General features: G+C 41.9%; 4 protein-coding genes across 6 annotated transcripts; 3 read left to right on the forward strand and 1 right to left on the reverse strand.

Annotated features, from left to right (window-relative positions):
• Window positions 1–18451: 18451 nt before the first annotated feature.
• Window positions 18452–75167, forward strand: LOC126094997 (uncharacterized). Of its 3 annotated transcripts, none has more exons than XM_049909650.1 (3): window positions 18452–18568; window positions 20693–20862; window positions 74683–75167. In XM_049909650.1, exons 1-3 carry the CDS (start codon window positions 18515–18517, stop codon window positions 74876–74878), a joined length of 420 nt encoding a protein of 139 aa, XP_049765607.1. In that variant the 5' UTR covers window positions 18452–18514; the 3' UTR covers window positions 74879–75167. The 3 variants fall into 3 exon arrangements, with proteins under 3 accessions (XP_049765607.1, XP_049765610.1, XP_049765609.1); XM_049909653.1 differs by lacking the exon at window positions 74683–75167 and adding an exon at window positions 71595–71704; XM_049909652.1 differs by lacking the exon at window positions 74683–75167 and adding an exon at window positions 37860–37983.
• A 21048-nt stretch (window positions 75168–96215) lies between these two features.
• On the forward strand, window positions 96216–110619 carry LOC126094523 (metaxin-1). Its single transcript, XM_049908939.1, has 7 exons — window positions 96216–96539; window positions 96645–96791; window positions 96957–97060; window positions 105566–105731; window positions 109530–109764; window positions 109836–109984; window positions 110386–110619. The coding sequence occupies exons 1-7, from the start codon at window positions 96459–96461 to the stop codon at window positions 110473–110475; spliced, it is 972 nt and encodes a 323-aa protein (XP_049764896.1). The 5' UTR covers window positions 96216–96458; the 3' UTR covers window positions 110476–110619.
• On the reverse strand, window positions 108441–233791 carry LOC126094521 (vacuolar protein sorting-associated protein 45). Its single transcript, XM_049908938.1, has 13 exons — window positions 233591–233791; window positions 233310–233508; window positions 211283–211432; window positions 197835–197971; window positions 166654–166764; window positions 166444–166578; window positions 158034–158174; window positions 154341–154478; window positions 154101–154259; window positions 134955–135056; window positions 115693–115823; window positions 110581–110755; window positions 108441–108890 (listed from the first exon to the last, which is right to left on the reverse strand). The coding sequence occupies exons 1-12, from the start codon at window positions 233750–233752 to the stop codon at window positions 110593–110595; spliced, it is 1728 nt and encodes a 575-aa protein (XP_049764895.1). The 5' UTR covers window positions 233753–233791; the 3' UTR covers window positions 108441–108890; window positions 110581–110592.
• A 10-nt stretch (window positions 233792–233801) lies between these two features.
• On the forward strand, window positions 233802–235357 carry LOC126094524 (pre-mRNA-splicing factor 38B-like). Its single transcript, XM_049908940.1, has 2 exons — window positions 233802–233969; window positions 234202–235357. The coding sequence occupies exon 2, from the start codon at window positions 234245–234247 to the stop codon at window positions 235115–235117; it is 873 nt and encodes a 290-aa protein (XP_049764897.1). The 5' UTR covers window positions 233802–233969; window positions 234202–234244; the 3' UTR covers window positions 235118–235357.
• The last annotated feature ends 53001 nt before the right edge of the window (window positions 235358–288358 follow it).

Genomic DNA, 288358 nt, shown 5'->3' on the forward strand with positions numbered 1-288358 from the left:
CTTCGTCTAATCATTTTCAAAAGCCTGCCTTAGCGAAACCGGATTTTCTCTACTGTCTGCTTTGAAGACAAAATATAGATCTCAGCTAATCATAGAAAAAGAACTAAGTGTCTGTTTCTAATATTAAACTCTCGTTCACGTAACTTTATTCTGCAAGCCAGGCCCAAGGGAGTCACTAATAATTGCTAAATTTGCTCTTAATTTAGTTTTGAAAAGTTAATTGTTAAATACATTGTATAGTATTGATATAGTCCTATTTCTAAGTGCACAACATTAGAGTAAATATGAACGATATTTTTTTTTATTATACATGCTTTGCTTTCCTTTCAGTAACTTAATCAGTTTTCCGGAATCAAATTTTTTCTGACCAATGAGCTCCTGCCTCCAATTTAGTGTTATCAGTGATATCAAGTTGAGACTCGCTAATATAAGATATTCAATTATTTTGTTAATGTGTAACTTCACAAACTAATTTGAAACGTTAGAAGTATATGTCGTCTTACATATCTACGTCTACACTCTGCAAGCCACTTTAGCTGACGGCGGGTACGTTGTGTACCATGTACATCTGTCATCTCTCCCCCCCCCCCCCCCCCCAATTGCTGCACCATTCTTGTTCCAGGCCCAAGTGGTGCTGACAGGACGACTGTTGGCAAGCATCTGCAAGAGCTTAAATCTCCCTAATTTTCCTTTATGATATTTTGCGAAATATACAGGGTGTATCGTAATTAATAGCAGAACTGACATACGTGGAGGTAAAACGTGATAGAAGTAATAACTTCTTCAGTAAACGTGAGTCCACAAACAAGTTGTTTGTGAGGTCACTGCTAATGTGCGGTGACGAACCGCCACTGATGACAGCATGAAATATTGTCCTATGTACCTGGAACCAAATTTCACGCATGGAACAGCGAGAAATACAACTCCAGCTCGTTACATGTTACAGTTTACCGCATACTGACTGTTGTTAAAGGACGTGTTCCACGTGGTGTCGTCGGATTTTGGTGCAATATTGCACTCGTCTCTGCTACGTGTTACGAATTCTTTCAAAAACTTCGGGGGCGCTGCATACGGGAGTTCTGAAATGTCCCCACACATGAAAAGATTTCATATTGGAGCTACTCGCGACATCTAGTGCGCAACCGGACAAACTAACAAGATCAGTGGAATGATCCCCACACAGCAACGCTGAGGCTCGACTCTCGCGATACAGCGAGTGATCGCGGAATACGAAAACGCACAGAAATACACGGGGACTTCAGATGCAACAGCTCTTCCACCTCGCGACAATTCGTAAGAGGCAACTCAGTGATATGTGTAAAATGTTCTACTCAACAGTAACCACAGTGGTAAGCTTACTACCTTATACCTTTAATAATTACTTTAGGTTAACCAGTAACTACACTATAACACCTTCTTCATAACTTAGATTTTCCTGGTTAAATTCTACAGTATTAGAGATTTTTATTTTCATTTTATATTTACTTTTGGCTCTCTACGTTGAGTGGGTTATTCGAGTTTTGATCCGTTATAGAATTGGAACTATTTTTAATTTAATTGGTTCAAATAGTTCAAATGGCTCTGAGCACTATGGGACTTAACATCTGAGGTCATCAGTCCCCTAGAACTTAGAACTACTTAAACCTAACTAACCTAAGGACATCACACACATCCATGCCCGAGGCGGGATTCGAACCTGCGACCGTGGCGGTCGTGCGGTTCCAGACTGAAGCGCCTAGAACCGCTCGGCCACACCGACCGTCCTTTAATTTAATTCTGGGACAACATTTTAAATGTATAACAGAGTAAATTGGATGACTCGCTCGACAGGTGCGGTGCACTTTAGCCGTTGCCGATCGCATGAGATGCCATCGAAAAAGGGTATTGTCGTGACTGATAATACACGTCGGTCTAGCAGGCAATGTATCTTGCAGCCTGTCCAGATTGGGATCGGAATTGAACTAACACAAAAAAACACACAACTGTAAAGTTATACGAAGTGTGTATGCACCAGGTGCTTAAGATTTAAGCGTTTCATTAAATACGTGTAAGACAGGCGTGTTTACAAGTCAGGAGGTCTCGTTGAAGAGGTTACCAAAATGGTTCAAATGGCTCCGAGCACTATGGGACTCAACATCTTAGGTCATAAGTCCCCTAGAACTCAGAACTACTTAAACCTAACTAACCTAAGGACATCACACACACCCATGCCCGAGGCAGGATTCGAACCTGCGACCGTAGCAGTCCCGCGGTTCCGGACTGCAGCGCCAGAACAAGAGGTTACCCACTCGTCTTTCTTGCATTTTGCGCATTTGTATTAAAATACCGCAGGAAATATTTATTCCATACACTGTTTTTCGAACCTTTTAGGCTCAACTTCAGTTGGTGCACGGGAGGCCACGTGACTATTTTATAGTGTGATGTTGGGTATTGGCATGCGACAGCATGGACGGATTTGTAATTAGCGTCCATCTAGCAGCTTCCATTGGGATTATTTGTTGGTTACACATCACTGAATTTTCACTGGCTTTAAATAAACGCTCTGAAAAAAAAAGACGCACCGAAGGAATGATACGAATGGGACAAAAATCGTTAGATGGGATGTACATGTACAGACAAACAAATCATTACAATTTCACAAAAACAGGATGATATATTCAAGAGAAAGAGCTTGTGAAATTGAACAAGTCAATGATGCGTTGGTCCTCCTCTGGCCCTAACCCAACCAGTTATTCGGCTTGACACTGATTGATAGTGTTGGCAAGACGCAATCAAAACCTTCATTGCGCGATAAGAACGGTGAAGTCACTCATGACAGTGCCACTAAAGCAGAGTTATTAAACACAGTTTTCCATGACTTGTTCACCAAAGAAGACGAAGTAAATATTCCTGAATTCCAGTCAAGAACAATTGCCATGATGAGAAACATAGAAGTAGATATCCTCGGTGTAACAAAGCAGCTTAAATCACTTAATAAAAGCAATGCCCCCGGTCCAGATTGTATACCAGTCAGGTTCCTCTCAGAGTATGCTGATAAAATAGCTCAATATTTAGCACTTATATACAACCACACGCTCAAAGAAAGATCGGTACCTAAAGACTGTAAAATTGCTCAAGTCACACCAATGTCCAAAAACGGAAGTAGGAGTAATCCGCTGAATTACAGGCCTATATCACTAAGGTCTATTTGCAGTAGGGTTTTGGAACATATACTGTATTCGAACATTTCATAGTACCTCGAAGAAAACGATTTACTGACTCATAGTCAGCACGCAATCAGAAAATATCGTTCTCGTGAAACACAACTAGCTCTTTATACTCATGAAGTAATAAGTGCTATCGACAGTGGATGTCAAATTGATTCCATATTTTTAGATTTCCAGAAGGCTTTCAACACCGTTCCTCACAAGCGTCTTCTCACCAAACTGCGTGCCTACGGGGTGTGGCCTCAGTTGTGGGACTGGATTCGTGATTTCCTGTCAGAAGGGTCACAGTTCGTAGTAATAGACGGACCGTCACCGTGTAAAACGGAAGTAATATCAGGCGTTCCCCAAGGAAGTGTTATATTCAAATGGCTCTGAGCACTATGGAACTTAACTTCTGAGGTCATCAGTCCCCTAGAACTTAGAACTGGTTAAACTTAACTAACCTAAGGACATCACACACATCCATGCCCAAGGCAGGATTCGAACTGCGACCGTAGCGGTCGCGCGGTTCCAGACTGTAGCGACTAGAACCGCTCGGCCACCCCGGCTAGCGAACTGTTACAGGCCCTCTATTGTTCCTGATCTATATTAACGACATAGCAGACAATCAGAGTAGCCGCCTTAGATTGTTTGCAGATGATGGTGTCATTTACCGTCTTGTTAAGTCATCAGATGATCAAAACGACTTGCAAAATGATTTAGATAAGATATCTGTATGGTGCGAAAAGTGGCAATTGACCCTGAATAAAGAAAAGTGTGAAGTTATTCACATGAGTACTAAAAGAAATCAGCTAAATTTCGATTACGCGATAAGACACACAAATCTGAAGGCTGTAAATTCGGCTAAATACTTAGGGATTACAATTACAAATAACCTAAATTGGAACGATCACATAGATAATATTGTGGGTAGAGCAAACCAAAGACGGCGATTCTTTGGCAGAACACTTAGAAGGTGCAACAGGTCTGCTAAAGAGACTGCTTACACCACGCTTGTCCGCCCTATTCTGGAGTATTGCTGTGTGGTGTGGGATCCGCATCTGGAGGGACTGACGGATGACATCGAAAAAGTACAAAGAAGGGCAGCTCGTTTTGTATTATCGCGCAATTGGGGAGATAGTGTCACAGACATAATACGTGAATTGGAGCGGCAATCATTAAAACAAAGGTGTTTTTCGTTGCGACGGGATCTTCTCATGAAATTTCAATCACCAGTTTTTTCCTCCGATTGTGAAAACATTCTGTTTGCGTCCACCTTCATAAGGAGAAATGATCATCACGATAAAATGAGAGAAATCAGGGCTCGCACAGAAAAGTTTAAGTGCTCGTTTTTCATTGTGCCGTTCAAGAGTGGAACGGTAGAGAGACAGCTTGAAGGTGGTTCACTGAAACCTTTGCCAGGCACTTTATTGTGAATAGCAGAGTAATCACGTAGATGTAGATGTAAATGTCTTTCTGAGGTACATCATGCCAAATTCTGTCCAACTGGCGCGTTGGATCGTCAAAAATCCGAGCTGTTGGAGAGCCCCGCCCACAATGCTCCAGATGTTCTCGATTGGGGAGAGATCCGGCAAACTTGCTGGACAAGGTAGGGTTTGAACGTTTGGCGAGCACGAAGACAAGTAGTAGACACTCTCACCTGCGAGCGAACATTATTTTGCTGAATTGTAATAATATCGTCGACGTACCGCTGTGCTGAACGGTGCGGCGTGTGACAACCAAAAGGGTCAAGCTATGAAAAGAAATGGCATCCCAGACAATCACTCCTCGCTGGCGGGCTGCATGACGCTCGATAGTCGGTTTGGTGTCCTACCACTGTCTGCAGCGTAACCAAACACGTCTCTGCTGGTCATATGAGCTCAGTTGGAAGCGGGACTCTTCACTAAGGAGAATTCCACTCCAGTCAATGAGACTTTTTACCTGGTGTTTTTAGGGCACCTTTATCAATTTCGACTGTTCAGCCGTTTCAACCAACATCCTATAAACACAAATTTTTACTGAATGTATTTTTTAATGGACCAACTACACTACTGACCACTAAAATTGCTACACCACGAAGATGACGTGCTAAAGACGCGAAATTTTACCGACAGGAAGACGATGCTGTGATATGCAAATGATTAGCTTTCAGAGCATTCACACAAGGTTGGCGCCGCTGGCGACACCTACAACGTGCTGACATAAGGAAAGTTTCCAACCGATTTCTCATACACAAACAGCAATTAACCGGCGTTGCCTCGTGAAACGTTGTTGTGATGCCTCGTGTAAGGAGGAGAAATACGTACTATCACGTTTCCGACTTTGATAAAGGTCGGATTGTGGCCCATCGCGATTGCGGTTTATCGTATCGCGACATTGCTGCTCGCGTTGGTCAAGATCCAATGACTGTTAGCAGAATATGGAATCGGTGGGTTCAGGAGGGTAATACGGGACGCCGTGCTGGATCCCAACGGCCTCGTATCACTAGCAGTCGAGATGACAGGCATCTTATGCGCATGGCTGTAACGGATCGTGCAGCCACGTCTTGATCCCTGAGTCAACAGATGGGGACGTTTGCAAGACAACAAACATCTGCACGAACCGTTCGACGACGTTCGCAGACCATGGCTGCGGTTACCGTTGACGCTGCATCACAGACAGGAGTGCCTGCGATGGTGTACTCAACGACGAACCTGGGTGCACGAATGGCAAAACGTCATTTTTTTCGGATGAATCCAGGTTCTGTTTACAGCATCATGATGGTCGCATCAGTGTTTGGCGACATCGCGGTGAACGCACATTGGAAGTGTGTATTCGTCATCGCCAGACAGGCGTATCACCTGTCGTGATGTTGTGGGGTGCCATTGGTTACACGTCTCGGTCACCTCTTGTTCGCATTGACGGCACTGACATTTCAGATGTGTTACGACCCGTGGCTCTACCCTTCATTCGATCCCTGCAAAACCCTACATTTCAGCAGGATAATGCATGACCGCATGTTGCAGGTCCTGTACGTGCCTTTCTGAATACAGAAAATGTTCGACTACTGCCCTGACCAGCACATTCTCCAGATCTCTCACCAATTGAAAACGTCTGGTCAATGGTGGCCGAGCAACTGGCTCGTCACAATACGCCAGTCCCTACTCTTGATCAACTGTGGTATCGTGTTGAAGCTGCATGGGCAGCTGTATCTGTACACGCCATCCAAGCTCTGTGACTCAATGCCCAGGCGTATCAAGGCCGTTATTACTGCCAGAGGTGGTTGTTCTGGGTACTGATTTCTCAGGATCTATGCACCCAAATTGCGTGAAAATGTAATGACATGTCAGTTCTAGTATAATATATTTGCCCAATGAATACCCATTTATCATCTCCATTTCTTCTTGGTGTAGCAATTTTAATGTCCAGTATTGTATTTGGTGTCAGTATGAAAATCTGAATTTTCTCCACATAGGTTGAAAGTTGTAAGTCTGGCAATAGCTAAGTACAATCAGAGAAGCTGATGCACTGCTGTTTACTTGAAACAACTAGCTACTGTAACTCACCTGGGTCAAAGCCTGCAGCAGATGATACTTATTGCGTATTAAGCTTTGTGTTTGTCAAACTTTACGTTTTACATATTTTTTGTATGAATTTACTGATCCTTTGAATTTTGCGCTGGTAAGCTGATCCTGCTATGAAACATTTTACTGACTTCTACCTTAATATGATCAAATACCACTGAAGCTGTAACATATGCTAATATGTTGCAAAGTTCCACGTATCAGTTTTAAGACTATTTTTGCGCAACCTAACATCCTTTCTTGATTTTTGTAATTTTTAATTTGCCAAAGTTTTATTAATATCTTTTTTCCGAGTGTGATGAAACATTTTTGAAAAAGAGTTCCTGTATGATTGTTGCACAGATTCCAATTTTGTCACAAAATGACGTTTTGATGAAGACAAGTTGTGGATTTATCGTTGAACCTCTGTTCCGAAAGAATCCCCAACTATTCCTTTTGTTCCTAATAAAGGTCTCTTATATTTTGCTAAAATCATAGGTTAGCAACTGAACACCTGTAGGAAACAAATTATTGAAAGTACTGTATGGCAGGCCTTATTCACTTGCTAAATTCATAAGATTTTCAAAGCAACAGCAGGCAGAGTCAGTTGCAGAAATAAAATTGGATTCAATTTTTTAACAGTCGATCTGTTTTTCATGTGTTGTGTGGCTCTAAAAGTTGAAATATTACAGATAAATCCTTCCATTTCACTTTCTGTTGAAGGCATACTGAACTGGAGCTCTAATTTCCAACAAACTGTATGCTCTAAGAACACGATGCATCGTAACAGTGCCGGCCGTGGTGGTCTAGCGGTTCTGGCGCTGCAGTCCGGAACCGCGGGACTGCTACGGTCGCAGGTTCGAATCCTGCCTCGGGCATGGGTGTGTGTGATGTCCTTAGGTTAGTTAGGTTTAAGTAGTTCTAAGTTCTAGGGGACTTATAACCTAAGATGTTGAGTCCCATAGTGCTCAGAGCCATTTTTTGCATCGTAACAGTGATTTACACGACAACCTTTATACGATAATTTTAGATCTTCAAAGAAATTTGTCGTCGAGAAAAATTCGTTTCTTGAAGAGAAAAGAATGCTGTTTTAAATGCTGATAAACGCAGGTGTGGATCAGGCTTTTCTTCTGAGATCCGAGGGTAAAATCATTAATTTTTGCTGACAGTTTTTTGATTACTTTCATTACCACATACAAGGTATGTGAGAAAAGCGACAACACTGTGAGCGATCTGGCAACCCTGTGTTGTTCTACTTGTGTACAGCGGTGTGTCCATTCCTTCCAAATGCTCAGCTCGAATTTCAGCCCTTTACGGCCATTATGTGATTTTGGAGAGCGCCATCAGTGAAGCTGTGTTTTTGTTGTGCCTTACGTAAATGGAAGCGTGGAAATTAGAGCAACGTTATGGCATCAAGTTTTGTGTTACACTTGGGGAATTTCCGAGTGTGAAAAGTTGAAACAGGCGTACAGGGGACATTCCTTATGAAGAGCACAAGTTTTTCGCTGATGAAAATCATTTTTGGAGGTCGGGGAACACATTGGAGATAAACCTCGCTCAGGGAGACCCTCAATGGAAAAAACAATGAAAAGGTCGAATGTTTGTGTGCTCTTGTGAGATCATAATAACATTTAACAATGAGCATGACGGGTGACCTATTAAACTTACACATTTTCATCGAACATCAAATTTTGGTCGATGATTTGCACCTGCAGAAGGTTTGCACAGAGTGGATGTTGCATCATGACAACGTCCCATGTCACATGGCCACTTTCATCACGGAATTTTTGACCACAAAAACCATTCCCGTTGTTCCTCAATCGCCTTATTCACCTGATCTGAGTCCTTGTGACTTTTTTCTTTTCCCTAAATTGAAAAATGTCTTAAAAGGACGTCATTTTGGGACTCTAAAACATTCGAAAGAGTGTGACCGACAAGTAAAAGGCCCTACCAGTTGGAGCCTTTAAGCGCTGCTGTCAATACTGGGAACAACGACTCAGCCAGTGTATAGATGGCGAAGGGAACTACTGTGAAGGGGACAATAGTGTCGTTTGAAAAATACAAAATAAAAACTTAGGAAGATAAAAGAATCAGCCTCATTACTTTTCTCACACATCTTATATCTTAATAACTATGAACCCAAAAGTGATCTAACTGGCAGGTTTTCTAAATAAGCGACTAGACAACAAGATAACGCGAGGAGGATTCCATAAACCAGCTAACGAAAAAAAGAAATTTGTTTATGGCACTTCGGCCTGAAGTCCCCTTCCAGGGAGTTCGGCCATCTGATGCAAGCCTTTTTATTTGACGCCACTATGGGGTCTTGCGTGTTGATGATGATGATGAAATGATAATGCGGACAACACACACACCCAGTCCCTTGCCGGGAAAATTTCCTCCCCCTCTCCCCCCCCCTGACCATCCAGACAATCGAACCTGGGGGCATGTGTTCAATATTTAGCAATGTTAACCACAAGACTGGTGACCAACCAACCATTCAAGAGATAAAAGTACTCAAAATTAAGAGAAACTTTGTCAAACAATTTTGCCACTTGGAGCAAAATTAGTGAATCAACTGACATATATCATATAGAAAGTGCACAATGCAATTTTTTTTCAGTCATCTTGCCATATTTGGCAGCTGTATCATAATTATTCACTGAAGTCAGACAGTTCAAGCTTGGCCGAAAATTTTGAAATGCAACCCTGGTATTTTGTTGCCCTTGACTTAAGAAGCTTCTACTCACAAAGAATTAAATTTTGTGTGGTAAGAATTACTATATCTTCCTTTGATCGTTAAGAAAAACTTAACGCAACATTTTAACATAGTCTGTGATCTGATGGAATTACAGTTTCCTGGAGACATATAAGTCTAAACTTTATCTTAGATAAGGATAGAAGCTGAAGCAATGAATTTGTTTCATAGCTGGGACTTGAACCTGGGGCTCGTGCTTACAAGGCAGATATGCTAGCCATCACATCACGAACCGCTACACTATTGATGATGATTAAATGTGCTGAATGTGTGCATTGAAGTTTGTGTTCGGGAGGGAATTGGACTAGGATCCTTCTGACTATGCTTAGTGTATTCATCTCTTGGTCTCCCTCTACGATTTTTACCCTCCACGCTGCCCTCCAATACCAAACTGGAGATCCCTTGATGCCTCAGAACATGTCCTACCAACCGATCCCTTCTTCTAGTCAAGTTGTGCCACAAACTTCTCTTCTCCCCAATTCTATTCAATACCTCATCATTAGTTTTGTGATCTACCCGTCTAATCTTCATCATTCTTCTGTACCACCACATTTCGAAAGCTTCTATTCTCTTCTTGTCCAAACTATTTATCGTCCATGTTTCACTTCCATACATGGCTACACTCCATACAAATACTTTTAGAAACGACTTCCTGACGCTTAACTCTATACTCGATGTTAACAAATTTCTCTTCTTCAGAAACGCTTTCCTTGCCATTACCAGTCTGCATTTTATATCCTCTCTACTTCAATCATCATCAGTTATTTTGCCCCCAAATAGCAAAACTCCTTTACTACTTTAAGTGTCTCATTTCCTAATTTAATTCCTTCAGCATCGCCGGACTTTATTCGACTACATTCCATTATCCTCGTTTTGCTTTTGTTGATGTTCATCTTATATCCTCCTTTGAAGACACTGTCCATTCCGTTCAATTGCTCATCCAGGTCCATTGCTGTGTCTGATAGAATTACAATGTCATCGGCGAACCTCAAAGTTTTTATTTCTTCTCCATGGACTTTAATACCTACTCCAAATTTTTCTTTTGTTTCCTGTAGTGCTTGCTCAGTACACAAATTGAATAACATCTGGGATAGGCTACAATCCTGTCTCACTCCATTCCCAAACAGTGCTTCCCTTTGATGTCCCTCGACTCTTATAACCGCCATCTGGTTTCTGTACAAATTGTAAATAGCCTTTCGCTCCCTGTATTTTACCCCTACCACCTTCAGAATTTTGAAAGAGAGTATTCCAGTCAACATTGTCAAAAGTTTTCTGTAAGTCTACAAATGCTAGAAACGTAGGTTTGCCTTTCCTTTATCTATTTTCTAAGATAAGTCGTAGGGTCAGTATTGCCTCACGTGTTCCAATATTTCTACGGAATCCAAACTGATCTTCCCCGAGGTCGGCTTCTACCAGTTTTTCCATTCGCCTGTAAAGAATTCGCGTTAGTATTTTGCGGCTGTAACTTATTAAACTGATAGTTCGCTATTTTTCGCGTCTGTCAATATCTGCTTTCTTTGGGATTGGAATTATTGTATTTTTCTTGAAGTCTGAGGGTATTTTGCCTGTCTCGTACATCTTGCTCACCAGATGGTAGAGTTTTGTCAGGACTGGCTCTCCCAAGACTGTCAGTAATTCTAATGGAGTGTTGTTTACTCCCGGGGCCCTGTTTAGACTCAGGTCTTTCAGTGGTCTATCAAACTGTTCACGCAGTATCATATCTCCCATTTCATCTTCATCTGCATCCTCTTCCATTTCCATAATATTGTCCTCAAATACATCGCACTTCTATGGACCTTATATATACCCCTTCCATCTTTCTGGTTTCCATTCTTTGCCTAGAACTCGGTTTCCATCTGAGCTCTTGATATCATACAAGTGTTTCTCTTTTCTCCAAAGGTCTCCTTAATTTTCCTGTAGGCAGTATCCATCTTACCCCCACCGAGATAATCCTCTACATCCTTTCATTTGTCCTCTAGCCATCCCTGCTTAGCCATTTTGCACTTCCTGACGATCTCATTTTTGAGACGTTTGTATCCCTTTTTGCCTGCTTCATTTACTGCATTTTTATATTTTCTCCTTTTTTCAATTAAATTCAATATTTCTTCTTTTACCCAAGGATTCCTACTAGCCCTCGTCTTTTTACCTACTTGATCCTCTGATGCCTTCACTACTTCATCCCTCAAAGCTACCCATTCTCTTCTACTGTATTTCTTTCCCCCCTTCCTGTCAATTGTTCCCCCATGCTCTCCCTGTAACTCTGTACAACCTCTGGTTTAGTCAATTTATCCAGGTCCCATTTCCTTAAGCTCCCACCTTTTTGCAGTTTCTTCAGTTTTAATCTACAGTTCATAACCAATAGACTGTGATCAGAGCCCACATCTGACCCTGGAAATGTCTTACAATTTAAAACCTGGTTCCTAAATCTCTGTCTCACCATTATATAATCTATCTGATACCTTCTAGTACCTCCAGGCTTCTTCCATCTATACAACCTTCTTTCATGATTCTTGAACCAAGTGTCAGCTATGATTAATTTATGCTCTGTGCAAAATTCTACCAGGTGGCTTCCTCTTACATTTCTTACCCTGAATCCATATTCACCTACTACGTTTCCTGCTCTCCCTTTTCCTACTGTCGAATTCCAGTCACCCATGAGTATTAAATTTTCGTCTCCCTTCACTATCTGAATAATTTCTTTTATCTCATCATCCTTATTATCAATTTCTTCGTCATCTGCAGAGCTAGTTGGCATATAGACTTGTACTACTGTAGTAGGCGTGGGCTTCGTGTCTATCTTGGCCACAATAATGCGTTCACTACGCTGTTTGTAGTAGCTTACCCGTACTCCTATTTTTTTATTCATTATTAAACCTACTCCTGCATTACCTCTATTTGATTTTGTATTGTTAACCCTGCATTCACCTGACCAGAAGTCTTGTTCCTCCTGCCACCGAACTTCACTAATTCCCACTATATCTAACTTTAACCTATCCATTTCCCTTTTTAAATTTTCTAACCTACCTGCCCGATTAAGGGATCTGACATTCCACGCTCCGATCCATAGAACACTAGTTTTCTTTCTCCTTATAACGACGGCCTCTTGAGTAGTCCCCGCCCGGAGATCCGAATGGGGGACTATTTTACCTCCGGAATATTTTACCCAAGAGGACGCCATTATCATTTAACCATACAGTAAAGCTGCATGCCCTCGGGAAAAATTACGGCTGTAGTTTCCCATTGCTTTCAGCCATTCGCAGTACCAGCACAGCAAGGTCGTTTTGGTTAGTGTTACACGGCCAGATCAGTTAATCAGTAAGACTCTTGCCCCTGCAACTACTGAAAAGGCTGCTGCCCCTCTTCAGGAACCACACGTTTGTCTGGCCTCTCAACAGATACCCCTCTGTTGTGGTTGACCTACGGTACGGCTGTCTGTATCGCTGAGGCACGCAAGCCTCCCCACCAACGGCAAGGTCCATGGTTCATGTGGGGTGGGGGGGGGTGGACAAGGATAGCGCTGTCCTAGCCATAATGCTAAAGTGGTGTAGTGGTTATACTCCGTTCATCATAAGAATGAACCTCGCGTAAACATTACACTATGGATTCTTCCGCGTTTGCTGGGACCTCATTGGATTACTTTTCGGGTGGAGCAGAAGCCACTCTGTCTCGAGTACAGTTAAGTACGATGATGAGGACACGTTTTATGCTGTTCGTTACGCGTAGATCGGCTCGGCGATAATACTGGACAACAGCTTTACCGGCGCATTTAACTTGGAAAGCACTGGCTAGCCACCTTGTCCAACAAACTGCAGTGACGTGAACAGTTGTAGTAAAGACAAGAGAAGAAACGAGCTGAGAACAATATAGCCTGGAGTGTCATTTAATTTTCAAACAGAAGGAAATAATTATAAGACTCAGTCGATACGCTTCTTAGGTAATCTGAAGGAAAATATGCTCTCGATCTTAGCTAACGTGGTACTGTAGTTAAAAACAAGAGTTATGCAAATTTCTGACTTTAACAAGGGTAATTTTTCTGTATGACCTATGTGCGGCGTAAAAGCGCGCTCTGGGCTTCACCATGTACTTAAATATTGAAGCCACTGAAGGTATTACAGTCAGTCGTCTGGTAATCTCTGAACATTTTCCGTATCGGACTCCGACGAAAGCGGTACATTTTAGTACCGATACACTGATAATGAGGCAATCAACAGCAGAATACCAAGCCACCAGAATCCCAGATAAAAATGAAGTTGAAGGGATGAAGCTTTGACATGTCTGCCTCGTCCTCTCTCATGACATACTGCTCTGCATTTCGCCATCGTTCGGCAGTGACGTGTCATAAAGCTTCGTGCATTAGTTCCAATAACTTTGACAGCTTAAATGTCTTGTTATTTCTCGCGAAAAATCCCTTAACTTGGCTCCAGGTCAGTTCTATTGGATTCAGATAGCAGTGGCTCGGTGAAAACTGTAAAAATGCAGCATTTGTACAGTCTGCTCGACGCCGTGAGAATCGTTTTGCGTTTTCTACGACGCTTATCATTCCGGCTCGTGAGAGACCACATCTGTCCTGTAAAACAGTGGAAATATTCAAACAAAGAGTATTTGATTTTTCATTTTTCTCCAAGAAATTTAATTGCATAACGTTTTGTTAACTTCAAAATCTGTAACAATCTTTTATAATATATCAATGATTAAGAATGTGTATTTGCAATGAAAACCAGGATTCTGCTTGTGACATGTAATTACAAACCAGAAGAATTGCATTTTTCTGGAAAAAATGATGGTTATGTATGAATTAATTACCACATGTTGATAAATTTCATATTCAAATGATTTACATATTCAAACGGAACAAAAAGAACTGTTGCCCACAACGGGTTTCGAATCACCGTCCACCTGCCCTTTCAAATCAACGACGCTATCGATTACGCCTAGCCAACAATTTGCGTTGCGTCTCTTACATTTATTACAGTTTTCTCAACAAACGCCAAAACACATTTTTCTGTGCAATGTTGTGAAAAACATTAAGAACAACTCGTTTCTGGCCATTAACGGTGTTCAGCGCCCTTGTTTCACTACGAAGCGGGAAGCAGTGTTATCCATTTTTGCGGTACATATAATCAGTGAGACAATGAGAGCACAAGTAGCGCTTACAGAGAATCTGACTGTACACGATTTTTGAAATACTTAGCTAAAGTATGATTCAGAAAAACGTTGATGGCTGTTAATACATCAAAATGTCTTAAAGTTTCATTTACAGTGACGTAGCAATAAAATATCTAATACACAAATTATACCTACTTCCAAGAGCGGAACAACACCAGAGTTTGAGGGCTACGTCTGTTGACCAATCAACGCATGTGTTTGTTGACATCAGGTTTATTCTTATGATGAACGGAGTAGTGCGTCTGCCGAGTAAGCAAGAGACCTGAATTCAAGTCCAGTCTGTGGCACAAATTTTAACCCATTGTGTCAACTTCTCTTCTTATTGACGATAAAGTTGAGACTTACATGTCTCCAGGAAAATGTAATTCCATCAGGTCAATAGATCACCTATGCCTGAGGGAGAAAGCTGGGGTCCTGTTCCAATGTCACGGAGCCTCGACAGTACAGACGATTTAAGAAGGGGAAAATGGGCTGAAGGTGTGAATTTAAGTTTGTATTAGGGAGGGCACTGGATTAGAATAATCCGTGCAGCTGTGGGAGCCCCAGCGCTATGGTCATGTAGTGGTTAGGGCATCTGCCAAGTAAGCTGGGGACTTGGCTGTGGCACAAATTTTAATTCATTGCTTCAGCTTTTATCCTTATCGGAAATATCTGAGATCGTCTAATGGGTACCTGTCGACCACTTCACACTCAATGACCGACATTTAATGGACAATATTTTCGGTTATCTTACAAACATCACATCTCAACATATGCAACTTCTGGAGGCATATTGTAAGGACAAAAAAGCGCAAAGGTTTAATTCAGAAATCTAGAAGATTATTTGTTGTGATAATATGTTGAAATTTAGTTTCTTGAGATATCCTGAGTAACTTGAAAGGAAACGAACTTAGACGAAGTTAAGAACATAATCAGAAGTGATTTCTGGCGTTCCCCAAGGTAGTGTTATAGGCCCTTCGCTGTTCCTTATCTATATAAACGATTTGGGAGACAATCTGAGCAGCCGTCTTAGGTTGGTTGCAGATGACGCTGTCGTTTATCGACTAACAAAGTCATCAGAAGATCAAAACAAACTGCAAAACGATTTAGAAGAAATATCGGAATGGTGCGAAAAGCGGCAGTAGACCTTAAATAAGGAAAAGTTTGAGGTCATCCACATGAGTGCTAAAAGGAACTCGTTAAACTTCGGTTACACCATAGATCAGTCTAATCTAAAAGCCGTAAATTCAGCTAAATATCTATACTCCTGGAAATTGAAATAAGAACACCGTGAATTCATTGTCCCAGGAAGGGGAAACTTTATTGACACATTCCTGGGGTCAGATACATCACATGATCACACTGACAGAACCACAGGCACATAGACACAGGCAACAGAGCATGCACAATGTCGGCACTAGTACAGTGTATATCCACCTTTCGCAGCAATGCAGGCTGCTATTCTCCCATGGAGACGATCGTAGAGATGCTGGATGTAGTCCTGTGGAACGGTTTGCCATGCCATTTCCACCTGGCGCCTCAGTTGGACCAGCGTTCGTGCTGGACGTGCAGACCGCGTGAGACGACGCTTCATCCAGTCCCAAACATGCTCAATGGGGGACAGATCCGGAGATCTTGCTGGCCAGGGTAGTTGACTTACACCTTCTAGAGCACGTTGGGTGGCACGGGATGCATGCGGACGTGCATTGTCCTGTTGGGACAGCAAGTTCCCTTGCCGGTCTAGGAATGGTAGAACGATGGGTTCGATGACGGTTTGGATGTACCGTGCACTATTCAGTGTCCCCTCGGCGATCACCAGTGGTGTACGGCAAGTGTAGGAGATCGCTCCCCACACCATGATGCGGGGTGTTGGCCCTGTGTGCCTCGGTCGTATGCAGTCCTGATTGTGGCGCTCACCTGCACGGCGCCAAACACGCATACGACCATCATTGGCACCAAGGCAGAAGCGACTCTCATCGCTGAAGACGACACGTCTCCATTCGTCCCTCCATTCACGCCTGTCGCGACACCACTGGAGGCGGGCTGCACGATGTTGGGGCGTGAGCGGAAGACAGCCTAATGGTGTGCGGGACCGTAGCCCAGCTTCATGGAGACGGTTGCGAATGGTCCCCGCCGATACCCCAGGAGCAACAGTGTCCCTAATTTGCTGGGAAGTGGCGGTGCGGTCCCCTACGGCACTGCGTAGGATCCTACGGTCTTGGCGTGCATCCGTGCGTCGCTGCGGTCCGGTCCCAGGTCGACGGGCACGTGCACCTTCCGCCGACCACTGGCGACAACATCGATGTACTGTGGAGACCTCACGCCCCACGTGTTGAGCAATTCGGCGGTACGTCCACCCGGCCTCCCGCATGCCCACTATACGCCCTCGCTCAAAGTCCGTCAACTGCACATACGGTTCACGTCCACGCTGTCGCGGCATGCTACCAGTGTTAAAGACTGCGATGGAGCTCCGTATGCCACGGCAAACTGGCTGACACTGACGGTGGCGGTGCACAAATGCTGCGCAGCTAGCGCCATTCGACGGCCAAGACCGCAGTTCCTGGTGTGTCCGCTGTGCCGTGCGTGTGATCATTGCTTGTACAGCCCTCTCGCAGTGTCCGGAGCAAGTATGGTGGGTCTGACACACCGGTGTCAATGTGTTCTTTTTTCCATTTCCAGGAGTGTATGTATTACAATTACGAACAACTTAAATTGGAAGGAACACAAAGAAAATGTTGTGGTCAAGGCTAACCAAAGACTGCGTTTTATTGGCAGGACACTAAGAAAATGTAACAGACCTACTTAGGAAACTGCCTACACTACGTTTGTCCGTCCTCTTTTGGAATACTGCTGCGCGGTATTGTATCCTTACCAGATGGGACTGACGCAGTACATCGAAAAAGTTCAAAGAAAGGCAACATGTTTTGTATTATCGCGAAATATGGGAGAGAGAGTCACGGAAATGATACAGGATTTGAGATGGACGTCATTAAAAGAAAGACGTTTTTCGTTGCGCTGGAATCTTCTCACGAAATTCCAGCCTCCAACTTTCTCTTCCGAATGCGAAAATATTTTGTTGACACCGACTTACATAGGGAGGAACGATCACCGAGATAAAATAAGGGAAATCAGAGCTCATACGGAAAGATATACGTGTTCATTCTTTCCGCGCGCTATATGAGTTTGGAATAATATAGAAGTGTGAAGGTGGTTCGATGAACCCTCTGCCAGGCACTTAAAAGTGATTTTCAGAGTATCCATCTAGATGCAGATGTAGATGTCCCTTAGCAGTGACAGTAACATACACAAACGCACACACACTCGCAAGACACGGTCTGGAAAATGCAGATTAGGGTCAATTTATGTATGGTTTAATACATTCTTTTCTAATATATACTTTCCATACATAAAAATAACGAAATGTGTAGGACATATGTGTAATCCACAACTTTTTAAGAAGTATAGAGAACTCAGACAGAAACTTTCTACAAATGTTCACTTTTATATAAATTTATGTAGCATGTAGTTATCTGTTTTTTAAATTTGAAATGAGAGAAATAACGCTTGTGTTATGTAGGTCAAGTATGGATAGTCAGTATTATCAGTTGCATAATGATGTAACCCACCTAGCCAGTCAAATATGCAACGAAGTTGATGGCTGGTCGTAAGTTAGTAAAATTAATGGACACTTCGCTGCTAGCGGAGATAAAGCGATAAAAGAAAAAAAAATGTAGTATCAATGTGGGATTGACCTCTAGACCTTTAGATTATTAGTTCAGTGTTCACGGCAGAGCTACTGCATTCATTAGGCAGTACCAGTTAAACGTACACATACAGTATTTTATTAGTGGGCAACTTATTTCTTTCTACAAATGTAAATCGCTAGAATGACTTGGCAGCACAAAAGGACACAATGCAGCAATAGCCTCCAATATTTCAGTGTAAGTACCGCTTGCAGATATCATGGCTGCTGCTTTATTTCGTCTGCTAGAATAGCTACTGCCTTGCAGGATCATGATACCTTGACCTGCCGAAAAATCTATCATTTTGTGCTTAACGACCACGCTGCCTTTCTTATAACATCGTGAACGTCACTCAATCAGCAAACTGATGCCCGTCTGCCCCGAAAGAGGTAACTACAGTACACAAGACTTTGTGCAAACATAACTTCATTTTGACGTCAAACGCACTTATGGAAGACCGCAGGAGCTGTCATCGATTTTCGTCAACATTCGACGCTGGCTGCTTGGGGAACACCATACTGGATACTGTAACTTGAATGTTATGAAAGTATGCCGTTTAAGGCAATTGCACATTGAAGATTTATAGAAACGTAAGCTTCATTATACTTAAACGTCACATAATGAGGTATCGGCTGTTAAAGCCTTTGTGAGGTATAATTTATAAAACAAAGGGTGAACTCCGCTAGTTCATAGTGGTGTTGTGGCTATGAGCGTCGAATTAAGAATTGTAGGGTAATTATGAAAGTGCGCCGCGTCCTACTGTATCTGAATTCTTTTTTTCTCCTTTGCGATTCCAAAAGGTTCTGAAACTTCGTTATCAAGCTAACAGAAGTATGTTTCTTTAGTAATATTCCATCTTGCGTACGGTATGCTCTCTCTCTCTCTCTCTCTCTCTCTTTGTCTCTCTCGCTTTCAAGTATGACTTATCATTGTCAGTAATGTACAAATGAAGCATGAAACACGCAAATACGAATAAATACCCAAAACATGTTGACAATCTGGTAATATAAACTACCACTCAGAATAAATAGCATAGAACAGAGTGATAAACATTTGAAAAAGAATTAAAAAGCAACTTAGTCTCAGCCATCTATAAAGTATAAAAGGAACTTTACGAGCTAGTTATTTTAGGACACTTCTTTGCCAAACAAAAATGTATTCAATTGAAATAAATCATTAACCACACGTACAACGTTTTTCGTAATGTTGTTACAAAAATTTTACCAGTAGCGATACGTTTTCTTGAGGTTTTTAATGTTTTGAAACAGCATTTATCCATTGGGCATAAGATAAATGAGTTGCCAAGTTAATTCGTCTGCTGGTATGGTTATCTATCGTTTTTAATTTCAGACCAACTCCTGAAACTAGTATTCAAAGTATTCCAAAATAAGTTTATTTTGCTGGGATACATTGATGAATACTGTTGAATATATACGTTACTGAATTCAATGCTTTGTTTTCCTTGTAACCCAGTAAGTAGTCTCGCTTTTGGGGTTATTGAAGGTATGTCAATTTTTTCAGTAGATTTCGGGTCTAATTCTTGCTAACACTTTAATTTCTTTGTTATCCACAGCCTAGGCCACATGATTGCAGAACGTTACATTTTTAAACGACATAAATTCAAACTTAACATTCCCTGCAGTAAAGAAAAAGCATAAACTCCAGTTCTCTCTACTTGAGGTGACTGTTATGGTTCTGAACGTCATGTTCGCCTCACATGTTCTGAACCGAACGATCACGAAAGTTGGTAGACAGCTCTTTTCATCTTAGATAGAGCGTATGACGTCAAAATGATGTCATGTTTGCACAAAGTCATATAAACTGTAGGTTACCACTCCGAAAGGCAGTTGTTCAGAGTCCCGCCTAAGCAGCCATCCTTGTGACGTCATGAAGTTAAACCAGCCAGTACAACCTTGGTCTAAGACCTCAACACAATGCCTGTCTCCCATGGAGGTAAGAAAAAGAGGAGAGGTAGCATTACGCCACAAATTCGAAGACGACGTCCGCCATCTTAACTAGCATTAGGTTCCCGCATTCATACCCCTCAGTTCACCGCGGTGACAGTTCTCTGCGACGTCACTCTGACTGTGTTGTATCACTAGAGCACATACGCATTCAAGAAAGAGAAACGTCCGAAATTGCCTTCCTGTAATCTCTATAATTTTTAATATTTAAAACAGTTATTGCGCACACACGACAGAAATAATTAATAAGAAGCACTCGTAGATAGTAGTCTGCTACTGTTTTGGGCTACTTAAAGTGGCGCCCACTCTGGCTTCAAAACAACATACAGCGGAAGTATGTAGTTCCACCTCCTTTCAGACAGTGCACATGCGGCTACTGCGCACGCTGGACGACCGCGACCCGCTGCGCTACATCATGGACGCCGCCGCCGAGAAGGAAGGCTTCGACCCAGACGTCTGGATCGAGCAGCCATTCAACACGCGCCTGCTGCAGCACGCCTGCCAACTTGCGGAACGCACTCGGCCTAGGTCAGTTAACAGTCTCTCTACACAAGCGTGGGCATTTACAGCCAGAGTCACTTTTAAATGGTTGAAATGTCTTTAAGCACTATGGGACTTAACATCTGAGGTCATCAGTCCCCTAAACTTAGAACTACTTAAACCTAAGGAGATCACACACATCGATGCCCGAGAAAGGATTCGAACTTGCGACCGTAGCAGCAGCGCTGTTCCAGACTGAAGCGCCTAGAACCGCTCGGCTACAACCGCCGGCAGAGTCACTTTTAACAAAATCCTTTCGGGTTTCAGGTCGTGTCATTATGAAACATTAAAACAATCATAAGCTCGATGTTTCGACTGTCATACAGTTATCCTCCTCAGGGCGATTAAGCTGCTAGATTCTGAGGACAGTCTTACTTTGGTTATCAGACAACTGATGTTACATTGTGGTACGTCATTGGACTGTTGGAAGTCGAAACGCCAGTGGCAGGTTGGCTGTACCGTAGGCTGTCGCCTGTGCCACTCTATCAGGTGACTGGCAGCTTGCACACAGGGACAGCGTTTTCTGGAGCGAGATACTTGTCGTTACTCACTTGTTCATATTGTTCAGGCCATGTCTTGTGGAGCTTCTGGCTATCTCCTGGCGATTATCAGCTTCTCAATCAAGTAGCACCTCTGCTCAACAGACCCGAAGGTCATCTATCCGACCGAAAGCAGTTAACTTCTGTGATCTGACTGGAAACAGTGCTACCAATGTGTCAACCCTGTATTACATATATGCAGGGTGGTTCATTGATCGTGACTGGGCCAAATATCTCACGAAATAAGCGTCAAACGAAAAAACTACAAAGAAAGAAACTTGTCTAGCTTGAAGGGGGAAACCAGAAGGCGCTGTGGTTGGCCCGCTAGATGGCGCTGCCATAGGTCAAACGGATATCAACTGCATTTCTTAAAATAGGAACCCCCATTTTTATTACATATTCGTGTAGTACGTAAAGAAATATGAATGTTTTAGTTGGACTACTTTTTCCGCTTTGTGATAGATGGCGCTGTAATAGTCACAAACATATGACTCACAATTTTAGACGAACAGTTGCTAACAGGTATGTTTTTTAAATTAAAATACAGAACATAGGTATGTTTGAACATTTTATCGGTTGTTTCAATGTGATACATCTACCTTTGTGAACTTATCATTTCTGAGAACGCATGCTGTTACAGCGTGATTACCTGTAAATACCACATAAATGCAATAAATGCTCAAAATGATGTCCGTCAACCTCAATGCATTTGGCAATACGTATAACGACATTCCTCTCAACAGCGAGTAGTTGGCCTTCCGTAAAGTTCGCACATGCATTTGTTTGACAATGCGCTGACGCATGTTGCTAGGCGTTGTCGGTGGATCGCGATAGCAAATATCCTTCAACTTTCCCCACAGAAAGAAATCCGGGGACGTCAGATCCGGTGAACGTGCGTCGACGACCAATCCACCTGTCATGAAATATGCTTTTCAATACCGCTTCAACCGCACGCGAGCTATGTGCCGGACTTCCATCATGTTGGAAGTACATCGCCATTCTGTCACGCAGTGAAACATCTTGTAGTAACATCGGTAGAACATTACGTAGGAAATGCACCATTTAGATTGCAATCGATAAAATGGGGGCCAATTATCCTTCCTCCCATAATGCCGCACCGTATACTAACCCGCCAAGGTCTCTGATTTTCCACTTGTCGCAGCCATCGTGGATTTTCCGTTGCCCAATTGTGCATATTATGCCGGTTAACGTTACCACTGTTGGTGAATGACGCTTCGTCGCTAAATAGAACGCGTGCAAAAAATTTGTCATCGTCCCGTAATTTGTCTTGTTCCCAGTGGCAGAACTGTACACGACGTTCAAAGTCGTCGCCATGCAATTCATGGTGCATAGAAATATGGTGCTGGTGCCATCGATGTTGATGTAGCATTCTCAACACCGACGTTTTTGAGATTTCCGATTCTCGCTCAATTTGTCTGCTATTGATGTGCGGTTTAGCCGCGACAGCAGCTAAAACAGCTACTTGGGCATCATCATTTGTTGCAGGTCGTGGTTGACGATTCACATGTGGCTGAACACCTCCTGTTTCCTTAAATAACGTAACTATCCGGCGAACGGTCCGGACATTTGGATGATGTCGTCCAGAATACCGAGCAGCATACATAGCACACGCCCGTTGGGCATTTTGATCGCAGTAGTCATACATCAACACTATATCGACCTTTCCCGCAATTGGTAAACGGTCCATTTTAACACGGGTAATGTGTCACGAAGCAAATACCGTCCGCACTGGCGGAATGTTACGTGATACCACGTAGTTATACGTTTGTGACTATTACAGCGACATCTATCACAAAGCGAAAAAAGTGGTCCAACTAAAACATTTTTATTTCTTTACGTACTACACGAATATGTAATAAAAAATGGGGGTTCCTATTTAAAAAAAACGCGGTTGATATCCGTTTGACCTATGGAAGCTCCATCTAGCGGGCCAACCATAGCTCCATCTGGTTTCCCCCTTCAAGCTAGAAGAGTTTCGTTGTTTGTAGTTTTTTCGTTGATGCTTATTTCGTGAGATATTTGGCCTGGTCACTATCAATGGACCACCCTCTATAATGTAGGGTGTCATAGGAACAATGACACAAACATTCATTCGAAGCGAAGAAAGGGTCTCTCAGATGCATACCTTACGAGTTTAAGCACTTCGTCTTCGATACTGTAAAACAAATATCTTCTACTGCAAGCTCTTTGCTTTCCATATTTTGGGAAGAGGTAGTAAGGACCAAAGCAAGAAAAAATCGTCCAGGAAACATGTTCTCTAAAATGCATACCTTAAAAGCTATGAGCACTTCTTCAGTAGAAAAGATGTGTTTCATACTAGTGAAGATGGACAAGTGGTCATAGCTCTTAAGGTATGCGCTTTAGAGCCCATGTTTACTGGACTTTTTTTTCTGTCACCTCTGAAATATGGAAATCAAAGAGCTTGCGGTAGAAGAAATTTGTTTCGCAGTATCAAAGACAATGAAGTGCTCATAGCTCTTAAGGTGTGCATTTAAGAACCCGTGCTTATTAGACTTTTTTTTGTTGCTTTGAATGATCGTTCTTGTCACATCCCGGAAGACTGACCATTCCTCTTGGGACTCCCTATATATACAAGATTAGTCACTAACTATTGCCAACAAGAATAACTCCGAAAGAATGATAGTAGCTGAAAAGTTTGTGGACAAAAGTTACATGGGACAACGGGGGTCATAATATGACGTTGGTTTTTTGTGTCTAGATGGGATCGATTCAGAGATATGAAGGTCAACTTTATTTTTTTTAAATAGGATGCTATAGTTTGGTACTTATTTTTTGATAGCGGCTATCAAGACGAATCCAATTATGTGTCTTTGTTAGTCAACGAAGGTCACAAAAGTGGCATGAAGGTTCATTTACAGAAGGTGTTCGAAGTGATGACCATTGTTATCCATGCAGTCCTGCAATCTTCTTATCATGGACTGAGTGGTATTCCTTACCACATAGGCGCCTATCGGAGCACATGCTCTGACAATTCTCTCTCGTATGTCTTCAGGTGTGCCGCCCGGAGTGGCCGTGCGGTTCTAGGCGCTACAGTATTGAACCGAGCGACCGCTACGGTCGCAGGTTCGAATCCTGCCTCGGGCATTTATGTGTGTGATGTCCTTAGGTTAGTTAGGTTTAATTAGTTCTAAGTTCTAGGCGAATGATGACCTCAGAAGTTAAGTCGCATAGAGCTCAGAGCCATTTGAACCATTTGAACCATCTTCAGGTGTAGTTGGAAAGTCTTGATAAACAATGTCTTTTACGAATCCTCACAAGCAAAAATCCAGAGGTGTCAAGTCTGGCGAACGAGCCGGCCACAACACATCTCCTCCGCGTCCAATCCAATTGGGAATTGTCTCTGCAATTCATCTCTAACCATCAGCGAAAAATGTGTTGATACTACATTCTGTTCCTTGTTCCTAAAGATATTTCGTCCAATAACAGACCTAATGTTGCTTGCAGGAATGTGGTGTACTTCCTACCATAAAGATTTCCTTCGATGAAATAGGGGCCTATAATTCTGTCCTCCTAAATCCCACACCATACATTCACCGACCACGGTTTTTGTTGTGCAACTTGCCGCGCCCAACATGGATTTTCAGTTACCCAATAATACACTACTGGCCATTAAAATTGCTACACCACGAAGATGACGTGCTACAGACGAGAAATTTAACCGACAGGAAGAAGATGCTGTGATAAGCAAATGATTAGCTTTTCAGAGCATTCACACAATGTTGGCGCCGGTGGCAACACCTACAACATGCTGACATGAGGAAAGTTCCCAACCGATTCCTCATACACAAACAGCAGTTGACCGGCGTTGCCTGGTGAAACGTTGTTGTGATGCCTCGTGTAAGGAGGAGAAATGCGTACCATCACGTTTCCGACTTTGATAAAGGTCAGATTGTAGCCCATCGCGATTGCGGTTTATTATAAGACGACATTGCTGCTCGCGTTGGTCGAGATCCAATGACTGTTAGCATGAAATGGAATCGGTGGGTTCAGGGGGGTAATACGGAACGCCGTGCTGGATCCCAACGGCCTCGTATCGCTAGCAGTCGAGATGACAGGCATCTTATCCGCATAGCTGTAACGGATCGTGCAGCCACGTCTCGATCCCTTGGTCAACAGATGAGGACGTTTGCAAGACAACGACCATCTGCACGAACAGTTCGACGACGTTTACAGCAGCATGGACTATCAGTTCGGAGACCATGGCTGCGGTTACTCTTGACGCTGCTTCACAGACAGGAGCGCCTGCGATGGTGTACTCAACGACGAACCTGGGTGCACGAATGGCAAAACGTCATTTTTTCGGATGAATCCAGGTTCTTATATTAAAAAACTAAAAACCCGCCTAGATTGCGAAAAAGCACCTAGCGTTAACCTAGGTTTCGGCGTAGATAACTATACCTTCTTCAGAACAACAAGAAAACCCGCAAGTGCCTAAGAAGACCTTTGTTAATGATTAAAAGAACACCATAGCTATACATTTATAAACGAAAAAGAAAAGGAAAACATTTGTCCTTAGGATAATTTAGGTTAAATAGTGTGTAAGCTTAGGGACTGATGACCTTAGCAGTTAAGTCCCATAAGATTTCACCCACATTTGAACTTTGAACTACTTAATACCATTAAGTTAAGTAGTGGTTTTGACTTTGTACTTATGTACTGTTCGTGTTTTCCTTTTCTTTTTCGTTTATAAATATATAGCTATGGTATTCTTTTAATCAAAAAAAATGGTTCAAATGGCTCTGAGCACTATGGGACTTAACTGCTGTGGTCATCAGTCCCCTAGAACTTAGAACTACTTACACCTAACTAACCTAAGGACATCACACACATCCATGCCCTAGGCAGGATTCGAACCTGCGACCGCAGCGGTCGCGCGGTTCCAGACAAGCGCCTAGAACCGCTCGGCCACTCCGGCCGGCTTCTTTTAATCATTGACAAAGGTCTTCCTAGGCACTTGTGGGTTTTTTTGTTGTTGTTCTGGAGAAGGTGTAGTTATGTACGCCGAAACCTAGGTTAACACTAGGTGCTTTGTCGAAATCTAGGCGGGTTTTTAGTTTTTTAATATATTAACCAACGATTGCTGACGCGCTGCAATGTTGAAGGTTCTTAAATCCAGGTTCTGTTTACAGCGTCATGATGGTCGCATCCGTGTTTGGGGACATCGCGGTGAACGCTCATTGGAAGCGTGTATTCGTCATCGCCATACTGGCGTATCACCCGGGGTGATCGTATGGGATGCCATTGGTTACACGTCTCGGTCACCTCTTGTTCGCACTGTCGGTACTTTGAACAGTGGATGTTACATTTCAGATGTGTTACGACCCGTGGCTCTACACTTCATTCGTCCCTGCGAAACCCTACACTTCAGCAGGATAATGCACGACCGCATGTTGCAGGTCCTGTACGGGTCTTTCTGGATACAGAAAATGTTTGACTGCTGCCCTGACCAGCACATTCTCCGGATCTATCACTAATTGAAAACTGTGGTCAATGGTGGCCGAGCAACTGGCTCGTCAAAATACGCCAGTCACTACTCTTGATGAACTTTGGTATCGTGTTGAAGCTGCATGGGCAGCTGTACCTGTACTCGCTATCCAAGCTCTGTTTGAGTGAATGCCCAGGCGTATCAAGGCCGTTATTACGGGCAGAGGTGGTTGTTCTGGGTACTGATTTCTCAGGATCTAAGCACCCAAATTGCGTGAAAATGTGATCACATGTCAGTTCTAGTATAATAATAATGAATACCCGTTTATCATCTGCATTTCTTCTTGGTGTAGCAATTTTAATTGCCAGTAGTGTATATTCTTTATGTCTGGATATCTGGATATGAACAGAATAATGTTTTATAACTTGACAACTCAAAACTAAAATTTATGTAATTTCTAAGAAATGTTTTATGTATCTGGTGGTCTATTTCTCAAAATAGAGGGTTAACATCAATACAATCGACAAACTGCAGCCACGCATTCCTGACTGGAAATAGAGGAGAAAAGGCCCTGTGAACTTGCGTCCGGAAATGGACGGTGTGCGTGCAACAACAACAAATCGTCCCCGAACACAGTACAGAGTTGCATAGCATCCAAGTCATAACAGATGTTTTAAGTGGCCTCCACGGGATTGCAGGTGATAGAGCTAGCAGCGGTTGTCATGCAGGATACACAAATTCTTACTTTGGCTTACACCATGTTGGCGGTCCACTTACCTGAAGCTTGTGCTAGGATTCGCCTAAATATCCTGTAGAATCCGGTCTTCTAGAACCCAGTCCTCCAAATCTGGTGTACACACAGTCCACCGCCTCTCTGCACATTCGTCTGACTGAAAGAACCCATGCTAACAAAATCGTTCAAATTGCTCTGAGCTCTATGGGACTTAACTTCTGCCGGCCCGGGTGGCCGAGTGGTTCTAGGCGCTTCAGTCTGAAACCGCGCGACCGCTATGGTCGCAGGTTCTAATCCTGTCTCGGGCATGGATGTGTGTGATGTCCTTAGGTTAGCTAGGTTTAAGTAGTTCTAAGTTCCAGGGGACTGATGACCTCAGCTGTTAAGTCCCATAGTGCTCAGAGCCATTTGAACCATTTTGAACTTAACTTCTGAGGTCATCAGTCCCCTAGAATTTAGTACTACTTAAACCTAACTAACCTAAGGACATCGCACACGTCCATTCCCGAGGCAGGATTCGAACCTGCGACCGTAGCGGTCGCGTGGTTCCAGACTGTAGCGCCTAGAACCGCTCGGCCACTCCGGCCGGTCCCATTCTAACACAAACGCGCAAAAAGGGCTTGAAATGTTCTGTGAAGTGGTTGCAGACTGTGAGAGCATTTTTTTTTTTTTATAGCCGTGGAGCCCTCTCGCCTTTTTCCATCTGCTTGGGCATACACAAACACCATCTCGGTTTGTTCCTGACATGGATACCGGACAATTCTACTGCTTATATTGCGCTGCATCAACGGCACAGCCTGCAATACACAGGGAACACACGGCACGTGGTCAGCGGAACTGACATTCGTCAGCCCTATCTACTGTGGCGATGTTGCATTTCCGGACACATATACATAGGATATTTTTCCTCCATTTCTAGTCAGGAATCAGGCCCTGCAGTCGTCTGTTTTATTAATATAAGGGAAGCAGTTGAGAAGGGAGTGACACAGGGTTGTAGCCTATCCCCGATGTTATTCAATCTTTATATTGAGCAAGCAGTAAAGGAAACAAAAGAAAATTTCGGAGTAGGTATTAAAGTCCATAGAGAAGAAATAAAAACTTTGAGGTTCACCGATGACATTGTAATTTTGTCAGAGACAGCAAAGGACTTTGAAGAACAGTTGAACGGAATGGACAGTGTCTTGAAAGGAGGATATAAGATTAACATCAACAAAAGCAAAACGAGGATAATGGAATGTAGACGAATTAAGTCAGGTGATGCTGAGTGAATTAGATTAGGAAATGAGACACTTGAAGTAATAAAGGAGTTTTGATATTTGGGGAGCAAAATAACTGATGAAGGTCGAAGTAGACAGGATATAAAATGTAGACTGGCAATGGCAAGGAACGCGTTTCTGAAGAAGAGAAATTTGTTAACATCGATTATAGCCACGTATGGAAGTGAAACATGAACGGTAAATAGTTTGGACAAGAAGAGAATAGAAGCTTTCGAAATGTGGTGCTACAGAAGAATGATGAAGGTTAGATGGGTAGATCACATAAGTAATGAGGAGGTATCGAATAGAATTGGAGAGGAATTTGTGGCACAACTTGACTAGAAGAAGGGATCGGTTGGTAGGACATGTTCTGAGGCATCAAAGGATCACCAATTTAGTATTGGAGGGCAGCGTGGAGGGTGAAAATCGTAGAGGGACAAATAAATGGGTCTGAGCACTATGGGACTTAACATCTCGTAGAGGCACACCAAGAGATGAATACACTAAGCAGATTCAGAAAGATGTAGGCTGCAGTAGGTACTTGGAGATGAAGAAGCTTGCACAGGATAGAGTAGCATGGAGAGCTGCATCAAACCAGTCTCAGGACTGAAGACCACAACAACAACACCACCCTGTATATCATTAAGTTCAAAAGTGATCAGTTCCAGTCACAGAAGGTGAATGGAATTTCACTGCCATGTATCGAGGTATTTGCAGGACCAGTTACCGAGTCGCTGACTCATTTTAACAATAGTACGGTTCTTCAGCGATGCCACTACGACTGTCCTGTGTGCCTTCAGAGTAATGCCACAGTGGCAGCCACCAGAGGCGCCACAGGCCAGCAGTGCACGCACGCCTTGCCCCGGCTGCTTTGCCTCAGGTCCGCGCATCGCGACCTGGACGTGGACAGCGCGGTGGTTGGCGGCCGCACGGTGTGCCAGGCAGTGGCCGGCGACCTGCCGGACCTGGCGTGGGAGCTGCCGCCCCCGTAGGACGAGCGCGACGCCTCTTCGGACGCCGACCGAATGCAGGGGTGGCGCCCATAGCCGCGGCCAGCACCAACGCGTGCGCTTCGCCTCCATCACGCTGGAGATCGGCACTGATCCGGCGGCCGCCAACCTGCTCGCCGCCAGGCATGAACATTCAGTCCCACGGCACCATTGATAAATCTTGCTCAGAAAATTTGTAGACCGCTTGTATAAAGGGCGAATCGCCTAAAACTTGCAACGCAAATATTGCGGAAACGGAAAATGCTATTGATGTGCGGTTCTCACAAAGTATACAGGGTGGTCCATTGATAGTGACCGGGCCAAATATCTCACGAAATGAGCATCAAACGAAAAAACTACAAACAACGAAACTCGTCTAGCTTGATGGGGGAAACCAGATGGCGCTATGGTAGGCCCGCTAGAGGGCGCTCCCATAGGTCAAACGCATATCAACTGCGTTTTTTAAAAATAGGAACCCCCATTTTTTATTACATATTCTTGTAGTACGTAAAGAAATATGAATGCTTTAGTTGCACGACTTTTTTCGCTTCATGATAGATGGCGCTGCAATAGTCACAAACGTATAAGTACGTGGTATCACGTAACATTCCGCCAGTGCGAACGGTATTTGCTTCGTGATTCAATACCCGTGTTAAAATGGACTGTTTACCAATTGCGGAAAAGGTCGATATCGTGTTGATGTATGGCTATTGTGATCAAAATGCCCAAAGGGCTTGTGCTATGTATGGTGCTCGGTATCCTGGACGACATTGTCCAGAGTCCGGACCGTTCGCCGGATAGTTACGTCATTTAAGGAAACAAGAAGTGTTCAGCTGCATGTGAAAGGTCAACCACGACCTGCAACAAATGATGATGCCCCAGTAGGTGTTTTAGCTGCTGTTGCGGCTAAACTGCGCATCAGTAGCAGACAAACTGCGCGAGAATCGGGAATCTCAAAAACGTCGGTGTTGAGAATGCTACATCAACATCGATTGCACCTGTACCATATTTCTATGCACCAGGAATTGCATGACGACGACTTTGAACGTCGTGTACAGTTCTGCCACTGGGCACAAGACAAATTACGGGACGATGACAGATTTTTTGCACGCGTTCTATTTAGCGACGAAGCGTCATTCACCAACAGCTGTAACGTAAACCGGCATAATATGCACTATTGGGCAACGGAAAATCCACGATGGCTGCTACAAGTGGAACATCAGCGACCTTGGCGGGTTAGTGTACGGTGCAGCATTATGGGAGGAAGGATAATTGGCCCCCATTTTATCGATTGCAATCTAAATGGTGCAATGTATCCTGATTTCCTACGTAATGTTCTACCGATGTTTCTACAAGATGTTTCATTGCATGACAGAATGACGATGTACTTCCAACATGATGGATGTCCGGCACATATTTCATGACAGGTGGATTGGTCGTCCAAGCACCATACCATGGCCCGTACGTTCACGGAACTGACGTCCACGGACTTCTTTCTGTGGGGAAAGTTGAAGGATATTTGCAATCGTGATCCACCGACAACGGCTGACAACATGCGTCTGTGCATTGTGAATTCATGTGCGAACATTACGGAAGGCGAACTACCCGCTGTTGAGAGGAATGTCGTTATACGTATTGCCAAATGCATTGAGGTTGACGGACATCATTTTTAGCATTTATTGCATTAATGTGGTATTTACAGGTAATCACGCTGTAACAGCATACGTTCTCAGAAATGATAAGTTCACAAAGGTACATGTATTACATTGTAACAACCGAAATAAAATGTTCAAATGTACCTACGATCTGTATTTTAATTTAAAAAACCTACCGGTTACCCACTGTTCGTCTAAAATTGTGAGCCATATGTTTGTGACTATTACAGCGCCATCTATCACAAAGCGAAAGAAGTGGTCCAACTAAAACATTCATATTTCTTTCCGTACTACACGAATATGTAATAAAAATGGGGGTTTCTATTTTTAAAAAAACGCAGCTGATATCCGTTTGACCTATGGCAGCGCCATCTAGCGGGCCAACGATAGCGCCATCCGGTTTCTCCCTTCAAGCTAGACAAGTTTCGTTCTTTGTCCTTTTTTCGTGTGATATTTGGCCCGGTCACGATCAATAGACCACGCTTTATTGGTAGTCTCGTATTGTTAGCCAATCAGCAGATTCTAATAATACTTAAAAAGTGTGTTTTTGAGCAAACATACATTTTCTGTAATGCAACAGTGCCTATTGAAAGGAAGGAAAGAAGATTGGGTTTAACGCACCGTTGACATCGAGGTCATCATTAGAGACAGAGTACCAGCCCTGATTGTGTCATGGATGAAGAGGGAAATTGACCGTGCCCTTTCAAAGGCACCATCCCGGCATTTACCTGGAGTGATTTAGGGAAATTATGGAAAACCTGAATCTGGATTGTCGGACTTAGATTTGAACTGTCGTCCTCCCAAATGAGAATCTAGAGTGTTAATCACTACGCCACCTCACTCGGTCTGTGCCTATTGACACTGACACACTAAAAGTAGGGTAAATTAGAACGTTAGAGATGTTTGTTGCAGGTTTCTAGTGCGAGTCGTTTAATAGACATCGTATTTTGAAAAGTTCCCACACCAACAATTATACCGCACCTATGGTGGCACATGCTAAAGAACAACACAGGTGACCAGAGACGAGACAACCGGCCATCACGTGTCCGAAACGACTACTATCAGCAGCAATCCACTCTTCCAGTCTGGTGTGGAATGACTGCTTCACGCATGCTAGCATTTCGGCGGAGATGTTCGAGCAGGCAGCAGTATACTTGGCATGGCCTTGTAGATAGCCTATTTTCGCTTTCCCCCCCAAAAAAAGTCTACAGCGTTAAATCCATGGAATGGGCTGGCCAAGGTACAGGTCCTTTACGCCCAATCCAAGAATTTGAGAAAAATTCGTGAAGACATGCTGTACTACTTCATGCACTATGGGCTGGCCAGCGATCATGTTGGTAACACAATTTCCTCCTAGTCTGCAAAAAAACGTGTTCTAGCACCCGTGGAAGATGGTTTCTTAGGAGGCTGCGATGTTTGTGCACGTTCAGTGTTCCGCCTATGAAAAACGGACCTGTGAGCTGATGGTTCACTATCCCACAACACACTTTTACACTCCATGGACGCTGATGTTTCACCTGACGAGGCCAAAGGGGATTATCATCAGACCATTGGTGCATCTTTCGGCGGCTTACATAGCCATGATTGGTAAAGATGGCTTCACCAGTAAATAAGATTCACTATACATCTGAAGTATCCTGTCTTAATGCCCATGTACATAAGTTAACATGAGTCTTATAATCATTTCCATGAAGCTCTTGACGAAGAGACATTTGGTAGGGATGGAACATGTGTCAGAGAATGTGCAGGGCACTTGCCTGATTCATGCCACATCCTCATGCGGTTGCACAGGAGCTAACGAGCGCATCAGCTGCAACATTTGAAATGCCTGGTCTAGCAGGACAGGGCAAGACATGAACATTGATTTAAGAGATACTAATACTCGGCTGAAGGCCACATATCAACAAAATATGTTTAACGGCTTAAGGCCTAGAAAAAGAGTTTCAATTTAAAAGGCAGATGGCCTTATCTTAAAACAGCTCATGTAAAATTCGGCTGAAGGCCACATATCAACCAAATAACTAAAACGCAGACAGAGAAATTAGTATGTAACACACAAGAAAAGCCGCTCAGAAGTTTCCATGGGTCGGCCTGAGATTGTAACACTAACGCCCGTTTAGATGAGACAGGCAGCCTGTCCAATGACTTATTAATCAGAAGGCAACCCAACCGACAGACAGCCGACCGACCAATCAACAAAATCAGTTCTGCTCCACGCAACAAGCAAAACGACCACAAGATTTCAATGCAACAACACACAGAATATTGGTGCCCACAACGACCAACGACACCTCAGCTGTCGAACTACTCCCCGCGCTGGACAGCAACATCACGACGAGGAAATTACACTGCCGAAAAGTAGGTCAACGATCAGGGCAGGTAACCGGAACGTCGACGGCCACAAGGCAGATGATACCGCTGGTCAACTTCAATAACACGAATAAATTAAGTAAAACTACACAGGAAGACGGCTGGAATCTTAACCGACTTGAATACACACACACATTGTTGCTCGCGGGAATATCACTAAAGCGACAACCAGGATCAAACGAAGAAATGTAAACAGTTGAGGCTCGGCAGTAGGTTAGGTGAGGACTCAACTTTCATGTCCAAGATCGGTGGGTGACGAACGTCGTAGCACTCGCAATCAGCACCTCACACTCCAACCACGCGTGCATACTGCCCGTGGCCCGGCCAGAGTACGCGCGACGGAGACTTCCTTGCTGCTCCACGCCAATCGACCGACTCGTTACACACCGCCCAGCCGGAAACTATATCCGCCGCACCAAAGATAATACAGCAGTACTAGTATCGAAACACGCTCTTGCTGCCAATCACTGAGAGGACAGCAACATTATCGCGATAACCGCAGGAGAAATAAAACCACAGGACTGCAACCAAGGTTTAACCCAAGACAAGCATGACTCGAGCCAGCCACGGCTCAGCATCAATAAGAACATTAATTTCCCCCTCTTCTGTCGACACTGGTTTCCTTCTGTTCCGTTGTCTAGATGTTACACTTTCACGTACTGGTTGAAGTAGTTGCCGACATGGTTGACGTCTATTGGGAGATCTTGCCGCACACACCGAGCAAGAAATGTCTGCATTCTTCCTACACTCTCCAGACACTATGAGCTTGTGGGCTTTTTCTGCGTTGGTAAATGCAGTCGTCCATTCGCGACCTACTGCTTGGACTGTCACACACGAACTGGCTAGCAAGTCGCACTGCACTCAAGCAACACACAAGCACACTGTAAGCAACCATATAAACATCGCACCTAGTAACTACGAAGGTTGAATGTCACAGAAAAGTGTCGGTTTGGGAAATTTTCAGAAAACATCTCGTGAACCACTTGTACTAGAATCCTGCAACAAACGTCAATGCTATTCTAATATAACCTACTTTTAATTTGTAATGTCATAGGGTACTGTTCCATTTAAAAAGCCTATGTTCGCAAAAAATACACTTTCTTAAATCATTACTATCTGTTTATTGCCTACCAATAAAAGTCTCTGGCTAGCAATGCATTCTGTGAAAATCGCACATCATTAGCACTTTCCATCTCTGCAATATCTGCAGTGCAGCTTTGAGGCCCTGTATATGCGAACATGCATGGGTTAACACTATCTGATCAAAAGTAGCCGGACACCTCTATGTAATGCGGGATTAACTAATATATGTTTGTTTCTAGAGGGAGTGGTAGGACTGGGTTGAGGTGGGAGTGGTTTTCGCCCACTGCTAAAATAATTTTTTTAATTATACAAGTTTTAAACATTTATTTTCCTACAAATACAGTAAACTTAAATAAATTTTAAGGCACTTACTCTTGCCAGAAAGAGAGCTAGTTTACCGTTAAATAACAGGTCATTTCTGTAGCAAATTAGTAGAACAATCTACCAGACAACCAGATACCCGAGGAATAGTTTACAACCTTTGAAAGAGAGGATACAAGAAGTACCAATGGTGCTTCTCTATTAACATCAATTTAAATTAAATCTGCAGTAACAAATAATTCAGTAATTAATTTCAAGAGTGACAGTTTCCGAAATATAACACAAGAGCAATAACTGAATCCGTCTGCACAACGAATTTACAGAGGATACCAACGCAATAGCATAAGCTTAACCAAACAGTGAACCACTAAATATTCCATGATAACTGCTCTCAAAGGTGCAAGTAATTATGTCAGACATGAAAACAGTTGTGCAACGAGTAAATTCTACTTAGAATTTTAAAATGAAATACCCCATTATCTTAAAAGGAAATGCACAACAATTTAGATAAACAACATCTGCCCACACAGAAACACATCAAATGGAAAGAAGCATGGCAGGTAATAAAGAATGGGTTGGTTACAGAAAACACGAGTGAAGGCTCAAATTACATCAAACTGAAAGGGGGACAAACGAACTGGCAACTGACAAATTTGCATGTTGCATCTGGGCAGTTAAGGAACGCTGATCCAAATCAGACAGTGAATGCTGTTAATACGAGGGCTATTCGGAAAGTGAGGAACGACCGGTCGCAAAATGGAAACCACTGTGAAAATCGGACAAGGCTTTTCACAGATGTTTTGGGCAGTGTCTCTAGTATGCCCGTCGATCGCATCAAGACGCTCTTTTCAGTTGTGAGTGCACTGTGAGGTAGTGAAGGTGCCCAGAACAACAATGTCTCCTGCCAAGTAGGAGGGCCCGTTGAGAGACTTCGCCTTAATGAATGCAACCCACCTAACACAACTGCCACGCACTTCCTTCTTCGTGGCAATTCTCTGCTGCACTCTGCAGGGGTTGTGAAGACGCAGCCTTTTCGATCGCCCACTACACAGCCCTAATTGGCTCGTTCTGAATATCATCTCTGTTCTCATGAAAGCTGGATACAAAGACAACGCTTGGGTGCAGGCAAGGCACTATAGACCAGCTTAGAGAATTATCGCAAAGCACAGGCGGCTGCCTTCTATGACGAAGGTGTTGGAAATTTGGTTGGTATAACGCTCCGCGAAATATCTAAGTCGGAGCGGCGACTATGTAGAGAAGTACCTGGAAGTTTGTAATATTATTGGATTTCAGCTACTTTGCATGTGAGATCTATTGACATTAAAGGAAAGGACAGCCAACGAAATGTAGTTCGTAAAGATGCTAAGCATCGCAGCGCGTGGGTAAAGAGACGAAATATTTTTTTTAATGTGCGCCTATACCAAGACGCGTGTCCAGCGTTTAAATACTCTAAATAAACAGTATGACTCGCTGGGCGCAGATATTTAAAATCATTGCCCCAGCGTTCGATGGTGCGAAACATTTGAGAGAACAATCTATCTTTTGTTAAAAAATATTCTAGAGACTTCATTACCACTTGTACTTTTGGTCGCCGACATGTTAAGACGTACAACATAGCTTTGCTACAAATTGTATTTTTATTTTGTGTAAAAACTATGTGAAACGACGAACAAACATTTCGGTAACTCGGGTGTGGATACAATGTACTTACGCACACACAAGGACATTTAATTTTCAGAAGGAACGGACTAACAGAGCAGCGATTATTGGACGGTGCCATTTACAAAAGAAATATCAGATGTAAGTCATGCATTTATTGTGTATTTGTCAATGTGTAGAAGTTTAAAGCCAATTTGTTCAAAATATATTAATATTTTACGATGCAGTAATTTTCTACTTATTCTTTTCTTTCACTAACCAAAAATGATGTTCAAATTGTGTATGTGCTTTGTTACAGGTTCGCTCTTTATCGAGGTGTCTCGATTGTATTTGGGGCACGACTAATGTGTTCAATCTCCGATCTGTTAATCTTTCTCTTACGAAATTCCACTAATTTGCTTTCATTTCCATTTTTATATTCGAATTACGTATTTTCATCGAAGATTCTGATTGCGTGAAGGCAGTCCGGGTCAAAAGGTAAATTATTCGCGTGATTAATCCGTACGTCCCCTGAACACAATCGAGAACCGACGCATCGGTGATCAATTAATAATCTCTGTCTCTTTTAAAGTCGTACTAAAAAACGGCCACACAGGATAGCCGTAAGTACGCAATCTAGCGTTAGGTTGCATTTTGTCAGTAAATATTACCAACCAACAGTTACAGCATCACTATTATTAATAAGCAAGTTCCTAACGCCAGAAGTTGTAGCTAAATGTGCAAAGAAAACAGTTTTGATTTTCACTCTGGTTTCCATTTCGCGACCGATCGTTCCTTACTTTCCGATCAGGTTGCATACATTCAGTACACACAACAGCTGACAACTGATTTATTATAATATCAGTAGACACCCAACCAGTAGAGAAAGCACCATCTTATAACACACTCACACAAGCAAATTCGCTGCCTCCAGGTTCTGTTTGCGGAAAAGACCAGCCAGCTAGCCCTGAAGCAAGCTGCGCCCAGCCTCGCCGTATAGTAAGTATTCCGCCAGCTCGTTCCTCCTTGTTACAGCTGTCCCACCACGGCAGACACGGCGTACATTCATATCCAACGGCTGTTTTCTCTCTTAGTGTGTGCCCGCTACTTGTTGCCTGCTATCTCCCCAACGTTCGACTCCTCGCCTGTTTCGTCTTCTCTCCACCCATCCTCGCGGTTGCGCCTGCGCCGTGGTATCCGCGCCCAGCGCCGCCGAGGAGCTGCTGCGTTACATCTTACGACCGAACAAGACCAGGTCATTGTACGAGGGGCGTTTGAAAAGTCCGTGCAAAAATAAAAACTACTTGCATGTTTGGGGTAAAACTTTTTTTTTCGACATAGTCTCCTTTTAGACTTATGCATTTCGTCCAACGCTGTTCTATTTGTTGATTCCATCCGAGTAATAGGAATTGTCCAAGTCTGCAAAATAGCTATTAGTTGCTGCAATCACCTCCTCGTTTGAATAAAATCTTTTGTCCCGCCAGCCATTTCTTCAAATTGGGGAACAATTGCAATCACCTCCTTGTTTGAATAAAATCTTTTGTCCCGCCAGCCACTTCTTCAAATTGGGGAACTAATAGTAGTCCGAGGGAGCCAAGTCTGGAGATAGGGGGGATATGAAACGAGTTGGAATCCTATTTCCATTAATTTTGCGACCACAACTGCTGAGGTGTGTGTTTGTGCATTGTCGTGATGGGGAAGGACTTTTTTGCGGTCCAATCGCCGGTGTTTTTCTTGCAGCTCGGTTTTCAAACGGTCCAATAACGATGAATAATATGCACCTGTAATAGTGTTACCCTTTTCCATACAAATGGATCTGAGCACTATGGGACTCAACTGCTGTGGTCATAAGTCCCCTAGAACTTAGAACTACTTAAACCTAACTAACCTAAGGACATCACACACATCCATGCCCGAGGCAGGATTCGAACCTGCGACCGTAGCGGTCGTGCGGTTCCAGGCTGTAGCGCCTTTAACCGCTCGGTCACTCCGGCCGGCACTCTTTTCCATATAGTCGACGAGGATTATCCATTGCGAATCCTATAAGACAGTCGCCATAACCTTTCCGGCCGAAGGACTGGTCTTCGCCTTTTTTGGTGCAGACTCTCCCTTGATAACCCATTGTTTAGATTGTTGTTTGGTCTCAGGAGTATAGTACTGTATTCATGTTTCATCTACAGTGACGGAACGACGCTTGAAGTCCTGCGGATTCTTCTTGAACAGCTGCAAACCATCCTTGCAACACTTCACACGATTCCATTTTTGGTCAAGCGTGGGCAACCGCGGAACCCATCTTGCGGATAGCTTTCTCAGGTCCAAATGTTTATGCAAAATATTATATACCCGTTCATTTGAGATGCCCACAGTACTAGCAATCTCACGCACCTTAACTCTTCTGTCATCCATCACCATATCATGGATTTTATCAATGATTTCTGGAGCCGTAACCTCCACAGGGCGTCCAGAACGTTCAGCATCACTTGTTCCCATATGGCCACTCCGAAAATTTTGAAACCACTTATAAACTGTTCTAATCGAAGGTTCAGAGTCACTGTAATGTTTATTAAGCTTGTCTTTAGTCTCCTGAGGCGTTTTAACTTATGTTTAATCGCCACAAGAAGTTCTTCTTCGTCCATTTTTGATTATGACTCGACTTCCTCGATTCATACGAATGCCAAATACAAAGAAATAGACCAATATGGCTGAAACTTGGTGTCCGTTCTTTATAAAGATGCTACTAACTAAACATGACCTCGATACGAGCCGGTGGTGCCACCTCTCGGACTTTGCACGGACTTTTCAAACGCCCCTCGTAAAACTAGATGGAGAGTTTGTCGGTAGAGGAGCTGTAACAGCAGAATGGGTCAGTAAGAAGGGCATAGTGGAGTAGTCACTGCATGGCACCTGAGTAAAAAAAAACCATCAGCGACATTTCAAACCTACAGACTTGCCCAATTCAACTGTTACTGATGTGATTGTGCAGCGGAAACGAGAAGGAACTACCACGCTAAAGCAAGACAAGACAGACCACATGTACCGAAGGTCAAGGATCGTCGAACACTGCGGAGATGGATGCAAACAGTCGCATGATATTACTGGAACGAATCACTCGTGAGTTCCAGAGTTCCACCAGCAGTTCAGCTAGCACTTTGACTGTGCATAGGAAGTTAAAAGGAATGGAGTACAATGGTGGAACAGCTCTTCGCAAGCCACATATGTCTGTAGTCAATGATATGCAACACTTGAGGTGCTCTAACGACAGCCACTGGACAGTGGATGACTGGTAACAAGTCATTGGGAGTGATGAATCACACAATGCTGCGTCGCCTTGTGATGGAAGGGTTTGGGTTTGGCGAATGCCTTGGGAACTTTATCTGCCATCACATGTAGGTACCAACAATGAAGTATGAAGGAGGATATGTTACGTTATGGGTGTGGTTTATATGGTTAGGGGGTAGTCCCATTATTGCGCCTAAAGAATCGTTAAATGCATAAGGATATGTACACATTTTACAGGATTGTTTCCTGTGTAGAGTTGAGGGACAGTTCGGAGACGATTGCTTGTATTATCATGAAGCAATATCTGTGAAGTAGCTTTACTGAACTGGACTGGTCTGCCCAGATTCCCGGCCCAAACCCAACGGAACCCCTTTGGGATCAGTTAGAACATTGAGCCCATTCCATATCCCAGCATCCGCCATCACTACCCTCTTTGGTTTAGGTTTTTGGAAAAGGAAGGACTGCCATTTCTCCACAGACGTTCAGACACCTCATTGAAAATGTCCCTAGCGCAGATCAAGTGGTTCATAAATGCAAATGGTGGACATGCCCAAAATAGTTACAAAGGGCCAGTTCTAAGCGAGATAACGATATTATCTCAATGTCTGGGGTATAAGAAGACTCGAAATAGACTCTACAATAAACACCATTGGCATTCTGACTTATCCCACTTTTAATTTGTTTACGTCGATAAGCAGTGCTTCCTTTAAAAGGTGTAATGAGGCAATTGGGTAAGGATATCCGCCACTCCATTCTGCATGGGGAACCACCATCCAGCACAGTGACCTGAGGGAATTGTACAAGGTCACCCAGGGCATCCCACATTCTTCCCACACACCACTCAGCCCTCCCCTTCCCTCCCCCTCCGATGGAACCAATAATTTTCATTCTCGACTTCCCCCTCCTCATCCTTCATAATTAGAGCAGTTGTCTGGATGGCATAAGCCTTGCTCTGTGTATCAAGTTTCTTTGTGTGAGGGTATGAGTATTTGTTATAAATCACAACACCAAATTATTTTTAATATTCGAGGACTGTGTGCTCTAGTGAGGAGATCATATTTTTCTGTGACCAGGGTGTGGGTTTTTGTTGTAAATAATAATAATAACAAATTAATTGAATTGCTATTCCCGCTACGTGAGTTTTACCCCACTGCTCTCTACCATACGTCAAAGCCTCGTTACGTCAATGTCGCGTCCCATCTCGGCAAACTCGAGTCATGTCGACGTCACGTCACGTCAGCGTCTGGTTGGGTCGACGTCATGGTGCTTTCAGCCAATCACAGTGCAGCCTGAGCTCAAAAGTATGAACGATTTGAATTGTTTATCAATCATGCGCTGTTGCTCACCTCCGAAGTATGTGTTCTGTAGTGAGAGGATCAGTCTGTGGGAATTTATGATAAGCAAAAAAATTACATTTATCATTATTCCAGCCATGCAAATTTAGTCGTTCGAGGAGCCAACAGAGACCAAAAACCCACAGTGAGAATAGGAAAATATGTAAGAAATCTCATAATTAAGTGCTATTTTGAGTTAATTTGTTGCAATTTTTATCATTTTTTCCCCAAAAACCGACTTATCCTAAATACGATGTTAATGATCTACTGCAGTGCTTTATTTAGCAAAAAATGCGCTCCTTCAGAGACTTTAAATGTTAAAGAATACCACAGTGCAGTATCCAAACAAACTCTTGGTAAGTCATCCCTTCATTATTAGTGTGTTAGACGTCATAGTGTACGTGTTAAAAAGGGCTTTTTGTCCTACTGGTAGAAATAATGACGTAACGTCATTTTCCACAAAATCCCCGTAAATATTAACAAAACGTAGGACGTAAGACGTTTGTGTGCGACGTAATAGCAATATTCTGTAAGCACTGATATTTTAGCGATTTTCAAGACTATCAACGAAAGACAAGCGTAAATACAGTATGTATAAGAATTAGCACAGTGCTTCAAACACGCAACTAGAGAGGTGACCAGTACCGGCGCCGCTACCGACATGTGAAATGCCTACCGAGTATGCAACACTTCACGCTCTTCGCAGTGCGTAGAGTGCTTCGATTCCGGCGGCAGCGACTGGACCAGATTGAGTAGCTTCTATCACACTAGCCCATCCCCGAGCAATGATAGGGAAATTTGCATTATTTAAACAATGTATGCCGAGAGCCTTGTACGTCGCTACCTGTCAGACATTACCGACGCTGGATTGTGATAAAGGTTTGAAACAGCACAGGATGACGTAAACCTAATGTCATTCGTGCTCACTTCAGTTCGATGCTCAGTCGGTAAGAGCTGTTGTTTGTTTCAGAGATGCCTGCTAAATTTCGCACCCTGTGTACCTCGCCCCCTCCCCACTCCCCCCCCCCCCCAACCATTCCCAACCACTCCCCAGATACCAAAAAGTATCATGTACTCTTCCTACTATACATCGTCAGCAGTATATGTACACATGCCTTTAGTTGTAACACTCTTCAACAACATCCTGGACACCTGGATGTAGCTGCACGCCTGTGCAATGGAAGGTCCAGGTGAATTCTTCTGATCTTTCCATGATATAAGAATAACTTTCTGGATCACTGACTTTCGACGTCCAAAACCGTCGTCGGTATAAGAAGCAGCACCGCTACTCGTCTGCTGCACCTGGGAAGACTGCCAAACTATCCCTAGATTTCGGAAACCACAAGTAATTTCTGAAATTTTTGAAACACTGCGAATTTCAGTCACTCAAAGACCGAATGTCATATTATTGCCTTTTGACTCCTTTTGGGTATTCTTATCAGTCTTCTCCCTTTCCGGCTAATGTCTGTTCTCTGCTTCCTGTCAGAACTTCCTCCATCATTATTTCTAGATTATTGGCACTTGGAGAATACCTGGTGCTCGGAAAGCCTCCAACACTTAAGCCAGCCTACTGGCCTGCGGAAGCAACATTCACCTAGCATTTTAAATCTGTCCTGGAGTCCGTGATAGGCAGACTAGCGGAAACCAACACTTCAGCTCACGTTCCTAAGTGAGCACCTCCAGCTTACAAAACCCACAGATACTCCGATGAATGTTGGAACTCGGTTTCCTCGGAGATAATGTCATGTCCCAAGCCATGATCCTCTATTACGTTCAACTTAAAAAGAAAAAGACGCAGAATCATTTCTCCAAATGGAGTCCAAGTCAGATATCTGAAACCCCGTCTGAGCAGACTGGGATGTAATGTTGCACTGTTCCTTATTTTTCAGTGACAGAATATGTGAAGATTTGAAGCTGAAATGACATGGAACATCATGAAAGCATCAAGTAGACAATACACCAAATCACACTGTTACTTCTTTTCAAGTATGGTTTGACAAATATATAGATGAATCTGAAATGATCCTTGGACGTGTACATTTTTACGACATGTAGTAAGTTTTCTAACTGAAGGTCAGTTGAGATTCCCTCAGCTTCTGTCGTTGACTTGCAACAGTCTAAATGTCGTCTACTGCCATGTTAATCATGTTACTTCAAGAGTTTGAATTATTTTAGAAGTCGAATAGGATACTACGAAGTACTAGCAGAGCATGAACATGGCCGTACTGTAGTGATCTCTTCCCTTTAGCAGATCCCATGTTGTTCCTTTCTACTTTCATAAAGTGTCCACTTCCATAAAGTGTCTACTTCCATAAAGTGTCTGCTGTGTTCATTTTTGATGTGGTCTACTTTTGACACTCCAGAACGTCATATTTAGTAATCCATTTCCATGGACAGTAATCGTTCGTTTCTTTATCATTTCTCAAACTTCTGATTCATATGTATGTATGCTTTCTACTGTTTTTGAACCTAATTTTTATTAATCTAAAGGATTGAGTTTGTGAAGTGCCGGGGAAAGCAGTGTATTTAACACTAAATTCTTCTAGAATCTACATATGTAAATGATGCTCTAAGCCCCCCCTATTCTAACTCCGACTTTTGCTGTTGCACAAGGATTTAAAAAAAATACGCGAACTGACTCTAATCAACCCTGCCAGTGGAATAGAAGAGAGTTTGGCACCTGCAATAATTTAATTTGATAAATAAGTTAAATAAACGAAGGTTTCATTAACATAGTGAGGAATGATAGGGTTGCTCTACCGATTAACAGAATGAAAGTTCTGTCCAAAATAACAATATGATTTATTAAGACTAAACACAAAATAATAAACAAAAACACATGAAACATTTACAATACATCAAATTGGCTCAAACTGGATACTCAAACAAACACTGTGAATGTGAAGTTGTCCCTAAACTAGATTGTGAGGATTATGACGAAGTGGTATGTGCAGCCAATTCCTTGCAACTCAAATCTTAGAGAAAACACATAGCCAACACAACATTAATAGCTGCTACCCAAGACAGAACAAAGTTAGAAAAAGACGAACAGGCGCGCTCTGCTGAGCTCTGATTATCACCTAGGAAAATCCCTGTCTGCCGGTGCTGCGGACATACCTTACCAAACTGTCTTCTTAACTGCCAGAACACGATCTGGCGTACCGGAGGCGATGGCTGGTTGCTTCGACGTCCTCGACCGAAAGGCGAGAGCCGACTACCCACAAGAGCACCCGTACAAAACCGAACACAGAACATTCCCGCCCCCACGACAGTGGTCGTGGTTAACCGTTCCAATCAGCAACTCGAAAACCGGCGGAAAATTCCACTCCATTGCCGGAACACTACCATTCCACCAATGGAGATTCTTGGCGCCAATTTCTGCGCCGATTTTGCTACGTCACGGAGCTATGCCCTGAGTAAGCCAATCACAGTTACGATTTTGCAGAAAGCGCGGGAATTTGCCCGCCACAACTGCCTGGGTACACAAGTCATTCCCACGCCTTGCTGGTAGCCCACCAGAAAGTGTTTTCGCTAAGTTTCTGCGAAGTAACGGAACCTCTAGCTCAGCCGCTACTTCAGGCCCTGGAAAGCGTTCACTCGACTCTCTCACGCCCATCGGCTTACCCTTTCAAAGTCAGCAGAGCCCGCCTGTCACCGGACCACCCGGGTGACGAGAGACGCTGCGTGGGAAGTCCGCGTGTGAAGAAATAGCAACTTTCCACCGCATGCAATTAGAGAGGAGAATCGTAAGATAGAAATATGAGAGGGGGCTCATGCCACCTCTCATAGCCCCTACGCCATTTTAGATTGTAATTGGTGAGCGGTTGGCTCACTTAGGAGCAAGGTAGTGAGTCAACCACCCAAGAACAATCTCGCAAACTGGCTGCACAGGCCGCACTCTATAAAGAAAATCACTGCAACTGAAAAATGCAGCTCGTAGAGGGAGGATTATTTATGATGTAGCCAACTTCACCTTCTTAATATGGAACGCTAACACTCACATCACACATCCATACCCAGGGAGCCCCTTCCAAACACCGATTCACACAGACATTCACTCTCTAAATATGGCCCGGGCATGTGAGCCAAATATGGAGCAATTTATTCTTTAAATCAGAGTTGGAGTGCTCCGCAATTAAATGCCCAAGATGTTACAACAATTTTAATCATTAAACTAACGTGAACTCACTCACACATGATACTATTTAAGTTAACAACCTCTTTGTGAGCTTTCAGAATCTAATTACAACCTCCGATTCATTCTGTCTCCCTGCAGCAAGAATAACCTTTACAAAATGTTCCCTGAACTGATGGTCCATTCACAATGACAGTGGTGGTATCTGCTTCGGTTTATGGGGACTTCAGGCACACTGTTTGCATACACACAACAATAAATACAAAATACAAAAAAAACATGGTGTGGAGAACAATACAGTAATTTGTAATAAGAATTACAGTGTAAAACACAAACACATACAAGGTATAACATACATTACAAAAACAACACTAGAGAAGGAAATTTAAGAACAAAAACAAGGTTCATGGGGCATCAAGTTGTGCGTGCACATTGCACAAAGTTCACGACTGTGCTGAGAATGAGGCACTAAATCACATTGTTAGAAATATTCGAAGCACTTCACAAATTCCACAGTACTGACATCACATAGGGCTAAACGTCGGGTGTTGTTGCTACATTGTTGCAACGGCAATAGGGTGTGCTGGAGCATCTGCAGTACTCTGTTGAGATTGCACCATGACCTACGCATATGATCACGGCAGTACGGTAGGAAGACACAGTGATAGGCTCTCCTCACATCGATTAATTGTCTCTGAGGTCTACTTGTTGGGAAACGGCCCGGTGACTGTCAGCTTGCAGGACCGGACGCTCGCCTTCTGGCAGGTAGCCGAAGACCTCTTGTTTTTGCACTGGCTGGCCTCTGCATTGCCAAGATACCCGTCATCTGCACAGTTCTGACAAAAATCTTATGCCTAACTTTTTCCCATGACCTTCTATGTTATAATAAATTTACATAATGACACATTGATGGTCTGTCATTTCAGACACTCTTATTTTACTTTTATAGTTATTAATCTATGGCTATCATTATAACAAAATAGAGACCGGTCTCACTACTGTACATGGTGTGTGACGCTACGCTGGTGAACAGCTAAATGTGCGGGCCCGCACTAATATTACTATTAATTATATAGATTGACAGTAGACATGCTCAAGAATTAACTACCATTTGCCAACGATCTACATTCTATGTCTTTTAATTAAATTATGTTGTTATACAGGTCTAAGTTTTACTGTGCTATAAAGAACATGCAACTATGCTACTTTCGCTCGCCCGTCGTCCCTCCATCTCGAGTCTGTGGATTGGTGACCTGAAAAATAGCATCTCAACAGGCGCACTCTGCTGAACACTTGTGATAGAAAACCCCCACAATATTAATCTAGTTATTGTTAAATCCTACAGTTTAACTTATCCTAGTATATCGTACCTTTTTTTTTTACCTTATACAATACTCTTACATAATTCCTGTTACGCTGAGATGTCTCGCTGCTCGCCACTATTGACGATGACAGAGATGTGCGCGCCGTACGACATGGCCTCCGAGTTCTCACTACACCTCACTGAAACTCCAGAGACTGGGTTAGCCATGGCTATACAAGACAATAAATTTATAGTGTCAACTTCCTTCTCTATATGATGCGGTTTTCGCAATCAAAGCACACCTTTCCAGAGGCAATGCAATATGACCAAGCCAGGACTGGTTCCTGTTGCGGATTCAGTCGCCCAACACACGCCAGCTACAGAGTATGTCACGAATCTCCAAGTATAATACCTTGGTTATTCATCTGTGACAGTCACGAGCAGCACGCTAAATCCCCAACCAGCACATTGGCACGGTAGGCTTTATGCCCGCCTTTCTACCGTCTAGGGAACTATTGGAGTCAAACGCTCACAGGTTCACCCCGACTTGCAAGACAACGATGCTGGCGCATCACTGTAAAAACTATACTGCCCATATTCATCCTCGAAATCACGCAATATACCACAATCTTGCAGTGCACTGACGCGTGCCTGCAAGCATTGGTATGAACGTCTCACGAACTGGTTGTGGCCGCTATGGAGCGTATCACGACTTCACAGAACGCTTCTAAGAGCACGTTCTTGTATGCGCCCGTTTGTGCGACATCTCCTCACTCATCATTATCCCTCAACTTGGACACCAGACAGGAAAGGACTAAAACATTGCTCATGGAAAGGTAGTGTCTCCAACTCCATCGACATTGGAAGTCGCGAACAGAAACAAAAAAGGATAGCAGCAGTAACTTCTTATGTGAGACAATGCAGCGTGTTAATAATTTAACAATCTTAATCTATTAATGCAACAATTATTGTTCCCTGAAGAAAGGTTCATATATTTGTCTATTCTACTATGTACATCACTTAAACTAGTATTATTCCACGAACTTCTTTGTGTGAGAGATGTGGTGGAATCCTATGGACTAGCGCCAATCCCTTGTTAGACCCCCCCTCTTCTGACGTGCATTAGGATTTGCAGGTCTAATTTCAATCTCCTGGTTCTCCTGTTGTCCTTGATTTCGCTCTCTCCAATTACGGTCGCTTTGCCGTTCGTTATTCCTCCTGTCCCAGATTCCTTGTCTAGATTGACCCTGTTCCCTGACGTTCTGGTTTCCGTGTCTCTGGTTTCCATAACCTTGAATAGCGTAACCTTGATTTCCGTAACCCTGGTTTCCTAACTGACGAGTGCGATTTTGCGATCTGTTGTCGTCTTCCCTTGCTGGCCCGTGGTATTTGTTATTTTGTGCCTCCTTCCTGTCCTTTGCGTCTTGTTTATCGAAGACTACTTCGAGTTCGCGCAATAGACTCTTGAATGCTTCTATGTCAGATCCACACTTCCCGACAAGTGTCTGTTGATACCTAACAGGCAATTTGGAAAAGCAAAATTTAATGATTTCTCCGTTGCTATATGGACTATCTAAAAACTGATTCTTCTTGAGTAAACCATCAAAAAATTTGGTGCGTTCCTATGCCCAGACACTTCCAGTTCAGGACAAAATATTATTTCCTCCTTAATCCTGTCTTGCGTTTCCTTTGACCAGTAGGTCCGCAGGAATGCACCAACAAATTCCTGATAAGTCCGACACGTCGCTGCCACACGCCGCATCTTTTCCGCGGCTTGGCCTTCGATGTGTCCACACATGAATTCTAATTTTGCCTGGGTTGGCCATGATGACGGTAATGAATTTGTAAACTGCGTCACCCAGCTCTTCGGATGCATCGACCCTCCATTACCTTTGAACTTCTGGAATTTTAGTATCGACAGGAAGTGATTGTGATCAAAATCCTGTCCGATCCTCGCACTTCTATTGTCACTCGTTTCCGGTACTTGCACGTCTGCTGAGTGTCCTGGTCTATCTTGCTGATAACTGTGATTTGCTACCTCTGTATTACAGTGGACGTGGCATTCAGCATTCACTCTTCTAAGTGGGCTGCAATTATTGGAGCTATTACTCTCTGTTTCTGCGTGTGCATTGTTAGTTCCGCACTCTGCCACTGGGCTAGAGCACGGCGGGCTTTTCCTCGGAGACACAATTCTATGTACTCCATCATTGGCATCCGAACGCGCAGTGCTCGTGTGCCCGTTTCGCTCTAGTTTTGCTATCCGACTCTCTACTTCTTTCATTCGTTTCGTGATGTTCGTAACCACAATATTACCTTGAGTCTTTAAGACTGCTAGGGATTTTGAGTGGGCTTGTGTCGTACGTCGCAAGCGCCCTGCGAGTTGAGAAGTTGCTTTTGCAATTTTCATTGCCCCTGTTGCTGCCGTTTTGGCTAGGCCTGCTACTTCTTGTGCTACTATTGATATTTGTTTTGCTTCTCCACATTCTTTCTTTATTGTTAGTAATTCCCCACGAATTTCCCCTATATGCGAAATTATTGCCTCAGTGTCCTTCTTACGCTGTTCGTCAGCTTCTTCCTTCTCCTTCTTACGTTGTTTCTCCTCTTCTTCCTTCTCCCTCTTACGCTGTTCGTCAGCTTCTTCCTTCTCCTTCTTACGCTGTTTCTCATCTTCTTCCTTCTCCTTCTTACGTTGTTCGTCAGCTTCTTCTTTCATTGATCGTAGGAAGCTCAGTATTGGGTTTACGTCATCTTTTTGATCCTCTTCAAACGTGGGAGATGTAACTCTGGACACCTGGGCGCTAGAGCTCTGACGTGGCCGAGCTAGCCCCTGTCTGCTCTCGTTCGTTTGATTATAAACTTCTGCTACTGTCTCGACCTGTGTGCCTGTCTCTGTTTCATCCTCTACTTCACTATCATAATCACGGCCGCAACGCTGCTCTGAGATCACCTTCCTCATCAATGACCCTGGCGTCCTGTCCTGCTAAAAATGTGCCCATCTCATCTCCGAACCTATTCCCGTCGGTAAACTGCCCCTTATCCATTATGCTATCATCTTTTGTTTTAGCTTCGCTCGATAATAGTCGTGCCTTACTTCTCGTTATCATTCATGAAAAACAAATTTATCTAAAATGCACAATAAAATTAACCTATTCCATATATTTTTACACATAGACATAAAATTTCAACAACGCCGCTCCAACGCTGTAATTATACGCACGATTTGTTGTGGTACAGAAACCGCACACAAACCCAACAAAGTGTGATGTGATACGGACACACCATCAAAGGAACACAAAAACAATGAACAAAAAAATATATACACTGAAAACAAAAACTGAAATCATGCGCCGCTACTTAAAACTAAACGCGGAACTACCAGAAAAAAAACTTGGGTATTAATCAATAAAAAATTAAGCAAAAAAATATTCTGAGTGTCCCTACTGATAATACCGCTTGCTTATCAGCGATTCACAGGGAAGATCCGAGGCTAAGGGTCGCCATTTTATGCGAGGTGCCGGGCCAAGCAGTGTATTTAACACTAAATTCTTCTAGAATCTACATATGTAAATGATGCTCTAAGCCCCCCCTATTCTAACTCCGACTTTTGCTGTTGCATAAGGATTAAAAAAAAAACGCGAACTGACTCTAATCAACCCTGCCAGTGGAGTAGAAGAGAGTTTGGCACCTGCAATAATTTAATTTGATAAATAAGTTAAATAAACGAAGGTTTCATTAACATAGTGAGGAATGATAGGGTTGCTCTACCGATTAACAGAATGAAAGTTCTGTCCAAAATAACAATATGATTTATTAAGACTAAACACAAAATAATAAACAAAAACACATGAAACATTTACAATACATCAAATTGGCTCAAATTGGATACTCAAACAAACACTGTGAATGTGAAGTTGTCCCTAAACTAGATTGTGAGGATTATGACGAAGTGGTATGTGCAGCCAATTCCTTGCAACTCAAATCTTAGAGAAAACACATAGCCAACACAACATTAATTGCTGCTACCCAAGACAGAACAAAGTTAGAAAAAGACGAACAGGCGCGCTCTGCTGAGCTCTGATTATCACCTAGGAAAATCCCTGTCTGCCGGTGCTGCGGACATACCTTACCAAACTGTCTTCTTAACTGCCAGAACACGATCTGGCGTACCGGAGGCGATGGCTGGTTGCTTCGACGTCCTCGACCGAAAGGCGAGAGCCGACTACCCACAAGAGCACCTGTACAAAACCGAACACAGAACATTCCCGCCCCCACGACAGTGGCCGTGGTTAACCGTTCCAATCAGCAACTCGAAAACCGGCGGAAAATTCCACTCCATTGCCGGAACACTACCATTCCGCCAATGGAGATTCTTGGCGCCAATTTCTGCTCCGATTTTGCTACGTCACGGAGCTATGCCCTGAGTAAGCCAATCACAGTTACGATTTTGCAGAAAGCGCGGGAATTTGCCCGCCACAACTGCCTGGGTACACAAGTCATTCCCACGCCTCGCTGGTAGCCCACCAGAAAGTGTTTTCGCTAAGTTTCTGCGAAGTAACGGAACCTCTAGCCCAGCCGCTACTTCAGGCCCTTGCGGGCGTGCCTCTTGACAATGTCGGCGTCTGGAAAGCATTCACTTGACTCTCTCACACCTGTCAGCTTACCCTTTCAAAGACAGCAGAGCCCGCCTGTCATCGGACCACCCGGGTGACGAGAGACGCTGCGTGGAAAGTCCACGTGTGAAGGAATAGCAACTTTCCACTGCATGCAATTAGAGAGGAGAATCGTAAGATAGAAATATGAGAGGGGGCTCATGCCACCTCTCAAGTTTAACTGTCGAATAACACGTTTTCTTTGTCCAGTCTTATTTCTAATATCTTCTACGCCATTTCCACTGGCAAGTGCAGTTACACCTAAATACTGGAAAGAATAACATTATTTTATACTAAATGTCTCAGCATCTAAGTCATGCTGTTTGTCTCTGCTCACTAGCGTATATTTAGTTTTCATTGTGTTTATTTTTAAACTCCACTTGTCGTAATCTGTATCAATTATCACCTTATCTTCACTTGATAGCAGCGGGTATAGTTTATCATCTCCCAATATTCCCATAGAACTACATTTACTTCTTCATGCCTTCAATACTTTTTCCACATTAATTTTAAACACCACAGGAGCCAGTGGACTACCATATCTTAGCCCTTAACTGATTTGTAATTCATCTTATAGCACATTACTCACTTTCATTGAGTTGGTGCATCCACAATATAATATTCTGTTTAATGTAGGCTATTAAGGCACTATCATTCCCCATGCTCAGCCACAACTCATTTAACGGCACTCTGTCATAAGCTTTTTCTATGTCTACAAATGTTGAATGGCCTGTGCGTCCTCTTACAATAAATTTTCCTGTTAGTTGCATATGAAAATACCATCTACGCAAGACCAACTGGGCCTGAACCCGTTTTATTTTCTAGTCGGTCCGTGCACGATAATCTACGGTATCAATATGTTAGAAAAAGCCGAGAGTAAAAAACCGATTTTTCAAGGGGTCTTACCTCGGATTTTATTGATGACAGAGATAAGGAGTGATGTGTCTTGGACAGCTCTTGTCCAAGCGACCGTTTGTATATCCATCGGAAGAACGGGCGTATTGCACCTTTCCTACAGCACAGAACCAAAATTAAAACATTACAAAGTTTCTCTACCCCAGGAAAATTCAGCAAATTGGTTGGTTCTTTTGCACTAGGTGTGGTCTAAGGTGGACCTTACACGGCTTGTAAAAGCACAATTTGTCCCTGGAAGATACCTAAGGAAACCCAAAAAACATTATTTTTGGTTACGAAAAGTATCCATTGTGGGGACGGTCAGCTTCGAAACTTTTCATATCATTAACCGTTAGCGAGGTCCAGAGGTTCAAAGTTGCCGTACTTTTGCACGTAAAATACGCATAATAACCTATCTGAGGCATAACTGTAATTTTAACTGACGGAGTGAACACATGTCAGAGATTTGAGGATCATCACTAGGACTCTGAAGTCACCAGCCTATGTTTTCATTCATAATTTTTTCGCCAATAAAACATTATGACACGATGTCTCTACATAACGGGCACCTCATACCTATACAAATAGGCCAGAGTGGTACTGCAGTGACAAAAAATGAGCTAGAAAGGGTATTAACATGCCTGAGAAAAACTTAAAATGACTATCAAAAACCAGGTAAAACTGGAAAGACTGCAAATTAGGCAAAACTGTAAATTCGGTAAATAAACTGCCAAAACTTTACCGACCTATATAATTCGTTTTATCTAAGCACCACATCCTGCTATAGCAGGGAAAAGAAGGGAACCATAGGAAAAAAGCTCATGTCGAAGCCCAAAAAAGACTCAGGCAGAATAGTGGGGAACCAGCTGCCTCAGTCGTCACTCCGTCTTCCCAGCCAAAAATTTTGACATGCGGTTATATTCGTGCTTTTGTGCGCTAAAAGAGAGTAGCTCAGAGACAGTGGCGGCGGAAGGGAGAGTAGACAGTGCCAGTGGGAGAGAAAGAGAAAGGAGACAGTGGTTGCGGGAGAGAAAAAGTGGCAGTGAAATAGAAAGAGAGAGGTATGGGGAGAATAGCAGTGGAAATCAAAGTTGTTGTTATGGTCTTCCGTCTGAAGAGCGGTTCGATGCAGCTCTCCATGCTACTCTATCGTGTGCGGGCCTTTTCATCTCCGAATAACTGCTGCAACCTACAACTTTCTGAAGCTGCTTACTGTATTCATCTCTTGGTCTCCCTCTACGATTTTAACCCCTCCCCCCCCCCCCCACACACACACACAAATACATACACATACTTCCTTCCAATACTAAATTCGTGATCTTTTGATGTCCCAGAATGTGTCCCCCTTCTTTTGCTCAAGTTTTGCCACAAATTTTTTGTCTCTTCGATTCTTTTCAATACCTCATCAGTTACGTAATCTACCCATCTAAACTTCTACGTTCTTCTACAACAACCCACTTCGAAAGCTTCTGTTCCCTTTATGTCTCAACTATTTATCAACTATGTTTCACTTCCATGCATAGCTACACTCCAGACAAATACACTACTTGCCATTAAAATTGCTATACCAAGAAGAAATGCAGATGATAAGCGGGTATTCATTGGACAAATATATTATACTAGAACTGTCATGTGATTACATTTTCACGCAATTTGGGTGCACAGATCCAGATAAGTTAGTGCCCAGAACAACCACCTCTGGCAGTAATAACGGCCTTGATACGCCTGGGCATTGAATCAAATAGAGCTTGGATGGCGTGTACAGGTACAGCTGCCCATGCAGCTTCAACAAGATACCACAGTTCATCAAGAGTAGGGACTGGCGTATTGTGACGAGCCAGTTGCTCGGCCACCAATGACCAGATGTTTCCAAATGGTGATAGATCCGGAGAATGTGCTGGCCAGGGCAGCAGTCGAACATTTTCTGTGTCCAGAAAGGCCCGTACAGGACCTGCAACATGCGATCGTGCATTATCCTGCTGAAATGTAGGGTTCCGCAGGTATCGAATGAAGGTACAGCCACAGGTCGTAACACATCTGAAATGTAACGTCCACTGTTCAAAGTACCGTCAATGCGAACAAGAGGTGACCGAGACGTGTAACCAATGGCACGCCATACCATCACGCCGGGTGATACGCCAGTATGGCGATGACGAATACACGCTTCCAATGTGCGTTCAACACGATGTCGCCAAACATGGATGCGACAATCATGATGCTGTAAACGGAACCTGGATTCATCCGACAAAATGACGTTTTGCCATTCGTGTACCCAGGTTCGTAGTTGAGTACACCATCGCAGGCGCTCCTGTCTGTGATGCAGCGTCAAGGGTAACCGCAGCCATGGTCTCCGAGCTGATAGTCCATGCTGCTGCAAACGTCATCCAACTATTCGTGCTGATGGTTGTTGTCTTGCAAACGTCCCCATCTGTTGACTCAGGGATCGAGACGTGGCTGCACGATCCGTTACAGCTATGAGGATAACATACCTGTCATCTCGACTGCTAGTGATACGAGGCCGTTGGGATCCCGCATGGCGTTCCGTATTACGTTCCTCAGCCCACCGATTCCATATTCTGCTAACAGTCATTGGACCTCGACCAACGCGAGCAGCAATGTCGCGTTACGATAAAGCGCAATCGCGATAGGCTACAATCCGACCTCCATCAAAGTCGGAAACGTGATGGTACGCATTTCTCGTCCTTACACGAGGCATCACAACAACGTTTCACAAGGCAACGCCGGTCAACTGCTGTTTGTGTATGAGAAATCGGTTGGAAACTTTCCTCATGTCAGCAAATTGTAGATGTCGCCACCGGCGCCTGCCTTGTGTGAATGCTCTGAAAAGCTAATGATTTGCATATCACAGCATCTTCTTGCTGTCGGCTAAATTTCGCTTCTATAGCACGTCATCTTCGCGGTGAGCAATTTTAATGGCCAGTAGTGTACCATCAGAAGAGACTTCCTAACAATTAAATGTTTATTCGATGTTCACAAATTTCTCTTCTTCATAAATGCCTTTCTTTTCATTAACACTCTGCATTTTGTATCCCATTTTCTTCGGCGATCATCAGTTATTTTACTGCCCAAATAGCAAAACTCATCTACTACTTTAAGTGTCTCGTTTCCTAATCTAATTCCCTCGGCATCACCTGATTTAATTCGACAACATTTCATTATCCTTGTTTTGCTTTTGTTCGTGTTCATCTTACATCCTGCTTTCAAGACACTGTCCATTTCGTTTAACTGCCTTCCAAGTCCTTTGCTGTCTCTGACAGAATAACAATGTCTTCGACAAATCTCTAAGTTTTTATTTCTTCTCTGCAAACTTTAATTCCTACGCCAAATTTTTCTTTGGTTTGCTTAACTGCTTGTTCAGTGTACAGACTAAATAACATCTGGGATAGGCTACAACCCTGTCTCACTCCCGTCTCAATCCCAGTTCATGCTAATCGACTCTTACAACTGCCGTATTGCTTCTGTATAAGTTGTAAATTTCCTAAGGCTTCTTGTATTTTGCCCCTGATACCTACAGAATTTCAGAGAGTATTCCAGACAACATTGTCAAAAGCTTTCTGTAAGTCTACAAACGCTATGAATGTTGGTTTGTCTTTCCTTTTCCGGTCTTCTAAAATAAGTCATATGATCAGTATTGCCTCTCGTATGCTACATTGTTCCGGAATCCAAATTGATCGTCTTCGAGGTCGGCTTGTACCACTCTTCTGTAAAGAATTCGTGTCGTTATTTTGCTTAGTAATTTTCACACCTGTCAACAATTGCTTTTTATGAAATTGGAATTTTTACGTTCTTCTTGATGTCTGAGGGTATTTCGCCCGTCTCATACATCTTACACACCAAATGAAAAAATCTTGTCATTACTGACTCTCCCAAGGCTGTCTGTAGTTCTGACGGAATATTGTCTTCTCCCAGGGCCTTCTTTCGACTTAGGTTTTTAAGAGTTCTACCAAATTTTTCTCACAGTACCGTTTCTCCCATCTCATCTTCATCTAGACCACTTCCCTTTCTATTATATTGCCTTCAAGTTCATCTCTCTTGTATAGACTCTCCATATACTCCTTGCACGCCTCAGCTTTCACTTATTTGTTTAGGAGTGGTTTTCCATCTGGATTCTTGATATTCAGATGGCTGCTTCTTTTTTCCCCAAAGGCCTCTTTCATTTTCCTGTAGGCAGTATCTATCTTTCCCTAGTGAAAAATACTTCTAAGAGAAGATAGTGATGGTCAGTGAGAGACAGTGGCAGTAATACAGGAAGAGACATGGGGTGAGGTACAAGCAGTGGGAAAAAAAAAGAAAGGAAACAGTGGTGAAACCTGGTGGTACTCAAGGTAAGGCAGGATTAGGTTAGGATCGTGGACGGTGCCGTAATCAGTTACTATTGGTTGTCTTTAACAATTACACACAATTTATTTTAAACAAATAATTCCAGACTCAACAATAAATAAAAAATACTACTCGTTATTAATGAAGGAACAAACAACAGTGTAAATAATAGTGTTTTCAGTGAGTTAGAATTTAGCAAATCACCATTAAATACAGATACAACAGATAATGTTTCAAAAGCAAGCCACTGTGATCTGGGTAGAAGGCCTTACATGCCAGGAATGGCAATACATTAAGAATTGTTTGAAACTCGCTGCAACTTACAAATTACAGGTACTGAAATATTAAAGGCAAGACACCACAAGCACAGCAGACGGCATCAGACGCCAGGAATGGCAGTAAATAAGGTTCTAAAGGCTTACTGCTAAAATACAAATACCAAATTAAAATTTTAAGGCAAGCGACCACAATCATGACTGAAGACCTTACACGCCAGGAACGGCAATAATATAAAAAGTTTTGAAACCTGCTGTAAAACAGCAAATACAATAGCAAAAGTTGATTGAAAAAAAAACAACCAACTGATCCAGTCGGTGCTCCAGGAATCGACCTCTGAGAAAGTCTGGCAACAAACACTTCCGTGAGTGATGAGATAGGCAGCCAAGAGTTGCATCCACTTCACAAGATGGTAACTCAGACTAGTGGCAGTCTAACGAATGACTAATGATAATCTTGCTGAAGCAATCTGACATCCAATAAACCAAATGCAACGATGTAACAATATGCCAAAGCCGGAACCAGCAGTCTGCACTGCATCCTGAATACTGTGTTTAGAGCCCCCAGAACGAGAAAGGAATCATCACCACCGAAGTAGAGGAATCACCAGCCGGCCTACAATCAAGAAAGCTGTCAAAACTACACGCTATAATTGGAAGGAGAAACAGCATTGGTCGTATTTTTTTGTTTTATTATCCGCAAAATCGACTTTCGGTGTCTTAGTGACCATCTTCAGTGCTGTAATATACATTTGAAATTGGTAGACACTGGTATCAACAAGCTTACTGGACAGCAGCGGTAAGGCGAGGAAATGTACAGTGCCGTTACATACACTAACCCCCAAGGCAGGTAACTGGGGCGTTAGCGGCCACCAGGCAAGAAAAACTACCGTTGGTTGAAATTAACAAATTGTAACAAGTTGTACGCAGTAAATATTAATAAGACGTCGAGGAAAGCTAATCAGATCCGCCTTCCCCAAGCACTCCACTCGCTGCTCTTGGCCTCGGCGACACTACGAGCAGCAACACAAACCCAAGTCAGTGGAGAATCGTGAGATATCACAATGGTTAAGGTTTCTCTACTTGGATTGAAATGCACTCATCTTAAAGCTTGATGGATCCGGTTTACGACAAAGTCGTGCACCCTCGTGACCACAGCTATTCCATTCAGCAGTCATGCGTGCCACCAGCGGTCCTGGCGTGTTGTCGCACTGTGCGGACTGTAACGTCTTTAGCAAAAGTCATATTATGTAATAAAGAGAAAACATTGTGTGTCATGTTTTGTTCTTGTATAAAATTATGTACTGTTTTTTTATTTATTTTAGATACTATCTGTGTCGGCGAGTACTGAAACCGCCACAGACGATACTTATTAAATATCGAACAAAGATGAGAATATGTGACTAGTATAAATAATACAGAACGAACATTAATTTCTCTGTCGTCTTCTTGGAGTTACGGGAGTAGGATAGCCTGTGACGTGATAGTGTACGCTAGCGTAGCATTCTTTTGTCAAGATCGAGAGATGTACGCCATTACGTACTCATTAAATGTTTTGAATAGAGTTACTTAGTGAAACCTTGCATTATGATTTATGATAAGCTTGCCTGGTATTTTATCCCATCCCCTTAAGACATTTTCAGTTAGTTAAATACTGTATTATTCGTGGTGCAGAGCTGCGCTACGAACGAACGAGCCGTTGCCGCGGCGCATTCAAATTTCATTAAATGAAATCTATCATACCGCAAAGAAGCGGGCAGGTAATAGTGGAGTAAAAATTATTTCTTTCAGCTTTCGAAGTTGCAGAGCAGAGCAGCAGATTTTATGATGTGTTTTACAGGTTGACGCTGGCTGCTGATAATATATTACTAACAGTGCAAAAAGATAATTTACTTTCATCACGTAAAAGAAATCTTGCTGTGCGTAGTTCTGGTCTGGCAACCTTATAGTAAAAACATCTTTTTTCTCCGATAATAGTCTCATGTTCTCGTGTTAGTCGTGGTACTTATTGTTGTTTTACTGTTAACAAAAATCCACTGCAAAATTATGATGTTGAACAATCATTGCGTACTGTAACATCAGTATTGATAACGAAGTAATTTTCATTAACCTTTTCAATAACTATAAAGTAAGGAAGATAGCTTGAACTTTATGGCGAGTTACAGTAACGAAAAAATGTTCCTTTAATAGAAATCCAGATCCAGAACAATAAGAACATAATATATTTTGTTTTGTTGAAAATTAATGATCCAAAGAAAGGCATAGCACAGCATCACTAAAAGGTACTTCTGGTCTCTTTTCGTAGTAACATATTTTATCTCATACATTAGTTGTTACGCGAATAGTAATAATAAAACAAAACAAATAGAAAAGAGACGAAGCGAAACACAGCTATTCCATTCAGCAGTCATGCGTGCCACCAGCGGTCCTGGCGTGTTGTCGCACTGTGCGGACCTGGCTTCTCCTCAGTCGCCAACTGAACTCGCCACTCACACGTTCCGGCAAAACAACGACGTCGCCCAAAGATAGGCCAACAGTTACTACATATCGATAACCACCGCTGCTGCCACTAGCGGACAGACAACGCTTGCGAAACCGAGTGGCGCCTGTCAACACAAGAAGAAGACAAACAACTGCAACAACGCCAACTAAACGAAACCCTCTGGCCTCCAACAGAGGGCAGAAACTGACAAACAGCACCAACGCGAGCCGCAGCACGGTTCAGGTGGAAATGAAAAATGCAGATGAATGTAGACCATATATAGGCTTGTGGGGTCAGTACCCTCCCAGACCGACGAACGTTAACACGTAGATATGGGGGAGAGCGCATTTTGGTCCTAAATTTTAAACAAATGGGCATAGGAGAAAAGATGTTGGACTCCCCATAATTTTTTGGCTACCAAGGTACGGTGGAGACAGTGGCAGTTGGAAAGCAAGACAAAAGGAGACAGTGTAAGTGAGAGAGGAAACAATAATGTATATATTTGAGTGGTTTCTGCTTCGTCAGACATGTGTGACTGAACGGTCACGTCTGTAAGAGCGCGACGGCTCCTTGACGTTTGTTTTGGTGCGGATGTACTAATACCGTCCAAACTCCTATGGGAATCAATAATTTACGAGTAGGGGGTTACTGGAAGAGGGACGCTACACTGCAGAGTGTGATAAATTCGAAATTTGAGTCGGTCAGGAGCGGGCTGTGTCCAGATAGCCGAAGCGGTTAAGGCAACCACTCTTGACAGTGGTAAATTCGGGTTTGAGTTCTGGTCCGGCACAAATATTCAACTTTCACCATTGCATAATCACAATGCCCTGTACAGCTGGAAGTCACGAATTCACACCCATCCCTTCCCTCTCTTTCCCCAGTCTCTGTTTCATATAGAGGGGACAATGGCTGTGGGATATACTGTAAATCAACTGTAGAAAAGGAGACAGTGGGAGAGAGACACTTACAGACAATGACAGTGAGAGGAAGATGCTGAGTATGAAGACTTAATTACAGAGATAGACTGGGTTAAGGAATTCAGAGTGTTCTGTGTTAAAAGAGTACCAATATGTCCACTTGCCAAAATTTTTGATGAAGGAGGCTGAATAAGGATTGAGGCAGCTGGTTTCCCACTTTTCTGCCAGAGTCTCTTAAAGAGGAACGTATTCCCCTTTTTTGTGCTCCGATAGAATCATTTTGCCACTGGTTCTTCATAATGTTTTTCAGTTCTGCTTTCTAGCACTCGTTCATAGAGCCTGGTCACTGAACATAGTACCAGTACACTTATGTCTCTATAATTTCTACAATCCTGTCCGTTACCTTTGTTAAACACACACGAAGGATAATTACAAGCTTTTAGTTATCGTCTCGAAAAAATGAAGCTGTGACAATGAAACATGGTGTTAATCCTTCTCCATATATCCAACCATCCAAGCAAAATATTTTTTCCAACGATGGATGACTTAGTGGAGACGCCAATTAGAGGAGTCTGCGTTTGGTGTTCAGGAAACGCTTGACCTCGAGAATCACCTTGTCGTCAGTCTGGTCAAATGGCTCTGAGCACTATGGGACTTAACATCTGAGGTCATCAGTTCCCTAGAACTTAGAACTACTTAAACTTAACTAACCTAAGGGCATCACACACATCCATGCCCGAGGCAGGATTCGAACCTGCGACCGTAACAGTCGCGCGGTTGCAGGCTAGAGCGCCTAGAACTGCTCGGCCACAGTGGCCGGCGTCTTCAGTCTGGAAATGCCTACCACGCACAGGGTTTCTTCACACAAGCACAGAGGAGGAAGTCGCTGGGAGTCATATCAGGGGAATGCGGGACGTGAAGCAACGTTTGAAGGCACAAAGATGCAGCATGCTAGGACATGCCCATGCACAATGAGCTGGGGCATTGCCGCAGGGCGTAAACACTCCCTTCCCGTGACATCTCGGCTTGGCAGTCGCCCCTAATCTCGTCTGGAGGCGACACCTCGTCTTGACAGTCTCCTCTAACCTAGTCAGGAAATTTTTGTAGTATGCTCCTGTGATGGTTCGCCTCACACAAGTATCATCTGTCAGCACAACACATCCCCATTCCCAAATGACACTCAGCATCACGTTGCCCAATGATAGTTGTATGTTCACCTTCTCGGCACTGGTGAACCCCTGTATTTCCACTGCCTGTTTCACTCGTTTGTCTCGGAGTTGTAGTGATAAAACCAGAACTCGTCAGTGCCGATTAGGCAGCCAAAGAAATCGTCTGAAATAGCCTGACACAACTGCAACATGTCCGCTCCTCCCTCGTTTTGGTGGGCTTTCTGAACTGGTGTCAGGAGGGACGGGATCCTGCGGCCGGCGACGTTTAGCATGATCAAAATGTCGTTCAAGATGGACACTATTGGCTATTAAAATTGCTTCACCACGAAGGTGACGTGCTACAGACGCGAAATTTAACTGATAGGAAGAAGATGCTCTGATATGCAAATCATTAGCTTTTCAGAGCATTCACACAATGTTGGCGCCGGTGGCAACACCTACAACATGCTGACATGAGGAAAGTTCCCAACCGATTCCTCATACACAAACAGCAGTTGACCGGCGTTGCCTGGTGAAACGTTGTTGTGATGCCTCGTGAAAGGAGGAGAAATGCGTACCATCACGTTTCCGACTTTGATAAAGGTCGGATAAGAGCCTATCGCGATTGCGGTTTATCGTATCACGACATTGCTGCTCGCTTTGGTCGAGATCCAATGACTATTAGCGGAAAATGGAATCTGTGGGTTCAGGAGGGTAATACGGAACGCCGTGCTGGATCCCAACGGCCTCGTATCACTAGCAGTCGAGATAACAGGCATCTTATCCACATGGCTGTAACGGATCGAGCAGCCACGTCTCGATCCCTGAGTCAACAGATGGGGACGTTTACGAGACGACAACCATCTACACGAACAGTTCGACGACGTTTGCAGCAGCATGGACTATCAGTTCGGAGACCATGGCTGCGGTTACCCTTGACGCTGCATCACAGACAGGAGCGCCTGCGACGGTGTACTCAACGACGAACCTGAGTGCACGAATGGCAAAAGGTCATCTTTTCGGATGAATCAAGGTTCTGTTTACAGCATCATGATGGTCGCATCCGTGTTTGGCGACATCGCGGTGAACGCACATTGGAAGCATGTATTCGTCATCGCCATACAGGCGTATCACCCGGCATGATGGTATGGGGTGCCATTGGTTACACGTCTCGGTCACCTCTTGTTCGCATTGACGGCACTTTGAACAGTGGACGTTACATTTCAGATGTGTTACGACCCGTGGCTCTACCCTTCATTCGATCCCTGCGAAAACGTACATTTCAGCAGAATAATGCACGACCGCATATTGCAGGTCCTGTACGGGCCTTTCTGGGTACCGAAAATGTTCCGCTGCTGCCCTGGCCAGCACATTCTGCAGATCTCTCACCAATTGAAAACGTCTGGTCAATGGTGATCTAGCAACTGGCTCGTCACAATACGCCAGTCACTACTCTTGATGAACTGTGGTATCGTGCTAAAGCTGCATGGGCAGCTGTACCTGTACACGCCATCCAAGCTCTGTGTGACTCAATGCCCAGGCGTATCAAGGCCGTTATTACTGCCAGAGGTGGTTGTTCTGGGTACTGATTTCTCAGGATCTATGCACCCAAATTGTGTGAAAATGTAATCACATGTCAGTTCTAGTATACTATATTTGTCCAATGAATACCTGTTTATCATCTGCATTTCTTCTTGGTGTAGCAATTTTAATGGCCAGTAGTGTAAAAACATTTGTTCTTGATCCTATCCCGGCGGACTTGTTGCAGATACGGTTCTCGGGTGAGACATCGGATGCCACTGTGAAATTTACACAATATTTCATCGGCTCAACTGACCAACATCTTCAGGTGCCGCGACTACGCTGCTGAGACTGTGAACGCTGCTGAGACTGTGATCGAAGCCTCCTCTTTACGCCAGTCTAAGAAGAAACTGCGGTGACGTGAACGCGGAAAATCGGTGACAAATAGTCAAGATATCCCGTTCGGTAGCGAGAGAGGGTCAGCTACACAACCTGTTGGACGATGAACCACCAGCTTCGACTCACGCGCAGAAGACTGTCAGTCATACTGCATGCTGCCGTTGCCACTGAGCGTCCTGTCAGGAGCTTCCTGCCGATATACACTGCGCAAAACAATTAAAGGATCACTCTGTAATTGTCTCCCATTGAGACGCATAAGTTTGAAATTTGGCTCAACCATGGCTACAGTCTTCCTCTGTAATAGTTCAAAAGCGTGGCGCTCTGCGAAGTCACTCTCGGGCTCGGAGACGCTTCGAACAGCAATATGTCGACACATGCAAAAAAGGCCGGAGCTCGGAAGTTCGTGAGACGTGTTAAGTGGGTTAATGATGGCGTGTAGGTACGAAACTTCACCGAAATTGTATCCAACACCTCCGTGGGCGTCTCACACGATGTGAAGGTCCTCAGAGCCGCTCTTATGCACATGTCATTCCTTCTTCTAACGCCTCTGCGATGGCGGTCAGAACTGCGACGCCCAGCATCGGAGTCACATCGTTTTCTTATGGGAGGCCGAGGAAAACATTTCAGACACATGGCCGCTGTGAACCGAGACGAAAAGGTATTAGGTGGTGACACAAAGAGCAGCAATGAAACCACCCCTTACCTTGGGTTGTCGATTGCATTTCACGAACGAAAACGGATGTTAGCAGCGCGATGAGCGACATGAAGATGTTCCTGACAATCGTTGATACTGCTGACATCTGCCACACACTTCAGCACTTCTCTAAGGACACCGTGGGCTTGTAACTCCACTGAACATGACCTCACCACTCCGGAGAGCAGTGCAACCGCAATTTTTGCACTGGTGTACATGGTGGAAACACTAGGCACCGTTAAAACCATTCGGCGGAAGTTGAACGTCAGCCGCAGCAGCAAAGGGTACATATGCTTGTTCAGTGTACCTTGTGACTGAGGAAGTCAGGATGAGGGGTACACTTAGCATGGAAGGTCAAGGCCCCTATAATGTCACTTCTTAAGCATAACAACTACCAAATCAATAAATTGACAATTTATTCAAAGACAATATTTATAAAACAGCTAAGAGACAATCAACACGTGGCCATCTTTAAGACAATACCAAAATATCACAGATAGCTTGCTTCTCAAGCAAGGCAGCAAATTAAAATTATGAAAACTGACTTAAAAAGATGAGCCACAGAGATTTCAACACTTAAAGGAACAATAAATTACAATCAGAAAGTCATTTAAAGAAATGTGGCACAGATAATTTATTTAAAGGAGCAATAATTTGCAATATGAAAGTGATTTATGAAACGCACACCAATTCGTTAAGAACCCGAATAACACAAGCAGCACAAGTTACAATTTAATACAACTCAATCCCAAGCAAATAAAATGATTATATTTTTTTTTTTAAATATGCGTAAGACACGTTAAATGTTTACCAAATGGACAGTGACCAGGCTGCTCTGGGCAAAAGGTGATTTAACTTAAAATGCCAGAAACAGCAGACCAGCCATCCAAAACAACACCTAAGCCCCCAGGGGCACAACCGGGAGTCACTTCCCACTTGACGGCACATCAGAGCTTCTGTACAACGAAGCGGAATGTGGCGCTGCTCCCATACACCCCAACTCGCAGAAAACTGGAACACAATAGACCGTAGAAGATACGGCAAACACCGATCAAACATCAATTAATGTAAGTTAAGAGATCAATAAATAACAAATAAATGAAGAACCAATTGCTCTTTTGCTAATACTGAGTGAGTGCATTCAAATAAATGCACTCATATAAAATTCTAAATGCAAAAGATTGCCTTTTACATAATACGGGTCTTTACTAATAACTGTGTGGGTGCTTTCAAATAAATACATGTATATAAAGGAACTATGTACAAATGACTAGCTTCACAGAATACGAGTCTTTACTAATAACTGAGTAAGTGCTGTCAATAGAAGTGACCCAAATTTTACAGCAATATACAAGGGACGTCGATTTTATGGCAATCAAAATACACTGCAAATCTCATAAAGACAATACATAAACTTCTGGATACTGTCTCAAAAGAACCAAAATATAACAAACAACTTCGAGCTAATTAGCTTCCTAATAGTAATCCAATCAGCGGATTTTTAAAAAGAAATAGTAACTGCTGCTCTTCATGCGGTTACACACTCTACCGGCTGCTCTTACTTCAACAACACGTACATTAGGGCAATCAAGCAACAAGTGCACTCGCTGCAACGCAAATAATTCAATGAAACGAAGGCACAAAAATCACTTCGATGGAGAGCGTTGTTCGAGATGGTCTCCAGGGATGGGCCTCTCTGAGAAAACAGTCACCAAAGCAACGCAACGAACAGCACCTGGAATTGACATCACGCAGGTCCACCACAAACTCGCGCGAGGAAGTAGACCCGCCACGCCGCTGCTGGCCGAGCATGAGTGTCTTCCTCTTTCATCAATGCAAGTACGTCCTTGCGCCTCGGAGCGAGTCCAACACTAACTGCCCTGAGCACCAAAACACCCGTGAGATCACAACAGGGGCAAAGATCCTAGTACGACTGGGTAATCGATAGTGTCGCTCCAAAGAGCTGGTGTGCCAGAAGAGGCCCGCTCAGACCTGACCAACCCCTCTTTCGCCTTACCACCACTGAAAGAAGGGAAAGAGACTTATCTAACAGGCTTTATTTCACTAAGGTACACTCTGAACATCTTGCATTGCACGCTCCTTAACTAACAAATTAACAGAACCCAAGAACTTGGTGACGACACACGGTCCCAAGTAACGCTGTACAAACTTACGAGTTCCCATACCACGAGCATTCCGACCAGCAATGTTCTTAATAAACACCTTATCCCCGGTTTTAGCCGGAAAAGTGCTTCTACCTTGGTTATAACATTAAGCTTGCGGACGATGGGCTAACTTCATGTTGTTTTGAGCACACTGCCAATTTTACCTAAGGGTATCTGGAGTAATGGAAAATGGCAACAAGTCATTGATCTGCCAAAGATTGGAGAGAGTCGAATTGAACAGATATGACAACATTAACTCAGCCGAAACTGCCCTAGATGTTTCATGTTGGGCCATGTTGAATGTGAAATTTAACCATGGGAGTGTAGTATCCCACCTACTGGGGATTTGGCGTGGTAAATTATAAGCGCTACCTTTAGGTTACAGTTAACCCTTTCTGCCAAGGATGCTTGTAGATAGTAAGGGATAATCCTAATATGCCTGATTCCACTACGGAAGCAAAACTGTTTAAACTCTCTTAATACAAAGGCAGGCGCATTATCGCTAACGAGTTGTTTCGGGGTCCCAAACTATGAAAAAACACGGGTGAGATGACGTATGGTCATATTTGCAGTACTGGGCAGGAGCCACACAAAACGCAAAAAGCCAACCACGGCGACGAAGATATAACGGTACCCTCCCTTAGTCCTAGGCATAGGTCCTACAAAGTCAATAAACATCTTATCCATCCGTTGCTGCTCTCTTTGAGATTGAAGTAGACCCAAAGGTGTGTGAGAACTGACCTTACTCCTTTTACAGTCGTCCCACTGACTGACGAGCTGCTGCACATCGTGGTACAGAGAAGGCCACGTCACATGGGCCCGCACCTTGGCCAAAGTTATATAGAGCCCGAGGTGCCCTCCTAGTACAGAATTATGGAAATACTGAAAGAGAGGTGAAACTAAATCAAGTGGTAAGCAAATAATAACATCTCCGGGTTTACCAACCTCTTTATAGAGTATCCCCATTCCTTAAGGAATAACCGGGCAGGCCTTTGCCAGCAGTGACCTTCCACTTTATCAGACCCAAATACGGATCTTCATTCTGCTTGGTTTTAAGGTCAATGAATAATTGGATGATCTCTGTGAGGACACTATTAACCACTTGATTAAACGAGTCATGTTCTCCCCGGAGATTCAAGGTCTTCACTAAACATCTTACTAAGGGTGTCAGCTACGTGATTGTCGGAGCATTTAATATGATGCACCTTAAAAGAAAAGGCGGAAATACGGACCAAACACCTCGAAATCCTTCCGGTCTTTTGAGGTCAAGCTAGGACCCAACTCAATGCTTGATTGTCAGTTTCGAGGTCGAACTCCCTATGTTCTAAATAAAATCGAAATTTCTCCAAGGCGAAAAGCACCACAAGAGCCTCACACTCATAAACAGAATAGTTTAACTCTGTGGTGGTGCGCTTCCTTGAAGCAAAGGCAAGGTGGCGCTTCACGCCCTGATCTTCTTGAAGAAACACGGCTTCTATCCCAGCATTGGAAGCATCTGTTTGGACTACAAAACGTTCCTGGAAATCGGGAACTGCCAAAACGGGAGGATTCGTAATGGCGGTTTTAATCGCCTCAAAAATACTTTGTTGGCTGTCTCCCCAGGTAAACTCTTGGCCTTTCTTTCGCCAGTCATTGAGAGGAGCAGCAAACTGGCGTGAAATTAGGGAAGAACCTGCGAAAATAATTCGCCATGCCAAGAAAACGTCCTACCTGCTTCTTTGTCCTTGGGGACGGAAATTTCTAAATCCCACTGGTCCGCTCTTGATCAATTCTAACTCCGACCCCTGAGACAAGATGGCCTAAAACGGAAACTTGGTGTCTAGCAAGAGTAATCTCGGCCGGCTTAACCGTCACTCCAGCGGAACAAAATCTACGCAACACCTGCTCAAGATGAGAAAGGTCTTCATCGAAGCATCGGCTATACACCACATCATCCAGGTAATTGTACACACACTTAAGATTTAAATCTCTCAAAATGCGGTCCAACAAGCGCGACAATACTGTAGCCCTGGTAGCTCAACCAAACGTAACTCTGTTAAATTCAAAGAGATTCCAGTCCGTGAAGAATGCGGTAACATGTTTTGATTCCTCACTAAGGGGAATCTGATGATAAGCTTGATTAAGATCAAGAACAGTGAACTATATTGCCCCGGAAAACCACATAAAACAATTCAAAAATGGTTCAGATGGCTCTGAGGAATATGGGACTTAACACCGGAGGTCATCAGTCCCCTAGAACGTAGAACTACTTATACCTACCTAACCTAGGACATCACACACATCCATGCCCGAGGTAGGATTCGAAGCTGCGATCGTAGCAGTCGCGCGGTTCCGGACTGAAGCGCCTAGAACTGCTTGGCCACCACGGCCGACCATAAAACAATTATGAATATTGGGTAAGGGGACGGATTCCAACATAACCTTCTTATTCAATAACCAGTAATCAACGACAGGTCTATAATCCTTACCGCCGACTTTAGGAACAAGAAATATTGGTGAACCGTAAGACGAGGTTGACGGTCTGGTAACGTCATTCTGCAGTATAGTGTCTAGTTTTTGCTTTAGGATTCTCATCCTGGGAGGCGAAAGTCTACAAGGCGACTGCCGAACCGGTAGGTCATCATACAAACGAATGTGACATTCAATAAGCTAGTTACATCACGTTTCTGAGAAGGCATGTCAGGAAACTCATCTAACAATTCTATTAACTGAGCCGCGCAATCATCAGGAAGGTGACTAATCTCAAACCTGTTGGCTGACCAAGTTACAACGATCACACACACACAGTGCTACCTCTTCCTCCAGTCTGAACTTAAAGCTTAATGTGTGACTAGCATAGTCTAATACCAACCCGGTGTGCTGAATGAAATCGCAGCCCAATAAGGTAACTGGCCACGTAAAATCACAGATTGACAGGCTACCCTGCACTTCCCCCACCAAGGGCAATTCATCCCCATTCGCAACATGACAATTCTGCTAGGTAGGCCTCACAACAGATAACCTATTCAATCGACAAAACTTCCGAACTTCCGGAATCAAGCAGTCCACAAACGGACTCTGTTTCCACGCGAGTACAAATGTAGGGGCGAGGGGGCCTGCCGGGAGCACAATGTGGGTACATCGGAAGGGTGACTTACATGTTCGCCTGCAATCCCATAGGAATAGGGCTATTGTGCACTAAGTGATTAGTGTCGCCACAGCGGAAACAGTGCTTCCTAGCCTGCACAACAGACTCCATGCGCAACTGTCCCTGCCCTATAATTGGTACTACGCTGGGAATCAACGAACACAAGGGCCTGAATTGACTCCTCTACTTTGTCCAACTCCAAAAAGCTAGCCAGCTGGCTAGCAAAAAGTAGCCATGTCTGATCATCAGGGGGCGTGCCCTCAAGAATGCTAGATACGACAGCAGACTCAGCCATAGACATATCCAGAGCCAACATTGCGTTACGGACCCTCTCCACGTATTGTTCTAATGTTTCGGCAGAGCTCTGCACTTGCTAGGAAAATTTGCACTCAAGTTCGATTCGCATTCGTGCTGACAATTTCCTAGCTATAATTAAAGTCCTCAGATATTTAATAGTCTACTTCCGAAACTAATAAATTTAACACTGCTTAAGTTAAGGGATACAGTAGCGAGAGAATTACCTTGTGCGGGACACGCAAAGTATCAGCCTGAACTTCCAACATGGCTAATAACCACAAAAGCTCTTGAACGTGACTCAAATTATCGGTAAGGCTGGGTCCGCTGCCGGTCCCTGTGCAGTGTCGGAACGTGTGTGGAGCTGTCCAATCGCTACGAGCTTCGTGGTTCACCGACCCAGAACATAAAAGTTGAGAAGTTGTTTCAACTACCCGAGCCCTGTCCATTCATGTTGTGGTGGTTCGTTTCAGTGGTTCGCTGTTCGGGAGGTTTTCCTGTGAGCAACATTGAGTGTTTCTATAGCTGAAATTTAGCTGCCATGCGGTGAAATTAACTATATTAGTTGACTACAATTCGAGTGCACCAGCGGAATTTCCTGCCTTGTGGCCTTTAGTGTTCTGGTTACCTGCCCTGGCCGCTAACGTAGTTTTTAGACAGTGTCTTTTCCTCACCTGTTGTTGCTGTCCAACATGGTGTATAGTTTTGGCAGCTCAATTCACATACGCGTTTGTTTGGGGATAGTGATCCTTGTAACTTTTTGGGGGCCCTTGAATTCTCGTGTACTCCGTTGTGGCAAGCAAGCGGTTGGTCGGTCTGTCCTTGACTGTCCCTTGGTTGGGTTTCGCACGAAGTAAGTGTACAGTGTGTAAACTTTTAGATGGCAGACCTCTCTCTAGTCCTGAATCGGTAGAAGTTGGTAAACGTCGGGAGGCTTCGGTAGGCACGCAGTTTCGACTGCTGCCAACATTACGTAGCTGACTGTGTTGAACAAGGTAGCCATTATCGTCTGCTTCGTTATTGTTTTGCGCCGTACTGTTCTGCGTGTTTCTATTGTGCAGTTGTGTTAAACATTATCCAGATGAGTGAAGAGGCAGTTGCTGGCCCATCTCGGGAGTCGCCAACAACCCCTACCAGTAGGCCTACGGTTAGAAGGAAACCAGTATTACGTAGCAATGCTCGCAAAATTATATTGCGTGTGATTGAATGCTGCGAAAGGGAAAGGGAGCAGAAAAAATTGCTTCACCCCATTTACAAATCTTCAGTGAGACCTGCTACATACACAGGACAAAGCATGCGTAGCAATGGAAGATTCAAACAGTTTTTCAAGAATCATCCTGGCGTATCACCACAAACACCTGGCAAGAAAAGGTAAGTTTCCATTTCCGCGAACAAAATATCTGAAATGGAAACGCACATTCATTTTTATATATAGAGATTGACAGTTACGTTATACTATATGACCTGTTTAAGTATATTTAAATTTTATAATTAATAGTTTAACATTGCGGGGAATGAAATAAAATTTTTAAAAAAATGCGAGCTGTGGGAATCGAACCCAGGTCCGCTGCATGACAAGGATTTATCCTTTTTTTTATTAATCTCATTTTGTTCGCTTTTGTTCGTTGCATCTGCTCGGGGCGGACGTCGTAAGACATCCGTTTAAGTTCGTTGTTGATCGATTAACTCAGTTTTTTTTTTTTTTATTACAGAGGGCAGCTAACGCTCTGACCGAACACGCTGAGCTACCGTGGCGGCGTCAGTTGTGCTACGCATGCTACAGTGACCTAACTGTTGAAACATTGTCCATTACACTTTTCGGGCGTTTGCAGAACAACTCACCAAAATTTCAGTGCAATCGGGTGAATGGTTTGTGAGCGCATAGTAGACAAACATACATACATTAATTTTTATATATGTAGTTTTTAATGTACATGACGATTCCAGTTTCGTTTACGAACAACATTTAAAGCGAGTTTTCTTCCAAGCCTTTCGTCTGCTTTCGTGTAAGCATGACGCGCAATTTGTAGTGCCAGCACTGCAACTGATAGGCGTGCCTTGTCCCCCCTCCCAACGGCTCCTCACCTCTCGCCAGCCAATGCTTGCTTCCTCCTCTCCCCGCACTCCCGTCACAACTCTGCCGTCTTACAGTTAACACACTGTAGTTGGGCTCACCACCTGTCTCACCTAAATGAACGAGGGCAGACCGATCCACTGGAGACTCCTGAGAGCTGTTCTCTTAATTATCCTTTTGGCAGTGTTAATGTTGTTGTAATTTAACTGTATTTTATATTTTTAATTTGGCAAGGTTAGTTGTCGGCCTTCAGCCCTGGAAACATGTTCTCAGAGTTTCCTTCAAGTCCAAACATTATCGCCTTCTACTCTTGAAAGGTTATTGTAGTTTTCTCAGAAAGATTTTACAGGTTATTGTGCGCCTTCCGCCGTTGGTGTTGCAAAAAAGGAAAATTTTAAACTTAATGTATTGTTTTACCAATTGTTGCAATATATATTTCCTTAATTTGTAGAATTTAACCTTGTGGCCTACAACCATCTTATTGCGTTTGTTTATCTCTTTCTGTGCACCTTGTGAGCCATCAGGCCTGTTAGCATCTTAAAACATTGTGGCCTTCTGCCTTCAGTAATCATCATAGTATATTTGGAATTTTGAAGATTTAATTTGGCGGCCTTCAGCCACTCCACATGCTCATCTGATATATGTATACGGTTTATCTTATTTGTAAATTTAACTGTATGTCATGTCTTTTCAAAATTGAACTTATTCTAAAGCATCTGTTTGCAGGCCTTCAGCCGTGAAACAAATTTAATTCTTTCAAAAGTGCATTTGTGAACTAAATGATAATAAATTACAATTGTGAAGTGAATCCCACCGCAACTCCCTTGGCCCTTTCCACAATCCTAATCATCTGTCCTGCCCAGCAGGTTTAGCTGGCGTTTCAGGTACATATGATTATATAAATTTCGCTTCTAAAAGCATTAAGAAATCATCTAAGATAATGACAGCATTAGAAAGATCTTTTCTTGCTAAAAAAAAAAATCAGGTCTGAAAGGGATAAAATAAAATATGAAGTAACAACTTCAAAACACACACAAATGATCAACTGTACAGAAACAATAATGCTTGAGAACAATCAACTCTTCACTAAGCTCTCTTGAAATGGGATGATGGAGCATGTATCAAAATGGAATGAAATTGTGGATTGGGCGTAACTTGACAGGATGTGGTTCACATCTTATCACTCTTCAATAATTGTTGACAACAGCAAGTAACTGAGTGATCAAATAAATAAGCTGCTGAATGAGAGAGAACAATACTTTTCCAGTGGCTTTTTAGGCTTGTTCTCCAGAATCTTCCTTTGAATGAATCTCCCATCACCCGACACTGTCTACCAACACAAACAGGTGTGTTTGCCCTTGGTGTTACCTGGCGTAGAGTAGTGGTAGGCTTCCCCCTCGGTAGACAAGACAAGGTAATGTGCTGCTATAAACTACAGATCAGACAGGGGCAGCAGTTTGTCAGGAAATACGAGGTTCTTCAGTCTAATGGTTTGTTATGGCACCCTTTGTTTCTTGTGGAAAGACCTGTAAGCTAGTATTCACTGATTTTATCGTTAAGATACATTAAAGCAACTGCTAACATAATCTGTCTCAAAATTTATGGGATTCTAATAGAAGTAGAGGACATTCTGGGGCAGTGGATGTCAAACATATTTGCTCAAGAGCCAATGCTGATACTTTTGGGCACCACCTCAGGCCACATATGTATGATCTGATTTTTAATTGCTAATATACAAAAATTAGTAATTTATGAGCCCCCAGCAGACCATCTATAGTAATGGTGCGATAAGCTGGCCACCAGCTCCCAGGTACTGGTCTTGAGAGTTGGCATCATTTGGAACACTTTGTGTTGACTGTTCTATGTTCCAGATTGCTGCCACCCTCAGCAATGCCAGAGTTGTAACACTGGAATTGCCTAACAAAGTGTTGTTGTGTTGTCTGTTAGAGTGGAGTATTTACTTATATTTAATTGCATTATGCATTAAGAGATATGATCACAAATGTTTATTAAATGTTTTACTATAAGTTTTCTTCTCCATATTGCTTTTTATCGTAACAGCCTTAATTTAATTTCAAATACTTTGCTACAAATATGTACCGCATTTGAAGATGACTGTTCCTATACTGCACATTTGTGAATAAATGTTACTTCCATTCGAAATTTATACTGTAGTAGCTGACTGGTACAAGGCACATGGGCCTGTGGGTTGTCAGTACTGGAAACAATCAATAGAACATTTTCCCTCTCAAACCCTCTAACCCTGCAGTGGACACACTTGCTTCCTCTCTGCCCCCTGAAGTCAGTGGCAATTGTACATCACTCTATGCCAAATTTATGAAAGTCAATTAAAATTAAGCACTTCTTAAGATATTGCTGTCTCTGTAGGTATTTTTATTTGTTGTTAAGCAGGAAAACAATATTCTTAGGAAGCTCTTAAAGTTTTCTGACGATTTTGGATTTGTCTGTTATCTACTAGATGAATACTGCAATAAAATACAACTCAGAACCGTGGGCCACATGAATACTTGATTTGGGTTGCATTTGGCCCCTGGACCGCAGTTTGACAACCACTGATCTAGGGAGTTCGCTAGTTATTCTGATAAGCACCATAATTATACATACTTTATTGCTTAAGATTGGTAGTCGATTATTATGTCTAATATTTATTTACATTAAAAGATGTGTCATTCAATACTCATTCATTCTTACATTATATATTACAGGTCTGAGGTGAATACGAAGGTTTTTGGAACATCAGAGATTGGAAGGCTTCTGCAGGCCCTCAATGCATGCCTCAGAACCGTTGTTCTACAAATACAGCAGGTAGCTAACCAGACATCCTCTGTCCATTTTGTGTATACAGAAACACCTACTTTTATATTGAGATCCCCAACACAATACAAATTTAGTGTACAATAGTGGAAGCAGGTAGAATTGGTCAAATTCTATGGCTTCCCCATTTGTTCAGAGAAGCCGTAGAAATTCATGAGTATAAAAGCCTTTTTCAGAAGAAAGAAGAAAGCCTTAAATTAAATGGATACTACATTCTTCCACTACAGCGAACGACCATAGCAAGTAACAAGGGGAGAACTACAGCTGTAATGATACAGGAAAGGTCCATAGATGTTGCCAAGACAGGTATATACGTATAATCTCTAGCTGCAGGCTCCACTCCAGTCTTCCATCAGTAATGGAGGGCGAAACTTTGATAATGTCAAATGGCAAAACATTAGAAAAATCATCAAAAATGTTAACCGAAGATCCCAAGATAAACACCTACAGGCAACATGTAAACTACTAACCATGAAGCTCAGGACAATCGTATTGCGGAATGTTTGGCATTCTGTCCCATTCTGTTCCATGTATGTGAATCGACGTACACCGCATTTACATGTCAAACAACTTCCAGAAAACGGAAACCAAATTTCGGAAACAATTCTTCACTTTCTTACTGGGTTGAAGTCCCTTCCTCCAACAACACTATGAGCTGCAGCAACAGCCACTATGTTGATCTACTCTCATTCTTTATTTATTTATTTATTTATTTATTTATTTGATTAGCCATCCGTAGACATTTTGCAATGTATGGATGTTGTCAGTTTGGATACAGTGATTTTTGCAGATACATTGACACTTTTATATGCATTTACAGAGTATACAAATACAATGACATTTATCACTTAAATTACATTCAAACAATTAAATATTCACTTATTGTTTAGAAACAGTGTTCCTGAAAATATAGTTTAAGGGTTTTTCTGTAACAGTACATGTTGTTAATTTCTTTGATGTCCTGTGCAGCTTGTTATACATTTACAGAATATACAATACAATGTCATTATGTCACTTAAATTACATTCAAACATTTAAATATTCACTTACTGTGTAAAAACAGTGTTCCTGAAAATACAGTTTAAGAGTTTTTCTGAAACAGTACATGCTGTTAATTTCTTTGATTTCCTGTGGCAGCTTGTTATACAATTTTACACCCTGATACAAGAAACTTTTTTGGGTCTTATGCTTATTTCTCCTATCTAGATGAAGGCAGTGGCTTGTTCTTGTGCTATAGCTGTGTAAAATGCTGTTTGTACTATAATTCACTATATTTTTCTTTATATATACTATAGTGTGGAACATAAATAAACAGGGAACAGTTAGAATACCAAGTATTTTGAATAGTTCTCTGCAGTGAGCCCACTTACTGCTTTTAGTTATAATTCTCACTGCTCTCTTCTGCACTTTAAAAACTGTTTGTAAGTTGAGTACATTATTTCCCCAGAAAATTATCCCATAGCTTATGACTGAATGTACATAGCTAAAATATACAGTTCTTAGACATTCATCGCTGCATACTGAGGAGAGAACTCTAAGTGCGTAACACGTTGTAGATATCTTCTTTGTGAGTTTTTTAACATGTTCACTCCACCTAAGCTGGCTGTCAATATGCAACCCTAGGAATTTTGTGGTGGGCACTTCGTCTACAGAGGTGTTATGTAGCTTTAACTTTAGGGGACTGTTTTTTCTGTTTATTCTAAAGCGTATGCTATTTGTTTTCTTAATATTTAAGGTCACTTTATTCTCTGTAGACCATTTGTAGACATCTTTCAGTGATTCATTACAATTTTCCAACATTTGTGCTGATGTCTCACTGGTGATTATAATATTGCTGTCATCGGCAAACAATATCTTCTCTCCATGTCGGATATATTGTGGAAAGTCATTTATATAAATCAAGAACAACACCGGACCCAGCACACTTCCCTGAGGGACCCCAATATTAATATGTTGTGGATCTGATAGGTGTTTTTCTATGAACTTTGATCTACTGGAGACATGCGAGATCTCTACCCACTGTACTCTATTTTTTAGGTATGAATGGAACCATTTGTTGATTACCCCTCTTACTCCTAGTGCTTCTAACTTAAGTAATAGATTCTGGTGGTCAACTGTATCAAAGGCCTTTGACAGGTCAAGGAATATGCCAGATACATAGTTGCCTTCATCCAGTGCTTCTAAAACCACTTTAGTGAAATGTGCTATTGCCATTTCTGTATCTCTGCCGGGTCTGAAACCAAATTGGTCATTTGAAAGAAGGTTGTATTTGTTTAGATAGCTCATAAGTCTGTTCTTCATTATGGACTCTATTATTTTGGAAAATGATGACAGTAGGGCAATTGGCCTGTAGTTCTCAATGTTTTCTACATCATCTTTTTTGTGTAGAGGTAAAATTTTTGCATGTTTCAGATAATCAGGGAAACAACCGGCTTTGAAAGATTCATTTATGATATTGGTTAGGGGGGCTTTGATACTATTTATGCATTTTTTCAGCACAGACATTGGAATTTCATCTAAACCTGCTGAATTTTTGCTCTTTAATTTCCTTACCACATTACATACTTCTTCCTCAGTAGTGGGTAGCAATACCATTGAATTTGATGTATATTCCCGTGTTCGTGGATTATGAGATTTTGAAAAATGTTCCTGTAACTTTGTAGCTATACTACTAAAGTAAGAATTAACAAAGTTTGCTAGTTCTTTTGGGGTACTTGTTAGGTTTTCTTTGTTCCTGATTTGGGTGTTTATTTGCCTTTGTGTTGCAGTTCCTGTCTCTTGTTTCACTATAGTCCATGTAGCTTTACTTTTATTTTTAGCTAGATTTATTAGTCTATCATTGGCCTTTTTTTTTGCAACATTGAGCACCTTCCTATAGATTTTTTTGTAGTTTCTGTAGTAATGAAGAAAATCTGGATCACTGTTGTTGTTTTTTATAGAGTTTAGGTATTTAAAAGTTTGGGCAGATTTTCTAATTCCTGTGGTAATCCACTTATTTTTGGTGGATGTTCCAGTAGAACTTAGTGCTTTGGAGAAGGCTTCTTCGAATATTATCTTAAACTCCGACATGAATTTGGAGAATTTCTGATTCACATTATTTTCTGAATATACTTCTTCCCATCTTTCATGTCTTAATTGTAAGCAAAATTTTTGTATTGCTGCGTCTGAGTAGACTCTTTTAAACATGTGGAGGTTTACTGGTTTTTCTACAGAAGCTTTTACTTTTATGATTTGGCATAAATGATCTGACAGTCCAAGATTTTTGACAGTTATGACACAGTTTTCCCCACCTATATCTGTAGCTACATGGTCAATGGTAGATGTTGAGTGTTTGGTTATTCTTGTTGCACAATTAACTAAAGAGGACATGCCAAAACTATTCAGAATATTCAGAAAAGTGTTACTGGTTTCATCTGCCTTAGCTGTGTTAATGTTTAAGTCACCACACAAGAGTATATTACTTTTCAGGGATGACACTTGTTCTAGGCTTTGCATAAGTTTTGAAAAGAATGTTTCTAAATCACCACTGGGAGAACGGTATACACATAGTACAATTAGTTTTTTGGGCATATCTACAGCTGGTATCTCTACTGCTGACACTTCAAAATGCTTGTCTACACTTAGTAGGATAATATCATTCCTAACTTTAAATGAAATACCACTCTTAACAAAAATACATGATCCTCCACCTTTCATTGATTTTCTGCAATAAGAACAAGCTAGTACATATGAGGGCAAATTTATGTATTGAATTTCATTGACTTTGCACCAGTGGTCTGTGATGCAGATAACTGGACTGTCTAAGGATTGTAACTCAACTTCTAGCTGTTGCACTTTGCTTTTTACACTCTGAATGTTTTGGTGAAGCACTGTTAGAGATTTAATGTTACTTATCTTGGAGGTTTCTTTTTCATCATGCTTGTGACTAAAAAATCTTGCAGATGGGAGGGAGGCACTCTCTTCCGTCTGCTTGTTGCTCCATGTGAGGTTGTGTACTTCTGATTTGGTTTGTTCAAAGCACAGGTCTTCAGTTGTTTGTTTGTATATGTTAAATGTTAGTTTCATGGGAAAACAATGTGCTAGTTTTGAACTAGGTAAAAAAATGCTTTATAAAGTGGCATAATTTTGTTAAGCCATGTAATAGGAGTCTCTTTGTAGCATGCAACTATTCCCTATAATCATGTATTTGTAACAAATAATAAAGCATCGTTTAAAATGACAAAATGAATTCTAAAAGTGTAATTAAGAGTTTGGACTTACTGAGTCTAATATTATTGCAGAACGATCAATTTTGTGAAAGTACTTCTTATTTCAGTTTAATTATTATTTTTATTTAGCTTCTGAGCGTAATTATTATAGTGGAGTGAAAATATAAATCTATTTGTGCCTTTACGGATTTAAAGCTACTCTTGACCCTAATTGAAATCCTATGTAAATAAAACAGTGTTCTTATTGGAACATAAGCTGAGTAATGGCTGTTTTGCAGAGTATTGCAAAGTTTGGTTGCAAATTTAAGTATCAGTCTGGTAAAGGAAACGTTATATTTACAGCAAACTTCAACTAAACAAAAGAATAAAAGCAAAGCAGAATTGTTGAGACAAAAACTTCATTTCTGATGTACCCTCAGCATATTGTAGAGAGTATCCAGTACTACACATAAAAATTTAGAAATAGTGTTCTTAGGAATTTGATACAAGTACTGTCGTAATGATAAAGTATCTTTAGTTGCCAGATATCTCAGTGTTGCACATAATTTTACGTAAAGTGGCACAGAATCTCATTTATGTGTATTAGATTTCTCTATAGAGCCAGATAATGTGGTTCAAAAGATTTTCTACTTATTCGAAAAAGATTTTCGAACGAAACTTTGTCCTCAACAACCAACTCCTTTATTACCCTACCAACAAACCCCTAATTCGATAAAGAATCGAACTTCCTTGTACCAAACAGCTTCAAACTTCTGATTGCAAAAGTTTAGGAAAGGTTTGAAACTGTGTTTAAAGTTTGCTGGATATTGCTTAGTGCGCTCATTATCAAACACTGTAAGAGTATTCTGGGTAATTTGCACTCTGTTTTAATCAATATCTAGTTTTTCATCCTTCTCAGTGTTTATGATGTCATATCTCCTGAACCATGTGTCATACAATAACGTAATTTTGCAGGAGCGTTCAAAGCTATATGTGGGCACTGTCTGCAGAATCTGTTGTGAATGTACACATCGTGGCGTGGAAGCAATGAAGTCTTGGTACGTCGCTGCATGGATTTCGCACCACATCCACGCACATAAGTCACCTAATTTTCGTAAATTCCAGGGACGAGAGCGATGAGCTCTGACACAACGTTCAATACATCCCAGATGCGTTCCGTTGGGTTCAGATCTGCCGAGTTGGGTGGCCAGCACATCAATTGTAACTCACCACTATGTTCTTCAAAGCACACCACCACACTCCTAGCATGGTGACATGGCGCATTATCTTGCTCAAAAATGCCACTGCCATCGGGAAACATGATTGTCATGAAGGGGTAGACGTGGTCTGCAACCAGTATACGATGCTCCTCGACCGCCATTGTGCCTTGCACGGGCTCCACTGGACCCATGGATGCCCATGTGAATGTTTCCCAGAGTGTAATGAAGTCGCCGCCAGTTTGTGTCTGTCTTACAGCACGGACGTCAAGGAGCTGTTACTGTGGAAGACGACGGATTTGCGGGCTCCCATCTGCATGATGGAGAAGGTATCACTCTGCCACTGTGCCACCGTCCAAAGTGCCGATTGCTACGTGCCCATTTCAGTCGTAGTTGCTGATCTCGTGGTGTTAATATTGGCACATGCATGGGTTGTCAGCTGTGGAGGCCTATCCTTAGAAGTGTATGGTGCACTATTTGTTCAGACATACTTGCACTCTGCCCAGCATTAAAGTCTAATGTTAGTTCCGCCACATACCCCTCTTCCTAGAACACCCAACGTCTGTAATGAGAGGCAGCCGCCCAGCCCAACAACGTCTGGACATGGTTTCACCTTGGTTTCCCCACATTCGACACAGCACTCCTTGAAAACCTGGAAAATCGTGGAGCCACCGAAATGCTCATGCTGACCCTCTGGACTGTCACAATCTGCCCTAAGTCAAACTCAGATAGATTGCTCACCTTCCCCATTCTACACATGAACAGAATGCTCACTGACACTGCATGAACCACGCATGTACCTTACTAGTAGTCATTCCTCATCAGGTGATGTTGATATCGCCTGGATGGGTTTATATCGATAGTAGGTAGGTGGTCATAATGTTCTGGCTGATCAGTTTACACATTTTATAGCTGCAATAAGTGTGTTAACTGCAAACGAAAATCAAATTTTTGTTTCCCCTGAAGCTGTCAGACAGGCAACCTTCAACTGAGGCAGCTTTCCATGCCCTGGGATAGGCGTTTAGTAATACAGACTGGATGTCCCCAAACGACTGTTGTGAGAGTCCTATTTCCATACCGCAATGAAACTGGTTATGGTGAGATAAATGTGCTAACCGATCTTGGATCGTATTAAATGACCGATACCCATGATGAAGACTCAAAACCTGAAATCCACTGCCATATAGCTATATGAAAATGTATAAATGTCAACATATATAAACACTTAATGTAATTATGATGATGATTATGGACTTCTTAAACAGATAAGCAGTGATAATTATTTGTACTTTATTTTTGAGATGTAGGTTTCAAAGATGATTTTGCACAAGTAGATCGATATATGATAGTATTTTCTTTGCTACATTTTGTTAGAGGTAAATATTTGGCTTTGGGCTGTTTGTACTTTGTACTTGTAGTACAAGTTTGAAGGCATTGAAGGCATACAAGTTATGTGTATTGTCTTAGCATGTTGTATGATGTTAATTTGAATTGTGAAGTAATATGATAAAAATATATCTATTCAATAACAGGAAGTCCACCAATGTTCATTTTATTTAACAAAATTAAGCTCAGCATCCTCTAAACCAGTATTAAAAAAGTTGCATTTCAGAATGAGCTACGAGTCCACAACTTACAACAAATAAGAAGAATAAAAGATGAGTGTTATGAAAACTGTTCATTCAAATTCAACCATTGCTACCCTTCTGCAGTGTGTCACTATCTCAGCAAGCCAAGTGCTGTGAAAAAGTGACCAACCAAATAAATTACACTCCTGGAAATTGAAATAAGAACACCGTGAATTCATTGTCCCAGGAAGGGGAAACTTTATTGACACATTCCTGGGGTCAGATACATCACATGATCACACTGACAGAACCACAGGCACATAGAGAGAGGCAACAGAGCATGCACAATGTCGGCACTAGTACAGTGTATATCCACCTTTCGCAGCAATGCAGGCTGCTATTCTCCCATGGAGACGATCGTAGAGATGCTGGATGTAGTCCTGTGGAACGGCTTGCCATGCCATTTCCACCTGGCGCCTGAGTTGGACCAGCGTTCGTGATGGACGTGCAGACCGCGTGAGACGACGCTTCATCCAGTCCCAAACATGCTCAATGGGGGACAGATCCGGAGATCTTGCTGGCCAGGGTAGTTGACTTACACCTTCTAGAGCACGTTGGGTGGCACGGGATACATGCGGACGTGCATTGTCCTGTTGGAACAGCAAGTTCCCTTGCCGGTCTAGGAATGGTAGAACGATGGGTTCGATGACGGTTTGGATGTACCGTGCACTATTCAGTGTCCCCTCGACGATCACCAGTGGTGTACGGCCAGTGTAGGAGATCGCTCCCCACACCATGATGCCGGGTGTTGGCCCTGTGTGCCTCGGTCGTATGCAGTCCTGATTGTGGCGCTCACCTGCACGGCGCCAAACACGCATACGACCATCAATGGCACCAAGGCAGAAGCGACTCTCATCGCTGAGACGACACGTCTCCATTCGTCCCTCCATTCACGCCTGTCGCGACACCACTGGAGGCGGGCTGCACGATGTTGGGGCGTGAGCGGAAGACGGCCTAACGGTGTGCGGGACCGTAGCCCAGCTTCATGGAGACGGTTGCGAATGGTCCTCGCCGATACCCCAGGAGCAACAGTGTCCCTAATTTGCTGGGAAGTGGCGGTGCGGTCCCCTACGGTACTGCATAGGATCCTACGGTCTTGGCGTGCATCCGTGCGTCGCTGCGGTCCGGTCCCAGGTCGACGGGCACGTGCACCTTCCGCCGACCACTGGCGACAACATCGATGTACTGTGGAGACCTCACGCCCCACGTGTTGAGCAATTCGGCGTTACGTCCACCCGGCCTCCCGCATGCCCACTATACGCCCTCGCTCAAAGTCCGTCAACTGCACATACGGTTCACGTCCACGCTGTCGCGGCATGCTACCAGTGTTAAAGACTGCGATGGAGCTCCGTATGCCACAGCAAACTGGCTGACACTGACGGCGGCGGTGCACGAATGCTGCGCAGCTAGCGCCATTCGACGGCCAACACCGCGGTTCCTGGTGTGTCCGCTGTGCCGTGCGTGTGATCATTGCTTGTACAGCCCTCTCGCAGTATCCAGAGCAAGTATGGTGGGTCTGACACACCGGTGTCAATGTGTTCTTTTTTCCATTTCCAGGAGTGTATTAACACACTTCAAAATTAATAAATTGACTTTAGATTACAAGGGTGGTGGCGATCAAAGTGCTGGACATTTTTTTCCATTTTTTTCTCTGTCAACCTAGTTTTTTCTCTGTCAGGCTAGTTATTTTTGAAAATTTACTTTCCAAATAAGAACATCTTCAAACTAAGTACATATGCAAATGAAACATATCTTGTTATCCCAGAGGAATGTTACTGTTCCTGCTTTTTGTGATTATTTTGGTTACTTTCAAGTGCAAAGGAAAAGTTTATTTTTCTCACACTGTAATTTTTTGCACAAATTACAACTTATTTCACAAACCAGAACACATATCTACCACTGAGAAATTTATTGTTAAGTACTTTTCATAATATGTATGCAAATAACGAGTATGAATGTGGCAGGTTCTCATGCAAAAAAAAAAAATGAAAAGCCAGCAGTAGTTTCCAAAATTTGACTGAATGTACCAACTGAAGATATACTGAGCTGCTGTTTTAATTCATCTGCTACAATTGTCACTACAGTGATGATGATATCTTGACAACACAGACAGTTTATCTTTAAAAGGAGCAGAGCCCGAGTACCTCTTGCAGTGTATATATAAATAAGGGCACATTAAGACCTGAAGCTGTTTAGTTAGACAGTCTAATATGGCGTTCGGAAATCGCCTGTTCGGTTTTCTGATTTAGTTGGTACAATAGATTGTTCTATAAAATATCTGGAGAACTACTCATCTGTAATATGCTGTTACGATATTTCAGCACAAAGTCTTCTGGCCATCTTCAGGTGAATACTGTCAAGCAATACACTGAGCTCCTTATCTGTATAGCAGGAAAGTTTTAAATTTTACAGTATGGTAGACATTCCTCTTGAATTAAATATTAGAGCTAGATAACTTCATGCACAATAATATTCCTACTTCTCCTTGACCGCACACAAAGTCAATCCATTCAGGTTAGCAAAAGTTTCTTCAAATAAAAGATGTAACTTGACAAGCCAAGTGCATTTCAAAAATGATTGTGCATTTAAGCCATCATCATATAGGCCGTGCATTCAAATTCAATGCTGAGCATGTCGAGTTTCTAACATCATAATGTAGAAAAACACACCGTGGAGTCTTCGCAAACGTCCAGAACAATATCAAGATGTAAGAGGTGCATTTGAATATAGACCAATGACACTGAAGAACGCAATGTATGTCTCATGCAGGCTACTACTTTTGTCAATATAGAGTTAAGAAGCCATATATTGAATTTCAGTTGAAGCCCATTTTTGGTGGATTTCATATTATAACTTGCATCCTATGACTATATTATGCTGATTCAAAGCACTATGACATTGAGGATCTCTCAAAAACACGTCACTATAGGTACGATTTGTTGTAGTAAAACGACGAGAAATGTCATACTTGTGATTAAAGAATATTCGTATTATAACTTTCATGTTATGAAAGCATGTCATTTCAAGCCACTGGCACATTGAAGATCCATCAGAAACTAATTTTTTTGTATGACTAGTTATAATAAGACGTCTGATAACAAAATATTGGTGATAAAAGACTTCTGGAGATGGTAGGATACACTATATTGTTGCATGTTGTGGAAGTTCAGTGTAGTGTAATGAATAGAGATATGGTATTATGAACTGATCTGTAACTTGTTTGTTTCACACTGAATCCTATTTTCTTTGTTTGCCTTCAAATTTTCTAGAGTGTTCTGGGACATTCTTATTAATTTAATAGTAGAATGTTCTGTAATATTCGATGTTATATCTCTCTTCAGGGGTAAGTTTATTTGATTTACTTTATGTATAAGTGATCTTGCACTACTTGCAGTAAGATATTTTGTACTTTCTTGTTTAAAGTCTTGTAATTCATATGTTCTAAGGATTTTGCTACTGAATACTAATAAGTTCTTATGAGTCCTACAGAGGTACTTTAGTAACTTATCAGCAGGCAGTTTGAGAAAGACATTCTTGCATTGTTTAAACATGTGCTTACCTCAATTTATTTCTTATTCAGAGACCAATCTTTTGAACAAGTGGATGGTGCCACCATGTGAAGTCCTCTTTCTCCCATAGTGGCCAACTGTTTTACAGAAGACTTTGAGGAAAAAGCACTGCTGTCAGTAAGTCTCAAACTTCATGCTTCTGGCGGCACATAGATGAAACATTTATGGTGTGGCACCACTGAATAGAGACATTGCCTGTGTTTCACAGGCATCTGAACTCGCTCCACCCGAATATACAGTTCACTTCGGAAGTGGAAAAAGATGGCATTTTACCATTCCTGGATGTAATGGTCAAAAGAAAAGCCAATTGTATATTGGTATATAGTGTCTATCACAAACAAACTCAGACAGAGCTATATGTGCAGGTCACAAGATGTCATCACCCTGCACAATGCAGTAGTGTCTTACACTCTTTGATGTATAGAGCGTATGTGGTCTCAGATGCTGACAATCTACATGGAGATACAACATCTAAGAATGGTATTCCTTCCAACAGAATGGCTATTCCAATAGATAGATACGCAATGCATTCCCATTGCAATGGTGTTCTTGCCCAATTTTGGTGACATGTCTTCATGAATAGAAAAAATGATCAACAGACACATCAAATGAGTTTTTCGGCCACCAGCAAAATTTAGGAATTTATTGTGCTCAGTTAAAGTTGACCTTGGTCTCATGAAACGTGACATCCCATGCCAATGCGGAAATCTAATATTGGGCAGATATGCCAAACCATGCAAGAATTTTGTGTCAAATACCATTGTCATACACGCCTGGGGCAACCTGATAAATCAGTGATAGCAGAGTATTGCTCGGACAAGGGGCGTTGCACATTTGATGAAAGGATGGAAATTTTCTCCCCGGCGTCATCTTTCTGGGACTGTGTCGATAAGGAGGCCATACATATCTGTACAGCGGACAGTCTTATCAACAGTGATGCAGGTTTTCAATTAAGTGCCGCCTGGACTCCAGTACTGGGTGCCATTAAATCAAAACAGGGAGAACAAGAAATTTCGATTCATGATGTGACTCAATTTACAGCTGAGAATTAATTCAGTTTTTAATCACAGGAGCGTCCAGCAGCACAGTCATTGCCCACAGTGCCTTTCTGCATTGCCTGGTAGGGGGCGCTAGGAACGCCACTTTCCTCCAAATGCTACCATCTCCCTGCACTTGTATATTGCCTCCTGCTGGCCTGATAAATTTCGACTCCGCTGTGTGATTATCATCAGTCACATCTTGCAGCAGTGACAGCAGCAACTACTACCACCTGAAGATGCCGAGCGGTTGCATCGATGAAATATTGTGGAATTTTCACAATACGATCAAATTGCAGACCTGAGAAATGTATTTGCATTGAAGTTTTTATTTATGTCTACCATAGACAGAACAACATGACTGGCAGATGGAAAAAGGACGAAATGTTCGTTTTAATGGAGCTAACTTGGGAATATTAAACTGGTCCAAGTCTTGAATAAACTATGTGGTTTGAGAACCAGATAAAGCAATTGCCACTGGAGAGCACTGTGGTCGCATGGTCCAGTTGGCAGCCCTGCAGCCAGGCGACTAGCGCGAGTTTTGGTGTTCTCGTAAAGCTAAGTCATTTTAGATTATAAAACATATAGATTAGTACTGATTACGTGGTAAATAAGTGTATTAGTGTGCCGTTTAAGTGTACCATTAAAGGTTTCATTTTTCTTTACGTAATATATCAGAAAACGCGAAAAGACCGTACAGCCGTATTTGCTGTTTACGTTCTGCTGCAGCAAATCTATAGAATTTCGTTTAGTTGTTCCTTGCTCTCTCCAGCAATTTAACTTAGCGTACCTCTTCATTATTTAACTAGCATTTCCGGAAAGTAGCGTAAAGTTTAAGTTGTTGTTTCAGAAACTTTGCACTTTTGTTTTTGTTTACACACAGTTGCGTATAGGCCGAATTTGTGTAACCATATTTTCGTGTTTATCTGTAATTTAACTGACTTATTCTTAATAAACTATTACGTTTATCATGAGTGAAAAGTGCAAAAGTGCTTGACTTACCGTAGAATTGTTAGGTCGGGGCTTTGGTGTGATGGGTGCTGTAGTTTTTTCCATGTGGGTGACTGTAGTCGTGTGGGAATAGGGAAGGTAAATGAGACTCATCGGTGGTTTTGTAGGAATTGTAGTAGAGATAGGAAGATACTAGAACAGGAGGGGAAAATTGCCGCCCTTCAGGCTGAGTTAGACAAGGCCAGGGGAGATCTTGACAGGTTCAGGAGGGAGAAGGGTAAAGAGAGTTGGGAAGTGGCAACAGGCAACAGGAGGAACAGGCCTAGAACTTTGTCTGACAGCTTTATGGTGAATGTGGAAAACAGATTTGACCTGTTGCTTCAGTTAGAAGCTGGTGAGCCTCAAGCAGTTGCAGGTGTAGACAGGGCACAACAAACTTTCAGCAGCAAATTGAAAAGTAAGAATGTAGGGAAATCAGTAAAGAGAAAGAAAGTGTTGTTGTTAGGTAGTTCCCATGGAAAAGGGGTTGGCCAACTTTTGCAGGATGAACTAGGATCAGAATACCAGGTCACCAATTTTTTTAAACCTAGTGCTGGTCTGGAGCAGGTGACAGAGGATTTAGGATCACTTTGCAAAGATTTCACTAAGGAAGACACAGTGGTTATAGTGGGTGGGGCAGGTAACAGTATTGACAGAGATCCTGGGTACAGTATAGAGTGTGACCTGGCGAAGATTGCATCAGCATCGAAGCATACTAGTGTTGAGTTTGTATCTGTTCTTGGGCGCCATGACCGACCTCATTTGAACTCTTCTGTCAAGAGAGTTAATTTGGAGCTGGAACGGCTGCTCATGTCGGGTGTGGGGTCACACATTGCTGTGGTTCATGTTGATTCTCTCAGTAGGTGGGATTATACTAGGTATGGCCTTCACATCAACAGGAAGGGGAAGGGTAAATTGGCGGGAAATAGCAGGAAAGTTAAAGGGGGGAGGCACTGTCATGAGTGGTAAAATACCAGTGGTTATAGGATTCAGAAAAGACCCTTTTTTATGGTAGGGAGGACAGAAAGAAAGCAAATTTTAAGAGGGGTTAGAACTGAGACAAACCTTCAATTTGAGAAAGAAATCAAAAAACATAATTCCAGCTTATTTCATCAGCTTAAACAGCCATTGGTTAAGAATTTTCAGCTGTCAGCAGATATTTTAACTCCACCCAATTTTAACTCAGTCAATGTGAAATGTCAGCTATCTTTATTGCATCAAAATATTTGAGGACTGAGAAAAAAATTAATGAATGAACTATCTGCGTAGATGAATTAGAGTCTTCAAACCCAGCTGACATAATCTGCCTCTCTGAACATCATGTGACCACTGGTATAGAACTTTTAAGTGTTACAGGGTTTAGGTTAGCATCTCACTTTTGTAGATCAGAAATGGAGAAAGGAGGAGTTGCCACATTCATCAGGAACTGTCATAAATTTAAGAACATAGACATTCATAAATTTTGCCTAGAACAGCATATGGAAGCATGTGCAACAGAATTAGATTTTCACAACAAAACTTTCATAATATTAAGTGTATATCGAGCACCTGCAGGTAACTTTAATCTGTTTGTAAACCACCTTGAAGCTGTACTGGCCCATTTAACAACCAAAAACAAATAAATAGTGGTTGCTGGTGATTTCAGTGTAGATTTCCTTAAAGACTCTCCCAATAAGAACTTATTTGAGTTAGTAACACTATCATTCATCTTAATTCCCACTGCAAAGTTCCCCACTAGGATAGCCACTTGCTCACAAACAGCCATTGATAATATCTTTATAGAAAAGTCAAATGAACAAAATTATATTACAAAACCAATAGTCAATGGCCTCTCAGACCATGAAATGCAGTTCCTTCTGTTAAATGGTAATACTGAACAGGATACAAAATCTGTTAAATCTGAGCTCAAGAGGGTAATCAGTAAGCCAAAAATTGATTATTTTAGGACACTCCTCAGAGACATTCACTGGACTGATGTTTACAGTGCTCATGGTATGAATGAAAAATATAACATTTTTGCTAATAAAGTGCTTACCTTATTCGAACACTGCTTTCACCCAAAACTTACCAAGGTTAGAGCAAAGTCTACAAAGAAGCCATGGATTACTCGAGGAATAGGGGTATCTTGTAAAACAAAAAGAAAACTGTACCTGTCAATCTGAAACATTTCCATTATTGATGCTATAGCACATTATAAGAAATACTGCAAAATATTAAAGACTGTAATACGGATGTCAAGGCAAATATATTTCAAGGAAAAGATAGTCATATCAGATAACAAAATAAAGACAATATGGGATATAGTGAAGGAGGAGACCGGTAGAACCAGACATGAAGAGGAACAAATAGCATTAAGAGTAAATGATACATTGGTGACAGATGTGTATAGTGTTGCAGAACTGTTTAACAAACATTTTATAACTGTTACTGAAAAGATGGGGTTGTCAGGTTCGGTAGATGTTGCTATGGATTACCTTAGACCAGACATTTCAAGTAATTTCCATAATATGAATTTGACCCTCACTACCCCAACAGAAATAATGTCCATCATAAAATCTTTAAAATCAAAAACATCTAGTGGGTATGATGAAATATCAACAAAGTTAATTAAAGAATGTGATTCTAAGCTAAGTAACATATTAAGCTATCTGTGTAACCAGTCGTTTGTCAGTGGAATATTTGCTGAATGGCTGAAATATGCTGAAGTTAAGCCACTGTTTAAGAAGGGAGATAAAGAAATAGCATCAAATTTCCGTCCAATTTCACTGTTGCCAGCATTCTCAAAAATTTTCGAAAAAGTAATGTACAGTCATCTTTACAACCATCTTATCTCAAATAACATACTGTCAAATTAGCCAATTCTTTGTCATTAAACTTTGAAAAAACACACTACATGCAGTTCAAAACTTGTAAGGGGTGTCCCAAGAGTATATGTCTAACATACGATGACAAGAAGATAGAAGAAGTGGACAGTGTTAAATTCTTGGGATTACAGCTTGATAATAAATTCAACTGGGAGGAGCACACCACAGAACTGATTTAGATTAGATTAGATTAGATTTACTTTCATTCCAATTGATCCATAGTGAGGAGGTCCTCCAGGATGTGGAACATGTCAGAAAAACAACAATGCATGATAAATATTTATAACTAAAACAAACAAGCTAATGTCCCATTCCGCAGGTCCCAAGTGGAATGATCGTCATTTTTTAATGAACACTAAGAGTCATTTTACAAATACTAATGCACTGAATTTAAAATAAAAAAGTTTTTTATTTATTTATAAGATAATAAACATGTAATACAACTACTGTAATACTTATTTACAATGAACACATTACTGCACTGAAATGGTGCAGAAGTTAGATTATACTTACACACACACACACACACACACACACACACACACATTTTCAGTGAACACATTACTAAACTGAAATTGTGCAGAAGTTATGTTGTACTTATATACAAATCAGTTGGTTTTACTAAGAAATTCATCAATGAAGTAAAAGGAGTTGGCCACCAATAAATCCTTTAGGCTTCTCTTAAACTGAATTTCATTAGTTGTTAAGCTTTTTATGGCTGCTGGCAAGTTATTGAAAATGTGTGTTCCTGAATAATGCACACCTTTTTGTACAAGACTAAGTGACTTTAAATCCTTGTGAAGATTATTCTTATTTCTAGTATTGATTCCATGAATTGAGCTGTTGGTTTGAAAAAGTGATATATTTTTAATGACAAATTTCATTAAGGAATAAATATATTGGGAAGCTGTAGTTAGTATCCCTAGTTCCCTAAACAGGCTTCTGCAGGCTGTTCTTGAGTTCACACCACATATAATTCTTACTGCACGTTTTTGTGCCCGGAAAACTTTAGCTTGGCTTGATGAATTACCCCAAAAAATAATCCCATATGACATTATGGAATGAAAGTAAGCATAGTATGCCAGCTTTTTCATTTTTATATCCCCAATGTCTGATAAAATTCGCATTGCAAACAGAGATTTGTTAAGACGCTTCAGCAGTTCTGTGGTGTGCTCCTCCCAGTTGAATTTATTATCAAGCTGTAATCCCAAGAATTTAACACTGTCCACTTCTTCTATCTTCTTGTCATCGTATGTTAGACATATGCTCTTGGGACACCCCTTATAGGGTTCTGAACTGCATGTAGTGTGTTTTTTCAAAGTTTAGTGACAAAGAATTGGCTAGGAACCAGTGATTAATGTCCACAAATATTTTATTGGCTGATCTTTCTAAGACTACACATGATTTGCTATTTATTGCAATGTTTGTATCATCAGCAAACAAAACAAACTTGGCATCTGGTAATGTTACTGATGGAAGGTCATTGATATACACAAGAAAAAGTAAGGGCCCCAAAATGGAACCTTGTGGGACCCCACATGTAATTAGTTCCCAGTTGGATGATGCCTGATAGCTTGATACATGTCTCTTTCCTAATAACACCCTTTGTTTCCTGCCAGAGATATAAGATTTGAACCATTTTGCAGCATTTCCTGTTACACTATAATATTCTGGTTTACTTAAAAGGATATTGTGATTTACACAGTCAAATGCCTTTGACAGATCACAAAATATACCAGTTGCCTGCAATTTTTTGTCTAATGAATTAAGCACATTTTCACTGTAAGTGTAGATAGCCTTCTAAATATCAGAACCTTGTAGAAATCAAAACTGTGACTTTGACAGTATGTTATTTGAGATAAGATGGTTATAAAGACGACTGTACATTACTTTTTCGAAAATTTTTGAGAATGCTGGCAACAGTGAAATTGGACGGAAATTTGATGCTATTTCTTTATCTCCCTTCTTAAACAGTGGCTTAACTTCAGCATATTTCAGCCAGTCAGCAAATATTCCACTGATAAACGACTGGTTACACAGATAGCTTAATATGTTACTTAGCTCAGAATCACATTCTTTAATTAACTTTGTTGATATTTCATCATACCCACTAGATGTTTTTGATTTTAAGGATTTTATGATGGACATTATTTCTGTTGGGGTAGTGAGGGTCAAATTCGTATTATGGAAGTTACTTGAAATGTACAAATCTTTAAACATTGTTTATTTACTTGAAATGTCTGGTCTACGGTAATCCATAGCAACATCTACCGAACCTGACAACCCCATCTTTTCAGTAACAGTTATAAAATGTTTGTTAAACAGTTCTGCAACACTATACACATCTGTCACCAATGTATCATTTACTCTTAATGCTATTTGTTCCTCTTCATGGTTGGTTCTACCGGTCTCCTCCTTCACTATATCCCATATTGTCTTTATTTTGTTATCTGATATGACTATCTTTTCCTTGTAATATATTTGCTTTGCCATCCGTATTACAGTCTTTAATATTTTGCAGTATTTCTTATAATGTGCTACAGCATCAACATTGGAAATGTTTCGGATTGACAGATACAGTTTTCTTTTTGTTTTACAAGATACTCCTATTCCTCGAGTAATCCATGGCTTCTTTGTAGAGTTTGCTCTAACCTTGGTATGTTTTGGGGGAAAGCAGTGTTCGAATAATGTAAGCACTTTATTAGCAAAAAGTTATATTTTTCATTCATGCCATCAGCACTGTAAACATCAGTCCAGTGAATGTCTCTGAGGAGTGTCCTAAAATAATCAATTTTTGGCTTACTGATTACCCTCTTGAGCTCAGATTTGACAGATTTTATATCCTGTTCAGTATTAACATTTAACAGAAGGAACTGCATGTCATGGTCTGAGAGGCCATTGACTATTGGTTTTGTAATATAATTTTGTTCATTGGACTTTTCTATAAAGATATTATCAATGGTTGTTTGTGAGCAAGTGGCTATCCTAGTGGGGAACTTTACTGTGGGAATTAAGTTGAATGATAGTGTTACTAACTCAAATAAGTTCTTATTGGGAGAGTCTTTAAGGAAATCTACACTGAAATCACCAGCAACCACTATTTATTTGTTTTTGGTTGTTAAATGGGCCAGTACAGCTTCAAGGTGGTTTACAAACAGATTAAAGTTACCTGCAGGTGCTCGATATACACTTAATATTATGAAAGTTTTGTTGTGAAAATCTAATTCTGTTGCACATGCTTTCATATGCTGTTCTAGGCAAAATTTATGAATGTCTATGTTCTTAAATTTATGACAGTTCCTGATGAATGTGGCAACTCCTCCTTTCTCCATTTCTGATCTACAAAAGTGAGATGCTAATCTAAACCCTGTAACACTTAAAAGTTCTATACCAGTGGTCACATGATGTTCAGTGTCTTAGCAAATCTATGTTTGCAATGCGAATTTTGTCAGACATAGGGGATATAAAAATGAAAAAGCTGGTATACTATGCTTACTTTCATTCCATAATGTCATATGGGATTATTTTTTGCGGTAATTCATCAAGCCAAGCTAAAGTTTTCCGGGCACAAAAACGTGCAGTAAGAGTTATATGTGGTGTGAACTCAGGAACATCCTGCAGAAGCCTGTTTAGGGAACTAGGGATACTAACTACTGCTTCCCAATATATTTATTCCTTAATGAAATTTGTCATTAAAAATATATCACTTTTTCAAACCAACAGCTCAATTCATGGAATCAATACTAGAAATAAGAATAATCTTCACAAGGATTTAAAGTCACTTAGTCTTGTACAAAAAGGTATGCATTATTCAGGAACACACATTTTCAATAACTTGCCAGCAGCCATAAAAATCTTAACAACCAATGAAATTCAGTTTAAGAGAAACCTAAAGGATTTATTGGTGGCCAACTCCTTCTACGCCATTGATGAATTTCTTAGTAAAACCAACTGATTTGTATATAAGTACAACATAACTTCTGCACAATTTCAGTGCAGTAATGTGTTCATTGTAAATAAGTATTACAGTAGTTGTATTACATGTTTATTATCTTATAAATAAATAAAAAACTTTTTTATTTTAAATTCAGTGCATTAGTATTTGTAAAATGACTCTTAGTGTTCATTCAAAAATGACGACCATTCCACTTGGGACCTGTGGAATGGTACATTAGCTTATTTGGTTCAAATGTCTCTGAGCACTATGGGACTCAACTGCTGAGGTCATTAGTCCCCTAGAACTTAGAACTAGTTAAACTTAACTAACCTTAGGACATCACAAACATCCATGCCCGAGGCAGGATTCGAACCTATGACCGTAGCGGTCTTGCGGTTCCAGACTGCAGCGTCTTTAACCGCACGGCCACTTCGGCCGGCTAGCTTATTTGTTTTAGTTGTAAATATTTGACATGTATTGTTGATTTTCTGACATGTCCCACATCCTGGAGGACCTCCTCACTACGGATCAATAGGAATGAAAGTAAAAAAAAACGAAGGTACTTGGGCAAGTCACATTAATCACCAAATCGAATATGATGCGGACGCTATGTCTCATACAGTCGGCTTTAGCAACTGTGTCCATGTCGACATAAGCTATCTTGTCCAGTGTGAGGACTCCTTAGAGCTATCTTGTTAAAAAGTTTCAATGTTCAAAGCAAACTTTATAATTTATGTTCTTGATTAATGTGTTTTGGTGAAGTACTGAGAAATAAAAAAAAAAAGAAACATTTCAAAATATCGATATTTATTTGCTAGCGAAAATATATACAAACAAAAAATCAAACAATATTTATCAGGAAATAAAAAGAGAGTGTTTACCTTACCCACTATTGTTCAAATGGCTCTGAGCGCTATGGGACTTAACTTCTGAGGTCATCAGTCACCTAGAACTAAGAACTACTTAAACCAAAATAACCTAAGGACATCACACACCTCCATGCCCGAGGCAGGATTCGAACCTGCGACCGTAGCGGTCGTGCGATTCCACACTATAGCGCCTAGAACCGCTTTTTTTCCTGTATATTATTATTGATGTGAAAAAATAGTATAATTAAAATTCAGTCGGTTATTTACACATATTTTAAACAATTCAATTTATTTTATTTTCGTTTTAAAGTGGTAACAGCTTATCTTCCACCATTTCCGTCAATACAAGTTTCTTGGGGGACATTCACTTCTTCAGCGTTGTATCGGAGCAGAGACTTCACTTCAAAAGCTGCCAACTGACGAAGTTCGTTCTGAAATACGCAAATTTGATTGGTATCGGCCACTCCGGTCGGCCTACCCATTATGTTTTTTCCTTACATAACTAATAACATACGAAACTGCTGTATTTTTCTCATTCATTTGAGCTGACTTTTCACTTAAGATTTACTTTATGAAAATCACTGGCCATGAACTTTTGTTCTTGTTTATGTGTAGTGTGGGAGTCACCTCTGTACTGATATTCTAAAATCTAAATAATTTTTCGCTTATATACGACCCCGCTTGTGGAAGAATTAATAAAAATGAATAGAACACTCAATGGAAAAAATATGGTCAACATGGAACATTTGCGATTTGTCATAATAACAAAGATTAATAATAAAACAAAGATTAAGAAGGCACAAACGCGTGAAATCCACCAGTAGAGAGTAGGTTAACTTCCTGTGTTAGCATATGACGCCAATGTGAACAATTTTTCCCGGGGGCAAATCTTGACGTGACGTGACGTTAAGTGTTCGTTGATTGCCTTTGTGAATGCCACCATTCGAAATACATTGTGGAACATTTTGACGTGTCGTGTCGTCCAGTGTGTTGGCCTTAAATCGACTTTTAAATATTTACTTGAATACTTGTTTAATGATTAAAAGTAATACATGCTCAACTTCCACTCGAAGAAAAATCACCGGTTTCCCATGCGAAAAAATCTGAAGTGGAATGTCTCTCGGTTTGTGAGATAATCTTTGAACCGAAGAATGCATACTATTGACGCATGGGGTAACCGGCATTATTTTGTGTTACTGTGTTTTTGTGTATTTTAAATCGATTACGTACCGTAGAAGGCTTAAGTTTTTCTCGAGACTGCGCATCGATAAGTGTGAATTGAAATGTGTAACTAACACAAAATATTATTGTGTTGGTGTAAACAACTATTGCATTTAGTAAGCCGAAAAGTGCATTTATTCCATTAATAATGAATCACCCTATGGAACTTGATGTGTGGGCAGGCGATTGGGGGCTAGCTTCAGTTGATTTACATTGTCTAGAAGTTATGGTAAGAATGTGTTTCAGCGAACCAACCTCAATTATTTGTGACTAGAATATATCCCCAACACATATTATTGTCATAGAACGTGTAGCCATTTTACATTAATTACAGGCGTATGCAACATTTTGCGGGGTACCTCTGCAGTATAATGCAACAAATAATCCGTTTCGGACGCCAAAAGGAAAACTGCCTGTATTCAGGCATGGAAGTCATGTTATATGTGGTTTCGACGAAATATGTAGTTATCTAAGGAAGAAGGTAAAAATTTTGTGACATCTTAGAAAATAACTCTATTATATGCAATGACGTTACAGCAGAAACATTAAAAATAAACAAAATCCCAAAATAATTATTTTCATAAATTTTTCGTTCATGTTTCGTAGCCAATTTTTTTGTGATTTGTCACAGTGTATTTCATTTCAGAATTTCATTGCTGATTATCTGCTGATTCCAAAGCAACAAGCAGAAATTGTAGCGTTTTCGGAACTGCTTAAACAAAAGTTATATCCAAGTTTGCAGTTTGCTTGGTGAGTCACTCTTTGTTAAAATAGCCTTCCAGTCTGCTATGTTATCGAGTTTATTGTGCGTTAAAAGCGTTTTTGAGACACCGTTGTTGAGTGAAATTGAAACTAAGAGTGTGATGTTTTTCAGTGATATGTTCTCTTTCGTGTCTTATGAGCTTAATTTCTGGAAGTTAGTGCAGTTACAATTCATTTCCGTTATTTGGGAATGGTATTGACAAATCAATGGATGGGATTCAAGGTTACAGATATATGAAGCGTCTTGTTTTCAAAAATGAAATTTCATTTGGTTTACAGTAACTGTTTTTGGTAGTCTCGTGGATGTATAGGCTACAAATAATTTTCTCCAATTAATCATTAAAAAAAATCACCTTTTCCTCATTGAGGAACAACACTATAAAGGTGCTGTAACACTGTGATTTCTTGATGGTAAATAAGGGGGAACTGAAGAAAATTAAACTGCAGACAGAGACAGAGCAAAGAGTAATTGCTAAAGAATTTTCACTATGAAGTGCTTTGGCTTTTTGAAGAAATACAAATAAATTACTCAATCGGGTTTATGTAGTTGCTCTGTTGTATACAGTTTCAGTCAAAAAGTGAGATGAAGTTTATTGTTTTCCCATAGATTACAGGTTTGTCATTCACTTGCTGTGAAGTTACAAACTTGGAAAACTGCGAGGTGCGAGAGTAATACCGTCTGACTCCCTGTAATTGCTAAGTTACTTATTTAACTGAACCATCTGTTACGAAAAGAAATCAGTTCTGTTCATAGCCTATAGTTTTATTGACTTTTAAGTATTAGTGAAGAACAAATTACACAGTAAAATTCAAGTTAATATAAAAAAATATAAATCATATAGGAGAACCAATTCGCCGAATGATCCTTGTGTCAAGAGGTTGGGATTGGGAGTGGCATAGGGATGAACTACGATGATGTGGAGGTTGGGTGGGCAACAGAATAAAAGTTTAGGAGGGGTGGGAAGGATCTTGGGTAGCATGCCCCTCATTTCAGGGCATGATATAGTAGGTCATAAAAGCCCTGGCAAATGATGGGATTCAGTTGTTCCAGTCCAGGGTGATATTGGATGATGAAGGGGGCACTCCTTTGTAGCTGGTTCTTGGGTGTGTGACCAGAAATGGTACAGGAGATCTTTTTGTGGACTAGAGGTATAGTGCCTGTCTGTGAAGGCCTTGGTGAGACCCTCAGTGTACTTGGCAAGGGAGTTTTTCTCACTGCTTATATTCTGTCCCCAGGGTGGCCAGGCTGTATGGGAGGAATTTTTTGGTGTGGAAGGGATGCTAGCTATCGTACTGTTTGTGGGCGTTGGGTTTAATGGGGACAGAGGTGTGGATGAAGCCATCATAGAAGCGGTGGTCAGCTTTCAGGAAGGTGGCACGCTGGGTTGAGGAGGACCAGGTGAAGCAGAAGTGATAGAAGAGTTGACATTGTGAAGGAATGAGGATTGGAAGGTGAGGAAGGACTCATCTACATGGCCCAAATGCAGGTTGGAAAAGGAGGGTGTCATGTGTTGCCCTTAGCTGTGCCACAGATTTGTTTGCGTACCTTCCCTTCAAAGGAGATGTAGTTGTGAGTTCATATAAAGTTAGTAGGGTGTATGAGGAATTAGGTAGTGGGTTTGGAGTGTGAAGGAAGTTGAGAAAAGTAGTGTTCATTAGCAATAAGACCATGGGCATGAGGGATGTTGGTGTATTTGGAGGTGGCATCAACAGTAACGAGTAGGGATCCAGGAGGTAAAAGACTGAGGTTGGTCGAGAGTCTGTGAAGGAATTGGTCGCTGTCTTTGTTGTGGGAGGCTAGACTGTGGGCAGCTGATTGGAAGTATTGATCAGTAAGTGCCAAAATTCTTTCAGTGGAGGCACAATAACAAGCCACAATGGGGCTGCCAGGATTGTTGAGTTTTTGGATTTTGGGGAGCATATAGAAGGTTGGTGTGTGGAGGGAGTGTCAGAGAGGTGAGAAGAGAAACGGATTCAAGGAAGAGGTTCCAGGAAGGGCCTGGAGGTTGTAGTGGACTTCTGCAATGGAATCACTCCGGCAAAGTTTATAGATGGAGGAGGTCAGATAATTGGCTGAGGCCTGCCCAGGTAATCAGTGTGATTCATAACAATGGTCGAACCTTTGTCTGCAAGTAGGATGATTAAGTCAGGATTTGTTTCGAGGTTGTTTATGGCTTTCTTCTGCTGAAAGGTTGGTGTCCTGAGGAAGGATGAGGTCGAGTTGGAGGGAAGGATTCCTGGAAAGTGACCAGTGGGCATGAACTGGTGGTATGAACTGGGATAGGCAGGATTCAATGTTGGGATTAGGTTGGCTTTGGTTGGAGGAAGTGGTGGCAAAGAATTGTTTCCATTGCAGGGCTCGGGAGAAAGAGAGTAAGTCTTTGTGACATGTCCAGCTTGATTAATATTGATGTACACCTTAAGGTGAAGCCTTTGGTAGGACTGAAACTTCTGAGGGGCTGAGGTCAACAACAGGAATGTTTTAGCTCTGGATTTGGTGTAGTGTTGGTAGGGACTTGCAGGAGATGTGACATGTTCAAGGAGAAACATAGTGGGTTGGGTAGTGATTTGATGCCCCAAGGTGGCAGTAGCATGTCACCAGTTGGCAGTAGCACGTCACTAGTTTGGATAATGTATCGAGGTGATGTCTGGAATTTTCCTCTTGATGCTGGAGAGCGAGTGATTCAGTTTCAGAGATGTGATGTATTTAGCAGAGATTGCACAAGCAGTTTCTTATGGAAGGAGCAGATGTGGTTTTGGGATGCGTCTGCCATGGAGATGTTTTTGCAGTACCAGGTTTGGGAGGGCCTGGGAATAGTGGAAACTGAAAAGGTGGCGATCATCATGAAACGAGGAGTAGGGTCCAGAGAAAGGAATATTTATGGTTAGGCCTTTGGGGGCGGGGGGGGGGGGGGCATTGTTTACGCAGCATTTAAGAAACCGGATGTGAGACTGGGTTTTAGCCAGAGAAATGGATACTTTTCTGAACTGTTGCAGAAAGATGGGGCAGGGGTACAGTGTGGCAAGGATGGCATAGGGGAAACAGGAATTATGCGGAAATGGACAAAATAAGGTGTTAGAAGGTTGTGAGGGGGGCTGGAGAAGAGGAAAAATATGTAAAGGCACGCAAAGATACTTCAAAATACACACAAGTACACAAAAATGTGAGAAACTACATAAAATATGCACTTAATTATCAGCTCAGCTGACTTTGCTTATTTCTCATTGACCCATCACTTTCAGAGACTATGCCTGTTGAGTTGTTAAACTTCAAGATGCCAGAAGAATGTTTTGCACATTATTATGTACTTATCTCTTACCTTACATTGAACCCAACATATTTTCTTCTTGGGTGTAGCACACACTTCCTGTGGAAAAAAGAGTCATTGGAGATGTTCAACAAATAAAATCGGTCAGAGATGGTAAAAGAAACTACAATTTTAACTTTCAGGGGAACTATCTCATCTCTTACCATTGTTGATAGAAGAAAATCACAGCGAATATAAATAAAGATAGCTAGACAAGGATTTGAACCCCATTCCTATTGAGTGCACATTGAGTGTCTTAGCCACTGGCCCATCTTGATTGATTGATTTTAACAGGAGAGCTAAAACAGCTTAGGTCTGACCCGCCACTGCCCACACTGGAACTAGGTTTATTGTGCAGTATCGCTCCCTGTATATCTAGTAAAGCCAACCACTGCCCTTACATAGTGCAAGGGAGTCCCTCTACCAGTTTTTTGTTAGACACAATTTCTTCAGGTCTAGTTGTCCCAAAGATTCTGTATCTTTTACTCTCCAATGCCATGCATTCGAAGATTAGGTGTGATGCAGTTTCTTCACCCTCCTCACAGATCCTACATTTAGAGTCCTCTTCCGTTATACCCATTGTGTGTAGGTGTTTTTTGAAGTTCCCATGGCCGGTCATCAGTCCAGTCATGAGTTTGATCTGTTTCTTGTTCAATCCCAGGATTACAGAGCTTCTTTTAAAACATGGCTTGGGCATCATTACCTTATCATGTTTTTGTTTATGGACCTTGGTCCAATAACCTAAGTGCTGTTTCCTAAGCCAGTTCCGTAGTTCCAATTTGATCATAGCCTTGGTGATTGTCAAGACAGGTTCCGGTCCAATAAATGGAGTTGTTGCCCCCATCCTAGCCAATCTATTGGCTTGTTCATTGCCACAGATCATGAGTGGCCAGGGACCCACACTAGGTTTCCCCTAGCTCCACCAGAGCCCTGTGGCAATCTGCAACAATCTTAGATCTTGTTGCAGGAGCTGCCAATGATTTCAGGGATGCCTGGCTGTCTGAATAGATGTAAATGCTACGGTCATTGTAGCACCTACGCATATTCTCCTCCACACATGTCCTGATTGCAGTAATTTCAGCTTGGAATACAGAGGCCAATTTCCCTAGAGAGATGATGCTCTCCAGTTTGGCTGAAGCCTGTACAACCCTGCCCCCATGCCTTGATCTGTTTTTGACCCATCAGTGAACCAAACAATGTCCCCTGTACGATGTTGAACTGTTTTCTCCCACTGCTCCCTACTTCCAGTTATTATGTTGTAAGGCTTGTTGAAGCAGTTGGGAGTTATATAGTCGGCAGGCATTTCCCCAGCCATACCTATATTTACCTCACTCACTATGTTATTGTGTGATTCTGGATATCTGAATGAGACCCAGTTTTGGCCAGTTTTAAGTCTGTATGCCCCAGCTGCTGCCTCCATTTTAACCCAAAGGTGAAGTGGAGGCATATCCAGCATGGGTTCCATTCCAGCAGTTGGTGTGCTGCTAATTCCGCCCGTTATGGCTAAGCAGGCCAATCTCTGCACCTTAGCAAGCTCTTTACAGCAAACCGCTGTTCTACCTTCTTCCACCACACTACGGCCCCATAGGAAACCCACTGTGGTGTATATCCAGTGTTTACCCCTGGGGCTTACTGGCCCATCTTACTTGGAAAATAAAGGGAAACAATTCTGTACTACAATATAGAGTTGTGAAATTGTCTATTTTACTCTTATCTTCAAATCTGGGCCCATCACTTTCTCTAATACATGAAGTGCTGTTTCCAGATACTATTAAGTTTGTCATTGAAATCATGTATGTAATTAAAAGTGGGTGACACCTCCAGGTGTTCTACTAAGTTCAGAAAACTGTGTTCTGACACCAGTCTTAGGCTGCCTGCAGCTATTTCGAGTTTCAGTTGGTGCAGCTTTTAGTGGCATGCTTTCGTGGAAGTGCTTCACACACCATAAAAAATGATTGTCAGTTCTTACCAATTGACTTCATAATGTCTCAAGTAGTAAAGGCTACAGCAATAAGACGCAAATAATGTTTATTGCATATCCAGATTTTGCTCACTGTGTGGCGATCTTCAGTGCTAAGACACATATATAGAACCAGTTACAACAAGGTACATGCATACCACTGGACCATTCGTTTCAAAGGTTGAGTTCACATTGAGGCCATTGTTCATAGTTAAAATACAGCAAGCTTCAGTGTACGCCATAACAGTCTACAGCACCCTCTTTGCATGTAAATGTATTAACTTTATTGTACAATTTATTTGATTTACCATTTATAATTTTTTTAAATATATGTACATTAAACAAATAAGGTAACCAAAAAGTGGTTAATGTTTTACAGAGTGGTAATTGTGTGAACTAGCCAGTGGCATTGGTTATTGGTGCACACTTTCCAGTTGTTTAAAAAATACAAAACATCTTGATCAAAAGACCTAAGTTAGTATTTTTTTTTAATTAAAACATTTATATACCAAGCACATGTGTAGGGATTGGAACAGTCAAGAGTGGCATTAATATTATCATACCAGCAGCGGTATGTCAAAAGAACCAGAAATCGTACTGCTTTGTAATGTCCTCGCTCATCGGTTTCATGTAAAAATAGATTGTAATTGACACAGTTTGGTTTTAAAAGAAACTTTCAGCTACTTTGTGTAACACACAATATATTTGTCTCCAGAGACTTTGTACTCAATGTGATCTACAAGGAGTGTAATCACAACTAGGTCTTTTTGTCAGAGCAGTGTGCCTGTAGGGATCAGCCCAGAGTAGCTAAATACCAGTGATTTTTAAATTACCGAAACTGGGAGCTTCTCATGGTCATTTGCTCATTAAGCAGTGCCCTATGAAATGATACCTGATGGGAAAAGATTTCAAATTCCTCGAACAGGTCCCTTCTAATATAGATGGAGCATCCAAAAATACTGAAAATGTTAATGAAAATTTCTAACAATGGAAAATCCAGGATCAAATGTAACAATATTACAAAAAAGATAGTTGCTACTCACCAGTCACAAAGTGAGCTTTTGGCCAACAAGTCCTTTGTCAGAGCCTGACAAAGGCCTTGTTGGCCAAAACCTCATTTTGTGACAATCTTTTTGTTGTACCTATCTGCGACTCAGCATGTCTGCTATATGATGATTAGCAACTACCCTTTTCATAATATTGTTACCTGAAAATTTCTAGTTAGATGATTGTGCAACATGTACAGTGGGGAAAAGAGAAATGAAATGCTTGGAAGCCTTTGAAATATTGTTTTACAGTAGACTTTTGAAGATGAAATGAACTGATGAAGCAAGCAATGAAGATATCTTGCAATGAGTCAATGACAGACAAGCTTAATCAAGAAAATAATGAATTGAGAGGGAGTTTCAACCCTAGTTGTTGCTAAAAAACTAGCTAAAGGGATGGCAAAAAGAAATTATCTCAGGAGCTAATGTAGATACAGTATGAGTACATTTAGCAATTCATTCATGATGCAGGCTGTAGCAATTGTGCTGAAATGAAGAAGACAATTGGCAGTTGACAGAAATGTGTAACTTCAGCAGATCAGTCTTATGGTTGATGATCAAAATAATGTGGAGACTAATATTTGTGGGGGCACTATTAAACGTTCTTGATTGAACAGATGTAGAATCCAAATTCAGGTAGTTGATGTGTTTATAAATGATTATTAGTATTGTAAACTCTAAATATCCAAGACTCCTTCAATGTTGTTTGAGCAGATCACTTTTGTTTTCCTGACTTGAGAGAGAGTAAATTTTGAAAAATAGTAAAATGTGCAGTGACATAATTGATTTATGTAACATAGTGCAATTTCTGATGTGGATATATAATCTCAGACATGTGGGCAACTGGTTAGTGTGGCATTTGTGTTTCTTTCTGACGAGCATGCAGAAATGTGAACTACCGTATGGTGATGTTATTACAAAATGCATCCAAACAGGACCAACGTGCTGTTACTCTTTTCGTGGCTACCAAAAGACAAACACCGGTAGACACCAATCAGAGAATGAAGAATGTATGTGGGGCAGCACGTCTTTCAAAAATCGTTGTTGTGGAATGATGGTCATGATTGACACAAGACACCAGTCGATCTGGTAGGTCAACTTCATCCGTTATGGGCAATAACAAGCAGGCAGTTGATGATGTCATTAGCACAGACCGGCGCATAACCATTTGTGCTCTAGCAAATCATTATAACATCAGCTTTGGTAGTGTGCAACACATTAAACAGCAAGGTTTAGGCTACTGTAAGGTCCACAGCCAGTGGATAGCCACATGTTGAATGCTGAACAAAAAGCAAAGCGGATTTCTGTTTGCCTGATGCATTTCAGTGTTGAATGGAACACTTTCCTTGAGAGCGTTGGTGCAGGCAACAAAAGCTGGTGTCATCCGTATCCCCTTGTCCCAAGAAATTCAAGAGCCAGCAATCTGCTGGAAAGATGTCCACCCTGTTCTTTGATTGCCAAGGCCCATTGCTTATTGATTTAAAGGAACCAGGTGTCTCCAAAATCACTGGGGAAAGACACTGTGCGCAATGCCCAATTATGGTGTGCAATTTTTACAAAATATCAAATGCAACAAGGAGTGCTGTCATTGTATTGCATATGTTGTAATGCAAAAGTTGCACCAACTTTAGTGTATTTTCATCTGCGGAAAAGTGCATTTTTAGCCAATAAATCCTGGAAAAATACGGGAATTTTCGAGAATTTTGTTCTTGTGTACACCATGTTATAAAAAGCCTTGAAGGTTTGACAGTTCCTGTCGAATGTGCTGCAAGCAGTTATGGACTTCTTCACGCAGCAGAACCCGGTGTTCTACAAAACAGGTATCTTCAACCTAGTGCATCAGTTGCCTCCATACTCATGGCGATTTTGCCTGATTGGCGTTCCAATTCCGAACTGTACAGCCTTCGAACAGAAACTTTTTCATTGCCTCTTGTATTACAGCAGTTAGTCATTGTACTATCATTACTTTTTGGCACCTAGTTAATAACAATTCATGTATTATTTTCTTACATTAGCTATCAATGTGTACTGACATTCAGGCACAATCTTTCAAAATTTCTGATTTTGATTTTCATTCTTAATAATAGTTGTTTGTATTGCCATTCCTTGCTGTAACTGATGACATTTAACAATGAAGTTACAGCTTCAGTTATATTTTTTAAATCCAATAATATTTCAGGTGGGTAGATGAAAAAAATTACATAGAATTAACAAGACCATGGTATTCAAAGGCACTTCCATTTCCTTACAACTATTACTACCCAGGAAAGTATGAGAAAGAGGCAAAAAACATGATGTCAGCTTTATTTGGAGAGGATGAAGAATTCTCTGCTCTGGAAGCAAATGTAAGTGTGCCTAAGAAAAGTTATTCAGGTTCATAATTTTCACTGTTTCAACCCTGCGTACCTGGTTGCAAAATTGTTGCCAAATGACAAGCACACATACAAGAAAAGATATATCTGGTTCTACAAAAAGCAGTAAGCACATTACAGTATTTAAAAAAAGTCAAAATTGTGGAGATCTGTATAGGCGGTGTTATTTCTTTGTCGCAGTTCTGGAGTCCTCAAAGGTCTTGGTCATATTTATTAACCCTTTCGTTGCTGTGGACCTGAATACACAAGCTGCTTTGTTTTCCTACAGTGCTATGGATGTCTGTATGTGTCCTAAGCTGATGACCTCTTTCTGCTGCAGACAGTCGACCTTCATAACCCAGTAAAGATAAAAGTTTCGATTATTTATCATACGACATATGTGCCTCATTACCTGCTATCATTCGCAAAGAACCTTGGTTCGATATGTTGAATTGTTCACAAGATATGATGAGTGTTACGATCACGTTTTGTGATGCGCAAGGACGCAAAAGGATGATTGTGTGCAAACGTCCATCAGGTATAAAACCTCATAACTTGAGAACAAAATGAGATCTTTCTGTTCTCAATTTTTGTATTTTATGTATATTTCATTTCCTGCGAATTTATGAGCTAAAATAAACCATGCACAATGTTTATGCAATGCTTTTTATGCCTGCAAACCTTCAAAATTTTTTGCAATATTTTACTTCATTTGATGCAGTACAGTACGTCTTACAGATAACAAAAAGAAATTCAGTTCTTTATGTAGTGAAGACAGCAGGCTGTAAGATGTGCAGAAATCAAATTTTTAAATTTATCTTTTCATATCAGCTGGAACTCAGCCTCGCAGCACAGGCACCAGCTTTTGTCAAGCAGTACAGCCATATTACATCTGTAGCAGCGAAAGGGTTAATAAGTTTAAATTTTTGACAACTCTATGAAACCACACTTGTGAGGTAGTTAGAATATCTTTATTGTTTGATAAGAGGTTATACTGTGCTCCATCTTTTGAACTATTCTTTAAACTTCCATTTGCTTACTATCAAATATTTATATGATCCCATTCCTTCTAGGGCTAACAGGGGTAACTGCCAGATTCCAAATCGAGAGGTCTGTATAATTTTTTGGAAATTGTCGGTATGAAAAATGCCAAGTAACTGTGGTTCAGAGTTAATGTTTAGCTGTAGTAAAAGATGTAGTTCAACTCTCAGAATAGTGGAATGCACACAGTGTGCAAAATCTGAAAATGGTCTTGAATGGCAACCTTTCTCAACCACATTCTCTAATTTTTTTTTCTTTTTTTGTGGGATGTGTGGATATTTCAGTTTCAGGTGAAAACAGTTCAGTTGTTTATTGTATTCTCTGAGCTGGAGTTATGTACTCAATACTTAGAAGAGAACTTATAACAGGTCTCTACTACACTTTGCACTTTATCTCCCCTAGGGGACAGTGTTGCTCTTGCTATTAGCATAGCAAGCAATGGTTGAAGTGTTACCTTGGCACCACATTCGTTCCTGCATACACGTAGATAACAACCATGTAATTACTCCTTTCTGGGAAAAAAAAGATATATTGGAAATTGAGAATTCATGTTTTAATATTTCTGCCATGTTAGTATTTGCTGCTGCATAGCTCAGTAATAACAGAGCAATGTTGTAGTGAACAAACTCCATTTGCTTGTGGGCAGCACTTTGGAGGAGTGGGGTTCAAACCCCTGTCCATTATCTGATTTGGTTGTGATTTTTTTCCCTAAATCTAAAGCCTGAGTTTTTGTGTCAGTTGGTCACTTGTGGTTGCATGTAAATCAGCCACCGAACATCACAAGTGGGTCATTGATATCAGTACCAATTGGATGTGGTGCAGACTGCATGTGCAGAAACAGGGGTCTGTTGTGGCGTTTGATAAGATCAGCAGTTAATCTATTATCACAGAGCTCACTCCCATTATAGTAATGGCTTTTGTGTCTTTCTTAGCTTTGTTTTTGTGCCAGGTTGCACAACAGTGTAACAGTTTCCTTGGGGGGTTCAAATGGCTCTGAGCACTATGCAACTTAACATCGGATGTCATCAGTCCCCTAGAACTATCTAAACCTAACTAACCTAAGTACAGCACACACATCCATGCCCGAGGCAGGATTCGAACCTGTGACTGTGACTAATGGTTCGCACGGCTCCAGACTGAAGCACCTAGAACTGCTCGGCCACATCAGCCGGCCCTTGTGGGGTCCTCCAAGATAGATGAACACATACAGGTATTAATATCTTACAAGACCTGGACAGAGGAAGAAGCCTACACTATGCATAAATAACACATGGAATTTTTCAATACAGAAAAATATGTATTATTCGGCACTTAGATTATGGGGAACATCCAATATGACTGATTTGGTCTTACATTTTGTTGCTATTTTTAGACCTTTTTGTAAAAAAAGGTAGGCTCTCACAATCACAGCAAAAAGCTCTGTGACTAGCTTAACTCAGAACAAAAGTAAAATACCTCGGGCCATGTAAGGAGGTCCACTCACTATCAGTAGCCTAGTAAGACAAAGTCACTTATGTAAATGCAGCTTAATGGTTCTTAAAATGTTCATTATGAGTACTTTGCAATTCACACTTAAGGTGTCTGGTGGGGGTTCATTCAACAATCTTCAGACTATTTCTCTAACAGTATGTGGAACAAAATGAACACTTAAATTTATGGCAGTACAATTTCAACAACTTTTATTTTGGTAATTTACATTTAGTCCTTAAGTATATTTTACAAGAGATTGTAACAGAAATATCAGACTTAATGCAAATGAATTGTTTAACTTTCTGTTCAGAAAAATCAAGGCATACCAAGTCCCCAGCTTGCAAGTTAGGTATATATTCAATCAAATAGCAGCTAGGGTTTTCACACCAAACTGTTCACAATAATTTCAGCACTTTCCATGGTTGCCTGTCCTGCTCCTCATATTTGACATTCTTCTCCCCTCCCACAACATAATCCTTTCATATTGATCAATCCTCCATAAAAATATACCACCTTCCCTTGCTTCAGCACTGAGTGTCTTGTCAACATCCTCAATCACTTGCTGAATTCTTTTGTACATTTATCAGTTTTCTCTGCAAGTTCATTAGCCAGAGGCATGTTAGCTTTTAGATTGAGTTTCACCTGAAATGGAGAGATAAGTTGTGAATAATATACTATTACTTGAAGCATAATTCAAATGCAGTCAGATATATTTTTTTATTTTGTGCATACTGTGTATGGTTTTAGATTTACAAATTTCTAAGTTGTCACTTGAGACATGCTTAAAATAAATGGTTGGAGATACTGCACTGTTATAAAGATGTGTATTGCATTCTTAAAAGTGACAGTAGTAAAATAAAGCAATGACAAAACACTGCTAATCATTCATTTGATGAGATGTGTGTGAGACACACATTGGACCATGAATAAGCTGGTCCTTAAGTAGAGTTAGGGGTACAAATAGTTACATATACGTAATTTTTGAAGATATTTATATTGCAGCGTGTAGCAACTGGCTAATGAAATTGTTACTCTTAATGTTCCTATCTAAAACGAGAAACGAGTTTACTAGTATGTAAGACTTTCTTTAAATTTGACATGAGTCGTAGAGCTTAAAGTCTCAAAAGTAAAAGAACCATTCCTATAATTGCGTGATATGACTATTTAAATTTCTCTTTTTATTATGAAATTAAAAGACCCAGGAAGTTTAACTGTAGTAACTCAGTTTCTCTTTATGTATATGGTACAACAAATTAATACATTGGTTTCGATCTGCCACAGGTCTATAGTGAAGGAGAAAAGTGTTTGAATGACCTATCTACACGACTTGGTGAAAATGATTTTTTCTTTGGGTCTCATCCAACGTCATTAGATGCAAAAGTATATGCATATTTAGCACCTCTCTTAAAAGCACCATTTCCTAATGCTGCTCTTCAGAATCATTTGAAAGCATGTGACAATTTGCTTAAATTTGTTGTCAGAGTGTCACATAGGTATTTCCCTAAAGCAGTACAAGGTAAGAAACTGTCTTCAGCAGACTGTGTGTGTCTACGTTGTACATAAACTACATAATGTTATTTATTTTAGATTATGAAATGAAGAAGCTTTCTGAGAATAATGAGAGAGCCGCCAGTAAGGAAAGTGACTTTCCTAATAAAAGGAGGAATCAGATACTAGCTGGACTCTTTGCAACTGTGGCAATGACTGGCTATGCACTATCTACAGGGTTAGTTGGGGTATGTTCATTTTTTTCCATCTGCTTACTAACATCATTAGTAAATTGAATTGTACCTGTTACATTCTCAGTTTTATATTACCTCCTTACAAAATTTTTAATGAATAGCAGAGTACCTGCATTGAATTTCACAAGTAACACTTTTCTAGTCTTAAATTTCAGAATTTCCATCTCACAGATGGGATCTCTGAAGAAGAATGATGATGCATTTTGTTACTGTGTTGAAGACAGGTTTAAACTGATTGCTTTGGAAGTAGAAAACAACATTAACACACTACCTTTCCCCTCATCCATATCCTTAAAAGGATAACTGTTTTGAAATTCATAATTCATCGATTGTGTGTTATTGTCTTGACAAATACTAATGCTTGTTTTTATTTTTATAAATGTTTCTTTCCCTAGGTGAAGTTGAAAGATGATGACGATGATGACTCAGAAGAACTTGCAGAGTATCAAGACTTATTTGAGAATTCTGAAAATACTGACAGTTAGTAATTCAAAGGAATTTTTGTGAACATAATGTGGTGCTGTTAAACAAGCCTTATACAATGTTTGTATGGCAAATGTTATTTATTTTAGTATATAATATACTTGTACCTCAGCAGCATTTTAACGTGTTGCGGCTTTCACTTCTTCGAGGAAACTACGGGAGTTATGTATTGTAGTTCCTCCTAGAACTATCCTCACTCCCAAATTTTTGTTCAGCTGATACACAGTCAAAGACTCTTCATACGTGGCACCACCAACTATGAAGACTATAATGTCCTGTGGCCTGCAAAAATGTCAACATTGTTTTAGCAAGGGTTTATTAATATCTTAACACTAAGAAGTGTGTCAGCACTGCAGAAAGTCAAAAACTGAACAGTTATGAGCAAGAGGTCTTTAAATCACATTTCCTCAGCAATGTTGCTTAATATAACCCCTTTCCTTGAAGTGCAGTGCTTCAACTGTTAAATATTTGTAAATAAACATAAATTAAATTATTTCAAATGACATGTTTTGATATATGTGAAGACACCACCTTCCTTTGGTCACCAGTGTTGAAATAATAGTTCTGAGAATATGTTTTAGTTTGTAAACAATTACAAAAATCTCAGAGCAGTGAAACACCATCATTAAAAAGGTAATGCACTACCAGAAAGCTAAACAAATTCTTTCTACTGTAAATAACTGTACATCTTGCAGTGTTGTATTTGACAATCTTACACTCATTGCCCCAAAGTATTAGTTGCATTCTTTTCTTATCTAGAGTAGGATTTGTAGCTTGGTGCATTCTTTCCAACACTGCTTTTGCTGATTTACGAACATGGTAACTATAAGAAGTATTTGTACAACTTTACACAGAGCACTGGAGTTTACATCCAAGTCCCAATATTTTGATAAATTATAGGTGTGGCTAATTATCAGTTGCCTGCCAGAAATCCGTTACTGACTTTTGTACCTGCATATAACACTCAGTTCTGAACCCTACATAGGGGATAATGTATATGTAAATTATTTCTAGTATTGTGGTTGTGAATTGCACACTTTTACCTTAGTTGCACTGCCCTGGAATATATGCTAGCAATACCACCTGCAGGCATTTACAATAACAAACCAGCCAGAATTTACATACATGTTGGTGTTACATCTGTTTACTATCCATTTGGATGCACGAGAACACACATAGGGCACTGGCCATTGATGTTTAGTTACAGTATTTCTAGGTAGTTTTATTTGTTTGGAACTACATTGAAGTGCCGAAGAAATTAGAATGCTGTTTGATCGGTTACTGCTGCTACAATGGCAGATTATCAAGATTTGAGTGAGTTTGAACACGGTGCTATAGTCTGCATATTAGTGATGGGACACAGCATCTCCGAGGTAGTGGGAATTTTCCCGTACGACAATTTCAAAAGAGTACCGTGAACAGCAGGAATCCAGTAAAATATCAAATCTCTGACATAGCTGTGGCCGGAAAAACATCCTGAAAGAACAGGAACTACGACTGAAGAGAATCGTTTAACATGACAGAAGTGCAAACCTTCCACAAACTGCTGCAGATTTCAGTGCTGGGCATTCAACAAGTGTCAGCACATGCGAACCACTCAAACAAACGTCACTGTTATGGCTATTGGAACCGAAGGCCTATTAGTACCCTTGATGAGTGTGTGGCACACAGCTTTACACCTCGCCTGGGCCCATCAACACCGACACTGGACTTTTCATGACAGGAAACATGTTGTGCCTGGTTGGATGAGTCTCGTTTCAAATTGTATCGAGCGGATGAATGTGTATGGGTGTGAACACAACCCCATGGACCCTGCATGGTGTGGGGTGTGTGCAGTTAAAGTGATATGGGGCACCTGATATGTCTAGATATGACTGACAGGTGACATGTACGTAAGAATCCTGTCTGATCACCTCCATCCATTCATGTCCATTGTCCATTCTGATCGACTTTGGCAATTCCAGCAGGACAATGTGACACCCACATGTCCAGAACTGCTACCGAGTGGCTCCAGGAACATTCTTCTGAGTTTAAACACTTCCATTGGCCACCAAACTCCCCAGATATGAACTTAATTGAGCATATCTGGGCTGCCTTGCAATGTCCTGTTCAGAAGAGATCTCCACCCCTTCTTGCTCTTGCAGATTGACAGACAGCCCTGCCGGATTCATGATTCCCTCTAGCACTACTTCATAGTCAAGTCCATGTCAGGTTGTGTTGTGGCACTATTGCGTGCTCACAGGTGTAAGATTATGAGTTTGGCTTTGTCTAAAGGATGGGTTTGATCCTTATATCATCAAAATATACTTGTGTAGATCACATCAATGGTGTGCTTGCATGTGTTCAGCTGAGTTGTTTTTTACATTCCATACACTGTATTTTGACAGCCAAACCAGTCAGGTACTTTGAGTCCTGCTGTTGTGTGTTCTCACTCCATAGACTCAAACCACACTGAACTATTATTGGTCTGGCACAGCTATTTCCTGCTATTGTGAGTTCACCCCGCTGCTGATATTCCATGAAACTCACATTCTATCAGTACTTCCCAGCTTTGGAGGATGTGAAAGGCAGTGAAATCTTAATACATCGTGGATGCCAGAGACCCCAATATTTGCATAAATTTAAACCCTCCTTGTACATTAGGTTTTCCAACATTTTCATTTCAATACAATCCATTAGAAAGTCCCAGGAACTTGGCGTTTGCTCCACAATACTGGTCTCATCATATTTCATGTCATGATTGTATTTGAGGCAGTTGTTCATGACATCTGATGTGACTTATGTCACTGATGGAATGCAATATACACCTGCTTCCAGAGACCTACACCGACTTCAGCATTATGAAGAAGACTTTTTTCTGTAGGAATCTGTCTTTCTGGATATTGTGTAGATAGGTGATTCTTGGCTTCTCTTGCTCAGACATTCCCAATTTTGAGTGCAACACGCACTCAATTTTATGATTCAAGTATCCATTCCTTCAGAACACTTAACTATACATGTCATTCTTGGTGAGTCTCTTCTTGTCTGAAAGTGTGAGATTGAGGGGTGTGTGTGTGTGTGTGTGTGTGTGAAGTTTTCTTTATACAGAAGGGTCCAGACAAATGTAGACACACTCTGATAATTAATATTAATGGAAGAAAATGACACACTGTTACAATTCTTGCACAGAGGGAAGGTTATTTTGTGCAGCCCATCAATGTTGATGCCGCTGAACTGTTGACCAAACTACAGCTGCCAGTGTGATAGCCACAGAGGACACCTCGATGGTTTCTCACAGCTTGTTCTGTGTAGGGAGGCGGTGCGCCATCTTGCAGGTAAAGTCTTATTTCCAAACACCTTTCATATAGCAGGCAAAATAGATGTTTGCAGTGTATGAAGATACATCTCACCAGTTACAGTACATACCTTCAAAGAATCACACTGCGAGATCACAGACCACACCCCATTAACACCCAATAGATTAACAAGTTTGTTCATGTGAATGTGAAGATTTTCAGGAGCCCAATACATGCAGTTATGATGGTGTACAGTACTTCAGTCTGAATTGCAACTCGTCAGACCAGATAACTATCCCTACAAACCATTCAGCCTCACGAAGTATGCCTTAAAACCACTCGCAGTACTCCATCCTTCAATTCGGGTCGACCCTTGTTCACTGCGTACAGGAATCTTGGAATGTACACTTTCCACTTTACACCTTTCAGAATTTGCCATACGCTTTAGCAGCTTACCCTGCTTTCATGTGCACCCTGCTTCACAGATTTTTGAGGTGGCCCAGTAAAGTATTGCAACACAATAGCACTGGAAGCTGGGCTTGTTGACGGTTTTGGGCTTCATATTTTTCCCGAATACAATAAATTGTTGTACATTTTGGTAGCTGAGTTTCATATACATTATGCCATTGGTGTTGTACCTCTAGTATCACTTCAACAAAGCCTTGCATTGTTCAAACAACAATTTTTCTTCATTCATTCATTTATGCACTGTCATCTGCTGGAAAATGTGTGCTAAGATCTGTTGAGAAAACAATGGACCACGCTACCATGCAAAATAGCAGCTAAATTATCATTTTGTTCCAAAACTGTGAATCACAGAAGATTGTCTACATTTTTCTGGACCCACACCTGAGAAATGGTAGCTGGCCTCCCTTTTCACATCCCATTGTGCAGTTTGTATTAGGATTCTTAAGAGTTCTTCCACTTTTTTCATTCCATGTGGCCACACCAGAAACTTATTGATAGGAACATGTTGGTTTGGACTTGGCCAATTATAGTGTCTTTGCTTTTTGTCGTATAGTTTCATCATAAAAGTTCTGTTGGGCATCTTTTTCCAGAACAGACCAGTTTCATCTGCAATGAATGTGGTTTGGCTCTTGTATCACTGCCTTGAGTTTCTCTGGATAGTGCAAAGCAGTCTCTGTAAGTGCTTGCCACCACTGCTCCACTTTCTGCGATGCTATGCCAATTAAGATGACTTTTAAATTGGCTAAACCAACTGTTTCTAGTTTTAAACATTTCATCTTTGGCTGCCTCTGCACCTGCTTCTTTCAGTCTCTCAAAAATCATCTTAGCTTGAGAGCTCACTGTGTTCTAACCAACAGGACAATTGTTCACTCTTTTTTGATTATCACGTCATAATTTTAACATTTTAAAGATTGAGCATTTATCACAGCTGTGAGAATTTTTTGTTTACCTGTTATAATTGTTCTGACTATAGAATCCAATAGATCAAACTATTTGCCAAATCAAAAATTTTAATTTTTGAATTGAAGCCTTTGATAAATATTAAGTTTACATTCCAATGATAATTTTCTTTTCTTGTCTGATGCAACTGAAGCAGTCATGCTTTGTTTGGATGACACAGAATCTATCAATCAAGCCAGATCCCCGATTAACCAAACCTATCATAATCCAAACACTGTATGTGCGGAGTGGATATTTACAAGTGTGTGATGCTCAAACGACAAATAGCATAGCTCCAGATTTCTGTAAAAGGGGGAGCGTAAGTCAGGACATTACTGTATATGATTTCTGAGTCGATTTCACTCCTGAGAACTTCTCCTCCCAAAGTTCATCACATATGACATCTTTTGGAGTTCCCAATTTTTTTTTTCCCTTCATTTATAGGAATCAATGTTTTGCTGTCCCCCTAAGAATACTTCACACATGAAATGGTTATTTTAATAAAGAAATTAAAAAGCAGCAATAGCTTTTCCATACCTTTTGTTTATCTGCCCTTTTCCCAGATATGGGAAAGAACTTTCTTTCAACTTGCCTTTCACTAAGTCTTCCAAAGTTTCTTTAAGTAACGGTACATGCTGCGTATATACATTTTCAACTCCTTTCAGATCCTGCCAAACAAAAAAGGATTAGCAGGTTCACATAAGCTCTTAAAAATATAGTATGTGCAAAGAAAAGGTACGATGGCACATTTCATTCAGCACTCAGGATAAATAACTTACAAATATTAATCAAACATCTTTGCAAACAAGGAAACAACTGATAAAAATATTGAATTATTCTGTTATGCTTCCATTTACTCTATCAAAAAATTTACTACATGAAAGGTTTTAGTATTTTTCAAATCCAGCCTTACCACTTCTACCATTAGTTGCTCTATTTTTGCTGTTAATTGTAGTGCTGTCATTGCCAGAGAGGTGGAATATAATGGTTGGTACAAATTACTAAGCAAAAGCTAGCTAAAAGGACTGCCTTTTAAGTTTTTATAAACTACCACTACAGTGCATTATTAAGATATGACACTATTGTTTTAACATTTGACATCTGTCATTAAAACAATGACAACTCAAAACTGAGTGAGCAGTTTGTTTGCAGTGAGTTCATGAAGAAACAAGTATTGTGAAAAATGCAACAATAATGAAGGTTTTAACTGGGAGCCTTTTAAAATTTTTGGAAACGAGTGTAACAATTCACAGTTCAACTTTCAGTCGTCTGTCACCTTCAGTAATTGGAATATTACAGTGTGATTGTGCTTTTGAACCCATAAGAATTTATGAAGGTATGTCAAAATTGGTTGTTCCCAAAAAAAAACAACCTATTCTGGGCAAAACATGATTATACAGGATCAGCAAATGACTTACTGTAAGACAGAAGCATGCTTAGGCACAGCATGAACAGGAAAGAGATCTGTCCCTGATGGATTCTGCACATTTAAACTGAGACTTAAAAACAGGCTAGTGTCAATTGGTGGAAAAAATGCTCAAAAAATTATGGCCACAGAAATGAAAAAATTGCACACATCACAACAGGAGACAAGGTCTGAATATATCTGTACTAGCTGACAACTAAAAAACCTGAGTTTCTCCTAGCATATAAAACATTCAAACAACTTAGAGGAATGCAGCCAGGTGACGTCTTTGACAACCAAAGATATTTCAATATGCGTACACCCCTCATTTCCAAGGCACAAATGCAATGAGAGAGTAGACAGGACAAATGCAGCCACGAACCACAATATGGCACATCCGAAAGACAACATGCACACACCTACATACACAGGGACAGAACATCACTCCAAACAGAATTTAAGTAAAAGCTTCCATCTCTGTGTATACAATCACTTGCTAATTTAATCTCAACTACTTTCTTAATAACAATATCCCAATAACTGGAAGTGTACATCATTCCACAGGATGACCGGTACCAAGGTAATGGTCTGCAATAGAGCAGATTTACGTGGATTTTGTTACGTGTGTGTGTGTGTGTGTGTGTGTGTGTGTGTGTGTGTGAGAGAGAGAGAGAGAGAGAGAGAGACTTATGCTCAATACACTAATTGTCTACAGTCCTGCCACTAACCACATCAAGCAAGAATTCAAAGAGAAATACAAGTCTGTAGCTCAGGCCAGTACCTACATCAGAGCAGACAAGGAGTCTCCCAGAGCTTATCTGTGGCATGAAAAACCCAACTCGCAGCCAAACTTTCCACAACCCAAGACAGTTACAGAGCAAATAACGGCTCCTAACCAGGAGATTCACAATAGTAAAAGAAAGAAGGCACAAAAATGTAACAGACATCAGTTACGCCAAAAATAACAAAACAAGGTAAAAAATATGATCAGGTCATTATGTCGGTGGGTTCAGGCAAGTGTCCCCTGGAACTCTATGTGACAAGAGGCTGCCTGGCCCACAGCTGTTGCACCCACAGCCTGTTACAGTGAAAGTGTTAAAGAGAGGAATAGCCCTAGTGGCAGATACAGAAAAACCTCAAGGAGAGGGCGCTAAAGATATCTTGAGCTATCTTTACTTTTACCGTAATAAAAAACAAGTTTAAGAAAGTTTTATTTAAACTGATTATACACATACACAAAACAATGCCATCTTATGATATAAGAAAGTTACAATTGTGGTTCTCTTCCTTAAATGATGAATTCTATGTGCCTATTCTTCCTGGCAAATTTGTTAATTACATTGTCAACAGGACAATCAGTGTCAGGGTGAGTGTTTAACAGAGCTATGCCTTTAAGTCGATCCTCCTCCATAACCTATCGAGATCACTAGAATGGTGTGACTTTTCTCGTAGGTATAAGTCAGCTATCAATGTGCCAGATAGAAACGTATAGAATACGACGACATGGATGTGCCTGCTACATAGGAAAGTACAACTACTCGATTCAGTAGAGTCAACTGACAAAACAAACAAACGAATAGTGTGCAGGCTGATTGGCGGCACAGTGGCAATGCGAGCAGCCCGCAAGGGCAGAGGGGGGAGCCACATGCCCCCATACGTATCCGCCACTGAATAGAGGTATATTTATAATGCAAAATGGTACAGATTTTACCACATGCGAAAGCAGGATCACAGACATAAATAACACTTCCCCCACATCAGTCACCCAACATAAAGGTCGATATTGGACTCGCAGTACTCTTTCTCAACACGCTTGGTTGAAGAGGGATGCATGTAACAAGCTTTCAAACATACAAACTGGCCTTATTTAATACCCACCTCAGGCACTAATGCATATTTTGCATGTTATTCTAGCTGTTGAGGAGTCCTTGGTGATACTGTCCCACTTCTCTCTGAAGTCAGTTTTCAATTACTGCACAGTTCGGGGAGGAAGTGTTGGTTGAGAAAAATGTCTCCCAACAGCATCCCAGGTGTGTACTATAGGGTTTATGTCTGGGGAGTAAGCCAGCCATTCCATAAGTTCAATATCTTCACTTCACACACCTTAGCGGTCCTGTGTGGACAGTTATTGTCATCCATATACAGAAAGTCGGGACCTACTGCATCCCTAAACAGACATGATCCAGAATAACCTCCCTAGAATACCACTACGGTATACCATAATAGTACCTTGTGCAAAGATATGCAGCAGTGTTCGGCCACTGTGAATAATGTTTGCCCACACCATAGTGCCTAAGCCTTAACAATGACTTTCATGAACATTCTGTGGTGCATAACATGTTTCCCTCTCCACACTAACTGGGCCTCACTTGTCACAGTGAAGTGGGCCTCATTGGAGAACACACTGGACAGCTGTTTCTGACCCCAATTAACAAGCTCCCAACACCAACGAACTCTTTCTCAACACGCTTGGTTGAAGAGGGATGCATGTAACAAGCTTTCAAACATACAAACTGGCCTTATTTAATACCCACGAAATGGTTCTGGCACAGGGATATGTAGTGATAGTGGTTGCAAGATCTTCAGGAAGCTCCTAGGCATGAGATGTCTGTTCCTTTTCGCCACTAGGGCTTTATAATACTCTTTACCGTAGCCACGGTAGTGACACACTGACCAACTTCGAGCCGTCCATCTGCTCATCCACAATTGTAAGCACTCAAATGATGTCTTGTGCAGACTTATTGCCGTACCACACGAAATACCGCACTCATCAGTTCTGCAATAACCTTCGTCAAACACCATACTGCGCGCACTCTGGAATGCATACAGTGTGTTCATGCACAGGCTTTGCTGCATTTGACACTTCCCACTCCCTACATTTCCTTTTACTATCATTGGTTGGGTATTCTGCACTCCCTACATTTCCTTTTACTATCATTGGTTGGGTATTCTGCAGCAGCTGGCTGTTGTTCCTTAGCAAGTGTCAAGCAGTTTAAAAGCAATTACAACACTAAAAGAGGGATGATCTGGGGGAAAAAAAATTGAACAACTTCACAAATATAACAAAACTGATGTCATAACGAAATAAATATTATCGCAGAAAAATCAAAAAGACTATGTAATCAACTAATATGATCTGTAATTGTTATTGTAATCTCTGTTCCTTTTGATAAAGGATTGCACACACTTCCCTTTTGTTTCTCGGTAGTGTAAGAAGCCATTTTGTTACGAGGCACGAAAACTTGTAAGTTTCTTGTAATATTTAGACGAAATATAATCAAATATTACTTAAAAATGTCATCACTAATGTTTTACTGTAACAACTCCTATATTCATGAAGTGATATATATTAACGATTTTATAGGGGAGGTGCGGAGGTCAATGCCTTGTTCTAGATGATAACGGCCTAGAGTCGTAATAAATATTTTAATATTTGCTAATTGTGACAAATAAATAAAAATAAATGTAAATGTAGGAGATTTCTCTTGATTAGTGGTTCTTCTTTTGAAACAGTAGTAGCAGTCAGTTTTTCCAATATTGAACCATATTCATGTAACGTGATTACAGTAAATTTTTTAGATCCCCGCTTAACAGAGATTGCGAGAATCTTCTCAGCATAGCAATTTAACAAAAGAAATTATGCAGCTGTAAATCTGGAATATTGTGTGTTGGTGGTGTCTTTTGATATAAAAACAGCTTGTTGGGGAAACTAACTGCAAGAAGTACCATAAGAGTCAATAACTTAAATAATTTCTCAGTTGTGAAGCAGGCAGAATAATACTAACTCCAACTTTACATAACATATAAATATAAATATCAACCACACCAATACGTAAAAAAGAGAACCACCACAATGACCAAAGGAGGTATGGTCAAGTATGACTAAGGTCAGAAAGTCATGAATAGCGGATATCACATGTTGGCAAGAGTAACATTGATCTATATCCTGCAGGCTGCTCATTGACTCACTACATATTCAAGTACAGTCAAAGGAGGTCTGTTTAAAGAAATGCAGGCACTGTTATTAACTACAAGCTCTGCTGTAAAAACACTACACGTTCTCTGTAACAGATCCTGCTCCTGAACAGTGGGAGACGTAAAAGCATATCCCATCCTATACATTGTTTCAAAGCTGTCAGTGCAAATGACAGTAGCACCCTGATACTCTTGAAGAAATGAAGGAACAGATGCCAAAACCTGTATGTTCTTGAAACATATTGGCTTCAACTCATGGTCTGGGTATTAATCATGAGGTGAGGACTTGGGAGAACTTGTGAGGTGATTAGGCAGAAGGCCTTGAGGTATGTTCAAATGATAGTCCTACCTGAGAGCAGCTGTTGGAAGGGGGGGGGGGGGTTCAACACCTCTTGTATGCAAAAATAATTTGGTATACTGGATTATTTGGAAATTCTCGGGTGGTGATTGCATAATTCAGCAAGAGTTTAAGTATTGTTACCATTGTAACTGAAGAGGGAAATCCTCTGTCGGGCAAGGAGACGGTCTATGGGCCTAGTCCAGAAGGGGTCTGTGGTCTGCCTACAATGATGGATTGGATCCGACAATTTCGAAGATAAAGATGCAACTGAGCCATTATAGGTCAATCAGGTCAAGACCAGAACCAACAACAGTTTTGGGTTAGGATGGGCCATGATACTACAACAAATGCATTGCCAGAGAGAACTGGAAGCCATGGGAAAGGGTCTAAGTGGAGGCCCTTTGGATTGTGCCTTGGAGCTGGCTTTGAGACAAGGCTACAGATTAGGAGCTACACTGAATACAGAATTCATCATCATATGCATGGGAGTGAGCAGTGATAAGATAGAGGTCACTAGCACATTGATGGTGATGAGGAAGAGTGTAAAACACAACATGGGGAGCTTAAGTGGTGTACCAGCTCTAACCCGAGACAACTCATGGGATAAAAATTGATGAATATAGACCGGTACGGAGCCTTAAAAGCCCCATTCATGAAGGGCAAGTACAATATGATGGCACCAAGTGATGTCTTATGTTTGTGTAGGTGTAAAAACATTGCACTAACACGTCAGTGTTTGAAAATGCCTGTCATATATCTGTTTCCAACCTTACCAAATGGTCAGTTGTGATCATCCCTCCTGGGAACCATACTGAAAGAGGGACAAAATGGTCCCCAATTTCAGAACCCAGAATACTTGTTGGGCTACCATCTTCTCAAGCAGTTCAGACAGCACTTTGGTGAGGCTAATCAGTTGTAGCTGTCCAATGGACATTGTGTTTCTCACTGGTTTAAGAAATGAGATGACGATACTGTTTCATCATTGCGGAAGGAAACAACATTCTAGCCAAATATTGTTGAAGACCAAGAGTAGATGGAGTCTTTGATTAACATTCAGATTTTGGATAATCTGATTGTGAATCAGATGAGAACTTACTGCTTTCATTATATAATAATGGGGACAGAGGGGCTAAAGGATAAGGAGATGTATTAAACTTGTTATATATGTGTTTGAAAGGTAGACATGTGCAAAGTGGGTTGAAAGATATTCGTCAAGGACTGATACACTGGTACAAATACCACCATGAAGGAAGAGACCAAGAACAGTTGTCTATGTCTGGCAGTCCAGAAGACTATAGAGCTCAACCCTCACTTGGGAGAAAGAGGCATGCATTTCCAAAGAAAAGACTTAACTGAGCTATTCAGGTATGATTCACACTACACCCTCACAGCTTTACTCCTGACAGTACCTCTCTCCTACCTTCCACTTCCGAGGAATACCTGCATATCTTGCAGTACAGCTTTTGCTCGCAAAAGGCAAAGGTTCGATGTTATTGTTGTGTTTATAGACAAGAGGGGGATTTGTTTTGATAAACTGGCATTTGCAGTTAACAGTCAATGTGAGAAATATTCACATTTCGCCTATTGGGGTAGTTTTGCACGATTCTGTGGACAAATGTCAGAACACTTCAGATTTCATCAGTCACTGAATTATCCGGACTACCTTATAATTAATTATTCTTCTTCTTTTCCTGCCTTTTCTTGTTTCTCAATGGGGTTGGCATTGTTATATATCAGTTTTGGTGTGTTAGTGGCATTTGGTGACCAGAAGCATTCTTGAAGCTGCCCGGAATGGCTCGCCATGAATGACAACAAAACAGGGCATACAATATTGTCATCATACTCTTGTGCTATAAAGGTGCCGGGGATGACAACAAAAGAGGTCCTGCTATGAAATGAAATGGCACCCCAGACCACCATTCCTAATTATCAGGAGGCTGTATTGCAGGCGACACTCAGATGGTATCCCACTGCTATCTGGGGCATCTCCAGACATCATCTTTGCTAGTCATCCAGGCTCATCACAGAAGACAATTCCACTCCAGTGAATGAGATTCCAGCCCTTTCTGAGAGCCACCTATTAATGGTCCTTGTTGTCACTGGAGCACCAGTTGCACATTGGATTGATGATAATGATGAATCTGGGGCTCTGAGTGCCTCTCTGACAATTGCTCAAATTCTGTCATCTCTCTAGGTTGCCCACTTCCTTCTTGACACTGTATTCAGTCATGTTTCACCCACTCCTACCAACATAATCAAAAAGTTGGATCCCTCTGATTCAAATGTCGAGTGATTCGCCAATTACTCCAATCAGCTTCTGTGAGCCCAACTACACATCCTCCATCAAATGCTGACATCTGCATATACTGTTCACACACCTGTCTGTGCAGCATGGTTACTGTCCAATTAGGTACACAGAATGAAATTTGCAGTAACTTTATGCACTGCTGTCCCCTGTTAACTATCATTGCCATCTGAGCAGTGAATTGCGCTGCAGCATCACACATTCGGCCGCTGGCCACCAGAGTTCACAGTTTTGCATTTCTGCCAATACCTGTATGACCACTTTGCATAACTCCTCCACAGCAAATTTTTTTGTTTTTAAAGTGTATTTTCACTTAACTTTTTTATGCTAGAAAATCTGTTATCTTCCCTATTACATATGGGTAAGCCTTGCCTGCTCATTTCAACCAACAGATACTACTCTTTCAGTATACAATATAATATTCTTTCGGTCTTGGGAATTATCATTCGGTCTGCGATGGAAGTACTATCCAAATATGTCTCATTCAGCTAGGAACTGGTTCCACCCCCATTGGGATTGCACTGGACTCTGCTGTCATGACCTTGGAGAAACCTAAATGGTTTATGCTGAACCCATATTTATACTGATTTTGAAACTATTATTCTGCATTAGCAATTTTTTTTTTCTTTTTTTTTTTTTTTTTTTTTTTTTTTTTTTTTGTCATCTCTTGGTTAGTGTAACATATCACTTTGGTGAAGTGATGTGTCACACAAGCATTTGCTGCACTGTTTCGAGATGTTTGCCATGTTTATTTCTGTAATGAGTTAGTATAGTGTACAGTTTGGCTGCATGTTTTATTTGTGCATAATCATTATGGAATGGATGGATGCAGCGTATCAGCAAGCAGGGACAACAACAGTCACCTTACCATGTTCGTGGTACCTGCTGGAATTTTGCACAGAGCATAACTTAATCATAGCCAACACTTGGTTCAAGAATCATAAAAGAAGGTTGTATACATGGAAGAATCCTGGAGATACTAGTAGGTATCAGATAGATTATATAATGGTAAGACAGAGATTTAGGAACCAGGTTTTAAATTGTAATTGTAATTACTGATGGCCTTGGGAGAGCCAGTCCTGACAAAACTCTACCATCTGTTGAGCAAGATGTATGAGACAGGCGAAATACCCTCAGACCTCAAGAAGAATATAATAATTCCAATCCCAAAGAAAGCAGGTGTTGACAGATGCGAAAATTACCGAACTATCAGTTTAATAAGTCACAGCTGCAAAATACGACCCGCGAATTCTTTACAGACGAATGGAAAAACTGGTAGAAGCCAACCTCGGGGAAGATCAGTTTGGATTCCGTAGAAATGTTGGAACGCGTAAGGCAATACTGACCTTACGACTTATCTTAGAAGAAAGATCAAGGAAACGCAAACCTACATTTCTAGCATTTGTAGACGTAGAGAAAGCTTTTGACAATGTTGACTGGAATACTCTCTTTCAAATTCTAAAGGTGGCAGGGGTAAAATACAGGGAGAAAAAGGCTATTTACAATTTGTACAGAAACCAGATGGCAGTTATAAGAGTCGAGGGGCACGAAAGGGAAGCAGTGGTTGGGAAGGGAGTGAGACAGAGTTGTAGCCTCTCCCCGATGTTATTCAATCTGTATATTGAGCAAGCAATAAGAGAAACAAAAGAAAAGTTCGGAGTAGGCATTAAAATCCATGGAGAAGAAATAAAAACTTTGAGGTTAGCCGATGACATTGTAATTCTGTCAGAGACAGCAAAGGACTTGGAAGAGCAGTTGAACGGACTGGACAGTGTCTTGAAAGGAGGATATAAGATGAACATCAACCAAAGCAAAGGAGGATAATGGAATGTAGTCGAATTAAGTCTGGTGATGCTGAGGGAATTAGATTAGGAAATGAGACACTTAAAGTAGTAAATGAGTTTTGCTATTTGGGGAGCAAAATAACTGATGATGGTCGAAGTAGAGAGGATATAAAATGTAGACTGGCAATGGCAGGGAAAGCGTTTCTGAAGAAGAGAAATTTGTTAACCTCGAGTATAGATTTAAGTGTCAGGAAGTCATTTCTGAAAGCATTTGTATGGAGTGTAGCCATGTATGGAAGTGAAACATGGACAAGAACTAGTTTGGACAAGAAGAGAATAGAAGCTTTCGAAATGTGGTGCTACAGAAGAATGCTGAAGATTAGATGGGTAGATCACATAACTAATGAGGAGGTATTGAATAGAATTGGGAGAAGAGGAGTTTGTGGCACAACTTGACTAGAAGAAGGGATCAGGGGATCACAAATTTAGCATTGGAGGGCAGTGTGGAGGGTAAAAATCGTAGAGGGATACCAAGAGATGAATACATTAAGCAGATTCAGAAGGATGTAGGTTGCAGTAAGTACTGGGAGATGAAGAAGCTTGCACAGGATAGGGTAGCATGGAGAGCTGCATCAAACCAGTCTCAGGACTGAAGACCACAACAACATAAAGATAATCTTTCTGCAGAAAGAGGTGTATCTCCAAAGCAGCAAAGTAGATGAATTTACTTGAGTCTGTTTATCTGTTCCATATGCTAATTTAAAGATGACACAAGAAAGAGGCAAGTGTCAGAGCTTTGTATGCTATTCTTCAGGGTTGGAAAGATGGGTAATTGATAACAGAATGCCTGACAACAAAGGGTTGTAAATTGTTCAAAACAGTGATTCTTCTTTTGATTTGGTGGCAGTTCTAGAAAAGCCGAAAATGTCTGACTAGGAAAGTGGTTTCATAACAAGAGATGATGCATTCTCTGTAACAATTACACTGGGTAATATCCTAATTTACCTTTCCAAGTTTTGTAGAGTTTCATATATTCCTCTCAGAGGAATCTCTGTAAGTGATAAGGTTAGGTTTATACTTATTTTCTGTGGAAGGTTTGTGTGATTAAGTCCATGGAACTGGTTTAATTTAAATGAGGAGTTTACGAAGGAAAAGGTGACTACTGTGTCCTGTTGCTACTCCCCCAACTTGTCATCAATGGAAATGTGTTAGAACCACTTTTTGAGGCCTGGTGAGGAGAAGCCATTGGAGCTTGTTCTGCCGAACTGGCAAACATCTTCAGTTTCCAACCCTTAGGTGAAGAACCTCCTACGGTGGGATCCCTTGGATGGGGAGGGGGAATGGTTATCAGTCTTTGGTATCTATCTTCTTTCTTTCTTACTTTCTAACATCCTTAGTCTCTCTTTTCCTTTCTTTCTTCTCCTCCTAAAGTACCTTGGCTATCCTCCCTGTTTCTCAACCCTTCTTATATCTGTTATTATAACCCATATTCACACTCTTGCCAAAAGTGTAGCACACATCCAGTGTTTTACAAAAGGGAATGAGCTGGGCTATACAAGCCTGAATTCTGGAAGAAATGTATCTGATTAGATGAAATTTGGATGATTAGACTAAATGGCTACTTGATTGTAGGTCCTAGAAATGAATACTTCAAGTGAAAAAACGAAGAAATATTTTAAAATGGTTCAACGATCCATATTGCTTACCTGAGGTTCCATGTCAATAGCAAAATAACAACTGCCTAATCAAAGTGTTAAGAAACTTAAAGTGCAGTTAAGGCAAATACGAGCCTATGATTAACAGTTTATAATTCACTGAGATGCATTCCACATGTAATAAATGTGGATTAATACTTTTAGTTAAGAAGGTTTAATTTGGTTTCAAACTTTGAATGTTTATTGTTTGTTGGTGTTTCGCAGTAGTGACATCATCATTCGCCATTAGAGGAGGAATCTGTAGTCTTAACATATCAGTTTGCTGAATTGACGTATTCCAGAAGCATTTACCGAAACTACAAATGATGATCACCACTATAAAAAGTTTATTTTGGTAATGAATTAGTATAACCTATGTTTTGGTATGTTTTATTTAAGTACATGCATTATGGAATGGATGCAACATATCTGCAAGCTGTAACGACAATAGATCCCTTACCACGTTCGTGGCACCTGCTGGTTGAGTGGTTTATTCGATGTCGTCGGGGCCCTGTCTTGGAGATATGCTGTGAGCCATGGAGGCAGGGCACCTCTAGCAATGCCTATGACGTACAAGGGACAAGAGAAAACTTGTTATCTAGTTACTCAACCATAATCAGTTAAATAAGACACTCCATTTTTTGAAGTAATCCTTATCAATGTATTTGTGATGTTCCAAATAACGGAGTAATTTCGAAATGTGTGGTCACTGTAAAGGAGAGTACAATATACGATATGTTGTTTGTGAGAAGTATTGTATTTATTTCAAGAACTGGATATTGTATTCTAACTTCCTGCAGTAATTGCAGCACTTCGAGAAACAAAGTTTGATCAGAAGATATTGGCAAGTGTGCAGCAGTAACAAGGTGAGCTGGACTGAATAATAGGTAGCCATAGCTGCCAATCAGACTCTACATTGCCACTCAATTTCACCGTAAAGAAGCAGAGGAGCTTCGCGTGTGATAAAGATCTGGGACACTTGCTGTATCCTATCACCAGTACACATCCGGACACATTTATGTTACACATTCATTCTCCCTGACTCTTCTTTTGCTTGATTTGGCAACACACATACTGCAGATTACACCTTAAATAAAATTAAGTAATTGAACACTGAATGTGGTTATTCATTAATGCTTTCTATAGATTTGTGAACAGGTGGGAAATCCATATGAAAACAGAAGGGCACTAAAATTTCATGTGATTTACAACAAAATATTTTATAAATATACACAAAAAAATTAAACCTTTCCCAAATACTGCACTCATATAATATAATAGTTCCCTTTAGAAACCTTGGGAAAATTAGCCAATTAATTTGGAAGGCAATACAATAACAGCTCCACAACTTTTTGCTTAAGAAACAAAACCCAGTTTTAGAATGTAAATTCTGTATTTACATTTATCATTTCAAATAACTGCAATGTAGAATCTTCATGTATGTCACTTCTGTTAAGCTAACCAAAAATTCTATCCTTCGAAACAAAACTGTCAGTTAAATTTCTCCCCCCCCCCCCCCTTCATTTCTTTCACAATAATCTACACTGTATTGAAAACTGGAAGTCTATACCATACAAGCATCAGTAGTTACTTGAAAACAAATGTGCATTTCAGAAACATTTCAATACTTTGTGAATCGTGAATTACTGTTGCTTGTATGTACAACACATTGAATACAAGAAGCACATTCTACAGTCATGAGAAGCACTGACAATGAACCACAGGCACATACTGGAAAACACTGTCATTAACAGTTTATATTCACAGGCTGTTACTTTACATTTCCAATTTTAATTTAATAAAATGTAACGATTTGATTTTATACCCAGATGATGATGATGATGATGATGATGCACTCTTCATCTGAAGACGGGCTGATGCAACTCTCTGTGCTACTCTATGCTGTGCAAGCCTCTCCATCTCCAAGTAACTACTGTACCCCACATCCATTTGATCCTGATTACCATACTTGTCTTTTGGTCTCCCTCATCACCACACTTCCCTACAACACTAAACTGATAATTCCTTAATTTCTCAGAATGTGTTCTGTCAACAAATCCCTTCTTTTAGTTAAGTTATGCCACAAATTCCTTCTCTCCAGAAGTCTATACAGTGCCTCCTCACTAGTTATTTGATCTACCAGTCTAATCTTCAGCATTCCTCCATAGCACCACATTTCAAAAGCTTCTCTTCTATTCATGGCTGAACAGCTTACTGTGCACATTTCACTTCTGTAAAAGGCTACACTCCAGACAAATTCATCAGAAAGGACTGCCTAACACTTAAATTTATATTCCATGTTAACAATTGCTCTACTTCAGCCATCATTTTACTTTACTGCCCAAATAACAAAACTCATCTACTCCTTTTAATGTCTAATTTTCTAATATAATTCCCTCAGCACCACCCACCTGATTTAATTTGACGACTTCCCATTTCCCTTGTTTCGCTTGTGTTGATGTTCATCTTATACTCACTTTTCAAGAATGTCGATTCCCTTCAATTGCACTTCCAAGTCCTTCGCTGTCTCTGAAAGAATTATAATGCCATCAAGAAACCTGAAAGATTTTATTTCTGCTCCATGAATTTTTAATTCCTTCTCCCAATTTGTTTCTTTGGCTTCCTTTACTGCTTGTTCAATGTAGAGACTGAATAATATCATGGATAGTCTACAGCCTTGTTTCATTCTCGTCTCCAACATTGCTTCCCTTTAATGTCTTCCACACATATACTGCAATCTGGTTTCTGTATAAGTTGTACATCACCTCTCGCTTCCTGTACTTTACCTCTGCCGCCTTCATAATTTCAGTGCATCATGTATTTTAGTCAACATTGTCAAGAAGCTTCTCTAAGTCTACAAAAGCTATAAATGTAAGTATTCCTTTCTTTAACCTATCTTCTAAGTAAAGTTATAGGATCAGTATTGCCTTCCATGTTTCAACACTTCTCTGGAACCCAAACTGATCTTCCCCAAGGTCAGCTTCTACCAGTTCTCCCATTATTCTGTAAATAATCTGCATCAGTATTTTGCAACCATGACAATATTAAACTGATATTTTGGTAATATTCACCCATATTAGCATTTGGTTTCTTCGGAAATGGAATTATTACATTCTTTAAGTCTGAGGGTATTCCCCCCTCTTGTATCTTGCACACAAGGTTGAACAGTTTTGTCATGCTGGCTCTTCCAAGGATATCAGCACTTCTGAAGGGATGCTGTTTACTCCAGGGGGCCTTGTTTCACTTTAAGTTTTTCAGTGCTCAGTCAAATTCTTCTCAAAGTTTCGTATCTTCTATCTCATCTTCACCTACAACCTTTTCCCTTTCTATAATACTGCCTTCAAGCTATTTCCTTTGTGTAGCCCCTCTGTACACTCCTTCCATCTTTCACCTTTCCCTTCTTTACTTAGTTATGGTTTTCCATATGGACTCTCAATATTCATATAGTTGTTTCTCTTTTCTCCAAAGGCCTTTTTAATTTTCACATAGGCAGTATCTATCTTTCGCTAATCGTATATGCTTCCATGTCATTACTTTTGTCCTATAGTCATTCCTGTTTAGCCATTTTTCACTTCCTGTCAATATCATTTTTACGACATTTGTGGTCTCTTTTGCCTGCTTTGTTTGCTGCATTTTTCCTCCTTTCATCAATAAATTCAACACCTCCTGTGACATCCAAGAATTTCTACTAAACATTGTATTTTTATCTATTTGATCCTCTGCTGCCTTCATCTCTCAAAGCTACTCATTTGCCTTGTCCATATTTCTTTCCCCTGCTGCAATCATTGCCTAATGTTTCCCTTTAAACTCTCCACAATCTGACTCTTTCAACTTGTGCAGATCCCATCTCCTTCATTTACTATCTTTTTGCAAATTCTTCAGTTTCAATCTACAGTACATAAACAATAAATTATGGTGCGAGTCCCAATCTGTCCCTGGAAATGTCTTTCATTTCAATCTGGTTCTGAAACCTCTGTCATACTGTTATATAATCTATCTGTAAACTACCTGTGTCTCTAGATCACTTCCATGTATACAACATTCTTAATGATTCTTAAACCAAGACAATCAATACACCCTTATACTAGCTTATAAAAGCTGTTAATATAAGAATTCTCAAAGAAAAATAAACGAGTGTTCACATTTTCAATATAATGATACAATGTGCTAGAACATTCTTCTAATTTTTCAAGACTGTCTGAGAAATTACACGACATTGATGATGATGATGATGATAATGGTGATACTGTTAACAGTCGACTAACTAGAATATGTTAACATGCTAACAAAAGCCTTCTATACCAAAAGATGATGATCTATCTAAATACTGTGCCTTTCTTTCGAACAAATTGATGGTATTTACCATGCATCCAGGACTACAGCAACTTTGTTGATAAATTGGTTTTACAAAACCAGATATGTTTCTTGGCCTACAATATCAACCATCTGACTAGTTATTAATTTCTTTGGAAGTGAGTGAGAGCAAACCCTTACCAACCATACCACATTGTTTAATCTAAATTCTTGAATTCGTAAAGTTAATTGGCTTAAATTACACTGGTCATACTGCATGTGACAATAACATGAAATACTGATGCAGGGTGGGAAACTGTTTAGCTTGAAGACGATGGGTACAAAACTTATCAAAACATTGCCACAAGATGACACCACCACTTGGCTGATCACTCGAGAAGATTTCGTCACTGTTTGGGAAGGGTCACTTATCAATGGTCTTCCTTATCCTACATAAAAATAACTTGTTTACTATCACCTCATTTAGCAGAGTACACTAGCCTTCATATGATTACAGTTCTTCAATAGCACTGCTATAATGTAAGGTATAAGGGTAATATGTCCACTGTAAGGTGCTCTGGCAACATGGTGACTAGTAACAATGGTAAAGATGCGAGATATACTGGGGAGGTGGCCATAGGTCACGGAGGAGGGGAAGGGGGCGCACTTTGCAATTATCTCATGAGGTGTCACTCTCCTGTAGCATAGAAGATATCAATAAAGGGTATGATTCCCTTTATAGAAGTACAGGTCATAAAATTGTTCATCACACTGTGGATCAGACCATTCAGTATTGGTTCTACATCTAATTCTACACTATGCATCCCACTGTGGGTTGTGAGTGTAATGTATCACCTTGGTGAAGTGATGTGATACATAAGGTTTTTTTGAGCCAATGAATGATGATTGCCATTGTAAAAAGTTAATTTTTGTAATGAATTAGTTAATATACTGTTTGGGTATATGTTTTACTTATGTGCATCTACACTTTGATCAAAAGTATCTGGACACCCCCAAAAACATATGTTTTTCATATTAGGTGCATTGTGCCGCCACATACTGCCAGGTACTCCGTATCAGCGACCTCAGTAGTCATTAGACATCGTGAGAGAGCAGAGTGAGACACCCTGCAGAACTCACAGACTTCAAACGTGATCAGATGATTGGGTGTCACTTGTGTCATACGTCTGTATGCGAGATTTCCACACTCCTAAACATCCCTACGTCCACTGTTTCTGATGTGACAGTGAAGTGGAAACGTGAAGGGACACGTACAGCACAAAACCATACAGGCCGACCTCGTCTGTTGACTGACAGAGACAGTCGACAGTTGAAGAGGGTCATAATGTGTAATAGGCAGACATCTATCCAGACCATCACACAAGAATATCAAACTGCATCAGGACCCACTGCAAGTACTATGGCAGTTAGGCAGGAGGTGACAAAACATTGATTTCATGTTCAAGCGGCTGCTCATAAGCCGCACATCACACCGGTAAATGCCAAACGATGCCTCGCTTGGTGTAAGGAGTGTAAACATTGGATGATTGAACAGTTGAAAAACGTGTGGAGTGATGAATCACGGTACACAATGTGGCAATCTGATGGCAAGCTGTGGGTATGGCGAATGTCACCTGAGCGTGTGTAGCGCCAACAGTAAAATTTGGAGGTGGGGGTGGGGGGGGGTTATGGTGTGGTTGTGTTTGTCATGGAGGGGGGGCTTGCACCCCTTGTTGTTTTGTTTGGCACTATCACAGCACAGACCTATATTGATGATTTAAGCACCTTCTTGCTGCCCACTGTTGAAGAGCAATTCGGGGATGGAGATTGCATCTTTCAACATGATTGAGCACCTGTTCATAACGCACGGCCTGTGGCAGAGTGGTTGCACAACAAAAACATCCCTGTAATGGACTGGTCTGCACAGAGGCCTGACATGAATCCTACAGAATACTTTGGGGATGTTTTGGAACGCTGACTTTGTGCCAGGACTCACTGACTGACAACGATACCTCTCCTCAGCAACCCATGAGGAATGGGTAGCCATTCCCCAAGAAACCTTCCAGCACCTCACTGAACGTATGCCTGCAAGAGTGGAAGCTGTCATCAAGACTAAGGGTGGGCCAACACCATATTGAATTCCAGTATTACCAATGGAGGGCACCACAAACTTATAAGTCATTTTCAGCCAGGTGTCCAGATATTTTTGATTACATAGTGTATCATGAAATGGATGGATACAATGTAACTGCAAGCCAGGGCAATGATAAACATTGTACCACATCCAGTGCCTGCTGATCAAGTGGTTTATTCTATGTTGTTGATTCTTGCCTTGAAGATACAGTGCACACCATACAGGGAGAGTGGCCATGACGATGCCTATGATGTCACAGGAACAAAAGAAAACTGGATATACATGGACTCTATTGGAATCTTAAATAAGACAGACTGTTTTTGGTCTTTGTCCTTGTCAATATAACTGTGATGTTCCAAATGATAAATCACTCTTGTATCACATAATTAATGTAAACAAGAGTACAGTATCAACACATTGATTGTCAGAAGCATCGTATTTATTCTGAGAACTGGATGCTGGATTTGTACTCTTAACTTCCAGCAGTAATTGTGGTACTTCAAGAAATAAAGTTCAATCACAAGGGGTTGGCAAGTGTGCTGAAATAACAAGGTGAGCAAGACTGAATAGTAGGAAGTCTTAGCTCCCGATCAGACTTTACTTCGCCACCCAGTATCATGGTGAAGAACAACGAGAAGACTGCAGTTGTGAGTCAGAGATACTTCCTATTATACCACATATGGCCCCTGTGAGGTTGACTTGGCATTCTTTCATGAGGCAGAGCTATTCATAATCCAAACTATCAGTTCATCTCTTGTGTTTACTTTTTTTTCTTTTTAAATGTCACCTTTCAACCATACCACAGGTAAAAATCTGCAGGGGTAAGGTCTGGAGACTTTAGTGCCAAAGAAATATGACCATTTACTCCAGAAATCTATCTAAGAAGGAATTTTACATTAAATTATATGGCGTCTGGTGACTAGAATGAGCAGGGGCCCCATCATGCTGCAAGAACATACCGATCATCGTAGCCAAAGGAACTACTTCCAGCAGTGCTGGAAGCTTGTTTTCAGGAAAATCTGGGTAATGGGGACCTAATAAGACGATGCATTAACACAATAGTCTGAATCAACTGATCGTCTTATCACATCACAGAACTTGCTTACAAAGAAGCATTCCCGAAAATGTGTCTCCACAAAGGCATGTGAGTTTTCATCAGATCACTCATGTCAGTTACAAGTGAAATGGATTCACCAGTAAATGGTATTAAAGGGATCAGCAGAAATGATGTTTCTTGGACACCAAAATCCGACGACCTGACCCCCTTTCACACTTTGTTAGTGGTAATGGTCAAATGGCCAAGTCTACAAAAAAAATTAACACAAAAGACACACTGATCAACCAGATTATGAAGATTGCTGGCCTCAAAAGAATGCAATGAAGAGCTTCATGTGGTGTTGTCAACAGAATTTGAAACTACACTGAAGTCTGAGGTGGAATTCATGAACATTAACGTTGAATTTCATCATTTGCCTTTGCTTAACATTTTGTATCAGCACTTGTTGGGGTTACATTTTAACAGCTGTATCTTTGTAAACAATAAAAAATGGGTAAACATTTTATTCAAATTAAACTACACTGTCACCTAAAATATTTGCTTTTCCTTCTTAAACTTCCTTTTTACACACACACACACACACACACACACACACACACACACACACACACACACACACACACACACACGCGCGCGCAATGAAGTAATTCTGGTGCTGGGCTGTAGCACACACAATCAACCTTCCCATACTGCAGTATTTCCTCTCTTCTGGCATTTTTTCCACACCAATAGAACAACACTGCAAAAAATATCCAAGTATTTGTCTCACTTAGGTCATGTTTTTGCATACTAAAATGTCAACTTTAACTTACTTTGAAGATTCTCTTCGTTATCTTCACGACAGCATCTTGAGCACCGAATATATCACTCTGTCTTGCATTTGCTCCACCATAATGCTTCATATTCAACACTGCCTAGCAATAAAACACAAAATTGCTTAATTATCACTGTGTAAAATGACAAATGAAATAATTTTAAGTTTTCAAACATAAATTTAGAACTTTATTTCATTTGCTACTTTCTTTTTATGTTCGTAGGAGGGGGGGGGGGGGGGGGGGGGAGAGAGAGAGAGAGAGAGAGAGAGAGAGAGAGAGAGAGAGAGAGGAACTTTTATAGTAGTAGATATGCAGAAACAGAAACATGTGACACAAACACTGGCTTTCCGAACCAGAGGTTCCTTCTTCAGCATCTAGACCTATACTACACCTATGTCTACATCAATACTCTGCAAGTGACAGGTAGGTGTGTGACAGAGGGTACTTCTAGTTCCACTGACTGCCCCCCCCCCCCCCCCCCCCCTTCCCCGTTCCACATGGGAAGAACAGTTCACCCATTTAGGATCAGACAGACGTAACTATATTTTTGCCACTTTTGAGTTGTTAGTACCTCAAGGTACACGAAATCAAGACCTACGTTACGATGAAACAAGTGTAACTCTATCATATGTGGTTTCCATTTTAGTCATCAATGTATCTACATTTTACAAAAAATAGTAAGAATCAGACAGACAGAAGAGCTGATATGTTTTTAGACCACTGGATGCAGTGTTAATTTGTGAAACGGACAGTTCTTACGTTTCTCTGATCATAACATAACTGTTAGAAGTTGCTTTTCCCACTACTTTTCTTTAGAAGCATTGTCACCGTCGCTCTGTGACAACAATGAAATACTACTTCCTGGCAAGGAAGGTAAATATTGTTTCAGTTGTGAATGGGTTTACTACCAAGTAGGAGCGCTATGTAAATGTAGTGTGGCTAGGGCCTCCTGTCAGGTAGACCGTTCGCCGAGTGCAGGTCATTCGAGTTGATGCCACTCAGGTGACCTGCGCATCGATGGGGATGAAATGATGATGATGATGATGATGATGATGATGATGATGATGATGGTTAGGACACCACAACACCCAGTCCCTGAGCGGAGAAAATCTCCAACCCAGCCGAGAATCGAGCCCGGGCCCTTAGGATTGACATTCTGTTGTCCTGACCACTCAGCTACCGGAGGAGGACAGGAGTGCTATGGATCCAGAGGAAGAAGGATGGTTCAAATGTGACTGGATAAGGAACCGAATTTAATGGAATCTTGTAAGTATTAGAACCTGGTTCTTAGTGCATATATTTCAGTAGGAAGTACTACAATAGGAACGTCCCATGTAAAGAATGTAACAATAACTACTGAGTATGCATTAGTGCACAAGTATATCATCACCATCAGGAAGGGGAAATTGCAGGTGACAATGCTGGTACTGAGAGTAGTAACAAAACAAGAAAACCAAAAACGGTAGCGGTTAAAGAGGAATGGAAAAGAAATCAAAGAAAATTCAATTAACAGCACGGTAGGGCATATATTTCTACCCAGAATTCCGAAGTTCTTGCAAGAAATGTGAAGCCAAAATATTGCTCTAAATGTCCGCGACAGTGCACGAGTAAGTTTACTGAGCAAGAGAGAATATACGTAGAGCCTACTGGGATCTTGGGTCAGTTGAGCTAAAAAGGCAGAACCTAAATAAGTTAGTGGAAGAAGAAGAAGAGAAATAAAGCGCGAGGACAAAATCGGATAACTCACAAAGGAAGAGGACCAAGAAATTCTATCTAATAAAGGGATCTGATAAGATTCAAGTGTGTATGCAGTTTTTTCTCAAGATATTTGACATTTCTGAAACCTTTGTAATAAATACTGTTTAAAAAAGGCTAGAAGGAGAGCAAGTTTTTTCACATAATCTTTGTAGAATATTACAGGCATCTCATCTGGTCCTGATCCTGGCTGGGTCGCAGATTTTCTCCACTCAGGGATTGGGTGTTGTGTTGTCCTAATCATCATCATCATTTCATCCCCATCGACATGCAAGTTGCCGAAGTGGTGTCAAATCGAAAAACTTGCACCCGGTGAACGGTCTGCCCAACGAGAGGTCCTAGTCACACGACATTTACATCTGGTCCTGATGTTTTTCCACTACAATGTGATTTTAAGTTGCTTTTCAATTCCACAATTGGTTATCTCAATATCTGCCATTTCAGTGTTTGTGCAATTACTGAAAGAGGGACAGTTACAATCTTCCACAGTGAAGCAATTTTGGAAGACTGAATTCAGTATTTTGGCCTTTTCTATGTTATCTTGCATTTCAGTGTCTGTATGGACTATGGACACTGAGTGACTGAACAGATGATTTTGAACCACTTGCTGATTTTAAGTAAGAGGAGAACTTCTCAGGGGTGTTAAGTCGATTAGCAGATCAGCCGAAAGGGCAAGGTGTTGGGAGTAAACAAGAGTATTCCAGGAATCAAGTATGAATGTCATCCAGAATTCTAGTCAGGAAAAGGGAAATCAACTGTAAAATGCTAACAGTAAAACGTAAAACCTGGGAAGGGGCGGTCATTAAGTCAGATGAAGAAAAAAAGATGAACACAAGTCGTAACTATGAAAGACACAAAAATGGGCAGCACAAGAAAAAGTCAAGAAAGGCAGTCTCTCATCTTTCACAAATAGGCTAGTTTAAAATTACTAGCTGTCCTACAGTTGTTAGACTCACATCACACAAACATAAACTGAGCATATCTTTTTCTTATTTGGAACATCATCTGGCATAACTCCCCAATAGTGTCACTAGCTTATCTCTATCTAAAATGTGTGACAAACTCTCATTCCACATCTTGCTACTCATCACTGTCTCCTCCCATGTGGATGGCCTGCCTGCTACAGAACATTTCTGTGACAAGCACCTACAAGGCTGCTGCTTTTAACTTACTCCTCACATTAATTTGTTTCATATTCACCACAAATTATTTAAACCCATGAGTGCAAGACAAGTATATCAGTTGCATAGCTTTGGAAACCAGCAGTTTCTTTAATGTACACTTTTCCACTGCTTACTTAAAAAGGGCTTCATTGGGGTTTAGTAACTGTCAGTCTGGTGTCAAGTCTAAACACATAAATGATATATTTTACAATTAAACCTATCACGAATATCAACTGCTGCCCTTCTGCATGACTATTTCAGTAACACAGATAAAATTCACTGTCTCTTTCTTGAGTATCAGCCTCTTTCCTTGAAATTTATAATTACATCCATCTCCTTGATACTACCTTCATATTTCAGTACATTTTGGACTGACCAGCAGGCAACAACACAGTGCAGCTGGGCACACCAAGTGGCCACTATTAATTGTCAAATGTCCTGTATGGATAGGTTACAGACGTGATGCTTTTGGCACCCCTCCTAACTTGGCGCCCCAAGCAGCAGAGTGTATCTTCAGCCAGTCCTGGAAACGCAATATGCAGTCACACCACACACTGCAAGACAGTAGTGTTAAACATAGTGTGTGTTTCACCTTGTGGTCAACAACAGAACTGCAGAACTTTGCTGGTGGGAACTTGGCCTATGGCATGTACCTAGTTCCCAGCATTTACCTGGGCCTATAAGGTGCTAATTACCCTTGTCATTTTCATAATGAAATTTTCACTCTGCAGCGGAGTGTGCACTGATATGAAACTTCCTAGCAGATTACAACTGTCTGCCAGGCCAAGACTTGAACTGTGGGCCTTTGCCTTTTGCAGGTAAATGCTCTACCGACTGAGCTACCCAAACATGACTCATCGTCTCACCTATGGTAGAGCACATGCCCCACAAAAGGCAAAGGTCCAGAGTTTGAGTCTCAGTCCAGCACACAGTTTTAATCTGCCAGGAATTTTCATATCAGCACACACTCCACTGCAGAGTGAAAATTTCACTCTGGGAACATCCCCCATGCTGTGGCTAAGCCATGTCTCCACAATATCCTTCCTTCCAGGAGCGCTAGTTCTGTAAATTTCGCAGAAGAGCTTCTGTGAAGTTTGGAAGGTAGGAGACGAGGTACTGGTGAAATTGAAGCTGTGAGGACAGGTCATGTGTCGTGCTTCCGTAGCTCAGTTGGTAGAGCACTTGCCCCCGAAAGGCAGAGGTCCCAAGTTCGAGTCTCAGTCTGGCAAACAGTCTTAATCTGCCAGGGAGTTTCACACTTCTCATTTATTTTATTTTCATTTAGTCATTAACCTGACGTCCTGCTCATTTCTTCCTTCATTCTAAAATTTTTCTGATCTTTTCATACTCCGTAAAATTACAAGACAGAGTGGCTATTCAATATTTACATTCAGGAGTGTATGTACATATATTTAGAAGTGACAAAAACATTCCTAGCTTTCAGAACCGCTAGTCCTCCCTCAGAGAGGAAAGAGTGAAAGGCTTGGGAAAGAGGGACAAGCCACCCTTACCACGGACTGAGAGGGGCCCACCCTTTGTGAGGTTGAGGAGAGAGAAATATCTGTGTCTCATTTTTTAATATGTCATTTCCTCGTCTTTCATGTTACTGCTCTCTTCCAACTTAAGAAGTTTTTTATTTACACCTGTTTTTTATTATTTCACTGTTGATTTTCCCTCTTCCCCTGTTCTGTTGCATATTTTATAACCCTAAATTTTGGGCGACTTAAATTCTTAAACTGTCATATGTCTTGAATTCTCTTTTTTCCCCATAGTAAGTAATCTCCAGCTCTGGCGAAAAATAAATTGAATTTGTATCTGATTGTTGTTTTATATTTGAAATACCAATTTTTGGGGAGTCCAAGATCCTGTGAAATAATCTGTAATACTATAACAGTTTTAGTCAACTGAGAAAAACAATTCCAATTTCATGATAGCCATAGTGTTTTCTTTCCTATTAGAACAATAACCAAGATTCCTAATGAGTGAATTTATTACAATGGAATTTTTGTTCATATCATTTATAAAATTTTGAAACAAAATTTTCATTCAAAAATCTAATCAGAATTAATGATTAATGGAAAATCTCATATAAAGATGTGAAACAAATACTAACAAAGAGATAGAGGGGCTGGCCAGTACTTACCTCACCTCAGTACAGCCGATGGATACACAAAACAGAACAGAAAATTTACGTTCCTAGCTTTCGGAACTTTGTCCCTTCATCAGGGAGGAGAGAGGGGAAAAAGGGAAGAAGGGAAAGTGGATTCAGTTACTCACAACCCAGGTTATGAAGCAACAGGGAAAGGTAAACAGGGAGGGTAGCGAGGATGGAGGCATGGTTGTCAGAGGGAAGCCAAAGAGTACTGTGCCAGCTTCAAACCAAAGAGGATGCATAAAGAAGTAAAGAGGTACATAGTAAAAAGATAAACACAACTATGTAGGATGAAAAGATGCGTGAATGGCTAAAGAGGAAAGGGAAAGAGGAGAAGACTGAAGAGTAAATGGGAGTGAGGTTGGTTAACATAGGTTCAGTCCAGGGGGATGGCGGGATGGGAACTTGCACTCCAACACATACTTTCATCCCGCCATCCCCCTGGACTATCTCACAATGCGACTCTACTGTGAACACTTCTTCAGGCACTTGCACCAAGTTCCTGAAATTAGCTCGCCTGTGAGACTTGCAGGAGTAAACTCGCACAAGTTTTTGTTCAAATGTGCTTGCATACATTAGTTGGTAATGGACACATGACATTACAAAGTCAGAGATAAAATGAAAAAATTTAGTTCACATTCATCAGGAAAAGGAAGCAAACCCTCCTGTAATGAGCTCTACCATAATTCTACTTTTGTCTCCTCTGTGTTTATTGAAAGAGATTTTTATGTACCCAGAATACTGTCCACAGAGTGCTAATGTAAAAGTTATATAACATTATCTCAATCTTGAAATAGATGAGTTGGTCAATTGTTAAGAACTTTGATATGGTACTAAAGGCGAAAAAATAAATATAAATTAAATAGCAAAATAAATTGCTGATGAGGAGAGGATGTTATAGTATATAGAAGACTAACAGGTGTATAGTTGTGGAGGAATGAATAAAATTTGCCAGTGATGAATATTAAGATCTGTGAGATCCTTTATTCCGTATCAAAGGTTTATTCATCCTGCAGGTTGAGGAATACATCAAGTGTTGGATGCACGAGGGGGAGGGGGGGGGTGTCTATGGATTAAGACAGTAGATTTATCTCAGGGAGAAAGAGATGCAAATGCACATATTTTAATCTTATAGTTGCTGTTCTCCCTGTTTTCAATCAATTAATATGAATAAGGATGTTGTGGTTTGGAAAAGCACCATACAAAAACCTACAGTACATCTTAACCATGTAATAAAAATTTGTTGGTGGTGTATCTTTAAAGTTGGATTACCTGTTTCGACAAAGGCCTCATGTGAAAAGTTCCAGTCACAAGGGCAGATGCCACCATAGTGCATAGGGTATAGTTAGCAAAAATTGAAAGTGCATACACAGTCTAATTGGGTTAAAACCAATTATATAAAATATTACTAGAACTTGTTGAGCTGCTCCCCAATAACTGTTTCCACGGAAGTGTAGAGGGAGTTTAATTTCAGCTTACAGGTGAACTTGAGCTGCTTTATGCACAGTGACATTATATTATGGTCAAACACCAGTCCTAAAATTCGAAACTTGTGTATCATTTCCAACCATTAGTTATCCATTTATAATTCAGGGTATAGATGGACTGAATTCTGCAGAGGGTGCATGACCCAGGATTTTGTACATGAAAAACTATACCCCTTATTTTGGGTTAATACTCCTGTCTTCTGCATGGTCATTTGAAGATTATGTTTTGCCGACTCTAATGACAAAAAACTATAGCACAAACCAAAGTCTCAGGCATATAAGGCTGACACCACAATTTGGTGGTGGTGGTGGTGGTGGTGGTAGTAGTAGTAGTAGTAGTAGTAGTAGTTGTTGTTGTTGTTGTAGGTATTCTGCCTTACATCAGGTCTTGTCATGGGTTAAGCCTCTTCCACTTTTGTCTGTCCACAGCCAGTCTTTTCATTTCTGAATATTTGTCTCCTTGGACAACTATTCAGAAATGAAAAGACTGGCGATGGGCAGACAAAAGTGGAAGAGGCAATTTGATAAGTCTCACAAATTGGAAGACCATGGGAGGATCATAATCTCCGAGACCTGAATCACCAGCATAAACATGTGAATGCGTCTGCAGTTGGCTCGAAGACCAAATAACAATAATCAAAGATTTATAGAGTGTTCCAATTTTGAGACTACAGACAGTAATGTCTCAGTACTTTAGGATTAAAGTAGACCACTCAATGAAAAGCACAAATGTTAAGTTGTCAATAGGCACACATCAAATGAAGGAAAACTTGCTAGCTTTCAGAGTAATCTTTTGACAACCTACAGTAAAACACACACACACACACACACACACACACACACACACACACACACACACCAGAATGTGTGTGCATGCATCTGTACCCCAGGTATGGTGCCGGCAGACTGAATGATATTTTGCTACAGGTGTGGTGGTTGTGGTGGGGTTAGTGTAGGGTGGAGTATGAAGAGGGGGAGTGGACTGGGGGGAGGCAGGGAGAGGGACTGGTGGCAGGTGGCTAGCAGCTTGGAGGGAGGTCTGTTTGCTGGCTAACAATGAATGAGAGAGGGGTGGCAGGTATAGTTGTAGCAGCCTGTGGGAAGTGGCATATGCTGAAGGTGATGTGGGGACATGAATTGCGGGGGACGAGGTGACAGGACAGAGGAAGGAGGAACTGTTGGGAGGAGGGTATGAGGACTTTGTGTTACTTGTAATTGAGGTCAGGATGTCTATGGAAGTGCAGGATGAGTTGTAATGGTAACTTCGATCTGCGTGGTTCAGAAAAGCTGGGGCCTAAAAGAATGACGCAGATGAGTCGGGTTGTGGTGCAGCCATTGAAATTGAGATACTGTGGTCAGCTGCGTGTGGTGCCATGCCACCAATTGGCCAACTCTGTTCTTGAGGACAGTTTGGTCATGGTCATTCATACTGGTGAACAGGTGATTGGTAGTCATGCCAACATAAAAGGCTGTACTGTGTTGACAGCAGAGTTGGTCACCTTTTCAGATTTCGCCAGTCCCCATCCCTCATGAGTCTAGCACTGCAAAAACAGCTCTCCTTGGCACAGACATCCCTGAACAATCTCTATTTCCCCCTCAAGATACTGTTACTGTACAGTCCTCATTACATACACATCACATCCAAATTAGAAACCTTTGCATTCCAACACCTGGAGAAGCATTCCAGACACCACCTACATAAACTGTCCAACCTGTTGACATCCTACTCCTGCCTTGGGACATCACTATCCATCAACATCCATCATACTGCTCCATTCAGCAGTACTAAACAGTCCTCCAAAGTAGTACGTTCAGTCAACGATTTAACAATTGCAAATTTCAGGGAAAGCCTACAGCAGTTAGACTGGGATGAGGTGTACCATGAATCTGATGCCAATTTAAAATATAATTTATTTCATGACACTATTGTAAATGCATTTGAAAACTGCTTCCCCAAGAAAACAGTTAAATATACTCGTAAGAAACCATGTAACAAATCATGGCTTACTAAGGGTATAAAAATATCTTGTAACCGGAAAAGGGAAATGTATCTGACAGCAAGAAAGAGTAGTGACCCAGAAACTATCAAACATTATAAAAACTACTGTGCTATAATAAGAAAAGTTATTAAAAAATCCAGAAGTATGTGTATCATGTCTGAAATCAGCAACTCTGATAATAAAATTAAAACAATTTGGAATATTATTAAAAGAGAAACAGGCCAACCAAGAGAACAGGAAGACAGTATTACCATCAAATTGAATGAAAACTTTACAAACAAAAAGTCAGAAGTTGAAAATATTTTTAATAATCATTTCCTAAATGTTGTGGATATAGTAGGATCCAGGTGTTCATTAGAAGATGCTAGGCTGTTAATGGAACAGGCCATACCTATGCAATTTGATACAATTGAAATCTCACCCACTTCTCCCTCTGAAATTAGGAAAATAATAAACTTGCTTAAAAGCAAAAACTCACGTGGAATTGATGGCATTTCCAGCAAAATACTAAAAGCTTGTTCTCAACAGATAAGTAAGATTCTCAGCCACCTGTGTAATAGCTCTCTGGAACAGGGCATTTTCCCTGATAGACTGAAATATGCTATTGTTATACCTTTGCACAAAAAAGGGGATAGATCTGATGTCAACAATTACTGTCCAATCTCCCTTCTAACAGCTTTATCCAAAATTTTTGAGAAAGTAATGTATTCAAGAGTAGCTTCACATATCTGTAAAAATGAAGTACTAACAAAATGTCAGTTCGGTTTCCAGAAAGGTTTTTCAACAGAAAATGCCATATATGCTTTCACCAATCAAATTTTGAATGATCTGAATAACTGAACACCACCCATTGGGATTTTTTGTGATCTCTCAAAGGCTTTTGATTGTGTAAATCATGAAATTCTGCTAGACAAGCTCAAGTATTGTGGCATGAGTGGGACAGTGCACAAATGGTTTAATTCATACGTAACTGGAAGAGCGCAGAAAGTTGAAATAAGCAGTTCTCATAATATGCAAATATCAGCACATTCCTCAAACTGGGGGACTATCAAGAATGGGGTTCCACAAGGGTTGATCTTGGGTCCTTTGTTGTTCTTAATATATATTAATGACTTGCCATTCTACATTCATGAAGTGGTTAGTTCTCTTTGCTGATGATACAAGTATAGTAATCACACCTGACAAACAAGAATTAACTGATGAAATTGTCAATAATGTCTTTCAGAAAATTACTAAGTGGTTCCTTGTAAACGGACTCTCATTGAATTTTGATAAGACACAGTACATACAGTTCCGTACAGTAAATGGTATGATGCCATTAATAAATATAGACCTTAATCAGAAGCATATAGCTAAGGTAGAATATTCAAAATTTGTAGGTGTGTCCACTGATGAGAGATTAAATTGGAAGAAACACATTGATGATCTGCTGTAACGTTTGAGTTCAGCTACTTATGCAATAAGGGTCATTACAAATTTTGGTGATAAACATCTTAATAAATTAGCTTACTACACCTATTTTCACTCATTGCTTGCATATGGCATCATATTTTGGGGTAATTCATCACTGAGGAATAAAGTATTTATTGCACAAAAGCGTGTAATCAGAATAATAGCTGGAGTCCACCCAAGATCATCCTGCAGACATTTATTTAAGGATCTAGGGATATTCACAGTAGCTTCTCAGTATATATACTCTCTTATGAAATTTGTATTAACAACCAAACCCAATTCAAAAGTAATAGCAGTGTGCATAACTACAATACTAAGAGAAAGGATGATCTTCACTATTCAAGATTAAATCTAACTTTGGCACAGAAAGGGGTGAATTATACTGCCACTAAAGTCTTTGGTCACTTACCAAATAGTATCAAAAGTCTGACGGATAACCAACAAGTATTTAAGAAGAAATTAAAAGAATTTCTGAATGACAGCTCCTTCTACTTCACAGAGGAATTTTTAGATATAAATTAAGAAAAGAGGGAAGAAAAATAAAAATAAAAAAGTTGTTATATTAACTTAATTATGTTGTTAAATTAACTTAATTATGTCATGTATTGGAAAATTAGACTCGTTCCACATCATTACGAAATATCGTATTCATGATCCATGGGACTAGTATTAATCTAATCTAATCTAATCTCACAGTGAACCCCATTGTCAACCTCTCATAGCACTAAGACTCTACCCAGCTGACCTCTGCAATTTATACACCCTCCAGAACTCCCTTTCAACACCCCTCAACATCCAGAACCCAAGCAAACCCAAAACACTGTTATTAACCTCTCCACCAAAAACCTCAGTCCCACAGATGTTTCAGTCCTATCCGAAAGCCTAACCTTCAGCTCTACTCCCAAATTTAACCACGTTGGACTTGTCAGAGACCTACTCTCCTCCTCCTAATCCCTTTCTCCCGATCCCCACGATGAAAATACTTCCTTGTCTTGTCATCAATCCCTCCAACCAAAACCAACCTAATCCCAACACTGAACGCTCCCTGTCTCTCACAGTTGATACCACCATCCAACTGTGACCTTCCACCACCACCCCTCCCACTTAACCACTCCCTGCCCAGCTTCCAGGTATTCCTTACCTACAACTGGGCCTCACCATCCTTCCCCAGGGCCATTCCTTTTGGCAGAAGGAAGGACAGCCATACACAATTTTAAAACAGATCCAGAACTAATCATTCTCCCTGGGGACATAGGATCCACCACTGTTGTGATGGGTCGCAGTGACTACTTGACGAAGGCCTCTGCCAACTGTCTGACTCTTCCACCAGAGTCATTCAATTCCTGAAGTCCAACATAAGTCCTTCCAAAAGCTTCTCGCCCAAGTCCACCCAAGTCCTAGTTGGGGTAACCAACACGACCCCACGCACTCGCCTTCTACATGCTCCCCAAAACACACAAACCCAATAATCCTGGACACCCTATTGTAGCTGGCAATTGTGCTCCCACTAAAATAATTTCCACCCTTGTAGTCAAACACTTCCAACCAATTGCCCAAAATCTAGCCTCCCACATCAAAGACCTCCAATATCAGCACACCTTTACTTCCCAGATCCATACTCATCACTGTTAATACCACCTCCCAATACACCAACATCCCTCCTCACACAGCCTTGCTGCTATCCAACGCTATCTCTCCCAACTTTCTCCAGATTCCAAACTCATCACCTTATTCCTTATACATTTTAGCAACTATATCCTGACCCACAACTACTTTTCCTTTGAAGGGAAGGTTCACAAACAAATTCACAGCACAGTCATCAGCACTCACATGACACCCTCCTATACCAAGAGGATGACCATTTAGAGGAAACCTTCCCAGCCTCCCATAACTCCCAACCCATAGTATGGTTCAGGTTCACTAATTGTATCTTTATGGTGTGGACACAAGACCCAAACATCCTATCCACATTTCTTCACAATCTCAACACCTTTTCTCCCATCTGCTCCTACTGGTCCTTCTCTACCCAATGTGATACCTTCCTGTACATTGACCTCCATCTCCGTTATGGCTCCATCCTGACCTCTGACCACATTAAACCCACTAACCACCAATATCCCTCCCAAACAGCCTCACCACCCATGTATGACATGTCTGCAGTGGTGAGAACTCCTCTGTCCAGTATGCTGATGGCCACACAAAGACCTTCACAGACAGGCAATACCCCCCCCCCCCCCCCCCAAACACCACCTTAGTCCATTCCTACACCATTCCCACTTCCCACTCCCAATCCCTTGCACAGGGATCATAGCCCTGGGGAGAGACCAAGGTGCAAGACCTGTCCAATCCACCCACCCAGCACTTGCTATTCAAGTCCTATCACAACCTTATCCTACCCCATCAGAAGCTGAGCCATATGTAAAAGCAGCAATGACAAATACACTACTGAATTGTTGTCGAGAACATAGCTGACCACAAAGTTGCACAACATGTTCAAATTCACTGGCTGCTTCACAACCCAAACTGTACGGTTGGTTGGTTTGGGGGATTCAAGAGACCAGACTGTGACAGTCATCGGTCCCTTTTTCCAAATACTAAAAATACCCACAGAGAATAAAAAGAACTTTCAACAGAATAGTAGACAGACGACACAGAACAAGAGAAACGTAGACAAGGACCAGACAAAACGAAATAAAATCACACAGAGTGTGACGGTGGTTGGCCGACCATAGGAACAAAAAAAAAGAGAAGCCAACCACCGAGAGACACATTAAAAACTCAGTTTAAAATCGTAGGCCAAAGGCCCTAATTAACACAAAAAATATAACAAACACTCTAATTAAATGATAAAAAACCCTGCCCGAATAAAACGTAAAACTAAGCATGCCATGGCAGAGTCATCAGTTAAAAGGGCAGGGAGCGTATCAGGCAGCGCAAATGTCTGCCTGACCACAGCTAAAAGGGGACAGGCCAACGAAATGTGGGCCACTGTCAAAGCCGCCACGCAATGACATAGAGAAGCGCCCTCCCGACGCAGTAAATAACTGTGTGTCAGCCGGGTGTGGCCAATGCGGAGCCGACAAAGAACAACTGAATCTCTGTGAGTGGCCCGCATGGATGACCGCCACACATCCGTCGTCGCCTTGATAGGGCGGAGTTTGTTTGGCATGGGCAGACTGCGCCATTCAGTGTCCCAAAGCGATAGAACTTCGCAGCGTAAGACTGCCCGCAAATCAGTCTCCGGGAGGTCAATCTCCAGAGATGACTTACTGGTGGCCTCTTTCGCCAGGCAGTCTACATTTTCATTGCTGGGTATCCCAATGTGGCCGGGGACCCACACAAAGCCCATAGATCGGCCGCAACGGGCAAGAGTATGCAGGGACACCTGGGTAGCCATCACCAGACGAGAACGAGGGAAAACTGGTCAAGAGCTCGTAAACCGCTCAGGGAATCGCTACAGGTTACAAAGGACTCACCTGAGCAGGAGCGGATATACTTGAGGGCTCGAAAGATGGCGACCAGCTCAGCAGTGGAAACTGCTGCAGCCAGCCAGCAATGAACGTTGTTCGGAATGGTCCCCTAGAGTTAGTGCATAGCCGACCCGACCAGCAACCATCGAACCGTCAGTGTATACAATGCCAGAGCCCTGATACGTGGCTAGCATGGAATAAAAGCAGGGGCGGAAGGCCTGCGGAGGGACTGAGTCCTTCGGGCCCTGTGCCAAGTCGAGCCGAAGGCAAGGGCGAGGAACACACCATGGGGGTGTACGCAAAGGGGCCCGGAAAGGAGGTGGAACAGGGAAAACCCCAAGCCTGGAGAGAAACTCCTTGACGCGGACGACGATCGGACAACCCGACCGGGGCCGACGTTCTGGGAGATGGACGACTGACTGCGGGAACAGGAGACGATAATTTGGATGCCCGGGCAAGCTAAAAACATGGGCAGCATAAGCAGCCAGTAATTGTTGGCGTCGTAACCGCAGTGGTGGGACACCTGCCTCCACAAGTATGCTGTCCACAGGGCTGGTCCGGAAAGTACCAGTGGCAAGGCGTATCCCGCTGTGGAGGATTGGGTCCAGCACCCGCAACGTAGATGGGGATGCTGAACCATAAGCCAGGCTCTCATAATCCAGGCGGAACTGGATTAACGCCTGGTAGAGCCATAACAGGGTAGATCGGTCGGCGCCCCAGCTGGTGTGGCTCAAGCATCCCAGAGCATTAAGATGCCACCGACACTTCTGTTTAAGCTGCCGAATATGAGGTAGCCAAGTCAACTGGGCATCAAAAACGACACCCAAAAACCTATGTGACTCTACCACAGCAAGAAGTTCGCCGTGAAGATAAAGCCGCGGCTCTGGGTCAACAATGCGTCGCTGGCAGAAATGTATAACGCAGGTCTTGGCTGCCAAAAACTGGAACCCATGAGCTACAGCCCAAGACTGCGCCTTACGGATAGCGCCCTGTAGCTGACGTTCAGCAGCTGCAATGCCGTGAGAGCTATAGTAAAGGCAGAAGTCGTCAGCACATAGGGAAGCGGAGACAGAATTTCCCACCGCTGCAGCAAGCCCGTTTATTGCAATTAAAAACAGGCAGACACTGAGGACAGATCCCTGTGGTACCCCGTTCTCCTGGATTGGAAGGAACTATGGAAGGCCGCGACTTGCACGCGGAAGGTACGATACGACAGAAAATTTCGGAGAAAGACCGGCAGAGGGCACCGAAGACCCCATCCATGAAGCGTAGAAAGGATGTGATGATGCCATGTCGTATCGTATGCCTTCCGCATGTCGAAAAAGACAGTGATCAGGTGCTGACGGCGGGCAAAGGCAGTACGGATGGCCGACTCCAGGCTCACCAGATTGACGGCGGTGGAGCGGCCTTTATGGAACCCACCCTGAGACAGAGCCAGAAGGCCCCGAGACTCCAGTACCCAAATCAAGTGCTGGCTCACCATCCGTTCAAGCAACTTGCGAAGAACGTTGGTGAGGCTAATGGGATGGTAGCTGTCCACCTCCAAAGGGTTCTTGCCAGGTTTCAGAATGGGGATAACAATACTTTCCCGCCATTGTGATGGAAACTCACCCTCGACCCAGAGACGGTTGTAAAGGTCGAGGAGCCGTCGCTGGCAGTCCACTGAAAGGCGTTTCAGCATCTGACAGTGGATGCGATCTGGTCCAGGAGCGGTATCAGGACAAGCGGCGAGGGCACTGCGAAATTCCCACTCACTGAATGGAACATAGTACGATTCTGGATGGTGGGTGCGAAACGAAAGGCTCATACGTTCCATCTGCTCTTTAATGGAGCGGAAGGCCAGGTGGAAACATACCGCTCCCAGCACTCCTGCTTGCGTAGGCGGATAAGGCGGCGGGCCCGTGCACACAGCCATTTGAAGACGATGAGGTGTTCTATGGAGGGATGTCGCTTGTGACGCTGGAACGCCCGCCGGCGATCTTTAATCGCTTCAGTGATCTCAGGCGCCCACCAAGACACAGTCCTCCGCCGAGGGGACCCAGAAGAACGGGGAATGGCAGATTCTGCGGCAGTAACGATGCTGGTGGTGACTGAGTGAACCACTGCATCAATGTCATCATTAGAGAGAGGCTCAATAGCGGCAATGGAGGAGAACAAGTCCCAGTCAGCCTTATTCATAGCCCATCTGCTGGGGCGCCCCGTAGAGTGACACTGTGGCAGTGACAGAAAGACCGGAAAGTGGTCACTACCACACAGGTCGTCATGCACACTCCATTGGACAGACGGTAAGAGGCTAGGGCTCCAGATTGAAAGGTCAATGGTGGAGTATGTGCCATGCGCCACACTGAAGTGTGTGAAGGCACCATCATTTAAAATCAAAAGATCAAGCTGTGCCAATGAATGCTCAAAGGTGGCGCCTCAATCTGTAGTCACTGACCCACCCCACAGAGGGTTATGGGCATTGAAGTCGCCCAGTAACAAGAAAGGTGGCGGCAATTAGGCTATCAGCGCAGCCAGGACATGCTGCGCGACATCACCATCCGGTGGAAGGTAAAGACTGCATACGGTAACAGCCTGTGGCGTCCACACCCGGACAGCGACAGCCTCTAAAGCTGTTTGTAGAGGGACAGACTCGCTGTGAAGAGAGTGAAGGACATAGATGCAGACGCCACGAGACACCCTTTCATAAGCTGCCCGGTTCTTATTATAACCCCGATAGCCACGGAGGGCGGGGGTTCGCATTGCAGGAAACCAAGTTTCCTGAAGAGCAATGTAGAAGAAAAGGTGAAGGCTGATAAGTTGTCGGAGCTCAGCTAGATGGTGGAAGAAACCGCTGCAGTTCCACTGGAGGATGATATTGTCCATGGCTGAGAAAGGCGTGAAGGGACTGGGAAGGCAGATTACGTCGCTGGGTCACCCGTTGCCTCAAATTGAGCACCTGTGCTAGTACTATCCATGGTGTCTGAGGGACCGGCGAGATCGAGGTCCTCAGCAGACGCCAGAATCACCACCTCGTCCTCAGACGCAGAGCTTGTAGGAAGCGGTGGGACGGTTGCCACCGCAATGTCGTTATTCTTGGGGACTTTCTTCTTTTTCTGCTTCTCTTGCTGTGCCTTTGGTGGTTCAGGCTTGGAGGGCTTCACAGGCTCAGTCTCAGGGATGGACGACGACTGTGAGGCCCTACGACCAGGGACTGGTGGTTGTTTCAACCACTTGCGGGTGTCCGCTTTTCCGCTGGTCGGAACTTGCGAAGGGAGGACCCCAAGGGACCCCTTCTTTGCGAGAGTAGCCGAAGAAGTCTTATTCTTCTCCGGCTGGGAAGGGGGAACTGATGCCCCGATGGTTGGGGGCGGTGTTGCTCCTGAAGTAGATGGAGCAGGAGCAACAGGGTGTGAAGTGCCCCCCCCCCCCCCCCCACAATCAAGGGGGCTGGTGGATTTTGACCAACCACAGATCCAACCGGACGGGACGACACAGGAGATGGGAGAACCGTCGTTGCAGCAGCGGCGTAGGTCGACATCATTGCCACAGGATGGAGCCGCTCATATTTCCACCTAGCCTTGGAGTAAGTCAGGCGGTCCACGGTCTTATATTCCATTGTCTTCCTTTCTTTCTGGAATATCCTACAGTCCGGCGAGCAGGGGGAATGGTGCTCTCTGCAGTTAACACAAATAGGAGGCGGGGCACGTGGAGTATTGGGATGCGAAGGACGTCCACAATCTCGACACGTGATGCCGGAAGTACAGCGGGATGATGTGTCCGAACTTCCAGCATTTAAAACACCGCATTGGAGGGGGAATATATGGCTTTACATCACAACGGTAAACCATCACCTTAACCTTTTCGGGTAAGACATAACCCTCGAAGGCCAAGATGAAGGCACTGGTGGCTACCTGATTACGCCTCGGACCCCGATGGACGCGCCTGACGAAGTGAACACCTCGTCGTTCTAGGTTGGCGCGTAGTTCATCATTGGACTGCAGAAGAAGATCCCTGTGGAAGATAATACCCTGGACCATGTCGAGACTCTTATGGGGCGTGATGCTAACTGAAACATACCCCAACTTGTCACAAGCGAGCAATCTCCGTGACTGGGCAGAGGATGCTGTTTTGATGAGTATTGACCCAGAGGCATTTTGGACAAGCCCTCCACCTCCCCGAACTTGTCCTCTAAATGCTCCACAAAAAACTGAGGCTTGGTTGGCATAAAAGATTCACCATCAACCCGCGTACAGACAAGGTACCGGGGTGAATAATCTCCACTGCTGTCTTTAGCCACGCGTTCCTCCCATGGAGTGGCCAGGGAGGGAAATGATCTTGGATTGTATTGCTTGCCGTTGAGGTTAGACCTTGATCGCTTAGAGACTGCTGGTGGAGGCCCACCAGCGAGAGATGATGTACCACGCTTCATTGTGGGTCATCCGCCCTGATGCCACCCACTCCGACCAGGGGCTCTCCCCACGGGCGCCACCCAGCCGCAGCAAAGACCACCTGGCAGGATGGCCTTTGCCGGGAGTCCCGATGCCCCAGAGGGATAGGCATCTACTCCTCGGCATACGTGGGGTGGTAGCAGCTCAGGCATCAGCAGTGCAATCCCTGTGTAGTCAGGGGGCTACCACCAAGAGGGTACATGACGACCCCACCACAACGGACTGGCTACCGTGCTGGTTGTCGGGTGTCGAATATCCATTAATAAAGGGAGCAAAGATGGAAGTGCAGAATGGAGGGAATGTAGGCTACCCGGAACACATTGCAGCTGATGTGGCCAGAAGCTCAGTGTAAGTCCAACTCCATGACAGTAGCGAATATGCCAGATCTTAGGGCAAGATGGATATAGAATGCACCACGTAAGGCGTCCTTCCCCAAATGGTACGCACTAACGGAAAATTGTGAAATGGAGTGGTCAAACCCCACAGGGGACCATCACGTTAAGGCCGAAACGTTTGAGACTCCTTTTAGTCACCTCTTACGACAGGCAGGAATACCGCAGGCCTATTCTTACCCCCGAACCCACAGGGGGGTCCAAACTGTACGGATCTTGCATTCCACCACCAGCTTCTTTGAACTACACTGGTGGGAGTTATCCTAACAACACATCTTCCTCTCCTGTAATCATCTTGACCTCAATATCAGGTAACCCACTGTCACCGCACCATCCACCCAACAGTCCCCCTTCCTCCATCCCATCATCCCCTTCTAATTCATATCTCCAGATCACCTTCAGTATGTGCTGCTTCCCATCCTCTGCTACAACTATAACTTCCACCTCTCCCTCACACATTGGCAGCAGGCAAACCAGCCTCCCTCTGAACCACAAGCCACCTACACCCAAAACCCTTTCCCTGCTTCCCACCTCCCTCTACCACCCCACATGACACTAACCCCAAAACACTAATCCCTCTGCTGCAAAATACATTGCCAACATCAGTCTAGCCAGCACTACGTAGCAGCACAGGTAGGGGTGTGTGTGTGTGTGTGTGTGTGTGTGTGTGTGTGTGTGTGTGTGTGTGTGTGTGTGTGTGTGCGCGCGCGCGTGTGGGTGTGCTTGTCACAGAATAGCTCCGAAAGCTAGGAAGTTTTCCATCTTTTGTGTCTGCCTATTGAGTATTTACATTCTACAAGAACTTCCCTACAACATTTATACCACATAACATAATATCTCACCTCTATTAACTCATCTGGAACACGACGTTTTCTCAGTTCAACCACAAGCCCATTTATATCATTGTTGGCATGTTTCTCATAGCGTAAAGCATATAACATCACTAGACGAGCTGCATCAAAATCTCTTACTCCACCACTGTCAATCAGTCTTCGTATTCTCTTAAAATAAACAGAACATAAAATAAATTTAATATAAACTATCTGAAAATGTAACTGTTAAATATTCAATCCTTTTCATACTTGCAGCTGCTGGGAATGTTCATTCTGGCAAGCCAACTCTTGCTCAAGTTCTGATACCTCCAACAGGTTATGACGGCTAACCAAAGATGACAGCTCACCCACTACTGTGACATGTTTGGTAACGGTTCCAGACATTTTCTGAAACAAATCAATATACAAACATTTAACACAAACAATGAAAAACTAAATGCTACTATGTTATCTTTCAGTCACATACAACAATATACTACTACTACAAAGAACAAGATTACAATGAATGAATATTGTGCAGTACTCATGATACATATTATCCAAAAGTAGAGTATGATTACATTTCTTAGCACAATGCGGGAAAGAGCATACATCCTGACCCTTATCCTCTTCTTTTTACTTTCCCTTTCTCCTTATATTTCACTGCTTTTCAAAGGAGAAGAAATCTTGGAATTTCATTTGAAATCAAAAGACGTCACACTCCAAATCAACCATCACAATGCTAACCCATCATTTACTGATTTCTCTACACACTATACATTTAGCTGCAATGTTGGTGTTTCTCAGTTGCTCTTTACTTCATCGGGGAGAGGGGTGGGGAGAACAGGAGACATCAAGTACAATCAACTGTCCCAAGTATAATTTGTTGTGAAATGGCAGAGCACAGAGGCAGTCTAGATTAGATTAGATTAGATTAGATTAATACTAGTTCCATGGATCATGAATACGATATTTCGTAATGACGTGGAACGAGTCAAATTTTCCAATACATGACATAATTAAGTTAATTTAGCAACATACTTAAGTTAATATAACAACTTTTTTTATTTTTTGTGTTTTTGTATTTTATGTTTTTACTTTTTTTAATAATTTTTTTGTTTGTTTTTTTTTTCTTTTCTTTCTTAATTTATATCTAAAAATTCCTCTATGTAGTAGAAGGAGTTGTCGTTCAGAAATTCTTTTAATTTCTTCTTAAATACTTGTTGGTTATCTGTCAGACTTTTGATACTGTTTGGTAAGTGACCAAAGACTTTAGTGGCAGTATAATTCACCCCTTTCTGTGCCAAAGTTAGATTTAATCTTGAATAGTGAAGATCATCCTTTCTCCTAGTATTGTAGTTATGCACACTGCTATTACTTTTGAATTGAGTTTGGTTGTTAATAACAAATTTCATAAGAGAGTATATATACTGAGAAGCTACTGTGAATATCCCTAGATCCTTAAATAAATGTCTGCAGGATGATCTTGGGTGGACTCCAGCTATTATTCTGATTACATGCTTTTGTGCAATAAATACTTTATTCCTCAGTGACGAATGTCATATGAAAGCAACGAGTGAAAATAGGTGTAGTAAGGTAATTTACTAAGATGTTTATCACCAAAATTTGCAATCCCTTATTGCATAAGTAGCTGAACTCAAACATTTCAGCAGATCATCAATGTGTTTCTTCCAATTTAATCTCTCATCAATGGACACACCTACAAATTTGGAATATTCTACCCTAGCTATATGCTTCTGATTAAGGTCTATATTTATTAATGGTGTCATACCATTCACTGTATGGAACTGTATGTACTGTGTCTTATCAAAATTCAGTGAGAGTCCATTTACAAGGAACCACTTAGTAATCTTCTGAAAGACAGTATTGACAATTTCATCAGTTAATTCTTGTTTGTCAGGTGTGATTACTATACTTGTATCATCAGCAAAGAGAACTAACCACTTCATGAATGTAGAATGGCAAGTCATTAATATATATTAAGAACAACAAAGGACCCAAGACCAACCCTTATGGAACCCCATTCTTGATAGTTCCCCAGTGTGAGGAATGTGCTGATATTTGCATATTATGAGAACTGCTTATTTCAACTTTCTGCACTCTTCCAGTTACGTATGAATTAAACCATTTGTGCACTGTCCCACTCATGCCACAATACTTGAGCTTGTCTAGCAGAATTTCATGATTTACACAATCAAAAGCCTTTGAGAGATCACAAAAGATCCCAATGGGTGGTGTTCGGTTATTCAAATCATTCAAAATTTGATTGGTGAATGCATATATGGCATTTTCTGTTGAAAAACCTTTCTGGAAACCAAACTGACATTTTGTTAGTACTTCATTTTTACAGATATGTGAAGCTACTCTTTAATACATTACTTTCTCAAAAATTTTGGATAAAGCTGTTAGAAGGGAGATTGGACAGTAATTGTTGACATCAGATCTATCCCCTTTTTTGTGCAAAGGTATAACAATAGCATATTTCAGTCTATCAGGTAAAATACCCTGTTCCAGAGAGCTATTACACAGGTGGCTGAGAATCGTACTTATCTGTTGAGAACAAGCTTTTAGTATTTTGCTGGAAATGCCATCAATTCCACGTGAGTTTTTGCTTTTAAGCAAGTTTATTATTTTCCTAATTTCAGAGGGAGAAGTGGGTGAGATTTCAATTGTATCAAATTGCATAGGTATGGCCTGTTCCATTAACAGCCTAGCATCTTCTAATGAACACCTGGATCCTATTATATCCACAACATTTAGAAAATGATTATTAAAAATATTTTCAACTTCTAACTTTTTGTTCATAAAGTTTTCATTCAATTTGATGGTAATACTGTCTTCCTGTGCTCTTGGTTGACCTGTTTCTCTTTTAATAATGTTCCAAATTGTTTTAATTTTATTATCAGAGTTGCTGATTTCAGACATGATACACATACTTCTGGATTTTTTAATAACTTTTCTTACTATAACACAGTAGTTTTTATAATGTTTGATAGTTTCTGGGTCACTACTCTTTCTTGCTGTCAGATACATTTCCCTTTTCCAGTTACAAGATATTTTTATACCCTTAGTAAGCCATGGTTTGTTACAAGGTTTCTTACGAGTATATTTAACTATTTTCTTGGGGAAGCAGTTTTCAAATGCATTTACAAAAGTGTCATGAAATAAATTATATTTTAAATTGGCATCAGGTTCATGGTACACCTCATCCCAGTCTAACTGCTGTAGGCTTTCCCTGAAATTTGCAATTGTTAAATCATTGACTGAACATGCTACTTTGGAGGACTGTTTAGTATTGCTGAATGGATGAACTGACAATAGATACTGTTGTTTCCAAGATGAATTATCAGTTGTTGAAGCTTCATTATGAACATGAATCCTGACTTTGAATGCTGCTGATTCCATCTTTAATTTGAAACAATGGAAAATCCAGGACAGAAAGTAACAATATTATGACAAGGAAAGTTGCTACTTACCATATAGCAGAGATGATGAGTCACAGATAGGCACGACAAAAAGTGTTTCACACTTAAAGCTTTCGGCCAATGGCCTTTTTCAACTCAGGCAACAGCAGTGTGGTTCCAGTTGCCTGAGGCTGCAACCTGTGTGTGCACGTGTGTGTCTATTGTTGACAAAGGCCTTCGGCCAAAAGCTTTAAGTGGGAAAATATTTTTGTTGTGCCTATCTGCAACTTGGCATCTCCGCTATGTGGTGAGTAGCAACTTTACCTCTCATAATATTGTTACATCTTTAATTTTACATATATTTGGTGACAGTTACAGTTAGGATAGACTATACTTCACTTTGTAGTATCATCATTTAATACAAACACCAAAATACTCTGTACTAGATTGAACAGAAACACAGCATGAGAAGATACAACCATTGTAACAGAACTACAATTTACAGTACAGTACTAATTCACTCACTTTGCAAACTTGCCTTAAATTGGGGGTAGGCTTCCACAAAATTCTTCATGTCTGCAATACTTTCAACTTTTTTATGACTTTTTGCCTTCTTCTGGAAGTCTTCCATCAAAGCCTTTATTGTCTGCCCAATTTCTCCAAAATTCAGATACAGATTCTGAAAGAGAGAGAAAAAAAATTATCAGCTGTATGAAAAAAATGTAAAAATTGAAATAACATAAGCATATTTTCAAAAATTAGAGAACAAATAATAGCTTGTAACAAAAGAAATCTATAAAATTTGGAAATTTGTGGTAAGTTTCTATGGGACCAAACTGCTGAGGTATCAGTCCTTAGACTTACACACTACTTAATCTAACTTAAACTAACTTACACTAGGGACAACACACACACCCATGCCCGAGGGAGTACTTGCACCTCCAATGCCACGTGTTTTGCGACAAGTTGCCTCAGACCTATCGGCTACCCCGCGCAGCAAAAACGAGTACCATTCAAAGCTACAACTTCTAAGCCCATATAAAATACAACTGTTTTGTGTTACAAAGGAAGTTCCTTTGCAATGAGGATACAATGCTGTCGTGTGCAGAAGTTCATCCACAACTTTAAACTATATCAGTCTACCAGGATTGCCAATAGCCAAAAATATAGACACGTTCAACAATAATGGAAATTCCTGTATGAGCAACATGTAAAATAAGGGAAAGGCAATCACTCATTTATAACAGGTTGATGTGTGGAGCATAGAAACATGTAATAGAAAATAGCATTCACACTATCTCTCAAACACTCTCTCTTTTTACAACAGATGACGTTCTGGCCCGAGCTGCCGGAGTTGGCGGTCATACCTTACGAGGTATGCTTGCTTGTATGTATGGATGGTGTGTTTTTCTGTTTTGCCAATAAAGGCAATGGTTGCAACTTTTGTGTAAATGTCTTAGTTATGCCTGTCAGCAACTTAACATATCTTTTTTACGGCAAGTAGCAACCTGTCTTTTCCTAAATTGTGAAAGTTCACACATTCACACACCACAGCATACACTCTCATGGTCACAGCAAGACTCAGTATGGGTTTCTGTGTGGTTGTGTGAGTGAATGTGTGTACTTCTGCTAAAGGAAGAGTTAGTGCACCAAAACTAGTGTGAATGCTGTTTCTGTTACGTGTTTCGAGCTCCACACATCAATCTGCTTCAGGTGAGTTGTTGCCTTTCCCTTATTTTATGTATATACATTTGTTCACTGAAATACAATTTAGTGCATAATTTTTTAAAAACCTTTGTAGTTTTCAGTTTTCAACACACCAACGTGTCTCTCATCTATGCATTCTCTACATATTTGTCATCAGCATTCATTAAACAAATAGAAACCTAACAATAAAAGTACTAGGAACAATTTTTTTTAATTACGTTCTTTTCTAAATTGTACTATTTATAAGGCTGTATTGATATTTAGTTGAAACATACAGCAAACTGATTTATGAATAAAATATTATATACCAAGCTCATACAATCTACTGAGTGAGCCGTGGCGACTCATTTCTCCTTCCAACCATCGATAACTTTTAGCTGGGATCTCACCATGGAGTGCAGGTTACTCCCTCATGTGCTTATTGCTGCCTAGTCTTCAGAAGCGGCCCCTAGAGGCACATCTAGGGAGAGGCCTCTGAAAAGCGTGGTGCAGGAAGCTGATGGGTAGTTTTCACACAGCATGGAGCCGGTGGCTGTAGAAGTACTTGGAGCAAAGGACATGCAGTGCTGATCAGCACGACATATTTTATGGGTCATTATTCATTCTTTTATGCCAGAACTGGGCAGAAGGGAAAGATCTGGTTCGCTTACATTGTGCGCAACTAGTTGTTCACTTCTGTGCACCGATTTCCCATTCCGTAAGCTGTTTGATTAGATGTTCATGTTTATGTTCATTGAGTCATCGTGCAAACCTTATTATTTGGCTCTGTGATTCTAGAATTAGTGTATTGCTCTGTCTGCTCTGGATGATTCTGAAGTAACTTGTCTTCATCTGCTGGCCAGCATTTTTTCTAAAAAAAATTTGCTACAGTTAATGCTGTTGCAGTTATGTAATGTGTCCAGTTGTCATGCACAGATATATCAGGGCCCTACGCATTATGCAGTTTTTTTTTTTTTTTTTTTTTTTAATGAAAAAAATTTAATCTTATGCAAGAGAACCAGCCGTTCCTAAATTTTAATGTTTGCTTTCACAATTTTCAGAAGATGGTGGGTGCTCTGGTCCCTATCCAGTCCTTTAAAGCATGTTGTGAGCTCCAGCTAATGGTAAGACTCTAGCAAGTTGTTTATTATATTCCTTCCTGGAAGCAATAACAGCTCCCTTTCTGCAGTACTCTGTAAGTGAAGCTTATTTCCTAGGGCATATAAACTTACTAAAAAGGTCCTATAAGTGAACTCATGTTTAAACCATAACTTTTCTTTTAGTATAATCCAGCCAGACACTTATATTTCTTACTTGTTAACAGCACTTACTAAGTTGCTGGGAGAGAGTTCCATACTGATGATTTTTTTCCACATTGATCTGGCTTATTTGTGGCCATGTGCATGGCTCTCTAGCATTTCCTAGCACGGCTTGCTACAGTTTTGCAGTCTTGCATCCTGGATGTGTGTGCTGAAGCAGAGTATCTTGTGTTATCTGGCTTGCACTGAAATTTTGTTGTCGGTTAAGAGGCCTTTGATTAATTGGCTTCACACAAGAAATTTTCCCTTTAATATTTAATATATATTCTACCCTTGTTCTAAGCTTTATTGTAAAGTTTTTTGGTATAAACATTTTGGAGGTTTGTCTAATGTCTTAAAGAAATTTATCTAGAACTGTTTAAATTATTTTAATTGGCTGATTCATTTAAAATTGTTTAATTTAAAAATTTTAAAAGGTCAATATTGTAATTGTGTATACAGTTCCACGTAGTCAGCGCGTACACAACTTTCCCACTAGAGCACGCCCCGCTAAGCACAACAGCGCAGGCGCAGCGCTCATCCATCTCCACACTATGAGATGTCGCTGCCATAGAGACGGACCAAATTCTGCTTTCGCCGATCCTCGTATTAATATGTAATGCAGCCAATGAGATTGCTGCTAATGTAGAACCTTTTCTCCTCGCGGATCACACTCGCGCAGTGATACATGAACGCGCGAGGTATTATAACGAGTGTACAGACCTCCGATTATCCAGTCTGCATTTGTCTGCACCAGTCTACATTTGTCTGTACCAGTCTATAGTCAAGTTTCAGTCTGCGCCTAAAAAGATTACCATATTCCTGTATATAGCCATGAAGATAAATGTATAGACACTTTTGTCAAGTATCAGAGATACATGGGAGAATAAGATTAACGTACCAATACCAAAGGAACTTCAGACTGTCAATTGTAAATAGCATCCAGAACCAAGTTCAGTAATTTTTATGCTCGTTATTATTTTAATAAATGAGTGTGAAAATTAATCAAGTTGTGTTTAAAGTTGGTAACCATCAATCTGCTACTCTAAGCGTGCAAGTGGCATTTCTATCGTCTGACCTAACGGCAGAAGATAAACACGCCACGATAAGACCCCAAGACATATTGCTGACACTTGCCTACTTTATTACAGCGAAAAGTCAAATAATCGGATGGTGTGTGTACTGAAGGTCTTACAGTACGCACACCACAATTATTAAGGTCTTATTTCTTGAATTTGTTTCATAACCATTGACCATTAGAGGAATTTCATGTATAGAAAGGAATGGCACATAACATAGAAATTAATACTTGAAACTGCTGACTAAAGAAAAGAAAAGCAAAAGAAAAGAGGCGACAATACATATGAGCAGAGAAAGAAAAGATGAAACCTGAAAACAAAACATCAATGATAACTCACGAAGGATGAAAAGCACAATCTCACAATCATTTACTCATGTACATCCATCAAATAAGGAAAATCATAAACATTGAAATTCCTAGGGAAACCAAAATGACTGATACAAATGTTCGGAAGATTGTTACCAAAGTAGAGACATACAACATTCAAATATGCAAACCAGTAATACTAAAATTCATTGGAGTTTTTTACACAAATCTGATAACCTCAAGATAAAGAGTAAGATGGAAATTCCAACAACAGTATACTACGCATTCCACATCGCTGGCAACGGGTTCTACACAATGCTGGTGACTACTCTGAAGGACAGTAACAGGTGCAAACATGTAACTTTTTTGTGTCGGTTGTGAATAAATAGTTGCCACTATTTACATTCCAACCCTTGGTAATGCATTCAGGTCCAGGCGAGTTCAACCTATGGAGCAGAATGAAGATACAGAGGCACCTACCATTTGGTCTTTTTGCTGTATTTTGGTGCCATGTCATAAAGAATCGGAAGAGTCCTTGGAAGATTGGCATTAAGTGTGTTTTTCAAACATCTTCAAAACTGCAAAACCTGTTGGGTTCGGTTAAGGATGATCTTGGCCTGAGGAAATGTGGTGTATACAAGATTCCTTGTCAATGTGGGGCAGCATATATAGGCCTGACATGTTGCACAGAAGAAGAACGCTGCATGTGAACATCAGCGTCATACACGCCTTCATCAACCAGAAAAGTCCGCAATTGAGGACCATTGTCTGAATACAGGACATCGCATGATTTATGAAAAGATGAAAGTTTTACCCCGAGCATCATCTTTCTCGAATTCCGTCACTAAGGAAGCAATACATACCCATACACCTGATAATCTCATCAACAGGGATGTGAGATTTCAACTAAGCACAGCCCGGAACCCTGCATTGGCTGCTATTAAATCACGATGCAAAAATCAAAATTTTTCGATAACGGACCCATCGTAACATTGGTCTATTACAGTCTTTTGTGAGTAACATCTGGCCGTACTGTTAGTAAACGCAGCATACAGCACACATGCAGGAGAGACGTTCTGTGCTTTTCGGTTTGAGTATGGCAACATCTATCTGCAAATCATTGCGCATGCATGATTTCCATGCCTGCGCATTCTTCGCATGCATATTCTAGAAATGGGGTATTGATGTGCGGATACTGTCAGTTGTACCTAGCCACCAGCAAGGTTGAACCACCTGAAGATGTCTGACAGTTGCTCCGAGAAATATTGTGGAATTTGCACAACATGATCCAGCAGCAAACCCGTGAAGACTATTTACAAGTTTCTTCTTGTTTTCCAAAATTTTCAAATTACCCCAGCTCCTTTTCTTGTAAGACTTTTACCAGCGACACTGAGGTAGTTTAATGAGAACTGAAGTGGTAAAATTAAAAGGAGCAACATCAGATACAGACTTCAGATGGTGTTGTCATATTGTTACTACATAACTCCTTCTGTAAGTACTAGAATAAATTATCCATGGAAGACCCATAAACTCACCTCTCTCAAAGTAAAATATTTAGTCAGTGTTAATTTAGATTTTAAAAAATTCTAGCTACAGAACATTCTTTTTTTTCAATTCATGGATCAAATTATACAAAATCTAATTAACAAAATAGTGTCAACTGTTATTTTCCGGGATGTCAAACATTTGACAGTGCAGTTCACAATATTCTCCAAGAGAAGGTCAAATATTATGGCAGCAGAGAGCTTGCTGGCAACAGTATTTAACCTACCCAACACAAACAATGTGGAGTATCACATTAAGAAACCCAGAGGGTGTACACAAAAACAGCATCTTCAAAATGGAGAATAATTACTACGGGTGATCCACACAGATGGATATTGGGTCTGCTCTTATTATACATAAATAATCTGCTATCATATATTCAATAAGTAGAAATAGTTATCTTTGCTGACAATGTAAGTATTATAATTGAGCTTACTAAAGAAACTTTAACAACAGAAAATATAAATAAAAATTTATTGAAAAATAACTCATTCTCTGCACGTGGAATTTAGATAAAACACTATAAATGCAGTTTGTACTAAACAAGGCCAGATTACATCACTAGAAATAACGCATGAGGGTGCTAAAAAAATAAAAGAGAACATTCTAAATTCTCAAGTGCGTGTATTAATAAGAACCTTAACAGTGATATGTTACACATCTTCTTCAAGGTATATGCTATGCAACTATTATGTTATGGATAATAGATTTTGGAGATGAAAATGTAAAGAAATTAACTTTCCCTGTTTTCATTTACTAATGTCTGATGGCATCATATTTTTGGGTAAATCACCATTGAGGACGAAGAATACCCAACCTTTGTGTGGTACAGAAGGGAGTGATGAAACAAGCCATAAAAATCTTTTACCACTTACCCAGTGATTTAAGGAATTTAACACACATTAAAAGTAACTTCAAACATGAACTGAAATCATATCAGTTTGCTCCTGATACTGCACAGCATACATACACATCAAAAAAAGATTTGCATCACCTCAGTTCCGAGAGTTCTGGAACCTGTATGGAAAACTGCAATAGAGATCAACATAAACACCATTTCCGCCCTTTTTATTGCTCATGAAAACTGCACATTGAATGTTGCACACCAAACAGCAAGACGTTCAAGAGGTGATGGTCCAGATTGCTGTGTACACTGGTACCTCTAATACCCAGTAGCACATCATCTTGCATTGTTGCATGCCCGTATTCGTCGTGGCATACTATCCACAAGTTCATCAAGACACTGTTAGTCCAGATTGTCCCGCTCCTCAATGGCGATTTGGTGTAGATCCCTCAGAGTGGTAGGTGGGTCGCGTCATCCATGAACAGCCCTTTTCAATCTATCCCAGGCATGTTTGATAGGGTTGATGTGTGGAGAACATGCTGGCCACTCTAGTCAAGCGATGTCGTTATCCTGAAGGAAGTCATTTACAAGATGTGCACGATGGAGGCACGAATTGTCAGCCATGAAGACGAATGCCTGGCCAAAATGCTGCTGATATGGTTGCACTATCGGTTGGAGGATGGCATTCGTGTACTGTACACCTGTTACAGCATCTTCCATGACCACCAGCGCTGTACTTTGGCCCACATAATGCCATTCCAAAACAGCAGGGAACTTACACCTTGCTGCACTCACTGGACACTTTGTCTAAGTCATTCAGCCTGACCGGGTTGCCTCCAAACACATCTCCAATGATTGTCTGGCTGAAGGCATATGCGACACTCATTGGTGAAGAGAACATGATGCCAATGCTGAGCGATCCATTCGGCATGCTGTTGGGCCAATCTGTACCACGCTGGATGGTGTTGTGGTTGCAAAGATGAACCTCACCATGGATGTCGGGAGTGAAGTTGCACATCACATAGCCTGGACAGTTCCCTTGTTGAGTGCCCTTCCTGGCACAAAGTAACAATGCGGACGCGATCAAACCATGGTATTGAGCATCTAGGCATGGTTGGACTACAGACAACACGAGCCGTGTACCTCCTTCCTGGTGGAATGACTGGAACTGATCGGCTGCTGGTCCCACCCCCTCCCGTCTAAGGCTGCTGCTCATGCATGGTTGTTTACATCTTTGGGTAGGTATAGTGACATCTATGAACAGTCAAAGGGACTGTGTCTGTGATTCAATATCCATAGTCAACGTCTGTCCTCAGTATTTGTGGGAACCGGGATGATGCAAAAGTTTTTTGATGAGTGTATTAAAATGTTTTGTGCATGAGTGTGCATGTTTACGAGTGAAAGGGAGGAGTTTCAGATGGGTGAGGGTAAGAGGGATATAAGAATGGAGGGGGAAGGATATAGGAGGAAAAGGGGGTGGTCACAGGAGGAGGGAGGCAGAGGGGATAAAGAGGGAGGCTGGATATTGTTGAATATAAATCACTTTATCTACAAAACCAACAGCTTAACACAATCGTGCAAATGGTCAGCATGTTGCTATCTTTGTCTCTGAGAAAATGCTTCATAATTTTGAAGTTGTCTGATTTCACGTCATACGTTGCAGTTATGATCCATATAATATGCTAATATCAAGGCACTGCCGACATGTATGCCGTGAAAAAGAATTATGCAAGATGAGAGACAGAGGAGGAGGAGGATTATAGCGTAATATCACACTGCTCAATGCCTTTTCTATTCAGTAAAGAACTATCTAACCTCACACAGATATTAACTGAGCAACTGATTTACTGAGCTTGCATTTGAGAGCAGTAACATTCAAAAAACATCTGACAAACCAGGTTTATGTTATCCATGGTCCCTTTGCAAATGTAATGACCTTGTCCTGGGGATGTTAAACCCTTAATTTCCTTTTTTACATAGAAATTTACATACAATTCTGGATTTTTCATTGTTTTAAAAGAAAAAGTATGAAGTTTTGAGACTTCCTATATCATGAGTTCAAATTCACGAACAATGAAAAGCACGTGAATGAAAAAAAAATTGTCAAATGTTCATGCTTGAATGCTTCAAACAAAGATGGAAGAAAAGGAAAGGTGACAAATGCTGAACATTGAGTTCTTTTACTTACAGCAGAATAAAATTCGTCTTGCTCAGCAGAGAGTACAACTTCTTTCAGTTCCTTTGAAATGCCAGGAACACCTGAGAGATCAACTCTATTGTTGTTAATAGTCAATAGTTCATGAACCATTGCCTGATAGGTCCACTGAAAAATAAATTTATCTTCAGTAAATGCATAGACATATGTAAGTTCACTAATTAGTGTCACTCTGCAAAATACCTGATTAAGGAGAGGAGTAACAGGATCATCACGTCTGTCCAAAATCAGTAACACTGGTGGAACTTCTGACTGTCTAAACTCAAAAAGGGATGCTTCTTTAGACAAAACTTCCTGAAACAGTATTTATTATTACTTACTTACAGATCATACATATATAAAATATGAACAGCAATCATATTAAAAAAAAAAATAATAATTTATAAGCTACGAAAGAATTGAAAAGTGGGCAAAAATACACACAGAAGGATATGGAAAGGCAGCAGACAAAAATGCATGTTATTTGAAAACCCATAATGAAAGTGACAGCAGTAGAGAAAACACACACAAACGCGCGATAGAGGCAGAGAGCGAGAGAGAGAGAGAGAGAGAGAGAGAGAGAGAGAGAGAGAGAATGAACAGGGAAGGGATGTGTTATGAACTCCAGTATTTTCATTATTTTTCATCATAATGTGACAATTTCATTATAAGTGTTCTTAGTTTATATGCCTGTAACATAGATCACAGAAACTGAAAGCTTAACTTTCCCTTATGGAACCACAAAGCTCCAGCCACAATCTACCAACCGATATTACTGTGCAAGGTTGCACACTGTGCCACTTTCCATATTGGAATGACAAGCAGTTTAACAATTACATTCTTGTTGAGAATTGAGTGTATCAGTTGCCATACACTTGACTGAGAGTCACATGTATGTTTTGGAATTGAGAGTACTGGCAAGCACTATTTAAAAAAGTGTGTTTATTGCAGCTATGAGGACCAGGAAAGCAGTATAGCTGCACCTTTTCTCATTTGCTCTTAGCACCACTAAGAGGAAACTTGTAGCTTACTTTACTTTAAAGTTGAAACTACAAATATTGAGCAATTTTGTAACAGAGAACTAGTGTGTATTAATGAGGATTTCACGAGTTGGAAACAAAAACCAAACTCAACGATGACAAACACTGCAGCACTCCATTCAAACAACAAATATGCAAACTGCCATCCACCGCTATAATCACAGACAATGAATAAAACTGCAACAACTACTCAAAGTACATGGGCATCACCTGGATAGGTCACTTACATACTGGCACCCTCTTCAGAAAGCATCTGCAAAGTAAAGAAGCCACAATAATTTATTGCAAAAGCTAAGGGGAAATTCTGGGGAACTAATACAATTTCAGGACACCAGCACTGGCTTTAGTTTACACATCATCTACATCTGCATCCATACTTCACAAGCCACCATTCATCACTTATGAATACCCACAGTCAATTACAGTTTACAGGGTTTTATTACATACAAAGTCTTTGAGCCCCACACATACCTGGGAACTTGTTTCACATGCTCGTACCTTCATAAACAGACTTCAGTGGGGCACTGTGTCAAACGCTTTCTGGAAATCTAGGTATATGGAATCTTCCTGTTGCCGTTCACATCCACGGTTCCCATGAGGTCGTATGAGAAAAAAGCAAGCTCAGTTTTGGACAAGCAATGTTTTCTAAATCTGTACTTGTCTGTGAACAGAAAGCCTACACCTCACGGAAATTTATTACATTTGGAATGAGAATGTGGTCAAGAATTCTGCAGCAAACCAGAGTTAAGGGTTTTCATCTGTACTTTTATGGGAATCTTCTTTTACCCTTCTTATATACAGGAGATTTTCCTGCCACTTGGGACTTCATGCTGGGCAAGATACTTGCGATAAATACAAGCTAAGTACAGGGAAAATGCATTAGAGTACTCTCTGTACAACTGAAGTAGGGTTCCATCCAGACCTGACAACATATTTGTTTTCAACTTTCAGGAACTTCTCTACACCAAGAAAGCATATTACTACATCCTCCAAACATGAGTCTGTAAATGATCTGCAATGATCCACAGGCACTCAAGTCCATACAATGTAAGTTAAAGCCATCTCCAACTAATATGACATAACTGGGTTATTTCCACACTAATGTGCATAGATTTTCTTTGAGTGACTCTTAAAACTGTCATGGCACCATCAGGTGGCTGGTAAAAACAGCCAATAATTAACTTGAGCTCACACTGACCTGTTACGCACATCCAGACAACTTCAGTCAGACTCAATTTCAACCTCGAGCGACATTATTTTTGTCAACTGGAAAGGACACTCCACCTCTTCCAGAACTCTAATTTGTCTTTTCGATATACGTTTCACGCCTCACTACATATTTCAGAGATTTCTATTTCAGATTTCAGCTAGCTCTCAATTCCAAGAATAATATGAGCACGACAACTTTCCTGGAGGGCAGTAAATTTAGGGATTTTGTCAATAATACTTCAACACTTTACTGTTACAATTTTGGCAGCCGAAGTATCTTTACTTTGAACACAGTCTGATTTTACTCTGTGTGTACTGAGTGGCAAGTGTTCATCAGAGGACCTCAAATTACAGCCTGGCCTAAAAGAAAAACCCATGTGCACTCCTCATGTACTCTGCTATCTGAGCAACCGCTTTGTGTAGTGCGCTCATAACCTATCAAGATGAGTCCTAAATTCTCCAAAACAAAAGGCAAGTCCAGAAATCTGCAGCCAAGACTATCACACAATTGAAGGAGTCACTGGCTCCAAACAAAAACACCCTGATCAATTCTCAGATCGATGCTGCAAATTGTGATCTGTGCTTGCATCCCACACCCAGGGTCAACAGTCTCCACTACCTCCACTGAAGATGGTCTCAAAACCCAAGTAACAGACATTGATGTAGATAAGATCCACAACTTACAGATGGCTGTACCCTGCATGCTTGATAATTGCAGGCAAAGCCTCCTTTCCTTCACATCTCAGACGAGGCCCCCCAGCAGACATATTGAGTGCACATTGGATTTCTTTCTGGCCCTGGACACTATGTCCCTATAGGGCTCCATAATGCGCCTAACTTTGGAACTCCAATAACAAGGAAACCTGAAGGAGTGGCCACCTGTTCACTCATACGGTGAATGAGTGAGGCCAGACGGCCATGCTCCACATTGACTCTCTGCCTCGAACAATGCTGTGAATATGTGAATCTACACTTTAAATTTACCTTAATGCAAGATTACACCTCATAAATACAGAAGCATGCACGAAATTTAAGAATAAAAATACAAAAATAACATACAAAAAGCAAAATATGTAACTTGCTGCTCTGACGGTGTGTCATAGACAGCAGCTGAATGGTTCTCACAACACCTAGTGGATGTCCAACACTGAAAGATTATGCATATTGTATTTGGTATGCCTCTGTTTATTCCCATTCAGCGGTTCCTGGTGCTAAGCAACATCACTCCATCTCAAGTAAGAGAGTGCAAGCTCTCAAAGAATCACCAGTGAGATGATTTTCAGCAAGATTTTACAACCCAACTGAAATCCTGTCAACCAGCCTGAAGAACCTCGATTAGTCTGTTAGCTAGTAGTTCCAATCCTGTGGCTGCCTGGAAATTGGAACGGTCATCTTCACCCAGCAAGGCTGCTTGCAAGGCAAAAACCCAGTTATCAAATTCCCTGACACAATTTTCCTCTGGTCACTTGGTGAAAAGTGAATCTAATCACGTGTAGGACAGAGGGAATGGCTGCTACTCTCTACAACTGTGAATAGCGAGACACACTGTGCTGTGAATGCAGTGAGATGGTACAGATGATGCCACAATTTGTTCAGGGTTGCCCCTTACATGCTTTTGCCAGATCCTTGGACAAACTACACCAGGCTGCTCTAAAGCAACTGCATCATTGGAAAACTTAATAAACTGATCTATTTTTTATTTAACTAGTTATTTATAATTTCTTTGTTTATGATTGTTAATGGACTTGAGATTACAATGAAATGAATACCCTTAACTGCATACGGGCATTGATATAAGTCAACAGGGACAGTTGAAAATGTGTGCCCTGACCGGGACTCGAACCCGGGATCTCCTGCTTACACAGCAGATGCTCTATCCACCTGAGACAGAGACACAGAGGATAGTGTGAATGCAGAGACTTATCTCTGGCACGTCTCCTGTGAGACCCACATTCCCAACTTGTCCTGCACTATATTTATAGTGCCCATGCCCATTATACTCATTACTCGCAGCTTTTTGCGGATTCCCATAGAGTTCAGGCACTGTTTGTGCATCTGCACAGAAGATGATGGTCAAATGGCCAATGAGCCTTAACTATATATAAGGTTCACCAGCCATTTGACCATCTTCTGTGTGTACACACACACAAATACACACACACACACACACACACACACACACACACACACAAATGCAGTCTCTGGCGACTGAGACCACACTGCATGGTTTCAGTTGTCCGATACTGCAGTCACGTGTGGGAGTTGCATTTGCGTGGAGTGTCTATTGTTGATGAAGGCCTTAATGGTCGAAAGCTATAATTGTGAGGGTTTTTTTTTTTTTTTGTTTTTTTTTTTTTTTTGTTTTTTTTGCTGTACATATCTGCAACTCAAGCATCTTCGCTCTATGGTGAGTAGTAACTTTCCTTCTCATAATATAGAGCGATTTAAATTGGGAACACCATGTAAAACTAATTGTAGGGACATATTCAGTGGATGAATCCTCAGAAGTATAATCCAATCACAAAGTAGGTAGCTTACAAAGGACTTATTAGACTACTACTTGAAAACTGCTCTTCAGTCTGGGACATGTACCAGAAAGGATTGGTACAGGAAATAGAGAATACCCAAAGGTAAGCAGCAAGTTGTCATAGGTTCATTTTGTAATTGTGTTAGCATCGTGGAGATGCTCATCCAACCCCAGTTTCAAAGGATACAATACTTTTCTAGAAAACTCAACCAATACATTGCTGTCTCCTACGTATATCTTGCAAAAAGTCAATGAAGGTAAACTTAGCAATATTAAAGTTCACATGGAGGGTTATTACACCATTTGCAACTGTAACAACAGGGAAATGAAGGGGAGGGGCAGGGGTGGGAGATGGCAGCAGTACACATTACAAGATATCCTTCACTACACATCATAAGCTGACTTGTGTAGTATAAACATAAATGTAGTGCTCCAGGGTGCAAATAAATATTTAAAAAAAGAGTTGAGGGGCATGAAAGGGAAGCAGTGGTTGGGAAGGGAGTGATACAGGGTTGCAGCCTATCCCCGATGTTATTCAATCTGTATATTGAGCAAGCAGTAAGGGAAACAAAAGAAAAATTTGGAGTAGGTATTAAAATCAATGGAGAAGATTGATGACATTGTAATTCTGTCAGAGACAGCAAAGGACCTAGAAGAGCAGCTGAATGGAATGGACAGTGTCTTGAAAGGAGGATATAAGATGAACATCAACAAAAGCAAAACGAGGATAATGGAATGTAGTCGAATTAAGTTGGGTGATGCTGAGGGAATTAGATTAGGAAATGAGACACTTAAAGTAGTAAAGGAGTATTGCTATTTGGGGAGCAAAATAACTGATGATGGTCAAAGTAGAGAGGATATAAAATGTAGACTGGCAATGGCAAGGAAAGCGTTTCTGAAAAAGAGAAATTTGTTAACATCGAGTATAGATTTAAGTGTCAGGAAGTCGTTTCTAAAAGTATTTGTATGGAGTGTAGCCATGTATGGAAGTGAAATATGGACGATAAATAGTTTGGACAAGAAGAGAATAGAAGCTTTCAAAATGTGGTGCTACAGAAGAATGCTGAAGATTAGATGGGTAGATCACATAACTAATGAGGAGGTACTGAATAGAATTGGGGAGAAGAGGAGTTTGTGGCACAACTTGACTAGAAGGGATCGGTTGGTAGGACATGTTCTGAGGCATCAAGGGATCACCAATTTAGTATTGGAGGGCAGCATGGAGGGTAAAAATCGTAGAGGGAGACCAAGAGATGAGTACACTAAGCAGATCCAGAAGGATGTAGGTTGCAGTAAGTACTGGGAGATGAAGAAGCTTGCACAGGATAGAGTAGCATGGAGAGCTGCATCAAACTAGTCTCAGGACTGAATACCACAACAACAACACATGTTTTTACAGAGCATTAAATGCCTTTTACACTAAAAAAAAAGTTGTTCAAACCAAATTACAAAACAGGAAGTGTGTTTTATGTAGGTGGCTCTGTCACTGAATATTTTTGTCTGTCACAAAAAAAGGTTGGGTATTATAAAATGTGGCAACTGACTCTCAAAAAATAGTTTAACTATATAATCTCAGAACGTTCTGCAGATTGGTAGCTTCCTCTCCAAAGCCCTGACACTCATCCAATGTACTCATATGACAGATAGCACATGATGAATATTGTAAGAAAAGTACGGCCGTTATGGTTAAGTTTCTTAGCAACCTTCCACAGAACAACTGGCTACCATTATCAGAAGTGAAAAAAAAAAAAAAACATTTAGACACTCACTCTGCAGTACTGAATGAAATTAAGTTCACAGCAAAAATTATGTTCAAAATGTACCATTGTACTCTAAGGTATCATTTTATATAGAAAGCAGTTTAGAAAGGTAAGAATGATAATTTACATACCTATTTTCTGGCACTATGAGGGATTGCTTCAATTGTCTTAACAGCTAAAATAGAGCACATACCTCCAGTTAAACTTAGAGCTGCTCGTTATAATGTAAAATAACATTCTCCAAACAGGGTATTCTAAAACAAATATTCAACAAAAACCAGAAACTGATGGGGCCACTAACCAAAAAAGAAATTTATGCATTAGAGGATAGTGACCTGTGTAAAATAGGGTGCAACATAAGATTGTTACATCAGATCAACAATGAGTTACGTCACGGCATAGCTCTTTCCAATCAATTCCATCACTCCCACAGAATAGGGAGCTGACAGCTTATGAAGGGAATGCAGCGTGCACTGGTACTGTACTTACAAAGCCTTCTTGACTGTTCCACCAGCTTTTATGTTTCTTTAATTCCAGAATTCAACAGACCACCTCCAATTATGTAGCTAGTGATTAGAGGCTATAATTTTTGAGAACATATTTGGAATAAAATGATCTAAATTCAGTTACAATAAAAGAATTAGTCTTGATTGCAAAACAGAAGACAGTTTACCTGAGCTGATGACTGTTCCTTCCGGTATACAGTTCAGCTCTGCTCAGTGCCTCTGCAGATCACTGAAGGAGGTGCTTTATGTTCTGAAGATTATCTGTAAAGATTGAAACCAGTCACCGCCAATAAACTGTCTTCTATTTTGCGATCAAGACAGATTTTTTCATTATAGATGAGAGTGTTCTTTGGGCTCAATCATTTTGTCTGTTGAGTACACCTACTGGACTGCTGAAAGTGCAATTGGGAGGGGAGGGTTGGAATGACAAAATTTTGTCCTCAAGAGTCCTCACCAGCGTCTTTGGGATCAAATACATCCAAGCACTACATACAGTGATGTTGTCTGGGAGGAGAATGCCACAAATAGAGAGAAAAACTGACAGTACCATAAAAAATTAGTCTATTAAGAATTATCAGTACTCACAATCTTATAACTATTTTCGTTCCTTCAGATGCTACAAAATGAAGATACATGAACTATATTGGGAATGCATTCTTTTTGTATAGCAAATTCAAGGTAGATCTGTAAAGGAATCAAGGTGCTACTTTGCTGTGGACTGACAAAAAGAAAACCTTTAGTGGAAATGCTTGGATAACACAAGAGTACAAAATATAATAATACAGTGAAAGAAGTTGGGAAAAGGAAATCAAGACACCCAAAAAAATGAGACTGATAGAAGATGCAAAATGGATAAACAAGAAGGGCTAGGAGAGAAATGCAAAACTGAAGCAAGCGTTACTGTATAAAATTAAACAATTTTTCAAGGAAGGAGAAGCAGCTGTATAGAGAGCTCAGATGGCAAGCCATTACTAACCAAAGAAATGAAGGCTGAAAAATTGAATACATAGATGAGTTACATAACAGAAAGAAACTTTAAGACAATATTATGGAAAGGGAAGAGGAAATGGATGGAGATGAAATGGGGGGTGAGATGCTGCAAGATGAATTTGACAGAGTACTAAAGGATCTACATCAGATCAAGGCACCTGGAGTAAATGATACGCCCCTCAAAATTATGTAGATCACTGGGAGTACGAATCATGACAAAACTGTTCCACCTAGTATGCGTGATATATGATACAGGTGAAATACTTGCAGACTTCAGAAAGAATGGAATAATCCTAAAGCAAAAGTAGTTAGATGCAGACAGGTATGAGTATTACTACACCCTCATTTTAATAAATCATTGTTACAAAATACTACACATTATACAAGAACAGAACAAGTGCTACATACACTATGTGATCTAAAGTATACGGACACCCCCAAAAACATACGTTTTTCATATAAGGTGCATTGTGCTGCCACCTACTGCCAGGTACTCCATATCAGCAATCTCAGTAGTCATTAGACATCCTGAGAGAGCAGAATACGGTGCTCCGCGGAACTCACGGACTTTGAACGCGGTCAGTTGATTGGGTGTCACTTGCGTCGTATGTCTGTACGCGAGATTTCCACACTCCTAAACACCTAGGTCCACTGTTTCTGATGTGATAATCAAATGGAAACATGAAGGGACATGTACAGCACAAAAGCGTACAGCCTGACCTCGTCTGTTGACTGACAGAGACAGCCGACAGTTGAAGAGGGTTGTAATGTGTAATAGGCAGACATCTATCCAGACCATCACACAGGAATTGCAAACTTCATCAGGATCCATTGCAAGTACTATGACAGTTAGGTAAGGAGGTGAGAAAACTTGGATTTCAATAGTTGAGTGGCTGCTCATAAGCCACTCATCACGCCAGTAAATGCCAAACGACGCCTCGCTTGGTGTAAGGAGCGTAAACATTGGATGACTGAAAAGTGGAAAAACATTGTGTGGAGTGATGAATCACAGTACACAATGTGGCAATCTGATGGCAGGATGTGGGTATGGCGAATGCCCAGTGAACGTCACCTGGGCGTGTTTAGTGCCAACAGTAAAATTCGGAGGCGGTGGTGTTATGGTGTGGTCGTATTTTTCATGTAATGGTCTTGCACCTCTTGTTGTACTGCATGGCACTACCACAGCACAGGCTTACATTGATATTTTAAGTGCCTTCTTACATCCCACTGTTTAAGAGTAATTCTTAAATGGCGATTGCATCTTGCAACACGATCAAGCACGTGTTCATAATGCACTGCCTGTGGCGGAGTCGTTACACAACAATAACATCCCTGTAATGGACTGGCCTGCACAGAATCCTGACCTGAATCCTATATAACACCTTTGGGATGTTTTGGGACACCGACTTTGTGCCAGACCTCACCAAACAACATTGATAAACCAAGACACTGCCACAATGAGCATAGTGACTTTTAGGAATTAATGTATCGACAAACTGTCACACTAAGTATTAATAATGGTGTTGAGTGTAGATCTCTACTTTTGACATGTTCCATCAGTTCATGAATACCTGAAAATGCTCTCATTATAGTGATACTAATGATAAAAAAAAGGCAAATACTATTCAACCTGTGGCTGTTTGACTTCACATTAATATATTGGAGTGTTAGCAACTCTTTTCTGTTTGAAGTGTAGCCTTATATGGAAAATAAATGTAAACAATAAACAATACAGACAGGAACAGCACAGAAGTTTTTGTAATATGGTGCTACAGAAGAATGCTGAAGTTTAGACAGGTAGATCAAATAATTAATTAAGAGATACTGAATTGTGTCATGAAGAAAAGGCTTATGATACAACCTGATTAAAATAAGTAATAGGAATCATGAGGCATCAAGGAATAGTTAATTTGGTAACAGGGATAAGCGCAGGAACTACAAATCGTAGATGGAAACCAAGGCTCAACTACAGTAAGCAAGTTCGAATTTATATAAGTTACGATATATATACCGATATGGAGCCTGGCTTCGGACTCACAACAACAGTGACACTACAATCCTCAACTGCATTTTTAAACAACAATTCCTTGCACAGTTGCCAAACGTATTCCTTGCATGCACTCAGGTATTAAAATACTTTTATGAAGTAGGCTTGAAGGTTCCATGGACACAACAGATTTTATTGCGCTTTCGGCATGAGTAGTTAACTATCATACAGTAATACTGCACTGGCAACAGCACTGAGGCTGGTTATAGTATTGGTCCTAAATTTATCTGGCCAGTCTATTCTGTCTACATCTACAGCTACATATGCGGTGTGTGGCGGAGGGCACAATTCATGCCAAAGTCATATCCCCCCCCCCCCCCCCTCTCTGTTCCACTTGCGGATCGCACGAGGGAAAAACGACTGTCTGAATGCCTCAGTATGAGCTCTACTTTCCCTTATGTTTGAATGGTGATCATTGCACAATTTGTAAGTTGGTGGTAATAGTATGTGCTCTACATCCTCGGGGAAGATCGGATTTCAGAATTTAGTGAACAGCCCCTTCCGTTTAGCATGTCATCTCTCTGCAAGTGTATCCCACTTCAAACTTTCTATGAGATTTGTAATGCTCTTGCGATGGCTAAATGTACCAGTAATGAATCTTGCCACTCTTCTTTTGACCTTTTCAATCTCTTGAATGAGACCCAGCTGGTAAGGATCCCAGATGAACAATACTCTAAGACTGGACGAACTAACGTATTGTAAGCAATTTCCTTTGTTGAAGGACTGCATCGCTTCAGGACTCTACCAATAAACCACAATTTAGAGTTCGTCTTGCCAGTTACTTGTGTAATTTGATCATTCCATCAGAGATCATTTTGAATAGTCACACCCAGATACTTGACGGATGTTACTGCTTCCAAAGACTGGACATTTATTTTGTACTCGTACATTAATGGGGATTTTCGCCTTGTTATACACAGTAGGTTACACTTACTAATATTGAGAGATAACTGCCAGTCATTACACCACACATTTATTTTCCGCAAATCATTGATTTGTTCACAACTTTCATGTGATACTAGTTTCCTGTAGACTACAGCATCATCGGCAAACAGTCTAATGCCACTGTCAATACCATCAACCAGATCGTTTATGTAAATCGTAAAAGGCAGAGGACCTATTACGCTGCCCTGGGGCACACCTGAAGTTACGCTTGCTTCTGTTGAAGTCACCCCATTCAGGATGACATACTGCTCTCTGTATGTTATAAAACTTTCTATCCAACTGCATATGTCATCAGATAGACATTAAGCGTGCACTTTTTGGAGCAAGCAACAGTGCGGAACTGAGTCAAATGCCTTTCGAAAGTCGAGAAATATGGCATCAACCTGGGAGCCGGTATCTATAGTCTGTTGTATATCATGCACAAAGAGGGCCAGCTGTGTCTCACAAGACTGCTGTTTCCTAAAACCATGCTGGTTTCTGTAGATGATCTTCTCTGAGTCTAGAAAGGTCATTATGTCTTGAACAAAAAATATGTTCCACGATTCTACAACAAATCAATGTCAGTGAAATTGGCCGGTAATTATGTGCATTCGATTTTCTACCCTTTTTATAGATTGCTATGACATGGGCCTTCTTCCAGTCCCGTGGAACTTTCCGCTGTTCCAATGATCTCTGATAGATGATGGATAAGAATGGTGCTATATTTGTAGCATAGTCAACATATAATCTTACGGGGATACCGACTGGGCCAGATGCATTCCTGGCATCTAATGATCTTAACTGTTTTACAATCCCAAACACTATGTCAGACATCCTTGTGTTTGTTCAATAATTGAAAGGGGTAATGTTGCTGTAGTCATCTACCGTAAACGAGTTTTTGAAAGCTAGGTTTAGAATTTCGGTCTTCTGCTTATCATCATCCATTACATTACCCGTACTGTCAGCAGGAGAAGGTATTGAATTGTTTGTAGCATTCATAGATTTTACGTATGACCAAAAATTTTTGGGGTTATTTTTAGAATCTGTAGATAAAATATTGCTTTCAAATTCGTTAAAAGAATTTCTCATTAACCTTTTGACAGCTGCTTTCATTTCGCAAATTTCTGTTTGTCAGAGGAACAGTGACTACGTTTGAAATGACTGTGCAAAATTCTCTACTTTCTTAGCAACTTCCTAATACGTTTGTTGTACCTAGGTGGATCCATTCCCTCCCTTATATTCTTGCTGGGCACATACTTCTCTAGCACGTGGTGGACAATACCTTTAAATTCCAACCAAAGATGCTCAATACCTTTGTGTCCTGCAGTGAATGCTTGGAGCTGACCAACCCATCTAGAGTTGGTTTTCTAACCAATTTCTCAAGGTTGTATGTTGAGAGCACTCCTAGAATAACTTCACATGAGTCTTTGCTTCTGCCCCCATGTAATTTCCCCAGTCAATGTATGTCAGATTAAAGTCTCCACCTATAACTAATGGATAATTTGGATATTTAATTCCTGTGTACTCTAGACTTTCCCCGATACGTTCTGTGACATTTGTTGCGGATGCTGGTGGTCTATAAAAACATCCTAATGCAATGATCAATCCTTGTCCGATTGACAGCTTTATCTAGACTATTGCACAGTCCGACCCAGTATTGATCTCAACTGCATTTAAACAGCTTTTAACTGCAATGAACACACCACCTCCCATAGCATCAGTCCTATCCTTCCTAAACATTGTCCAATCGTAGCTCAAAATTTCACTGCTATTTATGTCTGGTTTCAACCAGCTTTCGGTACCTAATACAATATTGGCATTGCTACTGTTTATTTCGGAGAGTAACCCGGGGATCTTGCTACAGACATTTTGACAATTTACTAACATGAGGTTTAGCATATTTAAATCCTTTGGAATGACCTGTTTAGGCGAACTAACAATTTTTAAAGTTGGCACACCCGCATCAGTGCCATGAACTGGTAATTTTTCAGGCCAACAGTTTGTTTCCCGAGAGGAGGAACCTAATCTAAAAAGCCCCCATGTGCATACCACAAGTACTGTGCTACCCATGCAGCCGCTTCCTGTGTGTAGTGCACCTCTGATCTATCGAGGGGCGTCCTACAACCTTCCACCCCATAGTGTAGGTCGAGGAATCTACAACCACTTTCATCACAGAGTCGACGTGACCTCCGGTTTAGATTCTCCATTCGACTCCAAACCAGAGGACCCCAGTCCACCCTGGGTACAATGCTGCAGATCATCAGCTTGGCTTCCATTCCTTGAGAGATGGAGGCCACCTTCGCCAATTCAGCCAGCTGTCGGAAGGACCCAAGGATTTCCTCGGAACCCCAACTACAGGTATCGTTGGTGCCGACATGTGCAACAATCTGCAGCTGGCTGCACCCCGCACACTCAATAGCCACCGGAAGAGCCTTTTCCACATCACAGACACGAAAAATCTAGGATGGAATAATGGCAATATTACAAAAAGGATAGACTGCTACTCACCATTTACCAGATATGCTGAGTTGCAGATAGACACAACAAAAACTCTGTCAAACAAAAAACTAGACAACACACACACACACACACACACACACACACACACACACACACACACACTTTGTGTGTGTGTGTGTGTGTGTGTGTGTGTGTGTGTGTGTGTGTGTAAATTGTCTAATTCTGATTACTGCCTATTTGAATGAAAGCTTACTCATTTGAAATCTTTTTGTTGTGCTGATCGGCAACTCAACATCTCTGTTGCTTATTTGGTGAGTAGCAATCTATCCTTTTCCTAACATTGCTATAAAACTTGAGAATATAAATTCTACTTGGCACCATGAATTTTTCTTGAAAACTACAACAGTGTCCCAAATTCTCTGTTGATGAAAGTATAAAAAAACTCAGCAGATTAACAGTCAAACAGTCAAAAGTTTGAAACCTGTTGTTACGGCACAGCCCTTCAGCCTCCAAGGTGCCATAGTCAACATATGTGCACATGCTTGCAAAGTTAATGTGTAGTTGTTGGAAGACTGAAAGAAAAATGGACACTGGAAAATATATCCATGTAGAAGTAGTACTGTAGAAGTAGTACTGAAGAAGGAGTACTGAAGGAGTCTCTAATATTGGTGTCATCTTGTGAATTGTTAAGGTGAATACAGTCACAATTAAAACACTCCCTTTAAAGGCACCAATACTTTTTTCTCTGACCCAACCAATATGTTACAAAAGTGATGAATGTATGTACCTATAGGTATATAACATAAGGCTCATATGGCCCTACCCAAAAACATGCCAATAAGTAGTGCCATTAAGTCATCCCTCTCTCTCTCTCTCTCTCTCTCTCTCTCTCTCTCTCTCTTACAAGATGATGTGAGTGCACTGAAGCCTGCAGTAAAACACTTACAAGAGGAGTTGAGTCTCAGCAGTTAAATGGTATCCTTTATCTTTATAACCAGCACTGAAAACAGCTAAGAAACTTTCTGGATTCTAACTTGATGAATGGACATCTTACCTGTGCTCTGTGATGTCAGTAAGACAATATAAGACCTAGTATGACCACTGATAGATTGGAAAAGTTGAATTTGAACAACTTTGTTCCAGAAGTCAGATGACTGTCCTGTCTCCCATATTCAGTCAAACAGAGTGAAGATTTCTTTGTCATTTGCCTATGAGGTGCTGTGCATACAGTAATGGATTTTTCATGCCCTGTGATATGCTGCAGACACACAGTACATCTCAGTACATGTTCTGTGATAGAGGTAAGCTCTAGTCTCACTTCTGATGACTAACTTCAGCAAAATATTGCACCATGATTTACGAAAAGTCTCCTTATTGCAGCATCAGGCACCTTCCACCTATCCAAGAGAAAAAAATGAAATGATCATATGGGTGGGAGACCTCATTTGCAGTTGTTGGCTAACCTGCTGCAAGCTTTACTATTTGATGCTACTTCGGTGACTTGCACCTCAATGAAGATGAGATGAAATAATTAGGATAACACAAACACTCAATTACTGAGAGAAGAAAATTTCCAACCCAACCAGGATTTGAACCAGGGACCCTGCGATATAGAGGCAGCGATACTACCCATTAGATCATGAACTGCAAACATTGTAACATATCAAGAGTTTATTTTACTGAATTTATGAATTACTGCTGGAAGGTGCAATTGGATCATTCGGTAAACTTTATCATAATCTGCCAAGTACCCTGAACGTAAATTCCTGACTGCAATGTGGTTTCCTCTTCAGATGGAAGTATTTCAGAATTGGGAAGACACTTCCTAATTGTTCTTTCTCCTAAAGGATTCAAACAGTGAGCTATAGTGCAACCCCCATTTTTCGTTGAAAACTTTTTCAAATTTCGCAAAGTGTCTTACTTTCATACAAATATCACAATAACTGTGACCATTAACGAAATGATGGGCACATCATAATGAACCTGGCAAATAACGCAATAAGAGCAGCAAAAAATGATTTTTTTTACCGAATAGTATCTGTAAAATCGTTTGAGAAAGACTGCAGTGTGTATGTGTCTATAAAATATGCCATAGAGAAACGGAGGCCCTGAATTAGAAATTAAATGGCCTTTGCCATATTGCTATGACTGATAAAAAGTAGGTGTTCCAAAGCCTGTGCATCATTCACTAAAACAGCCAATAACTCACATGACAATCACATAAGTGTTTAAAAAAAGGGCATTCCATCAAGAAATGGCAGACCATCAAAGGTTGAGTACAATGAGAAAGTGTGTGTGTGGGGGGGAGGGGGGGGGGTTAACAAATGTTGATGGTTAAGAAGACAGTGCATGATACGCAACCTAGCTAAAATGATCTCATGGCAGGAGGGCTGAGAACAGATCCTCCAGGCTTAATAACCCAGAGCTTGTCCCCATGAAGGGAGGACCAGTGGTGGTGCCAAAGTGACACCACCTACTGACAGACAGCAACACAGAGATCATCGGAGGCAATGTAAGAACTAGCGGGCTGAGATATGAGGACTGTAGCCTTGGCAGCAGTGTCAGGGTCCTCATTTCCCGTCACACCAATGCAACCAGGAACCCACATAAACATCACAGCGACTCCATCTAGAGTGAACAAGTGATAGTTTTCCTAGACCCGTTGCACTAAGGGATGGACAGTGTACGGCACACAGAAGCTTTGAAGGGCACAGAGATTCTGAGCAGATGACACCTGTGTCACCAGATGTACCGTGTGGCTTGATACAGGGCGAAGAGCTCTGCTGTAAATACTGAGCAGCACTCTGGAAGCCAATACTGAAGAACGTTGGTGCCAATGACGAAGGCACACCCAACAACACGGTCAATCCGAGAACCATCAGTGCACACGAAGGTACTATGTGAAGGTCGTGAAACTGGAGTGATGGAGCAAGGCTGGAGTAGTGTCCTTAGGAAGTGAATGAAGGCCAAGGTGAACACAGGCCATCACACAAAGCCAAGGTGGTGAAGGGTTCACACCCACTGGGAAGATGCAGGTAGCGTGAAGTTAAGCTGCCAGAGGATGAGCCAAAAGCGAACTCCAGGAGGTAACAGATAAGAGCGACAGGCCCCATACTGGCGATCACAGGAGTCATCAAAGAAGGAGGCATAAGATAGGTGGCTACGCATGGCAGGCAAATGGCATGCGTATCTGCAGAGAAGAAAGTCACGGCTGTAGGACAGCAGCAGTTCAGGAGCTTCTACGTTCAGACTCCCAAGTGGACTAGTGTAAAAGGTGCCAGTGAACAAACAGATGTCACAGTGGTGGATAGTATTGAGATGGCATAAGAGGAATGGACATGCAGATGCATAAATGAAACACCCTTAGTCTAGTTGCAAATGGACAACGGTCCAGTACAAATGCAGGGGGTTGTTCGATCTGCTCCCCAGGAAGTACCGTTGAGGACACACAGGACAATGAGGGACCACGTACAGCGGGCTGCCAGATAAGACATGTGTGAGGACCAAGAAAGTTTCCTATTGAGAATGAGCCTCAGGAATTTCATAGTTTCAATGAATGGAAGATCAACAGGCCCAAGATGTAAATAACGTGGGAGAAGCCATTTGTCCCACCAGAAATACATACAAATGGTTTTGTCAGTGGAAGAATGAAAGCCACTGTTGAGCTCCAAGAGTGAAGATGATCGAGACGTAGCTGAAGGCACCACTCAGTGAGACAAGTCAATGGGAAACTGCAACAGATGGCAAAATCATCAACAGAAAGGGAGCCAGAGATGCCTAGTGGGAGACAGGCCATTATAGGGTTAATGGCAATAGCAAGAGGACGACACTCAGGACAGAACTCACACTGCTTTCCTGGATAAAGGTGTCCGACAAGGCAGAACTCACACATACCTTGAAAACTTGATCTTTTAAAAATTCCTGAAGGAAACAGAGCATGCGGCCATGGAAGCACCATGTGTAGGGAGTAGTATGGAGGATACCAGTCCTCCAACAGGTATCCAGGCTTCTCCAAATTGAAAAACATGACCACAATCTGGGATTTCTGCAGAGAATCATTCATGACATAGGTGGACAAAGTGACGAGATGGTCAACTGCAGAACTGCGCATTCGATATCCACACTGTGCAGTGGTTAGTAAATTGCAAGACTCAAGCTACCATACCAGCCAGGCAAGAATCATACTTTCCATCACCTTTCAAACACAGCTGGTAAGAGAAATGGGGTGATAGCTACTAGAAGGAAGGCATTTGTCCTTACCAGGCCTAGGTGTAGGTGTAGGAGTAGGTATGACAGTGGCTTCACGCCAGCATCTGGGAAACATGCCTTCTGCCCAGATGTGACTTTACATATGAAGCAGAAAGCGCTTGCCCACAAGAAAAAGGTGCTGCAACATCTGAATGTGAACATCATCTGGCACTGAAGCTGAGGATCGGGATGAAGTGAGAATATGATCTAGCTCCCTCATAGTAAAGACAGCAACACAGTACTCATGATTCTGAGAAGAGAAGGGTATCGCCCAAGCCTCCACCACTTGTTTCTGATGGAAGAAGGCAGGGCGACAGTGGGAGGAGCTCGAAATCTCTGCAAAATGCCAACCCAAGGTGATGGAGATAGTAATAGGGTCCACTATCACATCATCTGCTACTGTCAAGCCAGAAATTGGGGGATGGATCTTGGTCCCAGAGACCCGTCGGAGGTTGGCCCACACGACAGAAGAAGGAGTGGAACTGTTAAAATAACTAGCGAATGAAATCCAGCTAACTTTTTTGCTATCTCGAAGAATGCAACGACTCTGTGCATGCAACTATTTATAATTAATGCAGTTTGCCACTGTAGGATGACAGTTAAAAACGCGGAGGGCACATCGCCATGCGTGAATTGCATGGCAGCACGCCTCACAGACCACCAAGGGACCAGAACATGGCATGGTAAAGAGGAAGTGCGAGGAATAGAATGTTCTGCGGCAGTAAAGATGATGTTTTTAGGATATTCTACCTAGTCATCACAACTGGGGAAATGTTGTTCGTCGAAGGTTGCCAGGGAGGAGTAAAGCCTCCAGTCGGCCTTAGTAAGCTGCCTTTTGGGTGTGCACTTCAGTGGGGTAGGAGTCTGCAAACAGATAGCAAGTGGGATATGATTGCTCGAGTATGTGTCAGAGAGAACGGACTGAGACGATGAGCAAGCTTGGCAGTGGAGAAGGATAAGTCCAAATGGGAATAGGTGTGCAAGGAGTGTGCAAGGAATGTGGGTGCCCTTGTGTTAAGGTAGATGAGGTTAAGTTGATTGAAAGGTCAGCCAAGAAGACACCTCTCGGACAGGTTCTGGGAGAACCCAAAGGCGATGGTGCACTTTAATGTCACCGAGCAGCAGAAAGTGTGAGGTGGCTGCCCAATAACCTGGAGGAAGTCTGCCCTGGTGACATCGAATTACAGAGGGATGTAAACACCGCAAAGGGAAAAGGTCAAATGAGGGAGGAAAAGGTGAACTGCAACAGCTTGAACGCGGTTAATCAGGTAGATGGGTTGACTCTGAATGTCATTCCACATGAGCAGCGTGACTCCCCCATGACAGGGAATGTCGTCCTTGGAGGGTAGGTCAAAACAGACCAGGAAGAAATGCAGGAGCTCAAACAGTCATGAGGATGCAATTTTGTTTCCTGCATGCAGAGAACAAGATGACATTGCAATTGTAAGAGCAGTCTGATTAAAGGCCACGAAGGTTCTATTGAAGGAGAGTCATAACGAGGAAAGGGAAGGAGGGAAAAAATGAAGGGGTGTCACCTCAGTGGCTACCGAGTGCCAGCCTTCAAAGACTCCCTGCTACAGGGTGCAGAGGCTGGAAGATCCTACTGCACGAGATCTACAGAGGCGTCAGCATTCTCCCTCTGTCGGTCTGCAGGGCAGAAAAATGTTTGGCGGGCGCACTGGCGATACGGAGGTCAGCCAGGAGAGGGTATCACGTGGTGACACCGTTGAAGAGGATCTTTGAGTTGGCAAAGGAGAAAACTGTTTGCCTTTGTTTGACTTCTTGGAGTCTTTCTAGTTGGCAGAGGAAGATTCAAATGTTTGTTGGCTGGAGGGACATAGGAAGTTGTCACAGGGGTGTTTCTTCTGCCCTTTCTGGCCTGCCGGTAATGTAGCAGGTGACTTCATCCCAAGAGGCAAATTTTTGGTGGCTTGTTGCACAGCTGGATGAGGAGATGGCGATGCTACCATGAAACTGAGCAATTTCACAACTGCAGTGCTGAATCTGAGATCATATACCAGTGTTGCCATGTACTTCGTAGAGCGAGATGTAGCAATAACAGTACTGTAAATGCCAGATGGTAGAACACAGTGTTTGTGACCAGCCAATCACTTGCGGGCGACAGGGTAAGGCACTTTTTTCTTTACCAGATCTCCAGGACAGCCTATTCATTGAGATACACAGGACAATCTCGAGAGGTGGTGGCATGGTCACCATGGTTACCATTGCAGTTGATACAGCGGGGAGAAGGGGATGGACAATCAACTGCGTGTGCATCCCTACCACACGTTATATGTATGGCCAGGTGTCGACAAGACATTAGAGAGTAGCTGAAACAATGACACTGGTAGCAGCGCATCTGGTTCAGAATGTAAGGTTGAACTGTGATAACTTTATAGCCTGCTTTGATCTTGGACAGGAGCACCACTCTATCAAAGGTGAGAAAAAGAGTGCGTGTGGGAACTAAGAATGCATCTACCTTTTTCATCACCTGATGGACAGCAATGACACCCTGATCAGAGAGGTACATTTGGACTTCTGCCTCAGTTACACCATCAAGTACACTAGCGTAAATAACACCATGAGAAGAATTCAGAGTTCTATGGGCCTCAACACGAACGGGATAGCCATAAAGAAGCGAAGCGGCAAGCAGTTGTTGTGCTTGAGAATCAGAAATAGTCTCCAAAAGCAAAGTGCCATTGCATAAACAAGAGCAGAATTTTACAGGGCCAGCAACCGCATCAACACCTTTCTGAATAAGAAATGAATTTAGCATTGTAAAGAACTGACCGTCTTCCATACGTGAAACCATGAGGAACCTTGGTGGAACTGGGAGGGTCTTTGAATCATTAGCCTCATTCAGTTTACGTTTGGTAGACGTGGAGTGATTGGTGATTGGCCCATTGTGAGAAAATCTCCCATGATTGCCAGCGTCTCCAATGGCGCGTTCCTTTGAACTGCCCCCCCCCCCCTCATAGGGGGGCTCACCCACTTTAGGTTGTTGTCCACACCTCAGGTCACACCTCCCGAAATCCTGACAAAGGGACCAATCAGCAATATGGGATGGTAGCAGCTCAGGCAATCACCCCTCCCTGGGCCTGGCCTGTACCAGGGGGTACGTGCAAACTCTACTTTTGATCCGGGGCTGGGAATTATGCATTACCTAGTCACCTGTTACACTTCAGATGTGTGGGCCAGCCTTCAGGAGTTCACAGGAAGGAATAAGAAAAAGGGAAGCTTCAAACGCCAAAGCGGAGGGAGGATAGGAGAAGGTGAATGAAGAAAGGTAGGTGTGTGTGTGTGTGTGTGTGTGTGTGTGTGTGTGTGTGTGTGTGTACCAGCTCGAATTGGTAAAAGCTTGTTCAGAGTAGTACTGTAATTGAAACACTGTATGATATAAAAAGGAATGATGAAATCCTCACTGACGAGCCTCAGTGATTTTTCTGGCATTTCTTTTTCATTATCAATGCTCAATAGTTTACGCTAAACAACATGACTGAGTGGCAAGGGAATGATCATGACCCGTGTAAGGAATCTACACGCTCTTAGTTCCTGAGTGACCTAAGAAAGTACATCAGTCAAAATTAAAAAACTGCAATATGTATGTACGTTAATATGTGGCAATGTAATAATAAGAACATAATGCATTTGTGTTCGTTCTTTTTTCCATGTTTCTTTTCATCCATATAAGTCATTGCTGTGTACACATCCAAATTGCTTTCAGAAATCTATCCGCTATTAAGCAAACAAAATAGGCCATGACACTACAGCACCTCTCACTGGCTATGGCTTGTTGGACTGGGTTTTGCATGACGTCAAGGCTTCTTTCTTTCTGTCAATCTGCTGTGTTTCATATTGTCATAAAGGAAGATTGTAACTGGAGTTAGTCATATTCACACTCTGATAATTTACAAGTATCAGTCCATGCGTTGAATGTATTACACCGATGAAACTGAAGAATATATATTGAATTGTGAAAACTTTCTTTGTGTGGAATGGTAAATTTATTTATTGAATATTAGCTAAAATTTATGTGGAAATTATCCTTAAAAAGTTTCATAGGGGAAAACATTTCCAACAAGAGAATAAAAAAGGGTGATTACATTACCCTATGTTTTAACTGGTTTGGACTACTGAGGACCACATGAAACATCTTACCTGTAAATCCCCTTCTTTCTTTTCTTCTTTCTTTCCAATAATTTTCCATTCTTTCCCAACATTTCTCTCTTCTTTCTTCTGTCAATATTGCACCAGAATTTTTACTATTACTCTGAACTTTTCTCTTTATCCTATTTCTTTCTCCATTACTTCCATTTCTCTCCGGTCTGCTTAACTTTCTTTGATCCATGTCACATGTTTTTTGGTGTCTGTAAAGTTAAAAATTCTTTTTGTTGTTCTTTTTTCATACAGAATTTTTAGGTACCCAGATGATACAACTTTTCACTTCATCATTGTGTCTAATATTCATTATATTCTTTCATAAACTTCTTTATTACTTCTTAACTTCCATTTTATGTTGTCATATTTTGATCTCAAGATTTTCCTGCACACACACACATACAACTATCTAGAGTGTACATTTCACCCTACAGTATTGTAGTACCACAATTTTGCATTTATGGAAAGAGATTTCTTGTTATACAGCTTTTTTTGTCAATTGAAAAGCCACTTCCATTTTGCTTGCCCTTGCTAAGTTGGCTTCTTTGTCCAAAACATTTGGTTGTATTATTTCACCTAGATATTTGAATTTTGTAGCCTATTTTAATCTTCCATTATCAGTTTCCAAGTGTTTCGGTGCCTCCTTCACATCTGTCATGACTGTGGTTCTTCAAAAGACATACATAAGCCACCTTTTGAACCAGTCTCTTGGAACTTCTACAGATTCAGCTAAAATGGCGAGACCATCTGCAAAAGCCAATCACTTCTCAGATATCCTCTTTTCTCCCAATTAAGAGCTTTTAAATTCCGTCTTCTGTGTTCTCCTCCTTTCCCTGTGTTTACTGAAAGAGTATTTTAATGTTTACTATTCATTACAGACAATCTATGGAAAGAGTTCAGCTTCATCTTACAGACAGACAGCTCTTGAGCTCTCAATGTGCATGAACAGCCAACACCACACTTTATACTACTACAAAATACAAGTTTCCCCAATATCCTCCATCAATTAGTGGAATACACCTAGCATGAGATACAAAAGATACATATAAAATAAAGACTTGAATATGTCAATCATCATTAAGCACATTTTTTAAAAAATAATGTGGTCATCACAGAGCCAGTCATAACAAAAGATGAAAATTGCATAAAAAAAGGGAGTCGACTGTGACAGTACACACTCAGTCTTCTGATATAGTGTAAAGTGTGAAACCCAATGCAAATGGTTTGATCCTTGTAAGACATTGTGGTATGCCCATAGTATTGGCATTTTATGTACAGGAGGCCCTCCCCCCATGAACCATAGACCTTGCCGTTGGTGGGGAGGCTTGCGTGCCTCAGCGATACAGGTAGCCTTACCGTAGGTATAACCACGACGGAGGGGTATCTGTTGAAAGGCCAGACAAACGTATGGTCCCTGAAGAGGGGCAGTAGCCTTTTCAGTAGTTGCAGGGGCAACAGTCTGGATGATTGACTGATCTGGCCTTGTAACACTAACCAAAACGGCCTTGCTGTGCTGGTACTGTGAACGGCTGAAAGCAAGGGGAAACTACAGCTGTAATTTTTCCAGAGGGCATGCAACTTTAGTGTATGGATAAATGATGAAGGCATCCTCTTGGGTAAAATATTCCGGAGGTAAAACAGTCCCCCATTCGGATCTCGAGGCGGGGACTACTCAGGAGGACGTCATTATCAGGAGAAAGAAAACTGGCATTCTACGGATCGGAGCGTGGAATGTCAGATCCCTTAATCGGGCAGGTAGGTTAGAAAATTTAAAAAGGGAAATGGATAGGTTAAAGTTGGATATAGTAGGAATTAGTGAAGTTCGGTGGCACGAGGAGCAAGACTTTTGGTCAGGTGAATACAGGGTTATAAATACAAAATCAAATAGGGGTAATGCAGGAGTAGGTTTAATAATGAATAAAACAATAGGAATGCGGGTAAGCTACTACAAAAAGCACACCGAATGCATTGTTGTGGCCGAGATAGACACGAAGCCCACGCCTACGGCAGTAGTACAAGTCTATATGACAACTTGCTCTGCAGATGACGAAGAAATTGAAGAAATGTATGATGAAATAAAAGAAATTATTCAGATAGTGAAGGGAGATGAAAATTTAATAGTCATGGGTGACTGGAATTTGGTAGTAGGAAAAAGGAGAGAAGGAAACGTAGTAGGTGAATATGGATTGGGGCTAAGAAATTAAAGAGGAAGCCGTCTGGTGGAATTTTGCACAGAGCATAACTTAATCATAGCTAACACTTGGTTCAAGAGTCATAAAAGAAGGTTGTATATATGGAAGAATCCTGGAGATACTAAAAGGTATCAGATAGATTATATAATGGTAAGACAGAGATTTAGGAACCAGGTTTTAAATTGTAAGACATTTCCAGGGGCAGATGTGGATCCTGACCACAATCTATTGGTTATGAACTGTAGATTAAAACTAAAGAAACTGCAAAAAGGTGGGAATTTAAGGAGATGGGACCTGGATAAACTGACTAAACCAGAGGTTGTACAGAGTTTCAGGGAGAGCATAAGGGAACAATTGACAGGAGTGGGGGAAAGAAATACAGTAGAAGAAGAATGGGTAGCTTTGAGGGATGAAGTAGTGAAGGCAGCAGAGGATCAAGTAGGTAAAAAGATGAGGGCTAGTAGAAATCCTTGGATGACAGAAGAAATATTGAATTTAATTGACGAAAGGAGAAAATATAAAAATGCAGTAAATGAAGCAGGCAAAAAGGAATACAAACGTCTCAAAAATGAGATCGACAGGAAGTGCAAAATGGCTAAGCAGGCATGGCTAGAGGACAAATCTAAGGATGTAGAAGCTTATCTCACTAGGGGTACGATAGATACTGCCTACAGGAAAATTAGAGAGACCTTTGGAGAAAAGAGAACCACTTGTATGAATATCAAGAGCTCAGATAGGAACCCAGTTCTAAGCAAAGAAGGGACTGCAGAAAGGTGGAAGGAGTATATATAGGGTCTATACAAGGGCGAAGTACTTGACGGCAATGTTATAGAAATGGAAAAGGATGTAGATGAAGATGAAATGGGAGATACGATACTGCGTGAAGAGTTTGATAGAGCACTGAAAGGCCTAAGTCGAAACAAGGCACCGGGAGTAGACAACATTCCATCAGAACTACTGACAGCCTCAGGAGAGCCAGTCCTGACAAAACTCTACCATCTCATGAGCAAAATGTATGAGACAGGCGAAATACCCTCAGACTTCAAGAAGAATATAATAATTCCAATCCCAAAGAAAGCAGGCGTTGACAGATGTGAAAATTACCGAACTATCAGTTTAATAAGTCACGGCTGCAAAATACGACCCACGAATTCTTTACAGACGAATGGAAAAACTGGTAAAAGCCAACCTTGGGGAAGATCAGTTTGGATTCCGTAGAAATATGGGAACACGTGAGGCAATACTGACCCTACGACTTATTTTAGAAGCTAGATTAAGAAAAGGCAAACCTACATTTCTAGCAGATCACATAACTAATGAGGAGGTACTGAATAGGACTGGGGAGAAGAGGAGTTTGTGGCACAACTTGACTAGAAGAAGGGATCGGTTAGTAGGACATGTTCTGAGGCATCAAGTGATCACCAATTTAGTATTGGAGGGCAGTGTGGAGGGTAAAAATCGTAGAAGGAGACCAAGAGATGAATACACTAAGCAGATTCAGAGGGATGTAGGCTGCAGTAGGTACTGGGAGATGAAGGAGCTTGCACAGGATAGAGTAGCGTGGAGAGCTGCATCAAACCAGTCTCAGGACTGAAGACCACAACAACAACATGTACTGGAGGCATGTGCACTTAAACACATATGATAAGACAGCCTCTGAGAAAGGCTGATTTTTTTCCCCTACAAAAACAATACAATGTTTAGACAAGTCTTCACAAATAAAATAATGTCACTTCTACCATCATGTAATGTTGCCTCTTTCACTTTACTTATCACAATGTACTGCTAATCGGGAATGGCTAGAGAACAAATGTAGGGCTGTAGAAGGATGAATAATTAGGGGAAATATAGAGGCTGCCAATAGGAAAATTAAGGAGACCTTTGGAGAAAATAAGAGCAGCTGTATCAATATCAAGAGGTTACAAGGCACACCAGTACTAAGTATAGAATGAAAAGCTGAAAGGTGAAATGACTATATAGTGTGTCTATATAATGGAAACAAACTTGACAGTTACGTTATAGAAAGAGGAGAGGAAGCAGATGAAGATGAGATAGGAGGCACGATATTGCGAAAAGACTGAGAGCACTGAACGACTTACGTGGAAAGAAGGCCTCTGGAGTAAACAATATTCTCTCATAATTATTGAAATCCTTAGGGTAGCCAGCCATTACAAAATTATTCCACCTGGTATGCAATATATACAAGACAGGAAATACTCATCAGGAAGTCTGTAATGATTCCAAACCCACAGAGAGCTGGGGCTGCCAGTTGTTAATACTACCAAACCATCAGTTTTAAAAAGTCATGGTTTCAAAATACTGAAATTATTTACAGATGAATGGAAATCTCGTGAATGCCACCTTTGGTTAAGATCAGTTTGGGTTCTGAAGAAACATAGAAACAAGAAAGCCAATACTGACCCTTTGACTTATCTTAGCAAATATGTTGAAGAGAGGCAGATTTGCATTTATAGCATTTGTAGACAGAGACAGGTTTTGAGAACATTGTCTGGAATACATTATTTGAAATTCTAAAGGCAGCACATATAAAATATAGGAACTGAAAGGTTATTTACAACTTCTACAGAAAGCAGAGTGCAGTTACAAAGTGAAAGGACATGCAAGGAAATCAGTAGTGGAGAAGGGAATGAGACAGGTTTGTAGGCTATCCACCATTTTATACAATCTGGCAATGTCATTCAGTCACAGAAAACAAAGGACTTGGTAGAGCAGTTGAACAGAGTAGATAGATTTACGTTCTGTTGGGCTCACAGCATCTTGTACATCATTATGAGCCATAATGAAAATGAAAGCTCCAAAACTAGGTGCAATTAGGTAATATATTTTTAATATTTTACACAAAACATATGTTTCAGATTATTGTCATTATCAAGTGACTAGTTGGAAGCGACGGCTATATTGCATTTGTAGTAACCTTTTTCTGTCAAGCCGTGGTAAATATAATATTTTTTTTAGTTACAAAACATAAAAAAATACATTTTGACAGTTATTTTGACAGTTCCATATTATGTCATTCCTTCACTATGATGCTGTAGTAGTAAAGAACTGTCAAAATACAAACATAAAAAATACGTTTTTGAAAGATATTTTGACGGTTCCATATTCTGTCATTTCTTCACTATGATGCTGTATTTTTTATGTTTTGTAAGTATGAAAAATATTATACTTATCGCAATTCGGCAGAAAAAAATTGCTACAAATGCAAAAAGGTCGCTAACTTTCAACTAGAAATCACTTGATAATGGCAGTAAGCCAAAACATGCTTGTTCTGTCAAATATTCGAAATAGATTATCTTATTTCAGCCAGTTCTGGAGATTCATCTTCAGATGGACAGAGTCTTAAAAAAAAATGAAAATCTGAAAAGGTAAAAGGATAGTAATGGAGTGGAGTTCAACAAAATTAAGCTGTGCTGAGGGAATTAGACCTGGGAATGAGACACTAAAACTTGTGGCTGAGTTTTGCGATTTAGGCAGCAAAACAATTGGTGATGGTTAAGTAGAAAGGATATAAAATGCAGACTGGCCACAACAACACAAGCATTTTTGAAAGAGGAATTTGTTAACATGATGGTGAAGCTCTGTATGTAAGTGAAACATGGACAATCGGCAATTCAGACAAGAGGAGAATAGAAGATTTTGAAATGTGGTGCTACAGGAGAGTTAATAATTAGATGGGTACACTGAACAATAAATGACGAAGTACTGAAACTTATGAAAAAAAAATTTGTGGCACAACTTGAATGAAAGAAGAGATTGGTTGATAGGACACATCCTGAGGCATCAAGGAATCTTCAAATTGGAAATGGAAGGAAGCGTGGGAGGGTAAAAATCATAGAGGGATACTAAGGGGGGAATCCACGTTCAAATGGACATAGTTTGCAACAGTTATGCAGACGAAGGGGCTTGCACACGATATACTAGAATTGAGAGCTGCATCAAACCACAAAATAGCAACAACTGAATACTGTAACTAAATAGTAATGCACTTTCCATGCTGGTGTAGAGTACAAAATAGCACTGCATACTGTAAAGTTCACTTGGATAAGTGCACAGCAATGAAGCTGCTGGTGTGAATAGAATTCTCACTTGATGAAAGTTGGGATGAAACCCACACAACACATGAAATGAGTGAAATTCATTATTCTCTTATGTGGTTACGAAGGGTAAATATGTGCTGACAGGCAGAAGACTGAACTTCACGTTTTTATGTTCTAATATGTCTATTTTTGCAACATTTAAGGTTCTTCTAGTACAATGCAGCACTTTGCAGCCTGCAGCAATGGCATGAGTTGCTTACACTAAAAGACAGCTAAACACAAAACTGTCAACTGCTTCACATTAAGTGGAGGAGAGCCTCTGAAGAACCATTAATGAGTAACTGTTCAGTGAAAAACGAAAAGCATTTTGCATTTCCCTGTTGCAAGTAAGTTGTTATGGTATTGTACAACTAAATAATTCAATTACTTTGACATCCTCATTACCAACAGCTCTGCAAATAGTGCCAGTGTCAAAGTTTTTGGGTATACAATAAAAAATGGACTCTGTCTGTCAAGGACACCAAGCTGGACTCCAGTTGAGAAACTTTAGCACTCTACCCACAGTGGCTATTATTTCTAATCTCACATCAGATCTGTGAACTGTTCATTTATGTGTTTACCAAAAATGTTTTCTATCATTGTATCCCGGGAGTTGACATTTCTGTGCTGTCCTTGCTACCATGTAAGCACCAAGATATGAAAGTCATGAATTCTGGCTTATGTGGTACCAGAATTTGTTAAATTCTGTTAAAAAATCTCTGAGAGCAATAACTGGATTTTGGTGTCTTGAGAGTTCAAAATCACAGAGAGGAAAAGACAGGTGGGTGGGTTGGCAGAGAGCAGCACACACTGAGGGTGATAGGATGTGAACTCTCTACTAACGCACCAACCAGTCTTTTTCTCTTCTCTGTTCCTCTCCTCCTCCACTCCCAGTCTCCCGGTCCCCCTCTCCTCCCCCCTCCCCCTCCCCTGTACCCCAAGGCCTCCAAGGTTGCACCTGGCAGCCTTATCCGGACACCATCAATCCCTCCATGCTCGGCAGGCAGTGCCAACTTCCTGACTTCTCTCCCTCAATTCGCATCTTGCTATCCCTTCCCCTTTTGTTCAATACTGTTGTTTTGTGGGTGGAGCCGCATATATGGTCGTGTGTGTGAGGTGTGCTTGCTTGTGCACTTGTGTAGGTGTTTGTGTGATTGTGTAGGTGTTTTCCTTTTCCTTTCTGAAGAAAGCTTTGGCCAAAAGCCCACTGGGTAACAGTCTTTTCAGTGTGGCTCTCTACAACTCAACGTATCATCTTTATGATGTGTAGCAACACATCATTTTCATAATATTGTTGATATTCCAACCTGGACTTCAAACTGAAGTATCAGTCAGTCTTGTCACAATCAGAAAGTATCTTAACATATTTAAGATGACAATAATTTTCACTGTCCTAGTTTACTATCAGCTTAAGGGGAGTTAGAACAGAAAAATTTTTTTTTTCACATTTTCGGCTTTTTATCTCATTACAAAATTTGCAATTTTCCGAATAAAATGATATATATACACATCACTTATAAACTCACATGGGAAGTATTTTTTTTAAATATAATCTACACTGGTTGAAAATGTTAAAATTTTTATGTGCATTACTTCAAGATCTAATAAAATCTGTAATTTTCTGTATAGAAGGTTGTGGGTTGCTGAGGTATAAAGGTCATGTCCAGAAGAGGATTGATACCGTCTTGAGGAAGTTGAAACAAAGTTTGAGAGACAAGAAACTTCTTGATGGTAAAACCATAAGAGACAGGCTGACTGATAAAATAACTGATGAACTACAGCAGTATTATGGGATGGCCATTAGAAATAATACTTAGGATTTGTTGAAAATGAAGCAGGCAACCGATGAAAAACCAGTACACCACATTGCCCTCCTGGACCTGATTCATGGTGCAATTACCGCAATGCTCAGTACTCAAACAGTTCATGCAGCCATAAACATTCCATCACAGCAGCAGTCATGGATATCACAAAACCTATTTACAGAGACCTGGCAAATCCTGAATTACTGAAGAAGTGTCTGCATGGTCAGACTCAAAATCCCAATGAGTTATTAAATAATCTTACATGAACTCGCTTACCAAGCAATGTTTTTGTTGGAATTAAGACACTAAGGTGGGAGGTCAGTGATGCTGTTATTGTTTTTAATGATGGCAACATTGGTAGGGTGAAAGTGCTACAGCATATGGGAATTAATCCTGGAGCAAACTGCATCAGTGAACGGATGGACAAGGTTCACATCGATAAAGTAAAGTATGAAGCACAGTTGGACACTAAGGAGTCCAGAAAGAAGGAAAAACTTGGAAAAAGATCAAGAGGATGATATACAGTATGGTGCTGGGTGCTTCTGAGTGACTAAAAATAAAAAAAATTAAGCTTATATTAAGTGAGTTACAGTATTTTGAAACTTTAGAAGCTATTGCTGAAAATTAACATTTTCTGTTGCATTTTCCCCTAAATCTCAGAAACCACTTTGAGTAGAGTATTCAAATTTTCAGGGAGTAATAACATACATATCCTGAGTCTACTGAACTAAAAGAAGAACATAATGTTATGTATAATTAAAATTATTTAGGGTAACATACAAAAAAAAGTACACAAAATTTCAACCATGTAATTAAAAAATTTTATTTCTGAAAGCAGTGGCTGAAATGCAATTATTGTAGTTCAGTAGACTCAGAACAAACAGTTTAATGTCCTGTAAACGTTTCATGTCAATGGCTACTGTGGTTCCTGAAATACAGGGAAGCCAAACCACTAATTTAAAATTCTCAGGATAGGGTGTTCCAACTCCCCTTAACGAATAGATAGTAGACAGAAATATGATCAGTCCAGCATATTACAATGAAGTGCTTAAATAGCCAAATATAAGTGTCACCCATTTTTATTTGCTAATTGCTTTCACCTCAATTCTTCAGCACTGGTCATTATGTTTGACAATTATTGAAAAGGATTTCTGGTAAGGAATAACTGTGGCAATACAGGTCCATTCTTCTTACAGTCAAGAACTTGACCCTCAGATTAGAATGATTTCACAGCTCATATCTAATTCACAAGTTCACATTTAGGACTGTCAAAAACATTTATGCTGCAGTAGCATATGCTTACTGTTTTATATCCTTTCATGCTAGGTTTTCTTTTTTGCTTCCACCATCACCTAGGAAACATAGGAAGGAGCTACAGACACCCACACTATGGATAACCTGCATAAAAAATTAATGACTCACCCTTATTTTTTCAGCTAGTCTTTTGGCCATTCTGGAAGAACTCTGGTATCGTATAAATGGACACTTCTTAAGAGACAACAAAACAGCTGTCACACCTTCCACTGTCCTCTGTAGACTGACACTATTCCACGACACACCTGCACATTTGTAGAGAAAATTTTTAAGAACAAGGAGGGGAAAACAATGCAACAGAATTACTCCGATATATAAGGGGTGTTCAAACAGAAATGTGCCAGAGACATAATTACAGAAACCAGTACCTGTATGTTATAAGTATTGACCTTGGCTGTTAAGACACTTGTCCCACTGTGACACAATGTGGTTAATGGCTGTCTCATAAAATTCCCGGGGCTGCAATGTTAACCAGTTCTGCATGTACAGTCGGACATTGTTGTCTGAGGTGAATCGTTTGCCCCTCTGAGCATTTTTAAGGGGACCGTAATCACAGGGAGAGAGGTCCGGACTCTATGGAGGGTGGCCGAGAACGTCCGACTTGAATTTCTGCAGGAGTGCCATGACTGTGTTGGCTGTATGAAGCTTCGCATTGTCATGGAGCAGAATGACCCCATGGGTGAGATTGCCTAGTCATTTTGATTTGATCACTTGGCGAACGGTGGTCACAGTTTGCAAGTAACGCTGGGCATTCACTGTTGTCCCATGCTGCAGAAAGCGAATCAGAAGGGGCCATCTTGGTCAAAGAAGAACATCAGACTGGCAGTGTTGGATGACTGATCCATGCTGTTGCTAGCTCTGTATAGTCATGTGACATGCACGCGTGCCCTCTAGCGATGGGTTGTGAACTTCCACGATCTGGTCGGAACTACACCTTGTTACACATGCCATGATATTACCGTCCTGTCACCGGTTTGGCATTCCAGACTCTGGCTCGTTTCTTTTTGAACACCCCTTATATATTTTCATTTGAAGATAAAATTGAACATTACAAATGTTAATCACTATATTTCATTTCTTTATCAGTTTGCTCATTAATTAATATCAAGCAACCTCTGAATTGTTTCACATATTTACTTCTTAATGGTATTAGTAGTTAGTGATAAAAATTAGATCCACATGGACTTTGATGCATATAACCATAATAGAAAACAGAAAAATAATTTGTGGGCTTTGCCTCACTGTCTAGGGTTACAGTCAGGTTTTGTATTCTGGTGCACAGGCCACTAACAAGCTGCTGGTAGGTACATGGAAATAACATAGTAATTCATGAAAACTTAAAGGAAAACATTTAATTTGCCACTCCATGTAACCGATTTTAAAGTTTGAAAGCTCCTGTTAGCAGAACGTTACGTAATAATGTTAACTGTTAGTATGTCTTACATTTCTAGGCTTACTGCATCAAAATATTGGTGCAGTCACGTAAATATTAGCAGCAATGACAAAATGAGGGACCGACAGCTTTCTCCAAAGCTATGAGTCTCATTTATACTCTATATACACACAAACAGACTAATAGTCAATTATTAATCCACACCACATAATTATATTCTGATAGTTACTTCTCTCAATATGTACCGTGACATATTGAACATGGTGAATAAATTAAACTGAAAGATGACACAGCAGATGTTCCTAGGAAGCACCTAGATTGTATTTAAATTTAAAACTGCAACGTAAGTCTTGATTTCTGAAGTAATTATTCCCCAATAATTCCATCTGTGTGCTTAGTTTGCAAGGTTTAGAATTGAAAAACACTTTCCTCCTGAAGCAGTTTTCTAAAATACTGAAAATCTCTCACATCACAATGCGGACATAATTGAGACCATCTTTATCCCTTCTCCTTTCAGAGTCAACTGTCATATTAGACAGGATGTTTTCACAAGACTGTTGAAGGGGTACAAAATATGCAGGTTTAAGTTCTTAGCCAAACATGATTTTATATGAATGAAAGTGCAAGTATCTGTATAAAATTATTCTTACACTCGCCTGAGGAAGCCCAACAGCTGCAACAAGCTTCCTTGCAGAAAGTTTTGGGGACTGCAAAACAGGCTGCCTTACAACCTCAATAATCTCAATCTCCGGTGTACGAGCACTTTTAGGTCGGTCAGACGTTTATTTTCAATATGAAAAACTGGCAAGGACCAGATAAAAAAGAAAAGATTACATGGAATGAACACAAAAGTAAAGCTGTCAGTATGAACCTCTGTTTAATGAACTGCAAAATCTGATCTTAGTTCTCTTTCTCCTTTTACATTCTGTGATGAGGTACTTGCCTAATAGGGTTTTCTTACATATATAACTGAACTGGGGGGGGGGGGGGGGGGGGAAGGGGAGGCAGAGGGGGAGGCAGAGGCAGAGGGGGAGGCAGAGGGGGAGGCAGAGGGGGAGGCAGAGGGGGAGGCAGAGTGGGAGGGGGAGGCAGAGGGGGAGGGGGAGGCAGAGTGGGAGGGGGAGGCAGAGGGGGAAGGGGGAGGCAGAGGGGGAGAGGGAGGCAGCGGCAGAGGGGGAGAGGGAGGCAGCGGCAGAGGGGGAGAGGGAGGCAGAGGGGAGAGGGAGGCAGAGGGGAGAGGGAGGCAGAGGCAGAGGGGAGGGGGAGGGAGAGGGGGAGGGGGAGGGAGAGGCGGAGGGGGAGGGAGAGGGAGAGGCGGAGGGGGAGGGGGAGGGAGAGGCGGAGGGGGAGGGGGAGGGAGAGGCGGAGGGGGAGGGGGAGGGAGAGGCGGAGGCGGAGGGAGAGGCGGAGGCGGAGGGGGAGGGAGAGGCGGAGGCGGAGGGAGAGGGAGAGGCGGAGGCGGAGGGAGAGGGAGAGGCGGAGGCGGAGGGAGAGGGAGAGGCGGAGGCGGAGGGAGAGGGAGAGGCGGAGGCGGAGGGAGAGGGAGAGGCGGAGGCGGAGGGAGAGGGAGAGGCGGAGGGGGAGGGAGAGGGAGAGGCGGAGGGGGAGGGAGAGGGAGAGGCGGAGGCGGAGGGGGAGGGGGAGGGGGAGGGAGAGGGAGAGGCGGAGGGGGAGGGGGAGGCGGAGGGAGAGGGAGAGGCGGAGGGGGAGGGGGAGGCGGAGGGAGAGGGAGAGGGGGAGGCGGAGGGAGAGGGAGAGGGAGAGGCGGAGGGAGAGGGAGAGGCGGAGGGAGAGGGAGAGGCGGAGGGAGAGGGAGAGGCGGAGGGAGAGGGAGAGGCGGAGGGAGAGGGAGAGGCGGAGGGAGAGGGAGAGGGAGAGGCGGAGGGAGAGGGAGAGGGAGAGGCGGAGGGAGAGGGAGAGGGAGAGGCGGAGGGAGAGGGAGAGGCGGAGGGAGAGGGAGAGGCGGAGGGAGAGGGAGAGGCGGAGGGAGAGGGAGAGGCGGAGGGAGAGGGAGAGGCGGAGGGAGAGGGAGAGGCGGAGGGAGAGGGAGAGGCGGAGGGAGAGGGAGAGGCGGAGGGAGAGGGAGAGGCGGAGGGAGAGGGAGAGGCGGAGGGAGAGGGAGAGGCGGAGGGAGAGGGAGAGGCGGAGGGAGAGGGAGAGGCGGAGGGGGAGGGAGAGGCGGAGGGGGAGGGGGAGGGAGAGGGGGAGGGGGAGGGAGAGGCGGAGGGGGAGGGGGAGGCGGAGGGGGAGGCGGAGGGGGAGGGGGGAGGCGGAGGCGGAGGGGGATGCGGAGGCGGAGGGGGAGGCGGAGGCGGAGGGGGAGGCGGAGGCGGAGGGAGGCGGAGGGGGAGGCGGAGGGAGAGGGAGAGGCGGAGGCGGAGGGAGAGGGAGAGGCGGAGGCGGAGGGAGAGGGAGAGGCGGAGGCGGAGGGAGAGGGAGAGGCGGAGGGGGAGGGAGAGGGAGAGGCGGAGGCGGAGGGAGAGGGAGAGGCGGAGGGGGAGGGAGAGGGAGAGGCGGAGGCGGAGGGGGAGGGGGAGGGGGAGGGAGAGGGAGAGGCGGAGGGGGAGGGGGAGGCGGAGGGAGAGGGAGAGGCGGAGGGGGAGGGGGAGGCGGAGGGAGAGGGAGAGGGAGAGGCGGAGGGAGAGGGAGAGGGAGAGGGAGAGGCGGAGGGAGAGGGAGAGGGAGAGGGAGAGGGAGAGGCGGAGGGAGAGGGAGAGGCGGAGGGAGAGGGAGAGGCGGAGGGAGAGGGAGAGGCGGAGGGAGAGGGAGAGGCGGAGGGAGAGGGAGAGGCGGAGGGAGAGGGAGAGGGAGAGGCGGAGGGAGAGGGAGAGGCGGAGGGAGAGGGAGAGGCGGAGGGAGAGGGAGAGGCGGAGGGAGAGGGAGAGGCGGAGGGGGAGGGGGAGGGAGAGGGGGAGGGGGAGGGAGAGGCGGAGGGGGAGGGGGGAGGCGGAGGGGGAGGCGGAGGGGGAGGGGGGAGGCGGAGGTGGAGGGGGATGCGGAGGCGGAGGGGGAGGCGGAGGCGGAGGGGGAGGCGGAGGCGGAGGGGGAGGCGGAGGGGGGGAGGCGGAGGGGGGGAGGCGGAGGCGGAGGGGAGGCAGAGTAGAAGGAGCGAGAGGCGGAGGGGGAGCGAGAGGCGGAGGGGGAGCGAGAGGCGGAGGGGGAGCGAGAGGCGGAGGGGGAGCGAGAGGCGGAGGGGGAGCGAGAGGCGGAGGGGGAGCGAGAGGCGGAGGGGGAGCGAGAGGCGGAGGGGGAGCGAGAGGCGGAGGGGGAGCGAGAGGCGGAGGGGGAGCGAGAGGCGGAGGGGGAGAGAGAGGCGGAGGGGGAGGGAGAGGCGGAGGGGGAGGGAGAGGCGGAGGGGGAGGGAGAGGCGGAGGGGGAGGGAGAGGCGGAGGGGGAGGGAGAGGCGGAGGGGGAGGGAGAGGCGGAGGGGGAGGGAGAGGCGGAGGGGGAGGGAGAGGCGGAGGGGGAGGGAGAGGCGGAGGGGGAGGGAGAGGCGGAGGGGGAGGGAGAGGCGGAGGGGGAGGGAGAGGCGGAGGGGGAGGGAGAGGCGGAGGGGGAGGGAGAGGCGGAGGGGGAGGGAGAGGCGGAGGGGGAGGGAGAGGCGGAGGGGGAGGGAGAGGCGGAGGGGGAGGGAGAGGCGGAGGGGGGGAGAGGGGGAGGGAGAGGCGGAGGGGGGGAGAGGGGGAGGGGGAGGCGGAGGGGGAGGGAGAGGGGGAGGGAGAGGCGGAGGGAGAGGGAGAGGGAGAGGGAGAGGGAGAGGGAGAGGGGGAGGGAGAGGGGGAGGGAGAGGGGGAGGGAGAGGGAGAGGCCGCGGGGGAGGGAGAGGCCGCGGGGGAGGGAGAGGCCGCGGGGGAGGGAGAGGCCGCGGGGGAGGGAGAGGCCGCGGGGGAGGTGGAGGCGGAGGGGGAGGGGGGAGGCGGAGGTGGAGGGGGAGGCGGAGGGGGAGGGGGAGGCGGAGGGGGAGGGGGAGGGGGAGGGGGAGGGGGGAGGCGGAGGGGGGAGGGGGAGGGGGAGGGGGAGGGGGGAGGCGGAGGGGGGTGGCGGAGGGGGGCGGCGGAGGGGGGAGGCGGAGGGGGGAGGCGGAGGGGGGAGGCGGAGGGGGGAGGCGGAGGGGGGAGGCGGACGGGGGAGGCGGAGGGGGGAGGCGGAGGGGGGAGGCGGAGGGGGGAGGCGGAGGGGGGAGGCGGAGGGGGGAGGCGGAGGGGGGAGGCGGAGGGGGGAGGCGGAGGGGGGAGGCGGAGGGGTGAGGCGGAGGGGGGAGGCGGAGGGGGGAGGCGGAGGGGGGAGGCGGAGGGGGGAGGCGGAGGGGGGAGGCGGAGGGGGGAGGCGGAGGGGGGAGGCGGAGGGGGGAGGCGGAGGGGGGAGGCGGAGGGGGGAGGCGGACAGGGGAGGCGGAGGGGGGAGGCGGAGGGGGGAGGCGGAGGGGGGGAGGCGGAGGGGGAGGGAGGAGGGGGAGGGAGGAGGGGGAGGGAGGAGGGGGAGGGAGGAGGGGGAGGCGGAGGCAGAGGGGAGGCGGGGGTGAGGCGGAGGGGGAGGCGGGGGGAGGCGGGGGTGAGGCGGAGGGGGAGGCGGGGGGAGGCGGGGTGTGGGGAGGGGGTGGCGGGGGGAGGCGGGGGTGTGGCGGGGGTGTGGCGGGGGGGTGGCGGGGAGGAGGCGAGGGGGCGCGGAGGGGTGGCGGGGAGGAGGCGGGGGGGTGGCGGGGGGAGGCGGTGGGGAGGCGGGGGGTGGCGGGGGGAGGCGGGGGAGGCGGACGGGGAGGCGGACGGGGAGGCGGACGGGGAGGCGGACGGGGAGGCGGACGGGGAGGGTGACGGAGAGGCGGACGGGGAGGCGGACGGGGAGGCGGACGGGGAGGCGGAGGGGGGAGGCGGAGGGGGTGCGGAGGGCGAGGCGGTGGGCGAGGCGGTGGGCGAGGCGGTGGGCGAGGCGGTGGGCGAGGCGGTGGGCGAGGCGGTGGGCGAGGCGGTGGGGGAGGCGGTGGGGGAGGCGGTGGGGGAGGCGGAGGGGGAGAGATGCATCATTTTACATTAAATGTACTGACCCAGTCTCTTTTAGTTACTACAAAATAAAATATTGTGAAATTTGAAGGATTTTAAAAATGTTGCCAGGTATGGTGCAGAGCGAAAGATTATTGAAGAGTGTATTTGTTTTAGTTTGTGTAGCCTCAGTATGTATTCATGGTTTTCTTCCCTAATCTATATTGAAGCAGCTGAGCCCAGTTTGACTTTTACAAAAATCCTTTCTGTTCATAAAAAAGGCATGTAAAATCATACCCTTGAACTACAATGGTTATCTGGACAGTGATCGACATTATCATGTAGCCAGAATGAGATTTTCACTCTGCAGCAGAGTGTGCGCTGATATGAAACTTCCTGGCAGATTAAAACTGTGTGTCCGACCGAGACTCAAACTCCTTATCATGTAGCATGGGAAGTAGTTGAGGGAACGAAACAATGATTACATTGACTCAGGTACTAGCTCAGTGTGCTTAGCAAATTGGGCAAAGCAACTGAAAATCCCAAAAATGTGTCATTTGTTCTGTAACAAGATTTCCAGTGGCAAAAAAGTCAAAACTACTGACATTTATCATCAATTTTGTGTTGCATATGAACCTAATGTGATGGGTGATATTGGAGTGCATCAATGGTGGCACTACTTTAAGAAAGGAAAAACGAATGTTAATGTTCGTAATACCAGACGATAAGGAAATAACTTATCCCAACTGTGGCGGATTTTGAAATAAAACAAAGAAGTTTACATCGTTGGATTCTGCCTGCCACTGTCATTTTGCTTTATTTGTTGTACTATTGGACAATTTCACCCACAGCTCATTTTCCAGTATCTTGACGGAAACTGAGTGAATGATATTTGTAACATGGAATTACCCAATTACCAAACACCTCATAATACATTAACTCCAACATTAAGTTTGGAATTAACAATCATTTGATTTTAAAACATTAGCACTCATAAATAAAGTACTAAGAATAAAACATTTTCATTATAGATAATTTCAACAACGAAAAGAGCAAATCATACAGCCATAAACATATTTGAAGATGTTTGCTCATTTCGCAAATGAATTAAATGTGCCATAAAATATGAAATTTTTTAAAAATTTAAGTCAATTATATTTGGTAACTACTCTTGCAGTACAAATCTATATATATAAAACAAAGTCGGGTTTGTTACAACACTTATAACTCGAGATCTGCTGGACCAATTTTCATGGTTTTTGATTTGTTGGATTTGTCTCCACCCCGAATAGCAGAATACATCTTAAAAATAATGAAAAATTGACGAATACTTGAAAAATGCGTTATTTTCCCTAAAAGTTCTTTAGTTTCGGAGCTGTCAAATTTTTTTGTCAAAATCTGTAAGTAATGATTGACATTTATGCATGCGTTCATAAACTATTTAAAATGGATGAATAAACTATGATGTGTATTTTTTTTTTTTTAAATATTGAAAAATATTACGCGTGCGTTCAGAAATGTGTAATGAATACTTAATCATTTCAATAAATGCTCATTTGTTTATTACATGTCAAACATTTGTTGTCCAAACCTGTCAAATAATGTAACAACTATTTATGTGTGCATTCAGAAATTTATTTTGTGTAAAATGTCTCGAAAGTTCAGGTAGGTACTGTTATATTTGTTTGTTTTAGACATTAATTTGTGTAAATTATTTATTAAATTAATTAAAGATTTATTCTACAGGTTAACAAAAGTGTAAATGTCTTTTCATAGGTTGTCTATGATTTTTCTTGATAAGCTATTGTCTATGTCTCGATTGTTTTATGTGGTTTTGTGCGAGTACATATTCAGTATTACTATTAATAAAAATGCCGCGTCCTAGAAAATCTAATCTTTCCCAGCGGAGCCGTAATGCAATTAGGCAACGGAATATCGCGAGTCAATTATCTGACGAAGAACGAGAAATTGCCCGAGAAGAGCGCCGCGTTAGGATGGAGCAAAGAAGGGCCTTAATTCGTGCTTCTCAAACACAAGAGCAAAGAGAGGCAGCCCGTGAAACGGCTAGATTAGAAACGAGAAATCGTCGAGCTTATCGTACAGATGAACAGAGGAATAATCTTCGAAGTGCAAGAAGAAATGGTTCAAGTATTGATTTGAATCGAGCAGCGTTTCGATATGATTGCAACATCGACTACAGCTTGCATCGTTTAGTTTGCATTGGTCCAATGGACGTTGTTTGCCAGCATTGTGGCGCATTGAAGTTTGCTGGTGAAACGCCTGGTTTGTGCTGCCTTAGTGGTAAAGTGACATTGCCATTAGTGGTCCCGCCACCAGAGCCATTGCGTTCCCTGCTTTATGGCGAAACACTAGAATCACGACTTTTTCTAGCGAACACTCAAAAATACAATGTCTGTTTCCAAATGACTTCATTTGGGGCGGAAATTATCGAAGAACACGGATATAATCCGACATTTAAGGTAATTTACGTTAAAAACTTTATTTTCTATGATTGTAAAAAAAATTTGGAATGTAGTTTGTTAGATTTCTGTATTTGTCTCTAAAATAAAAATGGTATGTTATTATCTGAAAAAAAAAAAGTGTTTGTAAATCTAACTATAACTATGGCTTTGAATTTACAGATTCAAGGACAGATTTGCCATTGCATTGGATCATTGCAACCTATTGAAGGTGCACAGCACAAATTCTTGCAAATATACTTCATGGGCAATATGGAAGAACAACTTGACCGGCGTCAAGGGATCAACACAGCTACGAAAAGAGCAATTCTCCAAGATTTGCAGCAAATGCTTCATGAACATCATGCATTGGTCAGGCTGTTCAAGACTGCTTTAGAGCGCATGCCAAGTGATGACTATAAAGTTGTAATCAGAGCAGATAAAAGACCAGCTGGAACACATGAACGCACATTTAATGCTCCAACAATCGATGAAGTGGCAATCCTGATTGTTGGTGAAAACTTGGAAACACGTGATATTGTGCTTACACGACGCAATACTGGGCAACTACAAAGAATATATGAAACACACCGTTCATATGACGCGTTACAATACCCGCTGATGTTTTGGCAAGGAGACGATGGATATCACTTTAATATCAAAATGATTAATCCATTGAATGGTAAGATCAATATCATTGTTTTCATTTTAACTTGATATACATTTTATTCTGTTTGCTTTTGGTACACAAAAAAAGTTGTCACTCCTAATTTAGTAGAGAGTAGCTTAAGAGTCGTTAACCTATTAGGGGTTCTAAAATACAATTTTTACTGTATTTGTTTCAGGTGAGGAAACTACCAAGAAGGTTAGTTCGATGAATTATTACGCATATCGTTTGATGATTCGTGAAAATTCTGACAATTATTTGTTGCGATTTCGTCGACTGCTTCAACAATACTGCATTGACATGTACGTTACAATCGAAACGGAGCGCCTGACTTTCATCCGGTTGAATCAAGCTAAATTGCGTTCGGAAGTGTATATTCATTTACGCAATGCAATAAGCACAGAAGGAGATTCAGAAAATGTTGGTCGATTGACTATTTTACCAGCGACATACACAGGTAGCCCACGTCATATGCATGAATATGCGCAAGATGCAATGACATATGTTCGTCATTATGGTCGGCCAGATCTATTCATTACATTTACATGTAATCCAAAATGGATGGAAATTATTCAATTGCTGCTTCCCGGACAAACATCAAGTGATCGACACGACATCACCACACGGGTTTTCAAGCAAAAAATTCGGTCACTAATAAATTACATTGTTAAGCAACACGTCTTTGGGATTACTCGATGCTGGATGTATTCAGTCGAATGGCAAAAACTAGGCCTACCGCATGCTCACATTCTAATTTGGTTAGTAGACAGAATTCGGCCAGATCAAATAGATGACATCATATGTGCGGAGATTCCTGCTCCTGAAACCGATCCAGACCTACATGATGTTGTAATCACGAATATGATTCATGGACCATGTGGCACTATCAACCGCCAATCACCGTGCATGGTCGACGGCAAGTGTTCCAAACGGTATCCGCGAAAATTCACGGCAGAGACCATTACAGGCAACGATGGTTATCCATTGTATCGGCGTCGATCGCCCGATGATAATGGTAGAACTATCACAACTAAAGTGAAAGGAAACGATTTCATAGTTGACAACAGTTGGATTGTTCCATATTCGCCACTTCTTTCCAAAACATTCAAGGCACATTGTAATGTTGAGTATTGCAATTCGGTCAAATCTATTAAATACATTTGCAAATATGTCACGAAAGGGAGCGACATGGCGGTTTTTGGTATCCAAACATCCAATATCAACGATGAAATCACGCGCTATCAAGTTGGTAGATATGTGAACTGCAATGAAGCAATTTGGCGTATATTCTCATTCCCTATTCACGAACGTTATCCCACTGTTGTACATTTGGGGGTGCATCTAGAGAATGGTCAGAGACTATATTTCACAGCGTCGAATGCTGCTCAACGTGCTGAAACACCTCCAGCGACAACACTGACCAGTTTCTTTGCGATTTGTCAAAACGATTCGTTCGCACAAACGTTACTTTACTCGGAAATGCCACATTATTACACTTGGAACGCTACATCGAAGAAATTTCAACGTCGGAAGCAAGGCGATGCAGTTCCTGGTCATCCAGATATAAGTTCTGCTGATGCTCTTAGTCGTATTTACACAGTTCATCCAAAGAATGATGAATGTTTCTATTTGCGGTTGTTGCTGGTACATGTTCAAGGGCCAACATCATTTGAATCACTACGAACTGTTAATGGTATAGTGTGCCCCACATTTCGTGCAGCATGTCAAGAGCTGAATTTGCTTGAAAACGATAGTCATTGGGACACGACAATCGCTGAAGCAATTATTTCTGCATCTCCAAGTCAGATACGCACATTATTTGCTATCATCATTTCGACATGCTTCCCATCGAACCCACGTGACCTGTGGAACAAATACAAAGATAACATGTCAGAAGACATTTTATATCGAATTCGTGTCAGCTCAAGAAATCCCGATCTTGAGGCGAATGAGGAGATGCATAACCAGGCTTTGCTCTTGATCGAAGATATGTGTTACCTCATGTGCGGCAATTTGTTAGTTAGGTTAGGAATGCCAGCGCCAGGTCGCGGAATGAATGACGCATTTAATAGAGAATTGGAATGTGAACGTGAATATGAGCCACATGAACTAATCCAATCAGTTCAAACGAATGTACCACTGTTGAATCCTAAGCAGAAGGAAGTCTATGATACACTGATTAATGCAATTGATGATGGAAATGGTGGCTTATTTATTTTGGATGCCCCTGGTGGAACTGGGAAGACATTCCTCATGTCACTGATTTTGGCCACTGTACGTGCGAGATCCGAAATTGCGGTAGCAATTGCTTCTTCTGGAATAGCAGCCACATCGTTAGACGGATGCCGTACAGCTCACTCAGCGTTGAAATTGCCATTAAACCTTCAAACTACTGAACAACCGACATGTAACATTTCGAAACACTCCGCAATGGCCAAAGTTTTAGTAGCATCAAAAATCATCATATGGGACGAATGCACAATGGCGCACAAACGCGCATTGGAAGCACTAGACCGAACATTAGAAGATCTGCGCAATGACTCGAGATGTTTTGATGGTTCAATGATTTTATTATCTGGCGATTTCCGACAAACACTACCAGTAATTCCAAGATCTACTGCTGCCGACGAAATAAACGCTTGCCTCAAAGCATCAAATCTGTAGCGATATGTAAACAAACTTCAACTGTCTGTAAATATGAGAGTTGCATTGTTGAACGATCTATCTGCTGATGATTTCTCGAAGCAATTGCTGACTATCGGTAATGGCCGTGTTCCTGTTGACAAATCGAGCGGTCTGATTTCATTTCCTCCAAATTTTTGCAATTTCGTCTAATCAAGAGACGAGCTTATCAACAAAGTATTTCCGGATATCACTGCTAACCACAAAAATATTAAATGGTTAAGTGAGCGAGCAATTTTGGCGGCTAAAAATAAAGATGTAGATGACCTCAATTTTAAAATTCAAAATCAAATCGTAGGTACTCTGTATTCATTCAAATCTATCGACTGTGTAACAAACGAAGAAGAAGCCACTAATTATCCAACTGAATTTTTGAACTCCTTGGATGTGCCTGGTTTACCACCGCACAATTTACAACTGAAGGTTGGCTCGGTAGTCATCATGCTTAGAAATTTAAACCAACCAAAACTGTGCAATGGAATGCATTTGGTGATAAGAAAACTGATGAGCAATGTGATTCACGCGTCAATACTTAAAGGAAAATTTAAAGATGAGGAAGTTCTTATTCCAAGGATTCCGATGATCCCAACAGATATGCCCTTTGAGTTTAAATGAATTCAATTCCCGATTCGTCTTGCCTTCGCCATGACGATCAACAAATCACAGGGCCAATCCTTGACTATTTGTGGCCTCAATCTAGAAAATGCGTGTTTTTCTCATGGTCAATTGTACATGGCATGCTCACGTGTCGGCAAACCATCCGCATTATTTGTTCTTGCACCTGACCAAAAAACAAAGAATGTCGTTTACCACAAGGTGCTTGAATGAAAATCCGATTAATGAATTAATCAGAGTGTATCCCAACCTGCACAACATAGTTTTCAATGATTTTTTTCTGACATGTGTTTGAAATACTTAATTATTATTATTTTTTTAATTTTTATTCTCATTCTGTATGTATTCATCATCATTCATCAAAATAAAATACTTTTATATTTCTATCTATATTATTTTGTATCATTGTATTACGTTCATCAAAGCCTAAATTAGTTCAGCTAAAAGGTAACACGACATTCATTGACTGCTAGGCGGTAAGAAGTTCGCCGGGTCAGCTAGTTACAGTATAAATTCAATTATTATGTTCCACATCATAATCAGTTATCACAAATGTGGATAATAAAAAATGCAACTAATTAATTAATTGAAAAGTTTAAGTGCTTGCAAAATCTGCACTACTTGTATTCTGTACAATAATACACAAATTTAAAAGTGTAATTAACATTTACTGACCACTTACATCTCTAGAGCATACTCTACATGTGTAATCTTACAATGGTCCACACTTTTTTTGCTCAAAAATTGTAATGAAGTGCACAAACCTTGAGAACATGCTGTTATGCCAAGAGAAAATAGATGCGGACTAACAGCCAGATAGTCAGCATAAAATTCCTGGACTTCCCTCACAACTTCTTGATCATCTGCTTCAGCCAATGTCTTTATGTCAGCTTTTGCTATAATATTGCTGAAATCTGAAACCAAAATAAGATTTTTTTATTTTTCAGTTTGACTAAGGCTCAAAAATATGACAACTTATTGCAGTTTAAGTGCTACAAACAGACCTCAAAACGTCATACAGTGAACATTGGTACTATCTGTGTGGAGTAACAAACTGGAAGCAATTCACCTAGCATCCAAAGAGAATATTTGAGAGTGTATAATATTTAGAAAAATGTAATTGTGATAAAATAAGCTCTTACCCACTATGGGATTAAATATAAAAAGAAAATTCTGAAATATTGAAGGAATGTTAATTACAATGGTGTAAGAAAGGATTGTGAGGTCACTAGACACAGCACAAGGCTGGCCAGGAGAAACTTGAGAAAGAAACTGGCCAAGGTCTTTTCAAAGACACCATCCCACCATTTGCTGTAAGTGACTTAGGAAACTTGTGGAAAAAATTTATATGTGGATAGTCGGATGCAGACTCCAACTTCCATCCTCTTAAATGAGAGTCCTGTGTCATGTACCACCTCTTTTGGTAATGCTGTAAGAATGATCAAACTTACCTGGTACATATTTTTATTTAGTGAAATACAGTGTCCAGTACAAAGTGTTCTGATTTCAGGAGATCTTTCTCATTATTTTTATGGGTTACTGAACTGTTTGTGTGGAGTAGTGAGAGTACGAGTTTGATAGGGCATCTCTCTCCGACACACAGTTTGGAACTTTATTATCAAGCAAGATACTTATACGTTGGAAGTGAAACTACCCACCAATGTTATCAAAACTAAGAGTGTGATGCCAAAATAATATGATAGCAAATTAAAGAGCCCAGTATTCAATAACCAGCATCAATCTAAAAACTGTTGTGGAGCACTGTACATGACTTCCTGCGACAGAACCGAAATGCTTAATCTTTGGGTGCATCCCTTTTGAAAGTACAGGTACAGTGAACTCCCTTGGACAAGTCACAAATATTTCAGTTTTTGGTTGCAGCTGCTACAAGAAAAATAAAGATTCTAGATGAATTACTACACATGAAAAATGGAACTAAAAAGGTCTAGCTGTAGCAAGGGTGGAACAAAGAATATAATAGACAAGAAGAAGCTGACTCTCACAAGTAACACAATGAATAAGCACATGCAACATCACAGCAAGTAGCAGCCACTAGTAGCAGAACACGACAAATGTATCTCAAGTGCTGTTAGCAAGTAATTAGAATATCTGTAGCAGGTGATAACAGCAATAATAATACTTGGTCTAGTAAAACTTATAGCTGTGTGTACTGAGTAATATTTTGGACAAGTATTTGTGAGGCTAGGATAGTAAAGTCAAGCCATTAATACTGATAAATGAAAGTGAACGTGATAACATGTCAGACTGGGAGGAGTTTCAAAAGGGCAACGTAAGTAATACAAAATTTCCATTATCAGACAGTAAGCTGGACAAAGGCATGGGGAATATGGACACAACCCAAATGGTAACGCACAAGGTGTAGGGGGAGTCATGACAGCAGTGAAGACAAGTATGCAGAACTGGCAAAGACAGAGTTGGGTAATAACTTTGATTTAGTAAAATGATGTCAGCAATTAAATTATCAATAGAAGAAATGAAACTGTCAAACAAAAAGCAAGCAAATAAAACAAAAAATTGTGAAACAGCAGTCTAGAATGTAGTATGAAAGAAATGAAAGTCAAACAAAAGGTGAGAGGGAAAAATTGAAGAACTAAAATGGAGGTGAAACTGGAAATTCAAGAAATAAATGACAGTCAAAAAAAACGACGACTGAGTTCTGAGGACATGTTCAAAATGTGGAAAATAAGACTAGATATAGAAATAAAATTGGCACATGAAAAAAAAAAAATACAAAACTAATCATGAAAGAAAGTCACAGTTACGGAAACAAGAAACAGGACACATGAAATAATAGAAAAACAGTACAAAACAATATCTAAATGGCTAGAAAATTTAGAAGGCCAGGTGTAGGTACATATGGAGAAGCAAAAATGGTCACATTAGATGTAGCACAGGTACAACAGGAAGTCGACATCATTAGTCAAGTAGTAGACAAGATAAAACACACAAAGACATAAACTGTAGAACAAGCAGTACATAATATTACACCAGGAAGGAAATTCAGTTGGTGGACATCCAGCAACAAATACTAAAAATGACCTTTAAGCAGAATTCATACACAGCAGCAAATTTACCAAGTTCCATCTTAAAGAGAAAGCATTGTTGGAAAGCACTTTATTTCCTAGATGTGCAAGATGATAACTGAAACAGTGTGTTGGGTAGAGATGGGCAAAACTGTTCTTTTCAGAGATTGGATCAGAACTGTTCACTCCCTGAAATGAATTAGCTCTTTTTCATGACTCACCACTCATTTACAATAGAAAATAAATGGAAGGCACATTGCCCTTTAAACTTGGTTTATTCCAGTACTATACCTGTATTTTGATCTTATTTGATCCTATTTTGAAGTAACACAGATAATGAGTAAGAATTTTGTATTGTTTATTGAAATTTCCACGATATGACAAAGTTTTTGATTATTGATTTATTTTGCACTATCGTGGTTTTTTGGGTGATCGGAAAATGTTGTAACTTGAGATTTACATTAACAATATATTTGGCTATAATGTATTAAAATTTCATTAACCTCATACAAATACATCGCAAGCCATATATTTTTAAAGTGAACGTTCCCTTTCGAAGACGCCTAAAATCGCAAAATCCGTACCAGAATAAGAAAAAAAAATATAAATTTGACTGTAAAACGAAAGTGCTGCATATAGCCTTACGCAGAATAAAACAAGGAAAATACTGGTGTATCACATTTTGCGAACCATTTATCGGTTCGCTCGTAATTAAAGCGTAAATTCGAGTGTCCATAATAAAAATCCTATAGTAAGAGGAGTCATCAGGAACCTAATCTAATCAGTTTAAACAAATAAAAATAAAATAAAAACAATTGATGTATACATAACATAATAATGTAATATACATAGCGGTATTACTACGAAGAACAATATCCAGTGGGGACGAACTCCGATGCAGAGGCGCTGAGTCGAGCAGGTCGAGCCGCAAGCTGTATTACTGCGTGAGCTGAGACCGCAGAGACCAGAGTGACACCTGAGTCGCTTTGCTCGACGCTCTGGCTAGAGTCGAGACGGTGGGGTGAGCGTTGAGCAGGCGAGTTCCGAGGGTGGGGGGGAGCGGTGAACTCACCCGCTCCGAGACAAATCGTCCGTTCCCTTGCGAGCAGGTTTTTGCAAGTAGTTCCTATGTTATCCGCTAGGTGGCTCTCTGTCCTGTTGCTTGCATCAACTGCCCAGAGGGCAGGACGTGCGACTGAAACGATCGCCGACAGAGTGCGATGCGAAGTTAAGCTGCGCCAGACACTGCACAGTGCACACGGCAGACGACGCACAGAGACGGCACGGCATATGTGAAACACAAAATCCAATGGGGCACTGCACAATGCAGGCAGCCAAGGTAGAAGCAGGGCAGAGGCCGGCGCTGGCTGTGTTGTGTGGCGTGCACTGTGCTCTGACCAGCAGAGGCACTGCTGATATGCTCCGTCTCTCTCTCTCTCTCTCTCTCTCTCTCTCTCTCTCTCTCTCTCTCTCTCTGCCGTGGGAAACGTTTGGAGCTACCGTTCTTTTTTTCTGAATCACTGATTGTTCACTCCTTTGAAAGATTGAACTCTATGAATTAGTTCAAGAGCAGATCCCCCATGTCTAGTGTTGGGTAGTGCAGGAACTCCCCTACAAAGTACACAGCCATCAAACAGGCAAGATAAGGGTAGCAGTGGAACAAGAATGTGTAGTATGCACACCAACTGAACACAAAATATGCAGCTAACAGGCAAGGACATAGAAATGGTGGAAAAAGAAATTGTAACAGTGATGCAGGAAAGACACCTGAAGAGACAGCCGGCCACATTAAACAACGTCTTCAGCAGAGGACAGCAAGATAGATTCCACTGCAAAGCAGAAAGGAATCGTGAAAGTGGCCTGCACTACCACAGAAAAACAGGCAATAATAAGGGGGCAAGGAATCACAAGTTTGACAGATTTCCTTCTAAATGCAGTGAAGTGCAGAACGAAGTGCAGAACATGGACAGAGGAGAAAAAGGGTGTGGTAAGAGTAAAGAAGAATATGAAGACTGGAAGATGAGAGTGAGCAGGAATCAACCACCAAAAGAGAATACAGGAAACTTCCACTAGTTTCTGGAACAAAGTTTGTAGAGTCATAAGCAGCTGCTAGCATGCGATCAGTTTACGCCATAGGAATAGGAGAAATAAAATTCTGAATAGAGTAACTTACTACAAGAATAAACTATAACAAAGAATAATGTGGAAGTTATTCAAATTATTAAAGTTAACAAAAACTTGTGATATTTGGAATTTCAGCTTTGTGTAGTAGCAAACAGTGTAAATAATGAAATATTTAAGATAAGAATGTAAGTTACAAGTTTACCAGTTACTTGTTTTTAAAATAGAAGGTGCTGTTGAAGAGTTATGGGAAATCCATAAAATGTCACGAGCTGTAAGAATTTGAAATTAAAAAAAGAGTTGTAAAGCACGAACACAGTCATCCTGGCATATTTAGAAGAAGAAGTTATTGTTGATTCACAGTGGTTGATGATGAAGGGAGAGATTTGGGAAAAATAAAGTGAAATAATGTGGAAAAAAATAAATATTAAGAAAGAACAGACTTTGGAAGAAATGAAGTGAGATCACCTTGAGAAGAAATAGAAAGAATAATCATGTCTTTTTTATGAGAACAAAACATTGAAACATGTAAATATATTTACTTGTATCCACCAAGTAGCTAAATATGCAGATGGGAAGGAAAAGATAGTATGCTGAAGGAGAGAATGAGAAAAAAAAGATTTCTGTCCAAACACATAGGTGTCATAAAAGGAACTGTTATTAAAAAAGAAAAAAAATTATGACATACACTGTATCTGTGTACCACATTATCATAAACTACAGACGAGTACAGAAGCAACTGAGAAAAAGTGAAACACATCTTAGCTGCAGGGAAATAATGAAAGGATGCAGGCAGAACAGTGGTTTATTATTTCTCAGCACATATAAGGAGTCCTACAAGAAAACTGAAACTAAATAATAGAACAATGAAGCTGGTAGAACATCAAAAGTGACTCGCAATTGATTGTGAAAGTACAGAGAACATAATAAAAAGGTATTATATGAAGGAGATGTGCCAAAAGACAATAATGGTTAGTAGGTTCGCTAGTTGATTTGTTTGGAGAGTAAAGGGACCAAACTACCGGGTCATCAGTCCTCTTATCCACATTCAAACATGTCATGGGATAAACCATTTCCCGAAAGAGTCTTGGACAGTTAAAAGAGTAAAACTAACTGGGAACCACACTGAAAGAGAGAAAAAAAGAACCAAGACAAAAGGGGAAAACGTGCACAAAATGGAGAAAAAGCGGTAGAAGATATTAAAATAATACAGCAGATGGCCTGGGCTAGCTGACTGCAAGAGTAAAAAAAGGATGAGCTGGCCACTCAGCAACACACTAAAACATCCAGCCTAAAAGACAAGGCATAGAAACACTGACAGGGAAAAAACTAACACCAAGGTGAACAAACAGCAAAGAAACAGTGAGGAAGAGTTAAAAGGGTGGGAGGGTGAAGGCCTGGGAGAGAAGGCCAGATGCCCACTCTTAGCTTGTGTGATAAAAAACTCCTTCACAAATAAAACATAAAACTAGAGCTGCCATTGAGGCATAGTCTCCTCACACAGTAGCAGTGTGGCGGGAAGGTTAAAAGTCCACCTCAGGGAGGGTAAAATTGGGCAGACCAACAAGATGTGGGCAACTGTCAAGTGGGAACCTCAGCGACACTAAGGTGGGTTCTCACAACAGAGGTGGTGACCATGAATCATCCAAGTACGGGCAATGCGGAGCCGGCAAAGGACAACAGAGTCCCTGATAGTGGTTCACATGGAAGACCTACAAACACTCAATGTCTTCTTGATAATATGTAGTTTATTTGGTGTACTGAGGGGGTGCCATTCAGTATCCCACATCCAAAAACTTTATCGTGTAAGACCGATCAGAGATCAGTCTCCAGCATGCCAATCTCCAGAGTTGGTTTACCGGTAGCCTGTATGGCCAGCTTGTCAGCAGCTTTATTTTCCGGAATTCTGATATGTCCTGGGGTCCAAATGAAGGCCACTGAATGTCCACATTTTTTGAAGGCAGAAACAGACTCCTGGATAGTCATCACCAATGGATGGTGAGGTAAGCACTGGTCGAGAGCTTGTAGGTTGCTTAAGGAGTCATTACAGATGAGGAAGGATTCACCTGTGCCGGCGGGTATATGCTCAAAAGGATGACGGATGGCTACCAACTCTGCCGTGACAACACTGCAGCTATCCGGCAAGGAGTGCTGTTCAGTACGTTCAGCATGAGCATAAGCTAAGCCAATGCGACCATCAGCCATAAGGGTAGACTATTTCCGAGCCCTGGAACTTGCTAAGAATGGAGAAAAATTTGCGGCAGAGGGCATTAGGGTGAACCGAGTCTTTGGGGGCACACATATGTCCAGACGAAGCTGTAGCCATGACACCATCCAAGGAGGTGTAAATGAGTGGACCCAGAGGAAAGCTGGCTGAGGGAAAGACTCAATTTCAGAGAGAAGGGCTGGACAAGGACTGCAATCGGAATTCTCAATCTGGGCCACCACTGTGGGAGATGAATAACTGTGTTAGGGGAAAGGAGATGATAATTTGAAAGGTGAGGCAAACTACGAATGTGGGCAGTATGATTCGCAAGCAGTTGCCACCTGATCCACAATGGAGGAACCCCAGCTTCCACAAGGAGGCTGTTCACTGGGCTCGTTCTGAAGGTGCCCGTTGAGAGTCAAACTCTGCAGTTGTGTTCAGGGTCCAGCACCCACAAAGTTGAGGGCAATGTTGAACAATACGCCATGCTCCCACAGTAAAGAACAAGTGATTAACCATTCAGTTGTGGCAACAATGGTAGTAGTGATGACCTGATCACCTCTTTGATGTTGCCATGCAATGGAGATTCAATGGTAACAGCGGAGGTGAAGCCATCCCAGTCAGCCTCGGTAAGAGTCCATCTGGAACATCCAGGTGAGTAATGCAGGGAGAAGAACAGAGAGAGCGGAAAATGGTCACTACGACAAGTCATCGTGAGCTCTCTGGTGGATACATGGTAGAAGGCAAGGATTGCAAACTGAGAGATCAATGGCCACGTATGAGCCATATGCCACACTGGAAACAGTGTTGGCACCTGTACTTTGGAGGCAAAGATCAAGTTGAATTATCAGATCCTCGACATCTTTACCACGGCCAACCCCCACAAAGGGTTACGGGCATTAGGAGCACGCAGAAGTAGGAAAGGTGGGGGGAGTTGGGAAATTAGCGCAGCCAATACAGGGTGTGGTACTTCACCATCTGGAGGAAGGTAGACATTGCAGATGGCAATTACCTGCATTGTGTTCACCATGACAGCCACAGCTTCTGAACGTGTTTGCATGGCCACGGATGTGCTATATACAGAGGTAAGCACATAGATACAGACCCACCTAACATCCTGTTACATTCAGTATGATTTTTGTAACGCCCCCAATAGCCACGAAGGCCAAGCGTCCGCATTGCCAGAAACCAAGTTTCCTGAAGGGCAACGCAGAAAGCAGGTGGAACACTGAAAAGTTACTGTAACTCGGACAGGTGGGGGAATAAACTGCCACAGTTCCACTGGAGAATGATTCTTTCGGAAGTCTGGGAAGGCTGAAGTAACCAAGGAGACAGTTTATACCTCAGGTTCACCAGCTGCCACCGGTTGAGTATTTGTATCCATTTTCACTGCGGATGAAGCATCAGCGAGATCTACGTCCTTGGGGAACACTAAAATATCCACCTTGTCACTAGATGCAGACCTGGTAGGGAGTAGTAGTGTTGGGGCCACTGGAGCTTCCTGTTTCTTAGCAGACTACTACTTCGTCTGCTTGCCCTCAAGCTTCTCTTTAGGGGCTTGCTGAGAGGACTTCTCCAAAGTAGCTTCAGGCACTGGGGAAGACCATGAAGCCCTTCGACCAGCAGCTTGTGATTCTTTCAACCACTGGCTAGTGTCCTCTTTTGCACAGAGAGGGGGGGGAGGGCTTGGAAGGTAGAGTCCCAAGGGGCCCCTTCCGTGCAAGAGGAACCAGTGGAGGCTGTTGCTTCCCTGGCTGGGGGAAGGGTACTGATGTCCCCGGCATTTGAGGGGGGGAGGGGGGTCATTGGTTCAAATGGCTCTGAGCACTATGGGACTTGACAGCTACGGTCATCAGTCCCCTAGAACTTAGAACTACTTAAACCTAACTAACCTAAGGACATCACACACATCCATGCCCAAGGCAGGATTCGAACCTGCGACCGTAGCAGTCACACGGTTCCAGACTGCGCGCCTAGAACCGCGAGACCAGAGGGAGTGATTGCTCTCAAAATAGGCATTATGGAAGCAATGGAAGAAGAGGTGTCCCCTACCACCAAGGGGGCGGATGCATTCAGGCGGCCCTGAGGGTCCACTGTACAAGGGTAAGATATGGTGGCTACCATCACCAGTGAGGGTGATATTGGTGTAGCTGCAGCATACGAAGATGTCAAGCACATGGGGTCAACGATTCCTATTTCTGTTTAGCCTCTTGGTAAGTCAGCCTCTCCCGTTGGAGAACCGTGCAGTCTGGTGAGCAGGGATACTGGTGCTCTCCACAGCTGGCACAGGTGGGATGAGGTGAACATGAAGTATTTGGATGCAGCGGACATCCACAGTCTCTACATGATGCATTGGAATTGCATTGAGAAGACATGTACCCAAATTTCCAGCACTTAAAGCACCACATAGGGTAGGGACACACAGTTTTACATCACAAGAACTTTTCAGTAATGTACCACCCTCAAAGGCAAAGATGAAGGCACTGGTGGCAGTTTTATTATCTTTCGGTCCCCTACAGAAGCACCGGATGAAGTGAACACTCTGCATTTCTAAAATGGTGCATAGCTCATCGTTGGACTGCCAGAGAAGGTTGCAATGGAAAATAATCCCCTGGACCATATAGAGGCTCTCATGAGGGGTGACAAACAGGAATATCACCCAGCTTGTCACAAGCAAGCACTGCCTGGGGATGGGCTGGGGATGCTGTCCGAGTCAAAACTAACCCATTTCTCATTTTGGGCAACACCGCCACTTCCCCAAACTTGTCTTCCAGGTTTTCAACAAAAAATATAGGCTTAGTAGCCAGAAAGGAGTCCCCATCTGTTCTGCTGCAAACTAAATACCTTGGCAAATATGGTCCTCTCTTTTCCATAGTCCTACATTCCTCCCATGGAGTAGCTAGGGAGGGGAACGATTTAGGGTCATACTTCTCAGCATTGTAGTCTACCTTGCCCTTCTTAGAGACTGCTGGCACATTTGGTCACCAGCAAGAGATTACTTGGTCCTCTTCATTGTGGGTCATCTGTCCTGATGCCGTCCACTCCAAAGGGACTCTTCCCACGAGTGTCACCTGGTGCAATGGCTGTTGCTGGGAGCCCTGATGCCCTAAGAAGACGAGCATCTACTCTTTGGCATATGTGGGGAATTCACAGCTCAGGCATCAGCAGTGCGATCCCTGTGTTGTCAGGGATGACTACTGTGCTGGATATTGGGTGCAGAGAAATCCAATATTGTAATAGGGGTGAAAGAGGACAGTGGACAATGGAAGAAGATGTTTTACCCTGGAAGATGTCCTCACCCAAATAGCTGAACTGTGGGTTGAGTTGCAGAGTCATGACAATAAGAAGTGCAGAAGGTCTGATCGCACTATAGATATATGGTGCACCAAATAAGGCATCCCTTCCCAAATGGCCTGCACTTCTGCAGAGTTTTGCAACTGGGAGGTCAAACCCTGAAAGAAGACAGGCCGAAAAGTAGGAGACTCCTTTAAGTTGCCTTGTACAACAGGTGGAAATACCTCGGGACTATTCTAACTCAAAAACCCCCAGGGCATGGTCATAGGAACTAAAAGATATTAGGATAGAGAAATGAAAAAGAGTTATTTGTATGTGTGTTCATATTTGTCATTTATTCAATATATTTATATGTTTGTATAAAAACAGTGTTTGCTAATAGACATATTCTGACATGCAGCAGTTCATAAGAACTGTTGAATTAGAGCGCAATGTCTTAACATTAAATATTGGTGCAGAGAAGCACTTTTGTTACTCCACTTGTAGGGCAGCACATGTTAGTGACCAGAACTAATTTGCTAGACAGAACCGACATCACCCACAGCATACTCTTTCTTTGCATGTTAGAAGCCAGTAAACGGAACAGGCGACAGTCAACCGGGACAGCACAACTACAGAGTGGCCAACAGCAGAGCGGCTGCCAGCAACAGCCAACACTTCCCATAGCGGCTGAAAGCAGACTGTGGAGGAAGAAGCTTCAGAAACTGAAAGAAAGCAGCAGCCTCCCTTCACCACTTATCAGCTGTGTACAGCAGGTGGGGGTGGGTGACAGGCCACTTGCTCAAACGTAAAATTTGTTCTAGCTTTAGATTTAACATTATGATATTTTCTGTGCATTTCTCTATGTATGTAAATGAGTGACCAACTTAAGTGAATAGAAATTAATGTTGCAAACCTTACTGTATCCATACTAGAGAATTATATCGATACAACAATTTCAAATAAATATGAAATTGTAAAGTTTTGATTCTCCATCCTTTTTTTGATAATTCATGTGATACATGAATTTACACAAAAAGAAAAGAAAAATTAAGTCTTGACGACGTGATAGACATGGATGAATTTAAGTGTGAATGAGTTTTATATTTTAACACAAAAATTTTCTGTACTACTGTTAAGAGGGTGCCATTGCTACTTTGTATTTTTGTTCTTTTGGGAGTATTATCATTTAGAGTTTTCAGGTAAATTTTCAGTTTTTTCATTGGTTACCAGATAGATTTTTTTTATTTTCCAAAATTCTCATTTCCTGTAATTTGAAAAAAGTTTAGAAGTATGTAATGCTACCGATAACAATACAGTTTCTACAAATCAATGCTTGCCCTTAACCATCACTGGCAGTCCAAACCCCACAGGTGGCACAGGAATGCCCCATCATCTGCATAGAGGATCTCTCACTGCAATACACCCTTTGTTCCTGTAACCCCCCTGACCTCGAACTTTGCTACTCCCCTCCTGCTACCTATCTATTCCCTTCTATGCTCCCACCCCAGCATTACACAACCTCCCATTCAGCCAATGGGCTTACTAGTTTTCTCCCCTTTCTCTACTTGTTTCCTTTCCCACTGCCCTTTCCTCCCTTCCCAACCCCAAACCTCCCAATTGCATCTAACAGTCCTACAATGTCTCCCCCATATCCCTGCATACTCCCACAATCAGCAATTCACATTCCCCTACCACTGCCCTGCTATCCCTGCCCCTCGCCACCCCATGCTGCCTCCTTACCCCCAACAACTGTGCCAGATTGCTGCTACAGTCAGGCACAGTTGATGTCCACAATCTGCCTACAACAGCTGGAGATAGTGAACATAAGTATGTGAGTTGTGTTTTTTCTATTTCAGAAATAGGCCTTTTCACCTGGAGCTTAAACAAATAGCAGTCTTCTCACTGTGCCTGTCTGCGACTCAGTGTCTACTCTATATGGTGAGTAGCAATCTTTCTTTTTCATAATACTACTGTTATTCCAAACTGGACTGTCCATTGTTTGATACAGGAATGTTTTGGCACCTACTGATTCGATGTGCAGCAGATGGTTGGAAAGAGTTGCAGAACGAATCACAGTGTGCATATTGACGCATCAGAATGCGAAAAGTAATGGTGAACATCAATAATTGTTGATCTACATTAATTTTGTAGGAATTGAGAAAATGCATAATGTTTTACAGCAACCAGACATAATCAGCAAAAGAACAGCTAACTCAAGTGGAGTTATAAATTGTGTAAATGTTAATGTAATGTAGATAAACTTGAGATATCACTGGGATGTTTTCTAAGCATTTAAAGAATAATACATACGGTGTTTGGAACAAACTGTTCTGATTTTAAGACACCTTTCTCACTGCTTTTTAAGAGTTATTGAATAAATTATGTAGAGTACTGAAAATTATGTAGAGTACTGAAAATAGGAGTTCAATAGGGCAAACGTCACTTAGGCATACAGTTAGGAACTTTATTACTGTGATGCATTCCACGTGAATAAGGCTATCAATTTCAAGAGCCTGATATTAAACCATTATTGCAGCAAACTAAAGAAGCCAGTATCAAAGAACCAACATTAATCCAAAACTGGACTGGGGCTTTGCATGTTAGTGACTGGATGTAACTTATCATCTGGAGATTTTTGTAACACCACTCCTCCAAAGCATTGTTTCTTACATCTGTAATTCAGTTTATATTCATATTAACTGGCTCCAATGAAATGTGTCTTTGGGAATCCAGAATGCTCTCTTCAAACTTATATTCCTGATTATCTCTCAATAAATCTCTTAGGACTTTTGGGTATAGTAAATTAATTTGAAATAAACTTCCTAACGTATCTTGTTACTTATAGGTAACTTTGTATTGCTGCAATAGATTTCAATTCTTTAATATTTTGAATAGCTTTTGTCTTCTCACATGAACATCAAATATTTCCACACTGTATAATATATCAAAGAAACTCCATAGTTCCATCACGAATTGGCATTTTGCAAAATTAATTTCAGAATTATATTCTACTGCAGCTTTCAATACTGAAACATGCCACTGAAGTATCTCATCCTCCAGCTTTGCTGATACAGTATCATCTGTTTCCATAAATATGATTTCTCAAGCCAATGTCCAAAAATCAGTGTTTATAAAATATAAGAAAACTGCAGAAAAATTTGATAATCCAACTGGAACTTTCCGTAACTGGACCTGTTCTGAATGTGCCCCAAATGAGGCGTATTTTGGGCTATCCTCTTCGACACCAAATCAAAAGAATAAATTATTGAGGTCTAGTGTGCAAAACACAAGTATCTTGCAGTTTATCTAAAAGATCATCTATACGGGAGCTTGGGTAGAGATCTTTCCCAATAATTTTATTTAATTTTACAGTTGATGTAGATGTGATGCTCCCTGTTTATCTTTTTTCCCAAATACGACCTAGCTCGTGCTCACATATGAGCTTAGTTCAGCTATTCTTTGATCAGACCACACCTGGATTTTGTTACCAACAATTTCTTTCTCTTCTGGGAACAATCTTTTGGGTGTGTTATACATACAATCTTCATTCTGACACTATTTCTCTTTGTCTTTGTTGGAATGTAGTTGATCAGTTGAGACAAATTGCTGGCTAGTATTTACCTTCAATAGGTGAAATACACAGTGCCACCAACAGATACATATAAAACTAGAAGGAACACACTAACCAGCTTTTGGAACTATGTTTCTTCTTTGGGGCAGCGTGGGGGAAATGTTGAAGGTTGAAAAGGAAGGACAGGTCACTCACACCCCAAGATGAGAGAGAGGCACTTTTAGTTAACACCCTTCTGGATTGCAGCCTACTCATCATCAGCATCATCATCCCTTCACATTTTGTGTCGTTGTTAATCTTCAACTCAAGCTTTCATACACTTGATAAATAATAATAAATGCCAGTATTCATATCATTTTTGTCCTATCTACAAACAATATATTGCACATATCTCTCATCTCCTGGTTCCGAAAATGGTTATCAGTAAATGTCTTCTTAGCTTTATGTTGATTGGCAAGTAAATTCAGAAATTTCTCGTTTCAAAAATTAACTTGTATAAAGATAAAATGTAGATTGGCAGTGGCAAGAAAAGTGTTTTTGAAGGAGAGTACTTTGTTCACATTGAATTGAAATTTAAATGTTAGGAAGCCATTTCTGAAGGTACTTGTATGGAGTGTAGCCATGTGTAGAAGTGAAACATGGATGAGAAACGGTTAGGCAAGAAGAGAATAGACACTTTTGAATTGTTGTGCTACAGAAGGATGCTGAAAATTAGATGGGTTGATCACATAAGTAATGAAGAGGTACTGAATAGAATTGGGGAGAGGGGAGGTGAATATCATACAGAGACACCAGTAGATAAATATGGTAAGCAGATTCAGATGGCTGCTGGTGGCAGTAGTTATTTGGAGATGAAGGGACATGCACAGGATAGAGTAGCATGGAAAGTTGCATCAAACCAGTGTTCACACTGTTTCATGGCTTAAACTGGTGCACAGATTAAATTTTCATTTACTGTCTCAATTTTGCCTAACATTGCAATTCACAGATATTTTATCAACTTGGTTAATAACTCTTGATGATGTTCCAAAATAGCCAAAGTGAATATGTTATAATGTCTCTAAAGGGACTGAGAGTTCCACAGTCAAACTTATTTTGTCTAATTTTGGTTGTAATTCTCTGTTTTGATGATTATTTCTAATTTGTGCTGCTGATCACCATTACAATCTGAATTCTTGTAGACCCAAAATCCACACACAGTCACTACATCTTCATAGCCAAAGCAGCTCTCAAGACAGTTTGTCATTAACGTCATAGATAGAGGACCAAAACCTATGTCATTAGCTGTTCACTTGATCTCAGCTGTGCCCTCAAATTTGTAGGAAAATTTCATTACAGCTTTCACATAAACTATTTATTATTACCAGAGTTATAAACTCTACAGAAACATGAAACAAAATAACAGGACAATGCCATTCACCTTGTCTCCAAGAACAATGTGTTCACTCAGTTTGCAGAGGACTTGATATTTATATAGGTTATGTACCATCCTTGAGGCATTTCACAGATTTAAATAAAGATATTTTGATACAGTCACTGGTATCTTGTCTTTCTTTAGAGTTTTATTTATTTATTTATTTTAGGACTACAAAACAGCTGTTCATAAATTAACCCCCAAAAGGGTATTAAAAAAAGAAAATTATTTTTATACATAATCTGTACTTACATGTTGACATTACTTCTTCACAGTTACCACAAAAATTCAAAAATATTTCTTACCGTAACACCAGATTCCACATCTTCATCAAAAAATGGTGCTGTTTGGTGCTTCAGCCAATTGTTGACAGGGTCATCCAGCTCATTGTCAGACATGAAGAACTGAGTAGTCCATTAGACTTTCTTCTTCAAGAAGAGATGAGAGTTGCTTGGTGCCAAGTTCAGATTACAGAGAGTATTGAAAAATATCCCACCCAAAACGTCTGGGTTCTTCCTTCATTCGATCTGCAGTACAGGATATCAGATTGTCCTGAAGAAGAATAATTCTTTCCGTAATCATCCCACACCATTTGTTCTAGTTAACCTTTGGATTTTCATGAGTGGTCACAGTATTCTCACAAGTTTCTATCACAAAAATCTGTTTTCAAAATTCCTTTGAGATCCTACAAAACTGTAAGCATCATTTTGCAATTTGACAGCATCAGCTGGAATTTGCCAGGGTTATCGGGAGAATGAATGTGCATCCACTGAGTGGCCTGTTTTTTTAGTTTGAGAGTTCACAAATTGCACCCATGTCTCACACCCACAGCATAATTCTGTTCAGAAATTCGTCGTCCTATTCATGGTAGTACTGAAGGAATATCAAGGACAAACCCATTCTTTCAGTTTTCTGAAAGTCAGTTAGAGACTTTGGTATCCAACACACACAAAAATTATGGTACTCTTATCTCTCTGTGACAGAGTTAACAAGGGTTGTCCTTAAAATCTGAGGCACATCTTCAGAAAGTTCGAAAATTGTTAACCAATGTCTTGGACGTACAATTTCATCAACAACTGAGCATATTCCTCAATCACTTCATCTTGCTGACCTGTCTGACCAGCCTTGAATTTTCTGCACCACCCTTCACAACACCAATGCTCATAACCCCAACTCCCATAAACATGACATTTTTGGTAGCATTGATTCCTCCTGCTTGCAGGAAGCAAATGACAGCATACCTCACAATTTGTAAGAGACGCAATAACACTATTTCAGTCACCTGCTACTTATTCACTGACGAGCGCAACAAAGTGCTGACTGACAAAGTTACCTTCAAAGACTCCTTTTGCAGCCATGCAAATGCCATGAAGCTACAAGCATTCATTCGTTTTTAACAGCCATTTAAAATTTAATTTATGATTATACCTCATACACTGGCTAACACTGTCACTGGAGAATCAAAAACATTGGGAATTGTTTGTTGCAATTAGTGAGTTCCATGAACATTGCAAGAGTAGGTAGGGGAATAAAGATCCAGACAGAGCCCAGCTTTGCCTGAACAAATATAACACACTGACGTGTACCAGGTGCTTCACAGGACACCGCAACATCCTTTAGATTTCACATTACTATCAGCACTTAGTACACAATGAGGGTGACAGTTCTAACATACATTTGTAATATCATTGCAGTTCAGGCTGCTAAGCCAGTATATCCCTTTCAGCAACACTCCATGTTCTACAGGGCTCACCATTTAGAACCATCCAGAAGGTATACGAAACTTCTGGAATGCTATTGACAGACAAGAATTCCACTTCCAACATCCCGTCATTCTGAAAGACATTTGATGTCTACTAGGTTTTACCAATCACCTGCAAAAGCTCTGTGGGTACAATAGAGAAAATGAACTGTATAAATTGTTATTTGTCATTTAGTATTTTATATCCCTGGTGTCAGCAATACTAAAAAAAATATTAAAATGATAGGAATCACATGTTCACTGAAAATGTGCTAGCCACATATCAGATAAGGTGCAAGCATTACTGTACTATACATTGAATAATGTTCTTGTAAAAAGGTGAAAGCTCACACAAACTGGTGTGCACACTTCATTCTATGAATATTAGTAACCCACTAACTTACCATAAACTGACTGGCCACTGCATGAAGGAAAAGTTATGGAAGTTCTGTACAGAGAAGGGCTGTTCTGCTTTGACCAGAGATATCAGCAGCACTATTTACTACAAATTGGTTTGTTGTGCACCTCAAGGTATAGGTTAGGTTTAAAGATCATAGTTCGGTCATCAGTAAGTGAAGCCAACAAATGTGTCATAATAATCTCCACTAGCAAATGGAGATACGAGGCGGGGATGTTATATTTATTAACACCTTCAAAACTATTAAAACTTTAATATATCAGACTGCAGTAAGAATACTGAAGATTTTCATTGGGGACGTAAAGGTGGCGGCGGTGGCGGCGGCGGCGGCAGCAGCAGCAGTAGTAGTAGTAGTGGTAGTAGTAGTTGTTATTGTTGTTGTTCGAAGTCTGGTTTGATAGAGCTCTCACATAAAATGCACTTATGGTGTAAGCGATTCCAGTGTTGCTTGTTGATGTTGGCAATTTGTTTACATTGGTTGTACCAAATTGGATGATAGAACACTGCAACCAATGAGTATCACTCAATGTAACGATTTCTTTTGGCACAATATTGGAACTGATTATTTTTGTTTTTCATATGGGGAGTACCAGTACCACTTTTAGTGATTGTTATAAATTTAAAATTGTTTACTGATTTTGGTATTTCTTTGGTGACTGGATAAAGAACTAGATGTGCTTACAGACTGACCTAGCGAGTAGTCCAATGTTTAGGTTAGGATGGAATGTTATAATATGCTTGTGAGATTTTATCCCTGCTATCATCAGAATTACAAAGAATGTATGCCAGTTGACATTGTCATAAGCTTTCTCCAAATCCATGAATACTATAAAAGTAATTTTGCCTTTCTTCTGCCTGCCTTTTAATAAAAGTCACAGCATCAGTATTACTCTGTGCATTCCTAAATTTTTCTGGATCACCTGGTCTTCCCCAAGGTTGGCACCTTTCTGTTTTCCTATTCTTCTGTCTCAAATTAGTTTCAGAATTTTTCAACCAGAACTTTTAACTGATGGTTTGTTAGTATTCACACTCATCAGCACCTGCCTTCTTTGGAATTTCAATTATTACATTCTTCTTTAAGTCTGAGGTTTTTTCACATTACATTGTGGTTGACTCTTCCAAGGATCTCAATATTTCTGAGATAATGTCATTTACTCCAAGCAACTTGTTTCCTCTTAGACCTTTCACTGTTCTGTCACATTCTTCTTACAGTATTGTATACCCCAACTCATTTTCATCTACTCCCCCTTCCGTTTCTATGATATTCCTTTAAGTTCACTTCCCTTATACAGGATGGGGCATTTAAAACAGTTTTGGGAAATATATAGGAAACTACACATCATATTACAAAAAAAGGCTGTAATAACAGTTGTTCCTCTTGAAGCGGGACATCCAATGACACTACAGTTGATGCTCCTACTCCACCTCCAGGAGGTGTGACGGGTGCCCAATTTGAAATCTTCAATTGGAACTCCCAATTTTTATGGCAAATTCAGATTCTCTGGAGAAAATACATAACTTTTGTATGGGGCAATTTTATTGTTGTGCGAGAGATGGTGCTGTAATCAACACAAATCAGAACAGGTTACAATTCATTGAAACACGATAGTATCTCAGGAAATTACCCAATAGATTAGGATCCCAGCAGAGTACAAGGGCAGTATTCTTACATTTTGTAATGCAACATGGGTGTTTTATAGAAAATTAATGTGATTCTTGAGAACATAACACATTACATTGTCCACATTATTGGTACAATAACTCACCAATGGTGTCAAAGTGGGAAACGGTTAGAATAGGTTATCAGCTTGTTTATCAATGCAGTAACAACTACATTTAGTGTTACCCAGGAACAACGATGTTGATGTAGTACACTTTTGTTTCATTCAGTGTCCTTTTTTAATGAGTCCCCTTGCCTCTCACCCTCAGGGTGCTTGTGTTGGCTGAATTCCATTGACTCTCGCCCTCGGGGTGCTGGTCTTAGGTGCATCCCCTTGCCTCTCACAAATCTTCATGTTTTACTCAAGCAAATAGTGTTTGAAATGGTGCCTGCTCACAGAAGTATACCTCACAACCTTATTTCTGAAAGAAAATCCTACAGCTCAAAGTTTTTCTTCACTAATTTTTGCACATTCAGTGATAATTCCCAGCTACATATCTGCACAGGTTGTTGGAATGTCTGGGTAACATTTCTCCTTTGGCATTCCCCACAGGAAAAAAAAAAAAAAAAAAAAAAAAAAAAAAAAAAAAATCTGGAGGTGTAATGGTGCAGGCCACTCATGAGGGCCTCCACATCCAAGCCGTCGGCCAGGATAGTTTCGATTCAGAACTTTACGAGATGTCCACAAATAATGTGCTTGACAGCCATCATCTTGAAACAACATATCCATTCTTGTTTAAAGTGGGACATCTTTCAGAAGTATTGGCAAAATATTATCTAAAATGTCGCCATTCACATTACTGTCTATAAAGCATGGGCCAATTATCCGAAACCTATTACAGTGATCCAGGGGTGTTGAAGCTCAACTTCACTTAACTGGTGGGGGTTCCCCACTTCCCCATAATGCATATTGTGCCGATTCACATGAATACAATTCGTAAACGTTGCTTCATCAGAGAAAACACCTGAGAATGAAAATCATCACTGGCTGCTAGTTTTTGTATTGAAATGCAAAAGTTCAAGCGGCTTTGAAAGTCGCCCCATTCTACTAAGGATTGATGCAATGGGTGGTATATGTGTTCATGCACTTTGCTGCGAAATTCCTGCAACTCATGCAATTTCCCTCGAACTATTTGAGCATGTACAACAGTTAGAGCCAAAACATCCACTCAGCATTTTCGTTCACCACGGGCTGTGATCGGATTCTTCGTGTGGGTTGAACACTTACAGTAGCAGTAAAAATTGGCTAATACTGCAAAATGTTGTTGCTGAAAGAAATTCTTCTCTGGGAACGGGTTCACATACCATCGACAAGCTTCTCCTACATGCCTATTTGACACACAGTATGAAGCAACAATGTCCATCCCTCTGCAATCGTCAACATTGTTGCACAAGTAGGAAGTGAGCTGCAACAACTTCACACTGCTGTTTCCTTATCCATAACTCGTGGTATATCCACAGTTGTGCTTAACACAATGGAACTATAGCCTTGTACCTAGGTGTTGCAGAAACAGTGAGTCCGACCGTGGACTGTGAAGCATGTTCGCCATCTGTGCATAACAGTTGGCTATTTGAATGGTAAAAAATGTTTAGCAGACAATACATACTTAACATTCCCTTATCACTTTTCAACTGTGTGTGTGTGTGTGTGTGTGTGTGTGTGTGTGATATTCCTTCAACTTTCAGCTTTCCCTTCTTTGCTTGGTACTGGCTTGCCAACTGCACTCTTGATATTCATTCATATAGCTGCCCTTCTTTTTATTTATTTATTTACATTTTTTTTCAGAAAAGGCCACTCTAAATTTTTCTGCAGGCAACATTTATCTTTACCTTGATTAGGCTTGCTTCTATAGTCTTGCATTTGTCCTCTCCTATTTAGCCTTTTGCACTTCTTGTCAATCTCCTTTATTAATCTGTATTCCCTGTTGCCCATCTCATTTCCTGTATTTTTATATTTTCTTCTTTTGTCAATTACATTCAATTTCTCAAGCATTATCCAAAGGTTTCAAACAGGCAATCCATGTTCTCCTGTTTTTCCTTCTCTTCCTTTTCCTATTATTCTGCTTTCAAATTCTCTCTGAATAACTTCTTTCATCTCATCATACGTTTTTTCACACTCTTCATCATCTACAGAGCTAGTTGGCATATAAACTTTTACAATGGTAGTGTTGTTCACTACACTATTCATAGTAGCTTACCTGCATTCCTATTTTCTTATTCATTATTAGGTTATTCCTGAATTACTTCTATTTGATTTTGTATTCATAACCCTGTACTCACCTGACTTCAAACTTATTCATCCCGGGACCAAACTTCACCAATTCCCACTGCATCTAACTTCGATCTATTCATTTCTCTTTTTGAATTTTCTAACCCTACCTACCCAATTAAGGGATCTAGCATCCGACAATCTGATCCATAGAACGACAGTTTATTTTCCTAATGACATCTCTTTAAGAGCTCCTACCAGATGATCTGAATGGAAGACTATTTTGCCTCCAGATTTTACCACAGAGGATATCATCATTTATACATACAGTAGATACACAGGCTCTTGGCAAATGTAACAGCTGTAGTTTCCTTTTGCTTTCAGCTATTCACACTACCAGCATAGCATGGCCCTGTCAGCTAGCATTACAAGACCAAATAAATAAATCAGCCAGACTCCCCTCCCTGCAACTACTGAAAAAGGCTGCTGCTTCATTTCAGGAAACATACGTTTACCTGGCATCTCCAGGGGTATCCCTCCAATACAGTTGCACCTACAATATGGCCATCCCACCTCAGCAAGCACCATTGCTGGTGGCGATGGAATACAACTAAAGAATGCACAATATATAGCCTATAAAAGAAAGATGGGAAGAACAGTTCTAAACTGCTTTTCAGTGCCTGCTGGATTACAGTAGTCTAGATAAAATCTGATTTGAAAATTATATGATATTCCACACTTCCATAATAAGCAGATCAATGAACACTATAACAGTTTCAGAAATAACACACTTAGAAGCAATTATGTAGCTTTGGCTGCTAACACGAAGTAGGGGCCTATATAATATTTGGATGCAGAGCAATTTGCTTTCCAATGCAAAATCCAGAAACTGATGGTACAGTCATCTTCCCGCAGAAAAGTATAGTCTTAATTTGTTCATATGTCATGTCTTAAATAATGCAACAAACTAAACTGATCTACATTCCTGTCTCAAAATAAAATGAGGAAACTTTGTTTGCTTTACAAAAGGGCAGTCATCCTCTGCAGACATAGTTTCACTGTTGGAAGCAAATAGTTCTCAATATTGATAAATAAACAACGAAGATCGTGTCATCAAAACAATGTACTTACAAATGTAATAAGCGCCGTACTGCGGATTTCTAAGCTCTCTTTCAAGAAATGAAAGGTTTTCTTTCGTTGGTCGGATAAATACTATACACTTCAAGTGTCTCATTGGTTCATAGGCGCTTCCAGAATCAATCCTTTCGAACAGGTACACCTCTTTCCTTAGTATCTCCGACTGCCCGAATACCATGCTCACGATTCCAGTCTGGGAACACATATATGAGAGAGGTAAGCTCCAAAAGTAAGTAGCCGATTATTCAATGTTTACCAAACGCCAGTAAATATACCGTGTGTTTGTCCATCAGAAGTATTTTCATTCCTGGGCCACTTTCTTCGGTCATTCGCGTAATGTATAGCCTAACAGCTGCAACGACGTTCATTTTTATTAAATTATTAGAATTATATACTTGTGTACAAGAAACTACAAACTCAACATCATCACAGCTCATAACATCCGCTCCCACTCACGAGCTGTCATTATTGTTGATATCGCTGAAGACCTTTGAGGAGGTAGAAGTGCTTTGGCTGGGCATATATTGATGTATAAAAATACGCCTCCATAAGTTTCCGTTTTCCGAAGGATAATATAAAGTTAATATTGAGCCACATGCAAGAAAATGTGGTAGACTAGTCATTCAAGTGTTGCTGTATTTATATTCATGTAAGGTAAGAAAACAATTTGTTTTATTGTTTCTAGCACAAAACTTCCGTGTTGCGTGTTTACAAAGGCGCCCTATAAGTAATGTTTTTAATATCAACGTGCATTATTCGGCTAATGTTACTTGAATGTAATTATGATATCTGTAATTATTTTATTGGTCACAGGTAGTACCGTTTGCCAGTTAGGAAAGTAGGCCTACCATTTCCCACTGCAAAATATCTTTTTTTTTTTTTTTAGGTGCAGTAACAGCTCTACTTCTTTTCACTGAAGATTATTGAATATGGATGGTCAGCAAGTGTGTAATGATTCGAAGGTGTACAAAAAATCCACATCGAAAGAAGAGAAGAAAAACAACGTATTGCAACTGTGGGGAAACGAACGTACAATGAATTTAAACCCACTCATCTTGGAAAACATACGAACTTCGTATTACTTTAAAGTGAATCTTCGCAAGTTGAAAACGTACCACGAAGTCGTCGATGAAATTTATTACAGAGTTGGTCACCTAGAACCGTGGGAAAAAGGAAGCCGAAACACAACTGGGTTAACGGCACTGTGTGGAGGTGTTAGAGGGGTTGGTGCGGGAGGGATTGTATCATCAGCTTACTGCTTACTGTATAAAATGTTTACGTTAAAAATGACTCGAAAACAGGTCAATGGTTTGATTACTCACCCTGATTCCCCTTACATTAGAGGTTTAGGTTTTATGTATATCAGATACACACAGCCTCCACAAGACTTATGGGAATGGTTCGAGCCATTTTTAAACGACAAAGAAGAAATTGATGTAAAGGCAGGAGGGGGTCACGTCATGACAATAGGAGATATGTTAAAAAGATTTCTGACAAAACTGCAATGGTTTTCCACATTCTTCCCACGAATTCCGCAGCCAATACAACAGACGATCGATAGGAAATTACCGGTGCTGACGACAAGGACACGAAACGAATTTCGGGGCAATGCAACGACTCGGCGTAATTCTTTTAAGGAATATCATACAGCTGCAAAACCAGAAAAGGAAAAGGCCGCCATTTCCTCGAATTTGTGTAATTCAGAGAAAGAAAGTTCAGCTAGTTCCAAGAAAAGGCGACATTCATTTGAATACAACGTCCATAATACAAATAGAAGAGCAAAGGAAAGAAGGTGTAATTAACAATGTATAAATTAATGAAAAATTTTGCTGTCACATTTCGTTGCACTGTGAACATGTAAAGGGCTCATTTGACAATTTAAAGACATGTACCTGGCAATGACCAAGTGAATTACTTGCGCTCGATATTGAAAGTATATAGAACCATATTCTTGAAAGCCTAAAGAAAATGTGTTGTCACTGTAGACTGTAGTGGGATTTAATTCCCGTACTAGGAAATTGTGTTGTTTTTTACAAACATTTGTAGAGAAAAAATGCTGTTGGCTGAAGCCAGAACATGAGATTGTAAGTTTTTTTGCAATAAATATCTGACTCATTGAAAGCGCCGGTATACAAGTTTGTTTTAAGCAAGTGTGGACTTGTTTGTTCTAACAAACAATGCAAATGCAGATTGGGAGATAAGAGATGTTACCGCAAATAGGTTATTCAGAATTGTGTTCTTTTTATGGTACTTCAAATATGCTGTAGTCTTTATAACGTTACACCTGCAATCCTATATAGCGCTCATCCTTCCCTGGTCCTCAGTTTGGTATCTTGGATGCATGAACTCATCAGGCAAAATATTAAATATCTCACGTATTTACTACGGCCAAAATATGATAATTGCTCCCACAGGTACTGCTGAGTGCTTCATACACTAACGGCACATTTATCTTAGTCTTTTGGCAATTTTTAAGTCTTCCTGTAACAGCTATTAGGCCCTATGTGTTACCTATTAGTTCGCACGTGGAGTAAAACAATCAGCGCATTTGCCAACAAGACATGGTACCATGTATCCATGTCTAATATTTTGAACTGTGTTTGAAAATTCAGTCCATATCGTAGTTGTACACAAAATAACAACGCGTTTATGCCGTGTGCTCTGACATTCAGCGTTATCTGTGCTTAATTTTGCTCATAAAATGCTGAACAGGAGGGGATGAAGAACTTCAAAATTTCCTAGCACGACTGAATTAGGCCTACAATACGAGGGGAATGTATTTTCCGACATTGTGAATTACGTTTAGTAAGCTCTACATTATATTTACCCTACAAAATGGTACACAAGTTTTATTGTTGAATTGGAATCTGATTCATACCGGTAAGTATTCAGACGACAATTAGGACAAAAAATATGTTTCATTGCTCTGATACGTGTATGAACGCCCGGTCAACAGAAGAAACATTGAATCCTATTACTGCTATCTATGCGAATCTTGAGGTTCTCCCGATGTACGTTGAAAATGACAGAGGGCTCACAGTCGAAACATTGGAGGTTGTAGATGGTAGTACCCGGCTACATTTTCATTAGGTCATTTAACCCTCCGTCTGCCACAATCGACCCGACAGGCACAGCTGACGTGTTTACGCTCCCCTCTCTCGGGCGGCGTGGGCTTTCTCCGCCGCTATAGTACCTTCCTATCTTCAGGTGCTGTTTACAGCAGGCATCACCAGTTCGGATGCTATCTTTGTGGAGAGCCTGTGTGACATTCATGGCCACTCAAGTTTGTTACACCCGATTACATCCCACTTACTGAGCCTCGTATTTTTGTTCTTATTCATCAAAGCTGTTATTTTGCCCATTTGAGGGATAAGTAATGTCAGTTTTGTGAAAATATATAGTATTTTTAGTTCTCAGGCTCATTGTGCCAGAACACGTAATTATCCTGGTATTCTCTTTTTTACACACCGGATTATGCAGGGATGTGGCTTGGAATTACTATAATTTGTCTAACTCATGTCATCTCGAGAAATGCAGGATTTAATGAATTGCAGTGACGAGGAAGACTCTACATTGTCTGATGGTTTTGCTTATGGGAGGCAACCAAATCACATCGTATTATTTGCCTGAGGACAACATTGCTGTTGCGTGAGACATCGTGTAGTACAAGTTATATCTTCAGAGAATACAATGTTTTAAGAGAATATAATGTTAAATATTTAATTTATGTTAATGTCAATTTCCAGTTTATTACACAGCTTATGTTGTACAGCATTTAGTTCACATTATAATTAAATTATATAGCCGTTTACACTACCAGTATTGCATATGAATTTTGCTCAAAATTCCACCACAATTTTAAATTTATTCTGTGGTAGTTCCTTAACACTTTGCGGTACATTGTTTTGGTCTTGAATAATCTAGTCCAGGGTCAGTTACGAAGTTTCTTGCTCATGGTATCATAAGTATGGACATTAGCCCCAATTTTATATGGACATGCATCCTCTTTGGCATAGATAAGAACTTGGGAGTATGAACAAGCTAGGAACAGTAAGCGTTTTGTATTCGGTGAAGTATTTTTTGCAGGAAGTTATGTTTTGTAGACAAAATGCGTCTGATTATTTTCTTCTGTCAAAGGAAGACTTTTTAGCTCCAGCAGAGTTTTCCCAAGGTATTATCCCATAATCTTTCTGCAGCTTAGGGCTACAATCATACAATAATGTTTAAATGAAAGTTCCGCCATTTATTCTACTGTAAAATCATAATTTAGGGCTTTGGCATTTTTCAGCTGCCACGTTGAAAAGATTTGGGCCTATAGGCATAATGTTTGTTACCTACTTTCTAGTACATTGTATTTTTCATACATTCTGTACACACACACACACACATCATGTCAAATGATGGAACTTTCATTCAAACATTATTATCCCATAGTCAAAGGTGTATGAAAATGCATAACTGGTCATTAGGAGGAGATCTTGGTTGACAGCTCTTTAATTTTCTGTCAGGTACACTACTCTTGACTATTTATTGCAAACTTCTTCTGTACATAACTTATCTAGGGATGCCTAATAATTTCACTGACTTTTCCTTGGGATTGGCAGGTCTGTATTAAGATTGCTGAGAGAGAAAAGTACATGTTCTGTTTTATTATCCTTCCACCACTGAACTGCCTGTTTCATCAAGATGTCATTCATTTGTACTGTGGCCATTTCAACTGTGTGATAGGTAATAAAAGTCGTTTCATTTTCATACATCATTGCTTTACATGACATAAGACTTGGCAAGTCATTTACTTAAATGAGACTGATTTGATAAGTCTGATAAAAAAGCGAGAAAAATATTTGTTTTACAAGCAACTGACCTTACTTCTTGACATTGACCCTTTGAGGGTCACAAACATGGTCTTGCATTACTGTATCATGGATTTTGTCGGTGGTTTTCTTTGTGGTTATCTTAACTGGATGACCAAGCCCGCTTCATCTTTGGTGCATGTCTGACCATGTTTAAATTCATTAATCCAAAAGTAAATGGTTTTTAATGATAGTGTAGAGTCCATGTGAACTTTATCCAATTCTCTTTTGATTTGCATGACAGTCCAACCCTTCAAATGAAAATGTTTAATAAAAGCACAAAACTCAGTTTCCTCCATTTTCAATTGGAGTCGATACATGACTTACTCAGACAGCTGTCAACAATGAACTGTACACTGTACTTTGTTGAAATTCTTTATACGATCTTTGATATAACGAAGCTTATCAACCATGAGTGCACGTCAAAAATGTTCGATTCTTTCATGGAAATTCGGCAGACTTATCAAAACACCCTCGTATAGCGAACATGAAAAGTCACAGTGCAAAATGTTGTGGGAATCTATATCTCACATTCAGAAAATCAGATTTTTTGCTTCTGTTTAGGGTTACCATTTGTTTTCTGTTAGCTAAATATGACCTTAAAACTACTAATGTTCTATTTTGTATATTAAGATACTATGTTAACCAGTGCTGAAGGTCTTGATAAGATCAAGGCTGTGGTAATACTGTGTTGTTTATTTTCAAACCCTTGTAAGAAAGGTAACACAACGTCCTGAATTGCCTTAATTGTAAACAGTTCCTTTTGATACCCATATTCGGCTTTGTTTAAGATATTTTTTCTTTAAAAAAATCATTCAGTTGGTTTTTCACTATTGCTTCAATAATTTTTGATACTATTGCCACTGTCCCAATAGGCCTATAGTTTTCAGGTGATCTTCTATCTCATTTCCTTTTATACAGAGGCAAGAGAATGGTTAACTTCAACTTGTCTGCAAATAGACCTCAGGTTTATAAGGAAATTCAAGGGCTTCCTGCTTGTATTTACTACTTTTTAAGGATAAAGTTAGACAAATCAAAGATATCCTCAGCTTGGAGACAATACTGTTATATCATTAGGCTAAGTAATTTTCCATCAAAAAGTTTCTAAACCCATGTGACATTGATTGTCACGACAAGGTGGAAGAATGCAAAGGCAAATTAGTAAAAGTATGTCCACATGATGCCACTTTCCTCTTGCGCTATCACAAATGTGCGCGAATACAAGCACATACACAAAAATTAATGGAAAGAATGTGCATATGCACACGTATTCTTCTGTCCCCAATTGCTTCATTATGCAAGCAATCAGCTATGCATCCCTTTCTTTGCCGGGGAGTATATGCTGTGTAATGAAAATGCGGTAGGAAAAAAAAACCACAATAGAGACTTCAGGTAAAAAATATCTAAATGATAGAGATATGAGAACTACTATGTAATCGTGATGTTTTGTTTTCAAATTTGGGTGATCACACCGAGATTTTAGATTTTCTGCTTGGGAAACTGCAGCGATAAGAAAGCTGATAACATTTCGTTACCTGGAAACCACTGACTCATATACCAGTTCAAACTGTTTATTTTCCATTTCAAGACAAAGGATTTAAATGATTATTCCTGTAACTGATAAATACTTAATAGAGGTACTTAGTCGTTATGTGAGGGTTAATTGGCTTTCAATACGTCATTTGTATTTTATGCTTAAAAAAAAGTTGTTTACACAACTTTAATCATAAAAGATTATACGGGGCAAAGAAAAAATGCCTCACTTGGCAGTTGGCTTGCGATTCCTAATCCCAATTCCAGACAAAAGAGTAGAGCAAAACCTAGTCCCGCCAACAGACTTAAAAGAACAGCGATCAAAAAAAAAAAAAACAAAAAAACAAGGCTCTGGCAACGCTGTAACTAAGTGCAGCGTGGTCCAGAACAGGTAACATGAATTCTGCCCTGTGCTGCAGCTGTCCCATTAGCTCAATGCCGGCAAGGTAGCTCAGCGTGTTTGGTCAGAAAGCTGGTTGGCTTCTGTAATAAAAAACTGAGTGGAAGGATCAACAAACGAACTTTAACGGATGTCATGTAACGTTCGCAACATCCAAACCCAACGATCAACAACGAACAAAAATGCAAAAAAAAAAAAAAAAAAAAAAAACTGAGACAAGGCAATGTCTGGGGAATGGATATGCAGTCTCCCTGACGTTCGAGGAACATTTGCTCCAAAAGCGTTTTTCTTTTTTTTAATTTAAAGCATGTAATTGTAAGTGAGTAAGATGTATGAGACAGGCGAAATTCTCTCAGACTTCAAGAAGAATGTAGTAATTCCAATCCCAAAGAAAGCAGGTGTTGACAGATGCGAAAATTACCGAACTATCAGTTTAATAAGTCACAGCTGCAAACTACTAACTCGAATTCTTTACAGACGAATGGAAAAACTGGTAGAAGCCATCCTCAGGGAAGATCAGTTTGGATTCTGTAGAAATGTTGGAACACGTGAGGCAATACTGACCTTATGACTTATCTTAGAAGAAAGATTAAGGAAAGGCAAACCTGCGTTTCTAGCATTTGTAGACTTAGAGAAAGCTTTTGAAAATGTCGACTGGAATACTCTCTTTCAAATTCTGAAGGTGGCAGGGGTAAAATACAGGGAGCGAAAGGCTATTTACAATTTGTACAGAAACCAGATGGCAGTTATATGAGTCGAGGGATATGAAAGGGAAGCAGTGGTTGGGAAGGGAGTGAGACAGGATTGTAGCCTCTCCCCGATGTTATTCAATCTGTATATTGAGCAAGCTGTAAAGGAAACAAAAGACAAGTTTGGAGTAGGTATTAAAATCCATGGAGAAGAAATAAAAACTTTGAGGTTCGCCGATGACGTTATAATTCTGTCAGTGACAACAAAGGACTTGGAAGAGCAGTTGAACGGAATGGACAGTGTCTTGAAAGGAGGGTATAAGATGAAGAGGAGTTTGTGGCACAACTTGACTAGAAGAAGGTATCGGTTGGTAGGACATGTTCTGAGGCATCAAGGGATCACCAATTTGGTACTGGAGGCCAGCGTGGAGGGTAAAAATCGTAGAGGGAGACCAAGAGATGAATACACTAAGCTGGTTCAGAAGGATATAGGCTGCAGTAGGTACTGGGAGATGAAGAAACTTGCACAGGATAGAGTAGCATGGAGAGCTGCATCAAACCAGTCTGAGGACTGAAGACCACAACAACAAGAACAAATTGTATCCAATTTATACCTTTGCAATGCGGTATCTTGTGTATTTCTTTGTTACCATTATTTAAACATTAATATATGACCACTGAAGTTCTTACAGATGTAAATGACCACTTTTCTTCATGCAGACGCAAATGAAGCCAACAGAAAATAATAATGGGTACAGTAACATCGTCTGTATCCAGTGAGGTACAATCAGCGCAATATGTAGGCTACACCAGTTGCACATTATGCAATGCACAATAATTTCATTCCATGTGTTTGATGTGTAGGCTTATCTTCACAGAGCCGGTATGTATGTATATGAGTAACGTTCACTTTAGAGAAAATGTTTGAAGTGACCACCTTGCATTTGCAAACACTTTGCCACTCACTGGATCATACTTTGCTGGACCCTATGCAGCATATCTGCATCCACCACTGCTGAAGCGGCATGCACACAAGGTATTAGGTTGTATACATCCATGGGTGAAATACTATAAACTTGTTCCTTTAAGTGTCCCAATAAATAAAAATCTAGTGGAGTAAGGCCTGGCAACATGGAGGCCAGAACATTGGACCTCCACGACCAATCCATTTCCCTGGGAACACTTCATTTAAATAGTTACACACTTTTATTCTGAAGTGAGCCAGAGCACCGTCAAGCTGAAACCATAACTGTCGCCAAATAACAAATAGAAGTTTTCTTCAGCAAAAGTACTGCAAAGAAACTTACAATACAGGGGCGCATTCAACTTGTCCAGCAATAGGTAAGAGCCCAAAAGCACTCCTCCAACGGTTCCAGCCCACAGGGTTTACGTCAAAGTCTGCCTGAAAGCCACATTCAAAGGTGGCATGTGTGTTGTGTTCCGACCAATAATGGCTGCTGTGGAGTTTGAAGATAGCTTGACGAGTGAAGCTAGATTCATTGGTCCACATCACAGTATTTACAACATGTGTGTTATCTTCCACTTGATGCAAAAGCCATTCACAAAACTGTACAACCAGTCTTTGAGATATCTGGAATTGCCTTGCAACATCACACAGGTACTTCACTGAGATGATTGGTGAATGCTTTCAAGAATCATGCCCTCTGTTTCTGGAGTGCTCTCTAGTCCTTAGTCGACCTCTTTTCCATTACTTGTGGATGAAGATTACTGGTTTCCAGCCGGCCGGAGTGGCCGAGCGGTTCTAGGCGCTACAGTCTGGAACCGCGCGACCGCTACGGTCGCAGGTTCGAATCCTGCCTCGGGCATGGATGTGTGCGATGTCCTTAGGTTAGTTAGGTTTAAGTAGTTCTAAGTTCTAGGGGACTGATGACCTCAGAAGTTAAGTCCCATAGCGCTCAGAGCCATTTTTTTGGTTTCCAGAAGGCTTTGCTCCAGGCAACAAAAAACATTGTTATCAGGATGGCGCATTTGGGAGTACCGAGAAGCATGCATACGAGCAGCAGCAGCAGCTTGATTATCGCATGTATATCGACATATTCATTGTTTGTGTACTTTATTGGGAATTCGTCCTACATAAACTTGACAGGACTTATGGTTGTACACTTTGCAGTTAGTAGACACATGCATGCAGTTTCATACATCCTATTGTCAGGTGACAGGCTATTGTCATATGGCATAGTGATGTCCTGCTATAAACGATGAGAACTAGGAAATGGTTTCTAAAAAATAAAGAAGGAACCGAGGAAGATTCAAACCATAGCACCATGGTGCCTGTGGGCGTGACGTGCCACCAGACTACTTAGTGAGCTATGATGGCTGGTACAGTCGTGCGAGGTGATACATTTTCCTCTGTTCATTCTCATGCAATGCACAGTGTGGCAGTGTTGCCAGCTCCTCGTTTTCGTACAGATGTTTACAAAATGAAGCACCTGATCTGATTTTGCTAGATAAACTTTTGTCTTGAATCTGGATGAAGAATGACATGCCTACCTCCAAGAGCGGCATTTTTTCTTCATCCCATCTATAGATTAACATTCTCAGACTCGAGAAATTCGGAAATTTCACTGACCCTAGAATCTCTAGCCGGAGGCTATGTTTTCCAATTTTGTATTTTTTGCATCTTCGATGTGCTTTGTTTCAGTTTTTCTGAAGATCTAGAATACCCCTATTTTCTTTTGTTCAGCTGCCAGGCTCCTCAACTGTTCTGCTGCTAAGTCGCATAGTATAAATATTCGCTCACAGTTTGCATATACACTTTCATAGCTATGTACTTGGCGCTCAGGATAACACATCTCGAATTTTTATTCAAATTCGCTTCAGAAATGGCGTTCCGTATGACTAGTCCTCGTATAAATTTCAGCTTGCTGTTTTTGGAGTCAACAGACATTATTACATATAAATCACTTTAAAGCATAACCTCAACGTACTACACAACAAAACACACATGAGCCCCAGTAGCCTGTCGTCTGCTAAGCAGCACTTCTAGCCCATGAAGTAAAGTTCAATGTGCATGTGTACTTGTGTTACTTAAAATACGCTGAAGAGCCAAAGAAACTGATACACCTGCCTAATATCGTGTAGGGCCCCCGCGGGCACACTGAAGTGCGCAACACGACTTGGCATGGATTCGACTAATGTCTGAAGCAGTGCTAGAGGGAACTGACATCATGAATCCTGCAGAGCTGTTAATAATTCGTAAGAGTACGAGAAGGTGGAAAGCTCTTCTGAACAGCACGTTGCAATGCATCCCAGATATGCTCAATAATGTTCGTGTCTGGAGAGTTTGGTGGCCAGCAGAAGAGTGTTTCTGGAGCCACTGTGTCTCAATTCTGGACGTGTGGGCTGTCGCATTGTCCGGCTGGAATTCCCAAGTCCGTCGGAATGCACAATGGACATGAATAGATGCAGGTGGTCAGACAGTATGCTTACGTGCATATCACCTGTCAGAGTCGTATCTAGACTTATCAGGGGTCCCATATCACTCCAACTGCACACACCCCAAACCACTGCACAGCCTCCGCCAGCTGGATTCATGAGTTTGTCTCCGTACTCTTGCATGTCCTTCCGCTCAATACAATTTGAAACGAGACTCTTTCGACCAGGCAACGTGTTTCCAGTAATCAAGAGATGGCGTTGATGGGCCCAGGCGAGGCGTAAAGCTTTGTGTCGTGCAGTCATCAAGGGTACACAAGTGGACCTTCGACTCCGAAAGCCGATATCGATAATGTTTCGTTGAATGGTTTGCACACTAACACTTGTTGATGGCCCATCATTTAAATCTGCAGCAATTTGCGGCAGAGTTGAATTTCTGTCACGTTGAACGATTCTCTTCAGTCGTCGTTGGTGCCGTTCTTGCAGGATCTTTTTCCGGTTACAACGATGTCGGAGATTTGATGTTTTACCGGGTTCGTGATATTCATGGAACACTGGTGAAATTTTCCCCACTTCATCGCTACCTCGGAGATCCTGTGTCCCATTGCTCGTATGCCGACTGTAACACCGCATTCAAACTCAATTAAATCTTGATAAACTGTCATTGTATCAGCAATAACCAATCTAACAGCTGCACCTGACACTTGTCTTATATAGTAGTTGCCGACAACAGCGCCGTATTCTGCATGTTTAAATATCTCTCTATTTGAATACGCATGCCTATACCAGTTTCTTTGGCGCTTCAGTGTATATGTGTTGTTGAACAGAAAAAAGACATCAGGTGGAGCAAAATTGTGGGGAGACTGGTGAAGATAGAAGGCATAACAAATGAAGAAAATTTTATTTGGCGAGGTGATAAGACCATGTGGGACAAAAGCCATATGGGAAAAGATACTGCTTGGGATCTCAAAAAATCATAACTCATCTTTCTGAACTCATAGGAAATGCTAAGAATACTAAAACTACAGTAGACTGTTGGAATAATTTATTCACTGATGTCATCCTCGATGTGGCCATCAGACACACAAATCAATATATGGACACTATCAAGAATCGTTTCTCCAGGGAGAGGGACATCAGCGCGACAGATGTAATTGGACTAACGACTTTTACTGGCGTCTTGTACCTAACAGGGGCATACAGAGAAAATCGTCAAAGTCTGGAAGAATTTCGGGGAACTGAAGTCGATTCTGCCAAAAAATGGAGCTGTGTGATGAATCTCGAATAGTTTGAGAGCCTGAAACGTTGCCTCTGTTTTGACTACTAAACTACTGGAACACAATGGAAATAATTTGACCGTCTTGCTACAATTTCTGATGTTTTCGTAAAGTATCATTGCCGATAATTGTCTTCCTGATTTTGAACTCGTTGGTATTTGAAAAAGAAGTTAACATACAGGACGTCGCCGGCCGCTGTGGCCGAGCGGTTCTATGTGCTTCAATCCAGAACCGCCCTGCTGCTACAGTCACAGGTTCGAATCCTGTCTCGGGCATGGATGTGTGTGATGTCCTTAGGTTAACTAGGTTTGAGTAGTTCTAAGCCTAGGGGACTGACGACCTCAGATGTTAAGTCCCATAGTGCATAGGGCAATTTGAAACAGGTCGTCCATCGAAAGAGTCCCTGATCCCAAAAGTAAATTTCTCAAAAACTATGATTTACGAGGGCTATTCAGAGAGCAGGGAACGTTTTGGCATTAAAAAAAAATAAGTAAAAGAAATACATTTCATTGTATACACCTAAAAGAGCGACTGACATACTACTTCTCCACATAGTCACCAAACACAATGAGGCACTTATCATAGTGGTGGACAAGTTTTGAAAGACCTTGGTCGTAAAACTCTGCTGCCTGAGACTTCAGCCACTGAGCCACACCCACCTGGAGTTCCACGTCGTCATCAAAGTGTTGCATAGCAAGCCATTGGGAAACAAGTGGAAGTCACTTGGTGCAAGATCGGGGCTGTAGGGCAGGTGAGGGAAAATTTCGCATTTTAATGAATTAAGGTTTGCCGTGTGAGGTCAGGCATTGTCGTGCGAAACCAAATTTTGGATGTCAGCTTTCCTCGGCGTTTGTGGAAAAGAAAGCGAAAGCTCTGTTATTGTGAAGCGACGGTAGTGATGGAACAACCTGCGTTCTACCCCACTTTCCATTGTTGCCAGATGTATCCAAGATGGTGGCGATGACGTCATCCAAGAGGGCGGCGTGTAGACTTGGTAACAGCTCATGACACCATCCAAGATGGCGGCCATGATGTCCGTTTATGACGCAAGTACCGTTATCCAACATGGCGGCTGTTGGCGGGAAAGTGCCACATCCCATCCCTCAGAAAAATGGTGGAAGTTCAAATTCCAACAGGATAATGCATCACACCACAGTTATCTGTACTAACCTAAGAAAATAGCGGGAAGATAGGTCACTTGGGCTACCTTCACTAACCTAAATCATCCGACCGCCACTTCTTCCTAAGAACTGGCGCCAAGTTTGAATTTTGGCGGGAAGATAAGTCACTTGGGGTTTCTCAACAAAGCTAAGAAAGTGGCGCGAAAGCAAGGACACTTGGATTAACCTCAGTCAACCGACCACAACTTCCACCTAAGGATTAGTGAGAAAGGACTTGGACTCGTCTTTATTTAAACAATTTCATGCAGTATGGCCATCCAGTGTGTTCACCACGAGGTCCAGACTCCAGTTGACTTAGTACACAGCGCCACCAGCAGAGGGCGCTGTCGTCCAACATGGCGGACATGTCATCAGTTGATGACACCAGTACCGTAATTCAATATGGCAGCAAACAGTGTGTTCACCACAGGGTCCTGACTCCAGCTGACTTAGTACACAGTGCCACCACCAGACAACGCTAGCATGATGCCAGTTGATGATGCAAGTACCATAATCCAAGATGGTGGAAAACAGTGTGTTTGCCACAAGGTCTGGACCCAGTACCCAGTAACGGCACCAGAGGGCGTTGTCGTGACGACAGCTTATGACATGGGTACCGTTACCCAAGATGGCTGCAAACACTGTGTTCGCCACGTGGTTTAGGACATAGCCAGAGCCCGATCCCATTATGTAATCCAAGATCATCACTCGCAGTACGTGAAACACACGTCACCCCTATAGTCAAGTGCTAAGAGAGAGAGATGCTGCAATGCTTTCTCTCTCACACATTTATAATGGGGCATGTGGCGCGTGTATAATAGACCGCGAGCTCACGAATGCTGATGTCATGTCCTCTAGCCCGCAAGCTCATACTGCCGCCACAGATCGTCTTCTAGAAATATGCTAACCATTTCTAACTGAACACATCTGGCACACACATCGTGCATCTAATGTATGAATTACCTAAGTACTTAATTCCAAACCAATTTTAATCATACTCGATAACTGAATGTATCACTTGGATATTCAGTGATCAAATGATAATTTCTAGGTTTTCCCACTAGGAGCACAGTCATCATTCATTCATGACGTAGCACCACCCATCCCTAAAATGCTGCACTCTATTGGCTACTGCATTAGTGACGTGATTCAACGTCATAGAAGCTATATAAGCCAAGCCACAACCGAATTCGCCCTCATTCTACTTCTGTACTTCGCCCAGAGTTCAATTGCTGTACTTTCATCTGCATCATGAAGCGTACCAACAGCACCAGCAGCAGCGACAGTGGCAGCAGCGGCAAGCGCCGCCGAGGAGATGATCAATTACCTGATAAGTACTTTTTCAGTGTTCAAATATCCGTTTGAGCCACAGTCCACAGACTGCTGCGTCCTTTGACGGATTGTATATGTGTTATATCTGTTTTGGACCGCACTCTACACAAACTGCTGCGTCCTTTAATGGACTGTATGTGTGCTATATCTGTTTTGGACCGCAGACTGCTGTACCCTTTAACAGATAGCGTGTATGTATGTGCGTGCTACAGAGATTTTTTTTTCCATACTGTATATTATACTCAGTCTTTTCCATCTTTCTAAAATTCATGCCTTGTATGTTGGCTGACCTAACCCATCAGCTATTGGTCGAGAGGGCTGGAGTACAGTGCAAATGTAACTACATTTGTAAAATGCAGTTCTTAGATAAAATAATTTATTGTAATATATATTGCTTTTCCAAGTGCCTAGATTGAGCTGTCTGAGACATATTCTTTTCTTTTCTTTCTAGATGATTCTGTGGGTAGTGAGGGGGATGCCGAGGGTGTCGTGCAAGGTGGGGGTGATATCGCCGATTGGGTCCACGAGATGGCAGCTGCTGCAGATCAAGATGAAGAAGAATCCGAAAGGCGCAAGCTTGTGGCCCTTTTAGATGAAGTGGCAGATATTCCTGAGTGGGTGGGAGACCTCATTGAATGTGCTGATGAGTTGCTTAAGCCATGGAGCAAGAGTGGAGAAGGTGAATATTTTTTAACTTTATCATTACAGCAAATAATTATCATTATTTAGTCTTATAATTTATTCTTTTAAATATAGATCATTAAACTTACTTTTCTTATTTATGTTACAGGTATAACACATGCAGTACATCGTGTACCTAGAATGGTGGTTGTGGGGGCGGGAATCGGCCGCACACCCTCACAGAGACAGGCTGCGCCGTGTACAGCGCCGATCTCAGCTGCGCGAGAGGCGGCAGCAGCAGCTGCCCCCGCACCACCACAAGCCCTCTGGTGCCCATGGGAAACTCAGCCGGCAGAAGACGAGCAGGTGCAACTGTCACCCACCCCACAGGTCGGTAATGGGGACATCAGGCCCCGGGGGCCATCGCCGCAGCCTGGTTGTTCCCACCAACCATCACCGCCTCCGCCGTCTCCTCAGACAGCTCGCCCCCGCCGTCAACTAAAGGTGCTTGTACCAAAGTGTATTCCCCGTCTTACAGCTGACACATCCTCACCAGCCCCGTCAAGTACGGGCTGGACTCCTAGCTCTAGTAGTAATAGTAATATTGATTATCCTGTGGCTAGTGGTAGTGCTCTCCCCATCCTATTGATAGCGAAGTACATCAGAATAATGGTATAATGACACCTCTAGAATACTCGGCAGTTGCTAGGGCTTTTGAGGGGGGCATCTCTTTCACAGGGATTGAGAATCCGGGAGGGAGGTACCGTGACTCGATCGGGTTTTTAGATGCATGCCTCCCTGTCTTGGAGACCGAGCTCCTCAAAGTCCTAGATGATCCGAGATTTAACTCCATTAAATGCAGTGCAGTACTGTGCTGTGAGGTGAATCACCTGCCTAAACGTCCAACTGATGCAGAGACTACAACTCTGCACTATATATGGGGTGATAATGGCGTTATTTCTCGGAGCACATTCATTGCTGAGTGTTATCGTGAGTCCACCTTGAGTGCTATTATAGCCCGATTTTCCAAGATGGAAATACGTGGGTCCACTAAATCACTCAGCCGTATACAACACCTCGACATCCATATACACGTCTATGATCCAGTAAATGGAGAGTCGAGTTATATCAAGCTCTGCAAAGATATAGCTGATAAGCACGCATGCATTAATGTCGAAAATAGAAAATATCAGGCATGTTTTGCATGGCCAATCCTGGCTTGCGAAAGAAAGTACAATTACAGAGATCATCCTGAGCGTCCCAGTACATACAATGTAGGCGATAATATTCATTTGTGTTATAACTTTGATGGTATAGAGTTCCCCATCAAGTATCCAGGACATACTTAAGTTTGAGGCGCAGAATACCGGAATATAGGTTCACATTTATGGCCTGGAGAAGAATAACAACAAGTCAGATGAGCAAGAGAAGCACACAGTCGTCGGCCCCCTCCATTTCTCAAAATTTTCAGGTGAGAGTGAGCTGCATTTAAACATGCTACTCTTCTCTGAAGGTGATAATTTTCACTATGTTTGAATCAAAGACATGTCCCGACTCCTTTCCTCCCAAATATCAAAGGATCACTATAAAAAGCATATTTGTTTAAGGTGTCTGAATTATTTTTCGTCAGAAGAGTTATTAGCTATACATCTATTAGACTGTGCTTCCAAGGACCCGGTATGTGTTATTATGCCCACAGAGGAAAATAACTTTATTAAATTTCAAAATGCTCACCACCAACAGCGATGTCCTCTTGTAGTGTACGCCGACTTTGAATGCCTGCTGGCTACAATTACTCATTGTGGAGGGAACCCCTTCGCCTCACATACAACCCTCACACAAAAACACATACCTTATGTGGCAGCATTCCAAGTTGTAGGTGGATATGATTCTAAACTTAACTGCTACCAGTATTATGTCGGGGACAATCCTGCGGTTTGGCTCCTCACTGAGCTTGGACAACTTTCATGGGAAGTTGATAAGGTCTACAGCACTAACATTTCCATGACCAAATCAAAGGAAGATGATCAATTGTATGAAAAGGCGGTTAATTGTCATATTTGTGGGCTACTGTTAGATAGAAAAGCGGACACTCCCCGTAGAGATCATTGCCATCTTGCGGGAAAGTTCCTCAATGCAGCTCATGACGCATGCAATTTGAAGTATAAGTCACCACAGCACATACCTGTTTTTTTTCATAATTTGAGTGGGTATGACGCACATTTTCTCGCTGAGCACTTGGCTAATTTCGGTAAGAAGAATGACCAGGTCAGTGTCCTACCTGAAAGTGTTGAGAATTACATTTCTTTCTCAAAACGAATGATGCCAAAAATTACACTCTGCATCCTTGACTCTTTACACTTTATGCAGACTTCACTCCAGAAACTCGTTGAAACATTACCTCAGAATGATATTCAATCATTCGATATGCATTTCCTGATGAAGAAAAGTTCTAACTTGAGACTAGGAAAGGAGTTTTCCTGCACGAGTATGTTGATAGTATGGGAAACTCAATGAAACCAGGCTTCCCGACATATCTGCATTTACCAGTACTCTCACAGGCGATGCCATAAGTACAGCAGATTATGAGCATGCTGTGAATGTCTGGTGGGAATCCAACATCCCCAATTTGGGAGAATATGCAAGACTATACGAATACATGGACACAGACGTACGTTTGCTTGCAGATGTTTTCGAAAAGTTCTGGACTGTATGTATGGCCACGTACTCTCTGGACCCTGCCTTTTATTACACAACACCTGAGTTGTCCTGGGACACTATGCTCAAAAAAACGAGGCGCAGCATCGAACTTTTGACTGATGCTGCAATGCTTCTATTTCTTGAGTGCGGGATCCATGAGGGACTTTGTCAATGTGTTCACAGGCATGCCAAGGCAAGTAACCCAGAGATGGGTGTCGGGTTTAATGCATCCCTTGATTCGAGTTACATTATGTACCTAGATGTGAACAACTTATACGGGTATGCCATGATGCAGCCAATGCCGATTGGTGGGTTTCGATGTGTGTCCGAAAGTGAATTAAAGGGATTAGGTAGAAAAATTATGGGTCTTGCGGCCGATTCTGATGTACGGTATGTGCTCGAGGCAGATATCACATGTCCTAATGATGTGCATGGAGAAACAAGTGACCAGCCGTTATGTCCAGAGCAACAAATTCCGCGAGGAAGCACCACCCCTAAACTGTTGGCTCTTGATGGAGATAAACAGAGGCATATTATTCATTATTGTAACCTCCAGCAGTGCCTCAGATTAGGGCTGAAGCTTGTAAGAATCACCCAGGCCATCTGCTTCAAGCAATCCCCCTGGTTGAAGGAGTATATTGAACTAAATACCGAAAAGAGGGCAGTCACGAGTAATGATTTTGAAAAAGATTTTTATAAATTAATGAACAATTCCATTTTCGGGAAAACTATGTAGAATGTAAGAAATGAAAGCTATATTTTGATTAGAACCGCATGGGAAGGGCATTATCTCGTGAGAAAGTGTATTGCCACGCCTAATTTTAAGTGTGCCACCATATTCAATGAAAACTTTTTTCGCTGTGGATATGTTGAAGACTGCAGTAGATTTTATGAAGCCTATTTATTTGGGGATGTGCATACTGGATATCTCCAAATTCTACATGTGCCGCTTCCACTACGAGTTTGCGAAACCTGATTTCGTAGATCCAAAGTTGCTTTACATGGATACAGACAGCTTTATCTACTGGATCAAGAATTGTGATCCATATAAATTAATTAGGTACCACAGTCAAGAATTCGACACGTCTTCTTATGAGGTAGGTAATCTTTACAGTATTGTTCCTAAGAAGGTTATCAGTTTCATGAAAGACGAGGCGAATGGTTTACCGATTGTAAAGTTTGTGGGATTGAGGTCTAAAATGTATGCATATCGTACAATAGATAGGAACATCCAGAGGCGGGCAAAGGATGTTAGACGTGCGGCATCTCGAGCTCTTACAGCTGAAGACCATTTGCAGTGCTAGTATGGTCGCAGCATTCAAGGCCCTCCTCCACACATCAATCGGCAAACTCAAGGTGGATTGTGCTGACTGGAAGTATTTCCGCAGCCTGATCTGATGTGTAAAATTTACTGGGATACTTCACCAAAACACGATCCTTTGCAATATCTAGCAGTTGACCTACTGAATCTCTCTGCCTAAAGCCGATCATAGCACTCCCTGACAGTATTTCAGATTTAAGCGTATTAATGTTTGCCCGTAGTTCAATACCTTTTCCAGACTGTTTTAAGACTTCATTTAAATCATCAATATCGTAGACACCAGGTTGTATTTCTAGAATCTCCTTCTGACCATCAATTTCCACATGCAGTTTATTGTTGCTCTTTGTGATGTTTGGAATGCTGTTATACGTCTCCAGACCAGTCAGCGTAATACTCCAGTCCCCTGAACTTAAATCAATCGGCGGAAAGTAATTTGCACGTAATACTGATCCTCGCTCTTTTATAGTGAGAGTGTACAACATTGCATCTAAACCTCAAATGATGGGTGTGCATTCAATGATGACTCTTTTATATGTATGGATGTTCGCACACCTGCTCTGACGAGGAGAAAGCGCGCATTCGAGACACCCATCCGCCCGGTCTAAATACAGCGCGCATTCCAGAGGTTCGCTACTGCGGGCGCATGCTAATTTCTCATGGATGTGATGATGAACATAACGCAGAGGTGCCCACACAGGAATGTGTTAAACTCATGATATCGCCGGAAATAGTAGAAGACGCGTATTTTGCTGGTGAAGTAGCGCTGTAATTCTTCAGGTGGCTGTAAATCTTCAAATGAATCGAAATACTGAACTGTATTTGTACTTTTCTTAACATATGGCACCCAATGGGTCCCTGGACCCCCAGAAACATCTAAATTTACAATTCCGCCACATAGTCTTCGCTAATGTATCCCGCATATGGAATGTGAAGTTTTTCTTTAACAATCTTAACCAGATCTTTATTCGTGAGCGCTCGATCTGGTAGGATAACTAACGGACTTTTTTTTCTTTATGAAGAGACCTAGTCCTTTCCTGTATGATTTCAAGTAGAGACCCTTTCTGACAGCAGCTGCTTCCATAGCCCGATTATGTCTTCTGGCTTCCTCTAGTTGCGCTTGCGCATTCTGTGCGTTTTGGACCGTTTGGGCAACAGCTGCACCCAGCCTGTAAGCAGACAGAGCAACAAGGGCTGGAACTATGAAGGGAATAATTCCACCAGATGTCTTTGGTAGTGGTCTGACCCTAGGTGGTTTAATTGCAGTCTTCTTCTTCTTCTTCTTCTTCTTGCTCTCGCCCTTCAACACGCGTTTAGCTGCACACATCGAAGTAAGAATACAGTTTTTCAAACTACCGGGTTCCTTCTTCTTAGACTCCAAAGCTGTTCGCGCTGCATTCATAATTCGCTTGAAATTCGTCACCCCCAAGCCTAACTTAATTTTTCCACGCATAGTTTTATCAACTACGAATGCAGCAACACACTGACCTATTCCGAGATCTTTTCTTCGTCTTATTTTCTTGGCTTTATCGGCTAATATTCTGTCTGCGATGTGGCGTGCTGGGAGATCCTTATTTGCAGCGTACGCGAGGTCATCCTCTAGGCAGGCGTCGTCTAGTAGGTTAATACTTTTATCACCGCATGCCTGGCGTTTCTGAAGCATTGTTCCAGGTCCACAGAAGTGATATCCCAGAATGTGCAATTCAACAAGCAATTTCTCGAGAATACCACTTCCATCTCTTGTTATGGTGTGCTTCCTATCATGCATGGTACGCTACTGAGGAGACACATAACTCGTGAGCGTCAATTCAACTGTTTTCTGATGATGGAAATCCCAATCATTTACACTACTGGCCATTAAAATTGCTACACCAAGAAGAAATGCAGATGATAAACGGGTATTCATTGGACAAATATATTATACTAGAACAGACACGTGATTACATTTTCACGCCATTTGGGTGCATAGATCCTGAGAAATCAGTACCCAGAACAACCACCTCTGGCCGTAATAACGGCCTTGATACGCCTGTGCATTGAGCCAAACAGAGCCTGGATGGCGTGTACAGGTACAGCTGCCTATGCAGCTTCAACACAATACCACGGTTCATCAAGAGTAATGACTGGCGTATTGTGGCGAGCCAGTTGTTCGGCCACCATTGACCAGACGTTTTCAATTGGTGAGAGATCTGGAGAATGTGCTGGCCAGGGCAGCAGTCGAACACTTTCTGTATCCAGAAAGGCCAGTGCAGGACCTGCAACATCTGAAATGTAACGTCCACTGTTCAAAGTGCCATCAATGCGAACAAGAGGTGACCGACACGTGTAACCAATGGCACCCCATACCATCACGCCGGGTGATACGCCAGTATGGCGATTACGAATACACGCTTGCAATGTGCGTACACCGCGATGTCGCCAAACACGGATTCGACCATCATGATGCTATAAACGGAACTGGGATTCATCCGAAAAATGACATTTTGCCATTCGTGCACCCAGGTTCGTCGTTGAGTACACCATTGCAGGTGCTCCTCTCTGTGATGCAGCGTCAAGGGTAATCGCAGCCATGGTCTCCGAGCTGATAGTCCATGCTGCTGCAAACGTCATCGAACTGCTCGTGCATATGGTTGTTGTCTTGCAAACGTCCCCATCTGTTGACTCAGGGATCGACACGGGGCTACACGATCCGTTACAGCCATGTGGATAAGATGCCTGTCATCTCGACTGTTAGTGATACGAGGCCGTCGGGATCCAGCACGGCGTTCCATATTACCCTCCTGAACTCACCGATTCCATATTCTGCTAACAGTCATTGCATCTCGACTAACGCGAGCAGCAATGTCGCGATACGATAAATCGCAATCGCGATAGGCTACAACCGACCTTTATCAAAGTCGTGATGGTACGCATTTCTCCTCCTTACACGAGGCATCACAACAACGATTCACCAGGCAACGCCGGTCAACTGCTGTTTGTGTATGAGAAATCGGTTGGAAACTTTCCTCATGTCATCACGTTGTAGGTGTCGCCACCGGCGCCAACCTTGTGTGAATGCTTTGAAAAGTTAATCATTTGCATATCACAGCATCTTATTCCTTTCTGTTAAATTTCGCGTTTGTAGCACGTCATCTTCGTGGTGCAGTAATTTTAATGGCCAGTAGTGTAGGTGGACAGATAAGGCAAGGAATGAGGTTCTGCGGAGAATCGGAGAAGAAAGGGTTATTTGGTGTATCTAACAATCTGATCCTGCTTTTCAACAGCCACATCGTCAAATATGAAGACAGTGTTAGGCTTTACCTCTTCGGGTGGAGGATGTCGCCGCTTTCACTGAATGCTCTGTACGTTACACCATCTACTCCATCTTATATTTTCTGCAGTAACTAGTAATTGTGCTGAAAGAGTGTTTTAAAGAAAACGAAAAGGTACTCGAAGCGGACTCCCTCTATGTGCGTTAACAGAGCCATGAGGCCAATTGTCTTACCACAGTTGGAAGGACCTACAATTATCGCTCGTATGCTGTCAGGAAGGAGTGCTCCATTCTTCTTCTTCTTCTTGTCTTCGTCATCGTCACAGGACCAGTCACCTACAAGAAAGTCCTTGCACAGAGGGTGCTTCACCCAGCCTGCCATGATACCTACTGTGTTAGGTTCCAGCGTGCAATAGGCTTTTATATGATAAACAATATGTGTGTGTGTAGCCACTGCAGCGCAGTCACCTTACGGAGTTACAATGGCTACACAATAGAATGAACTCCAAGTGCTATATTTCAAGGGAAGAGTGTCACATACATTAACATACATAATTGATGGCATTTCCAGCAAAATACTAAAAGCTTGTTCTCAACAGATAAGTAAGATTCTCAGCCACCTGTGTAATAGCTCTCTGGAACAGGGTATTTTCCCTGATAGACTGAAATAAGCTATTGTTATACCTTTGCATAAAAAGGGGGATAGATCTGATGTCAACAATTACTGTCCAATCTCCCTTCAAACAGCTTTATCCAAAATTTTTGAGAAAGGAATGTATTCAAGAGTAGCTTCACATATCTGTAAAAATGAAGTACTAACAAAATGTCAGTTTGGTTTCCAGAAAGGTTTTTCAACAGAAAATGCCATATATGCTTTCACCAATCAAATTTTGAATGATCTGAATAACCAAACACCACCCATTGGGATTTTTTGTGATCTCTCAAAGGCTTTTGATTGCGTAAATCATGAAATTCTGCTAGACAAGCTCAAGTATTGTGGCATGAGTGGGACAGTGCATAAATGGTTTAATTCGTACCTAACTGTACGAGTGCAGAAAGTTGAAATAAGCAGTTCTCATAATATGCAAAGATCAGCACATTCCTCAAACTGGGGAACTATCAAGAATGAGGTTCCACAAGGGTCAGTCTTGGGTCCTTTGTTGTTTTTAATATATATTAATGACTTGCCATTCTATATTCATGAAGAGGCAAAGTTAGTTCTCTTTGCTGATGATACAAGTATAGTAATCACACCTGACAAACAAGAATTAACTGATGAAATTGTCAATAATGTCTTTCAGAAAATTACTAAGTGGTTCCTTGTAAACGGACTCTCATTGAATTTTGATAAGACACAGTACATTCAGTTCCGTACAGTGAATGGTATGATGCCATTAATAAATATAGACCTTAATCAGAAGCATATAGCTAAGGTAGAATATTCCAAATTTTTAGGTGCGTCCATTGATGAGAGATTAAATTGGAAGAAACACATTGATGATCTGCTGAAATGTTTGAGTTCAGCTACTTATACAAAAAGGGTCATTGCAAATGGGGTAATTCATCACTGAGGAATAAAGTATTTATTGCACAAAAGCGTGTAATCAGAATAATAGCTGGAGTCCACCCAAGATCATCCTGCAGACATTTATTTAAGGGTCTAGGGATATTCACAGTAGCTTCTCAGTACATATACTCTCTTATGGAATTTGTTATTAACAACCAAACCCAATTCAAAAGTAATAGCAGTGTGCATAACTACAATACTAGGAGAAAGGATGATCTTCACTATTCAAGATTAAATCTAACTTTGGCACAGAAAGGGGTGAATTATACTGCCACTAAAGTCTTTGGTCACTTACCAAATAGTATCAAAAGTCTGACAGATAACCAACAAGTATTTAAGAAGAAATTAAAAGTATTTCTGAATGACAGCTCCTTCTACTTCACAGAGGAATTTTTAGATATAAATTAAGAAAAGAGGGGAAAAAACAATTAAAAAAAATAAAAATAAAAAAGTTGTTATATTAACTTAATTATGTTGTTAAATTAACTTAATTATGTCATGTATTGGAAAATTTGACTCGTTCCACATCATTACGCAATATCGTATTCATGATCCATGGAACTAGTATTAATCTAATCTAATCTAAGTGTGCACTAACGTGCACTAACGCGCACTAACGTGTACTAACGCTCATTAACGTATGTGACATTTTGTCTAGAGAAATAAAAACACAAACTCAAATTTAAGATTTTAAATATATTTATTTATTCGCCATCTACAATTACCATCAGCATCGAAAAAAATTACTTGATTCTTTTTTAATTGGTGCAGCAGCAGTACAGTATTTGGAAAATAGCTGCTTCTTGTATCCCTCAAATTTAGCACATATATCTTCTAATGTTATCGGCGCATTGCACTAGTCTGGTATTCCATCAGTAAATTTGAGTTCAACATTTTCAACACCTATTCGAGGAATAGCACAAGACTTCAGCACTGCAGTTATACAGGCACTAAAACAATGATCTATATCTTCTATCTGAATGCTGCATGTGCGAAGCCAGTTAATGATGTCACTGTATACAGCTTGACCATATGGGCGCTATATATTTAGTCTCTCTATCGTACTAGTTACCACCATGGCTAGACTGAACAAATTACCAGCAGTCGAGTGCTGCATGAAAATACTCTGACCTTCACCACTTTTAACTCTCAGTGTAGCATCGTCATACATTGATAGAATACTCGCAGTTAGACTGCCGCAGTACATGTCCTGATATGAACGGGATGGAGTATATTCAGTAGTCATATGTTTCTTGTTGTATGTTTTTACGCGACAGAGTTCGGTCCACTCGTAGTCCGAAAACCGCACTTTAATATTTTTCGACACATGTTCGAGCACTAACACAGTTGATAGGCTACTGTCTTGTGAAATTTCAAGTCCTACATGAAGACGTTTTGCACCACAAACTGTTAACACATAGCATGAGGCGAATAGTAATGGTTGCGGTGCAATTGGGGTTGGTAGCTTCTCATCCAAAACATCCACACCAGCACGGTTAGCCAGCTGTTATTGCACTGATGGTTGTACGTCTCTTGTGCGATGATCAGTGGACGGTGCATATGAAGGAATCCAGTACTGTGAAGCCCCATCAAGTGCAGCCTCCGGCACTCAAATTAGCACCTTGATATCCTGCTCCAGTATGCTGAGAAGCTGCACTACAGGATCCTGCGTGGAAGAGTCTGAGGCCAACACGTGTGCGGACCCCTACAGGTTGGAGCCTGCTGATGCTGACATCACAGGTGCAGCTACCAGACAAAGAAGAATATACCTAAGCATCATATGCTGCTACAGAAATAATAATAATAATGATATTGCTAAATAGATAATTACTTTTCTGCTGCTTCCTCCTCCTATTCTGCTGCTGCTGCTGCTATGGTGACTGACACTTCTTTTTGATTGACTGACAGGGACAGAGATCGAGCAGCTGCTGAGTCCTCCTTATATACCACCCTCCTACATCATCATGATGCCATATTCCTATTGGCTGAATCGCATGATCACGTAACCTATCGAAAAGCCCTCTAGTGGTGAGCTCATGAACTAGATCAGTTCTTTGGTCTGCTAGATCGGAGGCAGTCGTCTTTTGAGGGTTGGGAGATTATATGGTGCTTTTAGGAAAGGCAGACAGTTCCAATAGTAGCAGATGTTTCCATGAGTTGGGAAATGCATCTTTAAATCATCTAGATGCAAAGCATTTATTTGCATGACCTTATTCTTCCTCTTCATATGTTCGAGCATTAACGCGCACTTCCATTCTACATGTAGGAGGCTATGCGGGCGGTCCTCGGCTGTATACTTACAAACAACATAGCTGTTAAACTCGTCCCACTCAAACACCAATAACTCATCATAGAACACATTCAGCACGACCACGAGGATGTGGGTGAGCAGCTGCTCTTCACTGGTATATATTGAATATACAAATATGCTTACACCGAAGCGAATTGACATCAACTGCACTTCTCTTGCGTTTTGGGAGAGTGAATTCTTCATGATGAATATCTTGGCCATTTGCACATGTGCATGAGTATGTGTTGGCTATGGGATGCATCCTGACTCCATCCCTCTGCATTGTCGCAATCTGATGAACTGAATTCTTGTGCTCATTCCTCCTACACTCATCCATTATCATATTCTTCCATACCTCATGTAGTGAAGTGTGGCTACAGTCCTCCTTCGAATGTGTACATTGCTATTGAAAGCTGCTCTGTCCTTCACATTCATCTTGATGATGGAACACATGACGATGGTTTCACAACGACAGCTCAGCAAAGACTGAATGTGCACCACCAATTCTGGTCATCTGAGTGGAGAAAAAAAAATTGGCGCCATCTTGGGTAACGGTACTCGCGTCATCAGCTGATGTCATGACAGCCCCCTCTGGTGCCAGTACTGGGTGCTAGGTCCAGATCTCGTGGCAAACACACTGTTTGCCACCATCTTGGACTACGGTCCTTGTGTCTTCAACTGAAGTCATGGTAGCGCCCTCTGGTGATGGCACTGTGTACTAAGTCAGTTGGAGTCCGGACCTTGTGGTGAACACACTGTTTGCTGCCATCTTGGATTACGGTACTTGCATCATCAACTGATGTCATGGCCGCCATCTTGGACGACAGCGCCCTGTGCTGGTGGCGCTGTGTACTAAGTCAGTTGGAGTCTGAACCTCATGGTGAACACACTGGATGGTTGTATTGCATGAAATTGTTTAAATGAAGACTTATGTCCAAGTCCTTTTCCCACAAATCCTTAGGAGGAGGTGGTGGTTGTGTGACTGAGGTTAGCCCAAGTGTCCTTTCTTTCGCGCCATTTTCTTAGTTTAGTTAAGAAACCCCAAGTTACTTATCTTCCCGCCAAAATTCAAACTTGGCGCCGGTTCAAAGGAAGAAGTGGCGGTTGGATTCAAAAAAAAAAATGGTTCAAATGGCTCTGAGCACTATGAGACTTAACATTTGAGGTCATCAGTCCCCTAGAACTTAGAACTACTTAAACTTAACTAACCTAAGGACATCACACACATCCACGCCTGAGGCAGGATTCGAACCTGTGACCGTAGCAGTCACGTGGTTTAGGACTGAAGCGCCTAGAACCACTCGACCACCATGGCCAGCGGGGGTCGGATTACTTAGGTTAGTGGAGGTAGCCCAAGTGACCGATCCTCCTGCGATTTTCTTAGTTTAGTATACATAAATGTGGTGTGATGCATTATCCTGTTGGAATTTGAACTTCCCGCCATTTTTCTGAGGGAGGGGTGCTTGGCACATTCCCGTCAATAGCCGCCATCTTGAATAACGATATTTGCGTTATCATCCAACGTCATGGCCGCCATCTTGGATGACGTAATGCGCTGTTGCCAAGTCTACACATCGACATCTTGGATGACGTCATCGCCGCATTCTTGGATACATCTGGCAACAATGGAAAGTGGGTAGAATGCAGGTTGTTCCTGCACTGACGGTTTTCACGAATTGTTTCATCAACTTTAGTGACAAGATCGTTAGCCACAACTCTTCTCTTCATCATGGCCATTTTTAAACTGAATGCACCATTTCTGGATGGAAAATTCACCCATTCCATTGTTTCTGTACACTTTGCACAGTTCGTGATAAGTTTCTATAGGTTTTAGGTTTTTTGCCAACAAAAACCGTATCACAGACCACACCTCACAACTGGCGAGAGTTTAGATTTCAGCGCAATTTTCTAATTCGAATATCGAAAAAACCGGACGCGCAAAGACGTTCCCGCTGTCACGGATGGATGCCGACTGAGCTGCCGAGTGTTTTTTTTTTTTTATTTCCTTCCTCTTAAGGAGGAAGGCAGGTTGTTCGAGTGCCTTAGGGACTGAGCACTATTCAGGCATGGGGTTTTACGTAATTCTGTTTTGGCTCTGTTTATTTTTCTTTCTGTGGGGAAGGAGAGGGGGGGGGGGACTTATATCTCCCAATCGGGAATTTATTTGCAGGAAATTTAGGGAAACAGCTCCAGTATTCACCTTACGGCCTGAGGACAACCTGCAAAACCCAGCCAGAGCTGCTGGTGTTGTCACCTGTTTCTTCTCATAGCGCTTCACTGGGGAATCGCTACGTTTTGCTGTGGCTTCTCAGCACTACGGCGTTGTTTCTGCCGCCCTGCACTTTGGGGCGGGCCTATCTTGTAGCGATAGGGCTGACGTGGCGTTGCTCTTCTTGTTCCAGTCTTCTCCTCTCGAGCACACTCTGGAATTCGAGTCGTTACACCTCTTTCTTTAGCCAGACCTCGCGCCAGTTGAGTTGGTACGCGTCGTCTCGATCCTTTGGCCTCGGATCTGTCATGTCTAGCATCTCAATGTTTACTAAGATGTCATGCCAGTTGGCAACTCCCGAGTTTGTACTTACTGGTCTTCTTTCTTCACTGGGACATCGCTCGTTTTCACGGCGCGGTTTGTCACCATTTTCTTCTTTGTTGTGGTCTGCGCTTGCGGCGAGCAGGCTTCCGTTTTGGATGTCGCATCGGCGCCTGTTTGCGCGTCGTCTGTGACGCACCCGATTTCATTTTCGATCGGGGACGGAAGCACTCCCTCAGTGTGAGGCAGGCTGCTTCCATCTCCGTGTGGAGCACCGTCCAGAAGCGGTATACCGCTTCTTCCAGGATGCCTATTCTGTATCTTGTTTCGGTACTCAATAGCACCGAACTGTCTAGTACTCGAATTAGAGTCCCTGCATTATTCAGTATGCATTTCGGTAGCGATACCGTTCGGGTCTAGAGAACCGAAGCGCTGTTGTCAGTTCGTGTCGTGCAAGTCAATCAAAAGCAAGCTGCTGCAGATCACACTGACATAGTGTTTCGGATTTTACGTTTCGGAAAATGACTTAGGAATAGTGTGTAGTACAACATTGCACTAATACATCTATAAAAACACCCGAGAAATTGATTTTGAGAGTTTCAAAGAATAAGAAGATAAACAGAATGTGGTTATAACACGCTCCTGGAGATCCAAATGATTAAGTAGCCAACTTCCCTATATGATGCGTCCACGATTTGCGTCTTAAAAACAAAATTGAAAAAAAAAACACATTTTCGAGAGCTCCTGCAGTTCGTCGGAGTTCATAACATGCATGAAAATATGTCATATATGGTGCTACAGTCTAAAAATATTTCGGCAGAGATCTTTCATCTCCGTCTACTGCGGTTGAAGATTCGATCACAGATAAATACTTGTGACAAGCAAGATTATGAATATGACTGCTGCTAGTTACATTCCCAGTAATTTAAGTTGTGCTCTTAGATTCCTGTCTAACCGCATACTCGGAAATCGCTACATATTCGGAAAAAATGGTGAATTATTTCTGACAAGAAAAAATATAAAGGTCACTGTCGGTTGTTCCACTCACAGAAATTTCATATTTCGTATTTTAAACACACAGAAATCACGAAATCATTACTGAGGAAGTGCACTCTTACATGTAAGTAATAACGAATATTGCAGAAAAATCTTGACTTACACCAATAACGATGTCTCAGAACGTGTTGCAATATATGAAGAGGAAAAAAAATTTTTTGCATTCACCTCTGCACGAACCAGTGATCTTTTATATACACAGTCCTATGCGCTAACCACATGGCCACACCAGACAACAGACACGCAGTGCTCAATTCTCGTAGTATTGTGTAGAGGAATGTAGGCTGACTTCGTTGCCAAACGGTGCTGCGTAAGTCATAAATGCGTGATAGTTTGGAAGGTTTTCAATATCAGGGTTCACATAATTGATTTCCATTGTTACTTGAAAGTTGTAAACACGTTTCGATAATTCCTAACTAACCCATTTGTGGGAAAAAGTACACATTGGCACTGGCAACGTCAGTTCACACTCCTGTAATATACGTAAGCAGAGCCAATGTCTTGATATTTAATGATGTTGAAACTCTTATTTTCATAAAAATAACACGTATTTTGAGAGAATATTGACCGAAAACTTTTTTTTGATGTAATCATTCACAGTAACAACCTAACCTAACCATATTTCTTAGAAAGGAAAATAATCTATTACGAACTCACTTTCCAACCGGATGCGTCCTCTGGTGATTCTTTAGTAACACAATCACTAAATCCAAAGCTAAAACCGCTAAATATGCTTAAAATAACAAATTATAGGTGTACATAAACCACAGCTCACCGATCAACAGGGCCAGACCGAAATCCAAAACCTCTCAGTACAATTGTCGTAAAATCGGTGGGAGGGCCGTTCGGTAACAAGTCTCAGAAGCTTGCTGAATAGCATATTTCGATAAAGAACCGAAAATGACGTCACTACCGAGATTAACCTACTACTTCGATCGGTATGAACGATAGAGAATAGGGCCCCACGGCGGCGTCCATGTCCGCTCGCTGTGCGTCGTGGCTTCTTGAACGTGCGCCGCATTCTGCCCAGTGGTCTGGCACTGACTGCCGTCGCCCGTTTGCGGTCGGCCTGCCCACCCCTTTACCACTCTCACTGGCGGTGAGGGCGGCCTTCCACTTAGGGGTCTCACCCCTCCATCACTCTCACTGATGGTGGGGGTAGGCGGTCACAGGTTATTTCCTGCGTTTTTTTCTTCGCCGTTTCTTCTTTCCGGCGCCTTCTGCAGTTGCAGGAGTTGCCTGATCCGTCTTCCTCTTCTGTCTCTTGTCCCTGTTGGCGTTGGGGCCCGTGAGGGCCCTGCATCGGCTCCAGCTGGCCACGTGTGGTCCGCCGCATCGGAAGGACGTTGGCGTGTCTTTTCGCGTCCTTGTGCAGGCGTGGCTGTCATGACTGCCAGCACACTTTACACAGACCGCGGGGTTGCGACAATGTCGTGCCACATGTCCTTCTTGCTGACACTTGAAGCACTGTGGCTTCAGTGTCCAGCTCTGCTGGTAGAGGCGTCACTGTTACTATGAAGCCCGCGAGCTTCTCCAGCTCGTAGGTTTCTTCTGCCGTCCGCTTCTGCTCGCCCAAGGCCGTTCCCACAGCCAGGATGAAGAGCGGCGGCCTGTTCCTGTTAATTCGTTGTGTAGCCTTGCAGCCACCCTTTCGAATCCTTTCATGTGAAATCCCTTCTTCACTGTGGTGGTGGTGGTGGTTAGTGTTTAACGTCCCGTCGACAACTAGGTCATCAGAGACGGAGCGCAAGCTCGGGTTAGGGAAGGATTGGGAAGGAAATCGGCCGTGCCCTTTGAAAGGAACCATCCCGGCATTTGCCTGAAACGATTTAGGGAAATCACGGAAAACCTAAATCAGGATGGCCGGAGACGGGATTGAACCGTCGTCCTCCCGAATGCGAGTCCAGTGTGCTAACCACTGCGCCACCTCGCTCGGTCCCCTTCTTCACAGTGTCTTCATTGCACATATCACGAGTGCCCTGACTGTGTTACTCCATTTCTTCTTCCTTTGTTACCTCCACGGCACCGCTTCAGTTGCCGTCGGCGATGCGACGACGTGCGGTGCAAGATAGGGCGGGACCTTCTTCGCGTCACACTCGCAGTTTGCTTGCACCAAAAGCAGCGAATCGTCGTCTACGCTCGTCATCTCGACTGCCGCGACTCCCTCACGCTGGTCGACGAAATTAGCCCAGTCTTCGTCCTGATATCGGATGTATAATGGGGGAGTCAGAGCTTTGGAGTTGCAACAGTTAACGTCGTTGTTGTAAGCGGCACCGGTGGCAACGTCTGTTCCGCTCTGGGGCGAGTCGTCCTCGTTGCTACTGCACGAGGTGTCCATCACCAGGCGTTGGCTGACGGGGCTACCCGGTTCTTCATCCGGCGTATTGCGGCCATTCGACCCCTCAGTCGACTCGCCGTGTCTTCCGAGTTTTTACGCTCGAAATATCCGGCGGTCTGCGCCCTCGGCGTGGACCATTCTCTACTCTCGATCTTCTTTTTAGTACTTCGCTTGCCCATAATGCTGCGCTTCGCTTTATGTCGGCACGACTATCGTTGTTAAAGCAACACGACAGTTCTGCTTTACCGGCGCGCGCACAGCATCGGGTAGTCGCTCTTCTCGGCCTCTTTCAGATAGCGAGCACCTCGCAACACGATGCACACGCTGCCGACGCCCAAGACAAGACAATGTCATCTTATGATATTAAAAAAAGTTACAGTTGTGGTTCTCTTCCTTAAATGATGAATTCTATGTGCGTATTCTTCCTGGCAAATTGGTTAATTGCGTCGTCAATAGGACAATCACTGTCAGGGTGAGTGTTTAAAAGAGCTAAGCCGTCATTGTCGACCGCAGCCATGTCTTTGTACGCCACAATGTTGAAAAACTTCTTTCCACTGTAGCAGCAGATGCAGGTAGACAAGCAAATATTTTGTACAAAGTAGGATAGTCAGATCTACGACAAACAGAAAACGCTTGCATAACAGAATCACGATAATTAAGGAAGTTTATGCTCGTTTGCTTGTATTGATGAATCTCTCCCATTAGTCTCTTTTTAACCACAAAGAGTGATTTTTGTTCAAAGAACGGTAGTTCAGTTAAGCAATGATTCAATAGACGTACCAGATCATTACCGTCCTGTTTCAATAGTTGTGATGGCAAAAGTATGTTGAATTTTAAATGATAAATATTTTCTTCAGCAAAACCTTCTCTCATGTCAGTCGTAACATGGTCCAGTGTTGGAATAAAAACAGTTCTTTTCCAATATGTCATAGCATCATCATTATGATCGCAGTTTTCCCTGTGTCTTTGCTTGTAAGACGAGGAACACTCATCTCCACGTGTAACTCTTCCATAACTGCCTCTTCAAAAATACGGGCAAAGAGACTATCAGCATTAGCTCTCATGCCGTCGTACACCTTGAGCGTTGAATCTAAATTTGCTTTTACCATGCCAGTATAAACTAGCTTCCTATTCGGCGAATAGTCCACATTTATAACGCTACGTATCGAAGGTTCTCTGTACAAGAAAACAGCAGAAAATTACCGACTTTTCTCGAACAAATTCCAGACAGAATAGCTTATCGACATCACTGGAATGGCCGCGACTTTTCTCGTATGTATGTGCTAGTATCTACGCGCTGCGCTACACAGAAATGTATAAAATACGATGACGCGGACGCACGTGCTACATAGGAAAGCACAACTACTCGATAACTCGATTCACTCGACTCGACCGACGATAGAAACGAACGAATAGCGTGCGGGCTCACTGGCGTGGGAGGCGCGGGTGGCAATGCGTGCGGCCCCAGAAGGGGGAGGGAGGGCGCCCCGTGCGCCCCCCCCCCCTCGTATATATCGGTCACTGGTTACACAAAAAAAGCACTCGGTTCTAAACGCCATAAATTCAACTAAATGCCTAGCAATTACAGTTATGAACAACTTAAATTGGGAAAAAAACATAGAAGGCCTGAGTTTTATTGACAGAATACTTAGAAAATGTAACAGATCTACAAAAGAGAATGCCTACTATGCTTGTCCGTTCTCGTTTGGAGTACTGCTGCGTGATCTGGGATCCTTCTCAGATAGGATTAACAGAGTACATCGAGAAAGCTCAGAGAAGAGCGGCATATTTTGTATTATCGCGAAATAGGGGGGAATTATGTAGGTGTTCGGTTTTTCAACGTACTTTTCGAGATTGGAACAATAGAGAATTACGGTGAAGGTGGTTCGATGAACCCTCTGCCAGGAACTTAAGTGAGATTTGCAGAGTATCCAAGTAGGTGTAGATGTAGAAAAGGAATAAAACAAAATTGGGTTCTAGTAGCCATTAGGTTGGTTTACTTGAACCCATATTCTCATTTCCTGTGCAAAAGCACTCTAAACCTGTGTTGGGTTGAAGTAAGACGAAGTCCCTGTTATTAAAAGGTATTATTTATACCTAGATGTGAATTTTGCAAAATAATTTTATTCATGAAATTCTCTTAACAACACAATAAAATAATAAAAATGTAGAATTTTGAAACAAATCGCAGAACCTTAAACGACTCTAAACATTGTCTTTGACTGATGTAACAGAAAATGAATCCTTTTTGACAAGTTTTGAAGGGTGAATCTTCTCCTTAATATGGCACTATTTATAATGTAGAATGTCTTTATTGTTTTCTCACAATGCCAGGAAATTCAATATTCTCTCATAAAAGGATAACAAAGTTGACTTCTTCCAATGTCTGTTTAAGATTAATATCTTTTGAGCCACTGTCTTCATTTTTCTTCCCGCTTTTTGTACTGCTCATCCGAGTTTGTTAATCATAATTTATTTATTTAGCGTATGGCTCATAACATCACAGTAAAAATTACAGAAACAACACGATTTTTTTTAAAAAAAAATCACATATGTATAAACAGAGCAATAAATAACAGTTTGTATATAAGGACACCGCCAATTGTAAAGTTACACTCACAGAAGACCAGTCACAAGCAGACGTCCAGCTTAGATAGTAAATAGTCGATTGCCTCTTGGGTCGCCATTAGGAAATCTTGTGGGTCACCCTCGTATGCCCTTAGTGGGCATTCCTGCACGATGTGTTTGACCGTCTGTCTCTCAGCGCCACAGTCGCAAGCGGCCGAAGGAAGTTTACCCCATCTGTGTAAGGAGTCGGCACATCTCCCACAGTTGGTTCTGATACGATTAAGAGTTGACCAAACTTTGCGAGGACAATCAAATCCTTTTGGTTTACTAAAGATGCATGGCATACTGTGGCAGTTTACTACTGTTCTGCTCTCCCATTCCTCTTTCCATCGGTCATTTATTTTGAAGTTGGTTTGGTGCAGAGCCTGTGCGGTCTTTAGTGGAGGATGCCTAGACCGGAGTCGGTTTCCTTGGATGTCGTGAGTATCTTCATGGATTTGTAATAGAGGGTTGGTCATGATTTTTTGAAATTCTTTAACCAGAGCGTGTTCACGGCGCAGGTTAGGAGGGGCTATGTTACTGAGAACGGGCAGCCACACTGTAGGAGTTGGCCTGATTGTGCCTGATATAATACGCATTGTTGCATTAAGTTGGCTATCTACCATGTGTGTGTGTTTGCTGTTGAGCCACACTGGGGCACAGTATTCTGCCACTGGATACACCAAGCCAAGTGCGGATGTTCTTAAGGTAGATGCTGTGGAGCCCCAAGTGGTGCCACAGAGCTTCTGCAATATGTTGTTGCGTGTTTTAAGTTTCGCTGCAGTTTTCGTCAGGTGTTCTTTGAATGTTAGTGTCCTATCTAGGGTAACCCCAAGGTACTTTGGGTGTTTGTTGTGATTTAGTAATTTCCCGTCTAGATAGACTTGTAGTTCTCTGCTGGCCATTTTGTTGTTCAAATGGAAGGCAGATACTTCCGTCTTTGTAGCACTAGGTTGTAGCCTCCATTTTTTAAAGTACTCGCTGAGAATCCCTAGCCTACTGGTAGATGGAAAATCAAGGTCCCTCAGCTTACGTGCTTCATTCTCACTGTCAAACAAACTGAAATCACTTTCTCCTAATGATTGCAGGTTGAAATCATCAGCATCTTCTGATGTTGATTCAATGTCGATTTGTTTTGATGGTTTCTTCGTTTTCTTGGTATTTGTCTTCCCTTTTTCTGCGGTTCTTCTGTTTGACATTTTTAACATTTTACCCTGTTCGTCAGTATCATCAGCACAAGCGCTTTTTCCTTCTGAAACTTCCTCTTTAGTTTTCCAAGTCTTGACACACGGATGTCACTTGTCTTCAAGACATATTATGAATAAATCTACTACTCAGTTTAGATTCGTGAGGAATTCCTCTTGCGGAAGATGCTTAAGTAATTGAGTAATTGCTGTCTATTGAGGGGGTGTATCTCGGCTATTTTGAAATCTGCCTTTAAATTACTTGAGACTGAAGATTCCAATTCTAGCATCACTGTTTTCAGCTAAAATGGAATCTGATAGTTTGGGAGTGCTGGTACATTTTTACCAGCATCAGATTCTTTTCGTCTGGTAGGAACAGCCCTCTACGTGGACTTAAGCGGTCTAAAATAGGCGACATCTAGAGGCTACGTTAGGTGCTGGAATATCAAGGCATACAAACAAGTTTGATGTTGTTAACTTCACACAATTTCAAAACATTGATACTCAGATGAGAGATTAAAGTTGTTCCCAATAATGACTTCTGGGTCTTCTTGCTTCTTAATTATCAGAGTACATGCGATTTAAACCAGTATTCAAAAATTCTTCTGTCCACATGGTCTATAGTTGTTCCGCCTTTTAAATTATGTACAGAGTAGTCGAATTCCCAGAAACTTTCCCACAAAACATGACTTATGTTTTATTTCCCTCTCTGGATATTTACAACCTCTACAACAAATATTTTTTTCTTCCACGATTATGCAGCATAGCAATTTCATCATAATTGTAGATGTTTTGTGGGGGACACCTTCATCCGAGAGATTTAAATGATTCATATGTTCATGTCATCAACAGAAGCTCTAACTGTGAAGTGTCTCAGGTTGGCTTGGTCTGCGTGGTGGTTTGTTACACTTCACCTCATGTACTAAACACGTAAAAAAATTGTCACCTGAATACTCCTTTTACATACAATGAATGTTGCTTGAGGTAGTTTGTGCCCTGAATCCATGTGCCTTCTTCCTCCAACTTGGCTCAGACATCGCCTCCTTACAGGCTGCAGATAAAGCTGCTGAAAAGTAATTTCTCATTCTCATTCACTCTACCACATAAATAAGTAGTGAGAGCCAATTCACTTTCTTATATTATCTACAAAATTACAATACAGTACATGATAAATGAGGACAGCTACCAACACATACACTGCCTCTCTGTACTATGTACACAACAGATCTGATATTCAACTTGATAATTAACAATTACAATATATTTATTATCGTTGACATTTCGCGTTCTTAGATTTCATGGAGTCACTTGCTTGTTAGCTCTGATATCAGCACCTACTATTTAAAACATCTCACCACTTATTGACTACTCCCAGTCATGAACATCTTTTGCCTGACACATGTATTTAAGGACATGATATCTCTCATTCAAGGGATGGGATTTATCACTACAACTCTTTATATTGCTGGAAAACCTTACTGATAACTGGGTGTGTCTCCTTAGAAATGATCTAACCCAGTCTCTTCCTGTAACATTTTTCTTAGAAACATTTACAGTCCCTCATGTAGCTCTAGAGTGAGTCTAAAATCCAGCTCATGAACTGAAATCCATGCTTGCAAATCTGGTCTAGGTGGCTTGCAAACGCTAGCTCTAATTCTATCTTGAAAACGTTTGAATGATCGAGATTATCAATAATAAGAGTTTTTAGAATACGTTTTATGGTGGACCTGCCTTTTTTGAAAAAATCTTCTGCTTGCCTTTGGGATATTGCACCTGATCTGAATGCATTTAATCATTTTTCCAGTTGTTCACCTGCAAATTCATTGTACTTGTGACTCCTAGGCAATCTTCTGTATTTAGACAGCATAGTAAGCCTTAAACCTGTAAAGAAAAAAACCTAAATAGTTTCAAACATTTTTTGTATTATGTACAAATTGAAGAAAACTTGTCACAGTTTGTAACAGACGTTTTAGTTTGATATAAATGAAAAATATACATGCCTAAGGCTTATTTGTACCCAAACCAATTGTAGGTCCAAATGGCCCTTGTATTTGGTTATCAGTACACCATCAAACACTTTGACAAATAACGTTTTAAAGGTGATTTATAGTTAAACATTTACGTAGAAGTTACAGAAAGTATGGTTTAAGGAATAAAACTGTGTACTTACTGCGATCAAAAAGCCGTTTCTTTGCATGTTGTACAAAGAAATTGTAAGACGAGAAGCTCTAGTAGCTGCTCTTGGAAATACGTGGAATGTGCCACAGCCTGCTGAGAGCTGCTACCTCATGGGTGAACTAAGAATTATGTCGAATATTTCAGTAAACCAGTACCAGGAATGGCTTAAATCGCTTTAACATTTTGGGTTCAAGTAACCCTGTGGGGTCCAAGTAACCCTGATTTACAGTATGTTTATTGTGAAAACTGTAAGAATTTTGTACTGAAGTTTCGAAATAGTTCGAGAAGCTGCTAACAGATGGCGCTGTGATCGGAATACATAGTGCCGAGAAATGGTGCGCCACAGCTTAGAGTGAATAGCTCTACCGTGGAAGGGGTCTTTAGTGTACCAAACGATGAGGTTGAAATCATGTATTCCATTGAAAAATGTGTTTTTCTGATACTGGAATATCAAAGGGTAGAACACAGTCCTTTGGGATCAAGATGCAGTTTTGAAAGACGATCTAATGTTTCAAAACGACCCAATTCAGAAACCATTCGTAAGTTTTTCGCGAAATTCCTACGGACAGAGAGTGTGGCTAATGATGTAATGGGAAACGTTGACAAAAATATAGTTACTCCCCAAAATGTCACCACAATTTCTGGAATTATTCAGTAAAATCCAAGGAAATCCGCCGAAAGAATAGCAGCAGAGACTGGTTTGAAGCATCCCAGTACACATAAAATACTAAGACAGAGCCTACATATGTTCCCATTCAAAATCCAAAGCCACCAGGCCATAGCCATACGAGCTGTGCAAACCAGATTCTCACAGTCACTGATAAGGAAGAATTTGGTGTTGACTGCATCTGATTCACTGATGAATCACGCTTCCATCTAAATGGAGTTCTGAACAAACAAATCTGGCGATATTGGTGTTCCAAAAAGCCCTGTTTGTGCTAAGCGAAACCACTGTATTCTCCCAAAGTTCCTATTTGGGCTGCAAATTACAGCAAAGGTATTAATGGCCCTTTTTCATGCGAGAACAATCACTAGTGAAAGTTACGTCGCAGTTTTGGAACACTTTGTCACTACACAGCTGGTGTTGGAATATCGACCAGGCACTGACTGGTACAAGCAATATGGGGCCAGAACATGTAGCACCGAATAATATTTCACTTTTATGACGAATACTTCGCGAACACAGTGATTGCGTTGGATTATTGCAAATTCACTGGCGCAGGGACGGATTGGCCTCTATATTCTCCGGATCTGACTCCTTGTGACTACTTTTTGTTGTGCTCATTGAAAAACTCTGTCTACCGGAACCATGCCACCACCCTGGACGAGTTTGATGCGGCGGTTTGTGTGGCGCCTGACTCCATTTTCGTAGAGACACTGCAGGGTGTGATGATAAATTACATTGTTCATTTGCACCACCTTCATACTGGGAGCAGTGGACATTTCGAAACGATTGTGATGTGATTACAAAGACTACTTGCAGAGGACGAGTTTAATTATGTAAACATACTGAATGAGCTGCGGACCGTACAACATCATCTGCTAGTAGTTTTTCGAACTATTTCGAAACTTTTGTATTCTTACAGCTTAGTTTTCAAAGTATTTAGTTCTGAACTCAGGGATCCTTCGCTGGACATCTTATATATATATATATATATATATATATATATATATATATATACGAGGGTTGGAACTTAAGTAGTGACAATTATTTATTCACGGCCGATACAAAGGAGTTACATGTTTGCACCTGTTACTGTCCAAAGTGGTCACCAGCGTTGTGTAGAACCCGTTGCCAGCGATATGGAAAGCGTAGTATACCATTAGCAGAGCCTGTTCTGTTGATGGTGCGAATTCAGCGGTCTACTGCCTGTCGAATCTCTGGAAGAGTTCTGAAGCGAATGCCACGACGTGGTTCCTTCATCTTCGGAATCAAATCAAAGTCACAAGAACTTAAGTCGTATTACTGTTCGTTTTTGGAGCATCACCTGCGACCAGCTTTGCGAAAGAAGCGGCGACACTGCAACCCACCCATCATTTTGAACGACAATGTGGGGGCCCATAAGGCGCAAGCTGTGGCTGCTCTGTTCGGTCGATGGGACTGGGAAGTACTGTACCATCCACCACACTCCCCGGACTTAAGATACAGAGAATCATCACCTCTCCCACACCCGAAGCACGTGGACTCACCACTTGCGCTGCGGAAACGGCTCGCAGAAGGATGTCAAAGTATGAGCGTAAAAACTGCCACAATGCGATCTGCTTCTCCCATGCAAATAAGGTTTGCCAAAGTCACTTATCTGTGCGCCAATGCGTTTCTTCTGGTCGAAATTGGAGTTTTCTGCTCAAATGTACCGTTAGGTAAAATTTATGTACTGAAAACTGTAGCCCGGCTGGAGTGGCCGAGCGGTTCTAGGCGCTACAGTCTGGAACCGCGCGATCGCTACGGTCGCAGGTTCGAATCCTGCCTCGAGCATGGATGTGTGTGATGTCCTTACGTTAGTTAGGTTTGAGTAGTTCTAAGTTCTAGGGGATTGATGACCTCAGAAGTTAAGTCCCATAGTGCTCAGAGCCATTTGAACCATTTTGAAAACTGTAATTGTTTGGTGATGGTCTAACAATTTCTGTCCTTTCAAAAAAATGGTTCAAATGGCTCTGAGCACTATGGGACTCAACTGCTGAGGTCATTAGTCCCCTAGAACTTAGAACTAGTTAAACCTAACTAACCTAAGGACATCACAAACATCCAAGCCCGAGGCAGGATTCGAACCTACGACTGTAGCGGTCTTGCGGTTCCAGACTGCAGCGCCTTTAACCGCACGGCCACTTCGGCCGGCTCTGTCCTTTCAGTTTTGTTGCTTTGTGGTTGATGAAAACTTCTTTGGCATCCGGTTTCGTAAGTTCTGTTTTTACTCGTTCTCGTGGATGTCACCTGTTATGTTTAGGGCACTAAATTTGAGAATCTGCGATAATAGGTCATGGTAGGTCTCTACTACAGATATCGGGATGTGTACTAATAACTTGGACAACATGGTTATGAGTTAACAATACCTAGCACTAAAGGGAGCGGTGACTGACTCATGTCAGTTCTGGTGTAGTACAGGCACAGGAGTTCATGAACAGCTGTGCTGTGGCTGGCTGCTGAGCGGGAAATGGCTGGACCCCTTCTTTGGCATCCGGTTTTGCAAGTTCTGTGGAGACGGCATTCACTTGATATGGAGCCAGGCGGCCAATGGTCACTGCGGGCAGTTGAACCATGAGCGAGGTTGGGCAGTTGATGTTGTTGGGCGTTGCTTATGTGTTGATGTTGCTGCAGGTGAAGGGAGCAGAGTCGGTGGCGTTGTAGGTGTTGAAGCTCTCAGTGGGTTTGTGTCAGTGCAGCAATGGTGAGGATGTCATTCGAAGACAGGTGTGATGACAGGGCCATCCAGCTGATGTGAGAGAGTAGCCCATAGGTTTGTGTCACCAGGTCGATGGATGGATTGGTGGGTGTGGTCGGAATATCACTTTGTGCACCAATAATAAAGTCATCGTCGATAATTTTAATGCTGTGGTCATCTGGCTGTAAGTCGTTAGTGTCAATAGTGATGACTGCTAGTGCATGAAGCGTCACAGTGTTGTTGTCGTTATTGTCAAGTGAGGGTGTGTCTACATTCTCCTCGTCTGCATCAGTAGGATCCTGGGGAGATACTGTAGTCACTTTGCCTTTGAGGACAATATCGACATTTTACAGGCCTCGACTGATGACCTGGAATGGTCCCATATAATGAGGCTGCAATGATAGATGAACGGCATCAAGACGAAGCTTCACTATTCACACTCCGAGAGCGCTTGTGAACAAATGTTTATGGTGTAGTGTGTGTTATTGGGGATGGAATTTGTGCAGTGTGAATGTGCTGTTTCACTCGATGTACATGTCTGGCGTTTCAGTAAGTACAGGTGTAGTTGCTAGTAGGACAAAGTCTGGCAGAAGGGTGAGGTTTCCCTTACAGTACTTCTACCAGAGATTTGGGATACGGTTGTACTAAGAAAAGACGAGATACGCTTGAAGTTCTCTTAGGCTGTAGAGACACTAATAAGGAATAGCTCAGCAGACAGTACAGTTGAAGAGGAGTGGACATCTCTAAAAGGAGCAATTACAGAAGTTGAAAAGAAAAACTTTGGTACAAAGAAGGTAACTGCGAAGAAACCAAGGATAACAGAAGAAATACTTCAGTTGATTGATAAAAGAAGGAAGTACAAAAATGTATAGAGAAATTCAGGAATACAGAAATGCAAGTCACTGAGAAATGAAATAAATGGGAAGTCCTGGGAAGCTAAGATGACATGGCTGCATGAAAAATATGAAGAAACCGAAAAAGGAATGATGGTCGAAGGGACTGACTTAGCATATAGGAAAGTCAAGAGACGTGGCAACAAAACGACTATTCACGCTGGTGTGTAGGATGTATGAGTCTGGCGACATACCATCTGACTTTCGGAAAAATATCATCCACACAACTTCGAAGACTACAAGAGGTGACAAGTGCGAGAATTATCTCACAATCAGCTTAACAGTTCATGCATCCAAGTTACATACAAGAATAACATACAGAAGAATGGAAAAGAAAATTGAGGATGTGTTAGATAATGATCAGTTTGGCTTTAGGAGTGGTAAAGGCACCAGAGAGGCAATTCTGACGTTGCGGTTGATAATGGAAGCAAGACTGAAGGAAAATCAAAATTTGTCGACTTGGAAAAAGCATTCGACAATGTAAAATGATGCAAGATGTTCGAAATTCTGAGGAAAAGGGGTAAGCTATAGGGAGAGGTGGATAATATACAATATGTACAAGAGTCAAGAAGGAATAACAAGAGTGGACTACCAAGAAAGAAGTGCTCGGATTAAAAAGGGTGTAAGAGAGGGATGTAGTCTTTTACCCCTACTGTTCAATCTGTACATCGGAGAAGCAATGTTGGAAATAAAACATATGTTCAGGAGTAGGATTAAAATTCAAGGTGAAAGGATGTCAATGATACGATTCGCCGATGACATTGCTGTCCTGAGTGAAAGTGGAGAAGAATCACATGATCTGCTGAATGGAATGAACAGTCTAAGGAGTGTAGAATATGGACTGAGAGTAAATCGAAGAAAGACGAAAGTAATAAGAAGTAGCAGAAATGAGAACAGCGAGAAACATAAATATCAGGATTGATGGTCACGAAGTAGATGAAATTAAGGAATTCTGCTACCTTGGCAGCAAAATAACCAGTGACGCACAGAGCAAGGAGAACATCAAAAGCCGACAAGCACTGGCAAAAGGGGCATTCCTGGCCAAGTGACGTCTGCTAGCCTTAATTTGAGGAAGAAATTTCTGAGAATGTACGTCTGGAGCACAGCATTATGTGGTAGTGAAACATGGACTGTGGGAAAAGCGGAACAGAAGAGAATTGATGCAGTTGAGATATGGTGCTACGGACGAATGTTGAAAACTACACTAGTGGCCATTAAAATTGCTACATCAAGAAAAAATGCACATGATGAACGGGTATTCATTGGACAAATATATTATACCAGAACTGACATGTGATTACGTTTTCACGCAATTTGAGTGTACAGATCCTGAGAAATCAGTACCCAAAACAACCACCTCACGCCGTAATAACGGCCTTGATACGCCTGGGCATTGAGTCAAACAGAGCTTGGATGTTGTGTACAGGTACAGCTGCCCATGCAGCTTCATCACGATACCACAGTTCATCAAAAGTAGTGACTGGCGTATTGTGACGAGCCAGTTGCTCGCCCACCATTGACCAGACGTTTTCAATTGGTGAGAGATCTGGAGAATGTGCTGGCCAGAGCAGCAATCGAACATTTTCTGTATCCAGAAAGGCCCGTACAGGACCTGCAACATGCGGTCGTGCATTATCCTGCTGAAATGTAGCGTTTTGTAGGGATCGAATGAAGGGTAGAGCCACAGGTCGTAACACATCTGAAATGTAACGTCCACTGTTCAAAGTGCCGCCAATGCGAACAAGAGGTGACCGAGACGTGTAACCATTGGCGACCCATTCCATCACGCCGGGTGATACGCCAGTATGGCGATGACGAATACACGCTTCCAATGTGCGTTCACTACGATGTCGCCAAACACGGATGCGACCATCATGATGCTGTAAACAGAACCTGGATTCATCCGAAAAAATGACTTTTTGCCATTCGTGCACCCAGGTTCGTCTTTGAGTACACCATCGCAGGCGCTCCTGTCTGTGATGCAGCGTCAAGGGTAACCGCAGCCATGGTCTCAGAGCTGATAGTCGATGGTGCTGCAAACGTCGTCGATCTGTTCGTGCAGATGGTTGTTGTCTTGCAAACGTCCCCATCTGTTGACTCAGGGATCGAGACGTTTTAGGGGACTGATGATCTCAGACGTTAAGTCCCATAGTACTCAGAGCCATTTGAACCATTTTGAACTTAAGCACTGCTACATCTGCAGAAGACAGGCTCACATTAACACTTCGATTTCTTGCTACATGAGAGAGTTACTGTAGCTTACAATACAGCACTCGAATACCACAGTGTGCACTAACTGAAATAATAACTGAAACGAGTGAAGCAATTTACAGAGCACTAAAGGATCGATATCTGAAAGGAAAGAAATGTTCACTACACTTTATGTGTATTATTTGAACTGTTTTATTGTCGATCAAAGTAATAATTACATTTTGTGTGCCACAACTACAAAATTAAAAGAAATGTATGAAGCTGATGAGGCGCTTTACAATATGAGGCATACTGAGTACAAAAACAGATTAAGAAGATGAGAGCTCAGAATATTTATAGAAATAAGTATGTCAAAACGTACTTTTGCTTACTCATAAGAGTAGCTTGAGCGGAGGCCATTAATTTTCTTTTTTATGTCGTCAGCCATGCACCCAGGCCATATCTCACAGCTAATGACCTCCACAATTTTTTGTAGCTCTCCAGTCTTCTTAAGCCATTTTTTTTACTCAGGGTACCTCTTGTTGTAAAGCACCTCATCAGCTTCATACATTTCTATTAATTTTGTAGTTGATGGCACACACGAATTAAGCTTCGCAGCCATGTTTACAAACACACTACTGGTGACAGAACGCTGCAGCGATGCTAGCGCTCGAAGCAGTAACATTTCACATTGCAATGAACAGAAGACAAGCCACTTTTATGATCAAATCTACAGCGAGGATCTAGATTTGATCATATTTATTTGATGACAGGCGAGATTAGACAAAGTTCCCCATTTCAACATCAAATATCTTTGACATAAATATTTGACATATCAACTTTGACAAAGAAATGCAGTGTAATACTGGCCTTACTCCGACTCGGGCGCCGAGACACGAATAAATTCGCGATGCGTCCGTGCCGCTGCTGTGACTCATGGAGCACAGGGGCGCGCTATACAGGTCGGCGCGGCTTCCAATAAAAATGATTCAAATGACTCTGAGCGCTATGAGACTGAACATCTGAGGTCATCAGTCCCCTAAAACTTAGGACTATTTAAACCTAACTAACCCAAGGACATCACACACATCCATGCCCGAGGCAGGATTCGAACCTGCGACCGTAGCGGTCGCGCGGTTCCAGATTGAAGCGCCTAGAACCGCCCGGCCACACCGGCCGGCGCGCTGCTTCCCTGCCGCTGTCGCCGCCCACCACCAGCGTCGCCCACTGACGCCGCCCGTTGGCTGAGTGCAGTGTGGCTGGCCACGAAGCCTTGCCGCCGCGCACTGGCCGAAATGTTCGTGTCGCGCGCTCAGCTGTTGCTGCTGACTAGGTGCCCGGCCCACCTGCCGCTGCCCAGAGGCGCCGCCCCACAGTCGACGCTGCTCAGCTCCCCGTTGCCGTCTCCGTTAGGGTCCTGGCCTCAACGCCCGCTGCTGCTATGAGAGTACTGCGTGCGTACGGCCCTCAGCCGCTGCCCCGCCGCCGCCGTTTCTGCCGTCGCAACGCTACTGTACGCTGAGTGTTGATACATACTGTGGCATTTACAGCCTTTTCTTCAGAGAAGAACTTAGAGATCAGTAAAATACAGTACCCAGTTAAATTTTACATCTTATGCAGTTATTGCCTGTTTCTTTGGAGGTGTCATTCCCTAGAACAATTTGAACGTTAAATTTTTGTGAGTCTAATTATAAATTAGAGTTACATTGAATGTATAATTTAAAAACATACTTCAGTTGAACCAGTATACTGCAGTAAATTTCTTGTACCTGTTTTAAACTCTGTTGTCGAAGTATGTCATGTTCAGTTGTTGTAATGAGAAGTTTCTTAAGATATATTTTTGAGAGCTTTCGATTAATCTCCAGGTATGTGCAGCTTGTACAATGTGTTTGGTAACCACAGAGTGTCCCAGCCGTTCATGGCATTTTCTTTCATTTCGTTTACGTATCATGATCAATTCTTTTTTTTTTTTCATTTATCCTGTTTCTTCATTTCTGTGCCCCCCTGATGAAAGTACTCCTTGCTCCACAGACGTGAGCACTGTAAGGCTCTGTAACCCCACATGCCTCCATACTACAGCTGCAAGGTTTCCAAAATCGTTGGCACACTAAATCTTTTTACCTTGATGGGAATTGGTTTTATTGCAAGACCAGGCACAGACGTGAAATCAGCGTTTAGGCCTTGTAAGAAAAGCGACAAAACACTGGATTATGACGATCCTGGTAATGTCCATAGTTTACTACTGGTACTAGGAAACTTTAGGCCCCAAGCACGTACGTAGTTGTAATTACACAATTAGCACTTGTGTTGCAGAAACCGATAGGATGCTGTGTGACGTGCCAGATTGCGGAATGAAATGAATGAACTTTTTCTGCCTTCTATGTCTCTTCATTCTGCGTCCCTCTACATTCTCTTTCCCGACCTTTTATTCTTTTTCTGTCCATGGCTTCTGTTTTTCGTAAGTGGTAGTTGCTCGAATGGTTAACTTGTGGCGTCTCTGGTGCAGAGTGCCCTATCTTTGGCACTTTTCTTCTTTGGAGTAGTGTGTCTTACGTGAACTTTTGGCGCATACAATGTGTAACACCCATATTTGTTATATGTACGAGTGACCAATAAAAGTGTATTTCATATTGAAATGATAACCACATTGGTGAACCCAACACTGTCGACATCTCATCCGGTGTTATTTGTGCTTGCTTTCGTCATTCACTCACATCACATGCCAAACTGCATTGTTTATGCCACAACGGATCTACCTGTGACTTTCAGTGCAAGCGTAACAGGCCCCATCAACTCTGCCGATTCCGACCATGTGTGGACAAGTGTAACTTCTTCAAACTTGGTTAACAATCAACAGTTCTTTACACCCAACCATGCCGGCGGCCACCTAACCTTTTCCAGTTCAACATGGCCACCACCTAGCGTGGTAGCACAACTACAGCCACAGCATGGACAGTGCCCGCTGCCTAACCACAACATGGAGGATGTTGCAGTTATAGACATTGAGGTTTATCTGTCATGTACATCATTACTGCTCACTTTTGTAACGGCATCGGCTGTTCCACCCATGCCGGTTACCGGGTCTGTCGCCCCGTGACTCCACCAAGACTGCCCCCCCCCCCCCCCCCGCCCTCTGTTCCAACGGCACCGGCTGTTACAGCCATGCCGCATTCTTCATCAGGCTTGCCGACTGGACACACCTTGCCAGCTTATACGCAAGCCGCCTTCATATTGTGTGCTGCATGTGGCCACCAGCCCACCCAGACCTCGGGCGACGCACTGTTCACAGCTACTGCACTTTTGGCGTCGGAGGTGTCCTGCTCTGCCCACACCACATCTGCTGGTACTGACTCAACATGTGTTATCAGGCAGGTTCCCTAAGCTATCTGCATTGCAAAAAGACAACCCAAAAACTTGGTTCACCTTAGAGGACCACCTCCTGGACATCAATGGCATTTCCAACTGTGGCGCCCGTTTTGTCTGCCTGGTGAGCCACTTCCACTCACATATGGACCTCATCAGTGACTTGCTCCTCTCACTGACCACCTTGTACAAATATTCGACAGCCAAATCACTGCTTATTGAGCGCCTTTCCCATCCTCTGGTAGAGGCTATCCATCACATTATTCACAAGGAGCATCTTGATGACCTCACCCCTTCGCAACTTTGGCGGCATCTACGTGCTTTAATCGATGACCATGCATTGCCTGACAACGCTCTTTGGACGTTGTGGATGGTCAAGACGCCTTCGGATCTGCAGCTTCATCTACTGTCTCACATCACTGACCCACTTGAGGTTTGATAACGCATGGCAGATCAGGCATATGCCACCATTTGTCACCAACACCACCTGCCATGAATGACATCTCCACCATCCTACTCATTTGGCACACCTGCACCTCTGGTTCCCTGCTCACTTGGCAGACGATGGTGCACTCGCCTCAGTGCGTCAGCTGCCTGTCAGGAGCTGCCACCTAGTGGCCTACTAGATGTTCTGCCAGCGGGCTCCCAACAGGCGCAGACTTTGCCCGAGCAGCAGGTCGATCAGCTACTGGCCCACCGCAGTCAGCCACAACCCCTGCCTACATTGTCTGGCCTGCCAACTGGCCTACCCATTGTGCTGGTTCCACACTACTTACAGGGATGCCACCTGCAATTGCTACACGCCCTGCGCCTACCCAGATGAGACTGGTGCACACATTTAGGCGCCACATCCCGCCACGTACCTTCACGCCACCTATCTCCTCATGCTGCACCACCCGCTTCAGTGACGTGACGCCTATAAGCCACAGATATCTCGACTGGCATCCGCTTTCTCGTCGACACTGGTGCCGATGTTAATATCATCCCAGCCAAGCAAGCTGTCGACACACTTCCCCCCACTACCCTCGCCTTGATCGCCGCCAGCCATTCTCCCATTGTCGTCCATGGCTCCCCAACAAGACGTCACTTCACCTCTCACCAGTTCACACCTTCCCTTGGACCTTCCACACTGACAATGTGGATGAACCTGTGATTGTGTTGGATTTTCTACACTACTACGAACTTTCACCAGACCTGGAGACCGCCACTCTCCACCACGCATCCTGCTCTACAGTTCTATGCACACCCAAGTTCAGCATCACTTTGCTCTCCACATCCTTGGCAATGGTTTCCACGTGTGCTTTCCTGGCCGGGCGCATAACCACAAGGCTCTCTGATCTGTCATACGTGCACTCCCAGATCGATGATCTCCACACCCAGAGCAATGACTTACGTGCCCACATCGCCTCCGCCTCCGACGAATTGTCACATGCACGGCGCATCATTCATCACCTATCTACAGCCCCACAGCGAGGCGGCCCAGCACATGCCTCTACAGAGTCTTCTCACCAGCCTGCTCCAGTGTCGAACATTCCACCACCTGCTGTTTGTTTTAAATCACCGCAGACCAATCTCCAGAGGAACTGCATGCACCTCTACAGATTCCTTGCGCTGATCCCTCCTTCTGTCGCCAACTGCAGCCTACGTCCCACCTACATCGCCCCAATTTATCAAGGTCAGTGAACCAATGTTGCCTGTGAATACCTTCTTGACCCCTCATGCCGAGTTCCCTATGTGATTATCACCCATCAGTAATGGCACTTTCCATAAGATTCGTAACACCAATGGCCCACCTGTTTGTTATATAAGGCTAGGTGCCATAACACTTCCAAACTTCTGCATGCCAAGGAGATGGTTCAGGATCTGTTGTCTTTGGGCATCCTCCGCCCCTCAGGTCTTCCCCTATTAACCTTGTTCCTGAAAAGGAGGCATCTTACATATGTGCAGGAACTACAGGTCCCTTAATGCCCACACCATTATCGATAACTGGCCCATACCACATATCGAAGATTTCATGCAGTTGCTTCATGGTTCAACCTTTTTCTCAATACTAGATTGTTCCAAAGTGTATCACCAGATTCCTATGCATCCACTGGATATTCCAAAGATGGTCATCATCACACCCTTTGGCCTATTTAAATACTGTTACATGCCTTATAGATTGAAAAATGCTGCACAGAGATGGCAGCAGTTCATTGATTCCATTTTGCTCCCTCTGCCTTTTGCATACACCTACTTATCTTTTCTTCCTCCGCTGAGGAGTATCAAGTTCACCTCACTTCAGTCCGTTCGGCCATTGCTGCCAACAGCGTGGTGATCAGCCATGATAAATCTCAACTATGTTCCACATCCATTACCTTCCTCGACCATTCTGTCTCTGCCGACGACCTCCAACCGACTAGTTCTCACGCCGAAATCATATTTAAACTTCCTTGCTCTGAGGATTATGCTCAGCTCCATAGTTTTCTGCCACTACCATATTCCTCAAGCTACCTCAGTCCAAATGGCCCTCACCAACACTCTCTCTGGCAGAACACCACTGGGAAACGGAAACTGGAGTGGACCCAACCTATGCTCGATGCTTTTGGTAACCTTAAAACTGCCCTAACCAAAGCCATCACACTCACCCCCCCCCCCACCCCCGACCCTGAGGCCCGCGTCTCGATCACGACTGATGCCAGTGACTCAGCTGTGGGCGCTGTTTTACAGCAGCACACTGCAGACTCCACCCAGACCCTTCGCTTCTTTTCCAAGAAACTGGTGAAGAGCCAGTGCAAGTGATCAGTATTTGACCGTGAGCTGCTCGCAGTGTACGAGGCTATTAAACATTTTTGTAGCGACCCCGAGGGGTGACCCTTCATGATCTATACCGATCACAAGACACTCATTGACAGTTTTTGTAATATAGCTAATGACCTTCTGCCCAGGTGTTTCCACAATATGGACTACATCTGTCAGCACTCTTCTGATGTTCTCTATATTTGCATCGCAGAGAACGTTGTGGCAGACTACCTTTCCTGCATCTGCAACCTTGCCGCACCACTGAATCTGGAGGAGCTCGCCCAGCTACAGCAGACAACGACGATATACAGTAACTAAAATCAGACAATGGATCATCATTCTCTGTCTGGTCCTATATAGTAACTGGTTCGACAATTCCTGTCCTTTGTGACGTTTCCAGAGAGTCCATATCGATGTTGTTGGTCCCCTTCCTTCATCCAAGGGCTACAGATATATCTTATTGGTCATTGACCGTGTGATCCACTGGGTTTTGGCGTGGGTTGCTCGCTTCAGCTGTCCCCTATCTCTCACTACCGACCAGGGATGCCAATTTGAGTCCACACTCTTTCCATGACTGCGAACTCTGTGGTGTCGCCAAGTTTCATACCACAGTGTACCACCTGCAGTTGAACGGCCTTGTCGAGCGGTGGCACTGCACACTCAAGGCCGCTCTAATGTGCTACAGAGACCTATGGTCAGAGGCCCTCTCATGGGTCCTGCTGGGTATTCGCTCGGCTCATAAAGAAGATTTTAATGCCTCGCTCACTGAGGTTCTGTACGGCGAGCCTCTCCTTCTCCTCACCAAGTTTGTCAAGCATTCACGTTCAGCTGCCCTATTTGGGCCCTCACCATGTGCTACATCGTGGTACGAACACGTTCGTCATCCACCTCCATGGACGGCCCCAGACCGTCTCAGTTAATAGACTTAAACTGGCGTGGTCCCTCAACGACGACCTTCCTCCCGACGCAAGCGTCCTGCCTTTGGCCGATTCGTCTCCACCCTCTGTCACCTCTCACGTGCAGCCATTGGAACCACTGGGCTGCAGCAATGCCGACACTGCTGCCCCCACTTCCCGCGCTGGCCGCCTCCTACAACCGCCGCATTGGCACCAAGATTACGACTTCATCTCGTGGGCCTTCCCCCTGCCTTGGTCCGTAATACCAGGGGGGCGGGGGGAGGTCAGCGGCAAATTCAAATTACGCAACTCTGCAGTCATAAATGCCGAACGTAATACAAATGTGTAAAAATAAATGTGCACCGGTGGTCCCGAACTCATTTGAATGAACATAATTCGAATCAGATTGGTTCTTTAAAAAAAGTGCTCATAGCACGATCGTTATAACAAACTTTTCTAGCTGATGTATGGAGCCGAAATTAATTACGCACGAATTGCGAAGAATATTGTTTCAGGTAACATACGTCAGTGTTGTGCGTGGCTGATATTCTGTGGTTTTAATGATCATTTTGCTGAAGATAACTGTTTCCATCATAATCCATAGTTGTATAGAATCTGTTGTATGAACTGTGATTTAGTGACACTTACACAACTTACAGACAACACTTTAACACGACGTTAACTTGGAGTTCTTTAGCAAATCTTTAACCGGGAGAAAAATTATTTAGTAATTACTCATTTCCATTTACAAATTAGTTAAATACCAAACCATTGAATAACACAGCGAACGCCACAGTGATATGAAGATATACAGGGTTATTACAAATGATTGAAGCGATTTCACAGCTCTACAATAACTTCATTATTTGAGATATTTTCACAGTGCTTTCCACATACATACAAAAACTCAAAAAGTTTTTTTAGGCTTTCACAAATGTGCCCCTTTAGTGATTCGGCAGACATCAAGCCGATAATCAAGTTCCTCCCACACTCGGCGCAGCATGTCCCCATCAATGAGTTCGAAAGCATCGTTGATGCGAGCTCGCAGTTCTGGCACGTTTCTTGGTAGAGGAGGTTTAAACACTGAATCTTTCACATAACCCCACAGAAAGAAATCGCATGGGGTTAAGTCGGGAGAGCGTGGAGACCATGACATGAATTGCTGATCATGATCTCCACCACGACCGATCCATCGGTTTTCCAATCTCCTGTTTAAGAAATGCCGAACATCATGATGGAAGTGCGGTGGGGCACCATCCTGTTGAAAGATGAAGTCGGCGCTGTCGGTCTCCAGTTGTGGCATGAGCCAATTTTCCGCGGGCTACGCGTGAAACTTGCCCGCACGCGTTCAACCGTTTCTTCGCTCACTACAGGCCGACCCGTTGATTTCCCCTTACAGAGGCATCCAGAAGCTTTAAACTGCACATACCATCGCCGAATGGAGTTAGCAGTTGGTGGATCTTTGTTGAACTTCATCCTGAAGTGTCGTTGCACTGTTATGACTGACTGATGTGAGTGCATTTCAAGCACGAAATACGCTTTCTCGGCTCCTGTCGCCATTTTGTCTCACTGCGCTCTCGAGCGCTCTGACGACAGAAACCTGCAGTGCGGCTTCAGCCGAACAAAACTTTATGAGTTTTTCTACGTATCTGTAGCGTGTCGTGACTATATGTCAATGAATGGAGCTACAGTGAATTTATGAAATCGCTTCAATCGTTTGTAATAGCCCTGTATATGAGGTTGCTTTATTGAGATTGTTTGTTAGCAGGCAAGAGGTTCTGTGGTTCACGTGGTTGAAGGTAATTTTCTACAGGCAGTTCCTGTGTGATTTGTTTTAAGTGATGTTATTTCTGTTGTAGAGAAAATGTTTTGTTGCGGAAGCTGAGGAGGGTACAATGAATGCTAATTATGTTGGTAATTGTATGATACAAGATGATTCAGTGGTGTTAAATTGTTTATTTTATGCTGTTACCCCAGAGGTCAGAAAAACCATTAACCATGATTCATTTTACCATGCAGTGAGACTATGGGTTTTTGGAGTCGTTTAAATTTTGGCTATGTTATCAGTGAGGGCTTATTACAAAGAGAGATCGCATGGTGAAAACATGTGTACTGGCACAGGTGTCGCCTTGCGATAAGCCTGCCACTCTCCCACACGCTATCACTTCTGTAGTCTGTCGTAATTAAGTCTACTTTCCATTTGAGTTATAAGTCATTTATTGTGTAGGTTTTGTGTGAGCAAAAACTGTAATGAACTTTGTGGGAAACTATTCCAACATCTTTTGTAGTAAGTCCTTTTGTCCACTGCCTTTGTTTTAAGTTCTAATTTTTCTGTAGCTAAGAATTTATTTGTGCGAAGTATTTGCTCAGTTGACTGTTATATAGAGTATAAACATTAAATGGTTGTAACAGATCATATTTTTTGAGAGAAGTATGACCAGGTGCATGGCTGTTTGTATTATGAGGAAAGTTTAAGTGTTCTGAAGATTTTGAGGTGCTTAAAGGTATCTTCTCCCTACTACTGTATAGGTCTTTGTGATGTGGTGAATTCAGCTATTTTCGATACTCAGCTTTGTTGTAGAATTTTGGTGTTTACTGTATTGTATTTTGTTTTCTGTTTCGAAAGAATGCAATAAGTTTGCCTTGCTAAAATTTTTCTACAATGCTACTTATTACAAGTTTCTGTGAATTATTCATTTTCTTGTCAAACCTAGAAAGTGCGGCCCCTCTTTGCTGTGTCTATTCAACTTGTTTTTTATTGTTCAAAGGACGATTATACTTCGAATCTTCATCTGATTTTCATCACTGATATTCCACTGCTCTGCAGACGAGCTAATTCTACCGTCGGTTTACAAGCATTTATTTCTCTGTTTTCTTTCAAGCTGTAACTAAGCGTTAAAATTGATTGTGCGATTTTAATTTTTATGTCCGTTGAACTGAGCATTTCCTTTCAGTCTCTCTTTAAAAATCTTTCCTATCCTTTGTCTAGTGAAATTAACATTTACTTTTTTCTGACCTACGTGTTTTACACGTCTTATTAAGTCCTACAGTACTCTATCACACATTCCGACCCTTACGTATCGGAATTTTCGTCGTCATGAGGCGAATGTGTTGTAGTTTTTATGCAGTCAACGAATTCCTAAAACGGATGGCCAGCGTTTTCTGAATTTTTTGTTTGCTGAAATTCAACACAGAGATGCATTCTGTCACCCTGTTTCTGTTTTAAATTTGAAACAAGTACTGTACTAACGGTCCGAACTAACC

Source organism: Schistocerca cancellata, chromosome 8, assembly GCF_023864275.1.
Source record: "Schistocerca cancellata isolate TAMUIC-IGC-003103 chromosome 8, iqSchCanc2.1, whole genome shotgun sequence".
NCBI classification, from domain to species: domain Eukaryota; kingdom Metazoa; phylum Arthropoda; class Insecta; order Orthoptera; family Acrididae; genus Schistocerca; species Schistocerca cancellata.

Excerpts from the sequence above, each read along its gene's own strand:
- LOC126094523 (XM_049908939.1), top strand. The coding sequence starts at position 96,459 with ATGAATCACCCTATGGAACTTGATGTGTGGGCAGGCGATTGGGGGCTA. Across the intron at positions 96,792-96,956 it reads GTAGTTATCTAAGGAAGAAG|AATTTCATTGCTGATTATCT; the intron begins GTAAAAATTTTG and ends ATTTCATTTCAG. Across the intron at positions 109,765-109,835 it reads TTTCCCTAAAGCAGTACAAG|ATTATGAAATGAAGAAGCTT; the intron begins GTAAGAAACTGT and ends TATTTATTTTAG.
- LOC126094524 (XM_049908940.1), top strand. The coding sequence starts at position 234,245 with ATGGATGGTCAGCAAGTGTGTAATGATTCGAAGGTGTACAAAAAATCC.
- LOC126094997 (XM_049909650.1), top strand. The coding sequence starts at position 18,515 with ATGACTTGGCAGCACAAAAGGACACAATGCAGCAATAGCCTCCAATAT. Across the intron at positions 18,569-20,692 it reads ATAGCCTCCAATATTTCAGT|ACAGTGCACATGCGGCTACT; the intron begins GTAAGTACCGCT and ends ACCTCCTTTCAG. Across the intron at positions 20,863-74,682 it reads GCGGAACGCACTCGGCCTAG|GTCTGAGGTGAATACGAAGG; the intron begins GTCAGTTAACAG and ends TATATATTACAG.
- LOC126094521 (XM_049908938.1), bottom strand. The coding sequence starts at position 233,752 with ATGAGCTGTGATGATGTTGAGTTTGTAGTTTCTTGTACACAAGTATAT. Across the intron at positions 154,260-154,340 it reads AACATTCCCAGCAGCTGCAA|AGAATACGAAGACTGATTGA; the intron begins GTATGAAAAGGA and ends GTTTATTTTAAG. Across the intron at positions 115,824-134,954 it reads TAACGAAGAGAATCTTCAAA|GATCTGAAAGGAGTTGAAAA; the intron begins GTAAGTTAAAGT and ends TTTGTTTGGCAG.